At 49.4% G+C, this 223535-nt stretch overlaps 3 protein-coding genes across 19 annotated transcripts; 1 reads left to right on the top strand and 2 right to left on the bottom strand.

Moving 5' to 3' along the window:
- Positions 1–14178: 14178 nt before the first annotated feature.
- Ak8 (adenylate kinase 8) lies at positions 14179–132732 on the bottom strand. Of its 6 annotated transcripts, none has more exons than XM_047525150.1 (13): positions 131977–132617; positions 129887–129971; positions 123853–123902; positions 121278–121391; positions 113690–113758; positions 95520–95601; positions 94897–94968; positions 93905–94105; positions 90650–90781; positions 82730–82819; positions 64413–64554; positions 18246–18326; positions 14180–17297 (listed from the first exon to the last, which is right to left on the bottom strand). In XM_047525150.1, the coding sequence occupies exons 1-13, from the start codon at positions 132058–132060 to the stop codon at positions 17060–17062; spliced, it is 1440 nt and encodes a 479-aa protein (XP_047381106.1). In that variant the 5' UTR covers positions 132061–132617; the 3' UTR covers positions 14180–17059. The 6 variants fall into 6 exon arrangements, with proteins under 6 accessions (XP_047381111.1, XP_047381106.1, XP_047381107.1 ...); XM_047525151.1 differs by lacking the exon at positions 131977–132617 and adding an exon at positions 130254–130305; XM_047525152.1 differs by lacking the exon at positions 131977–132617 and adding an exon at positions 130061–130247.
- Spaca9 (sperm acrosome associated 9) lies at positions 132136–140800 on the top strand. Of its 7 annotated transcripts, none has more exons than XM_047525158.1 (5): positions 132136–132537; positions 132668–132762; positions 136995–137175; positions 139314–139516; positions 139893–140800. In XM_047525158.1, exons 3-5 carry the CDS (start codon positions 137032–137034, stop codon positions 140224–140226), a joined length of 681 nt encoding a protein of 226 aa, XP_047381114.1. In that variant the 5' UTR covers positions 132136–132537; positions 132668–132762; positions 136995–137031; the 3' UTR covers positions 140227–140800. The 7 variants fall into 7 exon arrangements, with proteins under 7 accessions (XP_047381114.1, XP_047381113.1, XP_047381118.1 ...); XM_047525163.1 differs by lacking the exon at positions 132136–132537 and having other exon boundaries at positions 132549–132762; positions 139893–140040; positions 140730–140800; XM_047525157.1 differs by lacking the exon at positions 132668–132762.
- A 925-nt stretch (positions 140801–141725) lies between these two features.
- Tsc1 (TSC complex subunit 1) lies at positions 141726–196739 on the bottom strand. 6 transcript variants are annotated; one of them, XM_047524610.1, is made up of 23 exons: positions 196534–196739; positions 187664–187726; positions 173835–174020; positions 172579–172682; positions 171385–171537; positions 169366–169510; positions 167955–168109; positions 167514–167587; positions 160501–160676; positions 159755–159870; positions 159314–159425; positions 158885–159003; positions 156941–157010; positions 156365–156469; positions 155511–156069; positions 154120–154163; positions 153381–153532; positions 152340–152522; positions 151317–151427; positions 150545–150667; positions 147610–147797; positions 147365–147526; positions 141726–146990 (listed from the first exon to the last, which is right to left on the bottom strand). In XM_047524610.1, the coding sequence occupies exons 3-23, from the start codon at positions 173938–173940 to the stop codon at positions 146468–146470; spliced, it is 3480 nt and encodes a 1159-aa protein (XP_047380566.1). In that variant the 5' UTR covers positions 173941–174020; positions 187664–187726; positions 196534–196739; the 3' UTR covers positions 141726–146467. The 6 variants fall into 6 exon arrangements, with proteins under 6 accessions (XP_047380566.1, XP_047380563.1, XP_047380561.1 ...); XM_047524607.1 differs by having other exon boundaries at positions 153381–153547; positions 173835–174083; positions 196534–196737; XM_047524605.1 differs by having other exon boundaries at positions 153381–153547; positions 196534–196737.
- Between the last annotated feature and the right edge of the window lie 26796 nt (positions 196740–223535).

Genomic DNA, 223535 nt, shown 5'->3' with positions numbered 1-223535 from the left:
AGCTCAGTCGGTAGAGTGCTTGCCTTGTAAGCACAAGGCCCTGGGTTCGATCCCCAGCACAAGAAAGGAAGGAAGGAAGGAAGGAAGGAAGGAAGGAAGGAAGGAAGGAGGGAGGGAGGGAGGGAGGGAGGGAGGGAAGGAAGGAAGGAAGGAGGAGGGAGGGAGGGAGGAAGGAAGGAAGGAAGGAAGGAAGGAAGGAAAGGAAAGAAAAGAAAAGAAAGAGTCTTAAGGAATGTAAGGGGAAATGACAAATTCAGGACTGGGATGTGGCTCAGTGGTAGCACACTTGCCTAGTATTATGTGGTGTTTGCAAAAAGCCTGGCAGGTGTGCCAACTGCTCCTTCTCTGTGCTGGGGGTGGGGACACTGGGCCCTCCTGGGTCCTCTGTGCCCCTCAGACCACAGGTTAAACACAGGTGGTGGGCCCAGCACAGTGGCACACACCTGTAACCTCAGTGACTCCTGAGGCTGAGGCAGGGGGGTCACAAATTCCAAGCCAGCCTCAGCAACTTAACAGGACCTAAGCAACTTAGTGAGACACTGGCTCAAAATAAAAAACTGAAAGGTCTGGGGATGTGGCTCAGTGGTTATGTGCCCTGAGTTCAGTCCCCAGAACCAAAGAAAATTAAAAATTCCACCCGAGAATTCGGATTCTGCCAGTCTGTGGGCCCTGGGAACTGGCACCCCACGCTTTCCAGTGCCACTCTGCTGCTGAGCTCCCGTGCCTGCAGCGGTCACATCCGTGTCAGCGCGGGCTTCCTTTATCAGGAGCACAGCAAGGTGACCACTGGCCTGGACCCTTCTCGCTGAGTCGTGCTCGATTCCCTCTGCCCTGGATTCCCCTTCAGATGAAGTGCCGTCCTAGCACGGGCGGCCTTTCCCCTGCCCTGGCCCTCTCCCCTCACTTCTTCGGGTCCCCTCCCAAATAAACCGTCAGCAACCAAGTCCCGGTTTCCTGGCCTGGAGAGGGAAGTGTTAAACAAGGACCACTGGTCCCCTCAGGAGCCCTGGGAAGCAGTCAAGACTGGATTCTGGACGCTGTTCCCTGGCTAGTCAGCAGCAGCTGGTCCCGTAGAGCTGGTGGGCAGTCCTGGGAGGCAGAGTAACCCCCCGTCAAGACCTAGGCCCAGGTTGGGCTCTTGTTGTTTTTTGTTTTTCTTTTCCTAATTCTTAATAAGTATACCTCAGTTTCATTTGGGAATAGGGAATGTGAACATTTCAGAGTAATCTTAGTGAAGTAATATGTAGTATTGAAAAATTTTTTCATTATCTCTTTTTTGACAGTGATAAATATTTAAAAATTTTTTTTCATACATGTATATAGAGCAATAATGTCTGTCTCAATCTACAGTCCTTTCTGTCCCCACTGCCCCACCCCAACCCTTACTCCCCTCTGCACAATCGAAAGTTCCTTCACTCTTCCCTACCCACCCCCCACTATGGATCAGCATCCACTTATCAGAGAAAACATTTGGCCTTTGATTTTTGGAGATTGGCTTATTTAACTTAGCATAATATTCTCCAGTTCCATCCATTTACCTGCAAATGCCATAATTTCATTCTTCTTTAAGACTGAGTAATATTCCATTGTGTATATGTAACATTTTCTTTACTCATCTGTTGAAGGGCATTTAGGTTGATCTCATAGTTTAGCTATTGTGAATTGAGCTGCTATAAACATTAATATGGCTGCGTGACTGTAATTTGCTGATCTTAAGTCCTTTGGGTATAAACCGAGGAGTGGGATAGCTGGGTCAAATGGTGGTTCCATTCCACGTTTTCTGGGGAATCTCCATACTGCTTTCCAAAGTGGTTGCACCAATCTGCAGTCCCACCAACAATGTATGAGTGTACCTTTTCCCCCACATCCTCGCCAACAGTTATTGCTTGTATTCTTGATATTTGCCATTCTGACTGAAGTGAGATGAAATCTCAGAGCAGTTTTGATTTGCATTTCTTTAATTGCAAGAGATGGTAAACATCTTTTCATTTATTTGTTGATTGATTGTATTTCTTCTGTGAAGTCTCTGTTCAGTTCCTTAGCCCATTTATTGATTGGGTTATTTGTTTTTTCGGTGTTAAGTTTTTTGAGTTCTTTAAATATCCTGGAGATTAGTGCTGTATCTGAGGTTCGTGTGGTAAAGATTTTTTCCCATTCTGTACCCTCTCTTTTCATGTTATTGATTGTTTCCTTTGCTGAGAAGAAGCTTTTTAGTTCAAATTCATCCCATTTATTCTTAATTTTACTTCCTGCACTTTCCGAATCTTGTTAAGGAAGTCAGGTCCTAAGCTGACATGATGAAGATTTGGGCCTACTTTTTCTTCTATTAGGCACAGGGTTGCTGTTCTAGGGCCTAAGTCTTCGATCTACTTTGAATTGATTTTTGTGCAGAGTGAGAGAGGGGGGTTTAATTTCATTTTGTGACATATGGATTTCCAGTTTTCCCAGCACCATTTGTTGAATAAGCTCTCTTTTCTCCAATGTGTATTTTTGGCATCTTTGTGTAGTATGAGATAACCATATTTATGTGGATTTGTCTCTGTGTCTTCTGTTTTGTACCATTGGTTTACATGTCTGTTTTGGTGTCAATACCATGCCATTTTTGTTATAATTGCTCTGTAGTATAGTTTAAGGTCTGGTATTGTGCTGCCTCCTGCTTCACTCTTCTTGCTAAGGATTGCCTTGACTATTCTGGGTCTCTTATTTTTCCAAATGTATTTCATGATTGCTTTTTCTATTTCTATGAAGAATTTTATTGGGATTTTAATTAGAATTGCATTGAATCTGTATAACCCTTTTGGTAGTATGGCCATTTTGACAATATTAATTCTACCTACCCAAGAGCATGGGAGATTTTTCCATCTTCTAAGTCTTCTTCAATTCTTTCATTAGTGTTCTTTGGTTTCCTTGTAGAGGTCTTTTCACTTCTTTTGTTGATTGATTCCCAAGTTTTTGTTTGTTTGTTTGTTTGTTTGTTTTGAGGCTATTGTGAATGGGGTAGTTTTCGTAATTTCTCTTGCAGTGGATTCATCACTTATGTATAGAAATGCATTTGATTTATGGGTATTGGTTTTATATCCTGCTACTTTGCTGAATTCATTTATGAGTTCTAGAAGTTTTTGGGCAGAATTTTTTGAATCTTCTAAACATAGAGTCATGTCAGCAAATAGTGATAGTTTGAACTCTTCTTTTCCTATTTGTATCCCTTTTAAAATTTCTTTCATCCGTCTGATTGCTCTGGCTAGAGTTTCAAGGACGATTTTGAATAGAAGCAGTGAAAGAGGACATCCCTGTCTTATTCCAGTTCTTTTTTTTTTTTTTGGCGGTGCTGGGGATTGAACTCAGGGCCTTGTACTTGCAATGCAAGTACTCTACCAACTTAGCCATATCCCCAGCCCTATTCCAGTTCTTAGAGGGAACGATTTTTTCAACATTTAGAATGATGTTGACCATGGGCTCTGCAACTTTTACAATGTTGAGATATGTTCCTAGTTTTTCTAGTGTTTTGAACATGAAGAGGTATTGTATTTTGTCAAATGCTTTCTCTGCATTTTTTGAGATAATCATACGATTCTTATCTTTAAGTCTGTTGATGTGATGTATTATGTTTATTGATTTCTGGACATTGAACCAACCTTGCATTCCAGGAATGAATCCCACTTGATTGTGGTGCATTATCTTTTTAATATGTTTTTGCATGCAATTTGCCAGAATTTTTTAAGGATTTTTGCGTCTATGTTCATCGGGGATATTGGTCTGAAGTTTTCTTTCCTTGATGTGTCTTTGTCTGGTTTTGGTATCAGGGTGATACTAGCCTCATAGAATGAGTTTGGAAGGGTTCCTCCTTTTCTATTTCATGGAATAATTTGAGGAGTATTAGTGTTAATCCTTCTTTGAAGGTCTTGTAGAACTCAGCTGAGAACCCATCTGGTCCTGGGCTTTTCTTGGTTGGTAGGTGTTTGATGGCATCTTCTGGGCTTTTCTTGGTTAGTAGGTGTTTGATGGCATCTTCTATTTCATTACTTGAAATTGATCTGTTTAAATTGTGTATGTCCTGCATCAGTTTGGGTACATCATGTCTCTAGAAATTTGTCAATGTCTTCAAGTTTTTCTATTGTATTTGAGTATAAATTTTCAAAATAGTTTCTAATTATCCTCTGTATTTCAGTAGTATGGTTGTGATATTTCCTTTTTCATCACAAATTTTGTAATTTGAGTTTTCTCTCTCTCTTTATTAGTGTGGCTAAAGGTTTATCAATTTTATTTATTTTTTCGAAGAACCAACTTTTTGTTTTGTCAGTTTTTTGAATTGTTTCAGTTTCATTGATTGCAGCTCTGATTTTAATTATTTTCTATTTTCTGCTGCTTTTGGTGTTGATTTGTTCTTTTTCTAGGACTTTGTGATGTAATGTTAGGTCATTTATTTGTTGACTTTTTATTCTTTTAATGCATGAGCTCAATGCAATAAACTTTCCCCTTAGCACTGCCTTCATAGTGACCCAGAGAATTTGATATTTTATATCAGTGTTCTTATTTACCTCAAAGTATTTTTTTATTTCCTCCTTGATTTCTTTTATTCAATCATCATTCAATAGCATGCTATTTAGTCTCCAGATGTTGGAGTAGCTTCTATTTTTTATTTTATCTTTTTGTGTGTATGTGTTTAAGATTTTTTACTCTCCAAATGTAATAAAATTCTTCAGCTAAAACAGGAATAATGAGATAAAATGGTTTTCAAAAGTACAATAGAAAAATATTGTCTGGTTTATTTTTCCAAATGAGCAATAGGTTATTTACAAATAAGCAGATCTCCAATGATGAATATTAAAATGACAAACCTATCAACTGTTTGAAATCTAAATGAAAAAAATATTAAGACACATTTAATCTGTGAGTTTAAAAAAAAACAAACATTATTACACCAGAATCTTTGTTTTTATTTTATCATTGATTTCTAGTTTCATTCTGTTATGATCTGATAGAATGCAGGATAGTATTTCTATTTTTTTTTTTTTTTTTTTGTATTTGCTGAGAGTTGCTTTGTGGCATAACATATGGTCTATTTTAGAGAAGGACCCATGTGCTGCTGAGAAGAAAGTGTATTTGCTTGATGTTAAGTCTAAATCATTGATTGTATCATTTAATTCTATAATTTCTTTGTTTAGTTTGTTTGGAAGATCTATCCAGTGGTGAGAGAGGTGTGTTAAAGTCACCCAGTATTATTGTGTTGTGTTTTATTTGATTCTTGAACTTGAGAAGGGTTTGTTTGATGTATGTAGATGCTCCATTGTTTGGAGCGTATATAGTTATGATTTTTATGTCTTGTTGGTGTATGATTCCCTTAGGCAATATGAAATGTCCCTCTTTATCCCTTCTGACTCACTTTGACTTGAAGTCCACTTTGTCTGAGGATGGAAACCCCTGCTTGTTTATGCAGTCCATGTGTTTTTTCCCAACCTTTCACCTTCAGTCTGTGAATGTCTTTTCCTAGGAAGTGAGTCTCTTGAAGACAGGATATCATTGGATCTTTTTTTTTTTTTTCCAGTCTGTGTCTTTTGATTAATGAGTTAGGCCATTAACATTCAGGGTTATTATTGAGATATGATTTGTATTCCTGGTCATTTTGCTTTTAACTTGACTTAGTTTCTCCTTTGATTGACCTTTCCTTTCGTGTAGTTCCTCTCTTTGCTGGTTTTCTTTTCTTTTTCATTTCCTCCTTATAGAATATTTTGCTCAAAATGTTCTGTAGTCCAGACTTTCTAGTTGTGAATTCTTTTAACTTTTGTTTATCAATGGAGGTTTTTCTTTCATGTTAGAATCTGAATCTTAGTTTTGCTGGATATAAAGTTCTCAGTTGCCATCTATTTTGTTTCAGAGCTTGATATATGTTATTCCAGGACCTCCCTCCCATTGAGGGTCTGGGTTGAGAAACCAACTGAGATCCGAATTGGTTTCCCCTATATGTAATTTGATTTTTCTGCCACAGGCTTTAAAATTCTATCCTTTTTCTGTATGTTAGTCATTCTCATTATAATGTGCCTTGGTGTGGGTCTGTTGTAATGTTGTACATTTGCAGTCCTGTAAGCCTATTGTAGTTGACTTTCCTTCATTCTTTAGTTTTGGGAAGTTTTCTGATATTATGTCATTGAGAAGATTGTGCATTCCTTTGGTTTGTATCTCCATGCCTTTGTCTATTCTGATAAATCTTAAATTTGGTCTTTTCATGTTATCCCATATTTCTTGGAAGTTATGATCATGGTTTCTTCCCATCTTCTCTGTGTGGTCAACTTTATTTTCAAGAGTATATATTTTGTCTTCATTGTCTGAGGTTCTGTCTTCCAAGTGATCTAGTGTGTTGATACTTTCCATTGAATTTTTAATTTAGTTTATTGTTTCCTTCATTTTGAGGATTTCTGCTTGATTCCTTTACATAACCTCTGCCTCTTTATTGAAGTGATCTTTCACTTCCTGTATTTTCTCTCCAATATCATTCTTTATTTCAAAGATCAGTCTAACTATGTATTTTCTAAATTCTGTCTCTCACATTTCTTCTACTGAGTTGTCCATGGATTCTGTTGTTGGAACATCTTGGTTTGTTTGAGGCACTCTGTTTCCTTGTTTTTTTCATGTTGTTTGTGTGTCTTCTTCTCTAGTGGTATGGAACTGAGGCAGTACATATTCTACCCTGTGGTCTTTCAGTGTCCCTGAAGGTGTCCAGTACCTCACCTTTAAGGGGGAGACTAATATTGACAGCAGCCAGTGCAAACAATATACCACCTTAAACCAAATGACTCCTATTTGTCACAAGAGACAGAAATGAAGTGTTCAATTATTATCTACAATATAAAACAGTAAGTTTGCTAAAAGGGTTTAATTTACCGTTTCAAATGATGGACAATGAGGGAGCAGAAGTAGCCTAAGATGTGATATTTAAGAGAGAGAGGGAGAGAAGACAGAGGTAAAAATTTATAGTAAGAGCAAAGGAGGAATTAACAGAGGTTTCTGTTAGTATGAGAGAAGTGAGAGAGAGAATCCAGGGAGACAGGGAGGTGAGGGGGAAAATAAAAACTAAAAAAAATAGGAATACACAAAACTAAAATTGTAAAACTAAAAATCTAAAAATATAAGAATAAACAAAAAAGCTGTCGTATACTATCCAGACATCCCATTCCTCAATAAATTGATGCATGAAAAATACTTGGATTCAAAGATGGTAGAGGTGGGAGACAGGGTGGAAAAATAAAAAAAAATTTTAAAAAAAGAGGACAGTCTCAGACAGTCTCAATGGAAAGTTGAATGACTGCTTCAAAGATTTTCTCAGCTTCCCTTCTCCACTGATAGGTGGGGTTGTCTGAAGTCTGATGTTGGCTCCAGTCCCGTGGGTACCAGACCGGTTGGGTGGGTGAGCTGATAGCTGATGCCCTCACACCCTCTTCCCGTCTTCCCACCCGTTGTAGCCGGCCCCTTGCACCCCTGCGCACCTCAAGCCTCACTGAGCTGGAGAGAGCCCAGTTTCCTCCAGTTCCTCCAACCTCTACTCCCCCCGGGGAACGGCCCCTCGTCTCCGGCTTTCCACAGGCCTGCCAGACCCAGACTGGCCCACGTGAACCCAGCTGCAATCTGATGGACCTGCCTTGCTGCAGTCCCAGAACTCAGTGCCCTTTCAACTTGCAGTGAGACCAACAGGGATGTGCTCACAAAAAGGAGCGGCCCTGCAAAGAGACAGCCAGATGGCAGCCACTACCACACCAGCAGAAAGCCCTCAGGTGCCACCAGACCTGCAGGTGCCCCAATATATCTCTAGGCCCTGGTCTGAGTCCCCAGACTGAAGTGCCCGTGCCCCAGGATGGTGGCGGCCATGGCGACAAACATGCATGTCCTGGCTATTGTCCCAAGATGGCGGCAGCCACGTGTAACCAAACCTGTGGGTACTGTGACAATGGACTTCCAGGCAACAGTGGGCAGCAGGCAGTCTGCAGGTGGTCTGCAGGCTAACAGCGGATGGTCGGTGGGTGGACATTGGTTGGTGGATGATGGGTAGATGAAAGGCGGGCGATGGGCAGGCAGGAGGCAGCAAACAGGCAAATGACGGATGATAGGCGGCAAGTGAGGGATCCACACTCAAAAAGCAGGTGAGGTGCTGTCACACAGTGGGTGATCGTGGTGGACGAATGGGGTAAACAAGGGGATTGGTGGGCAGCAAGGGCTGCCTCGTAGAGAAATAGTATTTCCTCTGCTTGAATCCTGAGTTATGGAGCAACAAGGAATGTAGCCTCCCTCTAGTCTGTTATCTTGCATCTCCCAGGTTGGGTTCTTGAGGACACTGAGATCCAGGGTGAGGATCTTTGGGTGGGTGCTCTTGACAACTGAATCCTAGTTTCCTTCAAACCCACTGGCCCAAAGATGCAGGAAGGACAGGACCTCCCCTCACTGGGAGACCTCTACCAAATCCACCCTTCCCTCCCCTTTTCCCTCTAGGTTAATAGTAGCTCCCTGGGGAGTTATAGTCCCAGTGACTCTGGGAGGGAAGCCAGGGCATATCACTAAAGAGTTGTAGGAAGGACCTGGGCGTTGGGACTAAAAGGTCTGAGAACATGCAGCTGGGTGAGGTGACCATTTGTCAATATGGAGCTGCTTGCTATGATGGCTTAACATGTGGGCAAGGACCCCTGCGGCTTGCCCTGGGTGATGATGGACTGCTTACAGAAGCTCAGCCTCTGTGTCATGGCTTCAGTGATCAGGATGCCAGGATGCCTCCACAGCATTGAGGGAAAGATGGGGATGCTAGTGAGAATGAAGGAAGCGCCCATTGGAACTGCCACAGGAGGCCCAGGGCTGGCCACTGTTTCCCTGGAGAGACCAGAGCACTGCTGACTAAGGCCCAGGGAAGCACTGGAGGAGTGAGAAGCCCTTGATGGCCAGGATCGACATAGGTTAGGCCTGATGAGTCAATGATCGGACTTCCTCATGTCCACGATGATAGGACTCCAGAATGACAGAAGCCAGGGGTGACCCCCACTCACTGCTAAAGAAAGGTGACTGTGGTTGCTACCCCCTGCAGTTCAACTGCAGTGGGCTCTGGCAGTGGCTAAGAGGCCATTGTTTAACTTTAGCCAAAAATGCAGGACCAGTGTCTGCTCATCTTGGAAGGTTTTTAATCAATTTTGAAGAATCACTTTTCTGGATATAGCCATCTTGGTTAACAGTTTTTTTTTCTTTTAGAACTTGGAACACATTCTTCTAAGCCCTCCTGGTTTTTAGAGTTTGTGTTGAGAAATCCAAGTTCTGATTGGCTTATTCTAGACATGACATGACATTTTTCTGTTGAGGCTTTTAGAATTCTATCCTTGTTCTGCATGTTAGGCATTTTAATTATAATGTGTCATGGAGAGGTTCTTTTTCGATCTTGTTCATTTGGGGTTCTGAGTGCCTCCTGTACCTGGATGTCCATCTTATTCTCAAAGTGTGGAAAATTTTCTGTTTTTATTTCCCTGAATAGGTTATCCATTCCATGAGCCTGCATCTCACAACCCTCTTCAGTTCCAATGATTCTGAAATCTGGTCTCTTAGTGTTGCGCCAGCATTCTTGTGTAGTCTGATCATGGTCACTTACTTTGTTTTCTTTCATGCTGTCTGAATGAATGTTTGATGCTGACCACTTTGTCTTCCAGCTCTGAGGTTCTGTCCTCAGCATGTGCTATTCTATTCTATTTGAAAGACTTTCAACTGAACATTTTATTTTATTTATTGTGTCTTCCATTTCTAAGATTTCTGTTTGGTTCTTTTTAATATTCTGTCTCCTGATTGAATTTCTGATTCCTATCCTATACTGACTTCCTTAATTCATTTAGTTGCTTTTCTGTGTTCTCTTGGAATTCATTGATTATTTTTATAATCCTTCTTTTGAGTTCTTTATTGCCTATTTCATCTACTTTAATATCTCTGGAGTCAGTTGAACTTTAGGAGGCATTGTGTTACCTGTTTTTTTTTAAGTTTCTTGTATTCCTGTGTTGGGCTTGTGCATCTATTGAGATGAATTTCTCTTCCACTCTTATGTGTGGGCCTTTTCAGGACACAGTCTTCCCTTGCCAAAGTGTCCTGGAGTGATCTATGTTGAGACACTGTAATAGGTGTGATATCCACAACCTTCGTGTTAATTCTCTTTTTGCCATGGAAGTGGATGTGCGTAGGTGGGGCTCCAAGGCCATGCTAGCTGTTCCTATTTGTGACCTAGTCATTAGTTAGTTGGGTTTTTTCTCTTCTCTTCTTTGTTTTATAGTACAGCTGAAGTGAGTGTGGTTGACCTATGTGTGGATCAAGGTGCTCTGTCTTTTGACTGAGTTTAAATCAGCAGCAGAATCTCTGCCTTGTGAACTTGTAATGTCCCTGTAGATTCCCAGGCAACTGGGCTTCTCAGATCCACACCCAGGGTACTGGGAAGGCTGAAGTCCCCTCCCCAGCAACCTCCCAAATTCTCCCAGGATTCTTCTCACAAAACACTCTCCTATTTGCTAACCCTCTCACCAGGAAACTGGCACACACCAAATGACTTCTCAAACACAGCTTTTGAAAGTGGCTGGAACGTTTTCATTCACTCCCCTCCATTATATATAACGATAGAATATCTGCCTTCCCATGTCTTGTGGCTTTGTAGAGAGAGCAAAGTTATTGCTGCAAACAAGATACTAGCCCTTGGGTGGCCCCAGAGTGGAGGGACAGGTGGGTACCTCCCACCTGGGCCTTAGGCAGGTCCCCACTTCTGATTTTCCCTCTTCACCTGGAGGTCAGTAGAGTGTCTTACTGTTTCTGAGGATAACAGAGCTGGTTCCCCTGTGGCTATTTACATGTGAGTTTGGTGTCAGTGTCTCATTCTGGCCCCAGGGCCAGTGGGAGAATATTCACAAAGGACGAGTGGGCCTGGTGGGAAGCACTGGCATGGCATCAGCATCGGAAGAGCAGTTCCCAGCTCAGTAGAAGCGGAGGCATGAAGCTTGGCCCCAGGGAAGGGCCAATGGCCAGACCGGTGGTGTAGTGGCTTTGTCTCCTCAGAAGCTGGTGAAAATTTGAGGAGTGTTTTACCAAAGAAGGGAGAACTTTGTGGTTTGCTGCTAGAACCTCGAGCCCTGCTCTTTTGCACTTGCTGGTGTCCAGGCCTGATCCTCTGGGCCTCTGGGCTTGTTGGCAGGTGTGGTCATGGGTCCAGGCCCCAGTGAGGGCCTCATCTGTCTTGTCACCTACTATGGCCCCCAAGAAAGAGGCTTCAGGCCTAGAGGAGTTCAGTTAGCATTTGTGGAAAACATGAACCCAAGAACTGAAATACTCATTAACATTTTTTTCTACTCTAACTAATGGTGACAGCTTTAATGATGACCTCGAGGGCTGGAGTGGACAGGGAATCCTTTTTAAAGTGCTTGGGTAGCCAGGCATGGTGGTGCCTGCCTGTAACCCCAGCAGCTTGGGAGGCTGAAGCAGGAGGATTGCAAGGTCCGCGCAGCCTCAACAACTTAGAGAGGCTCTAAGCAACTTAAGGAGACCCTTTCTCAAAATAAAAAATAACAAGGGCTGGGGATGTGCTCAGTGGTTAATCCCCCCTGGTTCAGTCCCCTGTATCAAATAAATAAAGTACATGGAGCTTCAGTCACGGAATTGCCAGTCTCCCCAGCCACAAAGTGGGTGTCACAGAAGGGACGTGTCTGGGGAGGAAGGAGCCTGGCAGGAGGCCTCGGTTTCTCCCTCTCCTTCCTGCTGTCCTGGTCCTCCTCTGCTTCCTCCCCAGGCACTCGCCCCTTGCACACAGCTTAGGGCTCTGAGCAGCCGAGCGCTGCCTCCCCACCCGCAGCGCAGGGCACAGGCATCTCAGCTGCTCAGTGAACTGACGTGCACACCCGTGGCGTGGGGCAGTGCCCCCTCCTCCCCACTGTCCTTTAGATGAGGAAAACAGCAGCAGCTCTCCTGAAAGGACTCATTGGCCAGAACCACATCCCATGCGCACCCCAGCTGCGAGGGAGGTCAGGGTGTTTAGCTGGTCACCCTAGCGGGCTCTCAGGGTGTGGAGGAAGGGCCCTGGAAAATGGTCAGGGGCCATCAGGGTCTGCCTCTCCAGCAGGGGACATTTGGGTTCTCTCCTCTTCCCATCCCAGGTGTTGAAGCAAGTCCTGAGCATCTCCTTGTGCACAGGTGCAGGTGTTCAGGGCAGGAACCCGGAGGTGGCATGGGCCCGTGTTGAGTGGGCAAAGCAAAGGGACTGTTGTTGTGCATTTCACATTTTAACAGGTACTGTCACTTTCAGGGTTGCCCTCCAAGGTGACTTGCCAACTCCTATTTCCTCTGTAGTGAGAGAGGGTTCGTCCCCACAGTCCCCCAGCCAGAGTGCTCTCTCAGGATGGACGGCACTGGTACTCTTGGCCATGAAAGGTGGAACCCACACCCTGGTCTGCCTCCCGTTGCCTGTGTGACTTCGGGACGTAACTGCCACAGCTTTCTCATCTGTAGAATGGAGATAATAGATTTCTAATTCCCAGACACCCTTTTGGATGGAATAAGCTTGTGTTGGCAAAGATCTCCTCGTGGGTCAGGCACAAACCCGACACATGCATGTGGGACTCTTGCTGTGTTTGCCGCCCACGGGCCCCTCCCAAGGCCTCCTTCCCAGCTCAGCTGCCGGAGGTGTGGCATAGCTCATGCCCCCTCAAGCACAAGGAGTGATGTGGCAATCAGACCCAAGAGGCATCCACCTGGGTTCAAGGCCAGAAGAAGCCTGGCTGGATGAAAGCAAGAGTTTAGGTGCCCACCAAGTGCACATCTACAGGAGAACGGTCACATCACACAACTGGGAACCAAAGCAGGTCACCGTGCCACTGAAGTCAGGCTCTTGGAGAGACACCTGCACCCCCAGCGTTATTCCTGTCAGCCAAGATGCAGAAGCAACCTAGGTGTCCACTGACAGGTGAGTCGAGTGTGCTCTGCCCACATCGTGGACATCATTCAGTCTTAAAAAGGAGACAGATCCATCTGCTGTAACACAGGAAACCGTGCTAAGTTTGATGAGCCCGATGAAGGAGGACATGGGCAGCAAGATTCCGTTTACACAGTTTCTAAGACAGGCAGAGTGACAGACCAGAGCAGGGCAGTGCTTGCCAGTGGGGAGAGGAGGGAGGGGAGGCTGCTCTTCAGTGGGCGCAGTTTCAGTTATGCAAGAAGAGCGCGTCCCAGAGACCTGAGGCTGGCAGAGCTGGACTGTGCATGTTAGTGTTTACAGGTGTAGGTTGTACATCCAGGCTTCTCACCACAGAGGACCTCACACGGTACAATCCCCCAACATCCTATCCATCATCTTCCATCACCCATCCATCATCTGTCCATCTGTCACCCACTCATCCATCATCATCCATCCATCCATCTATCCGTCCTCCATCCATCACCCATCATCCATCCATCATCTACCAATCCATCCTCCATCCATCCATCATCTGTCCATCTGTCACCCACCCATCCATCATCATCCATCCATCATCTACCAATCCATCCTCCATCCATCCATCTTGCATGTGTGCATGCATTTGTCCATCATCCTTCCATCTGTCATCCATCCATCCATCATCCATCCATCCGTCATTCATCCATCCGTCTGTCATCCATCCTTCCATCATGAGTGCATCCATGCATCCGTCATCCATCCATCCTCCATCCATCCATGTGTCATCCATCCATCCATCCACCATCCATCCATCCATCATCCATCCATCCTCCATCCATCCATGCGTCATCCATCCATCCATCCATCCTCCATCCATCCATGCGTCATCCATCCATCCATGCATCCTCCATCCATCCATCCGTCATCCATCCATCCATCCGTCATCCATCCATCCTCCATCCATCCATCTGTCATCCATCCATCCTCCATCCATCCATCCATCATCCATCCATCCATCCATCATCCATCCATCCGTCACCCATCATCTGACAGTGCAGCTATCTACAGTGAATGACATTAAAGGGTTTTGCTGGAGGGTTTCACTCCCTATTTGATGTGCTTCTGCCGAGTTGTTTGCATTTTTCATGTTTGGAACATATTTCAATAATCACAATGTTTGTTTTTATCTGTTTAAATGGAAGCATATTCTATGGTCAACTAATACACCATGGTTTTTTCCCTGCCCTGAACCCTCTTTTGTGCCTAAAACTCACTCCCAGCCACCTTTGCCCTCCCAAGGGCTCTCCCGGGACGCGCGGCCCCCTCGAATCCTCCCACTGCTCCAGAGAGCTCCTCTGTTGGGAGCTGCCCGGCCCGAGCTGTGGGCAGGGAAGTGTCTCAGGGGCCATCCAGGCTCAGAAGGTCCTGTCCTGCCTCTCATTTCTGGCATCTTTATATCAATGCCATACGGGCAGAAGCGCCCCTTTTTCCTCTGCCACGTCCCCAGTGCTGGGCCCGTGAGAGGGCCTCAGTGAACGCTCCTGGGTGCGGGTGGAGGTGTGAGCCTGCCTCCTTTTTTTTTCCCCAGATTTACTGTCGTTGCTCTGCCGGGCTGTACACTGGCCACAGACCCAATGTCCTCTCCCACGAGCCACAAGAGGACAGTGACCATGGCTCTCATTCTCTTCTGGGAGAGAGAAGCCGGGTGCAGCTCAGGGCGGGGGTGATCCTGGCTTCGTCCTCCACAGCTTGGGCTAGAGGCTGTGGGGGGCGGACAGCCAGACGCCCCACGCGCCTCCCTCACACCATGTGCGTTTCCATTGCCGGGGAGGGGGACGCACGGACAGACACGGCCAGGGGTGTGCTGGCAGCCGAGCGAGGGGAGCATTTGCAGTGACAACTTGTGATAAGAGAGGTCGGAAATGAGCTGGAGCTACGGAAGGACGACACGTCAGAAGCGATTTGTTCTCTTGCAAGTTGACGTTAATCAGGCCTCGGTGGTTACCTTCAGCACAGCCGGCTCTTCAGCAAATTAACAAGCTGTTCGCCTGCAGCCTCAGGAGGGGCCTCCCTGGACCAGGACGCCCGGAGCACCCCGAGGGGCCGGGCTGGATGCGCCTCACGGCAGTCAGGCCGCCCCCGTGGGCCGCAGCTCCGATTAGAGCAGCCGGCCCAGCAGGCGCGACCTGGCCTGCGAAGCCGGGAAGCTGGCAGCGTGCTGCTGGGGAAGGCCGCCGCGGCCCTCATGTCCAGGGGAGCGATCTCGGGGGCCTGAGCTCGAAAGGCCAGCACCCAGCGAAGCCTGCAGTCCCTGCATCTGCGATGGCACCAGGGAGGAACTCGAAGATGAAGTCGGCGATCGAAAATGCAAGGAGCCATGGGCAGCTGTTGAAGTGAGTGGGGAGCTCGCCCAGGGAAGCCAGAGGTCTCCAAAGCAGGAGGCCAGCACAACCCAGACAGGGCCATGGCACAGCAGGTGTCCTGTGCACTTCAGGGACTGTTGGCAGGGCCTTGGGTACTGTCCCCTCTCCTGTCCCCTCATGTGCAGCCAGGGGCATTTAACTTCTCTGAGCCCCGACTTCCTCACCTGTGGATGGGGGTTGGGAGGATTCGATGAGACTGGCAATGGTGGCTGAGCATGCACTGTGCCGCCGGCCTGCTGACAGCCACTGTATGCAGTGGCATTGTAGTTCACAACGGTCCCAGGAGGCGTCACATTTATTCTTAAGTTAGAAGGCCCCAAAGAGGCGAAGTGACTTGCCCTCGGCCACAGAGCAGCACATGGAGCCAGGCTGGGGGCACCATGGCCCCACACCGCCCAGCTCAGCAGGCTCGCACAGTGGCACAGCTGAGCCGGCATGGCGGCAAGGGCCAGGAGGAGTAGCGGGGTGGGTGACCCTGAAGGCCAGGCATCCAGAGGCCTCCTGCCCGGACTAGTAAGCATCAGTGTGTCCCCCGGATAAGCCGTCTGTGACGTCCTTGGCGGAGGGTCCACAGCCATAGTGGCATGTCACTGGCAGTGCTGGCTGAGCGGGACCACACTCTGCACCTGAAGGACGTGCAGCCGGGAGAGCGAAGGCAGGGGAAGCGACCGGGGGCAGGCCGGGGCAGGTGTGTCACCTGCAGCAGCGTCCATTACAGACCCCCTCGGGGCGCATGAGGAGCGGGCAGAACTGGGGCCTGGGAAGGGGAGATCCCGATGGAGTTTGCGGTGACCCCAGCGTCAGAGTGGGGCAGGGAGGTGGCACATGGCATAGGCTGGCCCCAGCAGGAGCAGGGCAGGCCCAGGAGCATGGCTCAGCACAGGCAGCTGTGCAGTGAGAGCTCTGGACCCCCGGGCCAGGGGAGGCACTGGCCATCAGGCCCAGTCCTCGAGCTTCCCAGAGCCCTGGGGGCTAGGACGCACTCTAGCCTCGGGTCCAGGTGACCTCAGCAGTCGCTCACTCTGCAGTCCTTTACACCAGCGTGCGTGGGGCAAACCCCTGCCTGAAGAGACTGGTGCGAGCATGCGGAGCACCGAGACAGGCCTGGAGGGACGGGTCACTGCGCCTGCCTAGGCGCCGCCCTCCCCCGCAGCCCTCCTGGACCCAGCAGGCTTTGCAGACCCCAGAGGGACTAATGCTTCCCACTCGGTGGAATCCGACTGAAGAACAGCTGTCTATCCAGCACTTCGCTGCCCAAGACGGCTGCCCCGGCCCCTGGGGATACTTGAAAACCACCTCCTCAATGGCCCCAGCCGCACTTCAAGTACCGCTCAGTCCCCTGTGGCCAGAGGCTGCTGCCTGGACAGCACAGGTGGGGAGATGCCAGTCACGCCGAGTTCCGGGTCGCCACGCATCCCAGGCTGCTTCTACCTGCCAGGGCCTGCTAAGAGCTCCGGTCACTGCCTGAGTCCCACAGCCACCCCATGAGGCAGCTCCAGTGACCTGAGGAAAGCCAGACCCTGAGGGAGGGGCCACGCCAAGACCTGGCCCAGGGCTCCCCACCCTGGTTCCCAGGCCCCCAAACAAGGCCACCTTCCAGCCACCTTGCAGCCACCGTACCTCCAGGTCACACGAGCCCGTAACCAGCGCTCTTTATTGGGTTGGTGGAGGTTTCCAGAGACGGGGGGCTGTGCGGGGCTTGCTCCTTGCTCCGAGCCCATCAGAGCACTTTTCTGGGCAGGGGGTTGATGATCCCACTCTCGATGTACTCGAAGACCGTGTAGGGGTCCTGGTCCCCGTTGATGGCGATGGCCCACCTGTAGAAGTGCTCCAGCTCCGTGGAGTTCCTGTAGTACAGGTCCACCTTGAGCTTGACTCGCTCCTCAGCGTCCCTCGGGTGCTGCGAGAGACGAGCCTGGATCTCCATGGTCGGGGGCGGCTTGTACATGAGGTGGTACCTGCGAGGGGAAGGGAACAGGTGACAGGTGGACTGGCCCGGGGGCGGGGAGGAGGGGCCTCGCTGTCCTACGCTGACCATGTCGCTGTGCGCTGGCCACATCCCCACCAGCCCAACACCTCCGGGCACAGGCTGCGTGTACACCCTCGACTGCCTGGAGCTACCGAGTGACCCAAGATCTGGTCCCCGCTGGGGCGGTGCAGAGACCTCAGCCCTAGGAGGGTGGATGGGAGCCCAGGGAGGGCCAACCCCTGCCTGCCCCTCCCTCCCTCTCTTGCTTTTCTCCTCCCGAACAACCTCCATCAAGCATCTGTCTGAAGCCTGGCGCTCCGCCCACAGTGGGGAACACAAGACAGTGATTCTGTGTTCCTGGCACCCAAGTGGGGACCCGGGGCACGCAACAGGAAACATGGGTGGCGTTCGCCATTCGGATGGGTCGGCTGAGGGCTGTCCCCCAGAGCCAGGACCACAGACCAGATCTGTATTTCAGAGACGCCCTCTCTGGCACTTCCTCCCCACTCCTGGTCCCTACCAGGAAACGTGAGCCCGGTTACCAGGGAAGATGAGAGTGGCTACAGCTTTGGATCGTGGGCCTTTCGGTTGCAGTGATAGTACTTGGTCCGACTGCAGAATAAACATGGAGTCCACTCCCACACCCTCAGCAGGACTCAAAGGTGAGCTGGTTCCCATACCTGTACGGCTGCCCCCTCTGGGATGCCTCCTGGCTCCAGCAAAGGCCAGCGGTGTGCACGTGACACCTCTCCCCCCAGTGCAGACACCTGCATACCCGGAAGAGCTGGTGGGGACCCCATTTCTAGCTCCATCAGTCATCCCCAGGTGCTGACCCTGGAGCAGGACCATCATGGTTGCTCGGAGAGGAGACGGCTCCCCAGGTGGGCCTGGCTGCTGGCAGCCCTGGATGACCAGCTTCCAGGAGCAGGGCACAAACCTTTCTCCGGTGACTGGGTCAATTCTTCTCAGGGTCAGCCGCTCCATGATAGAATCCAATGGCACATTCAGGAAAAACACCCTGTGAGCAAAGAGCCACATCAGCCACGTTTGCTACCGTTGGCTACGTTGTACTGTACGGTGCCTTGACAAGCGGGGCCTCACCTCCCTGGGCCAGTCCTGCAGAGAGCAAACCGCTTGCCTGGAGCCAGTCTCTCAGGCACACTCCCACCAGCCCAGCGCACGGCTCTGAGCCCACGTCCCCTGCCTGCACCACCCCAGGGCCAGATGCCAGGCAGCTGGAGACACGCCGATGGCCCAGAGCAAGAATCGGTCCGACTGCCCAGGCTGAAGCTTTCTGTGACCCTCCCTGGCCTGGCCCAGCCCTTGCTGCAGAGGCCACAGTGCAGGCTCCTGGCCCCGCTCTCCCCTCGCTGCCCGACCACTCCAGGCTTCCCGGGAGCAGCAGCAACGCGGATGGAACCTGAGGTCCTTCTGTTAAGTGGAATAAGCCAGGCACAGGAGGACAAGGACCACGTGGTCTCACTCCTTAACCTCGAAGAAGAACAGAATGGAAGGGGCTCACTAGGGGCTGAAAGGCCAGAGCAGAAGGCGGGCGGCAAGGAGTTCCCCACACACCCCGAAACACAGAGCGGAGGGACGGCTGCCGGTTCTCTAGCACAGCAGAGTAACCACCAGTTAAAACCATCTATTCCTCAAAGTGCCCAGAAGAGTCTGAAATTCCCTGCACATAAAACGATTGGCGTCTGCGAGAGGGAAAGACTTGCTACCCTGACTTGGTTGTTACGACCTGACGGTGTGCACACACTGAGTTACCACGTGTCCCCATAGTGAGGTACAAACATCCTGCCTCAGTGAAGCCACGCCCCCAGAAAGCAGCTGCTGGAACGGCCCAGTGCTGGCTTGCTGTTTGCCCCCTCCCCCTTCAGCCTAGGGTGGACGGGTGCCGAGTGCCAGGCACAGTAGCAGGCTCCAGCACATGCCAGCACCCGGCACGACACGTAGCAAGCCATCACTCTGGTGCCAGGGTCTCTGCCTGAGGTACACACTTCCCACCGGGGCAATGTCAGTGACGGCAACACCCCCACACTCCCACAGCCCTGAATTCCTTCCACTTTCAAGTACGTAAGCTCAGGCCGGAGCCCTCCCGGTGCAGGACGACACGGGCCGACCTCACCCTTGCTCTCAGATGCTCCGCCCCCTCCACGTCAGTGAACACACGGAGCCCCTCACTGACATCCCTGGAATTCTCCAGACCCGTCCAGTGGGCCACACTGTGGGCCCAGGTGCCATTTGGTATGGCCAGAGCAGTAATGGCCCCCAGCCAGAATCCTGACACCCAACAGGTGCCCAGGAACCACCTGCAGGGGAAGAAGACACAGCAAAATGTCTCAGGATGCAGGGCCAATTCAAGCCAGGCTGATGGATGAAAGGCTGTCCCAGTGCACGCTGGAGAGAAGGGAGTTCATTTCTGCGGAGGCTGCAAAATGAATGGCTTGGGAGTCCATGTTACCCGGAGAGAGCCCTGCTGAGAGGGAGCCCACCCTGAGAGAGCAGAGGGTGAGCGAGAGTTTGGGGCCCTGCATCAAGCTGTGCCTGCAGCCAACATACCCCACAACACGAAGATGACGTGAACACATAGACCTCTTTTCTCCTTTCAGCGGGTCTGATCTGGGTTGCCTGCAATATGACAGTAACACCTCTCCAAGGCCACTTGCTTCTTGAGAAACACATGAACTATAAAAAAAAAACAGTCCCAGAGCCAGATGTCCTTTCTCCCTCAAGGCCAGCCCTTCCCACCGCCTTCTCACCCTCGCTCACTTTGCCCCTGCAGCTCACTGAGGTCCCATGACCAGGAAGCCCTCTGGGCCCTAGTGAGGCTGCAGCACCCCTCCCTGCAGTGAGCACAGCCGTGTCCCCAGCACCGGGCAGGGCCTGACCAGGAAGCCCGCTTCTTCCCCGCACTGGTCCTCTATAATGTCACCCGTTCACAACATGCCACAAATGAAGGCCACCAGATAAAATGCAGCGCCTGGAAGGCAGGCGTCTCACGGAGCTTTCTTCCTTCCCGCTGGCCCTCCGCCACCCCCAGCAGCACCAGAACACGGCCGGCCGACGGTGCCACTCTGGATGCCGACGCCCGTGGAGAGGAAGCCAGTTTGGAGGTCCCTGATAATCAGAGCTTCTTCATAAACGAGAGCCGCCGAAGATTTTAGCCCAGCAGATCAGGCGGCGGCGTCAGGCCAGGGGAGGGCGTGCGAGGGGCTGCCAGAGCGGGAAGCCGGGCCACCCCGTGGGACCGCATGTGCCAATGCAGAGGCCTCCCTGGGGGCTGCACTCCCTGTGCAGGCCGATCACGCAGACTCAGGCCCCAGCCTGGCCCTGGGCGCGGGCCCGGGAGGCTCGAGGCTCGAGGCTCGGCGGAAACCGCCCTGCACAACCCGCCCCCACGCCACGTTTCAGTTTCTGAGGTTCCTTTACAATAACAGCCAGAAGCCCGGGAAGGCCAGAGCAAAGACTCTCAGAGCAGGGCGCAGCTCATGTGGTGCCAGTGAGCCTGCCCTGCCTCCAGCTGGCGGGTGCCTGGGGGCAGTGGGCAGCGGGAGGCGCCTTGGAGGCCCTGGGTCCCACAAGCCAGACAGCCTGGGCTTGGGAGCGACTCTCTGCAGATCTCAAGCCCCCCCCCCCCTCCGCCCACCCACTGAAGCCCGTATTTTAACAAGGTCCACAGTGATTCCTCGGCACATCAAGGTTGGAGAATGGCCTCTCTGTCCATCCCAAGCTTCGTCTGATGCTGAGAATCATCCAGATGGCTTCTCTGAACTGCAGCTCTGGGCACCACCTTGCTGTTGAAAAAAAACTCAGGGAGGAGACTGTATTTATAAATCAGCTGCTCAAGTGATTTTCAGGCCCAGGCAGGTGTGGGGGCCATGGCTCTAACCCGGGTCTCATCCCTGGCCACACACGGCACCTTTAGGGAACATGGAGGACACCAAGCCTGGGCCCCACCCCCATGATTAGTGATTAGTCCAAGGGTGAGTTCTACAAATGGGGATATTTTGGTGGGGGAGAGGGGACTGGGGATTAAACCCAGGGGGCTTAACCATTGAGCCACATCTCCAGCCCCTTCTATTTTTTATTTTGAGACAGGGTCTCACAAAGTTGCTTAGGGCCTCACTAAGTTGATGAGGCTGGCCTTGAATTTGCAGTCCTCCTGTCTGAGCCTCCAGGGTCAAAGGGATTACAGGTGTATGCCACCAGACCCAACTGCAAATGGGGGTTTTTAACAGCTCTTCAAGTGACTGTGGCGTGTAGCTCAGGCTGAGAACCACCACTCTGATCCAATCTACTAAGTATCGAGATAGGGAAACTGAGTCACAGAGGAAAGGAGCTCACACACTATCATCCTGGGCACTGGCATCAGATACCAAGTGACAGAGGCCCTTGTAATGCCTCCTCCAGCCACACTAGCCCAGGCTGTTTGGGGAGCAAAGGATGTTCCCCTAAAAGGCCCTGAAACTCACCCTGCTCCAGAACCAGAGTCACTGGAGGTGGAGGATGGGATGGACCCTGCATGCAGGGAGAGGCTTAGTAAGTTGAGAGTCATGCTACACAATAAGTGACGGTAAGTCTAGCGTCCAGTCCTGCCCAGAGGCAGGGGCCTGCCTTGTTGGCCCTTTGATCTCAATAGGTAGACCTCCCTTGTCACGAAACCTTTTGTAAAGTGCTTGGGTACAACTGTGGTGAGAGACCACTTCACACCCACTAGGGGGGCTGTAGAAGGAAGGAAGGAAGGAAGGAAGGATATGACAGAACTAATTCTGCAAAAAACTAATGTAAATGCTACATGAACACTTTCAGAAAATAGAAGAGGACACTAGTTCCCAACTTATTTTACTTGGCAGCCTTTCCCTGTCGCACTCCCTGCCCGCAGAGAGACACGACACCTGGTTCTTTTCAGCTCTTTATTGCGCGCGTCTGCCATGGTTTCTTTCTCGCTTCTTCTTCCTCTTTTGGGGGAAGCTACACCTCACTATATGCCCCCAAGCGACCAATCATCATACAGAGCACGAGGGGAGAGCGTGGACAGATACAGGCAGCATATACAGGCATACAGTGGACCTGTACTGTCCATCAGGGAGCTCAGCCAATCCCTGGAACTTCCTCAAAATAATGTCAGTTGTTTATGTAAAAGTTAGCTGCTCTGGCTCACTGCCAGGCGCCATCTTAGCCTTGCCACACCTAGGGCCAGGGGTTCGGCCGAAACCCCGACATTTCCCTGATACCAAACACCAGACAATAAAATTACTAAGATTCCTCATGAACACAGATGCAAAATTCTTCCATAAAATATTGGCAATTTGAAACCAGCAATACATAAAAGAATAATCTGTTAGAACTAAGTGGAATTTAGCCTAGGAATGGAAGACTAGTAGAAAATCAATTAATGCAATTTACTGTATCATTAGACTTAAGAAGGAAAAAGTACATCATATCAATAAATGTGGAAAAGGCATCTGAAAATTTTGCATCAGTTTCTGATTTTTAAAAAACCTCTTAGCAAACTAGAAATAGAAGAGAACTTTCTTTTTTAGTATCAATTTTAGTTGTTGATGGACCTTTATTTTATTTTTTAAAATTTATATATGGTGCTGAGAATTGAACCCAGTGCCTCACACATGCTAGGCAAGTGCCACAATCCCAGCCCCAGAAGAGAACTTTCTTGACACAATAAAGAGCATTTACCAAAACCAAAACAAACAAAATGAAGTAAAATCCAGCTAACGTCATACTTAATGGTGAAAGACTGAATGCTTTCCCCCTAAAACTGGGAACAAGACAAGGATGTCTACTCTTACTAGTCTTATTCAACATCCTACTGAAAGTCCTGGATTATGCAATAAGACAAGAAAAGAAAATACCATGCATACATACTGAAATAAAACTGTCTCTATTTGCAGATGGCATGATCCTCCAATAGAAAGTCCCAAAGAATTTTCAAAAAAGCTACCAGATCTAATAAGCAAGATTAGAAAATTCTCAGAATACAAGATCAATAAACAAAAAATAAATTGACTTTCTAGATACTATAAATAAACTATTGGAAATTGAAATTAAAGAGTACCATATATACTAGCATAAACCAGAATACTTAGGTATAAATCTGAGAAAACAATACGAGGTCTGAACACTGAAAATCACAAAATGCTGATGGAAGAAATCAAGAAGACAAATAAATGGAGAAGTTATACTATGTTCATGGATTCAGATATACAATATTGAAAAATTCAATTCTTCTCCTAATAGATTTTTTTTAGTCTTTTCACCACTCCAACCAAAAGACCTGACAAGAGCAATTTTAGAGGAGAAAAAGTTTACTTGGGGCTCATGGTTTCAGTCTTAGTCCACAGACACACAGCTCCATTGGTTTTATGCCCAAGGAATGGCAGACTCTCATAGTGGAAGAGTGTGGTAAAAGAAAGTGGCTCAGGACATGGTCACTAAGAAACACAAAGAGAGCTGAGGGGCTTCACAACATGTGGACCCCAAATGCATGTCCCCAGTGACCCATCTCCTCTAGCAACAACCCACCTGCCTACAGTTACCACCCAGAAATTCCTATCAAAGAATCAATGCACTGATTAGCTTAAAGCTCTCATAACACAATCATTTCACCTCTAAACTTTCTTGCATTTTCTCACACATGAGTTTATGGGGGACACCTCACAGCTAAACCACAAAAAGATCTATAGATTCAGTGCAATCCCAATCAAAATTCCAGCAAGTTTTTTGTTCCTGAATATTCTACATTAGTTAATTTTAAATTTTCTATGGAAAGAAAAAGGAAATTGAAGTCTCTTCTGGTCTAAAAGCCAGCGGCAGATCTGTGTCAAGAGATGAGTGTTTGGGGGCATGGCAGTGAGCTGTGGGCAAGTTTTCAGAGAGAGCCAGTCAGAATGGAAGATAAAGCTGAGCTGAGCATGGGAGGAAGAAAAGGGACCTGGGGAGGCTGGCAGAGGGACAGGAGGTGTCAGTGAATTTTGTTGAGACTACCAAATCTAAAAAGCAAAACTGAGGTCACCTGAAGTCTTCTAGATTAGTGTGTGCTCTGTAACTGTAATGAAATGCCTATGGCTAGGTGACATATAAGGAGGGAAGGTTATTTGCCTCACAGTTCTGGAGGTTCAAAGGCATGGTGCTGGCTTCTGCTTGGCTCTGGTCAAGGTTCACAGCAGATGGCACGCCCCAATGACCTCAGGACCCATAAAGGTGCTACCACCCCTTAATGTGGCCTCCTGGGCCCAGCTCCCAGCACGTGAACCTTTGGGGGCACAGGATCCACACCCAGACCACAGCAGATTCCAGAGCTCTCAGAACACCATAGGAGCTGCCTGGGGACAGGAGCTGGGCTGCCGGGCAGGGCCTCATCCTTCCTGCCTGGCATGTGCCCAGGCCAGTGGTGGGCGCTGGCCCAGGGAGAACCAGGCAGCCTTACACTGTCTCATACAAAGCCCTGCCACTGGTGCCATCAGCTCCCAGCTCCTCCTGGCAGGTGCCAGGGCCCAGGTGCAGACTGCGAAGACTCCCCAAACGGCTGTCAGGGAGCCTGCGAGGGAGAGAGAGGCGTTGCAGAGAATGCGGACACCAGGCCTCTCTGGAGCCTGGGAGAGGCCCCAACCAAGATTTTAAAATGTTTACTATGTCTATTTTTTATTCTGTCAGGAATGCAATTTGCAAACTAAAGGCCAAACATCTCCACAGCATCTTAAAGCCCTGAGCATCGTGCCTCCCACCCTCCGTGGCGGCTGCTCCCCACTCCTTAAAAAATGGGCTCCCGCCGGCCATTTCTTGTTTAAAACTGTGCATAATTGAAAGTGGCAAACCCACCCTGGCTGTGTCTGCAGTCTCTCCAGGGGCCAGCAAAGCACTCTCCAACTGTCATTAACTAGTAAATTAGCGAGCACTCCTGGTGGCTTGCCACGCGCCTTGCCAGAAGCAGCAGTCTGGTTTAAGCAGGGTGACCCAGGTATCAAATCCCTGCACAATCCACCTCCATTTCAACACTGTCTTCAAATGGCCGCCTCCGTCACCACTGGGAAGAAAGAAAATCATCTCTCCCCACACTGCCACCCAGGTGCTCCCCAGACGATACGGAAAGGCAAATTGCTGGAGTTCTGCAAACTTTTCCCCAAAGAGAAAAGCAAAGGAGTTTAAGGCAAAAATGACCCAGACAAGTGGAAAGCTCGTGGAACCTGAGAAGCAAAATTTCCCAGGGGGCCTAAGAGATCCTGGCACCTCAGGGTACAGGTAGCAGTGGGAGGACCCCAGAGGGACAGGAGGTGTTTCTGCTGCACAGCATGCAGCATGCAGGTCATGCAGGTCACAGACCAGTATGTGCAGCTGCATGGTGGCTTCGGGTCAGGAAATGGTGCCCGTGCCTGAGACACCATGTCCCTGGACCAGGAGGTCAAGCCAACAGGACAAGACCTGCTCTGAGCGCTTGAGGGTCCCATGAGTTTTAAGTGTCCTAACATGAGTAGTTTCCAGGCTGTTCCCAGTGACTGCTCAGGCTCTTCCTAGTAATAGCAGTATTTTAAACCAAGTTCCAGGGTTTTTATTCTATTTGATTAGTACAATTTGGTCACAGTACACGTGTCCTTTACAGCCCAGGCTTTTTCTGACCGCTAGTTCACTCCCCAGCCAAACTCTGCATTTCCAGTCCAAGAAGGCTGGGAAGGGCTGGGGCACCCTCTTGTGCAGGGTGAAGACATTTTTCAAACCAAGAAAAGCAGAGGCACACTGAGATTTGTCAACGTCATCATGACAAGTGAACGGTGACACGGAGGCGTGCTCAGGACGCACTGCTCACTGAAAGAAGTTGGGTCATAAGTCAATCAGGTGACGTCGTTTGAGCCCACTTTTAAAATGTGTAGGGAAGTCTGGCTCGGTGGCACACACCTGCAGTCCCAGCTCCCCATGGCATGGGAAGATCCCAGGGCCCAAGGGTTAGAGGCTAGCCAGGCAGCAGTGCGAGACTGTCTCAAATGCAGAACAGCATTGGAAAAAAAGGCTGGAACGTTAAGGAGATTATCCCTGAGGATTGAGGCCAGTCCTTGCACATGCTAGGAAAGCACTGAGCTCCGTCCCCAGACCTTATTTATTTATTTATTTGGTACCAGGAATTGAACTCAGGGGCACTCGGCCACTGAGCCATATCCCCAACCCTATTTTGTATTTTATTTAGAGACAGGGTCTCACTGAGTTACTTAGGGCCTTGCTTCTGCTGAGGCTGGCTTTGAACTTGAGATCCTCCTGCCTCAGTCTCTGAAATTACAGGCATGCGCCACTGTGCCCTGCTTATTTCTTATTTTGGGACAAGGTCTCACCAAGTTGCTGAGTCTGGCCTTGAACTTGTCATCCTCCTGCTTAGCCTCCCAAGTAGCTGGGCTTATGGGAGTGTACCACCATGTCCATCCTTACTTTCTCTTTTTAGCTCCACTATATTTAAATAACTTTTTATAATATGTGACTTTTATACAGAGAAACAAACCAGAGGTTTTCTGAAGTCAACGTCTACTAAGATGCCATGAAAACAATGTTATGTGCTTCCATCACCAGCAGCAGCCCGGGTTTCTCTGAGCCAGGTTGAGGCTCAGACGGGGAGCAAGGACAGGTGGATGGGGTGAAGTCTCACAAGAGGCAGGAAGCCAGCCTGTCAGTTTTGGGCACACACCATCTGGTCCTCCTGTGATTGCCTGGTGAGCAGCCTCCAGGGGAGGGAGTAGCATGCCTGATCTGTAGCATGCCCATGTCCTTGGTGTAAATGCTTCCAACACAGTCAACTGTAAGCCTTGGAGGTGACGTCTCTGAGCGTGGAGTGGGGAGGCTGTGGGCACTGGTGGATCTTGGCAGCTGAGCACACTGGCACACACGGCTCTGGCATGCCCTGCCACACCTGCAGTCCTCTGAGCTGGGCAGGGACTATGGTTCCGCTTTCCTGAGCAAGCTCTGGCCAGAAGGTCACTGTCCCTCGAGGGTTAAGCCAGGCCCATGGAGGTGCTGCTTAACCTACTTCTCACAACCCCGAGCTGCGGGTCCTGTCATACTGACTGTGTGTGAGGAAACCCGCAGGCCCAGCAGAGTGGAGCCCTGTTGTTCAGCTAAACGTAGTGGACACTTGACCCAGGCTGTCCACTCTGGCCCTTCAGCATCCTGGGGAGGTGGGGTGAGGCACAGGGGTTCCCTGTAATGCTATGGCACGTGCAGGTCCACAGGGAGGAAGCCAGGACGGGGATAACCCTGTGTGCCTGGCCCTGGCTCAGCTCCGTGCTTGGGGGTACCCCACCTCTCGTCTGCACCCACCAGGCCTTGAAAGACGGGTGGCAAGTGGGTGACTGAGGGCCCCACTCCTCATCAGAGGCATTTGGGTCATCTGCTGCCATGGTGGGCAGCTGAGGGCTGATGGACCTTGGTGTCCAGGGGAAGCACTTCTCGGATGTGGCATCCAATGAGGTTGCCCTGCTCTCACACCGAGGGTCTGTGGGTCCCAGCCAGGCCTGGGGATGCTCTCTCTCATCAGCCCGTCTCCCGGCAGCCCTGGCCTCCTCTGCCACAAGGGAGGGACTGCCCCTCTCACGTTCTAGAGGATCCGTGCTGAGCCAACCTGGAAGACGGGTCAGTCCAGGCCCTGGTGCCATCTGTCCCAGGAGCTCCTCCCAGCAGGCGGGCGGGGACACTCCAGCTGCCCTGGCCAGGGTCTCCCTCCTGCACCCCCAGCGCTGAGTCCAAACTGCCCCCATTGCTCGCTCACTCACACTTGGGCCCGGGCACACTTTGCAGGTCAGTGATCAGAGGGGGACACTCACGTCGGCACAGCCACAGGCCCTCTTGGGGGCTCTGGGGCACCCACCTGCATCCCTTGTCCTGTGTTGGTCTTGAGGGGGCTGGCCCTCACCTGGCTCACCTCCTGAGTGCCACGGTCTCCGCGGGGTCCTCACAGAGGGGCTCCGAGCCCCACTGGAGTGTCTCCGGGATGCTGGTTAAGACCCACTGGTCGGCAACAGCCCCAAGAACACCTGGGGTGCTGGACATTTCCTCAGTGCACCGTGGCATGGCCAGGGCTCAGGAGAGGCCCCTCGGATCCCCTTCAGGAGAGAACCTGCACTCCACCACCAGGAGCACGGCAGCTGGCGCCAGCTGAGGTGCCTGCAGGGACTCCAAGCCTCCAAGTTTTTTAACACCTTTCCCAGGATGTAATTCAGCCCTTTCAGGTGTCCAGTGCGTGTTCTAGCTCTAGCCCCAGAGCTGCGTGACCATCCACGCTTAGCGCATTCAGCCACTCTCAGAGGAGACCCGAACCCGCGAGCCGAAGTCCTGAGCACGACCGCAGCCCTGCCTCCGTGGCTCTTCCTACTCCGAGTGTTTCATCTAGGAGGAACTGCAGGGCAGGGGCTCTCCACATCTCCACAGGAGAAAAAGGAGAACCCGCAGGACCGTCCTGGGCTTGGCACGACCCTCCTCACGAAGCACACAGTGTGCGACACCGCGGAGGGCACGCAGCCCCCGCCCGGCACCCTCACGTGGTCCGGTGTTCAAGGGTTGCCCGCAGCGCAGGTGTGCCAGGACATCACTTCTCCTCGTGCCGGAGTGTTCCATCGAGGGGATAGGTCACGTGTTGTCATCCACTCAACAGCCGATGGCATTTTAACCCCAGCTTTCAAGGCAAGTCACAGTTTCCTGGGGTGGCCCTTGAACAGTGACGGAGCAGGGCCAACTCTTGCTGCGCAGCGCAGCCTCCTCCAGGGCAGCCCTTGGGCTGGGGGGCAGGTGGGTCTGGCTCCTGCATGCCCTCCTGGGTGGGCCCCTTCCCTTGGTCAGGCGTTGCCTTGTTCATCCTGACCCACCTCTGCATCTGCTCCTGAGAGCCTGACCACGCAGCTTGCTTAGCCCGTCACAAGGACAGGACACCGGTGTGGGCCCACACGCACACACTCTCTAAGACTTGACCTCCTCTAGATCGCTCTCCTCATAGCTGACTGGACCGTGAGGAAACTGACCTTCAACCTGCCCAAGTGCCCAGACAAGAAAAGCAGAGCCAGATTCAGCCCGGGCCACCTCAGAGTCCACGCGTGACCATTGCGAGTCAGCGGGAGGGACAAAGGAAGGAGGGAGGGCTGGGTGTCCCTCCTGCCCACCCAGGGCCCTTACACAGTTTAGCTGCACAGCCTGGCCTCACAGCCACCGGGCGTCAATGTCATCTTTCTCCACTTGGCACAGATCAGCAGAAAGGGACTTGAGGCAGGAAGTGAGGCAGATGCTCTGCCGAGGGTGCCCACGCACCTGACCTGCGAGGGGACCCCCACAGGCGCTGCTTTGGGGATGGGGGTGCAGGACCTGGGCGGTGGGACACCTGGGAACAAGTGCATCTCCCTGTTACTGGCCACCAGAAACGGGGCCAAGAGCTGGTCAGGGGGTTTGAGTCTTCTTTCCTCAGGGCCAGTCTCCACCATTCTCCACAAGCTGCTTAAAACAGGGTCTGGTTGGAAGTTACATCAGCTCTCACCAGGCACCTTCTGCGCCCCAGGGAGCCAAACGCTTGATTTTCCCAGGTATTTCCTGCAGGTGCTCTGACCACTCCTCACTGGGGATCCAGCATGCTCCATCCCAGGAGCCTGGCCTCCCGGCCTCTTTTCTGCTCCTTGTTTTCCCCTCGCCAGCATCACGGCTCCAGGATCACCACAGGGAAGCGCGAGGGCACCGCAGGGCCCCCACTTGTGCCAAAAGTGCCCCGCATCCTCCCTGCCCTGAAGAAGCACCTGGCCAGAGGTCAGTGCGTCTCCAGACTGAGTTCCACTCCAGCATGCCCTGATGCTGCTCTGCTGCACTACAGAAGTTGCTAGAACATTCCAGAAGTCTCAGTGAGAGGGACTGGACAGTGAATGTTGAAGCCCCTCAGCTCATGGGAGAGGGCTGAGTCCACACTGTTATGCCCTCCTGCCTCCCCGGCTCATGGAACACCACCTCAGACTCCTCTGTGCCCCAGGTACCCTGGCTCCCCCAAGGAGACACATTCCCCCCAACTTGCCTCAAAAACAGACACGGCGCCACTGCCTCTCGGGGCCAGAGGCAAACACTGCAGATTCCAAAGTCTTCATCCAGCCACAGCTGCCTTGCCTGAGGAAGCCGCCACCGTGTTTGTTAAACCCACACTTTAATTACTCCGAAATTATGTTAAACCCTTGCATAAATATCGCAGTGGCATCTTCTGAGGAATTTCATTACAGCAACTTGGGCTGTTGCCAGAGCTCTCAGTAAAAAATAAGAGACCCATGCAAAAAAATAAATAAATAGAATATATATAGCTTCACAAAACAAACAGGCAGGGAGGTCAACCTTTGTCAGATCACCCACAGCAGATACCGCCCATTTTACAGACGACCGGGGAAAATGCCCTTCAGCTCTCCAATCTATTAGGTTTTACTTCTGGAAAAAAACACAAGCTGATTAAATATTAATAAGCAGTGGTATTAATTAAGGGGGAAAAGTCCATCAAGAGAACCCCAATATGTTTACAGTGTCCCCAGGAAACTGGGGAAATTCACAATCAAGTGTGTAAATGTTCTAAAAAAGGGTCCTGAATATTTTATGAATATTTGTCATAAAACAGAAATAATAACCACTGTGCAGAGCTATTAGAATTAATATTTATGCTGCCCGCCATGAAATATTCATGGGGACAGAGAGAGGGGGGCCGTAAGACAAGAATTAATTTACGCTGGGCTCGGTTTACCCGGCGGCTTGATGTTTAAAGCGGGCTGACAAGCCTCGCCACAGCCGCCAGTCACTTCCCGCCGGCCGCGGGGTGGGGGGGACGTCCGGGCTGCTGACAGCTCGCAGATTGAGTTTCTGACAGCCCTTAAAAAACCTAAACGGCCCCCCACCTTTTTTTCCTTCTTCCATTGCCCAAGGCGCTCTGTTCTGCCACCGTTCATCCGATCTCCCCTTCCATCTGCTGAAATTAACGAATTAATGAGCGCGGGCCGCTTTACGGTGGGGCCCTATGAATGTTTACAGGCGATTAAATTATAATGTGGGCGGCTGTATAATTCATGAACCAATTAAAGGAAGTGTTAGTTGATTTGATGGGATGAGGACGTACAAAATGCATTTAACTAATGGGGAACGCCGGCTCCCTCTCTCGAATTACGCGGCTAATTGCTCGGCTTTACGGGGCTGTCACGGAGAGCCATGCATATTTCATTGTTCTCAAATACTTCAATTGTTTGCGTCCGTGTCACGGCTGTAATGTGGAGAAGCCGGGCCAAACTTGGATGTAGTTACACTGCCCCGCTGGGCCTCACCGGAAACCGAGCCCCCCAGTGGAGTCGGGTGTCCCTGGCCATTAAGTGATTAAAAGGGCTCAGCATGCAATCACCTTTTGTTTTACTAAGGGACACTAATCCCAGAAGCTGACCTCCTGACCATGACAACACTGGGCCTGACCAGTGGGAGACAGGAAGAAGGGGAGAAGGAGGAGAATTTTGCAGCCCCCAGGGGTTTCCTCAGTGTGCCCACGTCCAGAGAGGAGGGGTCCCTCAAGTCACCCAGAAGCCCCGGTTTCCCCTAGGGTAGCCCACCTGGGGTGCCCCCCAAGCTGTGGGTGACCTCCAGGCCTGGCCTGGTCCACCTGCATCAGAGGACACTCCAGCTTCATTAAATGCAGTGAGTGGCAAACTTGAACCCAAACGTGAATCTCTCACCAGCTCCAGGGAGTTCTGTTAGGGAGAGTGTGCAGAGAAGCCAGCTGTCCCACCCCAGAGGAGTGTGCTCGGGAAGAGGGAGATGGCCTCCCATGCCCTGAGCCAAAGGAGGAGGAGACAAAGGTGGCCCTCCTCCCAGCACAGCAGCGAGATGCCCCCTCTGTGCCAGCGTCTCCTGGCTCTCCCATCCTGGGAGCATGCTGCCAAGTGGTCTGTCTGGAAATTCTGCTACTGTCCTCTCTGGCTTCCAAGCCACAGTCTGGTTTCGCATGAGCTATGAACACACACACGCACACACACCCCAAAAACCCTTCGGTCAGGTGAGTATGGCGACGCAAGCCCATAGTCCCAGCTACTTAGGGGGCTGAGGCAGGAGGATCACTTGAGCACAAGTCTGGGCAACATAGTGAGACCCCCTCCCAACTCAAAAAACAAAATCAAAATGAACAAAAAATCAACCCTGTTACCTCCAACTTCAACCCCCATGCGGATGGCAAAGAAGGGGTTCCTTTTGCTCCCATTTTGCCCCATGGATGTGAGGGGGATGCAGGCAGGGGCCAGTGACTGGGGCCCTGGGGCCGTCACACCCCAAGCCAATGGCACAGCCTTCTCAAGTGCCAGCCAGAGATGCACCACGGAAGCCCCAGGTCGCCCACGTAACGTGGGGTGACGACGGCAGTGGGGCTGAGACTTAGCGTTTGGGCTGGTGCATAATAACCGCCCAGATCTCACAGTTCTGATGCCCTGTGTTGCGGATGGGTCTGGAAGGTTCCACAAGCTCATGTGTTGAAGGCTTGGTCCTCAGTGCAGCTGTGGTCAGGGATCTGGGGATATGATCAGTTCATGAGGCTGCTGACCTCATCAGTGGCTTAGTCGCCGCTGGATTGACAATCTGAACATGAGTGCGAGGTGGTGGAGACTAGGGGTAGGGCCCGGCTGCAGGGGGCAGTCATGGGTGTGCCCCTGGGGGTCCCTCTTGCTCCTGGCCCCTTTCTTCTCTGTCATCCTGAGGTAAGTGGCCTTCGCCACGTGCTTTGGCTGCCATGATATTCTGCTTTGCCTCTGCCCAAAGCAAAGGAGCTGGCCGACCATGGACTGACCAACGTGAATCTCTCCTCCTATAAATTGTTTTCTCCGGTATTTATCACAGCTGGCGAGTGAAAAGCTGACGAACACCCCCTGGGAGAGCAGAGTCGGCCAACAGGCAGCTAATTGCACCACTGTCCTCTACAAAGGCACCAGCAGGCAGGGGCCAGCCCAACCCCAGCCGCATGGGGGTGCACATGGCTCTGGCCCTTTGCAGGCAGCAGGATATCTGGTGAAACACATAGGGGTCTGACTAGGCCTGCACCAAAGGTTGTAGGATGCCAGGGGTCTCAGGGGAAGAACACCTAGTCACAGTATCAAGGGGGAAAGACAGACCAGCTGCAAACTAAAAGAAAGCAGGTTAACTGGGCCTCAGCTTCAGTGTAACTAGCCACTGGTAGTCAGATTGGCTTCAATGCATTCTGGCCTAAAATAAAACCAAACAATTGTTCAGATGCAACTGCCTTAACTATTTTATAGATGCCGCTTTACATCATCTGCAAGGTAAACAGCATTCTCGATGCCCAGATGGGGAAACTGAGGCACTGGGGAGCCTAGCATCTTGGTTCAGAAATTTCTTCTAAGCAGATACTTGTGCAAGTGCAAAGACCTGTGGGCAAGTTCCCCATTGCTGGAGTATTTACAACAGCAAAAGAAGAGACACACGTTTATGCCCACAAATTCAGGAAGGCTTGAGAGGTCGTGATATTCTCTATTCCGAAGCTTTCAAAGAAATAAGGTAGATCTATGGAGTTGGTGCTGAAGAGAAGTCCAAGACACAATCTTAAGTTTTGTAAACTTGCATACTATGACACATAATGTATGAGCTTGTTCATGTTTAACAAGTGGTAAACCTGGGAGTTCATGTGGGAGGGAGCCCTGCAGGGGCAGTGGAAGGGACATTTGACTCGGTACACATCCGGTTTTTTGTTTGTTTGTTTGTTTGTTTGTTCATGAGAAGGTACCTTTGTACAACAAGGAAAAATGCTAATCATAAAATCTCACGAAGGGGAAATACAGGGAAATGATATTGGCCAAATTATTTTGTTATATTGTATGCATGGAACAACAAATTTCACCATTATGTATGATCATAATGTACTGATAAAAATATGGAGAAAAATAAATAAAACTCAAGGGAGAAGTGTTACTTAAAAGAGGAGAGGCTGGGGCCGGGGCTGGGGCTCAGTGGCAGAGTGCTTGCCTAGCATGTGTGAAGCACTGGGTTTGATTCTTGGCACCACATATAAATAAATAAATACATACATACATAAATACATAAATACAATAAAGGTCCATCAGCAACTAAAAATAATTTTAAAAAAAGAAAAAAAAGAAAGAAAGAAAGAAAAGGAGAGGCTTCAGTTTTAGGCAAAGGCCCAATGCAATGGCAGGGTCACATGCCTGGACCGTGCCCTCTCCGGGAGCTCACGGCCCAGGGGACTGAAATGAACCTGCGGGTGCAGGCCGGACTCCCAGCAGACCCCCAATACTGCTCTGCAGCCAGCACCCGTCCCAACAGCAGCGGGCAGACAGAAGAGCCGGACGCAGCTGCTGCTCACCAGGAAGGGCCAGCGGCAGGACGGCTCTTACCCAGGAGCCAGGCGAGGGGGCCCCGTGAGAAACTGAACCACTTGGTGGATCACTGCCTCTGGGTGACGAACATCAACTAGGTTCCTTCATTCTTTCTTTCAACAAATGCTTGCCCAGTGCATCCTCCTGCCAGTCGCTGACTGCCCCAGACCCCATTCAGTGGCGGACGAGTCAGACACGCCCTCACGGGTTTCCGAGGCCTGTGTTCACACCCTTGCATAAACACTGCCTGTACTCGGAACTCAGGGTCGGGGCCACGACTGGAAGGTTAAAATCTGTCATATAAAAAGACCAGTTGGCACCAGCAAAGGATCAGATGCACAAATCACTTTGCAACTGGCCTGGGGAGGGCTTGGGTCCTGCCGTTGCTGGCCCAGCATCTGGGAGGCAGCCACTGTGACACTTCTGTTTGCCGAGCTCAGTGGCTTTCCAAGTGCTGCAGGGTGGCCTCATCACTGACTTGCTCCTGTTTTCTCTAAGCAGGGCTGTTCATCACCTGATTGTTTTTAGACTGAGGTGAAATGCATGAGACATAAACTTAACCATCTTAAAGTGTGTGATAGGTGGCATCGTGTACACTCACAGCGACACAAAACCATCACCTCCATCTAGTTCCAAAACACTTCCATCACCCTAAAAGGGACTTGGTGTCTGGGCAACAGCACCTCCTGACCCAGCTTCCTGTTGCTGGCAGCCAACTCTGCCAGTTGCCTCCAGGGACTCTGGACTTGGCACAGGCATGATGTCGTGAGTTTTGTGACCTTTTCGTTCACGGGCACAATGTGTGTGAGGTCCTATTTACTCCACTAACAACCTTTGACTGGCCCCCTTTTACAGGTGGGGAAAATGGAAGCTCAGAGGCAGGAAGGGACTGTCCAGGGCCACCAGGGTGGAGCCAGCTTCCAGCCAGGCCCCTCCAATTCCAGGGCTGTGGAAGAGAAGGCTGTTCAAGAGGGACTTGAAGTGGCCCAGCCTCATGCCTGCTCAGCTCAGGCCTGGTGATCTCCCCCCACACTCATGAGCGTGCTGGCCACATGCTCCACACAGGCCCCTTCCCAGGTCACCATGGGCCCCCTCCCTTCCTTCAGGACTCTGCCCCCTGCCCAAGGAGAGCAGCTCCTGTCCCTGCTTCCTCACTGCCACGTTGCCTGGTGAGCCCCTGGGAGGCGGCACCTGGGGACCTGTTGGTGTTCACCACCTGTCCCTAGGATGCTCCAGGCCTTGTCACCTGCTCTGTGTGGGCTCCCAGAACCATGCCTGGCCCACAGTAAGTGCTCCGTAAATGTCTGTGGACTAAATCATGCTACCCACCCCCCAAAACTTGCCTAGGAAGGGGGAGCTTCTTTCAAAGGTGTGCTGGAGCTGAGGGCGACCGGGAGAATGGGTAGGGAAGACTGCAACCAAAAGCCACCGGGAGCTCGGAGACGACACAGGGGCCTCGCTGCAGGAGCTATCGACTCAGGGCCCAGGGCCTGCCGCACGTATCTGCCCTCGCTGCGTTTCCCCACCACCTACTCCTCTGCTTCCTTTCCTGGAAGGACCAACCACGCTTCAAGTTTCTGTGGAGGCCCAGGCCCTGCCTGGGCGGCCCTTGTGGATGCGTCTTGCTGCAGGGACACTGCGTCCATGAGTTAGGGACCACAGAGAGAATGCTCTGCGGCCACCAACCCTGCAGACACTAGAATCTCTGCACTCGCCGTTCGCCAGTACCTTGGCCACAAATGAGCGGCTGGGTCTGGATAGAAACGTCTGTTGGCACTTCACTCTCTGTGGTGGGTCTGCAGACACACACAGGGTCCCAGGAGGGAGCCAGCTCCACCCGCTGCCGTCAGCCCCGGGCGACCTGGGTGACCCAGAGCAGGTCTCTGAGACCAGACAGCGCCCACCCAGCGCGGGACATCTGCATTGTCTTCGCGGTGCTTCTGGATGAATGGGTTCTCCTGGGAGGTCAATGGGCTGCCAAGGAGGGGGCAGGAGCTAGCGTCCCTGCCTGGCTGCCTGTGAGACGAATCAGAAGTCCCCTCTAACGCTGCACTTCCGTGATGCAGGCCACCGTCACCCCCAACTCCTCTGCACTGCGCCCTCTGGTGGTGGGGCTCCTGCAGGAACCTTCTGCAGGGTGGCACCCCCTCTCTGCCCTCCCCTCAGCTGCACCTGTCTGACTTGAGGGACCAACATCTTTCAATCTGACTCCATTTTTCCTCAGCCACTTAGAGGAACAGGCCTGGCTTCCTGACACTACCCCCAACCTGATCAGCCTTTCCTGGCTGGTGCTTGCTCAGCATCCTCCCTTCTAGTTGAAGCACTAGCTGTCGGGCCAGGATATCTGGATACAACTCGGATGTCTAAAATATTTAACAAGTGCCTTGCTAAGTTGTGCAGACTGGCCTCCCAGGCTGGCCTCCAAATTGCCATCCTCCTGGGTCCCTGGGATTCCAGGCATGCCCACAGCTCCCAGCTCAGCTGCTCACTCTTGTACATAAAACGGCCTTCCTAAGAGGAGGCTCCCCGATTCTGAAGGGGCAGCCTCCAGGCCATTGTGCCTTCTGTGGTATCTAGGGAAAGGGTGCTGCTGGGTGCTCAGCCTCTCCTGTCTCCCCTGGAAAGCAGAAGGAGCCAGCAGGGGCACCTTCCAAAGCATTCAATAAATAAATCATCTGCACACTTCAAACCTGCACTGTTCTTGTTCTCAGCAACAAGTTCCTCTTTTAAAAAATATTTTTTTAGTTGTTGATGGACCTTTATTTTATTCATTTATTTATATGTGGTGCTGAGAATCAAACCCAGTGCCTCACACATGCTAGGCAAGCGCTCCACCACGGAGCCCCAATCCAGCCCCAACAAGTTCCTTTTAACCCTCATCACAAATCCATGTCCTGCTGAACGGAATGAGGACCAGCGTCCAGGGGCCACCCTCCGGGACACAAATCAGACCTGAACGGGCCTCTCACTGACAATGCCAGCACCCTGCTGGCATGAGACAGCTTTCTGGCCAAGGAAGAGGGCACTGGATTGTCCTGCTCTTGGCAGCTCCAGATGGGCTCCAGGAAGTATCAGAGGCCAGTCACTTGATTTCCTTCTCACTAGAGTGCTTTGTCCTCATCCCTGCCTTGTTGACTAGGCAAGTGAGCTGCTCCAGTCCACGTGACCAGTGCATGCAGGATTTGAACCCCAGCTGCACCTAGTGTGTGGGACTCTTTCCAACCAGCAGAGGCTCCCCCAACTTGAGGGACCACACAGGTCAGGGGGTTCTGGCACATTCTCCACCCTGGACAGCTCCCCCTGCACACAACCGTGCCACGCATGGCACCCTGCCAGGTGGAACTCAGTGCTCTGTGTCTCCAGCGATGCCCAATAAGAGCTGGTGTGTCCAGCACAGGTTCCCCGAACTGAGACAGCCGCAGAGCAGAGAGCTGGAGGCAGGAGCGATAAGGGAGGGCGGGGCAGCCCTGGTGTGCGCCTCGGATCAACGTCTGCACGCCCGTAGAATGGCTCACTCAAGATCATTATCAAGCCCACATATATAACTCGCAGACTGGTATCTAGAGAGTTCCGCCTGGCTGATTTTCTCTGTTCTTCTAACTACTCCACAACTAGATGCTTCCCCGAGCCTTTTCCTCCCCAAATATTTATGTTCTCAAATGTTTATTAGCCTCTCTGTCATGATCAAGATTTTATGAGCACTCTATACCAACTGCGAATTAAACACACGATTCCGGACCCATCATATTCCAGTTTGTTGCTACATTTGTCTCTATTATGCCACAGCAGTTGCCGTGGGCGCCCGACAGATGACAACTGAACACGTTTGTCCAGGGGCAGCCAAAGTGAGTGACATTTCAATCCAGAGCAGCCACAGGGATTTGGTGATTACCACCACTAGCGGTGGGGGTCTCTGCAGCTCCGCAGGGTGGTTGGGGGCAGGGGCACAGGAGCAGAGGGCGAGGCTCCAGTGGGGCTCCCTCTCACCCCCTCTCCTCCTGTGTGACCCTCTCCAGCCCACCGGTTCTGGGAGATGAAGAAGACGGATGAGAGAAAACGACTGCCTTCGCTCTGATGGCTGTACAGCTCTGCCATGGAACCATCCAGGCTATGCCTGGGGCCTATAGGTTAATCCAATTCTTGATGCGAAATTGCTACAATTCATTATTCACATTTACCTACACTGCCTCATTGAATCTTACAGCAATTTTACACAGCAGGCGCTGCTAATCCCACTTTGCAAATGAAGAAACTGAGGCTCTGCCGCCTGCCTTTCACAGCCCCCGCAGCTCAAGAGGTCTGTACTGCTGTCAGCTCATCCACCACCCAGGTCCCTGAAGTGTGGAGCCTGCCTAGAGAGCAGCGGGGGCTGTCTGTCCTGCTCACCCTGAGGAGCTCTGTGCAGAGAGAGCTGTCCCAGCACGTGGCATGTAGCCATGAAATATTCATTGATTGACAGATTCAAACTCAGGCCTGTTGGATGCCAAAGTTCTTGTTTCTAGCACCAAATCTACCACTTCTAGAAAATGCCATGGAAAGGCCAGCTGCGGTGGGTCCCAGGGGAGCTGAGAGCGCCCTGCTCCCAGAGGACTCCACGTCCAGGCTTCTCCTAGGGGAGCGTCTATTCTTGCAAAGGATGGATGTTCTCCCTGCCCACCCCGCTGCCCACCGGGTTGCAGGAGGAGCAGAGTGAGGGACAGAGTCCCTAGGGAGCTAGCCCATTCCTGTGTCCAGCTGCACATCCACCTTCCCCAAGAGGCACAGAAAGAAGCCACCAGAATGCCTGTCTCTGGGGAAGGGCTTAGCAATCATGAGCCCATCACGTTTTGTTGTGGCTAGTCTCTTCAAGTGCTAAAACCCCAAATCCTTGTCATCACCTAAATATTCTACAAGCACACCAAGTATAACTGCTGCAGGTAACACGGACATTCTTCAAAGACAACATGTGGGCATGTTCTAAACTCACCATCGAAACTAAGGGAAAACATGTTCCCTGAAACTTAACTTTGAAGTGTTAGACATTTGCATGACTTGAACAGGAGTTCAGTGAGCGGCGCCTGCGCCTGCTGGCTTCAGAGGCTGTCACTCAGGCTACTGTCCAGATGTCCCTTGGTGCTCAGCCTGTCCCCTATGCTGAATTGCAGCCTTTGCTGTGTGGATGCTCCAGCCATTTCCAGAGCAGATGGGCCCTTCAGTCACATGGATCTTCACCTCCACCAGCAGAATCAGGAGCTCTGGGGTGCTTGGTGGCAACTATAACACAGCAATGCCCCTTTGAGGAGGGGGGTGGGTGGGCACCCAGGGTGCTCTATTACTGAGCTACACCCCCAGCCCTTCTTATTTTTTATTTTGAGACAGGGACTATTAAGTTGCCTAGGCTGGCCTTGAACTTGCAATCCTCCTGCCTCAGTCTCCCAAGGCTCTGGGATTATAGGGTGTGAGCCACCATGCCCAGTTCCCCTCTTTATTCAAAGAAAAGTCATTTCTTTTGATGCGGGGGATTGAACCCAGGGCCTCATGCATGCTAGGTAAGCGCTCCATCACTGAGCGACCACATCCTCAGTCCTTCTTATTTTCTATTTTGAGACAGGGTCTCATTAAGTTGTCTAGACTGGCCTCCAACTTCTGATCCTCATGCCTCTGCTTCCCCAGCCACTGGGATGATAGGCATGTGACTCTGTGCCCAGCTGTCACTCCCAGGATTATAATCTGGGAGGTAGTTTTCTGAATACACAGTCACACAGACGGGACATTTATTGTTTGCAAAGTGAAAGAAACAGTCTAACCCCTTTCCAACAGGGTTCCGGTTAAATGAATGTGGGTCGAATCGCAGGCTATCAGCTCTGGAAGTACTGAGAACGGGAGCCGAGCTGTACCAGCCTCCACCCAGGAAACCATTGCCCCAATACTGATGAAACGTGGATGCTCCTAAATGTTCCCACCCGACCCACCCACACTCACACCCAAAGGAAAGCTCCCTCCTGATTTCCTTTCCTTTTCTTTTTTCCCCCTGAGGTGGGGTCTCACCATGTTGCCTAGGCCTCAAGTGATCCTCCTGCCTCAGCCTCCAGAGTAGCTGGGACCACAGGGGCATGCCAGTCTGCTCAGCTGACCCTGAAGGAATGTAAGTGGGCACCTGGATAATACGCTGCTTAGTTTTGCTTGGTTCTGGACAGAAACCGTGTCACTCTGGATGTGCTCCCGGCAAGTGACTGCTCTCGGTGGCCAGTGCTGTTCAGTTCCTCCACACTCTGTGCTGGGCCGTTGGTGCATCCCTGAGTTGCTGGGTCGCCCCTCACCATCCACCCAGGCTCTTCTGCAGCGCTCGGTCTCCTTCCACAAAGAGCTGCTGTGAACATTCGCGTGCAGTTTCTGTGTCATTTTTGAAAGCGAATTTACAAGCAGAGTTCCCAGGACTGAGCGAGGACTTCCCAGCAGCCCCCAGCATCAACACCTGGTTGGGTCAGACCTAAATGCTAGGTAATTAGGGGACGAAAACAATGTACTGGTATGATTTTGTTTTGCCATTTTCTAATGAGGTTTAGCAAAGTGTGGTTTTGTGCGTACAGAAGTCCCTATTTGTATCTTCCATTTAAAAAACCAGCTTCACTGAGATACAATCCCTACACGGTACGCTTCCCTCAGTTAAAGTGCACACAATCTGTGGGTTGTAGCGTCCCCAGAGACCCATCATGTCTTTTGCCCATTTTTGTATTAAGCATGTTTTTATCTCCTTCATTTATAGGAATTCTTCATGAAGTTTGGATTTAAATTACCCTAGCCTGAGTCTTCTTATACTCTATGTGGATGTTGTTTTGTTTTGTTTTGTTTTTTTGGAACCAGGGATTGAACCCAGGGATTGAACCCACTAAGCCACATCCCCAGCCCTTTCTATTTTTTATTTTGAGATAGGATCTTGCTTAGTTGCTGAAGCTGGTTTTGAACTCTTGGTCTTTCTGAGCTGCTGGGATTCCAGGCATGCACCACGGTGTTTGGCTCTACGTGGATTTTTTTTTTTTTTTTTTAATTCTATACAAATGGGATACATGTTGTTTCTCTATTTGTACATAGTCAAGGCATACCATTTGTGTAATCATACGTTTACATAGGGCAATGATGTTTATTTTTTTTTTCCCTTCCCCGATGTTTTTTACTGGAATAAAGTTTTCCCCTTTAGGGTAGTAAATTCATCAATCTTCTGTTGTTTGTGTTCTTGGCGTCTTATTTTATCTGTATCCCAAGATCATAAGATGGCTCGACACATTCTCGTATGAGGTTTAGAAGACTTGCCCCTTGGTCTAGGGCTGTGAGTTTCTTGGAATTGACTGTTCCACACAGAGCAAGTACTTGCCTAGTCGGACTTGTCCCCACACGGGTACCCAGGGGCCCAGCATCATTTGCAGCAAAGTCCCTCTATCACTGACCTGAAGTGCACCCACACAATGTGGTCCACCTCTGGGCTCTGGACTCTGCAGTCTGTCCAACTCCACTGGTCAGTGGAGTTGATGGGCTACAAACATCTCAATATCCCAAGTTTGTCTTGTGTTTGCTAGGGTTGTCCTCCCACTTTGTTTTGGGGAATGACGTGGCTATTCTTGACTTGCTTTTCTGTACAAAATGTAGAACAAGTTCAGAAAACTGTACCTCCAACAACACCAGCAGCAATCATTGGATCTCCGCATCCCTCTGGGAGAGGTGATGTGTTTATGGAATCAGCCCTCCTGGCCAGGAACACGGCCTGTATCCCTTTAAGGGATGCTTTCTTTCATGTTTTTCAACAAAAATTTTGTAATTTTCTTGCGGAAGGTTTTATACATCTTTTGTCATATTTATTTCAATGTACCCTTTTTTCTGCTATACGTTGTTGATTTTTTTCTTAATTGTACATCTTCCACCTTTTTGTTGCCACAGTGTAATTAATTTTTAGATATTGACCTTTTAGCTAGTAATGTTGCTAGACTCTTACCAAAACTGTTAAGTTTCTCATATATTTTTCCCGGCTTTCTTAATGTAGACAATCATAACATTTGCAAATAGTGACTTCCAAGTCGTGCCTTTTATTTACTTTTCTTGTCTTTATTGCACTTTTTACCAACGTTTCACAGAAATGGCCAAAGTGGGGCTCATTCTGTGCTTGATTTTAAGGGGCGAGCTCCCAACATTGCCCCACAGAGGTCAAGTTTGTAGTGGGTTGGGAAGATGTTTCATCAGGTTAACGAAGTTAGTTCCCTTCAATTTATAACCAAGAGTTTTTTTTAATTGTGTTGGATATTTAACTTTATCAACTGCTCTGTCTCCATCTGTCCAAATAGCCATATAGCTGTTCCTCTACTTTGTCAGTGTGAGGGGTTCAAGTCTAATTTCCTAAAGCTGAATCATCCTGGAATGCCTTCAGACACCATTGGATTGGATTTGGTCATTTTTTTGCTTAGGATTTCCGCAACTGTAATATGAAGTTACTTTGAATTACAGAGACCTGCAAGTTTCTTCCTTGGTTGTCTTGTGGTTTGTATCAATACTCTGTCTTGTCAAGTGCGTTCCCTCTTTTTTCTATTTTATAAAAAGAGTTTGTTGTTTTATAGGGATGACCGGTTCCTTGAATGTTTTAGTAGATTTTCCCTGTAAAAGCCATCTGGGCCTGGTGTTTGGGAAGGGATGACATTTTATTTGTTTCATTCCATTTATTAAACAGTTACAATACTGTTTGGATTCTCTATTTCTCCTTCTCCTCCTCTTCCTCTTCTTTCTTGAATTGAACCCAGGGGTGCCCTACCACTGAGCTACCTCCTCAGCTCTTTTTATTTTTTATTTAGAGACAGGGCCTCTCTAAGTTGCCGAGGATGACCTGGAACTTTGGATCCTCCTGCTGGGATTACAGACCTATGCCACCGTGCCTGGCTCTGTCTGGCTTCTATGTCACTACTAAGACATTAAAAAAAAAATTTTTTTTATTTGTTCTAATTTGTTGTACATGACAGTAGAATGCATTTATACATTTTGATAGATCATACCTAAATGTAAGACTTTTTTCCTGCAAGTTTGTGCATTTTGTTGATGTTTCCAAATGTTTGTGACGAATGTTGTGTTCATGATCCTCTTCCTGTTGTTTTAATTTCTGTTATACTTATGATCATGTGCCTGCTTTCACTTCAAATATTGTCTGTCTTCCTTTCTTCTTCCATTAGCCAATCTCACGAGAGATTGCTGACTTTATTAACTTGGTCAAACCCACTTTGCCGTACTGTGACCGTGTTTTCTGCCCCGCCAATTCCTGCCGTTGTGGCCTCTTCCTGCCACTCTTTGGGTTTATTATTTTCTAACTTAAGTCAGAGGCTTAAAATGACAAATGTTCAGTTGTTCTTTTGATATTTATTTTCACTGAATAGCTGTCTGTACTCTTTCAATTTCCAACTCCTTTCAATTAAAACAAGTATTTAACTTTTTAATTGGTGTAGCAATTTCTTTCCTAGGAACATTTCCTGAGAAAATGACTAAAACAAACAGACAAAAACAAACAGGAACGTACACTGCCACCCCAGGACAGCCCGGCACCTGGCAGTTGGTTAACCAGCTACAGCTCCGGGTAAGGACCGGGCTGGGTGGCCAGAATTTCATTAGGTCAGAATCAAGTTACAGAGGATCTTTCACAAGTGTCTGTTTTAGTGTCTGTTCAAAATTCTCACAGGTAGTGACCTGGGTTTTCGTCCCAGCCACCCCAGGTGAACTTGGCGGCTACCATCCATGGACTAGCTGGTGAGTGCAGCCGGGGAGACAGGCCAGGTGCGGGCAGTGACACTGAACACAATCCGCCAGGGTCAGAGGCAGAGCCCTGCCTGGAGCTCTTGTGGGTGACCTTGACTTCCAGGCCCCCGGCCGTGGAATCCCCAAGTGGAGCACGTCCCGGAGTGGATCCTCTCCAGGCTTCTTCACACCTTAGTTCTCTGTGGAAACGGACCAAGAGCAAGGCTGGCTCATGGCTGAATCCAAAGCCTCTGGGGAAACAGGGCGCCCCAGCAGAAGGGAGGCCTCTCGGGACACAGATGGTGCACGCGTCCCCGCCTCGGAGTGAGTGGCAAGCGAAGGAAACGTGTGCCAGGACGTGCAGGGTGGAAGGACGGCGGTTGGAGGGCCCGAGCTTGCCTCCTGCCCAGCCAGCGGCGGGGTCCGACGGCAGCGAGGCTTCCCTGCAGTCTCTGAGGAGCCCAGCCTTCCGCCACAGCCACTTGCCATTCTGCCCGGTAACCAGATCTCTGTTAATTAATGAAGCTGTCAGGCGAATGGTCCTCTCTGGTCATTAGTATCCTTTCAGAAAGACAATCCTGCCACCACCACCCATCCAACCCTCGGCTCACAGCGCAATTAACTTAATGCTATGCAAATGAGAGGCTCTTCTCATCATTAGCTTATAGCCCACGAATGTTAATCGCATAATTGGGCCTTCAACAGGGTAATTAGACACGATTTCGTCCATTAGTCTTACAAGGCTGATTATTGTTGAGCGTCGAGGTGGGCCCTCCCTGCGCTCCTCGCCCGCCTGGGCATCTGGCTAACCCAACCACTGGCTGAACCAGGAAAACACACGTGCCGCCCGACGTCCACCATTGCTGGGCAGGGCAGGTGAGGAAGGAGACAGGAACACCGGGAGGGCGTGGCTGCCGGATCATGGCAGAGTGGGCAGCTGGGCCACTCACCTGTGCCCTGGGGTGGAGGGCGGGACAGGGTGCAGGGACCAGCTCAGTGATAGAGCTGGGCTAGCTCTCGAGGCTGTGGGTTAGATTCCTCACACACCCACACTCACATTCACACACACACCCACACACTCACACCCACACCCACACACTCACACACACCCACACACTCACACACACCCACACACTTACACACACTCATGCACACTCACACACACTCACACATATTCTCTCTCATACACACAAACACGCACTCACACCCATACACTCACACACACACACCCACACACTCACACCCACACATGCACACACTCACACCCACACTCACATACATCCATACACTCACACATGCACCCATACTCACACTCACACACACCCACACACACACACATTCACACACCCAACACTTGTACACACACACACTCACACTCACACACGCACTCACACACACTTGTACTCACACCCATGCACTCACATACACACTCACACTCATACACGCACCCATACACACACGTGCACACCCACACACTCACACTCACACACCCCCACACACACCCACGCACTCACACATACCCCCCCACACCCATGCACTCACACACACACACACTCATTCCCCCCCACACACACTTGTACTCACACACACACACCTACACACACCCACACACTCACACTCTCACACACACACACTCATACATACCCACACACTCACACTCACAACCATACCCACCCACACACACACACACATAACCACACACACACACACACACACTCACACCCACACTCACACATACACACACACACACACACACACACAGAATACGGCATCTAAGAGGGAAAGGGAAACAGCAAACCACCGCCGCTGGGGCAGGAGCCCAGTGCCAGCTCACTGACGCCTCGCCCTGGAGGACCGGCTCGCTCTCTCTGGGTCCCTTTCTTCCTCTGTGCGATGAGTCAGATGGACTAACTGATGTCTGGGGGCCTCTGGGGTGTGACTTTCAGGGACTGGCTCTTGGGATGAAAAATGAAAGCCTAGAGTCCTGGCCATGGCGGGACCGATGGACGAGCTGGGTGGGCAGGGAGCGCTGGGAGCTGCCCCAGGCCCCCGGCACCCGCCATGCCGTGACTCGAGCCAGGCAGCAGGCCCGAGGGTCAGCGACTTCCACATCTGAATAGCTGGACAGCGGGTCCTGTTTCACCCTCAGGTAACTGACCACTCCAGCCCCGGGGCTCAAGGTAGGAGGCTGGGGGCAGCCTTGGCACATGCACCAAGGAGGGCCAGGAAAGGCACTGGGGGCTGGGAGCAAGGGCAGAGCAACACAGGCGGCCCATCCCTCCGAGGCCAGCCCTGGGTATGGAGTCCGCCAGCCTCCCACCCTGTGACACCCAGTGCCCAGCACCTGGAGCACACTGGGACGATGGGCAGGCGAGGCTCAGGGCTCCCCTCGGGGCCCAGCAGGGCCGAGGGGCGGGGAGAGGCTGCCGGTGCTCACCTCAGTGGAGTGCTGCAGAAGAGGTGCCAGAGAACAGGCTTTGCCGAGGACTGGCCACAGCACTGTAACCTGGAGATGGACGGCAGGGTCGTGGTGGGCTTTGAGAACACAGGTGTCCAGAGGTGTGGCTCTGAGCCCTGCTCCTCTGCAAGGGCTTGCTGTGCAATGTGGGCAGAAACCTCAGCCTCTCTGAGCTTCAGCTGCAAAGTGTGGGCCCCTGCTTGGGTTTTGTTAGAAGGACTCAGTAGGATAAGGTGGGCTGGCCCAGGGGCCTGGCAGGAGGAGGGCACCACAGCAGACGGAAGACGGTCACTAGGTTTACACTCCAAGCAGTAGCTTGTCCTGGCGTCAGAGCCACATGAAACCCCACTCCGTCTCAGAAATGTAGCACTGCACAGCCCTGCCCCATCACATCCTAAGCCCCTCCAAGCTCTCAGGAAGGACACCAGAGGGGTCCCTGTTGGATGGAGAGGGCCCTTCTCTGAAGGGTTGAACGTGTGCGGGCACCGGACTGGCACTGGGTCACCGCCCAGCTGGCACATTCCGACCAAAATTCCCTCAGAAGGCCTGGACCTTCTGGGGGAGGTGGCTGCCTTATCGGGATGAGCCAGCATCCCTGTCATGCCCTCCCAAAGGCATGGCTCCGGGGGAGCTCCCTTCAGAGCCCAAGTGTCTCTGCTCTGCCACACACAAGCCAGGTTTCAGTGGCCACCTTCCAGAGCTTGGGAGGCTGGAGCCCGCTCGTCCTGCCTCCTCAACGCCCCAGCTCTTCTGCCTGCAGGACACTGTGCTCCGCATCAGGTGCTGGAAGCTGCCCTTGCAAAATGCACATGTTGAAGCCCTAACCTGACCTCAGGGGTGGCGGCATGAGGAGGCGGGCTTTGTTCACAGAGGCAATTAAGTTAAACGAGGCGGGCCCTGGTCCAATCTGCCTGGGCGTGCTCCTATCAGAGGTTCACGGGGGCATCTGCAAGCCAAGGACAGAGGAAGCCAAACTGGGACAGCCTGCCTGGGGTCCTGCCTCCAGCACTGTCAGAAAACACATCCCTGCAACCTAAGCCACTCGCTCTGTGGCGCTTCGCCATGGGACCCAAGCAAGTGAATACATTTCTACAGGATCTCAGACTTCTGTCCAAAACCGAGCTAATGGCCCCTTCTCCAAAGCTTTGCTGGACAGTAGACGGCCAGCCCATTCTTCCTGCTGCTCCAGCAAGGTCAGGAGTTCTCCTGGAGGCCTCTGTCTCCAGGGCCTGGCGTCCAGGCTGGCGGCATGTGGGGTCAGCCCGCCTTGGAATATCATCAGTGTCTACCCTCGGAACCTGACTTCTCTGCCCCTCCACAGACGCCACGCCTGGATTGCTGCTGCCAGCCCCCACCTGGGCTTCCTGATTTCACCTAGTCCACTCTCTACCCAGAAGCCTGCACTGTCCTTTTAAAATCTAAGCTTGAGCTCATCGTTTACTCGCCCACACTCCCACAGGGCTCCCTCCTGACCTGGAGGAGCAGCCCAGTCCTTGGGGGAACATGGCCCCTCTCTGGCTTTCCGCCTACCACTTGCTCCCTGCTCTGGCAGCAACAGCCTCCCCTTTAAGCTCCCCGTCACGTGTCCACTCCAGGGCCTTTGTACTCGCAGTTCCTGGGCCAGGACTGCTCTTTCCTGGACTTCCCAAGGCTTGTCCGGGTCACTAAGCCTCTACTCAGCACCGGCAGAAAGGCCTCCCTGGTCACCTTCCGGCCAACGCCCAGCACCCCCTCTCCCTCGCAGCCGCCTGTCTTCCCCGTCCCCTGCCCTGTTTCGCTGTTCTCCATGGGACCCAGCACATCCGTCGCTAGCCCTACTCGCTGCAGTCAGAGTGCGCTTTAGGTCTTATCTCCTCTGCGTGCTGAGAGCTGGAGAAGTGCCTGCATGCCGCAGGCCTTCTGCAAACATCTGTCGTCTGTCTGAACGGTCATCGCATCCCAGGCTGGAGGAAGCAGGCTCAGAGAAGACAAGCGCCGCCCCCCACCACAGCCGCACACGACAAAGCCAGGGTTCCAACCTGGCTGCCGCACTTCAGAGTCTTGCCTATCCACTGCCCTGTCCTGCTGCTTCCTATCATGGAGAGGCGGAGCAAGAGGGGCCTCCAGAGAGGGTCCCTGGGGAAGGACGCTGGCACTGAGTCTTATAGAAAAGACGGGACTTGGATGAAAAAACCCCATGAACAAAACCCCAGGTGCAGGAAACAGTAGGCGGGCAGGTGTGGGAGAAGGGGGAGGGTGTGGGGAAGAGGAGGCAGCTTCCCTCTGCCCCACCCGACCCCTGCGCTGGGCCAGGCAGCTCCTTGCACCTAGGAGCCGTGCTCCTGGGACAGGTCCGGGAAGAGGCACACCCAGCCTCCAGATGGAAGCTCTGTGCAGCGGGCAGCCTGGGGGTGACCCCCGTAGGGGTGGAACCTGTGGAAGCCCAGTGAGGAGACACGATCTCATGAAAAGCAAAGCCACTCTCCTGTTTGTGGAAGACTTTCCTCCAAGTTTTCATACGGAATGATTTCCGTGATATTTAGGGAGGAGAGCGTCAAGCTCTCAGGCACGCACACCCGAGTCTGGCCGAGGCCTGCGCTTCATGCCCAAGCCGGGTTCAGCAGTTCAGCACTTTATTTATGCCTCTGAGGAAGATGGAAATTGAAGTCCACTCTGATGTCGCCCAGAGTCTCCTCCAGGTAGAGAAAAACAAACACGATTTCTCCAAGTGGTCGCGGGTCTCTGCGCTCTCGCCGGCCTCTGGGAAATGAATTTAAGTTAACGGTCGAGCATTGCACCTGCCAAAAATGGGGGCATCTCCATCAGAGCTGACTCAAATGCCAACCACCCGGGCTCCCTCCTGCTAAAGGTCACCTGTCATTCTCTGCCCGAGGCAGGCGGCTGCTTTGGGTATCTGCTTCCCCAGCGGGGAGGCATGCTTATCTCCACGATGTCTTACTCACCACTGGCTAGGGGCGCCCTGTCGCCAGCTGGATGCAACCCGTTGGGCCCCTAATGAGAGCTTGGGATCCACGGGGGGGTGGGGGAGGAACTGAGATGTGCTTTGCCAGTGAAGAGTAGAAAACCTCAGAGGAGAAAGGGAGGATGGCACCGAGCAGGAGGGAAGTCCCAGGCTGTGGAGCTCATCGGGCACTGACGGGAAACTGAGAAGCATCTCCCCTTCTTTTCTGAGTGACACATTTACTGGAATGGTGTGCTCAGACTAGGGGAACAGCAAATGGGCCTGGAGACCCTTCCTGGACCTCTTAGAGATAGCAGGAAAGTCAGGCCGCATTGGTCTGGCTGGGTGCCTCTCTCTGAAAACTCCTAGGAAAAAACACTAAATGGAAATGAGTAACTGAATTCCAACATACTGCCCAAGACCGTTAGTGTCTGTTTTTAAGTAACGAAATGACTCACCAAGAAAATACCACCCAAATCCCTGGTGTGGCGCTCCTGACTTCCTCAAGGTGAAGTCCCCACGCCACAGGCCATCTCGCCTTGGCTCCTGAAGTCCCATACTGCCACCCGGCGCACCATGCCATGCCCCTTCCCTTGCTCAGCTGCCCTTTGAGACTGCAGAGCTGAGGCTGTGGTCACTTGGGCTCTCGGTCTCTGGGATCTGTGGCATTAATACTCTGAAAGACCCTTGCAGCTGCAGACAGGGTACAGAGGTAACAGACATTTTTGCTGTTGCTGCTTCAAAAGGAATTGGTCTTCTGCTCTCAGACACAGACTGTCATACACTAAGCTTCAACCCAGGAAGAAGGCGCGACCTCACATGCAGGCACAGAATCCTCCTCTCCAGACGTTTTCTTACACAAACATTGGAAATAAGTGGGTAAAATGTCAACAGTCCCTAGGCAGAAAAATAATGGGAATGCGTTCATTTTCCCACTCCATTCTTATTTACTGAAAGATTAAATGCTACCACTCCAGGGGCTGTAGCCCTTGGCCCGGCACCACCATCACTGGCCACAGCTTGGGCCTGCGGCTCAGGGTGCGCCTCCCTGAACTCCGGGCCAGCCCACCCAGTGGCTGCCTCTCTGGCCTGGCTCGAGGCTCAGGTGCCGTGCTTCAGGCCTGCTGCTGAGTCCAGTCACCAGGCGCACCTAGTCACGGGGCTGTGAGAAGACTGAGGTCATGGGCCGCTGGCCAGGTGTCACCTCTGCTGCACTGGGCCTGTCCTGGGGTGAGGATGAGGAGCACAGACAGAGCAGCTTATCAGACAGCCCCAGGAGACGCAGGGTTGTCACGGTGCTGCAGGGTGGCAGGGCGGATGGCTTCTGGGTTGAGCTCAAGCTCTCCGAGGCTTCCTCCAAAAGGGTCCCTAGACAACAGTAGGGTCCAGGACACACAGCTGGGACCTCAGGAGGCGGCGATACCTCACCTCATGATGGCTGTCCTGGACCGTCTTGAAGTCGGCTAACGACTCCTGACCCCTCCAAGGGCAGTGTGTTAAGCCCAAACTGACCACTCCTTTACCAGGCTCCTCCATCGGGAGCAGAGCACGGACACCGGGGGGAGGTCCTGATGGCCCGGAGCCCAGGAATTATTTAAGTTAGCCAATCCAGGAGGAGCTGCAGCAGCTAGCTAAGCCCAACCCGCCCACGGCTCACGAGTTGCCACCTGCAGTTCCAGCTGCTGCTGCCGGTGCTGGGCATGGTCCCTACCTCATGCCCCTGGCAGCCCCTCTCTCTCAGAGCTGGAAGGAGGGGAGTCCTGCCTCCCATCGATCCGGGCATCATGACGCTGTGTCCACGTCAGAGCTTTTGAAATCTTATCACGCAGAGGCCACGTTTCTTGAAGGTTGGTGTTGACAGCTCCCATGTAACGTGCAGGCTGCTCTGCTCCACAGGGCCAGGGGCAAAGGCAACACTTCTCCCTGTGGGATCACTCTCCTGCCACAGGGGTCACCAGGGGACTGGGCACCACCTTCCTCCAGCTCTCCTGCACCGCCAGTCAGGGGCCAGCGGCCTGCAGCACCCTGCAGCCGGCACTGCGATGCTCTCAAGAGGGACCAGCCCGCTGCCCTCAGAGCTCCGACCTCCCCCGAAGGTGCCGAGCGCCCAGTACTGGAGTGAACATTGGTGGTGGCGTGGAGCCCATCTGGGCCGGCTCTGGGCCAGTGCTTCCCACACCTCCACACTCGCTCCCCAGTGTCCTAGCTGCTAGTTTTTTGCCCATTTTTTGGTTGAAGAAATTGAGGCCTGGAGGAAGTGACCTGCCTAAGGCAGAGGCAGACCCCAGAGGCTTAGCTCAGACTCCACCGGGTGCTCCTCGCCCGACCACCCGTGCCACCAGGAGAGCGCCTCTGCAGAGAACTCAGAGGCAGGAAGGACGGGGCAGAGAAGAGGGCTGCCGCGCGCGTTCAAAGAGGGAGAAGACCCCAGAAGGGGCACTGCCTTGGGTCTGTCCTGCTCCCCTGGAAAACATGTGCCAAGCTTTCTTTTCCACCTTTGACCCCAGACATCTGACACAACAGCCACCCCCTCCAGAGCCATCCACCTTGACGCCCAAGCCCTCAAACCCCCAGGGGACGTCTGCCCGGCGGTGCAAATGGAAGCCGCAGGCCCTGTTGCACGGTTGCTCAAGTGACAAATCAGGCAGCAAGGGACCCAGTGTGGTCAGCTCGGCTTTGAGGATGGGGTTGTGGCTCACCGACCCCAAGAAAGGGCTTCCTCCCCAAGTGGAAGGCACCATGGTGCACGGCAGTGATATGTATTCCAACCCAGGTCTGGTAAACTCTCAGAAGGCGGCAGCAAGGCAAGGTCACGCGGGTTCTATTAGCTCAATTAATGAGGAGTAAGAGAAGGCTAACACCCCGCGCGTCCCTGGCTCAGGCGCGGAGCTGCAGTAATGGAGTTATTAACCTCCGCCAGGCACTGAATTTTGCTGCTGATTCCAACTCCATTTCCTAGTTCAGGCCTCCATTAATGGGCTGTTTATTATCCCTAATCCACACAAGGATCAGCTGCAGAAATATGAGATCTTCTGGAAGGACCCAGTGATAATGAGAGAGCGCGCGCACACTCGCGTGCAAGAAACCCTCCCTGTTTTGCATTTTAATTCTCCTTTGGTCCCGCTGCTGTCCTCAGACATGATAGCTTCCTCCTCGCTTTGGAACCATTAGAAATGGCAAAGTCATCATCTGAGGGCTTCATTGTGTTGTCCCCCCAAGAAATTGTCATACAGAATGAAAAAGGAACAAGCTTTTAAGTCAAATTAGAGCTCTCGCACATGCATTACACACCAGCCAGCGTTTAATTCCAAATGTACCACAGCATTTTTAAAATTTCACAGAATTAAAATCAAGAAATCAAACCAGCATTCAGCAGAATAATTTTTATCAATATTGCTAAATGTCCTAATTAAAAATTTCTAGTTGGCTGGGGCTCAATGGGGTCCTGAATGAAGGGGCGACTGGTTTTTACTCAGGACTGTCCTGTCCCGCAGGCTGCCTGGTGACTAATGGGCCACCTTCCTCAATTCCAACACGACAGTCTTTATTTATTATCTATTTAGCAGTGCTGGGGATGGAAGCCAGAGTCTCCTGCATACGAGGGGAGTTCTCTACCACTGATCCCCCGCCCCCACCAAGTCTGTCTTTTTTTTTAAATAAAGTAATCCAATCTTTCTTTTAAAAGTTGTCGATGGACCTTTATTTATTTCTATGTGGTGCTGAGGATGGAACCCAAAGTCTCACACATACTAGGCAAGCGCTCCGCCACTGAGCCCCATCCCCAGCCCCAATCAGTCTTTAAAAGGTTTTCCATTGATAAGGAAAGTGAGCAGCTTGCAGTTAGAAAAAGACATTTTAAAATAGCAGCAAATTGTTTGTACCAACTATGATGAGCAGATGCAGCAAACACTGCACGATGGTCACCCTGCAGAGTGAAACCGTCCGGGGGCGAGGGGGGGGTGGCTGTGTGTGCCACCTCTGCCCCTGTCAAGCAAGAACTCAACGGCACCAAGGTAACTATCAAACCAAGTCTTTGCACTTAACATTAGACACACCTCCAGCGCCCTGTTTGGAGGGAGGCAATGTGTAGCGTGCCGAGCCATGCTGGGGAAGACCAGCAGAGAGGATCCGTACAGCCTCCACAGGGATCGCACGCTCGCTCACCCGGGAGGCGCCAAGGGGAGCCGCTGGAGCCCACCCTGCCAGCCCACCTTATCCGCAGGGCTCCTTCCACTCACATGTTCCACGACCTCTCCAGAGCAGTGCTGTGAGGTTACAGATGAGGAAACCCCTTAACTGTAGCTTTGCATTTAACGTTCTGGTTCAGCCTCAGCCTGAGACCTGAGGGCCACCCAGCAGGGATGTCTATGCAGAGGCACCAGGGTTTATTCCAAGGGCCTGGCCCCAGAAATCTGAAGAGACGTCTTCCAGGCTTACTTGTCTGGAGGGGACAGGCTTGCCAGGCAGGATGCCTGGGGTGAGCTGTGTGGCCCCCATGTGGCTGCAGAATTGGTCAGCAGCCTTGGGCTCCCTGGAGGAAACAACTGTATGAGGAACATCTGTCCAGCCTGGCGCCCAGTGGCGGTAGCAACAAGGACACACCCAGACCCAGTGGGAGCCAAAGCGATGAGAGGAGGCCCCTTTCTGTCTTCCCCAGGACAACCAGGCCCCTCTGGCTCCCCTGGATGCAAAACATACACAGGACTGACTGTCATATTTAACCAATAATAATAACAAACAAACAAAAAAACACCCGCCACATGCTCAAAGGAAGCTCCACAGCAGAGTCCAGTCTGCATAACTCAACCTGGGGCACAAGGAAGCTGACGGGAAGCACCTCTCCTGGGGGACTTCTTGATAGCCCTAAAATGCCCATATTCCAACTGAATATTGAAATGCTACAGAAAACACCACCAATCAAATCCCTGCTGGGGGTCTGCTAAATTTCATTGCCCTGACCCCCTGGGGTCTGTCCTTTCACCTCTTCTTCCAGAGACCTTGGGGGTTAAGGTCACTGCCTGCCCACTTGAGCACGGTGGGAAAGGAGGGTGCAGAAACCCGGTTCTGTCTGTTTGCTGCAGACGCCCGGCATCTGTCAGAACCCCATACTTCCTCTCTGTAGTAAACATTAATTTTAGAAGAAAATGCCACACTGCAAACTTGCAGCATGAAATGAATTATTTTATCGCCAGACAGAGGGCGGGTTTCTGGATGCAGCCTTGGATGTGGATAATTCTTTCTTTGTTTCTTTCTTCTTCCCTTTTTTTTCTTCTTTTACTATTATTATTACGTTTTAACAAACTTTATAGCCCATTTTATTTGTTCTCAAATAACTTTTTCTCCTTTCTTTCGACACATCAATTATTGGTTTGTTTCCCTCCTCATATGATGTTGGAATCAAGAGATTGATACTGCTCAGTGGAATATAATTTAGTATCATGTGCCCTGGGTTTATGAGGCAGGAGTCTGACAAACATTGCTTTTGAGCACTCGCCATTTATTAGCTCTAAGAAGAGATTTATATTTGGCAAGGAGACAATAACTTTGTTTTCTGATAAGCCAAAGAGGTCTATTTTTGTGTCCAATATAGGGAGTAGCTTGCCCTTCCCCAATAACTCTATTTATTAGTGTGAATATATTTTAATAATAAAATTGATATATATGTAAATTTATTTTAATCTAATTTCATTGAACCCTCCTTAAAAAAAGGCCTTTGGATTGCTCTCGGATCTGAATTATGGATTTCTGCATCGTGTCCCCAGATTGATGTCGAGGCTATAATTCTGTCAGGATTTCCTCCTGGTGTCAACCTGCGACGCTGCGGCTGGAGTGTTTCATAATTGGCATCACCCCCCCCAACCAGAATTACATCCTGGTACGTGCCCCAGGGCTGGGCGGGCTCAGTCCAGAATGTCCCTCCTTCTTAGCCTGAATCTGAACTCGAAGGCAATGGCTAAATTCTGAGCGAATCACCAAACTCTTCAGTTGAAAATTAAAGGTGGTGGGAATGGAAGAGACAGATGAGGACAGAGGAAGGAAAGGAAGCTCTACCCCTGAGGGGAAGGAAAAGGCAGAAGGAGCACACAGCAGCAGATGATCCCATCTCCACTGTAACCAAACATCTTCTAAGAATTCCCTGCCTATCCTCTGCCCTGGGGTCAAATACATTGGCATTACTTACTAAGTTGTTAGAAGGCGATTTTCACTCCTTGGTGAGTGGAGATGCATTGACTTTCAAGCTGACCCTAAATCAAACTGGTTCTTGGACACCCGCCCTGTGCCCTTCTGGCTGTGGGTGCTGGCTGCCACGCTGGGCGCAGTGCCCGGGTCAATAAATAAGATAACCAGCGCGGGATTCCCTCACCCAGGGTCAACCGCTGCAGCTTTCCTTCAGAGCCTGCGACATCCATCTTCAGGTAGACTAAGAGCTGACAGGGGAGCCACTGGGCTGGCTGGGTGGTGAGGACCTTAGAAGAGACGGAGGACGGGACAGCTGGACCCTCGGCTGATTGGACTGTCTCTGGCAGTGGGGAGAGGGTGGGAGACTCAGGCGGAGACTGCTGTGTCCCTGCTGCCTGGAAGGGAACAGATGTTTGGCTTCCCACTGGGAAACCCTCCAGCACACAGAGGGATTTAATTCACAGTTGAGGAGAACTGGGGGGGGGGGGGGCGGAGAGGGCTCTGCAGGTGAGATCAGGTCAAGGGACTGGGCAGGCTTACATCCAGGGCCTCTCCCATCCTGACTCTGATGGGGTGAGGGAAGAGGGAGCAGGGGCCAGGAGCCAAGGAGTGTGGCTGCCTCAGAAGCCAAAGAGAGGCAGGAAACACCCTCCGGCCTCCAGAAGGAAGCAGCCCCTGCCACCTTGCTCACAGCCCTAGGAACTCCGGGACAAAATGTTTGTCTGTGAAGACTTAGCCAAGAGCAGGAAACTGACGGACCAGCTGCACCATTCCCAGACCCAGAGACCTACTCAGAGACCAGTTATCTGCATAGAGAGGTCACCTGAAAGGGGAGGGGAAGGTCTAAAGTTAAAAAACAGGGCGGGGGAGGCAGTGAATACATTTTAGAAAAAGAATCACTGCAGGAAACATCAGGCTGTCCGGTGAAACCCTATCAATATGCCCAGCATGGCAGAGCGGCAGGCGCTACGGTAGGAGGACTCAAAGTGAAAACAGGGAAGGGCAAGCCTGCGGGAAAGCCAGCAAGGCGTCAGGAAGGGCAGGCTGGGCGGACCCCACCCCGCAGCAAGGCAGGGAAGGCAGAGCCAGCAGAGACAAACAGCCAGGAGGCAATACGTGGCCTTCCAGGAGGAGAAAGCCAAGGAATTAGCCAGAAAAGTACTGACGTCTCCAAATACCGTAAGTGGAAAGGATTCATATGGTCCAGAGAAAAGGCGGAAAAAAAAGAAAGAGAACCAGGTCTGAGGCTGGGATGTGGCCTGGTAAATGAACAGAGCGGGGACAGGAGAGAGGGAGGGAGAGGAGAGAGGGAGGGAGGGGGAGGGAGGAGAGAAGGAGGGGGAGGGGACCCCGACACAAGGAGCACATCTGAATGGAAAACCACCCTGGGGCCTCCAGGCCCTGAAGACCTCAGAGCAGAGTGGTGGTGACTGGGGACCGTGTGAGGAGCTGGAGGGTGTGGTCAGAGAACTCTTGCCAGACGCTGTGTACAGTGAGGATAACAGAGAGCCTTCTCCAGTACAAGAATTTGGGAAGCTGAGTATTCATGCAGCCCAGCTGAAAATGACTCCAAGACATAATCCATTCAGATGAAAGATGAACCAGTCGGTAAACAGGATGGAACATGTAAACAGCAGGTGCTGGACTCTTACTCCAGTTTCAGAGATAGTGAAACTGCATAAGTGTAGCCATCACACCTGAAAACAGAAGATAAACTGTTGTGTTTCTTGAAAGAAAAGCTTAATCAATGCAGATTGAAACCAATAATCTGCCTATGATAGGTTGGCATGAAAAAAATGCCCGGCGGTGCCCTCCCTGCCCCCCACCCTCAACTCGAGAAGTGGATCAGGAAGGGGAGTTGATCATTTTCTTCCATCTTTCATCTGAAGGCGTCAAGGCTTCTGTTGCACTTCAAAATTGACAAATTGAGGAATATAGGTTTGATGGAATCATGAACAGACTGGTAGCACTAGAAGCAGATGATTTATGTATGTGTGTATGTATGTATCTATTTCAGGACTGGGGATTGAACCCAGGCGCCCTCCTACCAGCCACATCCCAGCCCTTTTTATTTTTTATTTTGAAACAGGGTCTTGCTCAGTGGCTGAGGAGGTCCCGGGACTTGCAATCCTCCTGCCTCTGCCCCCTGAGAGCCTGGGATTACAGGCGTGCTTGCTGCTGGCTCACGGATTCTAAAGGGGGCAGGGGGAAAGCCTAAATAGCAATGACAAACCCCAAAGAAAGCACACACCATAAGGAAGGACAGGAAACAAAAATAAGTAGGAAACACTCAACAATTCAAGGAAAAAGGTAATCGGATCGCATTAAAAAAAAAAAATCAAACCCAGTTTCATTCTGTCTACAGTGGGGACAAGTCTACAGCTCCACTTGAGCCCCAGAGCTTCCGAATAGCTTTGGAGTTGTGTCAACAGCAAAAAAAAAAAAAAAAAAAACAGGGGACAGGAAATAGACGAGAGTGAGAGAACCAGGCCCCAGCAGACCCACAGACACCAGGCTGTGGGCTTATAGAACACACAGCATACTTCGTCTCCCCCAAACTGCACAGGAAAAGTGGGGAACGAGGCTCTGAAGACAGAACAGGCAGAAGAAGGCCACCGTGTGGGACAGCAGCAGCCAGCAAGGCCACCTCAGAGATCCAAGACTCCAGGTTAGCAGAGGCCCAGCTGAGGATCCACTCAGCTGTGTGTGAGTCCCCCAGGGCCCAGAGTGGGCACCACCTACGCCAGTGGCTACAGACAGGAGCACCTGAGGTTTGCTGGAGAGTAAGCCCAGGGCCCTCCTCACTCCACCTGCTGAGCTGGCTCCTCAGAATGAAGGGCACCCTCTCGACAGAGGATAAAGCATAGGCTCTTGGGCTGAAGTAGGCCAACCACAGTTGAGGCCCAAACAGGGCTTAGCTAAAACAATGCACCCCGCCCCCCATGCAGCAAGAGGCCTCCTCTCACCCACCCACTTCCCACTGGCCCTGGTGAGGCCTTGGCCCTCCAGCAGGAGACCAAGCACCCTCCTGAGGAAGTGAGCAGCTCAGAGGGAAAGACCCCAAGGAGGGAGGCCCTAGGAGATCCAGGAGATGGCCCTAGAGTGGAGACATGTGGTGGGCCATGGGAACCCAACACTGGGAGAAGGAAAGGCAGATGAGGAAGAATGAAACAGAATTTTGAAAGAAAAAGGCAAGAGAAACATCATGTTGGAGGGGGAAACCTCTCTTCCCTCACTCTCCACCAAAAACAAGCCTGTTGTTGACATTTTCAAGAGATAATCCATGTAGTAAGATCAAGAAACTACAAAAGGAATATTGAGAAAATAAAAGGAGAACTCTGCAAAAACTCTCAAAGATAGACAGTGCAAGAGGGAAAAGTATATTTTAAAAAATATCTAGGGAGCTGGAGTTGTGGCTCAGAGGTAGAGCACTCGCCTGGCACGTGTGAGGCCCTGAGTTTGATACTCAGCACTACATATAAAAAAATAAAATTAAAAAAAGTTATCTAGAAGGATGCTTACCATGTGTGAAGCACCACCACCAAAAAAAAAAAAGAAGTTTGAAGGGCAGTCTTGGAGATGCAGCGCCCAGACAGCAGGCTCTCCAGAGACAACCAAATAAGAGAAGGCAATCACCACCAAGTCCAGAGAACTGCCACACCCCAAGGACACGGGCTTTCTGGCCAAGTTCAGCACAATGGAGTAAATCAGACCCATACCCAGGACATAATAGAAACTTCCCCCCGAGATATCAGAACCTGAGACAAACTCCCAGAGAGGAAAAGGTAAGAGCGTCTGGAACCCATTAGCAATGGACTCCTTAACAGCATTACTGGTCAGATTCAACACAGGGGAAAATGATTTCCAGCCTGTAATTCCCTCCCAACCAAACTTTTTTTGAAGAGACAAAAAAAGACACTGTCAAACACACAAGGTGCCAAAATAAAACAAAACAAAATTTTACCTCCCTATAACCTTTTCTGGGAAGCTGTTGGGAGATGTGCTCATTTAAAACAATATAATAAACTGAAAGCAAAATCACATATGAAATATCTAACCAGGGAGAAGCTGAGGGGAACCTTCAGTCTGACGGCGACGGGGGATCCCAGGATGGCACCGTGTGCAGGCAGAGGGCGTGCTGCTCGCTTGGCGCCCTGCATCTCAGCTATGACGGCCCGGTGCTGTCACGCCATCTTCTGCCTGGAAGCAACTGGAGGATGTACTGTGGCCAACCAGGGGAGCCTGGGGGAAAGAGATGTGTCCAGGAACCAGGGGCCCCAACTCAGAAGGAAGGTAAAGGGAGGCCCTCTGATTTTAGTAAGGGAGAGTCCTAGGAGGTCTGCCAGGCAGTAAGCCCAGAGAAACCCAATCCAAGCAGGAGAGTAATGGCAGTCACCAAGAAAAAACTGGAACCGACAGATCACATACTGTGATGGGCATTGTGGAAAAGGGTTCTGAGGGGCTACTATGTGTGGAAATTTCAACAAATGGATACACAGAAAACTCAGTAAGTGAAAAAGCGAGGCAGCTATTAATTTTAGGAAAAAACGAAAGGTAAGAAAAGAAAGACAAAAGAGACAAAAGTCCCACTCCTTCAGGGAGGTGGCTCCCTCAGCAGGCTTCTGGAAGAATGGCACAGCTGCGTGTTTGCAGCTCACGGGGCTGAACCTGGTCCTGTCCCTAGAGCTATGAAGAAGACCGCAAAGGGGGCCTTTTCTTTTCAGACACTGACATGCAGGGTTCGTTACTGCAGAAGAAGGGAAGAATGAGTGCTGGAGTCGATGAGTAGCAGTCATCGGTCTCAGACAGTCACTTTCACCAAAATACATTTCACAGAGCACGGCACTAACATGAACCTCGGTGTGCCGAACAATACGGCACCAAAACATTCAGAATAAAAACTACGGAAACACAGTAAAAAGGAAAAGGAACACAATATTTAAGGGACGGTAACAAATCACTTAGTCCTTGATGGACTGATAGACAGACCACCACCACCACCCATGAGCAACAAAAGAGGTAAGGCGAGAAAAGACCCAAATTATAAAATTAATAAGGTCGACTTAATATATATAACTTTAAATTAGAAAGACATGTTATTTTCAAGTACCTACTGAATAAGTATCCACAGAAAACTTTCAAAAAATTTGAGGCTATACTTAAATTCTCCATACTCTGTAGTAAAGTGAAACACTAATAATAAAAGTTGAAATAATAACAACGAAATGCCAATGACATGAAAATGTTCAAACTCCTAAACAACTCTCGAGTAGAAAACTCAGCTATCCCTCCAGAATATCTTTAAAATAATGAAAACATTATGCAAGAAGAACAGGAGACACGGCTACAACTGCAAAGAGAGGACAATTCAAAGCCTTCACCACTTCAGCACCAAACCAGAAACACAGAGAATGAGTGGATTATGCATTTTGCTTATATTTTATAGAAAGAACAAAGTAAACTCAACACAAAAAGAAGTCATTAATCAAGAGAAGCAAAAGTTCATGAAAATAGAATACAGGTAAATCAGTAAAATTGATTTCTTTGGCAAACTTTCTTTGGCAAACAAAACAGAAAAGAAAAAACAAACAAATAAACAAAATCCAGGTTACTAGTTAGAGCAATCCTCAAAGAAAAAAGAAAAAAAAACACATAAAACTAGCAATAATAAAAAAAAAATGACCACAGGTGCAGAAGAAAATCTGAAAACACCACAAGGTGTACAAATCATGTTAATGCCCTTAAAGACACAGTGGGGGAGAAGGGCTGGTTTCCTAGGAAAAGACTCATCGCGGGGCTGGGGAGATAGCTCAGTTGGTAGAGTGCTTGCCTTGTAAGCATAAGGCCCTGAGTTCGATCCCCAGCACCCCAAAAAAAAAAAAAAAAAAAAAAAAAAGACTCATCGCATGAGAAAAGAGAGAAATTAAAATAGAACAGGGACTGGGGTTGTGGTTCAGGGGTAGAGCACTTGCCTAGCATGTGTGAGGCACTGGGTTCGATTCTCAGCACCACTTACAAATAAATAAAGGTTCATCAACAACTAATAAAAATATTTAAAAAAATAAAATAAAATAGAACAAATGCTGTGAACCAAACCAAGTTGTTAACAAGCCACCTCTGCTGCAAAAGACCCACTCCCAGGAACAGTCAGCGTGAAGTCGTGAGAACTCTTCAGGATGAAGAGAGAGAATGGAGACCTGGGGACCATCGCACCCTGCCACTGAAGCCTGACAGCACAAAAACTCCAAATGCTCGGACCCACATTATGCACATAAATGAAAAAACCCTAGATAAGAACAAGCCCAGTACATCCCAGCCAGAGTGGGTTAGTGTCTCAATGCTGTCGTAATATAGTGGCTGCTTAAAATCACTCAGACTTACTATCTCACAGTTCCTGTAGGTCAGAGATCCAGCTAAGGCCAAGGTGGCCAGGGCTGTGGTTCTCGCCAGGGTTCACTGGCTGTCCCTGGCCCCCACTGCCATCTTTGAGCCAGTAGAGGTGTGTCAGATCCTCCTCTGCTTAGACTCTCTCCAGCTTCTTCTCCTGTCCTCTGTGCTTTAAGGGCTCATGTGATTATTTTGACCTGCCCAGATATTTCAGGGGGACCTCTCTATTTTAAGGTCAATTGACCAGTAACATTAATTACATTTGAAAAATCCCTTTTGTCACATAACATTCAGAGGCATGACAGCTGGGGGCAAAGGTCACCAGGGTCAAAAGTCTACCTGCCACAAGCAGTTTTGAAAGACTAATATGCCATGATCCAGTGAAGCCTGACTTACTGTTAGAAAACACATTGACATAAGTCATTATATGAATATGTCAAAATTTTTAAATTTTCTTAAAATGGACTTTATAAAATTCAATATCACCTTCAGACATTTTACATTCATGGAGCCCTAATTCTGCAACTTTATAAAAAATCATATCCCTCAAACCAAAAGCCTGTGGCACAGTGATGCTGCCCACCAAGACAGTCCTTCAAGTCAGGAAAACAGCCCTCAGCCAGGCCCTGGCTCTGTGAGCACTGCCCAGCCAATAAGGTGCCAAGCAAGGGAAGCAGTGTAGCTGAAAGAAGGGCAGGGGCAGAAGAACCAACTGCAGGGACAGGCAGAGGGTTCTAGAAGGAGGAGCACAGAATCAATAAGGGAAAATCAACACCATTTCTGTTCTCCGAAAAACCCTAGAAAATAAGGAGGAGAAATTACTTCATCATCATCTCGACAAGAACAACCACAGATAACATGGCCCAGAAATATGCTCAACAGTGTGACCTCAGGAAAGTGCTGCTCATCCCAACACACTCCATGCCGGACCCCACGCATCAGCTTACAAACGGAAGTCGGCTCCCATTCAAATCCCCACGGCAGTCTTCCCTCACCCTCATAAAAGTATCACAGCCTACACCAGGAGTAATACGTATGTAAATAGATAACAGAGCAGCGAGAGGGCCTCGTCCTGCGTTCACTGTTGAAACATGTGACCAGCGATGGAGCCGAGCAGGGTGGCACTGCTGCAGAAATGGATATGTGGGAAACAGGAAGTTCAGAAAGGGACCCAAGTATTTTGAGAGGCTGGACATACAAATGGACAATGGCCAGATCATATATAAAAACAGAACTGGAACCCACAATCCAAAACCACTGCCCAGGAAGTCCAGCAAGGAGCCATGGGCCCCAGGAGTCAGGACCCAGCTTTCCTTACTTCTGCCACCATTTCTAATGTATAGAAAGCCAAATACACTCCCCTCCCAATCATGCGGGATGCCCACTTTGAGTGAGCCAGGCCAGCTCTGCGGGCCAGCAGCCCACACTCAGGAGGAAGCCACCCTCGCCCCCTTGCCTGCCTGCAGGTTCTTCCCCCTGCTACCATGAGCTCTGACTAGTATCCTGGCCTTGGCTGGTCTTCATTTCTTTCCATACTCCCTACAACTGTGGCTCCTCTCAAGCTCAAACCAGTGGAGGAAGGACAGACTATTCGACAACATTCAACATGGTTTTGGAACAAATGTTGACCACTGGGACAGAGAAGACTCACTCTGCATACCCACAGAGAGACAAATACCGAGGGTATCAAAGATGTAAGAGCAAGAAAGTTCAAGCGATCTGCTATTTGTTGATCTGCACAACAGTCTCACAAGGCAGGCAGGACCGGTATTTATCTCCACTGATGGATGAAGAAATCAGGTCCAGCAAGGAGCGTGAAAACCAGGACTTGAACCCAAGCTCGACTCCGAGCACGCAGGGCAAGGGGCGCGCGGGGAGGGGACAGGCAGAGCAGGCTCCATTCCACCACGAGAGCACGGGAAGACTGCTGTAAGCTGGGCCTGTCGGTGGACCCAGTCCCCTGAGCCCGAGGAGAACGCCAGCGCACGCCCAGGCTGAACCCTGGCAGGGGCAGCTCACCGGTTGGGAACGTAGCCCAGGCCGTCCAGCCTTTGTGCTTGGTCCACGTCCCGCGGGAAGCCGTGCAGCACCCACCCTCTCTGCACGCAGTCCTGCTGGTCCAGGCGTTCGGTCAGCATCTTCAGGATGACGCTGTCAGGGACTGCAGAGGAAGGAGGCGAGTGAGGGCTCTGCCTGCTGCTCTGTGGCCCTCGGGCCGCGGCCTTCCTGGCCCACAGGCTGACCTGCCGGAGAGGCGTGCGTAGGTGGAGCCCCTTGGACCCACCTGGGCGAGGTTGTGGACACCTGTTTCCAGTTTCCTCTGAGTCCTAGCAATGAGAGGTGCGGAAGAGGCCTGTCTGCCTGAGGTGGGGGATGCCCTGGGTGACCTTGACCTTTCCCTGACCTTGACAAGACACCATCGCCATGGGTGGCCAGGGTGGTTCCCAGGCCTCCAGTGGCAAGTGGGCCGTTGCCCTATCACTAAAGACCTAACCTCCTCCCAGAAGCCCCACCTCCCATACGGTCATCTTGGGGTTAGGTTTAGACACAGCCATTCAAGGGGGACACAAACATTCAGGTCACACAAGGGTGACCACAAGGGTCCCCACAAGGGTCCAGTTTTACAGCAATCACTTTTCACAGGAGAACACAAAACCCTGTCTAAAGTTCTAGTGTTCCTCAAATGTGGTCTAGTTGGTGCCCCGGCTGCTCTCTGCTAATTTGGATCCACAAGCACCCCTGCCCCTTGCCATCCCTGGTTCTCCCCTCCTCGATCCTTGGACCCAAGTATCTCTCAAGAATCTTTTGTAACTGGAGACTGAAATAAAGTCCCACGGAGAAGAGACATGGAGAAGCCTCTTGTTGACATTGCGGCGACTGACATTTCCTGAAATTCATACCTTTCTTCCCAGACTCATTAAATGTCCTCTGTTGCTGATGTACTGCGTTCTAGCGATTTGCACTGCATTTCCTGCACTTTGCACTCATTTTCCCAGAAACACTTGGTAAATATTACCACTGTTTGCTGTGAGGTGGGCCCCAAGTGGGCTGGTCTGCAGGAGCAACAGTGACGGAGTGTTCGCAGTTTCTCTGGAAGCTTCTGCATGGTTCTCTGCCTACTGAATGTCCACGGCTAGCAAGTGGCCCTGAGGCACCTTTGAAGCCTCAGAGGCCCCCAGGCTGGCAGGCAGGTGAACCTGGGGGTGAGTGATAAACCACAACTGCGACTCTCCTCCGTGCCAGCACGTGCTGGGTACCACCCCTGTCACCAAAGAACCGCAAACCTTATCCCAAGCAATGTGTACCTCACTGAATTTGGTCTTTCTCCTGTCTCCCACCCTTTCTTCTCTAGTTCCTAGGAAGGAACAGAAGAGGGAACACGTGGCTGGCCTAGATGAGAAGTTGCTGTGGCTGATTCTGTCCTTCTCCTGGCAGCGGCTCTCCAATGCCCACCCCCCAACCCCCATCAGACCAACAGGGCCTGGCGAGCTCTGGACCCTGCCTTCCTGTTCACGAGCCTCCCTTCCCCTTCCCTTTGTCCACTGCATCCTTTATGTGGGCCTGGTCCAGGACAGGCTTTGCCCTGGGGCCTTGGGACTCAGGACCAGGGAAAATTCCCTCCAGAGAAGACTCCAAGGTCCGGTCCCAGCCTGGGCTGCACCTGTACTTACCATCCTCCTTCCCTTGTTCTGGGTAATTCTCTGGTTCACATCTGCCTCTCACAAAAGGCAGTGGGTCCCACAAGGACAAAGGACTAGGCCTACTAACTTCCTGTGCCCAACACAGTGCCTGGCACATAGTAGATAGGGAATAAGAGGCCTCCCTTCAAAAGCGTCACTGCGGCTAACCAAACAGGACCAGCCTGACTGGCCGCAGAAGCTGCCATCAGGGGGAGAGCCCGGGCTCCAGCCCAGCCCTGACCTGCGGACTCCCACCAGTCCCCGCAGCCCGACTCTCATCTGTTGCAAGAGGACAGGGGTCCGCTATGAGGGGTTAACACCCTGTATAAAGTTCTGGCATGCAGTAGACACTCTATGGCTTAGCTTTGATCCAGATGTGTGTCAGGGAGCAGGGCTTCATGAATATTTTCTGGTTTCTCTGTGGCCAGGGAGCCTAGGACGCTGACCGCAGGCCAGCCTTGGAAGTTAGAGACCACCAAATGATTTAGGGACCTCAGCTGAGGTGTTTGGTTACATCCCAGGGTTGTAACCCAGTGACCTCCTCTCCTGTCCCCAGTAGGAGTTGTCTTTACTCTAGGGTCAGGAGCCTGGAGCCGGGAGCTACCCAGCACCTCCAAAAGCTCCAAGGCCCAGAAAATCAGGGCTCCACTCGGGAAGGGCTGGGGTGTGGGAGGTAAGTTCAAAGGTCCTGTGTGCTTAAATAATCAGTCTCTATTCTAGAAACCTTGTGATTAGGAACACTGGGGTGAGAATTTGCCATGGACCTTTCCAGTCTAGGTCCACCTGGAATATTGGTGGGTACTTTCACCTAGAAAAGAACTCGTGCAGAAATAAGCCTTCCCAGGGCTCCTCCAGGGCGTGGTTATCAGCACGTGGGTGGTGCCAGACAAGGTGCTCAGCTCTGTTTTGCACATTAGGCGGGACTCCAGGGCCCTGCCCTCTGCAGGTCTGTGTTCTAGGGGGCGGGGACAAACAACCCACAGGTGGCAGCCCCTGCATAGAGTCGTGAGAGTACCAGGCAGAGAGGGCAATGGTGGAGGCTGCTGGCTTGTCTGGGCTGAGGTGGCCTCTGATGCAGTCACGTTTGGCTGAGATCCAAATGTGGACAACCCAGGCCCATTAAGGCCTCGTTGTTCAGTGGTGAGGACAATGTGGGGCCAAGTATTTTCCGATTGTTCTAATAATCAGACATTGGAAGCCAAGATGCCCCAGAGGCCTAGCCTGTGAACTGCAGCTTCTTGAGGGCCTCAAGGTCATCCCCAGGACCTCCCGCAGTCGGGCAACTGAGGCCTGATGAGGTTGTGGCTGAAGTGACTTGCCCTCAGCTGATCTAGTGCCTCATTGCCCAGTGGCCCTGGAGCTCCCAAGCCTCTCAGGAAACCCCCAGAAAACCCAGTGCAGAAAGGTTTCGCAGCTGGGGAAGAATGGGGACCAGTTAGGCTTCCTTTCCTCCAAAGAGACTTCTTTTTTTCTTTTCTTTTTTTTGCCCTGTTGGTAAACAAAGGGATACCTGGAGGAAACTTCCCAATTTGCATCAAAATTTAAAAGTACCTTCCCTTTGACCCAGCAGTCTTAGTCTAAGAATGCACACCTATGAGCTGACAGGCCAGAAAGGAAAGAGGTTGTAAAGGATCCGCTTCAGCATGGTTTACATAGTGAAACCGGGAAGCGCACAGCGCCTGTCACAGAGGACCGAAACCAAGGCCAGGCATCTCAGCAGCAGGAGGCTGGCAACCGTGAGGAGCCCTCCTCCAGCGGGGAGCTCAACAACTGGCCTGATCCAAACACACAGGAAAGAGGAGCGGCCCACCTGATGCTCATGAGTCAACCGATCCCTCTGGTTGCGGAGCTCAGGGCCCCAGCATGAAGAGGGGACAAGGACACCATTCAGTACCGTCCTGGCTGGAAACCCACAAGGCATGGGAGAAGTAGGAAGAGCTCAGGGGCAGCCAAGAGGGGAGGCCACTTATGGGGAGACTGGGAAGCAAGCGAAAGCAGAAACAGTCCAACTTGAACAGAAACCACAACAAGCCCCTCTTGAGGAGGCAGCAGATCGCGACTCCCAACGCTTCCTGCAGGACTTGTGACAACTGTGAGTCCATGGGTCCTCTTTGCTGTGGCGGTGATTCAACGCCTGCCTTCCTGAACTAGCACCCCAGGGGCACCGCAGGGCCGTGGCTCCCAGCCGGACAGCAGACCCAGGAGTCCTGGCTGAGCTGCCCCACACCAGGTGGGCCCTGCTCAAGGAGGCTAGGTGCTGGTGTGCATCCTCGGGAACAGCTGCGGGCTCATCTGCAGCACAGGGCTCCAGTTAGGTGCCCCCGATGCCAATCAACACGCCCCTGCCAGGGACCAACAAAGCCAGCTCCCTTCTCTCATCAGGAGTCAGTCTGACGCCCTCCTGTCCCAGTTGAGTCTCCCTTCCTGAGAGATGTCCCAGCAGGAGCCTTACCAGGTCCTAAGAGAATGGAGACTGATCCGGAAGACCCTTCTCTCTGTGATCCCTTCCATCTGCACACAGTAATCTATTCTTGAGTTAAATAAGCATCTGAGAGACACTGGCTGATGCCTGGGATTTGCTGGGGGTCTGGGTGGGGTGGTTCCAGATGCAACAGGGGTGGCCTCGAGCACATGGGGGTTCAAATGCCAGCTATGGGTCCCCAAAAGAACATTATTCTCTTTTCATTTAAAAAGTGTTGTTTGAGCTGGGCAGGTGGCACACGCCTGTAATTCCATCTGCTCAGGATGCTGAGGCAGGAGGATCCCAAGTTCAAGGGCAGCCTGGATAACCTAGCAACACCCTGACTTAAAATTAAATAAAAATCTCAGTGGCAGAGGGTTTCCTGGCATGGGGAGGGCCCGACAACAACAACAACAACAACAACACACACACATACACACAATTATTTGGATAAATGGATCCAAGAAATGTGGCATGTATATATATATATATATATATATATATATATATATACACATACATAAAATGGAGTATTATTTGGCCATAAAAAAGAATGAAATCATGTCATTTGCAGAAAGATGATGGAGAGAGCTGGAGACAAAAGACAAGACACAGAAAAACAAGTATCACATGTTTTCTATTATGTGGGGTCTAGAAAAAAAAGCTGGGGCTGGGGATACAGCTCAGCTGATAAAGTGCTCACCTCACAGGCACAAGGTCCTGGGTTCAATCCTCAACAGCACAAAAAAAAAAAAAAAAAAAAAAGAAAAGAAAAGAAAAGAAAAGAAACAAAAAGCTGACATGAACATTTTAAGGAGACTAGACGGGAAGGAGGAAGGGGAGTGAGAGGGGTAGCAGGGTGGGTGGATATGATCGACGTGCGTTATACAGCTGTATGAAACCTCACAACAAAACCCATTATTCTGTGTGGTTACTATGTATTTATAATTATAATTTTAAAATCAGCTTAAAAAGTATGTTGCAGTCCGCCCTCTGGTTCTGGGGATGGAATCGGGCCCCTGCTCTGGATAAGTAGTCCACCACTGGACCCAGCCCCAGCCCCGGTGCTGACGTTCAAGAAAAGGAAACCAAGGCCTGAAGGAGGCGCCTGGCCGCCGTGAGACCTTCCACAGCAAAGGCCGCCTTGTGCCAGGAGCTGGTTCCCACTCCGGGGCGCCTGGGCGTGGGTGGCCCCATCCCTCGCTGACTCCATGGGTCTAGAAAGCTCTGCCCGGACAGTCCTGGCAAAGCTGCCCTTCTCTGGGGCGGCGGGCTGTGTTGGCCTCCTTGGGAGGAGGCGAAGGAGCTGGGAGTGCCCGGCCAGACGACGAAGGACACACCCCTCAGGACGCTGCCTGGGAGGCCCCGCCCTCGCCCAGGCAGCCCCTCCTGCCAGAAGCATCAGGCGCAGTCCAGGGGAGGGGGACCCGAGGACCCGTACCCAGCCTGCAGCTGCACTGGCCCTGAGGCGGCTGCTCTGTGCCCCTGTCCCTGCTGCCCGCTCTTCCTGTGGGCCTTGCGCCCACCTCCCCAGCCCCGCTTTGAGGGGCTCGACACGACACGGGTCCGCTCGGCTGCTGGAGTTTAGCGTCCCCTTGGTAACGTCCACTTACCCTTATCCTCCTCTCTGAGACCTCTCGGGCTGTGAAGTCCTCCACCATTAAGTCAGATGCCTCGGGCTTGATTCCTGGGTTTGACAGTTAACATCTTACCCTTCCTACGGGCGACGCCAAGGGCTCCCTCTCTGGAATGTCCTGTCAGCCCTGAACTCAGCCAAGTGCAAGATATAAGTATCCCATTATTTCACGAGGCCACGCCACGATTTAGGTTTTTTTTCCTCAAGCTCCTCCATGGAAGATGGCAGCCCTCAAGTTGGCCTTGAGTTTATCAAAATCTCAATCACTGAGTCCCTGCTGGCTGGGGGTGCTTGGCACGGGGTCGATGGGGAGACAGGCCGGCAGGGGTTGCTCCTGGGCCCTGCGGTCCTGCCAGCTCTCTGTCCACTCCCGACCCTGGCTGCGCTCCCGTCTCAAAGGCGGAGCCTGGGTAAAGGCCAGGGTCCGAGGCCGCGAGGCTTGCTCCTCTGCACACCCGCCCACTCTCCAGACAGGCGGCACCCGCTCCACCGCCTACCCACAACGGGGATTGGAAGGGACTGACCCCTACCAGGTGGCTGGTGGGTCCTCAGGCGTGTCCAGCCCCCAGAGTGGGGAGTGGGGTTGTGGAGGCCCGGGACACCCAGGCTGCGGGCACCTGCCCTGGAAGCACAGCTCCCTGCACTCACTGCCTGCCGTCTGTGTCACCGCAGAGTCCTGGGGCCACAGCATTCTGCCCATCACCTAGTGTCCTTAGGCTGGGGCTAGGTTGGGGGACAAAATCAGGAGGGGCACTAAGGTCACTGGGGTTCTCAGGCAGGTAGGACAAAGGGCAGAGGAAAGGAAAGGGGTCCCTCAGCCGCGTCTACAGGTAAGGGCCCCAAGGCTGCCGGCAGCCTCCTCGGCACCCTGGGCCCACGGGGAAGAGCTGGGCACCTCGGCACACACGCCTGACACCCACGCCCCCACAGCCCACCTGAGCGCACTACGCACACGCCCACGCGCACGCACTGCGCCCCACGCCTGCGGCCTCCGCTCGGACCCCGCACACCGCACGGCCCTTCCTCCACACCTGCCCTCGCCCTCCAACCCCCCTCCTCCGGCCCTGCTGAAGTCACTGTGAGGGTGGCGCCAGTTCTGTGGGCGCCACAGGAATTGCCCCCTTCCCAGCACCCCGCACAGCTCCTGGGCTGCCCTGCCTCTGAAGGGGCCTCTGGGGACCCAGGCGGGCTGGACAGAAAAGAACAGGACTGGAGGAGAAGGAAGGGCGGCTTTTGGTTTTGTTTAATTTCTTTGATGTGTCAAAGAAGGGGGGTACAACCCCCTGTCCCCGGCAGGGTCTCTTCCCCAGAAAGCTGGGACCCCCGAGCTCTGCCCAAGGATGGAGCTGGCCCTTCAGGGCACTGCCTAATATCCCTGAAATTCCGTGAGAGCTAAATGAAGGATTTCTGGGAGATAATCCCTCTCCGGGAGGTACTGCCTCCTGGCAGCCCAGGCTGCAGGCCTTCCCGCAGCTGTAACCGGAAGTCAGGAGCGTCTTGGACCTGCTGGGCCGCCAGGTGCGCCCTCAGCAAGGCTGTTTGTTTGTTATGTAGTGCCACCTGCTGGTCGAACAGGGAGCCTGCGCCGAGTGCGCATTTCCCAGCTAGGAGGACCTTCTCGGGACCCGCAGGGGAGAGGACGAGAAACCAGTGCACTGGGCACCTGTGCAGGGGGCAGAAGCCTGCTGGCTCCAGCTGCCTCCTCGTGGACTTAGGTCCCTTTCCCAAATAAGCCCCTGTCTCCCTGGCTCCCCTACAAGAGGAAGCAGCGACTTCTAAGGCTGCCGTGTTCTGAAAGTCTACACAACATCTGCATTTCTTCATAAGGGCACTTGGGGTGACGTGAAAGAAAACAGGGCTGGGAAACACCAGTGCTTCAATACTGGGGCGCTGCATCCAGGGCAGGCCACTCGAGTGCCTGGGGCTCTTGGTGCTGCGCCCACTGGGCACTCACCCTCAGAGTGGCTGCCCCCTTCTACCACTCCCTGTGCTGTGCCCACGCAAAAGCCCACCCAGCGCTGACACACCCACACTTCTGTAGCAGAGCTGCCCAACAGTGGACGCCTCCATTTCTCGTTTGAATGAAGTTTTAGACGAGAAAAAAGACCACTCAAAAAAGGGTGTTCTGTTAATAACTGGTGCTGCACTTAGCAAACAAAAAGACTTTGTTAGCCACACGGCTTACGACACCCTGGTAATCATTCTTATCTCAAAATGAATTGAGAGTCTGTGGGAAAGTGAGAAGACAGTGACGTAGAGTGGGTGGGACTGCCCCAGGCGAGGTGTATTTACAGTCTACACTGCAGAGTTTAAGGAGCATGATCTTCCCTGCATTTGAATGAATGTGGGGCTCAGAGGCAGTGACGTCAGGGTCCCGGACAGAGAAGACGCAGCGCTGCGCTTATCAGTAAGTACGTGTGCTATGGCGCGGGGAGCCCAGCTCTGGTCTAAGCATGCATTTACCCCAGCAAATATTCACTTAGGTAGCCATCATGACAATCCTGTGAAGGAAGGAGTGTAGCGTCCCACTTCAGGAAACAGGCACAGAAAGAGGAAATGACTTGCCCAAGGCCACCGAGCTATCACTGGGTTAGTTTGGAGTTTGCATTTAAATCCAACTGAAAAATCCATCCTGAAAGGAACAGAATTGGATTTTCAGGTCTTGGGGGAACAGAGGTCTAGCTTCTAAGAATCTATAAGGCTGTGATCTGCCCCACAGGCATCCCAAGCAAACCTGAACCTCTCAGATCAAGCCCTCCCTGGCGTGCTGGATTAAAGACGGCCACGCCTTCGTTGCTGCCCTGCTCACGGTGGAGGAAGGGGCTAACTCCCCTGCCCTGTGTCTGAGGCTGGATCCTCAGGAGCCTCGTGGCTTATCAGCGTTTCTCACTCCTGCTTTCCTCGGACCCCTTGGAATGCTAAGCAGGCTCTAGGGAAGCCAGCTACCAAGGAAGGAGGTGCTGGCTTGCAGCTGCCAAGCCATGAGGAAGCCAAGACAGCCACCTGGGGGCTGCAGGGAGAGGGCCAGGCTGGGAATGAGGAGTCTGCTGGGTACCCCAGCCCAGCAGATGCAGTGTGCAGACAGATCAGAGAAACAGCTGGACACCCAAACTGAGGTGCAGAGGTGGGTGGGGTCCTGCTCCTCAGTGGTTCCAACTGTGCCAACTAGGTCCACGTCGGTGCTGAGCAGCCAGCCCTCCCTGCCGCCCTGCCCCAGATCCTTACCACTGAATCAGGAACTAAGCATCGTTTTATGCCATTAGATTGCAGGGTAGCTTGTTGTACCTAAGTAGGTCACTGGGGCTCAAGAGTTAGGGTAAACTGGAGCTTCACCAGTTCCTGGGTACCACAGAGACCAGGCACCCAAAGCTGGTGGCAGTCACAGGACGAGTGAGACCAGAAGAAACCCCTACACGCGTGCCCAACAGGACTTGCCACCCCTGCCCTTGGCACCCCTGCCCTGCCCCTGCTACTGCGATGACCATGAAGGCTTCCACTAATCCCGGCAGCCAATTCCTGCCAGCTGGTGCCGTGCACTGGGCTTCCATGGTACAACGTAGCAACCAGCCACTGCGAGCCCTGAGCACTCACAGGACAGATGTGGAGGCTGAGGCTCCTGCTGAGGCCACACAGCCCGGTGCTTCCAGAGCCCAGACCGCATTCAGTGCCACCCGGACCGACACTGCCTCTCTAGAAGCCCATCAGGCTGCACACTGCCCCCTCAGCCCAACTCTCACCTCCCTCAAGACTGAAGGGGTCTCACCTGCACAGTGCCTGGCACTGTCCACACCACAGGGACCCAGGCCAGCCGCCACATGGTCACTCACTTGTTCACAAACATTGGCTGAGCTCCCCAATGGCATGGAGCCTGCAAGTGCTGGGGAGCAAGTCACCTCCCAGCCCCCACCTGTGGAGCAGAGTCATCAGACAGAGGGCAGGAGCAGAAATGGAGGGACTCTGGTGTGTGTGGGGTCCCTGACAAAGTCCCTCTTGCCTCCCAGTAACCCAGCCAAGACTGGCAGCCAGGGAGGAATCAGAGTTCTGCAGCCAAGATCAGGGACGGGGCCCTATGAGGAAGCTCTCCCGCCCCACCTTCTACCCTGGGTGCTCAGGACAGCCTGCGCGAGTGGGTGGTGGGACAGACACTTCCCTCCTCCATGCTCTGGGAAGCTCTTCCCCCCCCTCCCCCCTCCCACACCCTCTGCCTGGTCTGCCCAGTGTCCCTTGTCACCCACTGCCCTTCACTGCCCCTTCTCACTCAGAGCAGCAGAGACAGGTGCAAAGCTGCAGGCAGTGGTCCCTGGGCTCTCCTCCCTCTTCATCCCTTGCACAGGGACACCTCAGAGCTGGCTTCTAGGTGACAAGCCTTGTAAAACTCCTGTCCCTGAACCTGGATCTGTAGGTACAGAGCAGTAGGAGGTCACTGGGGGGGCAGTCTCTTCTCCGCAGGCCCCACCTGCAGCCCTTGGAGAAAGAAGCCAGTGTCCTCCCTGTCAGTGGAGATGTCCTACTAGAGGGGAAAGGCTTCCAGCTACACCCGCCCTGGGCTGCTCCAGGAAATCTCCTGCCTGGCAAAGCAGGGCTGGGCCTCCAGGGTCTGGCCTGTCTGAGACAATTTCACAGCTGAGTGCGTTGGAGGTTTCGTTCTTCTCTGAGGCCACAGTGGCTGCCCTGGAGAGGGAAATGCTTTCGGAAGCCCTGGCCAGAGCAGGAGGGCACCTTGCACCTCTGGGCTCTCCTTAGACTTCCCAGAAATGTCTGGGTTTAGTTGTGTTGTGTTTTTTTTTAAAGCCAGATCCCTGACACACAGCAAGCACTTGGTAAGCATCAGCCTAGCAGGAGGACGTGGGGCTGCCCTGCAGGGCCAACCCTGTGCCCACAATGCCACAGTTGGTGGAGAGAGAATTTTGTTGGCTGGATGCAGGAATGAATCAAGACCCCTCACTGCCTGCCTCGGTTTCCCTGCTGCACTAGCCTTTGAACAAAAGGCTTCTTGACCTTTCAGTGCCAGGCACTGCCCCTCTGGCAAGACACCACTTAGATAATGTGGAAACACGGCGTACACCTTGGCCCTAAAAGACTTGTTTAAAAAAACAAGGAGCCGACTCTCGGGTGTGAACCTGTTGATGCGCAGTGGGGGTCGTGTCCACCCCTTTACCCAACTGCTCTCATTCACAGGCCCTCGGGTCCTTGGAATGCAAACAGCACTTTCAGACCCGCCGACCACTTTGGCTAGCTCGACTGTGGCTTTCTCTCAGGCTGAAAAAGACTCCTACCTATTTTCCATAAGGAAATCTTTGTAGCAATCCCAGCGGAAAAGTCAAAAGTTTGACTTGAAAAAAGAAGCTACTTCAAAAGCATTGTCAGACCGAGGTGAGGTTCCTTGAAAATGCATACATTACAGGGGGCAGCCACTAATCAACCTCTAGGCCACCTCCAGTGGGGCCTCTGGCTGGGGGACACCAGAGGGACACATGCCAACACGCATCTGGGGGAGGCAGGGTGGGGAAAACCCACGTTGAATAAAAAAGTAAATTAGTGTGTTTATGACTTACTGCTTGGACTGCGTGTGTGTGTGTGTGTGTGTGTGTGTGTGTGTGTGTGTGTGTAGAAAAATGAAAGAAAAATGTAGAGTTTTTTTTTCAATAATAAAAAGGGAGTTGCTCTGCGGGGCCCCTAAAGCTTGTGAAAAATTAAACTCGACGGATTCAAACTGTCCTATTTCCACTTCAAAAGGGAAGAGGCACTGAGCTCTTCCCAACTTATCTTCAAACGCCCAGCACCCTAGAAAGTTTCTGCAAAAAAATAAAGGCTCCTGTTCCCCCAAGCGCTGTGCTGGTTACTGTGCCCACTGTCTCTCCCTCCACTAATTATACCCCTGTGAGTCTATTAATCAACTGGTAAATTATTTAGAGAGGCATGCGCTGTGTTCAGCTCCTACAAACACCACTCGGAAGGCTCCCTGGCAGCGGGCAGAGGTCCCCCTGGGTCTCCCCTTTGCGGGAAGACGGCTCGTAGCTCGCCAGGCTCCGCCGCTCCAAACAAGAAACAGCATCCGCTTCCTGCTCAGATGGGGAGATTTACTTCGTCTTTCAACTCAGCAACTCTTTGCAAGTTTTTAACAAAAGAGAAAAGCAGGTCTATTGTCGGATCTTTAGTGTGCATTTAGTGCTGAGAATATTAATTCCCTAAAAAATGAAGCACTTGGGCTGGGCTCTGATCTGGGCCGCCTGGGACCTGGACTAGGGGAAAACTCTCAAAATCGCTGGAAAGCACCCCAGCTGTGTTCCGCACTGAGTTTGCCTGGGCGAGAACTCATTACCAGAGAGCGCGCAAGTCAGGCCTCCAGGCTCCCTGGAGTCCCCTCCTCTCCTCAGGTTCTATCAGGCCATGAGGGACCTTCCCCAGACTGGAATGTTCAGGAAATTGAGGGTGTGCAGGTAATGCTCATAATGATCTGCCTTCCACACTTTCTTCTGCACACCAGGACTTTGGCTTTGGGGAAAGTTATTACACCAATTAAATGGCCGTGTTCACACCTGAAAGGGTGCGTGTCGAGGAGTCTGGGCCTTCCTACCGTGAACTGCCGTTCTGTTGGTCAGGGGCGGGTGAGCTAGGAGCGCACTGCAGCCTGACGAGAGAGACCCCTGTAGGGGGCTTCCACGAATGGTCGTCCCCCACTCCAGGAGGGATGGGGGATGAGAAGAGCCAGAACCCCAAAAGTCCCCCTGCAGGGGTCACTCTTTGGCCGGTGGGGCCCTGACACTTCCACCGTGTTCTGAGCACACTAGAAGGGGCTCATGATGAGCATCTCACACATGTTGAGCAAAGACTTAAACCAGAAGAACAAGAATCGCCTCTGGCTGGTTTGAATCCTGTCCTGGGTAGCCGAGCTCCGGGGGAAGCCTAAGCAACCTGCAAGGATGAGCACGAAGACGGAGACCTAGTAGCTCGCCTGCTTGACTCTGGAGAGAAAACCACTCTGCCCGCATCCCGGGCACACGGGCAGTTGAGGCTGTCGGCGCCCATAGCCTCAGTTCGGCTGATACAGAAACGGCTGAGGAGCTGTTTTTCCAAAAGCTCCACATGTCTTTGCTTTGTGTCTCGTCCAGGCACAAGTGACAGGAGCTTTCCGGCGAGGAGGGCTGTATGACTTAAGCTCAACCTGCCTGTCCTGTGCAGACCGACCCTGTGAACTGTGCTGGTGGTGTCCGCGTAAAGAAGGCCGCATGGAGCCCTGGGGACTCCAGGTGGCCTGTTCACGGCAGCTAAGTCAGAATGAGTCGAGGAGGTCAGACTGATAAATTTCAAAGCCCAGGGCACAGAATATGCATCTCCCTGTCCCTCTGTCCATGGTGCCATCACCAAGAGCCTGGGCTCAAGAGATTGAAGATGAACTAAGATGCGGCCTTGAAGTCCTTTGCCCAAAAAATGTGGGAAGAAGGGAAAACAGCACAGTTATTAATTCTGCAGCCGATTCCAAAGGAGGTGTTGGCAGCACTCGCGAGGAGAGAAAAGAGCACAACCGAGTCTGTAGAGGTCACGGCTGGGACTCAACCTCAGAGGCCTGCTGGGGAATAAGAGGAGGTGGCTCCCGAGGGAAGGTGACTCTGGATCTGTTCCAGCCAGCCAGCCAGGGTGTGAGGACTGCCAGCGTGGCAAGGAGCACGACAGTAACAGAATGGCACCTCTGGGGCACGCGGCTCCAGGCGGGTGGCTGGGCAGGAGCCTGCCACTCCAGGGATCCCCAACATGTGAAAAGTAACCAAGAGGCCAGCAGCGTGGGCAGAACAGAGTCCCCACAGAGGAGGCCTCATACTCAGAGAGGCATGGGGCGTGTCCCCGGGAAGCATCCACCTTGTCTGGCCTGGGGTTGCCAAGGATGGGCAGCTGGACTGTGGTCTGCTCAGGTGGTGACGAGTGTCACCCTCTGACTGAGGTCACTCCGTCTTTACAATGCCCTCTCCACCAGTCACACTCCCTGCGCCATGTGGACGGCAGTAGGGAAGGGGCTGGGTGCTCTCCCAGGCTCCCAGGAATGCCACCAGCACCAAGGGCAGAGGTACCCGAAATGCACCTGAGGTTTGGGGAGGCGAAAGGTGAAATCTGAGGTGCCAGAGTGGACCCCCAAAGGTGACAGGGAAGCAGCCATAACCTCCCTCTTCCAGAAGTCCTGAAGTCTAGTGGTACACCAACAACTGTCCTTGGGTGTTCTGGATGGACCTTCTGTCTTGGGGTGGTGTGGGGATGACCCCCTTCCACTTCTGCCTCCACTTGGTCAGCATTCTTCCTAAGGCAGACCTGGGGGCTATCTCCCTGTCCCCACCAATATGTGGCCATGCATTGGGTGGCTTCCCAGAGCTGGCCTTGGAGGGTGTTAGAAAACCCAACCATGGTCTCAGATCCCAGCTGAATCTCCATGCAAGGTCCCAGCCTGTGGCACCCCTGATGCTTCAGGGACTGTCCCCTCTTGGGCTCAGAACACAGGGTGTGGGCAAGGGACACGGCTTTTCACCACACAAAACCTGAGCAGGTGCCCCCAGGGGCAGGGGGACCCTGAGTCACAGACATTACTGATACCCTAGGCAAGAACCTGGGCAGCCTCCGCCAGGCCACAAACAGCAGTTACTCAGAAAAAAGCAAGGCTGTGGTTGGCTAGGTAGGTCCCCGTTCAGTCGGACCTTCTCTTCAAACCCAAGTTCTATGAAGAGTCACTTAAATGCTCTTCCTCAGTTTGCGAGTGGCTGGGTGGTCCTTGCCAAGCCTGGGTGGTGCAGGCTCCTCCCTGGCCAGCCAAGAGCTCTGCTTTTCTCTGCGGCATCTCCACATCCCACTAATGAGACCCTGTTAGTGGTTATGAATGCAAATGCATTCTTTGTTATCCCTGCAAGATCAGGATCAGCGAGATGACAGGATTTATTGCTTCTGTTAGGAAGATATGATACTGGTTGTTGTTGTGTCTTTAATTTTGTAGGAAGAGCAAAGGTATAGAGCTACATAGTCTAAACAAACAAAGCCGTGAAAGAAAAAAGCACAAAACACTGAAGATGGAAGCTAGCCAGGTCTCTCCAACTTCACAGGAAAGGTGAAGGTGCACTCAGTCCCCTTGGAAGTCACCAAAAATCAGAACCCAAACAAACCAAAACCCTCTGCACCTGGACCACCACTGGCACTCCCTGTTTTTTTTTTTTTTTTTTTTTTTGCGGTGCTGGGGATTGAACCCAGGGCCTTGTGCTTGCGAGGAACTCCCTGGGTTTGTTCTTGGTGGGGGGTTAAGCCAGCTGTGCCTAAGGCGCAGATGGGCCCAAGGCAATTCACTTCTGTCTCTCTAAAGGGAAGAACTAGCAATTGTTCCCACTCACCTCACAGGTACTGATGGATAAGTGAACACCGTGGTGCCCATACCTGATGGTCCATTAGGCTGTGCTGCTGCAGGGGCCCGGTGCTTTGGGAGGCAAAAGGTGATGAGGCTTCCTGGTCAGATGGTGATGAGCATGGAGGAAGAAACTAGAAGGTCAAGTGCTCATGACCTCAGAAAGAATCAAATCAACATCCTAGTACGACCTCCTTGGGGACCACAACACTCCAGGACATCTGAGAGCTAAGGGCTGCGGCACATCACCATCCCCAACAATCACTAAAACTGCACAATCTCATGATGTGATTTGAAATATATAGATAAAATATAGCACGTGGGTATACATAAATTAACGGAAAATTTACACAACACTAATATGCAAAGAGCACCTACAAACCAATTACAACAAAAAATCGCTTAATTGAAAAATGGTGGCTAGGGGTAGTGACCACTGGAAGAATACTCGCCAAGCAAGCATGCGGCCCTGTGTTTAAACAGCAGCACTGAAAAAAAAAGAGCAAGCGAAGATACATACAGGTCAATAGGCCAAGGCCACAGAAGGGCAACTGACAAGAGAGGAAATCCACACCGACCGTCTCATCAGAATTTATTCAACCTTACCAATATCACTAGAAATCAAGAGACCACAATTAGAAAGGTATAGTTGTGGGCTGGGGCTGCAGCTCAGTGGCAGAGCACCTGCCTCGCATATGCAAGGCCTTGGGTTCCACCCCCAGCTCCACAAAATCCCCAAACTAAACAACAACAACAACAACAACAACAAAAACCATGTTAGTCAAAACAAATTTTTTTTGCACTTAACAGATTGCGAAGATTCCAGTGATTAGCTACGGGGGCGGGGGGGGGGGGGCGGAAGAATAATGCTCCCCAGCCCCAGGGCCCCTGGTACCTGTGAATACATGGCCTGATGTGGGAAAAAGGATTTGCAGATGTGATTCAGTCAAGCAAGGTTCTTGAGACAGGTTATCCTGGACTATTTGGGTGGGGCCCTTACAAGAGGGAGGCAGGAAGGGCTGAGTCAGAGGGGATGTGACAAGAGGAGCACAATGGTGGCTTCAGGAGGAGGAGGTCGCAAGAGCCAGGGAATGTAGGTGGCCTCCAGGACCTGGGAGAGGCTGGAACACCCTTCCCTGGAGCCTCAGGAAGGAGCAAAGCCCTGACACTGGCCCGGCTGGAGGGTTTCTCACCTTGGAACTCCAAGAAAAATCCCTGTTGGTAAGCTGTGCTTTTCCAGCAGCAACAGCACACAAACACCCAGGGACTCCTGCAGACAGCAAAGAAGCGGGCATGCAGCCCCGCAGGCAGGACATCAGTCAGTACTGCACGTCCCTAATGTTCCTGGGCATGACCTCGGACCCAACCCATCAACCTAGCCTGAGATAACCAGGGACGCATCCGAACCTGTGACAGTGTTGGGGAGAAGCCAGGCCGCATTCATCAGGTGCGCCAACAGCCACAGCCGCTTCCTGTAGCAGCAGCTGCCCTGGGCACACTTCGGGGCACTGCCCATGCACATTCCAGCCAGTGCTCATGACCACCCTGCAGAGCAGGGATCCCTATCTCCATCGCACCAGGGAAGCTGGGGCTTCCAGGAGGGCATGGTGGTTTCTTGGGGCCACAAGGTTGGTGGGGGCAGCACTGGAACCGGAACCAGACAGGGAAGCACCGACGCATGACTGTTCTCATGCCACCTGGCCGTCTTACCTGCATGTCATTCTGGGTGTCCCTCAGTGGCTTTGGAACGGGCCCACTCTGACCTAGCCCTGCACAGATCAAGGGGTCGCATGGCTCTTCCTTGGCTCACTTGAACGCCCCCCGGGAGCTAGGGCACCTTGGGAGAGCCAGGGCAGGATGTCTCCCCAGGCAACTCTCAGCTGACGGCTGGAGCAGGCAGCCAGACTCCTTGTTAATTTCCTCCACCCAGAAAGAGCAGGAGAAGGCAGCGAGGGCCCTGCTGGCAGATGGCCAGGCGACACCGAACGGCTGCTAGGAGGGTGGTTTCAGAGGCCTCATTTCCCCCTTCCCTTCCTTCTTTTTTCGTCTTTCTTTCTTAGGTACTGGGGATTGAGTCCCGGGCCTTGCACATGCTGCGCAAGAGCTCTACCGCTGAGCAACATCCCAGCTCTTTTTTAAATCCTATTTTGGAAATGGGGGTCTCAGATACCATTGCCCAGGCTGACCTTGAACTTGGGATCCTCCTCCCTCAGTCTTCCTAGAGGCTGGGATTGCAGGTGTAGCCACCAGGCTTGGGGTTGATTTTCCTCATGACAACCACATGTTCACATTACATGACACCTGAACTTGCACAACTGTGTGGAGGCACCAGAACGCTTGTGCAAAAGACACATGGGTGTGTGGAAAATGCACTGCGCACAGGGTCTATCAAAATCTGGCCACGAGCCGGGTGTGGTGGTGCATGACTGTAATCCCAGCGACTTGGGAGGCTGAGGCAGGAGGATCTCAAGTTCAAAGCCAGCCTCAGAAAGGGAGGTTCTGAGCAACTCAGTGAGGCTCTGTCTCTAAATAAAACACAAAATAGGGCTGGGGATGTGGCTCAGTGGTCAAATGTACCGAGTTCAATCCCCAGTACCTAAATAAATAAGTAAATAAATCAACCTGGCCATGAGCTGACTGTATGTCCTCAGCAGCTTGGTGCCCTCTCTGTGCCTCCTCTGTGGCCTCAGGAAAATGAGCTTGAAGACGCCCTTCTAGGGGTCAGATTCAGAGTACGTTCAGATTACAGATGACAGAGGGATCTGGAAAGCGTGTCCAGTCCTGCTCCCCACCAAGCCCCCTGAGCACCAGTGGTGTGTCCACCCTGGGGCTGGCCTGTCCTCACATCGGCTGAGCCCTCTCACCTCCTGCCCGACTGCTGATTGTTGCTCACCATGCAGTGAAGGACCTGGGAGGCTCTGCAATTTCTCCCCGTCTCAACATTATCAGTTTTGAGAAGCAAGCCTTCTTGAGAAACAAGAACCTTCCAGACCACCAGTGATAACCCACCATATCCACAAACACCTCACTAAGGCACTGGCCCTGGGCCTTTGCCCCCACGAGTGTCCAGTTGTCATTTCCGCGTTGTCTTCCCTGACCTTGAACCCCAGTGCTCAGAGCACTGAACGCAGAGTGAGCTCTCTCTGCAGCCTCAGGGTGGTGGCAGCTAGCGGGAGGCTGGCCTACCTGTCACCTTCTTTTCCAAGAAGGACCAGATGAGTTCGCCAACTTTTGACTTGTCTGCCACCGTCTCTTTCAGCAGCTGCCCGCAGCACACTGATGGAGAGAGGAATAGAAGACACCCATTAAATTTTAAATGGAAGGAAGAATCAGGGAAAAAAGAACCCCTGGTGCAGGGCTGGCCTCTCAGGGAGATCTTCTGCACGTGGCTGTGCACCCACGGCAAGGTCAATATCAGAAAGCAGCTGGGAAGTGAAAAAGAGGAAGAAAGGAAGGAAAGGACCGCATCTGGCAAAGAACATACTCCAAGTGGACAAGGTGGGCTGGGGTCGAGGCTCAGTGGTGGAGCACTCGCCTGGCACGTGGGAGGCACTGGGTTTGGTCCTCAGCACCACATAAAAAATAATTAAATAAAGATTAAAAAATTTTTAAAGATGTGAACAATGTGGGAAGACACTAACAAGGACGTCCCAGACAGGGAAGTTCCTGCAGGGCCGGGCTGCTCTGGAATTACTGAACGGAACTCGCAGCTCTCTGGGTGGCTGTCGAGGATTAACGTTCTGGGGGAGAACTGCTCATCCCTGACAGGACCACACAGGGAGGGTGGGAGGGCGTCTCCATCTCCACAGCCCTTCTAGTCTGAAAGGATTCCAGGAATGGTGGGTCCACAAAGGTGACCAATCGATGGGCCAAGTGGCTTAGACATCATTAAAAGGCCACTCTGGAGTGAGCTGCCTGCTGCGCTGTCCACCTTGGACACATCCCATGGCAGTGGTGGTCTTTTCCATCATGCTCCACTGCGCCTCCAGCCCTGGGCCATGGCTGGACCACCCACGTGGGGTGATAAACAGCCTCCCGTCTCCTGGACAAGCCCTTAGAGCCAAAGCACAAGACTTCGGCTGTGTCTTCACGAGCTGTTGACTGCACAACCTTGGTTTTCTAATCTGCAGAGCCAAGGAGTTTTCTGCCTCTACTAAAGAAACCAGAAACCATCCTAAAATTAGCTGAATGACACGATGTCATGACGAGGAGCTTTACAAGGATCTACTCCTTAACGATGATATGCTTGATTCCCTACGCAAAGGACAGCAGGGATTTTTGTTCTGAGTGGTAGGCAGCTTCACCAGCAGAGAGAAATGCAAGAACAAGGGCTAATGGGAGCCATTCTCCATGGGCCATGCATGGGACCAAGCTTGCTTTGTTTTATTCAGTTCTCTTAACAGCTTGACGCTTTGACAGAGGCTCGGAGAAGTATAGTAAGCTGTTTCTGGTCAGACAGCCAGGAAGTGGCAAAACTGGGATGCTAACCCAGATCTGGATGACATCAAGAAGGCCTCTGGTTCTGACCACAAAGGAGTAACAGGTGCCATCTTTACCTCTTCTCATAGAAAGCTACGAAACTGAGCGAAACACATGAAGCAACCCTTTCTGGTACTGGATGGCATGGGGCTTTGACCCTTGAGAGGGGACACACACAACACGAGCCCCACAATTACCCTGGATTTCCACCTGCGAACACTTCTCAAACCAACAGAGCAGCAGTCTCGCTGGGCAGGGGCAAGAGAGATAGCAGTTTGGGACTCGAGAGCTGGAATCGGTGGGACAAACTGATGGAGAGGAGGGAGCTGTGCACAGACGTTCCAGAAATCTGCGTGGAGCTCACTGACTCTTTGGTCAATACAAAGCCACACACGTGTAGGGTGAGACTCCTTGAGGCCTGGTGAGGAAAACTATGGGAAGCTGGAGAGGGAAAGGAATTTCACAGTGCTTGGGAGATGCTGGCACTGTGACAGCCAAGGGGAGTCCTCGCTGAAGACCCAGAAACTCAGTGGAGGCTCCAGAAAGGTCACACTTCAAGTGTAAACATGCTCTATCCCTATGGTAAGAACACGACAATCCCTCATTTAAAAGCCCCAAAGTGAGCTTCAGCAGGATCATGTTGATCTTCTAGTAAATTAACTGACTGTTAGAACTCAATTCTTTTAAACTCAAAATTCTTAAAGCAGAAGCACACAATTCAGATCTTCAGTCACACAAGCACCACAATGTCCAGCATACAAACAAAAACTACTTGACATACACAAAATTAGAAAAAGGTAAGCTTCTACAAGGGGAGCATAAGGCCATAGAACCAGATCAAGAGTGGCATAAGATCAGAATTGATGCACAAAGCTGGACACACCTCAAAAAGCTGAGGCGGGAAGATCACAAATTCAAAGCCAGCTTCAGCAACTTGGTGAGGCCCTCAGTCACTTAGTGAGACCCTCAGTAACTTATGGAGGTCGTCTCAAAATTTAAAAACAAATTAAAAAGCTGGGGATATGGTTCAGTGGCTAAGTACCCCTAGGTTCAATCCCCGGTACCAAAAAAAAAAAAAAAAAAAAGAATTGGTTCACCAAGACTTTAAAACAATAATTAGTAATATAGCTAAAACTTTAAAGGAAGATAGTTAAAATGAGTGAGCAGATGGGGAACCTCAGCAAACAAATAAAAACTATAAAAAAAGAACCAGATGGAAATTCTGGAACTGGAAAATACAAAATCTTATATGAAAAGAATCACTGGATGAACTACAGTGAATCTAAAGGCAGGAAAACAAGCAATGGAGGTATTTGAAACTGAGCAAAGATGGGGAGAGAGGTCTTGGATAAAGGAACAGTTATCTGTTAGAGAAGCAGTCTAACATACTGGCCACTGGAGTCCCAGAAAATAGAGAGAGAGAACCATAAGCATATGTAATAGAATAATGGCAGGAGAATTTAAAAATGTGATGACAAATAGTAGCCCACACGTCCAAGAATCTTTGAGACTAAGAAGAATAAGTACAAAGTAAGCCACACCTTATATACTGTAGTCAAATTGTCAAAAGCTAAAGAGAAAGAGAAAATCCTAAAAGCAGTCAGAGGGGGCGGAAAGATGCTTCATATACAGAGAAACAAAGATTAAAAAAAACTGCCTCTGAGTTCTCATCAGAGGAAATGCAAGCCAGAAGACAATGGATGACATTTCCAAAGTGCCAGGAAAAAAAACCTGTCAACATACATCTTTCAAAAGTGCAGGTAAAACAATGACACTTTCAAACACAAAAAAAACTGAGAGAATTTGTCACCAGCAGACTTTGACTAAAAGAACTATCAAAGGAAGTTCTTTGGGCTGAGAGAAAATGATACCAGATGGAAACTTGGATCTATGCCAAGGAAGGAAGAATGTTGATAGGTGGGACATAAAGTCTTTCCCCTCTTATTTTTCACTTCATTGAAAGATAAATGACTTTTAAAAGCAAAATTGTTATAATATATTGTAGAGTTTATAGCATTAAAAGTAAAATGTAGGGCAGGAGCAGCACAAAGGACAACAAATACAAAGTGTATTGTTGATGGGAACACAGTGTCGTGGGTCTTGTGTTACACGTGAAGAGGTGCAATGGTCACCCAAGGACCATGACAAGCTGAGGACACACATTTAATCTCTAGAGCAACCACTAAGGAAAGCAGAGAGATAACCCTAAGAGGGCAAGAGCGCAAATTAAACTGATTAGTACAGCTAGTTGATTAATCCAAAGAGAGCAAGAAAAGAGAAACAAGAACAGATGACACAAATAGAGAACAGAAACCAAGATGGTAGAGCTGCAACCCAACATGTGAAAATCACTTTAAATGAAAATGGACTAAATACTTCAGCTAAGAGAATGTCAGATCAGATTTTTAAAAATAGTAAATCCCCAGTATATGTTATCTACGAGGCCCATACTCAAAATATTGATACAGATAGCTTTAAAGAAAAGGAATAGAAAATATACCATATGGACGCTAATCACAAGTTAGACAGTCTCAGTATCAGACCAAGTGGACTCTAAAAATATGAATATTAATAGAGAGGTAGAGGAATATTTCCCAACAACAAAGGGTCATTTCATCAAAAAGACATAAAAAGGCTTAATGCATATGTACTGAACAAATTACATGAAGCAGACGCTGGCGGAAAATAAACAAATCCACAATTAGAATTGGAGATTTTAACCTATCCCTTTCAGTCAGTGAAATCATAAGTCTAGAGAAAGTCATTCAGGACCTAGAAGGTTTGAGCTATGCTGTCAAACATCTCATCCCAACTGACATTTACAGAGCACCATACCCAACAACTTCAAGATCCTTGTTCTTTTCAAGTGCACAAGGGATTCACCAATGTAGACCACATGCTGGGTCATAAAAAGTATCTATAAACTTCAAAGGATCAAAATTAGATAGGGTATGATCTTTGACAGCAATAGAATTAGAAATCAATAAGAAAAAACAATCTGGAAAAAATCTCCGAATATTTGGAAGCTAGGCAGTGCACTTCTAAATAATATGCAGGTGCAAAGAAGAAACCACAAGGGAAATTACAAGGCTTTGTTTTGTTTTGTTTTGTTTTTAGTGCCAGGGATTGAATCCAGAGGCACTCTACCATTGATGCACATCCCCAGTCCCTTTTATCTTGTTTATTTTTGAGCCAGGGTCTCACTAAATTGCTTAGGACCTTGCAAACTGCCAAGGTCAGCCTGGAACTTGCCTCAGCCGCTGAGTCGCTGGGATTCAGGTGTTCACCACTGTACCTGGCTAGAAAACATTTTTAACTGAATAGTAATGAAAACAAAGCATCCTAAAGTGGGATGAAGCTAAAGTAGTGTTCGGAGGGGAATGTGTGACCACAGTTGCTCAGCGAGGACAGCGACAAAAGCCCTGTGCACAGCCATCTCACTCAAGCGCACCCAATGAAGAAAATACTGGACCAGTTTCCCCTCTATTGACAACTGTTTTGGTTTGGGTATGATGTGTCCCCAAAAGCTCTTGTGTGAGACAACGCAAGAAGGTTCAGAGAACTGACTGGTCAAGAGAGCCTTAACCCAACCACGGAAAGAACCCCTGACAGCATGAACTGAGTGGTAACTGGCGGCCAGAGCGGTGGAGGAGGGGTCACCGGGGCGTGCCTTTGGGATGCATATTTGTATCTGGCAAGTGGAGTCTCTCTGCTTCCTTCTGCCACTCTTCAGCCCTGATGTCTTGCCTCATCTCAAGCCCAAGGAAGGAGCCAGCTGTCTATGGACTGAGACCTCTGAAACCATGAGCCCCCAAATAAACTTTTCCTCCTCTAAAGTTGTTCTTGTCAGGTCTTTCAGTCACAACAGCAAAAAAAAAAAAAAAAAAAAAAAAAAAAAAAAAAAAAAAAAACCTGTCTAAAACAGATTTGGAGCAAAGGAAGAAAAAATAATTATATCTATGGTCAAAATGTTCAACTGAAGCAACTGTCTTCTTGCTGTGGGCTTTGATGAGGACTTTTGAGGAGAAATAGAAGGTACATGTGAAGGAGCATGTCTTTGGCAGGCTGGGCCTGGGACTGCATTGGGGTGGCCTTGCCAAGCTTTGCTTGTCCCCTGCCCCAGCCTGGGTCACCCTGCATGCTTCAGCTCTCTTGCTTCCTCCACACCTGATGCTCCCTGGGCATCCAATAAAGTGTGCTGCATACAGTAGTCACCCAATGGGTGATGTTAATAATCGTCAATGAATCTCTCACAATTGATTCTGATCAGAAAATTCCTGCTTGTTATAAAAACTAAATATATCCAGCATTGTGAAACAACACTCTACAGAGATGACCAGTCTCTGTGTGGATGTTTCTTCAGACTTTGCATGTGCATAGGCCAATGTGATTTTTTTTTTTTTTTTAATAAAAATGAGAACCCCTCACGGACAGGGCTGAGTGACCTGCCTTCCACCCCCTCCTCTAGCAAGACAGCACAATGTCACATCACCTCAGGAGTTTCTTCCAGCCGGGTGTGAGGGTGCCTCTCGATCTTCTCATGCGAGGAGCCCTCCAGAAGAATCAAATCTCAGGAGTGGAACCACCAAGCCAACGGGTCTGCACAGCGAGCGTCTTAGTCAGCACTGCCTTTTTCCTTTCAGAAAGTTGTACCCATTTCTATTCCCACCTATTACAAAAGGGGGTCTTTCGACCAGCGTTGGTGTGCTCGAAGCTCGGTGGCTTCCTAAACGTGATCAGGACCACACCAGGCGCCCAGAGGAGCAGGCAGTGCCTGGAGCCCTGGTTCCCACAGGCTTCTGCAGAGAGCCCTCGACGGTACAGTGCTGCCTCTTTGTACCTCAGGTCCCTTCAACTGGTTCCTTAGATCTTTGGAGTCTCCTATTCATCAAGGACACCTTTGAGAAAAATGAACTTTCTGAATTAGTTTCCAAAAGCTCAGTTATCCAGAGTCCCACGGGGGGTCCTTCACTACAAAGCATCAGGAGCATTTCTAGTTTCATTTTTGGAAAAACTGAGGCTGGTTAGATCTTCTCTTCACAATTGCTGTGCTGAAAGCAATTTGAATTTTAACAAATTCCTGAATGAGAGTGACTATAAAAAGGAAAGGCAGCGGGAGCCAACATTTGGACAAAGCCGTGTGCGATTAGGTGCTGCTGCAGTGTTCAGGTCCTCTCTCTGCCATGAGGGCTCTTGTCGCCGTGCCTCTCGTGGCCTTCACAAAGCCACGGTGCAGGTGGACTGCTGCTCCTTCTTAACTAAGGCGCCTCGCCCCTGCCGTGCTCCAATCCCTGCCCCTCCCACCCGCTGCTGCGCATTTCATCTTGTAATGCTCTGCAGGGTAAAACTGAAAGAAGCAATACTTTGAACAATTCCATTTTTCTAAAAAAGGTAAATGCAGCTGGGTGCAGTGGCATATGCTTGTAATGCCAGTGACTCATGAGGCTGAGGCAGGAGGATCACAAGTTCAAAGCCAGCCTCCTCAGCAAGTTAGGAAGGCCCTAAGCAACTTAGAGACACCTTGTCTCAAAACGAAAAATAAAAGGGCTGAGATGTGACTCAGTGTTTAAGCACCTCTGAGTCCAATCCCTGGGATAAAATAAATAAGCCAATTAAGTGGGTATACATTTTATCCTAAAGTGTATAGATTTTCCACATTAACAAATCTGCAGAATAACTGTTCAATTCTCCCTCTTGATTTTACAGGTGTGACTTTTGTTCTTGATTCCTGCTAATCCCTGAGGCTTTGGAATTTCAAGTTGGAGGAAACCTAATTGAAAAGCGTTTTTATTCCAAATGTGATTCTTTTGGGGTACCAGACATATGAACCCATGTGTGCATTGTATGTAGTCTCTCCACAGATCTGTATGTCGTGGTTGTGTAATTTGGGGGTGTGCATATACATATTTATAAACCTGGGGTGCAGGTCTTGTGCTCTTGTGGTGCACAAAGCAGAGGTGATGCAGGCTGTGGCGCGGGGGGCGGGGGGTGCCTGCATCTCCTCCAGCCCCTCACTGCCTGCCATGCTTGCCTCCTCTGTCCCAGCCCTTGATCCTCCTGAACACAGGCCGCCATTCCAAGACCGCCTGGGACCACCTCTGCAAAGACCTGGAGAGCTGATTTCAATATTTTCTCTCCTCCTGGTAAAATATTTATTGAAACTGTGCAGAGCGAGAAGTCTTCCTCTGGTTCAGAAATTGTTTGCCTGTAAACACACTGACCTGGGTTGGGGGAGCAGAGCCAGACGGGAGCAAATAAATAAGCAGCAGATGCCTATTAGGAGCCGAGGCTCCCGGCGAGCCAGCCTGCGGGGCTGCAGGAGAGCTCCTCAGGCAGACGGCAGAGAAACCAGCGCGCTGAAGGAGATGAAAAATGATGACTAGAAAATGTTCCGGCTCTTTGGGCCATGGACATGCTTTTGCTGGCTAATGTCTTTATGGCAATATTCTTCAGGAGGAAAAAATCTTATCCCTGTAAAGATGGGCTAACTGGAAATTGTTCAGAGCAGAGAGCAAGAAAGAGAATTGACATGAATTCTTCTTGGCCTCCCACCAGCCTATAAAATGAGGAAGCTTGGGAGGCAGAGGCAGAGAAGACTCGAGAAGCAGTGCTGCTTCTGGCACTCACCGTTGACAAGGCCATATTTCTGGGCCAGGAGGCCGGCCTGCAGGCTCTTCCCACTGCCCATGGGCCCCAACAGCAGCACCCTCGGGGTGAATGGGGCATTGGATCGATGGCCGCTTTGGACGAAGGTCAGAGCTGGAAAGAGAGAAATGAGGGTAATAAACCCAGACCCTAAGGAAGGGAAGGCAGCTCAAGACCCTCTGCTACGGCTGCTTCCATGGTCATCATTATTTCTCTCTTTCACTGCACCAGAGAAGCCTCTGTGCACCTGACACACAGCCGGGGTGCAGTGGTCGGGAAGGAACCAAGTGCCCTCGGGGACTGCCCTGGAACTGCTCTGGAGCCTGACTTGCCTCCGGTTGGACTGGGGCTGGCATGCGACAGGTTTCCAAACTGCATCCCAGCTGAGCCTCTAACCAAAAGCCTTGGGCCCAGGCTGGTCTCCCAGGGGAGGTGCACTGGCTCTCTGCTGGGTATCAGACTCGGGCTTGGATAAACGCATCAGGCCATGTGGGAGCCTAGCATGCAGGGACTTGTAAAGGACTAGGGAGTTTGTGGAGAATAACTTGTGTAGCTGCACTCCAGTGACATTAGCTTTGTTGCAAGTCTCCAAAGAGGCAGTGGTGAGACAGTCACAGGAATGGGGGAGCAGAGATGCACAGCCCTGGTCAGGGTCCTGCCCTGGCATTTGATGAACAGAGGTGGAGAGACAGGGCTGAGCATTTCCAACACCGAGACCTGCACTGCGGGGGCCCTGCCTGCCAAGATGTCACGGGGAGAAGCTACTGAACATCAAACGGGCCACCTCCCACTAAAGCACATGAGAGGGGAGCTTGGAGGACCAGCCCACAGGGCTACGAATGGCAGGCTTCCGGCTGCACTGGGGCACTGCCCACTGAAGCGGCCACCTTATGACGGGCTCTCCTCCCTGCCTCACCTCCTGCAGAAGCATCAGCCTATCCCTACAAGGCCAGCCGCGGAGACCCTGCCTACCACCTGTGCCAACGTCCCCCCAGGGGATTCTGTCCAGGGCAAAGGACTGAGCAGCAGGCTACTTTCAGGAACCCTGTCCCCGGAACCATTTATGGGCATCCCATCTGGGGTTTCTCAGCCTCAGCACATGATGTTGAGGCCAGGTGGTTCTCTGTTGTGGGGCATCCCATGCACTGTGTGATGGTGACTGGTAACCCTAGCCTCCACTAGGTGCCAGAAGCACAATTCCATGCTGTGACAACCAAAACCTGCTTTCAGACATCGCCAAATGTCCTCCCTGTGGAACCTGGGGGGCAGTGGGACAAAATTGCCCCTCGTGAAGAACTTTGGACTCGTTTGGGGGTTGTCTCAATGGATGGATCATTAGAGACATTACAATCCCCTCCTTAGAACTAATGGCACAGGAAAGGCAAAGCTGACTGTCTTGGAGGTTGTGGTCATGTGGTCATCGTCACCATCACGGCCACCACACATCAACTGCTAAGCTAAGCACCCTGTACGCGCTGCCTCATCTGATTGGCCCACAATCCCACAAGGCAGGTGCATTCTTGTCCCATTTTACAGATGAGTCAATCGGGCTCGGAGACAAGGCAGAGTTGGGGCAGCTTTCCAAACCCTCTGCCGTGGGCACGTCCCCACTGAGAGCTCGAAGCCCAGACAAGGCGTTCGGCAAGGCTCTCCTCAGGCCAGCCATGATCCAGCGCCTCTGCAAAGCACAAATGATGCCTAATTTACAGTAAATAACTAAGTTAATTAGAAGTAATGATCCCCCAGACGGTCTCGACATCTAATTATTCTTTTTAAGAAATATGTGGTTGCTGGGTACACTGCAGAGAGATTAAAAAAACAACACAGAGAGAATTCTGCATTCCAATTTTCAATTTATCTCTCCACATTATTAATTAATAATAATTAATATTCAGACACTCACATTTTTATTTACAATTCCAGGCATGAATTCTTTATGAACGATCATGTGAACTTTTAAATTTAATTAAGTAATTTGGAAGTAATTAATGTGTAAATTCAGAATCATGGCATAAGATAAATGTAGTGGATGTTTATCTTAAGAGCACAGTGTTCGCCACTAAAGACCCTTCCAAGATGCGAAAGCACTGGAAATTATAAGCCGGCATTTCTGAAAGCAGAGTCACTTTCCAGACACCCGCCCGTGGCTGGTGGTGCCTTCAGACACGCTGTCAGAGATGCAGCAGGACAGGGCAGCAGGAGGGGCAGTGGGAAGCAACCGGATGAACCTTTCCTTGAGGAGACCTGAGGGAGCAGGTGAGCAAGGATGTCACCGGCCGTCAAGTGCCCTCTAAATGCCTCGTTTTCCTGGAGTCAGTGGAAGGGTATAACTGGGTTTTTGAGACAGCAATACCCTCAAAAAACCATAATACAGTTCTTGGGACAGGGTGGTCCTAGCTTCCCCTTGCCTTCACAGCAGAAGGCGGAACCATGGTGACAGCAACGCTGGGGGGGGCACCGAGCCCCTCCTCCGGCCGCTGGGCTCTGGTGCGGATACCCACCGGGGAGCCTGCTCCTGGGAGGAAGGCCCCTCTGGATGGCAAGCCTGAGGCCCAGGGTGTTAAGACCCATGCCAGATTGAAAAGCATGCGTGCCGGCGAGGGTCAGCAGTCCAGGGGCTGCGCGACTCGGGAGCAAGCTCCCCTCCCCAGTTCACGCAGGCCCTCTCCTCGGGCTGCGTGGGAACCTCTGCTGTGGCCATGGACGGCAGTGTGTGCCAGGCGCAGGACTGCTCGTCCCTCTGCACGGACCCACCACGCCTGAAGTCAGGTTGCGCTGGTGACCTCTGCTTTCACGTTGATCCTTGTTCCCCTTTCTGGGGCTGGGGACTGGGCCCAGGCCTGGGGCAGGCCTGGCAGAACTCCCCCACTGAGCCCTACTCTTCCTACAGTCCCTTGTCCTTCCCCTTGGGGTCTGGCCTGGACTCTGCCTCCCCATCCCTCACCTCTCCTCTTCCCACTTCTAGCACTGCTGGGCTCTTCATGGGCTGAAGACATGACCATGTCCACGTGTGGGACACTGACACTGGCCACAGTTTTCCGGTGGGGCACTTCAGGGATCCTGCACCCACAGCCTCTGGGCAGGGAACCTGGACATCTATGGCTTGACTCCTGGGGTCCCAGGCACTTCTTGGCCACTGGCTGCCGCCAGATGGAATGATGCTGATGAAGTGGGCAGACATGCCTGGTGGCCCTGGCCCGGGACTGGGCCCAGGGTGGGCTTCCCGTTTGCGCTTACCCTGGTAGAAGACGTCCACGCATGGCTGGTCAGCATTGATGGTCTTCAGGACTCTGGGGTAAGAAGGAAGGAGCTTGATGATATTCCTGTGATAGACCAGCAGCTTCTGAGCTGTCTCCTGCTCTGAGATGCCCTCCGGCTCTATCAGACGGTCCTGGACTTCAGGCTCAGGGGGCCAGTCAAAGGTGGTATGATAGATCTCTGCACAGAAAGAGGTGCAGTTACAATCACCCACCCAGGGTTGCCAGGGCTGCTGCTGGGTCTGGCTAGGGTGCTCGCGGCCCTGGAGGCCACAGCCTGTGGGCTGCGGTGGTGGCGGGGTGACTGACAGCCACGGGGCCTGAGAGCACTGGGCTGCTCTTATTAAAACAAGGATAAGAGTCACCTGGGGTAAGGGCACCGTGAATTTCCGTGCCTGGCTGACAGCCTGAAGATCCTCATGGCAACCGTGTCATAAGTACCGAAGAGAAAACGAAATCTCAGAGGAATCCCAGGTGGTACTGCTAGAAAGGGGTGGAGCCAAGGTCCACAAGACCAGGTCTGCCACTCCCTGCCTCTGCTGGTCCCCAGCCCCGTGGCACCTGCCAATTCCCCAGATAAAACACAGTCCTTATTTTCCTGCGCCACCGCAAAGAGCATAGAGTGGATGGAGACATGCCTGGCCTCTGCTCCCACGTGTGGCCCTGAGCCAGGAGGTGAGCTCAGCAGGGTGGGCTCCAAGCCTCGGCACCCCACGTCCACACTTGAGTCTGGTTCTGCAGCAAATGAGCCCCCTCCTTTCACCTAAAGGGCCTCCATTTCCTCACCCACTGAAGTCCACAGCTTCCCAGTGTCGTCCAGCTCAGAGCCAGACCGCCGCTTAGGCCTCTGCCCGCCCCAGTCACCTCCTGCATACTGTCCTCAGAGACCCAGAGCAGGGTGAGTCTGAGGGAGTGAGAGGTCTCCGAGTGTTTTGGAAACCCACAGGGCATGGGGTGTGGACACAGCCATACCTCGCGTCTGAGGGTCGATCCTCTTCCCCAGGTTCCTTTCGATCAGCACAGTGTCTGGAGCATTCAGCACAACTGGGCAGAGAAGATCAGCAAACCCAGATGTGCTGGGCAGGGGACTCACATGGACCAGTAACTTGTTCTAAACTCCGCTGGCTGCATAATGCCGTTAGAGCAGCCACCACCATCTCCCACCCCAGGAACTCCTAAAAACAAGGTGTTGGCACCAAGACACAAAGAACATCCTCTCGGGACCCAGGACAGCCCACCACTGACCTGCCGCGGCTAGCAACCTTCGCTGTCATCAATGACGGCATGCTCAACATCTTTGTCTAGATGCTTCTGCCACATTTCTGATTACTCCCTAAAGAGCTTCTCAGAGATGGGGTTTCAGGCACAAGGAACCCCCAAGGAGAGAGTAAACCCCCACCTATCTTAATGACAGGTCCAGGAGACACTTTGCCTTGTGACTAAGGCTAAGTTTAATTTAACACATCTTTTTCTTGCCGCTCCCCCAGACCTTCCTGTGGGTGGTGACTGGGACAAGGATGGGGTTTGGGGAGCTAGCAACACAGAGTAGGGGTTCACTTGCACCACCCTGGTGGGAGGGGCCTTGGGATACTCACTGACATGTCTGGGGGCGATCCCCAGGGTCTGGATCACCAGCGCCTGCTCCCGCGTCTCAGGGATGCCATCCAGGATCCAGCCCTAGACAGAGGTGGTGAGGAGGTGCTTGTCTCATCTGTTTTTAGATTTTTAAAAATCATTTTAAAAAGCACGTAGTGGCTTTATGGAAGGACTGGAACCTCTCGGATAAGGAGATGAATGTCTGACAGCGGCATCGCTCTTCCTTGTCAACTCCTCCCCCACCGCGCTTCCCTCCAAATCCATGCTGATGATTAGAATCAGAAGGTACACCTTTTTTTGTCTTTTTTTTTTTTTTTTTGCAATGCTGGGGATCCAGCCCAGGGCTGTTCATGCCCGGCAAGTGCTCTACCATATTCCAGCCCACATACACGTTTCTAGTCCCGATTCCTTTTCCACGTGTTGCAGTGGCCACGAGAACTTTCCTGCTGGAGGGGTTCTCCACTGCCTCATTTCCCAGGAGCCCAGCTGCTTAGCCACGCCCCCAGCTGAGCATTTCAGCTGCGCACAGTTTCTACCATCTTAAGAAGCACTGGGATGGTCCTCTGGGCTCTTTCCACATTTCCTACAGAGCTTCTGAGAGATGGGATTCCTCAGGCAAGAAATCACATCCAAACCCCACTTTTCTCAAGAGCAAACCCTGAGTGATGTCTAGAGACTCAAGTTTGGGAGCTAACTCTCTACGTGGATGAGACCCCGCAGGTGTGGCCCCTTCATGGTGCAGCTAGGGTGTTGGTCTGCAAGACTTACCTGTGTTAGCTCTTAGATCCAATTGTGAATGGACACACAGTCATTGTTTACCACGTGGAAATGCAGAAAAGCCCAAGTAGTACGCAAGTCACTGAGAACACCACCAACCTACACAAGCCACTGAGGTATTTTGGTTTATCTCCCTTCAGATCCTTCTTTCCCAGGGCAGGAGAGGAAAGAATCGCACACACATGTACGTACACTATTTTGTAATCGGTTCCTTCCACGAGGCAAAAACATGGCAGGAATATTTTCCAAGTCACAAAAGGTTCCTCCCCAAGGTTTCCATGGCTGCCTGAACTGACTTGCCACATGCTAACTAACCCAATATGGGTGCTCATTTGGTTTGATGCCAGCTTTTCATCATTATTAAAAAACACTGTACATACATCTTGCTGTGTATCAAATATCCTCGAGGTGAATATCTAGATGTTGATACTTTCTCCTGTGGCTTTTGACATATTTTGCCATAGTACTCCACAAAATTTCCTGGCCAGTTTATAAATCCAATGGCAGAACCTCTGTTTCCCTGCATCTTGCTAATGTTGGGCATTAACTTGGAGGAAAATCTGTCCAGCAAAATGTAATATGCCATTGATGCATTAATTTACATTTACACTGCTGCATTAATTAAAATGGAAAGTTCAATATTTTCCCATGTTATTGGCTATTTGAGTTTTTTCTTTTCCAAAATGTCTATTCATACCATCTATCTACTTGTCCCTTGGGATTTCATCCTTTTAGTTACTTATCAGAGCTCTTTACATATTAAGAATAGTAACCCATCTTGGCGAACACCATCACAAATTGGTTGAGGCAAATGATGTCATCAGGGCTTTCGCTCATCGTTCCTTTCCTCTTTGGATTCTGGCATTGTGTGGATGTATGAAGAGGTCTTCTCACTGCAAAGCTAATATTCACTTGCATTTAAACCTTGTTCTCTTATGTATTCACTCTTTACACTTAAATATTTATTAATTATTTATTTATTAATTATTTATTAAAAGTGCCATATTTTATTTTGTGATGGCATGAAGCTGCGACCTAATTTGTTTCCTTGTGGCTTGCCAGCTGTCCCAACCTCAGCTGTTAAAGAGCCTCTCTGTTCCCCTCCGGTGTCTCTTTTTTCATAGTATAAATGCTGATATGACCTTGGTTCTGGCCTCTTTCTGCCTGTAGATGATTAAACTGCTCCTATTTAACCTTTTAAATTATTGTTGCTTTACAACTTATTGTTATGTCTAATAGAATATGCTCCCCTTCCCATTTTTTCAAATATTTATTCTTCTAGGTAAGCATCAAAAAAATTTTTGTCAAGTTCCAAAATGGAAATTCTACAAGGATTTTTGAATGACATTAAACGTGTAGATTAATTCATGAAGAACTGACATTTTTACAGTATCAAGTCAACGCATTATCTTCCTATTTGCTTAAGCTGTTTTCTATGTCCCTCAGCAATGTTCACATTAAACAATTTCTGAAGGCCTTTCAAGTCCCATGAGTCTAGAGTTAGACGCACATGTGCACACACACACTGTTTAATGCTTGAGGCTCGATATCCAGATAAATCAGCAGAGTGAGCTCTGCAAGAGAGAAAGACAAGAGCGATCACTCCAGTCCCGTTCTGCACTGAAGGGAGCCAGGCGAGCAGGAGCTGGAGCTGAGGTCTGAAGAAGCACCTGTCAGAGACACCTCCCTCTCAGGCAGCACGAGAGCCCTGACACCTCAGGACAGAGGTGACTGACAGGGTGAGTTCAGACTCTAGGTTGCTCACACCCTGGACTTACAGGACGCAGGGCAGGTGGGCTGAGAGGTATCTTTTTGTGAAAAACAGCATGGGGCCCACATTTCTATTCTATTAAAGCATTTAGGTTCCAACAGCCTCCACTGACAGTTAAAGAAGAGAAGTTAAACAAATGTACAGTATCAAGAGTGTTGGGAGAAACAGGCAGGCTTTTGTTAATTTCTTAACTTATACAGAAAGAAACGGTCACAGAACCCTTGGTTCCTGGAACTAAAAAGTAAAAGTGCAAAAATAAACATTTTTAACAGCCCTTTTCTCTCAAGTCCTTGTCACAGCCAGCCAAGCACTGGGCTGTGGCTCTGAGAACGCAAACCTGCCCAGGTGAGCGCCAGGAGCCCGAGGCACGCCCTCCGAGGGCTCCCTGGTCCCTCAAGCCGAGCCAGCCCCGTCTGAAGTACAGCTCAGCTCAGAGCCTGACTTTCTCTTAGGCGGAGGGGAGGATCTGTGAGGCCATGAGCTGCTTCCACCAGCACGAGAGCAGCAGGCTGCGTCCGTCACTTGGAGCTGGAGGGAGCCTGGGGCTCTGGCCTCTCCCAGCACCAAGCTCTGCTTTTCATCTTGCATTACTGAGCAATCGTCACGATCACCCTGAACTCACAGCGGGAATCATACATGGGCCAGAGCTTTCAGAACTGTTCAGCAGAGCAGCTCTTGCCAAGTCCTCGCTGGAGAAAGCGGGACTTCCGGCTACCAGCCAACAGGGGAGCAGCTCCTGGTTAGCCTTTCCTCGTGGGTGTCACTGTGTCTAAGACTTGGGGAGAAAGGTGGGGAGCTCTGAAGTGAACCGTAGGTCACCAGCTCTCCAGGGCTGCTCTTTCTGATTAGAGGAGGTGGTATCGTCCCCCAGGTGCCAAGGAACGAGGTTCCTGGGGACCTGCTGGGGCACATCCCCACCCTACTGCAAAGGCAGCATGGAGACCCCTCCTCCCTGTGTTGGCCCGAGTCTGTCCACTTCAGTCCTCCAGCAGGGACAGAGCCTAGACTGAGGCCTGTGTCAGGATGCATGGGTCCTGCGCCATCCTCAAGGGGGGAGGCCCAGGTGTGGTACTCAGAAAGGACCTTGCCCAGAGCTTTTGTGTTTAAGGAGGTTACTTGCCGAGTTACAAAGCTTTAAAGGGAAACAGCAATTTGGCAGAGAACACTTTAATGGTTGCAAATTCTGGCAAATCAAGAAGTCACCAATCAGTAAAGGGCATCCAACAACTGCTATGATGGGACACTCAGACATTTACAACCCTGCTTCGCTGGGTCCGAGGGTCTGAGATCCAGGAGTGGCTCGATGCAGAGGTCTCAGCAATCCCTAATTAGAATACATTATCCATCTTCCTGACACTTCAGTGAGATGTCTGTTCCACTCTGAGCCGCGGCTCTGTTCAGAGCAGGTTCATTGGTATTCTGATGCCTTCGCTCGCCATACCCCCGTGGCTCGGTTCTGTTTTATCACACATCAAAAAGGCCGTATGCTCAGGGCACTCGTGCACCAGCGCAGAGCTGGAGGTCTGCACAGCTGCACGGGGCATGCTATCACAGGAGGGACAAGCACTGAGCAGATGTCACAGATAAAGAAAGAAAGAAGGAAAGAAAAGAAGCCAGCCAGCCTAGGGAGATGGGCAAGGCCCAGCAGAGCGCGGCCTGATGCGGCTCGGCCATCCTGCTTGGTGGGAACACTGGCCTTTTTTGCCCTCCTGACTGTTATTAAAGCGCAATTAGCAACTGCGCACGAGAAGCCTCTGCTGTCCTCCGGGCTGCTGCCTTTTGATGCGCCGCTTTCTCCTTCTCTCCCACAAACGCCAGAGCACGGGTGCTCCCATGCCGAGCCCACCCTGCTCCCATGGCGGGTGGGCTCGGCAGGCTCCGCCCACCAGAGGCATTCCCTGGAGCTGCAGGCTGAGTCCCACAGTGCCAAGGAGGTGACCAGGGGCTGAAGATTTGGTTTCCATCAATCGAGTCCACTTGGCTCAAAGTCCGAGTCAAGAAGATCACAAGGTACATCACAGGCCCCACGCCACCAGCCCTTTTTCCTAATGAAACATTATTATGGGGTCCCCCACGTATAAAAGAGAAAGAAGAGACATTTTATCAGTCAGATAAGAAATACGTATCAAGAGATCAAGTCTGGGATCCTGGGCTGGGGTTGTAGCTCAGTGGCAGAGTGCTTGCCTAGCATGTGTGAGGAACTAGGTTTGATCCTTAGCACCACATAAAAATAAATAGAATAATGGCATGCTGACCATCTACAAAAAAAAAAAAAAAAAGCCTGGGATCCCAAGTGTTCTGAAGCCAATCAGGGAGAAGGCGGCGACAGTGCACGGGACTTGGACAGAACCAAATTCTATACATACTATGTTTTTTCCTGTACTTGCAAGCGATGATAAGTTTAACTTTTATAGGTGCAGTAAGGGACTAACAACTAACAATAAAACAGCAGTGAAAACAATATACCATAATAGAAGTTATGCAAATGTGGTCTCCCTCTTTCAAAATACCTGATTGTGTTGGCAGCCTCAGCAAATGAATTTCTTCTTTCCCTATCAAGTCAGGAACTCTGAGTTTTTTGCTTAGAAAAATACTTGGTGGCTTCTTTCTGGCATGTCCAAATTGCCAGCACCGTTGAGCCTGCACTAGGGGCCATTATGAAGTAAGATGAGGGTCGCTTAAACACAAGCCTGCAGTACCACAGCCACCCCGATAACAGGCTGCTGCGTAACTAACGAGCAGGCAGAGTACACAGAGTGGACATGCTGGGCGAGGAATGGTGCTCGTCCCAGGCGGGAGGGAGCAGGATGGCGCAAGCTTTCATCACGCTGTGCAGAACGGTGTGCAACAGAAAGCTTATCAGCTGCTTATTTCTGGAATCTTCCATTTACTATTGGGACAACAGCTGACAAGTAAATGAAACCTGGGACAAGGGCTGGACGGCTGTACTTCGAGGAACACAGAAGAGCTGGTACCCAACTACCCCGGTACAAGTTACTTTGACTTACATGAAAACATGAAAATCTTAAAAGAAAAACCTTAAAAGATCAAGTTTGGGATACTGAACTGTTCCAGAGGACCAGCAAGAATTTCTTACCTTAAGGTTTAATCTCAATGTGTGACACCTGTGGCGTTCTGCACGCGCGCTGGTGGCAGGGTGGCTCCTCCTGAATGTGCCCCTGGCAAGCTGTTCCTGGTCTCTGGCCTTCCCCGGGGCCTCAAGCTATCGTGCCCACACGAAGCTGAGCACGCAGGAGAGATGGCTGTGACAGACTGCTGACCAGTGGTGGTGGACCCACCTGCGGGTTCGAAGCCAGCTGTCTCCAGGGTGTCGAACCGTGACAAAGCACAGATGGGCGTGTTCAACAGGTCTTCGATTTGTTCCCAAATAGCTAAATCATGTTTCAAAATCAAATTCACATGAACTGTCAGTGGGGCCCAGAAGCCAATCCATACAGGGTGGCAGAGTTTGAGGTCCTCACCACCCTATCTGAAGTGCGGATGGTGCTCGGTGTCTGCTAGGGCCACTTACTTTGCACATTGGCATATAGCTGAGTTCAGACACAGCTCTCTGCATGCAAGTGACAGATGCAGATTCCTGCCGTCTGGGCTCCTTCCCCTTGAACACCTTAGAACACGTATGTCTGAGGTCAACCGTCGACCCACTTCGTCAGAAGCAAGAGTAGCCCTTGAGGGTGTGGCTCTATCGTGGTGGACCAAAGCAGTGGCCTGTGCCCCTGACAGGTGTGTGACCTTCAGACAGCCACTTCCGCCCCTCGGGCCTCACTCTCCCTCCCTGCGAGACGGCAGCAATTTAGCAACGGATGAGAGCTGCCCACAACACCAGCGCAGGCAACGAAGGCAGGCCAGTGATGGGCTTCGGCAGTCACTGTGACTTCCAGGGGTGAACGTGTTTCAATCCACCTGCTTTCGAGAAGTGTGCAGAGCTCAACACGAGGACACCATCAGAAAGGCGACGTGGAAAGGAGGGGCTGGCACCCCGGGGGGGAGAGCTTGGGTGAAACCTCCGAACAGGACTGGGACAACACGCAGGTTCGGGGTCCAGCGTGTCCACAGCCACTGTGGGTTCCCCCCAGTGTGCTCTCGCCACCTGCCTCTGCTGGCCCAGGCTGACTCCAGGGGAGCAGCTCCTCCTCTGGGCCTCCTGGGTTGCTGGCCTGGTCCGGCATGAGTGCACAATGCCCCTGAAGTAAGTTACAGTCGGATGACCTAGGGGCCCCCGCCATGTGCGGCGCACTGCGCTTCCATGCCAGCAAGGCCAGCAGGCTCCTGGGCGTGGGGCGTGTCCAGTACACAGCTCCTGGGGGCAGACTTTCTGCTGTTGGCCAATGGGACCTCCCCCAGCTCCAGCTCAACCAACTTAGGCTCTTTCCCTAACTAGACTTGTGACCTGTGCAAAGCAGGAAAACCAGGGGGACTTCCAGGTAGGGGACCACATACTTCACGGCCTAACACTGACACTGAAAGTGCATTGAAAATAGGCCCTGACCAGGCCGCCGACTGCTCTGCATCCGCAGGCTTTTGCACACAGAAATGCCACACTTTGCCTGCAGTCAGGCAGCCCGATTCTCCTACAGACCCTGTCAATTCCCTGAAATCCTAAGGAGAAGGGGGAGAGCCCGTGGGGCGGCGGTGGGACAAGCCACGTAGGGCTGATAGCACAGAGGACTGCTGCATGGCCTCTCTCCTTTCCTATCTTTGTTCCACAGAGTCTCAAACAATAAAAGGCAGGCTAATAAAATACACATTTGCTCTTGTATTCTGACACTCTCAGGTAGTTGGTATGATTTTTCATTAAGACTGGGGGTGGTCCATTTATCACAGATTATAGCTGCAGAGAGCAAATGCTGAAATTCACCTGCTTAGCTTCCAGGATTCTGTAAAATCCTATCCATGGATAGTGTTGACCTGGTGTGGCTCCCGAGCCCCCACTTACCACCTGTGTGACAGTGTCCTCATCTGCAGAGCAGGAATAACAATGCCAGTACCTGGACTTGGGTGTGACCAGGAGGAAGTCAGTGACCCCGGGGGCTGGTGAGCAGTGGTGGGCGTGTGGCAGGTGGCAGCTTCCTGGCCTGTACCAGCTTCCATAGCTGACAGCTAATTTTAAAAACAAACGGAGGTAAAGTCTTAAGAACGAGGGGAGGAGGAGCTGGTGCTTCTGCTCTGTCCTGCTGTAGGCTGCTTCGCGGGTTCCAGGAGAGCTGTGCTTGCTCTGCTTCTGGTCTCTGACCTGACCCTGGGAAGAGGGATGCAGCTGGTGGCTCTGAGCCCCATCCAGTTTCCAAATCGCTTCGCCTCTCTAACACTCTGCTGCTCCAGAGAACGTGAGCGTCTGCCCAAATCTCAGACTCCACCCTGTACCTCAGTCTCTTGCCCTCACAACAGTGAGGGGGTCCCAGGAGCACCACAAGCCCATGAAGCCCGTCAGAAGGCTGTTCTGTCCATGTAGCGCCTGCTGCTCAGCTGTAGACAGGGGTCCGCACATGCCACTAACAAACTAGATCACGCCTGCCAGCCAGCCAGACAGCCATGGCCTCAATGTGAGGGCCCAGCACACCCACGAGGGGGCCATGCTGGTGGACTCACTGTGCTCTGCCCTCCGAGGCCCCTGCTTTGCTGCCACCCTGCTGGGTCTTCCGAGTGGGGTTCAGACCGCCCATTCTGGTCCCCCGCAGTCCCAAGTGCCCTTGTGTTGGAGAAACACACAGCCCAGGGCCTCAGCAGAGCAGTGGATCAATAAAACCACACTCCTCAGAGGATGCGGCAACATCTATAAACCTGCGAGCCCCACAGCAGTGGCAAGGAAACCCTGTGCCCCCACGTCAGTGTGGGAAGAGCGATGTAACTGATGCCAGCCCAATGACACCACAAGGAGAAATAAAGCAAGCAGCTGTAGGTTCTGTGGGCCAGCACCCGGCTCCTGCGCCCTGCTAACATTTCCACTATAAAATACTGACTTGCCTCGTGGCTGGGAAACATAAATCTCTGAACAAAATGAAAAAAAAAAATAAAGAGAGCCTAGAAACCCACCAAGTAGATTTAAAACTTGTGGTCCCACGGTCAAGAGTGTTCCATCATCTCCCTTCATCGTGGAGCAACTGAGTCTCCATAGCAAACAAGATCTAAAAGAAATTAACCTGTGACCACGAAGCATCTTGTGCACAGCAGAAGGAACACCGCCCACTGCCACTGAGACTTGTGGGCTGGACCCCTGCTTCCAGCCTGCTGCAGAGACTCGGGGGTTGGGACCAGCTCGGTTGGCAGCGTGCTCAGAGCTTGCATCGATGGTGACACTCTTCTTCGGCTCCAGGAGTGGGAGCAGGTAGAGCTGCGGTCCTGACCCTGGGACTTTCCCACAAGGGCTGTTTTTCCTTTTCGGCAATGTATCTTCCTTCCCGTGAGAGGCGGGTGTCCTGTGCGGCAGCCCCTTACTAGAGGATGGAGATGACTTGCCGTCAGCCCTCTGGTCTGTCTTGTCCCCAGTGCGACCTCAACTCTCCTCTGCACTCAACCATGATCTCAGGCCCCATGAGTCCAGAGCAGGGTCATATTTTTTGAAGCACTGAAGCAGAGGCCCCACCACGTGGTTGACAGCCCCCACCCCGCTGCACAGGCTCTGGTTTTTGCCTCTTTATTCGCAGTGGAAGAGTAGGAGTCTGTGGGAAGAGGCGCTGCCGGTGACAGGAATCCCGCCACCAAATGCCGACACCGACAGTGCCCCTCAGGTTCTATCCTGCAGGTCCAGCTTTCATCAGTCACTGCAGGTGACTCTGCACGTCATGGCCAAAGAAGAAGAAAGGGAAGAGGCATCAAGGAGACGGGGGAGAGGTGGAGCACCGGTGGGCCCTGGGGATGCTGATGCCCGCCTTGGCCACCCTGGGCACGTGCCCAGTGACCGCCTGAGTCTGGGACAGGTGAGCCAAGCATGCCTGCGAAAGCTGCTTGCATTACGCTTGGCTTCCTCTCCAGCTCTTCCCCAGGTGCACGGGGAGGAGCTCAGTCCTGGGGGAAAGAAGCCCTGCAGCTGTGGGAGGCTGCAGACTTCCCTCGAGTGGAGCTTCTAGAAAGCGGCTGTGCAGCACACTGGTGGATCACCATCCTAGCGTGAGCACGATGTGGCTTCCACTCCTTCCTCACCCCGGCTCATCCAGCATGCGACAACTGTGGACCTCGGGGCCGTGCACGGTGACAGCACTGGGCTGTGTCTTCTCACTTTCTCGGAGGAGCGATTCAGCTGCTGCCCTGCAGCGCCCAGGCTCCACACGCGTCTGTGAGCAGTTGTGCACTTCATGCAGAGTGGCCCGGAGGTCTGAGCAGCTCCCGCCACTTCCCGTCCACGTTCTGGCTGTGCAGTCAGCCCAGCTGAGAGGCGCTCAGGCTGCTGTGGATCCCAGAAAGCCGCTCCTCGAGTGTGGAGTAACACGATGCCACCTCCTGACCAGCCGGCGCCATCAGGCACAGCCTTGCCTGTCCCTGTGGCTGGGACAGAAGGAGCAGCAGTGCAGATGAAAACATTCTCCCTTTTCTCTTAGCCACATATTTTCCAGTCTATGACTTTCCAACTCAGTCTGGTTCTGGTGACAGAAAAATGCTTGTGTCAAAGGGCCTGACACAGCTCACAGAGGACGGAGCCCTGGCTGGCAGCCAGTGAACCGAGAGGAGAGCCTTGGTGTGGTGTGGTGGCTGTTCCCACGGGCCTCTGAACTCAGCCACTACCCTCCCCCACCCCCAACTCACTTTCCCGTTTCATAAAAGGTTGTATGTAGGATGATTTGAAATATGACTTTCAAAGAGATATTGATAGGATAAACTGCAATTTATCCACAAGGCAGGATCACTTTTGTTTAATGTTTTAAAATTAAGCATTCTGGTGGTTGATGCTTGTTATGATCAATTAAAGGAACAAAGGGAGAGAACACTTCCAGATCTCGCAGGAGAGGGCACCAGTGTGGAGCCCAACAGGGCAGCCGCGGGACCAACGGGAGGATGCCGAGGCACACGTGACGGTTCTCCAGCGCTGGAGGCCCAGGCCCCACGGAGAAGCCCACGCTTAGAGTGCAGAAGTTGAACTTGATCAAGGGACAGGACACCAAAGCCAAGCGGGAGACTCGGACACAGTATTCAAGGAGATAATTTTAAGACGGAAGGGAGGAAGTCAATAGATAGTTCTCTACAATTCATAGGAAACCCTGCCAGGGTGAAGCCAAAGCAATCTCCCCAAAGTCAAATGAAGACAAATGTGCTTCCCCTGTCCAAAGCCTCATTAAGACCTTCGGGTTCGATTGCATAGTTCTGCTGGATTTTAAACACCATCCTCTCCCTAGACCAACAGCAAATTGGACAGGATTTCATTGCCATGGTGATGCAGAACTGGGGGATTATCCAAATGGCATTCATTCATTCACTCCATAAATATTTACCAAGCATGGAGTCCATGCCAGGACCATGTGACAGGCTGGGGACTCTGCCACTGACCTCTCAGAATGCTCATTCCTAATTCCAAGTGTTATGGTGCCGAGGAGGAGGGCAGAATGTCATTGGCATGCGACAGGACACTGGTCATGTCTGGGGGTGTATGAGAGCTGGTGAGGCCTTGCTGAAAGTTGAAGGCACAAGAAGCAGCTGGCCCGCTGAGGGTGAGGTGCCTAGGGGTGACAAGATTCACAGGTAGGGATCTGAGCACAGGCTGCTGTGCTAGCCGTCTGCGTTCTCATCTGGGGGCCTGGTGGAGGAAGGATCCTCTTCCCAGCCCATTGAGGCTGACAGAATTCAGCTGTTTACCACTGGCTGACCCCAAACCCTGGCATCCTGCTGCCTGAGGCTGCCCACAGTTCCCAGAGACCCTGCACAAGAGCTTCTCCAACGGGGCAGCTTGTTTCATTGTGCCAGCAGGAGACCCTCTCTCTGGTCTGCTAATACACTTTCTTGGATAGTGTGTCCATATCCCATAATCCTGTCCCATGTTAGGGGAGAGGGTTGCACAAGATGTGGATGCTGGGAGGTGGGAAATGGATGGGAGTCACCTTGGGGCCTGCATAGAGTACTGAGGCCCTGAACAGAGTAGGGCAGGCTCAGCTGGAGGGCTGAAGGAGCTGAGTGACCACGAGTGAGTGCCCAGGCGTGGGTGAGAGGTGGAGGGCTGAGGCTGAGTCGAAGGCACGCCCAGGACCTGCAGGCTCTGGGGATGCCCATGAGAGGGGCGGGAGCAGTGGAAGGCCCTGTCACACTCGTCTTATTGTAAGACAACGGTGTGTCCACACACAGGACACTCTTCCCAAGGATGTGCTTCCGAGAACGCGTCAACAGAGGCCACCTGCAGGGAAGGGAACGGGTGGCTGATGACAGCAGCCAGGGGCTCTGGACCTTTTGAATTTGGACCCACATGGACTGATGTATTGTGACCAAGAAATAAATTCATTTGTATTTTTAAAGCGATTTCTCCAGGGGCAACAGGGAAAGGATTGGGAAGAATCCAGGGCAGAGGCAGGAGGTGGATCAGGAGACAAATAAAGCAAAGAGATTCTTTAGTATTTCAAAAATAGCATGAACAATGACAGAGGTCAAGGCAAAGGTGAGGACCCCTTTGGTACTGACCCATCCCCCATGTTTCCAAACTCTGCCTCTGTCTCAGCTCCACTTAGTCCAAAAGATGTGGCCTGCGGATCTGGGCACATTCTGACCTCAAAGAACTGGACTGTCCAGAGGAGTAGCTAATGGGTCTCCGACAGAGTCACGGCCTTTTGATGGTTCTGATACAAACTGCTCATTTTTCTTTCTTTTATGCATTTGATGGTCACTTAAAAAAATCTTCAAAGAGATTGCATTAGACCAAAAAGGAAAAGAAAAGAAAACCCGGCATCAACCAGAGTCCTGATGGACTGCGATTGCATTATTCTCCCCTGAACACTATTCCCTGCCTTCTTTTTCTGCTCTAAATTACCAATTCTAGTCCCTGTGTAGCTAAATAATAATAATTACCATATAAATGAATATGCATATGTGTCATTTTCTCCCTAAAAGCAAGAAAGCCTGTTTGTTTTGGACGAGGATCTGTTTTGCTTTTGAACAACCAAAGCACATAATTAGAAGCCTCACCTCTCACTCCTGTCTCCACTGGGAAGAGATGAAAAAGGTTCTGGGGGCCCCGTGAAGGTTAGAAGAAATTTTAAAACAAATTGAAGGCGATATTTCTTTACTCTGCAGGTAACAATGGCTTGGACATGATCAGAATCACAGGCCTGGCAGGGACTTCTGTGCACAGACCCCACCGCTGTTCTGTGATGGGGGCGGGAGCTCGAAGAGCGCAGCTTCCCAGAGGAAGGCGGCGCAGACCGGCACGACCTGCACACGGACCTCCATGAGACCCAGCAGGAGCCCAAGACCAGGCCCCGGCAGCAAGAACACCACCGGGCTTGCACCTGGCTCTGGGACTTGCTGTGGGACCTTCCGCAAGGTGCACACCTGTGAGCTGGGAGCAGCAGTGCAGTCTCCGCAGGGCTGCTGAGGACGGGGTGGGCCCCTGGCCATACATGCTGCACTGGGACCCCCCACAGCCACCAACAGCCTAACAGCCATGGCCTCTGTGCATCGTGTGAAGTGCACCTGCCTTGCGAGCTGGCGGACAAAGTGCCAGAGCAGGCATCCTGACAACCCCTCCACCACCCAATACTCGTGACGATAAGCAATCCAAATGTCAACGTCACTGACAGTATGAGTTTTAACACAGAAATCATATATGGCATGACTCATAATAGCAATTGTTGTGGTATTATACTACCAGTAGATGCCACCATCATTTTGGTGACAGTGGTGGCCACTGGCAAGGACTTGGGACGCCTGACCTTGTGCTCTGTCTCACTGAAAGTGCACTATGTGGAGAGGTTATGCAGACCAAGTTTCTAAATAAGCTCAAGAGGGGCTTCCAGCAGCCAAATGTGTGTTTCAGAGACTTCTAAGTCACAGAGGGCAAGCGTGGGATATCCAGTTGAAATCATAGTGAGAACCACCATGATTCCCAGAAACCATCCCACCGCGATGCAGAGAGATTAGGAAGTCCTCAGAGATAAAGCAGCCCAGGCCAGCCAGATTTCGTACGTTTGGGATAAAGAAGTCCAGCTGAGCCCCACTGAATGCAGCCCACCGGCAAGGCACCAGGCCACTGGGCCACACTGCCCACCCTGCCTCTTTATCTTTTTCTGTGGGGGATACTAGGGATTGAACCCAGGGGCACTCGACCACTAAGCCACATCCCCAGCCCTGTTTTGTATTTTATTTAGAGACAGGGTCTCGCTGAGTTGCTTAGCACCTTGCTGTTGCTGAGGTTGGCTTTGAACTCACGATCCTTCTGCCTCAGCCTCCCGAGCTGCTCCATCCTGCCTGGCCTCTGGGTTCTTTCACACCAGCACACCGAAGCTGGGATGTGGGGACCTGAAAACAGAGCTCACACAAGATAGCGCCATTGCATGTGCCTCAGGGCTGGAAGGGACGGAGGCTCTGAGGTGCTTGGTGGAGTCCAGATGCCTCAGCTGCCATGCCGAGGTTCAGAGTCACCATGATGTGGCAGCAGGGCACATGGCTCCCTTCCCTCCCTCCCTCCATCCCCACTGTGTGCTGCGTAACAGCTGGAGAATGTCAGGGACACGTGAACCTCCATGGACGCACCCCCTCCCTGCCAGGCCCTTTCCTGAGTGGTTCTCCAAGTTCACCTCCAGCTGAGCTTGACTTCATATATGGCTTATTTGGTTTATCATCTTCTTCCTACAACTAGAGTCTGTGCTCCTCAGCAAGGGCATTTGACCTTTTTTTGTTTGTTTGTGGTGCTGGGGATGCGATCCAGGAGCTTGTGCATGCTAGGCAGCCCAGTGGTCTGCAGTGTGCCACACCTGCCCAAGCCCAGGGGGCGCGCAGCAGACAACCCATCACTGACTGAGTGAACGAGTGTGTTTAGGAAACACTGCGTGGAGACAGGCTGCTAACAAACCCTGGCCAGGCATTTGGTAACGACAGAGATGAGGCACAAGTCAGGTTGGATGGGACGTGTGGGAGAGAGCCGCCAACCAGTGAGTGCCGCAGGACCTAAGAGCAGATAGCCACCAGCCCAACAGCCCAGGAGGCACAGCGCCATCCCTGCCTGCTGAGTCAGGGTCCACGCTGGCCAGCCCCACTGCCCCACTGTGTGGCTCTTGGGCAGCCTCAGCCCTGCGTCTATGCGATGGGGACATGTGAGCATGGATAAGCGCTGAGCTCGCTGTCTGCCCAGGGCTTAGACGGGGCATGGAGGGCTAGCAGAGGAGCTGGCCTTGCTCGCCCTCCCGCCAGCCTGGGCCCCAAGTCCTTGGCATTCTAGTGACCAGGTGGACTCCAGCTGCTAGCTTCTGTGGCACCAAGGCAGCCAGTGGAAGCACACTCGACTGTGGGGCCCCTGGAGAGGAGCGCCACATTCCCACTGGGTTCCTGGGGGTCACTGGTGGTCCGGGCTCCTAAGCACCTTAAAAGGAAATCTGATCCCAGCAGCAGCTCGGGAGGCTAAGGCAGGAGGATCGGGAGTTCAAAATCAGCCTTAGTAATTTAGCAAGACCCTGGCTCAAAATAAAATATAAAAAGAGCTGGGGACGTGGCTCAGTGGTTGAGAGCCCCTGAGTTCAACCCTGGGATCAAATAAATAAAGAAAAGGAAATCTGAGAAGGGAAAGAGGGTCTTCCACAACAGGAAAGGTCCCACTGCCCTCGTTAAGCAAGGACTGTACCGGCACTCTTCCTGGCAGAGCTGCTGACAGTGGTTGGCGAATGGCTCAGGGCAAGTGCCACCTCTGGGGCCGTAATGGCAGAATTGCTCCCTGCCCATGTGTCTAGAACCAGTGTTCAAGCCAACAGCCCTGATCCCCAAGTCCTGGGCAAACTCAATCTGAAATTCTGCCCGGTGTGCAAGACTGTGCCTGGCCGTGCTGTTGTTTTGTTTTTATCGTATTTTATTTTGTTTTCTGGGTGTTTGGGATTAAACTCAGGGCCTGGTGCACGCTAAGCACTGCTCTAACACCCAGCTCTGCCTCCACACCCCCAGCCGTGCTCTAAAAACAGTCCCCAGCAGGATTCCCGTCCTGGGCGCCTTGGCGACACTCACTCCAGAGGAGCAGCACCAGTTGCAGATTGGCCAGAGGTGATGACTGGCAATCACTGAGGAAGAGGGGACAGCTCAGCTCTGAAGACGGGCAGGCAGACCTGGTGGACTCCAGCCTGCTGCGTGGACTCCGCTCCACCTGGCAAGCTCAAGGCCAACCTCGGAAGAAGGCACAGAGTGCTACGCGGGAAGTGTGGCCCACTTCCAATCCCATAGGCTGCTCCTTCCCCTTCAGACAGGTGATGGGGTGCTTCCCAGATAAAAGAAGTGGAGACCTTTAAAAGGGCGGTGGATGAGGGGTCAAGTTCAAAGGGCGTTCCCCAAGATTGGCTGACCCGAGTCTGGAGCCCAGCCCCGCCTTGGTCCTCTGCTACTCTCCCAGGCTGAGGTGGCCCTCCACTGCCCCGTCTGTGGAGGGGTCCTGGTTTCGCCTGCACCGTGTGGTGCCCCGTACCCCGCTTCTCACGGTGAGCCTCATTCTGGTCATGTGACACTGCCTCCCACTGCTGAGGAGCCCGAGGCAGACGAACAGCCCTGCTGCAGGTGGGGCGGTAAGGGGGAGGGTACTGGGGTGCGGGAGGTCTGGGCAGCCAGGGCAGCGTGGCGCCCCGAGGCTCTGAGTGAACTGGGCAGAATGGAGACCTAAGGACTCGGGAGCAAGTGAGGGGGAAACTAGTTAAAATGCACATGGCCAGGTGGACCCCGCTTCTAACGTCCTGGAGGCAGAAGGTTGCGCTCTCTGTAGAGCTGAAGAGAAAGGGCAGAACTATTTCTATATCACCTGAATGTAATATCTGGAAGAGGGCTCGGCCAACCACAGCCCCCTGGCCAAACATGGGCGCAGTCACAGAGTCGTGAGCAGAGCAGGGTAGGTACAAGCTCAGCTTTCTGGCCAGAAAACCAACAAGGAGTGCATCAGGGAGCTGGTTGTTACCAGGGAGATGCCAGAGAGGGGCCAGGAAAGCAATGCGTGCATCCATTTTTGTGTTGCTACAACAGCCGAGGTAGGATAACTTAATAAACAAGCTGTATTTAGCTCACAGTTCTGGAGGCTGAAAGTCTGAACAGCCTAGCACAGGCCCTGCTGAGCCCCAACCAGTCACAGCATCACCCCCACCCCGCAGAGGACAATGGGGCCCTGCAAGAAGGAGCTCCATCTCGAAGCAGAAAGCCCAGGAGACGGGGCCAGGCCCAGGCCCAGGCCCAGGCCCGTATAACTGCCTCCTCTCAAGAACGAACCGGGGTCTCACGAGAGACAGCTGCGCCCTCCACAGTGCCTCCACTCACCCAAGGACCCCACCCAGGATCCGGCTCCCAGCACATGGACTCGGGGGACAAGCTATCTCCTGACCAAAGCAGCAGCCAAATAAAGTTGTCTATGAGCTCCTGGCCTCCCCTGCAGACCCCAAATCCCGCTGGCACGACTTCTCGACAAAGACCCTAAGGCAGCTGTTATTAGAAAGTCCCATCTACCGAGGGAATGAAAGGTAGAGAGACCAGCCAAGAAGCAGAAGCAGAGAGAACCGAAGCAACCTTCAGAACCAAGAAGAGCAACAACCAAACGGAAGGACTCCCCAGATGGGCTTGTTGATGGAACCCAGGAGAGGGGGCAGTCCAGGGGCCTGGCAATAGTGCAGTGCAAACGATCAGATCAGAGAAGCAGAGGAAAGAAAAACAAGCCCAGGGCCTCAGGGACCTGTGGGACAACACAGCCCTGTCCCTGGGTGCCAGAAGGAGAGAGGCACACAGAGTTCTCAGGGTTCAGCTGACAGGACCGTGGCCATCTTGGTCAAAACCTATTTTGCCTCCTCTCCCCACCTCCCGCCCTGACCTGGACACGCATCCCAAGCACTGTGCGACAGCGTCCTTAGGAGAGTGTGCCGTGCCAGCCCCTGATGCTTGGGCAGCACTGTAACTGGTGTTGAACATGCAAGGAAATTTTGAGGAAGCCAGGTACGTTCCAGCCGCTGGCCCACCCTTGGCTAGCTTGCTTAACCTCCTTCCTCTTGCCTCAGGACGTAGGGATGCCCCATCCTGCTGCCCCGGGGACATTCTTCTGTCCCCAAGTCCCCAATGAGTGGTATTTTGTGCAATCTGGGATCTGTCCGCCTCTTTCTTTGACCTCAGGTTTTCTGAAACAGGGCAGGGAATTACTTAAAGAAAGTATAAGACAAAATGTAACAGCTCTCAGCTGCTGTGTGATCCTGGGCGCTTCCATGTCATTCGCTGTTGCCTTGTCCCCTCCCACCACATGCACGCTTCTGCAACTGTCCCTTCCTTGGACTCTCCTGGGACCCTCTGAATGGGCTGGGCCTTTCCTTCAGGGGCCTGGTCACCGTGGCTCGACGCAGGGAAGAACACATCACAGACAGCCTTCTCTCTACAGGTCTGGCCACCCCTGCCCTTGGAGAGGAACACGTCCCCTCACCTCCCTTTGTCCTGACAGCAGAGCCCCCAACGGGGGCCACACAGCAGTCTCACCCTCTTGACGCAGTCCTCTTCAGTCAGCCGCTGCTGGATCAGCCTGATGAGCAGCGTGCTGGGAACTCTCTAGAGGAAGAAAGACAGGGCATGAGGCCCCAGCCCACATCCTGGCGCTCAAGAGGGCCCAAGCTGGCAGCCCCCGCCTGCCCCTCCTGCCTCCGCCACCCAGTCCCGTCCTGGAGCTTCCTTCTCCCTGCACCAAGCACCCATCGCTATCCTGTGCCCCTTCAGAAGACCCCAGCCACTCCGCCTGAGCAACTCCAGGCCCGTCCCAGTCTCAGTGCGGCTGCCTGCCTGGCCCGCCAAGCACTCCCCACTGCACGAAACGCATGGCTGTGTCTGTGTCCCCAGTAAACTGCAGGGTTCTACAGGGGAGGGACTGTGTCTTGCTGCCCGGTGCCTCCCACAGGGGTGTGCGGGGAGGGGCCCAGGCTCTTCCCAGACACACCTTGGTGATGGCATACTGATGAGGGACGCGGCAAGTGCTGTGAAGAAGGGCTTCCCCAGAAAAGTGGCGGACAGGTACCAGCCAACAGACCACTGTCCCAGCACCAGCAGTCAAGGCCATAGGGGCCCAGCTGACCAATGAATGAGCCAAGCTTCAAATCCCTTAGTTCATGCAGCAAGCAGGGATCGTTTGTTACAATAACCCTGTACAATCTGCACTGTCTTTATCCCTCTTTTAGAGACAAGGGAGCTGGGCTCAGGGAGGTTATGGCATGTCCCCAGGGTGTCAAAGCCAGGCGGCCAGAGGCAGGGCCTGAAGCCAAGACATCTAGCCATAGCCATCTCTGGAGCACTGCGCTCTCCACCTGCCTAGTCAGCCTGGCAGTGACAAACGGGGCAGGAAGGGCTGGGCCAGGGCAGGAAGCTGGAACTGGCTCTCCTCTTCTGAGCCATCCCTCTTCAACAGAGTCCAGGTCTGGATTTTCACACCAGATCTGATCTGAACTCACAAAGCCTCCAACATCACAGCCAATGCCCTGGAAACCCCTCCCCGGAGTCCCTTCCTCTGAGATCTCAAATCCCTGAGAGCTGGTGTGTCCCCCAGACCCAGTGCTCTGCCGCAGGAGCCTCCAGGCCAGCCCAAACCACACATCCCAAGCTCCACGGGGCCACCTCATCCCCAGGAAGGGTAGGAGGGGCCGTGCCGGGGCTGCCGAGGGCGCGCAGAGCTCCTGGCTGAGGGTGCAGGGCAGAGGTCTGCCTCACGCTCTTTTCACCAAGCCAGGGACGTTGCTCAGGGCCTGCAGAGGAGCCGTTGCTTCGCTTCCCAAGTGTCCCAAGGGCTCGTGGCAGCCCTGGTGGCACTGTAGTGATGCTAGAGAAGAGGTCACGTCTTCAATTCTAGAAGCGATGTGTAAGGGTCAGAGTGACCAGCTCCGGCCTCCAGGGGACAATGCATGTCACAGGGCTCCTCAAGCAGGCTGTGACATAGAAACAGTGCTGAAAAGGGTCCAAATGGCAGCTCTGTGTGTGGTATGAGGGGAGTGGGCAGCCCCCAGCACACTCCCGCCCAGGAGTGAGGCTCTCTGGGCCTGCGGAACAGGCTGAATGGGCTCACACGGCACGACTGACCCAGGCCTGGGGAGGGAGGGGGCGCCTGTGTGTGCAGAGGAGTGGGGTGGAGGCGGGCACCACCCTGCACGCTCGGGGCCTCTGGCACTCTCCCGGGGCGACGTGCACGGGTCCCAGACAAGAGCAGGCTGGACCTGGACATCTGAGGATGGAGGTGAGGGCTGCCCTGGGGAATAAGACATTCAGGGAAGTGGCCACAGGGCCAGCCAGGTGCTGGGGAGGAGGGGTCGAAGGGTCCAGTGCAAGACCCCTCTAGGAGGAGGGTGCCAGAGGGAGCAGAACCGTAGGGAAAGACCAGCCCAGAGGGGCACTGCACTGGCCTGGACCCAGGATGAGGGGCTTCGGTGCGCTGGGCCCTAGGCTCTTCATCCGGAAAGGAGACGAGAATGTGCTGCAAAGAGCAGCCACGGGGATGAAATGAGAAACATCAGGACGAGGGTGGAACGGACCTGTGGCCAGCGTCACCCTGCACACCTGAGGTGCACCTGCATTGCTCCTTCCTCCCTGCACGACAAGCAAGGAGGGCTGGGCTCCAGGGAGCCACTGCCAGATCCTTGTCACCTCTCCTTGTAGTGAACACCAAGAGCCGAAAATGTCCTCCCATTCCCAACCACACCTCTGATAAAAGACAGGGGAAGTAAAAATGAATTCCGCACACGAGGCCCACTGGGCACTGCGGGGCTGGGGGATCCTGTGCAGCCTTTCTCCCAGGACAGAGAGCCGTCTCAGCATGAGGGCTCATCTCCCACTCTGCCCTGGGCAGGCTCCTCCCTCTCGGCTACATAATGGCTATGGCAGCTCCAGCTGGGAGACCTTGGGCATGCCTGGACCTCCTGAAGACTCCTTAGGACTCATCTACCTCACCAACAGAAATCAGTCATAATACTGCGGCTTTTGCTCTTATTTTTTCCCCATGCATTCAGCCCCCGTATTTCCTTTAAGGAGTACCCTCTTATGTTGGTGGGATCAACCTCCCCTTCAGATTCATTCTACACTAGGCGTGTGACTTACTCAGAAGCTGCCTCCGACCCATTCCCAACCCATTTTCACACCCAGGCCCAGGACATCAGCACAGTAACTGGAGGAAGGAATCATTATTCCACCAGACCAGAAGCTAGAGGCTGTGAGAGCTGGAGCTGGAGCAGCCACTCTGCAGGCGTGAGGAGTGTGAGAGAATGGAGAAAGAGAGAGGAACCAAGCTTACCCCAGGGCAGCTTTCCAGGAATGTGGAATTGGAGGGGAAAAATAAGAGAGAGAGAGAGAGAGAGAGAGAGAGGGAGAGAGAGAGAGAGAGAGAGAGAGGGAGAGAAAGACAATAAGAGCATAAGGGAGGGAGCAGCTGTCCTGGGAGTTGGCTTTGCAATGTGCTCACGCGGAAAGCGTGGGGCCACCATGATTTTCCTGAAGCAGATAGCAAAAGACAAGTGAGAGAGCAAGGGGAGGCGGGGATGGCGCAGCCCGCACCAGGCCTGGCTGCTCCCTCTCCCCAGACCCTGTGTCCTTATGAGGCTGCCAGCCCCCACCCCAGCCTGCGCCCCCGTTCTTGCTTAAGCCAGTGGCTCTGCGCAACAGCCTGGTGGGAGGGTTTGCCGGCCCACCCTGCGGATGGGACCTGCAGTCTGAGCAGGGCTGAGGACCCCCATCCCCACAGGCCCTCAGGTGCTGTGGAGGCCGGGATGCAGGACGTCACCTGGAGAATGCCTAGGCCCAGGGAGGGCTGAGGGACAGGGGGTGTCTTCTGCCGGTGCCCACAGATCCCAGGTGTCCGGGGAAGCCTCCCAGGCTGTGGGGGGCATGGAAGGCAGCCCTGCCCTGTTCCCCCACCCCCTCCTGTCCCTTCAGGCCCCCTCCCAGCCCGTGGGAGCTGGTTCCATCCTGAGGCCATCTTCTTCCCTGACAACACCCACTCAGGCGGCAGAATTCCAACACGGACAGGGACACAGGGGGACGCCAGTCAGGGCGCAGGAGGGTGCCAGTCGAGGACACAGTGGGGTGCAAGCAGTCAAAGAACTGGGGTTGAAAGGCAGCAGGTCGGGCGGGGCGTGGCACCCCCTGCAGCCCTCACCACGGGGAATAGGCCTGCGGCTTTGAGCAAGGCCCATCCGAGTGCCCCCCACTGTCCCTGCCACTCTGCTGTCTCGATGCCAGCTTTGATGTGTCACGTCAGCAGTGGGGGCTTCGGGCCGCTTCCTGAAGCCCTGCCAAGATGTCTTGGCAGGAGTCAGGCTTCCTCCGCCTGAGCTCTGCGGTGCTCTCCCAATCCAGCCCCTCAAAGCCTGGATTTGGGGGAGGACGAGGGACAAGTGGACAGGGCCTGGTGAAGCCACTCCTGGTCACAGAGAAGGCCTGGCCTGGGTACACCCGGGCCCTTGGGCTCCCTGCTCTGAGGCGAACACACTCACTGCCTCCTTGCCCAAGGGCAGGGTGGGCTGTGCTCGCCCCAGCCGGGCAGAGGCACGGCCCTCCCTGGAAGAAGGCCCTGCCCCCGGGCCACCTCACTGGTCCAAGCCTGGCTTCTTCACACTGGCTTGACACGAGCCTGTGTCACCTAGCACCAGAACCTACTCTCAGGGACCCTAATGTCTCTGTGTCACCATGATGGGTGACGTGTGCTCAGAAGCCACAGGCATTCTGATCTGCAATATCAAGTTCAGGGGTGAAGTGGGGGGAAAGCTAACGTGCCTGGTCTCTCCCATCCCACCCTTTCCCTAAAAGGGCTCCTGCAGGGGAGGTACTGGAGCTCAGAGAATCCATTAGATGACTCTCTCAAAGTCTCTGCAGCTGCTTAGAGCTGCCAGAGCAGCGGGAGCTGGCAGGCCTGTCCCCTAGAATCTGGAAGGGAGATTTCAGGGACAGGGGATGAGAAGACGGAGGGGACAGAGTCTTTGAAGGAAGACAACAGAGGCTATGATGTAGCACCTGGCCAGGCCCACCAGGGCAGGGGAAGGCTGGTGACTTCAAAGGGAGAAGGGAGCCGCAGAGCCTGTTCTCGGGTTTATCTAAGCGGCCTGCCTTCCTCTGCCCCAAGTCTCCAGCCCAGGCCTGTCCCTCTCCACTGCCCCCAGTGCTTGGTGGAGGGCAGGACAGGAGAGAGGAACCCAGGGCCTCACACCTCAGCTCAGCGTGGCCCAGGAAGGGAGTAGCAGGCTGACTGGAGAGGGTGGCCAGCAGTGAGGGGGACAGCAGCAGGACTCAGAAGCAAGAGCCGGTGGCCTATTCCCCAGAACTGCTCAGCACTCTTGGGAGGACTGTCCCTTGTGTGCTTTGCTTGGCACGACTGCTCGCAGCCCCAGGGCGCCCTGGGCCTCACAGCCCTACGCTCCTCGGTCCCAGCCAGGGCCCAGGCCTTCGGAGGTGGTTCAGAATCGATCTAAATCCATTAGCCAACCAAGCTGCCACCGACTGGTGGGGAGAAGGCCTGCTGGCGCCCAGCCCCTGGTGCGTGCTTAGTGTGCAGCGCTGCTGGTCTCCCTGTGGCCAGACACACCAGGGGCAGGGACGAATTCCTCTCCCCCAGCACTGAGAGCTGTGCTCGGCAAATGGGGGCAATTAGGAGGCAGTTCAGGAGCCATCTGGAAAAGCCTAAGAGGGAAACGTATTGGTTGACGCCAGCGAGGTGAGAAGCGGCCGGGGAGGGCAGAGCCACAACGAGCAGAAGAGGAGGTTTTTGAGGATCATCGTGCTTGCAAACGAGCAGAGCCTCAAAGACTCAAGTCAGCAGTCAGTTTGCAGGGGACGTTCAATGAGAGGCCTCGTCCGGGCGGCCCTCTGCAGCAAGGGGGCGGCTCAGCGCTCCCTCCCCGCTCTGCAGCACCGGCTGCCGCCTGATCAGGCCGCGACCTTGGCTTTCATCTTCCCCTCCGCCCGTGCTTCTGAGCCAGGAACCCCAACAAGACACCCTGGGAAGCACTCGGATGAGGTCTGAAATGTGCTGGTAATTAGCGTAACGAAGCCCAGGAGGAATTTCCTGAACTTCCTCCTCTTGGTGGAATTTTGTGAACCTAATAAGGCATCTGCAGCCTAGAAATGAGCCACCTCCCTGTCGTGGAGAAGCAGGGCCTGGCAGAGCCATGTTCCCAAACCGCATTCCTAACCCCAAGAGCAGGTGTTCCTGAAGCTCTGTCCCCCAGGACTGTGGGGCGCCTTGGGAACAGTGGGTGATGGATCTTCCTGAGTGAGGTCTTCCTTCTTTCCCATCAAGTTGCTGTCATAGGACAACTTGGGCCCGGGGTCTGCCTCACCACCCCGCATCTCTGAGCACAGCCCTCCCCCATCCTGAGATCACAGGCATGTCCCTGCGCCAGGGCTTCATGCAGCCCTCTCTGCCCCCCACCAAAGCTGACTGCTCCTGGGACACCTGACCAGCCAACTGGGGCAGATCTTTCCTGAGAATGGGGCCTCAGCGCTGCCTCTGGGGGCACTTTGAACAGAAGACGCAGGAGCTGGGACAGAGTGGTGGTCACAAGTGACAAGAGTACAGATAAGAAAGGGGGGGGGGACCTGCAGAGAATGGGTAAGAGACGACGTGCCCCAGAGGCCAAGAGAGGCCCAGGTTCCACTCCTGGCTGCTGAGTCACGTCCCAGGAGTCAATGACCCCTTCAGGTCCACCTTTCTGCTCCGAGCAGCCCATACATTCCTGCCACCTGCAGCCAGGGACTGGGCCAGGAGAGGTGTCCTGCAAGCCACCACTCACAGGTGGCCCCCAAGGCCTGGAAACCACTTCCAAGTTCTTTGAGGAACAGAGGCCACAGGAACATGTGGAAATGACCTTGCCACTGGATGAAGACAGAGACAGCAGGGAGACCGACCAGAGGTCTCGCCCACTGGTGGTCAGGCCTGGACAGAGCTGAACCAACCACCATGTGGGATAAGCACCTGTCAGCACCAGGGACAGTGTCCCTGGAACCCCACCCCCATCACACCCTCAACTCTCCACTTTCGTCAGATTTTTGGCAACTGTCTTTATCTGTTACACTCAACTTGAAGTGCACTATTGACACAAATGTCCTTTGGCCTGACGAGGTCTAGAAGTTTGGCTTGAAGATGCCATCAAACATCACGTTTCTGTCTCAGGTGTGAGTGTCACAGCTGGCTGCCTCTGGCTGGCATTTAGCACATGGGCTGATGCACACGCAGGATCCCCACGCTCTGGATTTTAAGTTATGGAAGGGCCGAGGGGTCCAGTAGTGACCTGAACCTGTAGGCAGACCAGGAGGCCAGGGGAAAGGCCTGGAGAGCCCAGCACACGCTGAGCCCTGAGACACCAGGCTCCTTTCCCCTGCGCCGGGTGCCCTCACAAGCAGGGAAGCAGGTCTTGGGAAGATCACCAGGACAGGAGGGCCCTGCTTCATGCTCCAAGGGGATCCTGAAGAAAGACTGAGTTTCTGTTTGAACTGAAGAAAAACAATTGCCCAAGCCCCATGGTTCCCTTTAAAAGGTGTGGGGCAAGTATGGGGCTGGCAGGGGCTGGAAAAAGCATGTCTAGTCCCCACAGGACACTCCCACGATATCTGTGAAAGAGACAGAGTAGGTGGGAGCTACCTGGCCCTGAGGGTGGACACTGTGCCACAGGAAAATGCCCCTCAGGCCCAGCTCGGGGACTTTCAGTCAGGTGGACGTGCTGATGCCCTTTCCACCCGCAGCCCAGCTCAGCCCTGTGACCCTGGGTAGGCCACCAGGTCCACCATCTGCAAGATGGAGACCACTGCTTTGCCTCTAATCCCTTTGCTTGGCTGACCTAAGAAGCAAAGGAGCAGGTCTGCACCATCAGGACAAAACAGTACTCCTCACTCCATCATGCCACTTCCCCACCAGGACACTGGCCCTGGTTCCAACCGTCTCCTCCCTCCATCACAGTCGCCTGTGTCTGACTTCACCCCAGCCTCCCGTGCCCCACTCAATCCAAAAGGAAATGGAAACTGGCTGGGCACAGAGAGGGGTGAAGGTGAAGGGGTGCTGGGAAGGCTGTCACTCTGTCCCAGCCCCCGCACTCAGGGCCAAGCCTACCTTGAATTTCTGGTAATGTTTTCTGGCTTCAGTGGCCACAGAGGAAGATTTTCTTTCTGTTAAGTTGTCCCTGGTGAGGAGATTGCTATTCAGGTGTTTGCAAAGCCACATTGCCTGAAGGAAGGAAAGCAGCAAAGAAAACTTGAGGAGCACAGTGAATACCTTGAGAACCCTTCTATTCAATGCCCAGCTCCTTCGAGATTCTACCAGAAAAGACCGGCTGTGGGGAGGTATCAGTATTTGTGACGGGGGTGATGCTCCAAGGGGAGGCACCGCGAAGTCCCTCTCAGCCTGATTCCTGCTTATATGCACCTGCTCCAGCCACTGACTCCTCGGGAAGCTGGAAACCTACCTACTGACAGGGAGGCCCTGACTGCCCTTGGCCTGCCTTTCTGTGGGTCACACGTTTTTAATCCAAGGAAGGGTTAGGCCAGGAAAGGTGGGGACAAAAATATGGTCACAACCCCCACTCGCTGTTCATTTCTTTCTTCAACACTGGGACATGACATTTTCATGAGCTCATCGATGACTGTGATGCAGGGCCTACCAGAAATACATGTTAAGGCATAATGATGCATTAAATGTTCTTAGCACCAAAATTATGCTGGCGACCATTTCAGCACCAAGATGATTCTGAAGACCCTCCCAGTCCTCTGGGCTGGTGTGGACCTTAACTCTCCCTGCCCCTCCTGCTAGGATGCACCAGGGACGATGCCGGGCAAGAGCCCTCCCTGTCTGTGATTTACAGTGATCTCTGAGTCTGCAGTCACACTCGTGCTCAGGGTGGGCATGGTGCGTTCACCCGAGGCCTGAGCCTCAACGCCAGCTGCCACCTGCCAGAACCTGATTCTTCAGAGAGACAAACTTGATGGCCTCAACCTTGTAGGGACTTGATAAAGGAAGGCCTCTGCACTCTGAGTCTGCTCTGACCAGCAAATCCCTCCTAGTGATCCGAGAAGGGCCAGACTGAGGCCAGGATAGCCCTGAAGGTAACAGGACAGAAGCCCTTTCCCAAAGGGAAACCCTCCCCTGAGCATCTAGACTCTCCTTGAACACTCAGCTCAGTACAGAGGCGCAACGCTTGTCTAAATGCAGTCAGTCACTCAAGGGCCTTATGTCAGAATCCGCCCGGGAGCCTTTTCCAACTGGTTTTCTGAGCCCTGCCCTGGGAGATTCTGGTGAGGTCGATCTGTAGGGAAACCTAGGAACCGGCATTTTTTCAAAGCACCCTGGTAATGCTAATGACCCGTGGGCCTGGGAGCCCCAGTTTCTAAAGCAAAACGGCGAGAGAGGTTGAGTTAGGGGAGCAGGCCGTGGAAAGGAGTGGAAACTGGCAGCCTGATGCTGAGGAGCCAGAGACAAACTAGACAGGACAGAGGGTGGGTTGACAGCTGGACAGAAGGAGCAGCTGTGCGACTCCAAAGCCAGAGCAGACGAGGGTGCTCTGCATAAGGATTAGCCAGCATGACTCCTTTTTGGAATTCAGGTGCCAGTTAACTGGCAACAGGCTGCCCTAGGATTCCAGTCCATGAGGGGTGCACAGAGCCATGAGTTGGTCCCTGGGATGGCTCGCTGCTGTTCACCAACAAGCTTTTAGGAGGAGGAAAGTGTCCTACCTCATGACTCAAATTTTAACACATTTGTGGCACTTAAAAAAGGGGCTGGGGTTGTGGCTCAGTGGTAGGGCACTTGACTGGCATGTATGAGGCCCTGGGTTCAATTCTCAGCACCACATATAAAAAAATTAATTAAATAAAGGTCCATGGACAACTAAAAAAATATATATTTATTTTTAAAAAATGGACCTGAAGATTGAAGCCATAGGTGAAATGAAGCAGAGCAGCTTTGGGTCAGCATTTGCCTCGGGGGAGGGAGTCGGAGAGGTGAGTGGGGGGAGGGCTGAGCTATTTCCCATTATCTTCAAAGTTGTAGTTTCCTTAAAATGGAGAGAGACTAAAGAAAAGATAGCAAAATGATAAGTTTGTGTAAGATCTGGAGTTGGGCACATACATACCTATGAATTAGTTCTGTGCTTTTCTGATTGTTTGAAATATTTCATAATTAAAATTTTAAGGCTGAATCTTAAGACCAAACACTCTTACTTCTTGAAATGTCTCCTTGGCTATAGCTAAGGATGTGCAAAGATAGCATTCACGGGGCTGGGGTCATGGCTCAGTGGTACAGCACTTGCCTAGCATGTGTGAGGCACTGGGTTTAATCCACAGCACTACATAAAAATAAATGAATAAAGTAAAGGTATTGTTGTCCATCTACAAGTAAAAGTATATAAAAAGAAAAAGATAGCATTCATGTAGGCATGAGAATACTCTGGAAGGTGCATCCCAAAATGTTGAAGTCTGCTTGTCCCTGGGTGGAGGGGGGACTATATTTTTGTTTTTCCTAGGTTTTCTATCAAGAACACACATGTGCTTTGTAACAAGGAAACAAGAAGGAAGAGAAGGCAAAGAAGAAGAACAGCCCTGCTATGCTGACAAACCACTGAGGCCTGGGCTCCTTCCTGCCGGAGCACAAATGAGAGATGGCAGAGCCCCAGCGCTTAACATGACACACTTACGATAGTTGTTTTCCCCGAGGCGGGCGGACCTAATATCACAATCTTCGGCACTGTGGAATAAAAAGACCTGAATGTCACCACTCTGGAAGACAAGCGGCCTCCCATGCCCGTGGCGCGCTGGGTGTATTTATCTCTCTCCTCCCCAGATTTCATTTCTGCTGGTGACACGGTCATTTGTAACCCAGTGGCTCGGAGACGCTCGCACCATAGAACATATTCTCTGTGTTTAGAGAGGTAAGTGATCACTGAGATGGTTTATTTTTCTATCTCCATGGGGACCTGGACACGGTAACTTGTTTGCCGAACTAATAAATATCGAGAACAATTGGGACTTCAAACACCATAAAGCATTTTAAACAGGGACTTTGTCTCAGGGACACTCTCTCAAATAAAGTTGTATTTTATGTAAATCGACCTTCAAAGCTCTTTTTATATTTATGCCTTTTTACTTAGCAAATTGTATTCCCCGTCATTTTATAGAGGAAAATAATGGAAAAGGCCTGGAGTGCCTGGGCCAGATTTATAAAACCCAAGACAGGGAAGTCTTTGTTTTCAAATATGGGCATTTCTATGCAAATGGAAGAAACTGGCAGCTCATTTGTCGCCATAGCCCTGGCTCTGGAATGTTCTTGGCCCTGCAGGATTCCTAGAGCGGCTCCCACACTGGGGAGCAGGTGTTGAAGATCAGGAGCGAAGACCACCATTGGAGAGGAGCAGGCGGGCATGCGCCCTGAAATCAAGCGGCAGAAACAGGACACAGTGTCTGGACAGACAAACCTGCAGAAGCCTCTCGCTGAGAACCTTCTTGATTACGTTGCCTCCCCCCACTTAAGGGAATCATCTTAGCGAGGCCCTGACGCACGGGGCAGAGGAACACTGCTCCAACTCGCCGAGCCTCTGTCTACACAAAGAGCCCGTTCCTGCCAGGCCAGTGGGAGGGCATCCCAACCATGCAGAGGGATGTGTAGGACCTACTTTGGGGATAGACAAAGAAGGAGCTAGATGGTTTCCTCTTGGCCAGCAATTTAATGGTCAGCACTGCTGTGCCCTGCCAGGCTGCTTGGGTTTAAACAGAGTTTTGTTCATGGCACTTCACGTTTTAAGGGAAAAGGAGGCAAGTTCAAGATGATTCACTGATCCACTGCGCAGACACTCCAGAGCACTCTTCACTCTGGGCTGGAGGCTGCTGAGACAAGCAGGATGGGTGACTGACCAGTTGGGAATGGGGTTGAGCAGCCTCTGGGCTCTGGCCTCCAGCAGGGAAGTACTCTCTCCCCAGGACATGGCTTTCTGCTGCTGCTTGACTTTTAGGCGTCCCTAACAAACTTCTTTCACCCCGCTGAGGTTTTGTACACCTCTGTATATTTACAAAGCTGGCCCGCTAGGCCCTTATGTTGGAACGGAGGTGACTGCTTCTTGAAGCCCACCGTGCTTCCTGCCGGTGGCAATGTGAACAAGGGGCATGGAAGCCAGGGACAGGGCAGCCCGGGCACCTCCTACAGCCTGGCTCCTGCCCAGGAGTACTGCAGTGCTGCCACTCAGCAAACCACGGGGGACACTCTTCTCTTCAAGTCAAGCACTTTCTGCCAACATAGCTTGCAATACTTTTCTGGCCAAAGGCTGTGAGGAGGCTGGCCTCCCGTCCAGAGCCTCACCTAGCTGGGGCAAAGAATCAACAGTCCCTCCTTGATCTGGGGCACCGTGGCCTTTCTCATTCTTCCTGCAGATGTCTCTTCACACTCCTAACTTGTCACTTGTCACTGCCCTATCAGGAATGTCCTCCTTGCTCCTGCCCACCAGCAGCCCTTGGGCCCCCGACGTCTCCTTCCATCCTGGTTCTCCTGCCGGGGGCTCTTGACCAAGCGTGCAGTGACTCACCTTTCACCTTGGAGAGCTTCGTCCCCAGCAGGAATGCGGCCACCTGGCTGTCACCAGGGAGCAGCTGCTCCCTGAGGGTGGGTACCAAGGCTCATCCCCTTTGCCTTCCCCACGGGAGCTGCTCACCCTGCAGCACCCATGGGGGTCCCCTTGGCTGTCTCTGTGATCACAAGTGTCTATCACCCTTGTCACCACCATTATTGCCACCTTACAAAGGACTCCCTCTGCCAGCCTGAGTAGCCAGAGGTGACTGAGTCAAGCAGAAAAAGGGTTAGGTCAAAGACCAGTGTGACCGGGAGAGTCCCGTGCAGGCTGCGAGCAGCCCAGGGCTGCCCGCCAACTAAGGCCTCCAAATGGTCCAGGGGTAAGAGCCACACCGCAGCCTGTGCCCATGATGCCCACATGGGTGAGTGGCCACAGGCTCCACGCTACCACTGCTGCCCAGAACCAGGACTGGCGGAGCCCCCAGGGAGAGGCTCATGTGAAGGGCAACTGAGGCTACAGGCCCAGACTGCAGCCACCACGGAAGCCCAGAAGGCACTTCCAACATCTGGGGTGGGAGCCAGGACAGGGACTCGGGGGCCCATTCTCTCTCTGGGCCTGTAAGCTGGGGAAAGTCCTTGAAGGGCCCTCTACTTGGGTGAGAAAGTCACAGCAGGTGGAGAACATAACTTGCGGGTCCAGTCTAGAAATGAGGGGTCTTTGGAGACACCTAGTCAGGTGAGACAAGCTGGGGTACAAACGGAAGGCCTGGACAGAGGGACTGTAGGGAGGTGGCCTTATGCCATGAAGTGAAGGCTTGCTCAGGTCAGAGGAGAATGCTGGCCTGGCCCCCGGGGGTGGGGGAACATGCCCATTGCTCTAAAGGGGCTCTCAGCACAGGCCTCTGCTGTTCCCCAGAACACGGGCCAGACCTGGCCCAGCTCAAGGCTGGTGGGGCCTGAGAAGAGGGGCGACGCCTGGCACCAAGGGCATTCTGGGACTAGTCCAACGACTACGTGGTGCATTTGTTCTGGCAAAGTTCTTGGGCCCAAGACGGCCAGGGACCCCCCTCCGGGTTTCTGTAAGTGGCTCCCAAATTGTACACATCTATGAAAATACTTTAATAGGGGAACATCCACGGCCTTTCTCCCCACCTAATTTCTCACACTCATTTATGTGATTAATTTCAGTTCTTAAAATCTAACACCTTGAAACTCTAGCCTGCTCATAAGTAATTATTTATAAACAGTGTCATAAAAGGCTGCTTGACTGCCAAGAGTAATCAACTTCCTCCAACCACTTCAAAGGAAATCAAAGAACCTTTCCATCCACAGAGCCTTTTGAGGTTTAACTAGGAGCATGATTTAAAATTCACAAGAACCCCTTAGGTATTGAGCTCTAATACACAGCTTTCCTGGACAAACGTTTGATAGGAGACGAAACACACCATTACCTTCACCAGCGCCGGCTCTAATATTGCCCAGGGCCACTGTAAATGCTCACTTTGTACTAAATCTGCTCTTCTCGTGGCGAAGGGGCTGCCAGCCCTGCTGTGGCTCCCTCCCCTCCCTCCTGTGCACACTCAAGGGGCAGAATGAGTCCAGAGCTCCCCTCCTGCTACCCCAGCCACATGTCACATGTGTCCAAGTTAGGCAGGCAGAGGGTTGAGGTCCTAGCTCCAGTTAACACAGGTCACCACCTGGCCAGAAGGAGACCTTCCAATCCCATAACTATCCAGGACACTGGAAATGTTTGTTGGATGTCATGGGACCCCACTGAGCCTCCTGCACTCTTCTAGAACACAACAGGGGCGACTTGAACTGAGTCCAGGCAACTCTTAGAAAAGTCACAAAAGCAAGTGGCACCCCACCTGCCCTCCTCCTAGGCTGTGGCTTCAGTTGTGTGCAGCTTGGGCGAGAAGAGGGAAGCCCACAGACAGAACATCTCAGCATCCACAAGAGCTGCCAGCCCAAGAGCTACGAGTTGGGGGGAAGGCTGAGGGAACAAGTTAACCCCCAAACAATGCTCCCAGGACCCAGTGACCACACCTGGGAACCAGTGGGCTGGAAAGCTTGGAGGGCAGACGGAGGCATCCGTGGCTAGGAGCCAAACAGCGGGTCTGGATTCTTTTCCTCTGCCTGAGAGTGAAGGCAACCAGGAGGAAGGAGCAGAGGCTCCATGGAGGGCTGCCTTTGGAAAGCCAAGACCCCTGTGATGAGGGGCTGGCAAGGGGACCATCACGAAGAGAGGAGGTGCTTGTCCTGCCAACAGCAGCCGCATCCAAACCAGAATGATATTGGAACTTCAAAGTCCTGACCCATTCGGCAGTGTGACACTGAAACAAATCCCCAGGCAGAGGAGCAAGATGGACACATGAGGAAAGGGTGGCCTCAGGGTTCAGACTCTCAAGCTTCTAGGCCAGGGCCCAGCAAAACCTGGAGGCTAGTGGCTTCAGAACACAGAGCAGGGCTCACAGGTCCCAGGCGGGACAGGTAGGAAATGCCAGCATAATCCCAGGTGTTCAGCATCAAGCACAATTTTTAATCTAGAAAAATCACATTGAGCTCTTCACCAACAAAAGTTGAACACCACAGCCCCAAGGTTGTCCCCTACAGAAGCACATGGCCTTGTCATCCCCTCGGCTGTCACGGACTGGCCACCAAGGACCAGGTCAGAGCTTCTTGGCCCCCGTAACAGCTCACTGAACACAGCCGTTCCACACAGAGGGAGACTGACACCAAGCGAGGGCAAGGACCCCACTGTCTTCCTACTCTGGAGACAGTGACCTGAGGAACGCGGAGGGGCTCACTTGTCTCCTGCACTTGGCTCAGCCTCTCTTACTTCAGCCTGGCTCCTACTCCCTTCTCCTTTGAGTTGCACTTTGCTTTTACTTCCACCTTGCTCTGCCTCTTGACTTCACTGCCCCTCTGCCCACTTTAGCCGTTGCTGGTGGTGGCCCAGGACAGTGAACTGGGCAGCAGTGCTGCCAGCAGCGCTGGAGTAACAGGCGGAGCTCAGCGACGCAGCTCCAGCTCTGCCCAAGGGTAGGGAAAGGCAGGCAGCAACGTCTTCCTCTGGAAAATGAAGCAATGCTGCTGAGGGTGCTGAGGGAAGGCCTGGGCCTTCTGAGGGCAGACCCTCCCGCTGCATCACGTAACAGACAACCAACCAGGGAGCAAGGCTTCTGAGGGTCACTGTGGGGAACAGGCGATCAGGGCTGGTCAGTGGGGCTGGGCAAAGGGCAAGTCGGACGGCCCATTGTGGCTCTGCCTCCATCTGGGCACATGGGCTCTCACCAGCCCCAGCCACTCAGGCCTGAATGCAGACTCAGAAAAGCGCACTGGTGGCCCTCTTGGAACCTGAAGCAGAGGTCTATGCAACGGCTTGGGGCCTAAGAAGCCCATCGCCTGATGCTCCCCAGCCCAGCGCAAGGCCATGGGGCACTGCAGTCATGAGCTTCCTTCCTCCTCCAACAACTTAGTGCTGCTTCTCCCCTGAGGCTGTCTGAACCCCACCTCGGGCACCTCAAGCCTTGCCCCTCTCAGCCACACCAGCACTGACTTCTCAAAGCAGCCATGCTCCAGTGAGTCATCGAAGCTCCAGGACGTCGGTTCTCCTGACAGCTCACTCAGGAGAGCACAACCCTCCACCTGGCAAACCCACCCGGAGCACCACAGAGTGAGGGGCCTGTTCGCTCCAGGGCCTCTGGGCCCCTCCCCATGCTTCTGCACTCTGGCCTTGGGTCTAGCTGACCTGCACTTGGCAGAGGCTTGGGGAGCCCTGGAACTCATTAGCAGGCACCAATAATGAGACCATCTGAAAAGCCCAAGTGCTTGCATGTCTAGGTAGAACAGAAACCAACACACCTGACAAGAGGACTGATCAGAGAGCTTAAACCCAACAGGCGACATCAGCTAGGGCAGGCGGAGGCATTAATAATTGATTCCGTGGGCCATTCTGAGGTTTGCATTTTAATAACTTAGCAAGAGAATTTTTACTAGTTGGGCTCCAAAAGAAATGAAGGCATTTTTCAATTAACCACTTCAAGTTGTCAAAGCCCCTCCCCTCCCTGCTCCAGCTCCCTTCAGACACAGGTAGGACAGAGTGGCTCCTGCTGTGCCCAGGGTGGGGCAGGGACTCTGGAGGAGCAGGGGGCTGCACACCGAGTGCTCACCATTATCATTGTCACGCTGCAAGTGCTTGATCAGGAAGGAGATGGGGTCCTCCGGCTGGTAGATCAGGAGCTGCTCCAGCATGGTCTGTGGGCACAGGGCAGACAGAAGCACTTAGAATCCACAGGGCCCTGGCTGCCACCGCTGCTGGACATGGGCTGCTCTCTTCACTGCACCTGGCCAAACAGTCCTTCGCACTGGGACCTAGCCACTGCCCCAGCTGGTATCTGCTGAAGTCCCCATGAGCAGAGGCAAGAGTGGGGTTGGGTGGGGAGGCACCTGGAGGGTCAGCACCCCGACTCAGAAGGCTGCCCCAGGCCCTCTTCCCTGGTTCCTTTATATTTCCCATACAAGCCTCCTCCCATGCACCTGCACTGATGGCCCCTCCAGGGTCTTAGCAGATGCTATTTCCTAGCCTGGAAGGCTTCTTCCTCATTCCTGTACTAGCCACCTTCTACTCGGTTCTCAGGTTTCAATGGGAACATACCTTTCTGATCACGTGCACTAGGAGCCCGCACCTGTTCCATGCTCCCTGCACACCTGCTCTTGCCTCACCTTGTCCCTGCCTGCCTGACCATCCCAGCAGGCCATGGGTTCTGTTGATCTCACTGTCTGCATGGACCCTCAGGGCCCATCACAATCCCATTAGGTGCCCAGGGCATGTTTTTGGGGACACAGTCAAGTACCTGGGTTGCTACTACCTGGGTCCTTCCAGAGGGGGCAGAATAGTTATCACTCAAGTATGGAAATAATCCTCAGAAACTCTGGTCATTTAATCCAACTGAACAAACATGTCAAGGGCAAGCAGCTGCCAGGGTTTTTGAATGAATGGCATAGAAATGACCTGTGGCTGATAGGAGTGAGGCTGGTGGGATGAGGAGGAAGGGGTTTCAGTCCTGAAGGCACAGGGAGTGTGGGGTGGTAAAAAGAACACCGACTTGTGACAAGTCCTGGTTTCAGCCCCACTCCAAGTCTCACCAGCAAGTGCCTTCCCTTCTCTGAGCCTCAGCTTCTCCACCTTTTCAATGACACAGATGAACTAAATCCATGTTTGCCTGTCACTGGCTTTGTTATGAGATGATTTTAGACAGTTCACTCATGATGATGTAGTTGCATATTTTTAATGTGTATAAGAAAAACTCATCAAATCTAATTTCAGAGATATTGCTTAAGATAAGACAAAATAGGTTAATTTTCAAAAGTGAGTTGATTTCAAGATATGCTTAAAACAGGAATGTGGCAGTGATTATGTGAATCTATACATCTGATACATTTCATACACACACACACACACACACACTCGCACTCTCACGTGTGCAGGTGAAAATAAAAGAAGGCCAAACCAAGCCTGCAGTATGGTGCCCCATATCAGTTTTCTGATTTTGATAATGGACTCCTGCTGTGTCGTGTCATCACTGGGAGAACCTGTGTGAGGCCAGACCAGAACTCCATACTATTTGTGGGACTGAACCTAGGAGTGATGCCTCGGAGCTACACCCCAGCCCTTTAAAAATGTTATTCTGAGACAGGTTCTCATAAGTTGCTCAGGCCAGCCTGGGACTTTTGATACTCCGGTCTCAGCCTTCCAAGAAGCTGGGATTACGGAGGTGTGTGCCACTGGCACCTGGCATCCATATTAACTTTGTGATTTCCTAAGTTGGAAATTATTTTAAAACAAAAAAAATTTAAATGGAAATGGTCAAAACCCTGGCGGCAGCACCCAAGTAGGGAAGGGCAGGAAGGGGGCAGCGGAAAGCCTTCCTGGGTAGTCCCCTGGCAGGGCGCGAAGACCCGGCCTCAGCGCCCCGCGCCCCTGCGCCGCCCGATGCGTGGCTCGGCTCTTGGACCGCGAGCGCCTCGCAGGCTCCTCGTGGCCCCGCAGTCCGTTTCCACGGGAAGCACGTCTGCTGGAGGCTGGCTCAGCCGGGCTCGGCTCCGTGGCCTGCGGGCCGCAGCTGCGCCCGAGAGCGCGGGCGGCGGGGACGCCGCGGGGCTCGCGGGCCTCGAAGGCGCCGGGGCCCGGCCGCCGCCGCGTCCCGCCCGCCCGCGCTCAGCCCCACAGCGGGCGTCCTCGGTGCGGGTCTCGGGTCACCTGCATGAGCTCGAAGACGTGCTTCTCCTCCCCGTACTGGGGCATTTCGGGGGGGATGAGGTGCGGGGCCGTGGTAGCGTCCATGTCGCCGCGGCGCGCGCTGCCTAGCAACTGCGTCTCCAGGGCGCCGCCCGCCGCGTCATCAGCGCGCGCCGCGCCCACGCCCCGCCCACGCCCCTCGCGGGGCCTCGGGTGGCGGCGACAGCCCGGCCACAGCCCGTCGCCCCGCCGACGCCCCCGCCCGCCCTGCCCACGCCCGGCTCTGCGCTCCCGGCCTCGGCCTCCCCATCTGCAGGGCGGCGCGGGCGTTCCGGACGGGAGGGCGCCCGCGCGGCGGCCAGCGACTTCGGCCGACCTCCCGACCCCCGGCGCGGCCCGGCGGCCACGTGACCCGAGCGCGGCCCCGCAGTCACAATCGCGCCGCGGCCCGCCCCCGCCGGCGGCCACCCCGCCCACTCCCGCCTCCCAAGCCCTAAGCGGGGCCTCCCTGCCCTCAGGGGCCCAGACACCCACGGAGTCCCGCCAGCCTCGGCGCTCTGTGCCAGTCCAGCACAAGCAAGGGTAAAGGGGACCTCGGGGCCGAGCGGGTGGGCGGGACGCAGCGCGACGGGCCGGGGGCTCCGCAGGGCGAGCTGCCTACTCTGCTGCCCTTCCCTTCCTGGGGGGGTTAGTGAAGTTTTCCTGATCACAGACATGTACGCAGTGAGCACGCGATGCGCGGAGGCTGCAGTTAGTATTATCTTTGCGACAGCCGTGTAAAAAAGGTGCCGTCGTTCCCATTTACAGGTAAGAAATTGGAGGATCAGACTGACGTCCCTCGTTTTACAGATACATAAATTGAGGCCCAGAAAGGGGGAAAATCTTTCCCAGGGTCACTGGTTAAAGCAGAGGGAGATCCGGAACTGGAAGTAGGCATCCTGACTCCAGCCCACAGACACCCTCCAAAGTAAAGTGCTGCCTCTTTTCCCCCAAAACTCCTTTCTCAAAGTGCACACATCTTGGTGGGCTTGTCAAACCCATCTGCAGAGACAGCTGGGGAAGAAAAGGAAGCTACCTCCCCCGAACAAAGAACACAACAACCAAGCCTGCAATTTGTGGCAGAGAGGTTCAGTTTGCTTCTTGGACATTTCTGAAATGACGTGCCTTTCTCCTCATTTATTTTAAGCCCTAGGCGCTTTTCATACCATGATTTAATCTTCTTTAGCAGCCTGGGAAAATACAAATCAATTAAAGCTTAAAATCTATCAGGTAATCATTTTTTCTTGCCTCCTCCCCTAGATCCAGAAGTGCCTGCACCCTCTGCCTTTCATCCACACTAATTTGGCTGCAGAGCTCTTGTTCAAGGGATGATCACTTTGGATAGCTTATTACAGCTCTTCTCGTTGACATTCCTGGTGTGCATGTCACAAGTTGCTAGGATCAAGAACCAAGTCAGTTTTGCTCTTAGGGGCTCTTGGGGCCACCAGCCAAGGTATTGCTGTATCTTTGGAGAACTTGGCAGTCTCAGGAATCCCCAAGAGGATAGCAGGGAGTTGGACACAAAGACAGCCCCCGGAATCCTAGTCCTCACTGCTTTGGGGGTGGGTAAAAGGGAAGTCAAGTGGGATTGGGAGTGAGGTCCAGGTTCTAGCTTGTGGTTGAACCCTCAAAGGGGTCCAGTAATTTTCAGGACCTTGCTGTCCCCCACTTGTCCCCACCCCCAGCCACAGTCAGTCTGATTTGTAGCAAGTTTGTCTCTAAGGAACCAGCATCGAGGGAGCCAAGTTAAGAGCCCAGACTAGAAAGCTAGGCAGAGCTGCGGGAGAAGCCCAGGCTTGCCCGCTTCCTGGCTGCATGGTTTCAGCTTCCTGATCTGCCAGATGGGATAATCATGGCCTCTTGTTTCTAGGCTGTGGGGAGAACTCAAGGTAAAGCATGCCCAGCCAGGGCTTACTTAGAGCCCTGACCACCTGTTCTCAAGAAGACAGGGAGAGCCAGGATCTGGGGCTGGAGCATGCCTATCCTTTGCCCCACACCACACCCACCCTCTGCAAAGTCCCTTCTGCAGACTATACCACCTGCCCTTCCCACATACCTACAAAGCAGTTTTATGTCCTCATCTGGGCCCAGATCATCTACTCTTAACAGCTGGCTTCTTCCAGAGCAGGGGCTTGACCACTTTGGCCAATGCTACAGAGCCCTGCACCTGGACAGGGTCTGGTAGAGTGAAGAGCAAATGCCTGCCATGCTTTCACCCCCTTAGCTTAGAAGCCTCCAACAGATCTTCTGTATGCCCAGCCTGATCCCAGGCCTGGCCCTGTCTGCTGCCCCCTCTTTTGTGTTTGCTCACAATATTCCTGATCCTCATCCCTCAACCCAGCCCACAGACCCACCTCTCCAGCCTGCCTTCCAAGTCCAGGTTCCAACCTCCACTTCCCCAGCAGGCCAGGCCCTCAGCAGGTGCTCCTTTCCAGGTGTACACCACCGTAGTGGCAGTCCCCTACCATTGCATGCAGTGCACACTGTTTGATCCCAGTAGTTCTGGTGGCTCCAGTGATGGTATCACCACATTGCAGGCTCAGGGTATACACTGTACACCTGTCACCTCGTGGTTTCATCCCAAGACTGGATGGCTAATTTTGCTGTCTCCCTATGGCAGGTTAGGACATTGAGGAGTAGCTTGCCTGAGGTCAGCCAAAGGGATGGAGCCAGGACTTGAACCCTGGACTGTGTAACTTAAGGGCCATTTTAACCACCCCCGACGACAGCACTGTGGCTGAACAGGAGCACTCCCTGTTTCCCCTGGAAATCCACTTCCGTATCACTGACTCTCCTAGGGTCCTCTCTTTGAGTTGTCAGTAAACTCCAGACTGGATTAGGGTGGGGCAAGCAAGGTACTTGTCTTGGCAAAGCATGTAAGGGGAGAGCTGGGCGTGGCTCCGGCAGAGCGCTTGCCTTGCATGTGTGAGGCCCTGGGCTCCATCCTCAGCACCATATGTAAATAAATAAAGGTCAGTTGACAACTGAAAAAAAATTTAAAACCTATAAACATAAGGGGATACCAAAAATCTCAGTAACCAAGATAAATTTTTAACAGTATTTTCTAAAAACCAAAATTAATGCTAAAATCCATTTAGAATATAAAAAATTGAAATAAAAGTCAGATGTTATTAACCTAAGTCTTCCTTTTGCCACAGACTCCAGTGTGGAGGCTCAGCACTATCCTGTTTTTCCTTAAAATTTTGTCATTTTGTTCTTCGTAGATGTTTTGTGTTCACCTTTTTAAAACTATTTTTCTCTTTTGATTACTGAGTTTTTTGGTTCCCCCTCAAGTTTTGCCTGGGGGCAGCTGACTCCTTGCCCTCACCCTAGTCCCCTCCCTGGTGAGCCTCACTTCATAGGAAGGACCACAGAAGCCCAGTGCGCCCAACTATGCCATTTCTGCCCTCTAGGAAGGGGGCCAAAGACATGGCAGGTGTTTGGTAAACAGTGGGTCACCAACCCCACTGCCCTTCCTTCCCCACTTAAGATGCTGTGCTGAGTGCGGGGAGCTTGAGGAGAAGGAAGCCGCATAGCCCTGGATAAGGCCACACCAGCTGCCAGCAGGCAGTAGCTCTCCCTACTGTTGGCTGGCACTGTCCCTTGAAGCTGCAGTAGCCTGTTCAAGTTTATGAGGCACGACTGTCAGGACCCTCAGTGGGCTTCGAGTTCTCTGGTTTACCATGACCATGATTTTGTGGGACATCTTGTCCATCCTTGCATTTCCTTTCATTCCCTGCTGCCATGTCCTCTTGCCATAGAGATGTGCTTCCAACTCGAGCCCTGCTCAGTGCTCAGGGTGCCAAGGGGGACAGGAAGGAAGAAATGCTTCCCAGATCCACCCGTCTTCAGTCCTCCACCTGAGGCCTGCCTGGAAGGTGGCAGTGTGCTTTCTTCACCTGTCCTTGCTATGTTCCTGCTCCTTCCACTTGGGACACCTTGCTTGGTCCCTACCTTGGTGCAGGCTCCTCTGATCCCCGACTCATGAAGCACAGGCTGGCATGCTGGAGTCTGTGCACCTGGTGACAGTGAAGGTACAGCCAAATGTGGCAGGAGTGAGGATGTTGGTTAATCGGGAAGTGTGGAGCCTGGGGTGTCTCTGGCACAGACTTGTTGTGACACCCTGGGCAAATCCCTTGTCTCTGGGCCTCCTTTCCGTCCCACAAGTCAAGGGGAGTTGGCCTGCTGACCCTTCCAGCTCTAACATTCTGTATGTCTGTGTTCTGCAACATTTTACACAGGCTTAGAAAAACACAAGTCAGAGAGTACAGAACCCTCTGCCCTTTCTGCTCTTGAGGGATTCTAGAAGCTCGTGGGCCACCTGCATCACACCAGGAACCACAAGAGCATTCCTGCAGTTAATGTTCCCACTCAAGGCCAGGCCTGCGTGTCACGTGGACTGAGACCAGGGTTCCTGGCCCAAGTACAGAGCAGGGAGACTTGCAACTTCTCACACTGGACAACCCAGCACAGACCCTTCCCAGCTAGCCCACAGAATTCCCACTCTTCCACCTGTACAGTGGCTGGTATCTTAAAGTCATTTGGTCTTAACTGGTGTTCTGCTGTTTTTTCTTCCTGTGGGTATATCCCTTGATTCCCAGGTTGTGCTGGCACCACAGGGAGGTCCTGGAGGCTGTGTGCATGTGTGTGTGTGTGTACATAAAGACACTCATAATCTGCAGAAGCCAAGGAAGAGACACTGTCTTGAGGGAAGGAAGTCACATTGCATGGTAGATATGGTAGATTGTCCCGTGGACAAGGTTATCCATGACAGGTTTAGCACTGTCATGGATAACCTGGGAGATCCTGAGCAAGTGTAGTCTCCTGGGACCCTGATTCCCTTCCCCATAAAATAGTCCCTACCCCTTGGGGCTGTGGGGATAGGCTCAACAGGGTACTGCCCATAGAGCCACGGGTGGGTATCCTCTCCAGAGAACCCCTCCCTCCCTCTGGCCTCATTTCTGGCCCCTGGGGCCTCATGGCTCTCTTCCTCTCTGTAGATCTCTCCTGTCCTGTAAGTGACCACAGAGGACAACCATGAATGAGGTCAAAGAGACCCTCCGTGGCATTGAGCAGAAGTACAAGCTGTTCCAACAGCAGCAGTTCACCTTTATTGCAGCTCTGGAGCACTGCAGGGAGAATGCACATGACAAGATCCGGCCCATCTCCAGCATTGGACAGGTGGCACCTGGCGGGGCCTGACGTGGGTCACAGGGCGCTCCCCAGCCCACTGTCCACACCTGAAAGAGCCCAGGGAAGGGAAGCTCATGTGCCTGAATCCTAACTGATCCTAACTGATGGAACAAGTTCCCTTCATTCCTCCCTTACCAGACTCAGCCAGCCAAGGACAAGGTCCACCTGCCACCTCTGTGACCTTGGGTTACTTACCTCACTAAGCCTCAGTTATCTGGTGAAACCATCATGGAAAACTCTCAGCCCAAGGTTGGCCCACAGTAAGCACTGGGGGCTGAGCAGTGGAGCTTTACTGGTGATCGAGATGGATGTGGTCCTTGTCACCACATTCTGCAGGGGACTGACAAATTGTGGCAGGCCAAGCATATTGCTAGTCACTTCTGCAGGTGTTTTTATTTAACTCTAGCCCCTTGAGGGCTAGTTGTTGTCCAGTTTGCTCCACGGAACTTGGAGGCTAACCACGAACTCAGGCACCTGAGCCACACCCATAGGCCAGGCCTGGTCTGTAAAGCAGTCACTGTGAGGGAGTCAGCTTGCTGAAGCACAGCTGCTGGTCAAGATGGGTGTGAGTGGGTACTGGACTCAGAACAGCTCAGGGGAAATAGGGCCACAGAGAACAGGCAGTCCTTGCTGACACAAAACATTTTTTTCCTGATTTTTGTACAATTCATGCCCACCCCCACCTCCATTTTTTAACTTGAAAAATGGTTAACATCCAGAGAGGAATAACAACCTTTGCCAGATGTCTTAGCTCTTGACCCTGAGCTGATGCATGTGAATCAGCTGGACATCCCTCAGGAGCTTGGCTTTCTAAGGACACTGGACAGGTTTTCAATCTCCAAAAGTAGCCCAAGTCCCACCTGCCTTGGTGTCTGCACCTGAGCTGTGCGACTTGCAGGAGTGGCCTTTCTACCTAGTCTCATCAGAGGCTCCTGTGAACCCCAGCCCTGTGCTCTGACTCCCTGTCTCCAGTGCTGGGTCTGAGCCCCACTTGCCCTCCCTGAGCCAGGTGTCCAAAGGCTGCCTGCACACACCCAGTGACAGCTCTGCTGTGGTTACCACATGCTGCAGCACCCTGCCCGCCACAGGTGCCCATGCAGCTGTGGACAAGAGCCTCTCCCTGACAAAGCTGGGGAGGAACCACTTCAGACCATTCAGGAAGACATCCCTTAGCAACAGGGAAACTGTGCAGCCTGAGAAGGTTCTGGGTACTTGGGGAGGCAGTGATACCCCTCCCATCATCAGATCGTGGTGAGAGCTAGTTGGCTATGGAATGAGTGTTAAGTTAATGGAACCTGGACCCAACCCATTTCCTCCTAGCAGGAGCACAGGCCTCCTGGCCGGCTTGGCCTCAGATGCAGTCACTGGGTGGTATCAGGTAACTAGGGAGGACCCCCACCCCCTGCCGGCAAGGAAAAGAGTTGAAAGTAGATCAGAGAATCAATACTCTTAGCATCCTTGTATGTCTTCTTTGAGAAAGGTTCACATCTTCTAAACACATTCAAGTCTTATTTTTGGCATTTAAGCTCCTAACATTCCTAGAGTTGATTTTTGAGTATGGGGTATGGTGGAGACATTTTTTTCCTGTGGATCACCCTGTCCCCAACCCCACTTATCCACTTCTCCCCACTTTGTCTTATAAATGCAATACAGCTAAAGCTGTTTCTTGCCCCCTGTTTCCTCCTTGCTAAGGGCGGCCCAACACAATAGTTCTTAAGGGGGTACTCACAGTGGGACTGTGGTATGAAAGTTGGGATTCAACCCCTTTTGCTTTAGGTGGTGGCTGACTCAGGATCACAGCACGGGATGGTGTGGGGGATGGGCCCAGAGCCACTGAGCTGGGAGACACATTCAGCTAAGTCACTTCCATTGGTGCCCCAGCAGGTCATTTCACCTCTGAATCTCTAGTATTCAGGGTACTAATCTGTAAAATAAGGATTTTAAGAAAGTACCTACCCAGTGTATAGGGTTTAGAGAGGAGTGAGACTGAACATTTTGCACAGTGCCTGGAACACACCAATGTTAACTGTTGTCTGTACACCAGAATGCATCTCCCTCATGAACACCGAAGGGTGCTGCAGTGGGGGTTGGCATATCCCCAGCTCATGTCAGACTGGCCTTTACAGGTGCAGAACTACATGGAACACTACTGTAACAACTCCACAGACAGGCGCATCCTGCTCATGTTCCTGGACATCTGTTCAGAGCTGAACAAGCTCTGCCAGCACTTTGAGGCCCTGCACTCTGGCACGCCAGTCACAAACAACCTCCTTGAGAAATGCAAAACCCTGGTTAGCCCAAGCAATGACCTGAGCAGCCTCAGAGCAAAGTAAGTCCCTTCTGGGCCTTGATAAGGCCTTTGCGTGTGCATCGAGTTGGGGTTCTCCCCTGTGGCTGTGCACACTTCCTTCATGGGGAACCTTATCCCATCCATTTACTGGGATGACTGTCAATCAAGACCTATTTAAAACCAGGTCACAGACAGTAGGACACACAGGCAGCATGTTTTGAAAAGATAACAGCAGGTTCCTTGGCTGCTGATCCAGTTTCCTAACACCACAGGGAAGTGGTTCTCAGCTTCTGACTTTCATTCCAAAGCACCTGGGGCTCCCTGAGCTGGACCTGGTGGGGGCAGAGTCTAAACGCCAGGTCTGGAAGCTGCCAGCCAGTCAGCACAGCAAGGCTCCCCCTCCCCTGGCCTACAGGTACCCTCACGACGTGGTGAACCACCTCAGCTGTGATGAGGCCAGGAACCACTACGGTGGCGTGGTCAGCCTCATCCCCATTGTCCTGGACCTCATGAAAGAGTGGATCGCCCACTCGGAGAAGCTGCCCCGCAAAGTGCTGCAGCACGTGAGTGAGCCCACAGCGTTCCAGAATGCCACCAGGGCAGCTGCTTGTCCTGCCTGGGCCGCAGGCACCCAGCGTTGGTTAGGGAAGCACAAATGTAGGCAGCTGGAAAAAGATCGCCTCAAATCCAGGGGGCGAGACAAAGGACACTCCAAGCCTCCCTGGAGGCCTCCCGGTGGGAAACTGTAACTCAAGGCCCGGGGCCTGCTCCATGGCTGGGAGCTCTGCTAACCAGTGTGGACTCCCCCATGGATCCACTCCCACTGGTGCCCACCCCTCTGCTGTTAACCCCAGAGGGGCCAATACATCATTGAGAATCTCTTTCTATTGCTTTCACTTGTAACTTTCCCACTTCTAAGCTCTGGGCAGATGAAGAGGATCCCCACTTAATGAGTTGCCTAAACAGTATTGGTAGAGGGTGTCCCAGGGCAAGGACGCTGAACCCGCCCAGGCTCCCTGCCCTACCAGCTCTCTGCAAGGCAGGGATGCTCCCTCTCCCAGGATGGGAGGGAGGAGCAGCATGCTGAAAGAAAGGCGGTGCGCCTACCTCTCCAGAAGAATTCTGTTCTGTGGTTCCTGAGCAAGGACCAAGGCCTGATGTCCACAGCATAGTCACGGCCCACACGCTGTATGATGAGTCTGCTCTGCGCTTGCCAGAAGACACATCTGACTGTTGCTTTTTCCCTTCGCAGGGGACGACTTAGCTTCTGTATTGTTGCTTCTTCGGGGGGAGACAATCAAGAATAAAAAGTGTTCTACCAACTCTGCCTGGCTTGCTTGGTTTCGTGGGACTTCTCCCTGAAAGAAAACCTGCATTTCTCCTAAGACATCAAAAGACACTGGGCAGTAACCACACAGGCAAAGCCCCTCGCAGACAGCAGAGAAACTGCTGCCAACAAGGGGCCCCCGCCTCCTGAAAGGGCCTGACTCGGAGGCCCATGCTAGAGAACAGCAGGCCAGCCCACAGACCTGCACCTTGTCTACTGAGAGATCTAGAAAACCTGAATTCCAAATTCAAGTCCATCCCCAAGGAGCTGCTTCTGCTGTGAGCAGCAGTTCTGAAATCCAGCCAGCCAGGCCAGGGCAAGCACCTGAAAACAAGGGTCTTTTTCCCCAGTGTCCCAGGCCACGCTATCAAAAGCCAGGTAGATCCCAAAATCATGTAAGGTGATTTCCCACCTTCTGCAGAATGCCTGAGGGGCAGGAAGCAGGTGGTGGCAACTGCATGCCTACCCTGAGACACAGACACACAGCTGGCAGGGCTCAGGGCTAGCGACCTCTCCACAAAATCATGTCCACCGAGTTCCACCTAAAGGATCCCATAAAACTTGAATGGCCAACCCCTCTGGACACAGGTACTGAGAGCCAGGTGAAGCAGCAGTGTGGATTGGCCACCTGGCTTTCAGGGCTTCCCTGGTAGACATGACTCATAACTCTCAGACACACATACCATGCCACTCTTTGGGAAACAGCATGGATTTTAGGCAGATAGATCGTCAGGGTAGATAATCTTCCAGAACACAAAGGTGCTCAACAGAGACTGAAGCCAGAGCCCATTACTTGGTGACCTCCTCCAGCCACCCATGGTAACCACTCCAGACTTCTCCAGGTTTCTGTATCTTTGAAGAATCCCCTACTTTACCTGTAAGCCCAAGGCCAGTGTAAGTCACTCCATATCACACAGCAGAGTAGTGCAAAACAATAAATTTTTATTTGTTCACAGTTAAACACAAGCAACTGCCTTGACATTTTAGAACATTCTAAGAAGGACAGCAAACCCTTTTGATTCCAATTCCCATTCACTGAGATTGTACCATGTTCTCTTGCAGTTCATGTTTATGGCATCTGATATGGATTGTTTTGACATGCTTTTAAGATCAAGGTGGGAAAGTTTAAACCTTTTGACAAGAGGGGACTTTCTTTCATTTAACTAAAAGCAGTCAGTTAAAAAAAAAATCAGACTCTTTTCATTCATGGGACCCCCTTTAAACTGCAAATTAGCCACATATGGTTCATCCATGATTGAGTTATAAAACTAGATTACATCTTAGCAAAATCTGTTCCTCCGTAATGTAACTGGTCCATAGAAGTCTTCTGAAGATCGATCACTGATTCTTCCTAGTGCAAAATGCTTGGCTGCCTCTTTGATCAGCCAGAGTATGTGCTGCGCAGAGCCTGGATGCACCCTCCTGCCCAAACACTGCACCAGGTGGGGAGGGGTTGGGTGGCGGAAAGGGTGTTCTGGGGTCCTTGAGCTCCTAGGTTCTGCTCCAAAAGACCTATTCCAATGACTAAACCGGCCAGCTTATCCCAAAGTGTGGATAGCGTCGTGGCACTGGGAAGGGGCGCAAAGTTCCCTGGCCTTCATGAACTTGTTTCAACACCAAAAGTGGCTGGGGCTCAGGTTTCCCTGGCACCTGCTGCCACTCTTCTCTCAGGTGAGCATGCACAGGTGGCAGGACGGCGTACAAACAGCTTCCCTGGTCACATGAGGGAGTCGGGAATGGGGAAAGGAGCTGCATGGGAACAAGGGTCTCAGCAGCAGCCTAGGAGCTAGTTCCTGACCTAAAACTTCTCTTTTACCTACAGAAAAAAAAGTTAAATCAAGTGCAATTAATGACTCTGCAGTGATCTGCTGGGAGGAGGGGGCACATGTCACAACTCAGGATGTAAACAGACACGCATCCTCAGACTGAATACATTCTCCAACACTCACTGTAGGTCACTTCTAGCACATGTGCCTCCAAGAGTGAAGCCACAGCAGGTGCCAGGTATGCTCTGGTCACTGCACACAGGGCAGCTTGCTCCCCAGCAAGGCAGGCCTTCCTGAGAGGGCCCAAGCTGCTCCTGGGAGGGACCTCTGCTAGAGAGTGCCTGCAAGGGTGGCAGCACTCCATCTGCACTGCAGTGTGGGCCTGACCTTGCGGGGCCCTAAACCCTCCTCCAGCCTGCCCACACTGGCTCCCATGGGCATCCTTGCATCATACTTTCTTTACTCTTCAGTTCTTTCTGGCTTCAAGTGGCAGGTTCTAGTATTTGGTGGAAATTACCATTGGCTGGTCACAGCACATTTCTGTTGTCTACACAGAAACAAGTGACCAGTTTTCTATCCTTCATGCCAGTCTGGGCTCTGTGGTCCAGCTCACAGATCCCTGTACCCCATGACCAGGCATGCATCCTCTAAATAGTTGCTGAAGTCCTATCTTTCTGGACAAAAACCTGGAAACTACACTTGCTGTAGCAAATGGCCAGGAGAGCCCAGCGTGTGGGCCCATTGTCCTGCTTTTGCCCAGAGAGGTGCTGGCCTCTAGCCATAGCAGCAAAGGGGTGGGGGTGGGGAGGCTGTTTTTAATTGTTAGTGACTTCTAGGGCTTTCCCCTGGGTTGTGGCAGTTTACTTTCTAAGAGTGTGGGCTGTTCCCCCTAAGTACATCGCAGACAGTAAGAACTCTACAGCCATTCCCAAAGGTCAGACAGTCCTCTCTCCAAAAACACTGCTGGCAAACCTGGAGAGATCACTGTGTACCCACATGCCTCAGTGATGCCGGTCCCAGCACTCTAATGAACCTCTTAAAACCTCTCCCGCCAAGAACTGACCCCAACCTCCTACCTCTGGGTTTTAGTTGGGTTCCTCATAGTCATAAGCACATTATTTCTCTGAATCCCACAGTACCAGTTTATAGATTTTATGGCAGAGTCCTGTCACAAGCTTTTTAAAAACCCATGAAGGTGTATGTGCGCTTACAGTAGTGGGTTCAGGAGTTCATTTTCTCTGCACCTTCCTACTGCTCCTCTTGCTTCCCCCATTCCCACAGAATACCACAGTACTCCTTTTTAAACAGGTTCCATGGTGCACGAGGTGCAGGCTCTGGGCTGCTCAGGGCTGGTGCTGGTGCTGGGGCTGGTTAGTGTAGGGAGGGAGTTCGAGTGAGTAACATGCACTGGCCATCAGCACAGCTCACAGTGATTTCCAGATGGAGCCACCCAGTCCCAGACACCAGGCTGCTCAGTCAGTGACAAGACAGGCTCTGCCTAGTACACTCATCATCCTAATGCCTTTGCCTAGGTCTCAGCAGCTCTGAGGAGTTCCTCTCCTATTGCCTTTCATCCCCAAACTGCTTGAGGTATCATCAAATGACCCTCTGGCCCTTGGCAGGTTCTCTACTTTCAAAACAAAAGCAAGTCTTGCACTGAATCTGGAGCCCTTTGCAACACCAAACCCCAAGTTTTCAGGCTATAACTTGACCAGGACGCCAGGACTTAATCTCCCATTTCTACACAGGCGAAACCCATGGCCTCCAAAAACTCAAAGGAGCCCAAGCCAGAGCACCAGGGTCCACCCGGACTATAAAGCTGGGGAAATGGAACCCAGGCTGGAGGAATGGCCAAGGCCTGGCACAGAAACTTGGTGCCTCCAGCCACACTTCGGCCCACTCCCCCAGCTGCCTCCTTCCTTCCCTGCGTTTCCCGATCTGTCCATTTTTACAATGTTCTTTCCTGTCTTAAATGGCCTCCTTTCCTGTAAGGAAAGGCTGCAACATAAGTGCCTGGTATCTTTGTTCTGTGGCACAGATCTAGTGGGCATGGGGAGGAGAAAGCACTGTAAACACAGTTCTAACAGAACCTGTAACATCTTCCCACCCTTTCTCAGCTTGTTCATGTTGTCCTTCTATAAAATGGAACAGGGAAACTAGAATATATTGGATTTTAAGCTTTCCTTTGGACAAAGCAGAATCAGAAGTGTGGAACCCCCAGGATTCCTGGGGCCGCCAGCAGTCAGGGCACGCCCTCCTGTTGGCTGAGGTCAGTCAGTTACACCAGAAACCCTGTTCCCAGCAGGTCTTTGGCCAGTATTAGCATGGTGACATGGAGTCTCTGCCTGGTTCTCTTTAGTTAGGGATGCTAGAATATTTACTGCCATACTTACAAAAAGACTTTCACCCTCACGTGCTGGAAGTTTCCACATGCTATGAGATTTCGTACCATTACAGTTTAACTTCATGACTAAACCCTTATATTCTTTTCATGGGAAGAACAGAAACAGGAACACCAAGTTCATTGCCTATTTCCTGCCAAGTATCTCCTGACCTGGACTGGAATGCCAGGCAACAATCCTGAGGCTTCCAGCACTTTCTCAGGAGCACCTGTGGAGTCTGGATACTTGGTAGTGCTGGTGCTCTGACTTGTACGGCCCTCAAGAGCACCTGCAGACAGCCCAGTCAGTACAGGCAGGCTGCCATCAACTCCCAGACTCGACTTTATGCTGCTCTGCCATTCCTAACATGGAGAGGGTGACAATATCAAGCTCCCAGGAGAGTTGGCCCTGAAAGTTAGAATTGGTGTGAAAAAGCCGCTTGCTACCTTTGTTTTGGCCCAGAACCTACAGTAGTGTGGTAACCCCACAGCCTGAGAAATGAATCACATAAGCTGTGAAGAAAACTCTGGATCTCCAGAGCCTTTCTGCTGCAGTATCACCAAGCAGCCAGCATACACAAAAGACGTCAGTGAGCTAGGGGGGGAGGTGGATTGACACCAGACCCAGGGCTGAACCAATAGCTCAGTTGGCAAGACCAGCCCAGAGCTGCAGCTCCACATACCTGGGCTTCCAGCAACCTTTCCCTGGGACCGCTCCTTGCACCCACAGAGAACAAGTTTATTAGCCACATGCCAGCTTGGGTCAGTGGGGTGCCAGCATTTAAGTGAACACCAAATAAATAAGAGGTAGTGGGGGAAAGAGGGACAAGAGCTTTCCCAAAGGGTGAGGAAGCATGGCCTCCACAGCGCCAACCAGACTTTGGAAACAGGCATTTGTCTACGCAGAACTTTCTAGGAAGCTTATGAGAACTGCCAAAAGAATGGAAGGGTGAATGAACCATGTTATCTAGATCTGCTGCTTTAGATGCCAAACTTCAGAACCAAAAAGCAGTGAAAAGTCTCCCATAAAAGCTTTCACGTGAAGACAATCAGCTTTGCAAGGTATGTCCTCCTGGAAGGGACAAAACCAAACTTACCTGCAATGCCACCAACTGCCTGGTCTAACCGAGGGCCACCCAGAGTTATCTGAGCTTCAGGAAAGCAGAGTGGTGTATTAGACTCAAAGATGAAATTTGGCCTCATATTGCACAGGTTCAAAGGATGCAACCATTTGGGGGGAAAGGAAGGAAAATAAAGCTACTGAGGAACGCAAACTGGCCCTCCATTAGTACAGACTGCTGGGTGAATCACAGAGGGTCAAGGAGAAGGCTAAGAGGCATTTCAAGGCCAGATCCAAAAACCATTGTGCATTCTGTCAGATGTCAAAAGGACCTCCGTCCCACTCCCTCCATGTGAGCAGCCACCCAGACCCTGGAAACAGGAAAGCCTTGAATAAGCATTCACACCTCCTGTTCTATGCCAACAAGACGCAAATTAACACTGACTGACCCTCCTCCTTAGCTGTGTTCCTGATGAGTCTCATTGTAGTCCATGATGCGGAGCTGTCCAACACTGTCTGGGTTTGGGGGAGACGGGTGTGGGCTGTCTAGGTTCAGGGGAGTCTTGGCTTCCACTCCTGAGTCTTTGCCCAGTTCTGTCTTTAGGGTCTCACAAAGGCTACTGATAGTCATGCCGTCTTCATCACACTGGCTCTCGCTCTTATTTCGAAATAACTCCCTGGCCTTCATGCCCAGGAAACTCTTGGAACTGGGGAGTGAGCCAACAGTCGTGGGGATGCTGGTGGAGGGCTCGCCCGTGGCAGTTTCCCACCGGCTGCTGAATGGGCCTGCCCTCTGGCTTGGGGGTTTCTCTGGGGTAGACAGTTCACTGCTGCTGCTGCTGCTGCCTCCAGTTCCTCTACCTCCACTGCTGCCCCGGGTGCTGCCAGGCCTGGGAGTCTTGGTCTCCCCATTGTGGCCAGATGCCTCTTCATTGTGCCCTACTGCAGAATCCGAGCAGCCGTCATTACAACAGTCAAGCCTGAAAGAAATGGAAGGAGAAAAAAGGAGTTGGTAACTGCGTTATCCACACTTGGGAGATGTGGAATTAAAAGGACACCACTCCTGCTGAACATGAACTCTGCTGGTACAACAGTGGACCCAAAAGAGATCTCAAAAGGAAATCTAAGTCACAACCAGGGGTCCTGGATGGTAATCTGCAACGCGAGCGGCAGATAAGAGACCCAAGCCAGGAAGGTGGGAGATCACTGGGCACTGAGAGAAAAGGTAAATCAGGTGGCTCTCTGAGTCCTGTCTAACCAGCTATAACTGCCACTTTCAATGCTCTGCAGCATAGTCCCAGCTCTTCTGGTGGCACCTTCATAGCAAGGCCAGGGTGCAATTCTTTGCTCCTACCTTTCTTCCGCTGCTTCTGCTGCTTCTGCCTTTTCTTCTTCAAGTTTTTTCAGGAGGCCATCTTTTTCCAATCTGCCATACAAGTCTAAGATCTCCAACTCAAACACTTGGGTGATCTTTTTTTGAGCCTCATACCTGCTTTCTGCAGCCTCTAGCTGCCTTCTGAAAGACACAGATCCACCAGGAATAGGGGAGACTCCTCTTAATAAGGAGTCACACTCACCCTTCCCCTTCCTATGAGATACCTTGCCTGGGCCTTGACATCCTCCAAGTATTTCTTCTGTTCCAGAAGAAGGTGGTCTTTCTTGGCCAGATGAGATTCCAGTTCTAAAATCCGTTTCTGGGAGGTATCGAGTCTCTGATTCTGCTGGAGAACATGGCTTCTGTTTTTTTCTAGTTCTTTCCGATAGGCAGTTTTCATCATTTCCACTTCCTAGAAAAAGGAACTGGAGTTATAGAAAATGAACAAGTCGTATCCATTTGAGAAGGTGCTTTAGTGTATAATAGAAATATGAACAAATACAACTTTCTGAAAAGTTAGCTGGCTAGGATCAACCTAGCAACCCTTTCTTGAAATCATTTCCTCAGGAAATTAGTTGAAACATGAATAGACATTTTGTACAAAAATAATCGCACAGCGTATTTCTAAGAATAAGAAATTGGAAACATAGTAAACTTAATGTCAGGGAAGCAGTTAAGCAAAGTATATTTTATATCTGTTTTTAGAAAGAGTACTGTATCAGTACAAAAATACAAATGCATACTACAAAACTCCTTGATGAATGGAAAATACATGTCCAAATACACCAAGTGAAATATTCACAGTTTCAACTCTTTGTTTTTCTCCTACCTAACATTAGCTGAGGCAAAGCTAGAGAAGGCAACAGCAGCAGGGCAGTTCTGCTCACATGGAGCAGCACTGGCAGGCTGGGTCTCCTGACCAGGCTTCGTGGTGATACTGTGTGAGTGACCTGCCTGCAGCTGTGCACCTGAGTTAGCTGTTCTGGTCCCAGAGAGAAAGCAAAAAGGATACTTTTCTAAAGCATGAGTTACCTTGGTGTGTTTACTGTGGTGGATAGTATGTAAAACCTACCAGGGTATCTGTTCTCAAACAAGGAAACAAACCCTAAGGGCAAGTAAGTGAGTGCTCATGAAGGCAGTTGCCTCGAAGTCCAGCAGACCAACCTGCAGAGCAGGTTGCAGAGCACAACAGACTAAAGCTCCAAAGCAGCCGTCTCCCAGCTGTACTGAATGGCTCAGGCCTTTTAGCACAGGCTAGGTGAACAAACCTGACTTTTATCAAAATCGATAGTATAGTCAGGCTTCTACAACCATGGATTCAGCCAGACATAAATAAAAAATGTCAGAAAAACAAATTTTGTCTGTACTAAGCACGTATGGAATTTTTTTCTTGTCATTACCCCTAAATAATTAGTATGCCAACTATTTAGAGTATTTTCACTATATTATTTATTGTAAGTGATCTAGAGATGATTGAAGAATACAAGAGGATGTGCACAGGTTATAAACACACACTATGCTTGAGTATCTGCAGATTTTGGTCTCTATGGGGACCCTGGAACCAATCCCCCATGGATCCCAAGGAACAACTGTACTAATTTATGGATAATCACATGAGGTTTCTAATGAGTGAAGTCCATGCACGCTCACCTCAGTAGGCTTCATGGGCCCGAGCAGCCATTCCCCACCTGACACAGACAGCTGCCCCTCTTCCTCCACTGGCCTGAATGGGAGCAACCCTAGTCCCAGGCTCACAGGCAAATCCTGGCCAGGTCAAGGCAATGCCAGGCCAGTAGTGAGTGCAAGGCTCAATCCTGGCCAACTAGGGAAACAGGGAGTATGGCAGAGGGTTTCTAGGAAAGGTTTCTGAAAACTCTACAGAAGAGACGCTCTCTTCCTCAGGACATCATGGTATCTGCCCTGGACGTCTGTGTCTGGGACACATACCTGGAACCATGAGTGCAACTAGCTGAAAGGCAAGGATGATAGGTAAGTCCAACTATGCAGAAGAATGGAAAGAGCCAGGCTCCCGACGTGGCAGAATTGCCAACTTGACCAACCTGGAACTTAGCAGCCTCAGGACTTCACATCAAGTAGAACGACAAATTCCTTCTGGTAAGCCAGGTTAGCTTGTTTTTGTTGTAGTTTACAGGGTAAGGCACCCTGACTAACACAAGTCAGGATCATTACCCGTTTTATGAAAAGAAATGGGTCCCCAAAACAGTAGGTAGCTGTTCAAGGTTCCAAAGAGTCGGAGGCTGTCATGCCCATCTACACTCCTCTAGAGGGGTACCAAAAAATACTTTGGTCAATTCTTTCAGAGATTCTTTTAGGCCTGTTCCCCAAACTTTATTCTCCCAAACCCATTGTACCTTCAAAATAAATGATAGTTGGTTTCTAGAGAAAGTTTTGCACTTAGTATTTTTCCAGAGGGAGTCTAAATCTGAGGTTGAGAGAGGCTGAAATAAGGAGAAACTACTATGAAAATGACATATTTCCAGTTCCAAGACTACTCTGTATATGTGGCCAAAAAAGATTCTACAAAGCACAAGACCAAGAAATAGTAAAAAGGAAGCCCACAGGTGACGGAGAAGCCGGTGACAGGAAGCATCTGAACATTTGCTATTAAAATTCTATTCCCAAGACATTCACCAACATCACCCGAGGCTATTTATAAAGTGACATAAAACTGTCTGGACGCCACTGTGGAGGTGCTAATTAATTTAAGAGTATCCTGTTGCCAGTCTTGTTGCCAGGACTGAACTACCATATGCAGAAATCAAATTCCACCTGAAAAGAAAAGACGGCATGCACATGGGTGTACGCTGGTACATGCCCACCGTCCTGGGAGGTGTGTGCAACAGAACTGGTTCCCACCCTCTTCTCTCCCCTCTCTGCAGTGAACATGGGGAGAAGAGGGGGCAATTCCATCAGGTGCTTTCACTTATAGTGACTCCATTTCAAAACCCCCCAACAGGGGGACAGCACTCACAGGACAGCTGGGCATTACCTCACTGATGGGCAGGGTTGAGGAAAGTGAGGACACTGTGCCCATCTCTTAGGAAACAATTCACTACACTCTTCTATGTGACAGTCGCCTGGGTCCAAAGAGTTTTTTTTTTTTTTTTAGTAAGGCTTGGCTCCATGAGCACCACGTACCTTGGTGGTGTCTGAGTGCTTGTTCTGCAGTTGTTCCAAGTACAGCTCGTTGACCTCCCCAAGCACCAACAGCTGCCTGTTCAAGAACTCCATCTGCTGCTGGACCGACTCACTATTTGAGAGCTAACCAAAACACATAAGCAAGTAAAGTAAAAAATATTTGACAACACAGACTAGCACCTGGGTGGCACACAAGGGATCACTTCTGGGCATCACGGTTGATGGGGAGGAAGGCAGCCAAGGGTCACCAAAATGGACAAAAACACACTTAAAAATTGTGCTGTGGAAAGGGGAAGAAGCACAAACACACTATGGCAAAGCTGGTCACCCACAGGGTACCAGGAGCAGGTGGCCTCACACATAACCAGCAGGACAGGGCCAAAAGATCTGTGGGACACCCTGGGAAACTCATGTGTTCCTGAGTGAACTATGCACTGAGAGTTCACCAAATCCCCCAGAGTGATTCACGTTTCCGTAAAGAAGGTGCTGAAATAGGCTCCACGTGGTGGGCGGCCCAGGGCTCAGTGGCTACCTCTCTGTAAGGGGGGCTGTCCACGCAACAGAGAATATCCAGCAGCACCTGGCCTCTGAACACTCACTAATAGCAGCACAAAAAACGTGTCCAGACATTCCCAGATGTCCCCTGGAAGGTGGGGAGGGACAGAACTGCTCCTATACAATGCCTGACAAAGACTCAAGCAATGAATCTAAGGGTGTCTCGCCTGGAGGAAGAGGGTCAGCAGGCAGTGCTACAGGCCACCTAGTTCCTCACCTTCTGAGAGACCTGGCTGAGCTGCAGCTCGGTGTGGCACACCCTGCTGTTGGCCTTCTTCAGCTCCACACGCAGTTCTGCAATCATGTTCCTGCAGTCCTCCAGCTTCGTCTACCCAAAGAGACAGGCCTGGAGTTACAGTAGCACCAGCAGGCCAGGCCCCCAGTTGCATGGCAGCAACCGAGGCAGAACCAGAATGCTCAGCTCCTCAGCTGCTCTCCTATTTTCTGGCCATCAGCATTTGACTTAAGTTTTTAAAAATAAGTTACAGTTAATTTGAGTCCCTTACTACTTAACAGAAAAAAAAAAAAAAAAAAAAAAAGACCCAAAGACTTGCAGCGCCCAAGAGCCCTGCAGTTGCACAGTGAATGCACCTGATACTGTATCGATGGCTTCCTTTTTGAGGGAAACACAGTGACATCTGTGGGACATTGTGTGAACTACTAACTAACTAGTTGGAGGTGGCCCACACTTCAGCGTCATATGGTGCTCTCCACCTGTGGATGATGCCCTATCTCTGTAAAGCTGGGCTTTTGATGGTTGCTGTGATTAAAAAACAAAACAAAACAAAACAAAACAAAAAAAAACACCACGAGAAACCAATAGGAAACAGGAAATGAGGTGTCACTGTCCCCCCTGATTCCAAGGTCCAGATGCTGTGTGGTACCAAGAAGCACACAGGACCTTTGTAATTAGTTATTTAAAACTGAAATTGACAACATTTTAAAATGTATGTATATTACTTTCAAACAGTTCTTAAGTCATTAGGCCATCAATACTCACTGAGTTGTTTAGATATACTTAATAAGTGGCAGTGACAAGTATTTCTTTGGGCTCCTAAGATTCAGGACACTAAGGAAAGGAACCTCTGCCCTCAAAAAGAGCTTCTGGATGTGAAATCTACTGGTCATGACTCCAGAGAGCAAAGCATCCATCTCTGTTGAGCTGAGCCAGATAACAACAACCAAGACAACTCTGCCATCCTCCCAGTCGTGCTGACTGTGCTGGTGTTGCAGTTTATACCTGTAATTCCTGGCTCTGGTTGTAGAATTCTTCTCGGTCATGTTGCAGCTGTCTGATCTGACTGTGGAGCTGGGTTACCACAGTGTCACGCTGTTCCTGAAGCTGACTGTATCTCGCTTGTTCTTTCTGCAGACTCACCTTCCATATCTGGATGTCTTTCTCTTGTAACTTCAACTGATCTTTCTAGCAGAGATCAGAGATGTCATCACTTTAACTGCCATCCAACATGGACGGTGCTTCTTGAGTTTAACACCAGCTGCAAATATGCTCAACAGTTGTGCCTACTCTGGAACTGTAACAGCAGACTCAATAGTCTGGTGGTCCACTACTGTCACACTGGCTTTAGGTGAAGATTTTCCACATTTCACATTAGCAAATGGATTATAAGTTGCTTAAGAAACTTTCCCAGGGATCCACATCTACACAAGCTTCCAACGAACAGGTCTGAATTACAAACAATGGCTTAAAACCTCTAATGCACAGTACCAAGTTCACTAAAGTGTTGAATGCTTATCCCACACTTACACATAAGCGTGCCCAGCATGGGGTAAGTGCTTTCTGAAATTTCTTTTAACCATCACAAATTGATGTAGGTACAGCTACTATTATTTCTTATTTTATGGAATGTATACATGCAGCAAGGGTTCAAGAAGCCCAAGAACTACTCTATGGTGGTGACCGGCAGAGCCAACCCTCAAACTCCAGCTCTCACGGGCTTTACACCCACCTCATACAGCTGAAAGTCTACACCATGGAAGAGCTGGAGTGGGACTGGTTTCACATCTGAAGCAAAAAACCATTCGACCCCTTTTATTACCACAGCCAATTACCAGTTATAAGTTAACACAAAAAGTCACTTGTCCCCATGATTTCTGAAAACTGTGAGGGGATTCTAAGATGTAGCCATTCATGACTGAACCTCAGAGACTAAGGGACCTGGTCCCAGCCTTCCCAGCAATAGGGCTGGGACTGAGAATTTCCATGACAACTTGGCCCTGCTCTGGAGAAGCTGGCACCCCCAGCCCAGCCCCACCTCCTCACCATGGCGGCATTGTGCTCCTCCAGAGCGGCTGCTCTGATCACCTTGCGGAGCAGCCTCCTGTTGCGGAGAGCATGCTGTTGCCTCTTAAAGCGCTCGTAGAGTAACTGGTTGTGCAGTAACAGCAACTGGTCTCGGAGGGTGCGGATCTCATCTGAAGGAGGAGAGCCTGGTTTTAAAGCAGAGTGAAGTGGTAGAAATGGCTTTTGTACCTGGCTCCATCAAGCCCCTCCAATGTGGGCTTAAGAAACAGTCTTCTCTCAAAGACAAAGCATTCTACAGTGACCAGTAACAGCCACCATTAGAAAAGGGGAAAAGCACTTCCACCTGCCCCGCTTTGAAAGGAATGTAAAGGCTGTACTAGTGGGAGGGGGCTCTTTGAGAGCTTTCTTTTCCGCACAAAGGCAACTGCAGGTATGTGTTTCCACCTCCCTCTCTGCAGGGCACTCCTTCCCTGCCGTGCTCTCCCCTGGAGACTACCCAGCACATTCACTTCACTTGGGCCTTCTTAGGGAAGCCTGGCCAGAGGCACTTTTGCACTTCTACTCCCAGGCACATGGTATTTGCCACTTTTCAAAAACAGGAAATACGACTTGGAAACACTGGAGATTCTCTAGCCAAGAAGAGATGCTGGCTGGAGCAGCACCAAGGGGAGATGGCTCCTACAGGGCACCGCCTTCATGGGCAACAAGAAAGCAGGAACCAACAGGGCTGGGTGTTGTGCTAAAGTAACAACTTTACCTCCAAAGTGGGTCCAATCGACAGACTTGCTGGGTAAGGACAATCTAGGAGGAAAGTTTTGGAATAATGAAGTTACTTATCTGACAGAAAAAACATATCCGGACTTTCAACTGCTGCAAGGTTCAATCACTTCCTTGTGGTCAGCATCTACAATGGCCTAAGAAAGTTTTAACCAGCGAGGCTGCACGGAGTTGGAGGGGAAGCTCAGCAGATGGAATGGGCAGGCAGCTGGTTGGCATGACCAAGTCTCCAGAGAGGGGAAGCCCTAACACTGACCAAGCTCCTCTGCTCAAGTGTGGCCTACATCTCAAGGTCAGCTCTCCCAGGACACTAAGCGGTAGAACCTGGAAGGCTAATTCCAGCCCTCTACACAGAGACATACATGAGGAGCTATCACTGTCCAATTTCAAGAAAAAAGCAGGTCAGTTTCCTGAGCCTATTAACCAAATCTCATTTAAAGAGAAAGTTTAAGGGCTGGGGAGATAGCTCCGTTGGTAGAGTGCTCACTTTGCAAGCACAAGGCCCTGGGTTCAATCCCCAGCACCGCAAAAAAAAAAATAATAATAATAATAATAATAATAATAAAATAAAATAAAGAAAAAGTTTAAGATTACAATCCTGCTGGGAGTGGTGGCACATTCCTTTAATCCCAGTGGCTCGGGAGGCTGAGCAGGAGGATTCCAAGTTCAAAGCCAGCCTCAGCAATTCAGTGAGACCCTGCCTCTAAATAAAATTTTAAAAAGGGCTGGGAATGTGGCTTAATGGTTAAGCGCCCCTAGGTTCAATCCTCAGTACAAAAAAATTAAAAAAAAAAAAAAAAAAAAGAAAACAGTTACAATTCCCATCAAATTCCCCATTAGGATATTACCCAGGAGAAAGATAAAAACTAGAATTCCCCAAGAGCCTGTTTAGAAATGGCAGAGGATTCCAACTCTGGACAGGTTATTTCCTTATCTCTTTCCCCCCTATGACAGAAAGACTCAGGCAGCATGGTGGCCTTCTCTCTAAGAACCCTTGCACACCTTTGGTGGGCAAGCAGCAGGCCACCTGAACTTCTATTTTCCCCACCTAATGAACTGTGCTACCCAAACAGAAAACAATAATCTGCAAACAGGGAAGAATTGCAACAAATATTCCTCCATTCTTCGAGATACCACAACCTCATTTTTAACCTCCAATTTTCAGACAGCAAACGTGAAAGCATTTGAGTGTCCTCACAGATGAGTGCCACAAAATGGTCTATACACAAAACCACTGGTGAAGTGAAGATGACGTGCCTGGAAGGTTGGGTGGGACATGGCAGACCAGCCGCCTCTGGTGAGGTAAGAATGACCCCCCGCCCCTCCCTCCCATTTCCTGTGTGTCTAACACGGTGGCATATTCCGACTTACTTGCTAAGCTCCTTGCTGTGTGCGTCTGCTCCCTGCTGTATCAATCTATCCAGTACTTCCATTGGGGAGGTAGAGGGCACATAGTCTTCCTCGGGGTTTCCTTTTGCTTTCCTTAACAGCTCCTCGGTCTTTTTGCTGACAAAATGACAGGCAGTCTTTGGCAAGGCCACCTCAAAGAGATGATCATATGGGGGAGGCTGCCCACTTCCAAAGCCCACTCCCCTCCGAGGGGGAATTTTGCAAGGGCTGGGAGTGAGGATACTGGTCTCCAGAGAAGTCTGGCGATCCCTGTCCCCAGCAGGGCTGGTGTTGGCACCACTGCAGGGCAGGTCTATGGGAGTAAAGGCTTGCTTTGGTGTGTCGGGCCCAAGTTTGTCCAGAGAGGAGTGTAAAGGCTCAGGGTTCACACTGGATCCTTGAGTCCCAGAGGCTGCCGAATGTGTTTTCCGCTGAGAACCTGGGAGACTGTCTCGGTAGAAGGGAGAGTCAAAGCCCCCTCGAGGAACCATGGGCTCAGCTTCCACAGTAGCAATCTCAGAAAGCTCTTCAGATATTGCAGCTGAAGGAGGGCAGGAAACAAGGGAAGCCCTAGTAAACACTGAACTGAGGCAAGTCCATGTAGTTGAGCACCAGAGCCATCCAGAGGGGCTGCCCAGTACCAGTGCCCAGTACCACCCAAAGGGACATAAAAAGTGGCATGGCTTTACTTAGTATGGGTCCTAGAATAAAACACCCAACTTTAACCCCAGGAGAAGAAAAACCAAACAAGTCAGTGACTGTTGATTCCAGATCCCCCTTCGGTGACAGAATGAGGATCAAGATCCATCATGCCACGGCAAGTCTATGTACATTACCTTCTTCCTTATCTTTTTCAATACTGTCTTCCTCAGAGGCCAGATCACCTAAGAACCCTGGAAGATCACTTAGAGTGACAGAACCTTTATTGCCAGGTAGTTCTTCTGAAAAGAACCAGAGGAAACTCAAGTCAAAGATCCACACTAATCATTGCAAGTGCAAAGCTGCCTGGACTGCAGCAGAACACGTCTGTGAAGATCCCTCCTGCAGATCTGAGGATGCTGGAGGCGAGCCTCTCCGGAGAATACCTAAGGCTGAAGTACTCTAAATCATCTAAAGGTACCAAAAATAACCCCATAGAAAATATAAGCCTCAGGTCTTAATGTCTCTGAAAACAGATTAAAACCATACAGTGTGACCAGTTCAAAACCATTAGTGGCACTTGGGGGCAACTGCTTAAACACTTTTTCGATGCTAACAGGTCGACTTTTGGATTCACTATTTCTCACATCCTCCAGGCTTCAGGGCTCTGTGCTATTCCAAAATGTCAGTGTTTCTACCTAACTTTGCTTTTAAACACACATAATCCAATCTGAAAAAACAAGCAAGGTCTATCATTACCCAGGGAATTTTACCTAATCCTCTGTCATTTGGAAGATGGTGCTGTCTGTGCAGACACGGCCTTGCAGAATCTGTTCTCTCCTCCTGAAAAGATCAGCATCATTTATATCACATAGGGAAATGCAGCACACATTCTCTAGAACACTGAAGGGAATTTAAGGTTAGCCCAGTGGTTCTCAAAATGTTTGGTTTCAGTTTGCCTTTATATTCTTAAAAATACAGAATCTCAAGAGCTTCTGTTTACATAGTTAAATCTGCCAACTGTCACTGTATTGATCCAATCTGAGAAATCTTTTAAAATGTTATTGACTAAAAAATAACAAAACTGTTGGGTGCAGTGGCGCACGCCTGTAATCCCAGCAACTTAGGAAGCCGAGGAAGGAAGATCACAAGTTCAAGGCCAGCCTGGGCAACTTAACAAGGCCTTAAGCCGTCGAGTGAGACTGTCTCAAAATTAAAAATAGGACTGGGGATGTGGGTCAGTGGTTAAGCACTTCTGGGTTCAATCTCCAGTACTAAACAAACAAACATATCTATAACATATTTTTATGAAAAATAACTATATTTCCCAAAAGAGCAACAAATTTAGTAACCATAGTGGAACTAGTAACATTTTTGCAATTTCTATTATCTGGCTGAATGAAAGTTAGGTTCTCGTACCTAATTCTACTTTAAATCTGCTGCAGAATATTATTTTGGCTGAAGTATATGAAGAAAATCTGGTGCCCCATAGATATGTAGTTGTAAACAATAAATACATATTCTTTTTTTTTTTTTTTTTGCGGTGCTGGGGATCGAACCTAGGGCTTTGTGTTTAATAAATACATATTGACAGATTTTTTTTTTTATGTAATTGTGGATAATCCCCTTACTACACTAAAACCTGACAAGTGGCAGTTTCTATAGTTACAATGTGAAATCTGAAACCATTATCAATTAATTTTTCATACTGTGTTAAAATCCACTGGTCAATCTTGTATTCTGAATGCATTTTTTACCTATTATGATTCTGTAACATCATACAAAGGACACTTAGAAAACTAAGTTATCAATTCTTCCAAGTGTTGAAACAGTTCACTGTACAATAATAAGGAATCAAAAACACTAATGAAGATCCCCAAGACTTTCCGATCTTATCATAGAAGTCTTGGGAAAGCTATCAAGTCATGATGGCAGATACAGTTTAGTATCTTAATTTTCACTTGAAAGTTAATTTTATCACTGGCAAACATAACTGTCAGTGGTTTTTCTTGAAGTGGCAGACTTGATTCATTGTTGAGGAAACTGCTTGCCAAATATTCAAGTCTGAATCGGCTTATCAGTCACCCATACTTTCAAATAAAGCGGGCGCTCCACAGGAAAAGCAGCTCGGACGACTCCAACTCCAGCCACTCCACAAGGGCCTAAGGGCCCAAGGCCCAAGGCCATGTATGCTGTAAACATGCTTGGCTTATATTTCCTATTTTGTCACAAAGAATATTAAACAAACATATTCTCAGGTTTACTAAAATTAGTAACTCTTACTGCTTAATATAGAATGCTCATAAGTTTTTTTTTTTTTTTTTTTGCAGTACTGGGATAAGTTTTTAAATTTCTTTTCTTTCCTGTTTTTAAACAATAACGACTACGAGGCAGCTTGGAACATGCCTCAATTTGTGCCAAGTGGCCACTACTTTACCCACCATTGTTTCTGCACCATCACACAAATGCACGCAGCCGCAAAAGCAAATAACAACTAGTGTTAACACGAATGCGGGCTGGACCCACTCGGTTCCCAAGAAGGGTTTCAGGATCCCAGAGGTCAGCAGATCACACCTTGAGAACTGCTGATCAGTCTATTAGAAACTGTTTGGACTCAGACCCACCATATTCTAGCCTGGAATTCTGTCTGGCATAAAGCGAGGCTAGCAAGTGAGTTACCGTGTTTGGGCAGAGACAGGGGACAAGCTAGCGCGCACCTTCCTGGGTTGTGTAGCTGTGGCCTGGGGGGATGAAATGTGCACATAGTCATCTGAATGGCAGGGTGGGGCTGGAGGAGGAGAGGTTGCTGGGGTTCCCAGAGGAGTTCCTTTTCCACCTGCTCAGAAACAAAGGCAAAATACATGCAAAAATTGAGCCCAACTATTAGAAAAACTGGTTTTTCTTCTCAGCCTATTGCTGCAAACAAAACTACTAGAGTAACTCCTAGGGATCCAAATATCTCTATCTCTCCCTCCCACCCCCAGTTCAGTTCATTGCACTCATTCTGAAAGCCTAGAAGTTTGCATTAAGTGTCAAAAAGTTTACTATTGCAAAAAGTCCCCAAACTACAAGATCTAAGAGAAAGCTCCTCTATCATAAAAGGCAAGTCCAAACCAACCAATCAAATACAAGAGAGACATACATACCAGTTGTACCAAAGACTTTACTGTAAGGGTGTGACAAATCAGGTGGGACATTTCCAGGAGACGTTGGAGGAGTGGTCATACCACAAACCATAGATGGACTCCAAAGAGTAGCCTGGGAAGTAAACAGAGTGAGTGGTCAGCAATGGTGAATGAACACTATATCCAAAACAAGGCTTACAGCCCATGTATGGTTTAAATTTAACCTCACTGGGAAAAGCATCTTGCTAACGCTCTGTCAGGACACAAGTTGCATTTTGCATATTTAGACTCTGAGATGCCCAAGTAGCAACAGTAACCTTCTCTGCTCATGTCAAGGGTCCTTAAATATGTCTCCCGAAATGTAGAGCATGACAACTTCCCAACCGCATACTAAATGCTGACCAAGATGGTCAGCTTCACTATAAGGTAGGGGAGAAACAGGCACACTGCTTGGCACCATACTTGTGTCGGCTCAGGTAACAGCCGTGTCGACGGGGAACTCAGAGTCTGAGGTAGCTGCCCGGGCGTACTGAGCAACGTCAGCCGAGAAGAGGAGCACGGGGTGGAAGTAGCGCTCCCTAAAACCAAAGAAGAACACAGGGAGGAAGAGGCTTTGGGTTATTTATTCTAATAAAACATGACAGTCCTCTAGACCATCTGATAATACTCTGTTCTCCATATCTGAAAGTCTGAGAGGCTTCCCCAAATCCTTGGGGACAAATTAACAGCATTTAAAATTCTTTAAAGTGAAACCAGGTCTGACGCCCGGTTAAGTCTCAGGATCACAAAGAGGCACACGGCTGGCAGCTCCAGTGAGTGCAACCTACACATCAAGTCCAGGAGTTTGATGTAAATCCAGCTCTACACTGTCCAGACCTGTTCACACTGTGTCAGAGCTACAGCACCATAAGTCTCACCCCAAGTGCCTGGAAATAAGAGATTCCTTATGGGGGGCCCAGAATCAAGCACTTGAACCCGTTCTTTGTTAGTGCTAGGGACACGCCACAAAGTCTGTGAGAGTACTACTGGGAAAAAGATCAGGACTTGAAAGAGAAACCAGTCAGAAGAAAATGGAGGTAAACTCAAATCTAAAACATTCAGGGAAAAGTTCCTAGGAAGTGAAGTAAGTGTTACTTTAGGAAAAGAACAAAAGATAAACAATGCTTCCCAAAGTTGCAAAGCAGATAAGTACCAACATCACTTTTTACCGTAACTATTCTGTGTGTCAACATAAGGGCTGGTGGTGACATCAGCTGGGCGATGAGGGAAGCGAGTGGAGAGTTGGTGAGACACAGAATAGCCATCTTCATACGAGGCTTCTGTAGGGTCCAGAGAGATTTTGGCACACTCTATCACAACATCATGAGTTTCTAATTTCTTCCACCTGGAAAAGACAATGAAAGTCAAAATAAAGCCAATGGTACTCTATTCAATTACAGCAAGTACTTAAGAGGGGCAGCTCAGTGCCAGGCAGGGGACTATGGTTAGCAAAGGATGATGCAGAACCACGCTGGCTCAAGTGTAAAACGTTGTGAGAACATAAAGTAGAAGCTGTTCATCTTCAACCCATATCTTCACCTTCCCTATTTAAAATGGTCAGATCAAGTTAACAGAAGTCAATCTGAAAGAAAAATTTCATTAACGAAGACTAGGCATAGTCTCAAAATAACAAATCAAGCAGAAGAGTCACCAGAGGACAAAGGTAGCCAAAGCCCAGGGAGAGCAGAAAAGCACCAGACAGCTGAGGCTGTCCTGGAGTCTCCCACAAACCTGGAGCTTCTTCTCACCCATCCCTAGACCAGAAACATAGTGCAGAAAGACTCCCACTAGGGTTGGCATTTCAAGAACTGTCTGAAGGCTCCTGTTCACATGAGCCACGCTTTCACTTCTAGTAATTCATCCTACAGAAGCAGACAGACATCAAGATGTACTACTTTGTTCAACACAGCCTGCAAAAGGGAATAAGTCAAAGGACAACCGAGGGAATATATTCTACGGCAGAAATGTTAGCATACCACCATGAAAAAAAAAAAAGCAGGCTTAATAGAAGTTGCCAGGGATGGGTTAAGAGTGCAAAGAAACTTGTTGTGCCAATGGAAATGATCTTCACTGTGACTAACTTTTGTCAAAATGTAACTCATTAATTTTATTGTCTATAAATCATATGCTATACTAAAGAATCATGTCTTCAAATATTAAATGACACAATGCTCAGAATATAATCTTAAATAAAAAAAGGATACAAAACGATTCAGATATGCCCCAAAACAGATATGACAGCACTAGGTATTAAATTTTAAAAACCAGAGGCTGGAGTGCAGATGAGAGACAGAGTGCTTGCCTAGCATTCTCGAGGCCCTGGGTTCCATCCCCAGCATTGTGCACACAAGAAAGAACTGGAGTTATGGATGATGTTCATTTTTCTCTTTTAACTCTTCAGTGTTTGCCAGATGTTCTACAAGAGCCCTAATGATTAACCAAATATTTAAGATATAATACCGTTCAAGTATAAGATTTCCTTCTTTTAGACAACACAGCTTTATAATTTAGAAATTCCATACCCAGCCAAATTGCCTATCAGGGATGAGACACTTTTAGATGGGCAAGGACATGTAGCCTCAGCTGGCCCTGGAAGCATGACATGTCTTCTCTGAAATCAAGGGTAAAATCTAGGAGGAGGAGGACACAGACTATAGGAAACTGGGGACCTGACAGAGCCATGGTCAAGGCAAAAGTCAAGATAACAGTTGTTTCCAAGGACTCAGTGACTCTAACAGGGATTCTCATTTTCTGTCTCAAAATTTACAGGAAGGAGCCCACAACACTAAGGGTGCTCCATTGGCTCACCCTAAACAAACATGTGCTCCTACACTATTGTTGCAGAATGCTCCTTAAATCATACAAGTTGAAAACAAGGTATTAAACACAGAGATGAAGTACCCAAGGCGTGGGGAACCCAGGCAGCTTCCTTATGCAGCGAGCCTTTCCGCTGTGGGGCTGCAGCTTCATGTGCTCCTCCGGCTCTCGCTGCCTGAGTTCTGCCGGCATGGACTCCCTTCATGCACTCTCAGCATGCCTGGGAAGTGATTCACTGAGAGTGAGAGTCAGGATGCACATGTACACACGAGAAGATTGATTTTAGAGAAGAAAATGAGAATCACAATAAAGGAGGAATACATTTAAATGTTTTATTTTAAATAAAGTGACATATCACTATATCTCCTTGATTCTAAAATGAACTTTTCATATTTTAATATCTCTGAAATTGGAAGCTACAGTCGTGCATATTAGTTTATTTGGCATTTTTTTCTCTCAGATATACATAAAATGTAAGTACATATACATTCAACAACACCTTAGATTCTAACACCATTTTCATTTCAAATCCTTACTTAAACGGTTTACTTTCTCTGAAAGGTTTATTTCTGGTTTTTGTTTTGTTTTGTGTGTGATGCTGGGGCCTGAACTAAGGGCCTCACAGATGTTAGACAAGTGCATACTCTGGTATTTTGAAATTTCACAATCTTGAGACTTGGTGGCATCATTTTGCATTGAAAAGGCTGTGCTTTAAAAAGTTGGTACAATACTGAAGATTTCCTCCCACACCACTTTGACAACCCCTCTGGTTACAGTTTCTAATTCCATTAGTTGAATCACTCTCCTGCCTCTGAATTCCTTAGAATATGCCCTATGTTTCTCCTTTCTTGATAAGACTTTCAGACCTCATCTATTAACTCCCTGTTACAGGTGAAGACTGAGGTCACTGCCATCTCTCTTTTCCTCCCTCCCCAATGCTCTCAAAAGAATTTTATCTGTTTTTTTTTTTTTTCCCAAATCGATTTCAATAATTATTAAGACTATATAAATACTATTTGCAGCTCAGGCAAAGAAAACACTGTGATAACATTTACTTTCTCATTTGGTTTGGCCCCGAGTTGAATTTTTTCTATTTTTTCCCCTCAGTTTTCTATGTATCTATTATGAATTCTCCGTAAGTTTATTCAAGCAGCTCTCAAACAATGCCTAACGTAACTTTTCTCATAATGAAATGCAAATATCTATGGGATTAGTCAGCCCCAGGAGAACTCCCTTCTGGAGCCTCTTCTCCCAGTCTACAGGGTCTCCGTCCTCACCTACCGTGAAGTTGCTATCCTGACACTTGCCTTGATCATTCTTCGAAATCAGGTTCACAAGTTTCCCGAATCGTTTTCTTCCTTGTTTTTATTCTCAATTTGGTAGAAGACATACTCCTGGGGCTGGATGAGGTTAAATGGGAGGAAATTTAAGTCCTTGCCTTGCCTATCTAGAAGTGTCTCATCCCTGATAGAAATTTGGCTGGGTATAGAATCCTAGATTGAAAATCTTTTTCTCTCACATTTGAAGGGTTTCAGAAGCTAACACCATTTTGGTTTCAAATCCTTACTTAAATGGTTTACTTTCTCTGAAAGGTTTATTTCTGGTTTTTGTTTTGTTTTGTGTGTGGTGCTGGGGCCTGAACTAAGGGCCTCACAGATGTTAGACAAGTGCATACTCTGGTACTTTGAAATTTCACAATCTTGAGACTTGGTGGCATCATTTTGCATTGAAAAGGCTGTGCACAAAATAAGCCCCTTCAATCTGGAAGCTCATGTCCTTCAATTCCAAGGAATGTTTCTATATTATTATTTCTATTACAATTTCTTCTCCCACCAAGTTTTCTCCTCTCTTTTTAACTCTTTTACTGGATGCTGGACTTCCTGCACTCACCATTCTATCTATCTTCCAGAGGTATACCCATTTCTACCCTTTTGTTTAGCTCTATGAAACAGTCTCAACTTCATCTTCTAATTCTTTTGCTGACGTGTTTACATTGGCCATCCTTTTTAATTTGTAAGGCTCTTTCTTTGGTCTCTGAACAGTGCTTTTCTTCAGAACCCTGGTCTTTATGATGTCTGTGCACAACCACTGTCTCTCTGAAGTTACTGAGGACACTTTGCTCCCTGGATCACCAGTACTTCTAGCTCCCTTTTCTCTTTGTGTTGGTCTGCTTTCTTCCAAAGTCAGATGGCCTACAGGGCCTGGCGAGAGGCGCTCTGAGCTGGTGGAGAAAGCCTCCAAGTTAACATGGCTGACTGTAAGTTTGTACCCAACTACACAACTTTCTGAAGCCCACTGTGGGGAAGGGAGAAAACACCAGTGTTTGAAACGAGAGCAGAAGGCAAGTGGCAACTGGCAGCAAACTAGAGGAAGCCAGGTCCCAAGTTGCCAATGCTTTGAAGATATAGAGAGTTGGCTTACACTGTGAAACCCTAATGCACAGAACTTAGGCACCGAGCCTCGATAAGCAGCAAGCAGAATGAGATCAACTCACCCCAGGGCAGTCACAGTGGGAGCCGCTACAGGAGCACCACGTACCCCAAAGTCCCTTTCCAATTCTACACTCACAGGCAACGGCTCTTTTCTCACCAGAAATCTGAATTATTCTCTGGAGGGAATAAAACAAGGAGTTTCTGGGTGAAGTGTTCCAGAGAAGGTGGGGGCATGAGCACATTCCAGACATATGGACTAAGCAAGCTCACACATCCTGAGTGCCCAAGCCAATCAAGTCCTCCACACCAACAACTGCTTCCCTCAGTGGTTGTCAGACCTTCACCAGTCCAGGGATCAGGAGACTCTTCTAAAAATCTGACCAACTCAAAAGAAAAAAACAATACTGCTGTACGAAACCCTACCAGGTGCTCAGATCAACACAAAACAAAGTGCAAGGTCAACAAGTTCCATTCCATGAAAACAGCTTTTCAAGTGTTCCTATCCAAACATAAGCATATCACCAAATCCTTGCAGAAAACCTCCAAGATTTAAAAAGAACAAATCAAAGCAAAAAAGAAAGCAGCTTAGAAGAAACAGACTATGCAGGGAAAACAAGACAAAAATACTGTCAACATCTGAAAAGGAGATTACATCCACAAAACGAAACTAGGTTACTATAAAAAGAAGCCCTCTGAGAACTAAAAAGAACTCAGACATTATAAATGTGGTGGTAGAAATGACAACTGTAAGAGTAGGACTAAAAGTCAAACATAAGGAAATCAACGGGAGTGGAATAAAAGGACAGAAAGAAAAAAAAGGAGAGAAAAGCAGAGTAATACTCCAAGAGGTCCTGATCTTAATAGCAACAGTTTTAGAAGAAAAGAGACTATCAGGGAAAGGGAACCAAACACAAAGTTTTCTAGAACTTAAAGAGCTTCTTGGTTAAAAACTGAGAACAGACTGGCACAAGTGTATACCACAGAAATCCTCAGCACCTAGTGCCAACAAAGATGATGTCTCCCAGCTCCCAGATGAAAACCACAGCAAGTGCAGAGAACTGGAGTAAAGATGTCTTTGGATTTCCACAGCAAACCTGGCAGCAGGATGGCAATGGAGTACTGCCTCCAACCACTGAAGGAGACCAACTTCCACCAAGCCAAAGGATGGCATCCTTCCCAAATGCCTCTAGAGGACACATTTCATTGGAACCCAAGGAAACCAAGAAAGAAGCCAAGGATATAGGTAATGGGATGTGCTGCCCAGGAGAGAGGCAAGGCCACGCCCCAGGACATAGGTTTACAGCTGGTCACCAGGCACAGGAGACAACAAGCTCAGTTTAGAACAACCTACCAAGAGATGGGCACATTGTAGGCCCTTTGTTTTTTGTAGTGTTGGGGATCCTGTCCAGGGCCTCTTGCGTGCTAAGGAAGCACTCATCACTGAGACACATCCCCAGCCCTCACCACGGTTCTCACTGCCCTATACTACCCTTTAAACCAAGGGACAGAGCCAGGTGACCCTGGCCTAGGTAACCTGTCTTCTAATACTTCAGATGCTGCTGAAGTTCCAGTCTCTCTTCTCTGGCAGATCAGCAGAGGACATTCACTTTATGCCACAGAAGGATCCTGTTCTGACCCATTCCCGAGAGCTGCAAGCAGCTACCTTCCTTTGCCATGTAAACATAGCATGTTTGCATGTCTAACAACTGGCGCCCACTAGAGGTCTGGCTAGATGCTCTGAGGAAGATCTTACGCTTCCTAGGCCTCATTTATGGCCTTTGACCTTGTGCAATGATGTCCCTGAAGACACTCCTATTCTTCCAAGAATGGTGAAGCCAGACCAAGGCTCAGACACCATTCCTGCCTTAGTCCCTGGGGAACTGCCCCTATTAGTGACAAGACTTCCTTAGCCAGAATTGATTTCCTAATCAGCTTTAAAGAACAAAACAATACATGCAGTAAAACTATAAAGACAACAGAGAGAATAATTAACATAAAAGCAAGAGTAGTACCTGTCTAAGGTCAACAGGGAACAAGGAGGAAGAGGGTTTCATGGTGGGCTCCTAACATACTAGAAATGTTCTACTTTTAAAGCTGGCTATATGTGTTTGTGTGTTATTATTAAACTTTGCACATACATTTTCTGTACTTCTCTACTTATAACATACCTCACAGTAATTTGTTTTAAGCTGACAGGATACATGACAGAGGCGGGGTTGGTAGAGAAGACCTGCTGTAGAAGTATCAGGAAGCAAGTCATGCTCCTCAGCGGGAGACCCCAAAGGTCAACATCTGTGGCTCTGTTTCCCCTAAAGGGCTCTATCCCCTCACTGGGAAGCATAAGCCAGGCTGCTAGCCATGGAGCTTCCTGCAGCTCAGCCCACCAAATTTCCTTCATTTTCTTCCTTTTCAGTCTCAACCTAACTCCATGTGCACTAGGTCTGGAATCCTCAAATCAGGAGCCTCACAGGTAGGTTCAGTACCTCCAGAGAACAAAAACTGGAAACTTCTGCAGGGCCCCGTGGAGGGTGGAAGACAGCTGGTTATGCCAAATGGAAAAAGGACCCAGGAAGGCTCAATACTCAAAATACAGCCATCCTGCAGTCCACGTGCTCTCAGTCGCCTACTTCACCTCGTGCCCTACTCAGTTACTGGCACCACTGAGGGCTAAGTCTTTCAGAAGTCCTGGGGACAGGCACCTGCACTGCAACCTCCCTTACCCTGCTAGTGGAATTACTTATCCTCTGTGAGGAACACGCTTCAAGCTCATATAAAGTTCCAGCTGTATGAAGTTCTTCTAATCAACCAATGAAATGATTCTCTAAGTCAAACATCTGTAGTCCTCAATAATACCTCCATAGGGACAGCTCCTGGAACAATATCAATCTCTCAAGAGATTCTTAAACAGTTGGTCATTAGTTTAGTTTCTATACCTTCGAGGGTCCAGTTCATGGTCCTTGGATCCAGTCACTAATTCTGGGTGAATTCGCACATGCTCCATCATTGGCTAGAAAAGTTTGGGTAGACAAATTATAGGTGTGAATTTTTGTAGCATGTCCACACAATGGAATATTACTTGACAATAAAATGGACTGAAATGCTGATACATGTTACAATATTGATGAGCCTTCAAACATGTTAAGTAAGAGAAGCCAGGCACAGAGGAGCACACATTATATAATTTCATTTCTATGACATGTCCAGCATAGCAAATCTTTTATCATAAAGATGGCAAATTAGTGGCTGCAGAGGAATGGGGTTGGGGTTTTGGAGGAAGGTTGGATTTCTTTTAAAAACTTCTCCCATTTAATATAAAAGTTATAAATGTAGCCCATCTGAATAATGCACTCAGTGCAAGGTAAGTATTAACTTACCTTGACCACTTCTTCAAAAGTCTCCAAGTTTTCCTTCATACTGTAGTGTGAACGCAGAAAGGAGACAAAGTTGCACGGGTACATTCCATAAAGGCGATGAAAGAGGGCATAAACACTGGCATGGAGATGGACAAGGTAGATTTCTGTCACGTGGCCTAAGAAGGAAATCAACAAGATTCACACAAGACTGACACGTGCAAAACGGACAGGCACACTTCCTCCCACCTTGCTCAAGAACACAAGTCATAGTTTTCCTCAATTGCAGACCTGAACACATCAGACACCCCACTTTCAAATCCATCGATGGCTCCCTACATACAGCCTCGTGATAAGCTCCAAGCTACTCAGTGTGACCCAGGAAGATTCTCACTGACCTAATCTCTGCCCTCCACTCCAGCCATCCCCAACCACTCTCAAAATGCAGCACTACTTTTTTAATGACAGTCGACCTCCTACAATTCATATTTACACTTTCCACTGTGCAGGTCAGCAGGTGTTTCTTGAGGAAAGGACTGTCCTACTCACCTCTCTATGCCCAGTGTCTTGTACTGGGCTTGGCATGTAATAAACGTTCAAGTGTTTGTGGAACAAACATGTAAGAACCTTTTGAAATCAGGATGTAGGCTTAGCAGATTTATAACTAAAGACTGAAAAAGAAAAAAACTAGTATCCAGAAATTAGCTTCAACTGTTTGACACGGGAGAAACTGACAGAAACCCCAGCTCCTCCACAACAACAGACAGACTGCCCATTCTCCCAGAGAAGGTCCTACTACTCATGCTGGCATGGCTTGTGCCCATGCCTAATGTCCAGTCCTGTCCAGGAGACATAGTACTCTCCCACCAAACCAGTACCAACGCTGGGATTAACAAGCAATATGGAATTTGTAGGCTCACAGCTCCTCCATCCTTTGGTAGAATTGTGCTACTGCCAATCCCAGGAAAAAAAACCAAAGTATCTCCAATTCCAATGCTACTTAGGGCATGTTGCTTCTTCCCTCCTCCTTCTACATATACAAGGAACAGGCTATCAGAACCAAAGTCTCTTTGTTGTCACAAAAGATCAGCAGACCGAGACAAAAACGTTCCACAAGCTTGGCTGTATCTGCAGCCATAGAGACGGATGGTGTATTTCCACGTAACTACAAAAAATCAGGAAGTTTCACATCCTGCCACCATGTCACTGACAACTAATCTTTTCAAGCCAAAAATGTAAGGAAGGCATCTCACCAGCCATGCCTCTCACACATGCCTGTAGAGGACATACCCAGGCATTTCCTCATCTGTCCAGTGGACACCACTCACTTCACCCATAAAATTTCACACATCCTTCCCTCACAGCATGTGACCTGTTGACCAGTAGGAAAGCAGCATTCACCTGGCAGAGGCTGACAGGATATAGAGATTTGTACCTGGTTTCTTCAGGCACCATGATGAAAGACGGCCAAAAATATCAAAGAAATCAAGAAGGTGCTGCTTCCCCGACTGTGGAATCATTGGCAGCATGGTGATCAACACCAAGACGCCTGTTGTGAGGACGACGACATCAGTGTCCATCTACAGAGGGCAAGAGACAATAACACCTGTCAGGTGCAGTGCACGCTCAGCACCCAGGGTCATAAATCAGACATTCCTCACACACTCATGTCCAGGTCCTAAGGATCTGAGGAGACACAGCAGTGGATACAACAGAAGTACTGAGCCCTAGCTACACTGTGGTGAACTTGGGAGGACCACTTCCGTACTTCCTCATCCAGAAGATGAGCTGAACTTGGTCTGGGAACCCCTAAGTCCTTCCCTCAGAACCCCTTACTCATAGCACCTGGATGAAACAGGAAGAAGGCATGTTGCTCTGTTTTCATCCACTCAACCAAATTCTAAGATAATTTTGTCAGATTAAGTAAATTAAAAAAAAAAAACTACACACTGACAAGTAATTTGCTGGTTTTTTTTGGAGTGGGGGCCAGTACTAGGGATGGAACACTGAGCTTCATGCTTGATAAGCAAGCACACTACTACTGAGTCAAACCCCCAGTCCAAGTCACTGCTTTTTTTCTTTTTAAAGGACTATTACAGAAGTACAATTGAAGATATCAGAATAGCACTAAGAAGGCAACTTAGTATTTAGAGACCCACAAACAAATCCGACCATGCTTTTGGGTTAAGGATCAATTCAAATTAACTTCAGGCTAACTGAAGACACTTAATACCCAATGGATAATGAATCAGCTTAGACTTGCTCTAGAAGTTCACCTGACCCATAATTAAATCATGGATGTTTGCCGAATAACTGAAATTAAGGTTTATGAAATAAGACATGAATCAAGATAATACCATGGAGGCTAAGACATCCATTATTCCTATTGGAAACGGACTCTACAATTCTAGAAATAAAGTTTTAAATATATATATATATATATATATATATATATATATATATATTGATTGTTTGTTTATTTGTTTTTTGCAGTGGTGGGGATTGAGCCCAGGGCTTTGTGCTTGCAAGGCAAGGTCCTGGGTTCAATCCACAGCAGCACCATAAATAAAAACATAAACAAACAACTGCTCTTGCTTTTCTTAACACCAAATGCACGCTTTAGGAGACCCTGCCAATGTGACTCTTTGGGATCCACCCCTAGGGATAAAAAAAATCAACATGCATGGTGCTCTATCAGAAGAACCCAAAGGCGCTGCATCCCAGAACAACACTACTAGGCACGCCATGTCGCTGTGAGGCACAGCTAATGTTAACCACAATTTCTCATTTTACAGTTAGTATATAAGTCCAGCGCTTAAAACAGGTTAAGACAACGACCCTGAGTATTTCAGCAAACCACTGTCAAAACTAAGATAATAAAATCTATATAGGTTTTTGACTCTTTTTTTTTTTTTTTTCAGTGCTGGGGATTGAACCCAGGGCCTTGTGCTTGCAAGGTAAGCACTCTACCGACTGAGCTATCTCCCCAGCCCAGGTTTTAGACTCTTTACGTAGAAAAATGTACTTCTTATTTAGTGCAAAAAAATAGCAGCTGTCAAAACATGCCTCTAAATGGTTAAAAGAACCTTTAAGTCATTTTTTTTTTGGGGGGGGGTGCTGGGGTAAGCCATTTGCTATCAGTTAAAAGAGAATATGCAGCCTGTTTTTAACTGAGAGAGGTGAGACAATGCTCTGAGATCAAGAAGTCTACAGTAACATAAAGGTGACACCATCTGACTGAAACTTTGCTTCACTGCTCAGACAAAAGGTATTCAATGGTTGTAGCAATGTACTGAGAATCACCAAGTACCAACTCCAGTAAGAGAAAAACCAAGAAAGTGTACAAGCTTTTAAACTATAAAGTTAACATTGAGTTTGCCTGTGTGAAGTCAGTCAACTTTTCAGAGACAATATTTACAATGCCATCTCATACAAGTTCTTACAAACACCCTACCTTGAGACATTTTAGTAAAGAAGGCAAAAGAGGTGCTTGAGAGAGCTTATGCTTCCAAGATGGCTGCAGTCGCACAACATGCCCCAGCAACGACAGGATGGATAAACGGGTGGCAGCTTTGCCCACGTATTCGTTAATTTTGTCCAAAAGGTGCTGAAAAGAACAAAGGACATCCTCACATTAAAGATGAAGTTAACCCAAACACAGTTATGAGTGATGGACTCCGCTTTCTCAAGTCTTTCCTCTGATGTAAACTGGTAAAAAGATCAAATCCAAGATTTTCAAAACTATCTGAGTCATAAAAACAAGAAAAGAAAAGAGCTGTAAGGGGTGGGGGTTGCCTCTGCAGTCTTACTCCACTTTTTTAAGAACCACTGATCCCAAGTCTGTGGCAGGCTACTGAAGCCATAAAGGGTCTTGCAGGAAGCAACTCACTGCTACACCTGGTATACACACTTTGGCCCCAAATAAAAGTCAGGCAGTAGTGCAAGTTACCATACAGCCCTGGGTAAAGAAAAAAACCACGATGTACTGTAAAAAGCACACAATGGCAAGGTACTCAAATCCCAGGGCTGTCATTCTCATGCATAACTCAAGACTTATCAAAGTCTGCAATTACAATGCTTTGTTAGCTACTTACCACAAACAAAAATAAAAACAAAAGACAAACACAGTGAAGTCCTCCAAGAGCTAGAAAGCAGGATTCCTTAATCAGCCACATTACCTGTACTGAGGCATGTTCCCATATTGATAAAAGCCTAAAAATCCTACTCAAAGCATGGGCTTAAAGATGAGCACACTATGGGCCAAGAGATCAGTATGCAGTACATTACTGGAATTACAAGAATTCCTTAACCCATTATGTTCTCTTGCTCCTCAATTTTATAGGCATATAATGGATATATATGTGTGTTTGTGCATGCGCGTGTGCATGTATTCCTATATAAGGGATGCTGGAACATCCAGGGTTAAATAGCAAGATCTTTAAAGACTTTTGAAATAGGTTTTATTCTGCAAACTTCTCGGGAAACATTATTTTTCTTTGTTGTCATAATCTGGGAATAACATCCCTCATGGCATATGGAAGATGCAGGAAGCAGCTCTGGACACACTGTGCTGTGGACTTGCACATAAGCTGTTACATGACTCTTCAAGAATACATTTGATGCCCTCCTACCACATTTTGGCAGTTACCTTATCATGTGGCTCTTGCAAGGTAGTCAGGATGTGCAATGCCGGCTGAGAATTGGTTTCCAGGTAATAATCCACCAAGGTGTTTACAAGCATGGGACCACGGTCTAAATACAGAAAAGCGTAATTTATAACACTACTTATTTTAACATTCTAAATTTACTTCAAATAGCTGGCAGGCACAAAGTCCAGGTGTTTCTTTATATGCTACCCAGAGTTTCATGAAGCATGTTGTTTGTGCCTCCCTACATTTGTTTGGGTTTAACAATAAAGTAATTCCAAACTTGCCTAAATATTCTAAAAGCATATGAAATGGTCTTTCATTTACTTATTATAATCACAAGAAGTTCATGACTATTGCTAAAAATTAGGACTGTATAAAGTATGTAAAAAATAAAAATATTAAATAAAAAGTATGCAAAATTAAAGTGAAAGTCCTCCTCACCCCCTACCCCATCCCACTCTTCATGTGAACACCCTTAAGTTCAGCTTCCCTGCTGGTGTCTTCACTCACATATCCACACAGACATGTTTGTGTGTCTGTTTTCTCCAACTTAACAATGTATTGCAGACACCTTTCTATGCTGGCATCTGGGACCTATTTCATCTTTTGACTGACTTCCCATTGCTCCACTGCACAGTTCTACATAATTAATTTAACCATTCACCTATTAAAGGATACTTGGGCTTTCCAATTTTTCATTATATTTCACTCAAGGCAATAATGCAGATTCTTGGAGGTGGGCCAAATGATCTGTGTTTTTAACTTGACTGACAGATACCACAAAAAGGCTGAACAATTTATATTTCTGCTAACACTGCCCATTTCTCAGATCAATATTTGACTTTTGTCAACCTGGTAGGCAAAAAAGGGTACTGTTTAAATTTTTAACTGATTAAAGAGAAATTGACTACTTTTCATATTAAAAACTACACACATAATTTACAGATGAAATACTCTGCTTAGATTTTGCTTTAAAATTCTCTGAGTAGTAGCAGAAGGTAGAGGGAGGTAAGATGAAATGAAAATGGCAAAAAAACTGTGAAGCTGCGTTCATGGGATTCCCTGTACGATGCTCACTTCTGTTTCTAAACAAACTTCTGTGTTTCTAACCAAAGACCTAAAGCATGTGCAGCAGGAAACCACCAACGTATGCCCTCTTCTGGTGGTTTTACGCACTCCCTTCAAAGGCTAAAAACTTACTGTCAGTCAGACCTTCTTGTGAGCAGATAAGCTAAAATGATGTTCCCCAGCTTACCAGAATTGAGGTTCTCTTTAAAGACAGCTGTCACATCATCACGTACGCCCAGGGTGGGGGAATCCAGCATGGAGAGCAGTTCCCCAACGTTCGCTGGCTGGGCCATTCTCTCGCTCGACTGTGCTGTGCTGGCTCCAGGACGTGCATTAAAGGCTTGGACGGCTCTTCATTAGGGCTGCTACCAGACTGCGTGAAAAAGGAAGATGGATGGTGTGACAAATGTTTCCATTTTTCCTCACAAAAAAACACCTGCAAGACAAATCAGCACATGGGTTCAATGTAGTGAAAAGTTTGGCCAGAACTCTGAATAATTCTGCCTGTGACAAACGTATGAAGCAAGGAGAGCTCTATGGAATGCAGCAAAGAGGAGCCTAAGACACTATACCATTCAGAACTGGTCACTGCAGCAAATAAATACTAGGCTTTAATGTCTCCCTCTACCTTGGCTTCTGGCTGAGGCTGTGTTTATGCTTCAAATGGATCTAAAAAATTGACAAAAAGTTTCCACAGAAAGAACTATAAGCATACTAGTCTCTTGGTGACCATCCCAATAATGTCTGAAAGTTAGAATAAGCTAGTCTGGTCACAAGTTTGTTAAGTTCGACACCTCGGTGAATCAGGTCATTTCTTTTTACCATACACTCCTCATCGAGGCATCAATTGCATGCCCAAAGTCTCACGGATGTGGACCCTCAGTGCAAACCTCAAAAGCTCAGCTCTTCACAGAAGGGGAGCAACTGCCTTATCTTTAGGTACAAAAAGTAGCTCATTCCCCAAGTGTTCCTACACAAATTTACAGCTGATTTCCACTGCCAATTTCAGTCTCTAAAACTGTATTTTTGGAAAGGAATAAAAGCTACCATTTATAAGACAGGCTCTGCATGCCTTTCACAATCGTCCTGTGTTCTCTCTTTATACTACAGGGTAACTAGCACTCTGTCTGCATTGTGCAGGGAGAAACAGATCAAGCCCTTTACTCAGGGTCACAGAGCAAGGAAGAGGCAAAATCAGGGGAAACTTAGTATTTGAACCCAGATCTGACTCCAAGGTTCCAATCTCTAAATATGATATTAGGTTGTCATTTTGAACATCACAGCAACTGTGAGGTAAACAGGAATTACCCTTATTTTATAAATGAGAGTATAGCTATCCCAAAAAAGCTAAATAATTTTGCCAAGGTCACACAGTAACATTTAACTTCAATAGTCAAACTCCCAAGCCAATTATTAGATGTGTCTTTTGCAGCCATATAAAAACATCTTCCTATTTGCTTTCCTTTCAGTTAATTAATGCAATGGTTCCTAAGCTGTAGTACACATCAAATCCACCAGGGATGCTTACTAGAAGTGTAATGTTCTGGGTTCATTCCAAAATGGAATTTGGGGCTCAGTCATCTATATTTTCCTAAGGACCCCAGGTGATTCTTAAGTAGGTGTTACTCAGGCTTGTTTGAGAAACACTGTGCTAAAGAAAGACCCAGCTAAACAGTTAAGCTTCATCTGCAAGGATGCCAAATTAACAGGGCCCCAAGAAACTGCCAAGCATTAACTCACTGTACTCTCATTTAACTATAACCTGGTGATAAGACACTGATTTGGCTATTGGTGAATCAGAGATTTGTTGAAAAAAAATCAACTGAAATGCCTCAATTCATTTCTGAAAGTAAATCATAAATGTAGGAAGTTGCTGGCTCATACCCCAAAGTATAAACCTTACAGTTAAATCGCAAAGGAAGTCAATTTCAAAGTGCTCAGAAATGTAGGACCACAACTGGCAAGAATCTACTGTAAAAGTACAAAACTGAAAATAGAAACGGACATCATCTTATTGTGAACTGGATTACATTTACAAATGAGGACCACACCACACTGTCAAGCCTCACTGCACTGCTCACTGAGGACTGAGTGAGATGAGGACGCAGGGGCTGGGCACAGCACCTGCTGCATGCTCTCACCAGCACTGCACGTCATCATGAAAATCACCAGACAAAAGCTTGGGGTCACCATTTTCAAGACAGCGTTTTAAGAGTCTATTTATCTAGACAATCCCCATATTTATTTCTACTATGGGTAAATTGAAAATGATTCTCTGGGGCTGGGGATATAGCTCAGTTGGTAAAGTACTTGCCTCGCAAGCACAAGGCCCTGGGTTCAATCCCCAGCACCGCCAAAAAAAAAAAAAAAAAAAAAAAAAGAAGAAAGAAAGAAAATGATTCTTTGAATTAGTGATAAAGAATGCAGTTCATAAATCTAAAAGTATCCTGCCCCCAAGTTTGGTTTTATTCCAATAAAATTGCTACTTACCTACTCTAAATCTAATAAGATTTTGTTTGCCTTCTGTGTGTTCAAAAGACGATAATGTCAGATCTGGTCTTCCAAATGCAAGCTGCCCCTGAGCACAGTGACAGGAGCTCAATTTTAAACAAAGATGGCACCCATCCAACCCAAGTGCTGATAGTCGGAGCTAAATGGCTACCTAGCTTGTTTTTCAGTTTTTAACTGAAATTTAGGTGAAAAGTCCATTTTCTATGGTATTCCCTTTCCAAATGGTTTATAGAAGACAAAAATAAGGTTTTATTCTAAAACACATTAGAATATTTTTGGCAACAAACTTTTTCTCCTTGGTTCTCAACTTTTTACCCATATTTCTTAATCCCCAGGAACAATACAAATCTTGGGCTTTTTGTGTAACTCTTTGTATATGTACCTCAGTTCAAGCATTTCTGGTGTTCTAAAAAGTCCTCCTAAGAATTAAATTATAAGCTCTGGAATCAGTCCCATGATTGGAACATTTCTCTTTAAACTAATTCAACTATTTCCCAGGGCATACTACGTCTCAGGGGCTAAACATGGAAGGCAGACTTCGTGCAAGGAAGAACTACGTGCTCTAGTGGAACAACGGACAAGGTTCAGAGGTTATGCAAAGGAGGGAAGGGAGCAGCTCTGCCAGACTCCAGGCTGGTGGACGAAGTACACACTTGATAAACAACCTCACAGTCTATGGCCGGCTGGCACCACAGACACACCAAAGCACCCACCTACAAATAACTAGGGAAGTCTCTTCCATTGTGGAAATAACCCATTATAAGAAAGAGCGTACAGAAGCCTAAAGGCAATATCTGGGTGAATTTGTGCTAAGCAACATTCCACTTCGTTTAATGTTGTGTCTGGTGGCTGCGAGCCATGGGAGAGTGCTATAGATGATGCTACCCATATTAGGAGCTATGACCTTCCATGCCCACTCCTCACTTCAAGTTCTGTTCTCTGCTAGGCTTCTAGATACTAATAAAAAACCATCACTGGTCTAAAGCAAACAGGTGACATTCTTAGCTCCCCAACACCCCAGCCCAATGTCTAGCCCATCAATAAACCCATTCATTTTGTTCTCCTTTGCCACCACCCCAGGTCAAGTTCCCACCATCTTTTCCTTGGAGACAAGAGATGAGCAGCGCCCCTCTCTCTCTCCCTGCTGTATTCACGCTCCTCTACAATTCATTCACCATCAAACCCTAAGAAAGTCTGAAACATAGAAATCAGAATCTATCACTCCCCTGTTTAAAATCATCCACTGGCTTCTCATGGAGCTAAGAAGAGCCAAACTCATGAGTGATGTACAACTCATTTCCCTGTTATGGTTTGGATAGGTGTCTTCCCCCAAAGTGTGTAAATGCCAGAGGTGAAATGATTAAATCATGAGAGCCCAATCAGTGGATTAACCTATTTGATAGATTAATAATTTGAATGAAGTAACTGGCTGGCCATGGATGCAGGTATAGTGTGGTTAGACAAAATTAGGCTATGGGGGCGTGACTTTGGGGTTGTCCTTGATTCCTTGCATTCTTTCTCTGCTTCCTGGCTACAATGAACTGAGTAACTGTCCTCTGACACGCCCTTCCACCATGCTCTTTCACCTCAGGCCCAGAATAATGGAGTTGGGCAACCATGGACTGAAACATCTGAAACTGTGAGCCCAAAATAAGTTTTTCCTTATTTATTTCTAAGTTGTTCTTTCAGGTAATTTGGTCACAACAATGAAATGCTAACACACCCTGCTCTCAAGTATCCAGTCCTGATCATTTCAAACACATTAAAACTGGTCCTGGCTCAAAGCCTTTGCACTTGGTGTTCTATGCCTGGAATGCTCTCCTCCCATATATCCTTGTGTAGCTGACTCAGGTCTCTGCCTAAAATGTTGGCATTTCTGAGTTGCCTCTGCTAACCATCTGATCTAAAACAGTGGCGGGGGGGGGGCTCATAGTTACAATGTTGGAATAAAATAGACTTTCTAATCATGAGGAACCTCTTAAAAATTGTTTATTATTATAATTATTACACATACTATTATACCAATTAATGGGTTTCACTGTGGCATTTCCATACATGCACAGGTGGAGCTTTGATCATGCTCTCTCTTCCTTTACCTCCCCTTTTCCACCCACCCTATCCCCAGCAAGATCCTAATATTCCCTCTTTAACTTTGTTTCCACACATGATAGAAAATGCAATATTTTTCTGGTCTGGCTTATTTCACTTATCACAATGTCTTCCACAATGTTTTCCTGCAAATGGCAGAATTTCTTTATGGCTGAATACTCCATTGTATACACATGCCATGTTTTTTTTAATCCATTCATCTGCTGATGGACACCCAGGCTGATTCCATATCTTGGCTACTGTGAATGGTGACACAATAAACATGGGTACACAGATGTCTCCTTTACTCCTTCAGATCCGTACCCAGGAGTTACAGTTGAGTCATATAGTAGTTCTATTTTTAGTCTTGAGGAACCGCCACACTGTTTTCCATAGTGGCTGTACTGATTTACATTTCCACAACCAGGGTGGGAGTTCCTTTTTCTCCACAACCTCACCAGCATTAATTATTTTTAATAACAGTCATTATAACTGGGATAAGATACAATCTCAATGTAGTTTTGATTTGCACTTCCCTGATGGCTGAAGATATTTATTGAGTATTTTTTCATATAATTATTGAACATTTGTAAATTCTCAAGTGTCTATCCAGATCGCCCATATAATAATAGATTATTTTGTTTTGGTTCCATTTTTTGAGTTCTCTCTACATTTTGGATGCTAATCCTGTCAGATGAATAACTGGCATTCTGTGGATTGTTTCTTTACTCTGTTGATGGTTTGTGGAGTGCAGTTTTTAATTTGAGGTAGTCCCATTTGTCAATGCTTGTTTTTGTCTCCTGGGCTACCAAAGTCCTTTCAGGAAATCATCGCCTGTGCTGATATCTCACAGTATTGCCTGGTTTCCTCCAGCAGTTCCAAAGATTCAGATCGTACAGTAAGCTCTTTGACCAAGTTGACTTTTGCACAGGATGAGTGACACAGCGTCAGTCTTCTACACATGCATGCTGTTTTCCAGCACCCTTTGCTACACGGGCTCTCCTTTCTCTAATGTACATTTTTAGCACCACTGTCAAGAATCAAATGACTGAAGATGAATGGATTTGTTTCTGGGTCTTTTATTCTGTTCACTGGACTACAACTCTGTTTTTATTTCTATAGCTCTGTAGTTAGTTTTGAAATCAGGCATTGTGATGCCTTCAGCATTGTTCCTTTTACTCAGGATTACTTTAGCTATTTAAGGTCTGTTTAGTTTCCATGGGAATTTTAGGATTTTCTTCCCCTAGTTTGGTGAAGAATGTCACTTATAATTTGACAGGAATCACACTAAATCTGCAGATCACATTGGGTAGTTTTAACAAAATTAATTCTCCCAATCGGTGAATATATGCTGTCTTTCCACCTTCAAATGTCTTCTTTAATTTCATCAGTGCTTTGTAATTTAATTGTAGAGGTTTTTCACATCTTTAGATTTATTTCTAGGTATCGTGTGTGTGTGTGTGTGTACTATGAATGGGAGAGCTTTCCTGACGTCTTAGCAAGTTTATAACTGGAGTGTAGAAAAGTTACTGATTTTTGTACGTTGAGTTTGTGTCCTGCTACTTTACTAAAACTGCTTATCAGTTCTAAGTCTTTTGGTGGAGTCTTTAGGGTTTTCTATGAATACATTCATATCATATGCAAACAGGGACAATTTGACTTCCTCTCTTCCAATTCATATGCTATTTATTTCTCTCTTGACTGATTTTTCTGGCTAGAAACTCTAGTAATATATTGAATAAGAACAGTGGGAATAGACACCCTTATTGTAAACCTGATCTTAGAGGAAGTGCTTTCAGTTTTCCTCTATCCAGTATATTGGATACTGGTTTGTCATATAGAGTCCTTATTATGTTGTGATTCAATCCTATATTTATTCAGAGCTTTTATCATGAAAGGATATTGAATTTCATCAAAGGCTTCTGGTACAATTATTGAAAATGATTATGGTGGGGTGCTGTTGTTACTGCTTTGTTTTTGTTTTTGTTTTGTGGTGCTGGGGATTGAACCTAGGGCTTCATGCATGTAAGGTAGGCACTCTATCACTGATCCACTTCCCCAGATCTGATTATGTGGTTTTATCCTTGATTATGCGCTAGATTACATTTATTGATTTGAGTACATTGAACCATCATAACAAAACCAACTTGATCATGGTATATGATCTTTTAAATGTTTTACTGAATTAATTGAGGACCTTTGAATCTTAGTTCACCAGGGATACTGGTCTGTAATTTTCTTTCTTTGTTGTGTCCTTGACAGGTTTTGATAGCAGGATAATACTGGTTTTGAAGAATGAGATTAGAAGGGTTCCTTCCCTTTCGATTTTATGGAAGAGTCTGAGGAACTCAAACTCAAGTCTGGTATAATTCAGCAGTGAATTCCTCCAGTCCTGGACTTTGCTTTCTTGGAAGATTTTTTAATTACTGCTTCAATTTCATTACTTTTCATTGATCTATTTAGTTTTTTTATATTCTTGATTCAATTTCAGTAGGTTATACAGAAATGTGTTCATCTAGATTTTCCAATTTATTGGCATATATTTTTTGAGTTTTTTACTCCCACATTTATTACTGGTGCATTATAGGCATATATAATGATGGAATTCGTTGTTACATAGTCATACATACACACAACAGTCATATGGCTTTTCAAAATATTCCTTAATGATACTTTGAATTTCAGTGGTATCTATTGTAATAACTCCTTTTTCATCTCTAATTTTATTTGGATCTTTTGGGTTAGGTAAAAGTTTGTCAATTTTGTTTATCTCTTCAAAGAACAAACTTATATTCATTGATCCTTTGATTATTCTTTTAGTCTCTATTTCATTTATTTCTGCTCTGATCTTTGTTTCTTTTCTTCTACTAATTTTGGGTTTGATTTGTTCTTAGTTTTCTTTCTTTCTTAAAAAATTGTTTGTTTCCCCACATTTTTTATTGGTACATTATAGTTGTATGTACTGATAGAATTTGTTGTTACATATTCATACATGCACACAATACACAATATAACAGTATAATTTAGCTAATATCACTCCCCAGCTGTTCTTGGTTTTCTAAGACCCTGAGATGCATTATTAATTGAGTTTTTAAAAATGAAAGGACTGATATAAAATTTCCTTAGTACTGCTTTTGTTGTATCCCATAGGTTCTGATTTCATTTGCATTTGATTCAAAGAACTTTTAAATTCTCCTTACTTCATCAGTGAACTCTGTTCATTCAAACATATCAATCTCCATGTGTTTATATATTCTGCAGTGTCACCTGCTGATGATTTCTAGTTTCATGCCATTGTGATTAGGTCAGATGCAAGGAATTATTTCAATTTTTTTAATTTAGTAAGACTTGCTTTGTAGCTTAATAAATGGCCTTATTTTGGAAAAAGTTCCATGTGCTAATGTGAAAAAATGTATATTCTACACCTGTCAGATGGAACATTCTATAGATGTCGGTTAAGTCCTCTTGATCTACAATGTCATTTAACACTGATGTCTCTAGTTTGCTGTTCTTTGGATAATCTATCTACTGGTGACAACAGAATATCAAAGTCACCCACTAGTAGTATCTGGAGGGCCTATCTTTACTTTTTATGGCTAGTAATATTTGTTTTATGAAATTGGATGTTCTGACATTTATTACATATATAGTTGTTATATCTTCCTGATGTATTGTTTCTCTGGTAAATACATAAGAACATTGTTTCTTCCAACTGATTTTGTCAAATATATGTATAACTACTCTTGCTTGCTTTCTGATTCCATTTGGTTTAGATTATCCTTTTTCATCCTTTTAGTCTATGCAAGTCTTCGCAGGTGAAGTGAATTTCTTGTATGCAGCATATTACTGGGTCTAATTTTTTTAATACATTCAGTCAGTTTGTGTCTTTTAATTGAAGAATTAAAATCATTTCACAAGCCAGGCTCAGTGCTGCATGCCTGTAATCCCAGTGACCTGGGACACTGAAGCAATAGGATCGCCAAAGCCAGGCCAGCCTCAGTGATTTAATGAGATCCTCCCTCAAATTAAAAAGGCTGGGGTTGTAACTCAGTGGTAGAGTGCCCCTGGATTCAATCCCAAGAAAAAGGGGGAGGTGGAGGGGGGAAGGAAGGAGAGAAAGAGTAAGAGTTAGTTTGCATACCATTATTATTAAAAGATGTGCTTTCTGCTGAGAAATTTAACCACATTGTAGAAAGTTCCCCCCCAACCCCCCCAGCCCCCCCCCCCCCCCCCCGTGTCACATCTATTTGGAATTCTAAATGCCTGGATATTCATGTCATTCCCAATATTTGGGAATTTCTGCTACCACTTCACTGAACATGTTTTCTATGCCCTCAGCATATAGTTTTCTCCTTCTGACATACTAATTATATGAACATTTAATTTTTAATGGTGTCCTGGAGATACTATATGTTCTCTTTGTCCTTTTTTTTTCCTTTATTGTGTTTGAATATATTATTTTGGCAGAGTTATCTTCAAGTTCCAATATAATTCTGCTTCATCTGGTCTGCTAAGATTTTCAATTGAGTCTTTTTTTTTTTTTTTTTAAATCTGTTTACTGAGCTTTTGATTTCTAGATTTGTTTCTTTTTCAAAATATCCATCTCTACTGAATTGTTCATTCATATCCTGCATTGTCCTCCTTAATTCATCTGTTTATATTCTCTTGGATTTAACTGAGCTTTTAAAAAAATCATTCTTTTGAATTTTATTCATTTTAGTATGTTTAGAATCTGTTACTATGGAGTTATGAACTTTAGGAGCAACATATTATCTTGTTTTTCCATATTTCTTGTGCATCTATATTGAGATCTATACATGGGATGGAGATCTTTTCTATTTTAATGCAGTGGCCTTATCATATGTACCTTTCTTCTGCCAGTGCGACCTGGAGCATAGGTTTGTTGTGTAATATTAAGTTTACTTCCAACTGCACTCTACAGAATAATTGCCCTGTAGTCTCTCTGGTTGATCTGCGGGTTTGGGAACAGAGTGTACCATATCAGGATTGGGGAGACCCATTGTACTGGAAGACTTGGAAGACTGGGGACACTCTGGTACTTCAGACAGATGTGGTGTGAGCAGCACAGTATGTGGGATGTACTCTGTGTTTACTCCTATTATAGGAGTGATAGCCTCTATCAGGAATTGGGGGTTTACACATAGTTATTGCTTGAAAGCAATTCTGATGCTGGTTCCTGAAGTTGTGTTGAAGGGTCTGAAGCTTTTGTCCTGTGATTGGAGACTGGGGCAAATCTAGCTACTTCACAGGAAGGGAAAGGTATAGGAATCACAGTTGCCTATCTATGGAACTCACCTCCAGCTTTATCAGCCCTTGTTATGGTTTAGATATGAGGTGTCCCCCAAAAGCTCATATATGAGACAATGCAAGAAAGTTCAGAGGTGAAACGACTGAGTTATGAGAGCCTTAACCTAGTCAGTGCATTAATCTACTTGAATGAATTAACTGGGTGGTGACTATATAGTTGTGGGGTGAGGCTGGAAGAGGTGGTTCTCTGGAGGCATGCCTTTGGGGCATGTATTTTGTCCCTGGTAAAAGCAATGGTCTCTCTGCTTCTTGACTGACATGTTCTGAGCTGCTTCCCTTCTCCATACCTTTCTGCTATATGATGTTCTGCCTCACCTCAAGACCAGAACAATGGGAGTTCACCAGCTATGGACTGAAACCTCTGAAACTGTGAATGCCAAATAAACTTTTCCTCCACTAAATTTGTTCTTGTCAGGTCTTTTGGTTACAGTGTCAAAAACAGCCCTACTCAATCTGATCAGGTGTGGCTGTGATCAATGTAGAGGACCTGTATAGATATAATGTCATCAACCATTGCTTTTCCTCTCTGCTTCTATATGGGGTTAGCAGCCCAGGAGCCAGATCTCGGTCTCCCACTATGAGTGGCCAACCTGTGGGTAGATCAATAGCCAGGAGTTTTTGTTCCCCCACCTTCCCTCCCTTTTCTTTAAATACAGTGTCTTCCAGGATTCCAGCAGGAAAAGGGATGGTCACAGATGGGCCTAATTCCTGAGTTCGCTTGTACCAAATTTACACTCTACAACTGGTCATCATATTTGATCATACAGAACACTCGTGATCTTGACAAAGATGGAAAGTAGGGATTTAGCAAAGTTCAATATCAGTATCTACATTCATCCCAAATGTGATAATTGAATTTGGCCTTCATCTGCGGAAGGTCCGAAGGCTGAACACACTTATCTGCCTCAGTGGCAATTCTAGCATCCTTGACCTTGTATGTGTGATAAATAATTTTATGTTCATGCCACTATCTATAAAACATCAATAATGTGGATAAGAAATGAATTTAAAATGTTAATCAGAATGTTTAATGGTAAGTCAACACCTGAGTATTCAATTTCATATAAAGTGAAACACCCAAGTCCTAATCTTAACCCTCAGACAAGTCCTGTGTCTTATAAGTTGAAATTCTGTCAGTGTAAATATAAAAGTTATATTTCTTATGAAAGTGAAGGCTTCAATTAATGATATTTGAGTTTTATATTAAAAAATCTTTTAAATCACTAAATATTAGGAATATTAAGAGTGGTTTGGGTAAGTAACTTTGCAAGTAACATTATATGCTCTTTTGTCAAATGTTTATAACATTTTATAACAAATGTTTTTATGTACATGTATGATTAACAAATGGTATGAATCCACATCATGTACAACCATAGAAATGAAATAATGTGCCCCATTTGTGTACAATGAATGAAAATGCTCTCTGTAAAACATAAAAAAATAATTTAAAAGAAAAAAAATGTTTATAACAATTTAAACAACTCAGTTACAAAACAAATGCTAAATTATATGTTTGTTTGTTTGTTTATTTGTTTTTGGTAAGAGGGACTGAATCCAGGGGCACTTAACCACTGAACTACATCCCCAGTCCTTTTAATTTTTTTTATTGTGAGACAGGGTCTCACTAAGTTGCTGAGATTGGCTTTGAACATGCGATCCTCCTGCCTCAGCTTCCTGACCTGGTAGGATTATAGGTGTGTGCCACTGCACCTGGTTGCTAAAGTATACCTTAAGTCTAACTTTCATTGATCTGTCCTACATAAATAACCTTAAAGAACTGCATTTAATTTGCAGTCTTGCAATCAAAGATTCACATTTGACTAGTTCCCATCCTGTGAGGATGAATTGAAATAAAATGTTGACCTTTTAATCTCAACTTCGTATTAAAACAAATTTAAACAAAAAAATTCAAAACATCCATAAGTCATTTTTAAGTTAAACATAGAGGCCCTAGGTTTAACCACTGGCATGACAAAAAAGCAAAGCAAAGCACAACAAAAAAGAATGTCAAAAGTATGAAGAAAAAACTGTTAAGAAAAAAAATGAAAATACCCAAACACATTTTGTCTTCACTAAACAAATTTTAAATACACTTCACAAAAATGCAAAAATGCTACAAGACAGTTTCTTGCAGTTTTTTGGCAGGGATGAGGAAGTACTGGGGATGAACCCAGGGCCTGGTGCATGCTAGATAAGTACTATTCCCCTGAGCTGCATTCCCAGCCCAATTTCTTATAGTTTTTTGAGTCCAAGGAGGCAAAGCATCCACAAAGAGATTTGTCAAAACAACTGCTAAAGGTGGCCAGCATCTTTTAGTAGGTGAAGATGAAGGATCTTTGAGGCCTTCCAAGTTATGAATCTCAGGTAGAAGGATGCTTCTAAAAAAACTTCCACTGGAAACTCTCCTGAATGCCGCTTTGTCCAAGGCTGATGATGGGACCAAGTATGCCAGCCAGAGAGGTACCACACATGGCTAACAGAGACTACAGGACAGCCCAGCAGGTAGCTGCACTCCCCAAGGGCTTTTCCTACCCTTGAATTTTAAACTCTGAAATCCTAACTACTAAAATGTAATATAACAACAATCATGAAAGATGTTTTAATAAAATCTAAGATTTATTTTTATACCCCAGAACTTACATTTTATGATAGTGTTACTCCACTTGGGTATCAATGATCTGAACACCTGACCATGATTTTGGGTTCAAGTTCATACTCAATGAACTTCTTAAATAAAAAAATTTTTTTTTAAAAGGAGTATTAAAAAAACCCACAAAATTTGGAAATGAAAAGTCAAACTTAGAAAGTTTTCCCCATTTATGTAAGAATAATATTTCCTTTCACCTACAATCTGTATTAAGTCCTTGTTTATAAACCAACATGGATCTTGAAGGCACAAATCCTAGCCTTACTTGACAATTCCTATGACACAGGTGAGGTGACAGTGATCAGTAAGTGGCAACCTACTGGACCACAAAACTCACATTAGCAGTCTATGCACAAAGACAGCAGATCAAACACCTCCCTGTTTTCCCTATGCCCTTCCAGTATATACACAACTCTGTTACAATGGGCATTCTTGATGGTAAACTTGAAATTACGGTTCATTAATCAGTTAGGTCACTAAGACTAAACTTAGATCTGCAAAAATGTCAGAGCCCCAATATTTATGAAGCACATATTCTGGGGATTTGAGAATCCTTCAATTCCTTAAAAAATATATATATATATATATATAATTTACCCCCTCCAAAACCAATTTAAGACCATTAACAGATACAGTCACATTAAGATGTAAATGCTCAGACAGGTGTGGTAATCCTAGCAGCTCGGAAGGCTGAGATAGGAGGATCATGAGTTCAAAGCCATGAGGCCCTAAGCAACTCATAAATAAAATATAAAAAAGTGCTTGGGATGTGGCTCAGTGGTTAAGCACCCTTGGATTCACTCCCCAGTACCAAAAAAAAGATGTAAATGCTCACTCACTAGCTCAGGGGTTCTCCTCTCAGGATGGACATTATAATCATGTGCAGAGCTAACAAAAACTTGAAGCCCACTCCAAGCAGGTTAAGGACAGGGGTCCAGACATCACATTTGGTTTATTGATATAAGTCAAGTGGATTTCTAAGGCTCAGGGTTGAGAACCTGCACAGTTAAATGTCATGCCATGGCACACAGGCCTCAATTTAATTAATGGTTAGAATCAGACTTTGCTGCTACACAAAACCTATTTATATCATAGGTCCACCATGGGACTATAAATATGACCTCAGGAAAGTTATATAGCATTTTGAGCCCAATTCCTCACCTGTGAGATGTGGTTACACCAGAAGCATGCTGTGAAGAAAACAAATAACACATAGGATATACCAAGCACAGTGCCTGGCACTGAGTATGCAATTCATAAGTCAGCAGTCATTTGACTAATTATTTCAAGTCACAGAGGCGTCAGTGCCTGGCAAACAGCTAAAACCATAAATGTTAAATCCTTGAATGCAAAGAAGCACCTGCTACTAATATACTGTGGACAAGGTGAGTAATTCCATTCCACCTTCCCCTGACCACTAGACTGAGTTTATACCTTACCTGTTCTGAGGATAATTGGTACTTCGGTTTCCAGTGTTCTCAACTTGGTGTCTTTCATGGTCACTGGAGGGAAAACACACACAGACAAATATGTGCATAACAGTCTTACAATGGAGTAATGTTCATCTGGTACAACTCCTTCCTACTCCATTCTGACAGAGGGCCATCTGGTTTCTACTGGAATGAACACTTATAATTATTGGAAGCATGTGCCTCTGCATTTCTGAGCAGCTCATTGCTGGAAAATTCTTTATATGTGCTGAACTTGTAATCTCTGCCTTTTGTTAACCATTAGAACTATAGGGTAATGGGGAAGAGAAGCTCTAGTACAAGTTCAAGTTGAAATCCAAGTTCTGCCACTTATTAGCAGTATAACTTTTAGCTATTTTATCTTAAGTCTCTAATGTCTGACCTTGAATTACCTCAGCTGTAAAGTGAGAATAACAGCATCAACCTCATAAGGCCATGCTAAGATTAATTGAGATGATGCATCCTACTGGAGGACTGTGAGGCAGTCCCACAGGAAGGATGGTCAGAGGCACAAAGCACTGGGGGGCATGAACTGCCTTCTCACCCACCAAATTCCTTTCCCTCCCTACACCCTGGCTTACACACCTTTCAACTTCTCAGCCAAGCTGCATCACATCCCCACCTGAGGACCATGTGCACCTGTCCCTGTGCCATGCCACCTCCTAAACCAATTCTTTATCTTAAAAGTCTCAGCTTGAACATTCACTTCATCAGAGAAGCCTGCCCAGGGCTCGTCTCCCCCATACTCCCACCTCCAGAGTAGGTCTTTGTATTCCTTACTGCAACCCAATTAGTAAGTGTAATTAGTTGTCGAACATATCTCCCTCGCTAAGTTGTACTGTGAAGAGACTGTAGCTGATTCAATACTCTAGCAGCTACCACAGTATCTGGCACTTGCTGACTGACTAACAGAATATTTCTTAGATAAATGTACAAAGCCTAATTCTGTCTTTAAACAGCAGTAAGTCTAATCCTTTTACCTGACAGGCATAAAATATTTGTGAACGGCTATCTCTCAACTTTCTTCCTCTTTCTTTCTTCCTCTGTCGAATTATCTCATTATTCATGTTAAATGAGTATATATAAATATGTTCCAGTCTGCTTTAACAGAGGGCATCTGTTTGGGACATCGAGGCCTATCTTGGCACTCAAGAGGCAAATGTACTCAGTTCAGGTCTGTAAGATCTCATAGTTTCCTTGATCACCATTCCTGGCTGAATATGCAATATGGAAAGGGGGGCCTCATATACTGTATACACCAATTGCACTGAACACAGAAGAGCCTAGAAACAAACTCTAAGATATAAAACCCTGATCAAAGTCAAACAATTAAAGTCTCTCACTCCAGATGACAGGGTAATTAGAGTTCCACGTAGAGCATATTCAGGGCATTCATGCCAATGATCCTCAGCAGTCCCTGCAAGCACGTGAGGTCACTGCTGTAGGCGCCAGCCCTTCAGAGAAATCAGTCAAACTTTGCAGACAGGGAATGGTGACTGGTCACCCTTATTCCACCGAGCCAGAAAGCTGCAATTGGTGCTGTGTCCTCTATCTCAGAATTCTAAAATCAGCTGTTAGCCCAGGGAATCACATTGACTTCCTCTTGCAACTAATCCCAGTTGGATTTTTACCTGAAAAGAAATATCTAAGGAAAGGGTAAAATTAGGATACACCAAGCCCACCCAGCCAGGATCACAGTACTAGATAAAGGCACTACCAGTAGAAAGCAAAAAGGTTTGGTTCAATGCTCAACATTAAGACTCAACATCTAGGGGCTGGGGAGATAGCTCAGTCAGTAGAGTGCTTGCCTTGCAAGCACAAGGCCCTGGGTTCGATCCCCAGCACCACCCAAAAAAAAAAAAAAAAAAAAAAAAAGAAAGACTCAACATCTTAATCATTACACTTAAAAAAAAAAAAAGTAATGGGATTTGACATAATTTCCCATGCTGTTACCATTATTTATATTTTTATGTGTCCATTTACTTATTCACTAATATATAAACCCTGTCCTTTGGGGGTACTACGGGGTACCATCATTCAGGTCAATGAAGTGAGATATAATGTGTGAACCTCCCATCTGGAAGTGAGGGATACTGATGTTAACACCTGTCAGAACACAATAAAATCAACTCACATTCTTATAAAACCAAATAAAAAAGAAACATATCCCAAAAGCTAGGTTTCTCCCTATTTGATAAGGGATCCAAAAGTTGTGTTCTCACCTACATGCAACATTGTTACTTCACTTCTATAAGCAGTCTTTCTGAATAAAGGGCAGGTTTGAGGGCAAAGATGAGGGCTCCATGCTTTGGTATTTTTCAATTAAACAGAAGGAACATAGAAGCCCATTTGTTTCCACAGTTCATCTAATTAGTTTCATTCTGTAGGTGCTTGTAGACAGACAACAAAAATGCCCGGGTACACACGTGTAATAGCCACAGACAGCTGTCATGAGCAGAATCTGCATCTGCCCTAGGCAAAATGAATTATGAGCTCTGTGAGGGCTAAGAGCTAGGTACAACTTTATGAAATGCTAGTGGCAGGCACCCAAAATGCCTTTAATAAGTATTCTAGCTGAAATTATGCGCTGAATATTCAGACATTTGGAAAACCAGTGTTGTGATGTGTAGCCTAGAAAGTAACCCCCAGGCCTCCCAAGGACTGTGAGTGACATAAAAAAGGTAACTGTATATCAAATTACCTAACAGAGCTTTGTACACATTTGTCTATAAAGTGCAAAGGCGACTGCAGATATGTGAAGGCAGGTATCTCTTCACTATAACTTGTTTCCTATATTCAAGTTTTTAGCTTCAAGAATTCAAAGACAGGGCTGGGGATATAGCTCAGTAGGCAGATGCTTGCCTTGCATGCACAAGGCCCTGGGTTCAATTCCTAGCACCACAAAAAAAAAAAAAAAAAAAAAAAAAAAAAAAAATCCAACAACAATTCAGACACAGTTCACACACACAGATGGACTACTTCATCATAAAGTACAATCTAGATAGAGCAGATATGTGGCTCAGGAACTCTCAGGTGATTTCTTACAGTAATATTCTAACAATTTAACCAAGTTGCCTTTAGCACTAATGCATTCAAAAAAGGTAAGATACTTGTCCAAGTTTTTCTTCTTATGGATGCACAGAAGGAAGGGGTAGGAAATACTGCTGTACTTAGTAGTGAGAATAAAACAGCTGATGGCCAAAGGTGCCAAAAGGTGTAGGCAAGAATGATTTAAAATGCCTCAGCAGTTGTAGTCTCTTCTCAAGGTCACAGGAGCTGGAGCAGGAGAGCTCCAACTTGCCAGGCTCTCTATTCAAAATTTCTGTTCTTTGGGGCCTCTGACAGTTCACTAAAGTTTACACCTTATTCCAAAGGTGATGAATCCTCTAGTAATGTGCCTGTAGGGCCAGAGATTGATTTTTGGTAAGGTGCATCTCTTCCAATAATATTACTTACTTTCTGATTTCCTACTAGCATGAATGAAATTATTTACCAAGCAATATAGTCCAAGGAGATACCATCCATGTTTAATAGAGTTGCCACGCACAAATGTGATCAAACTGAGATTTCTGTAGATTTCAAGTTTATAGGACCAAAATAGAAATATTTTAGGGCAGAAAGACACCAGGTGTGATGGTCTAGAACAGTGGTTCTCACACCACCAGCATTAGCATCACCTGGGAATTTGTCAGAAATGCAAATTCTTGGGCCCTGCCCCAGATCTCTGAATCAAAAACTGAGGGAAGGAAGACTGAAGAGATTCTGATGCCCACTGAGATTAAGAATCAGTGGCCTACAAAGAAGAAAGAGGGAAGAAGGCAAGAAATGTCATTCATTCGTTCATTCATTTACATCTGCTTTGAAGCTCAAAAGGGGGAAAAAAAATGTACATAAACCTTGGGAAACTAATGGAATTCTGCCAGATGCAAAGGTGTCAGCACAGACTGAATGCCAAGCCTGAGAAGCACTTTGCAGGTTATATATCCATTTCTTTACCTCTCTCTTTTATTGTGGCGTCTAAGGTTTAATTTCCAGTAAAGTGTAAAAAATTTTCCAATACAAAAGTTTAGTAAGAAGATTCATGATGCAAATAGTACACGAGTTCACTTTGAAAAGACTTAGGCCTTGCTACCTACTGGTTTAAAGAAACGTGTTTTGTAACACCTCCTTTTTTAAAAGCAATAATTCATCCGAAATCACTGGCTGGGTTTTAAGCTTTGTCCATGAAGTCTCAGACATTACATCCAAAATTCCGTGTCTATATGTATTTTTTGGTGATAATTGGACACAAAGGGTAGAAGAAGGGGCATTAGTTCATAGCTTTTTATAGATTTTTATAAGAAGTAAAACCTGCCCCCACCAAAGTTAAAAACCCCTGGCCTATAAGTTAATTAGGAGATGAATAGATCAGATAGTTTATCACAGTGCAAGATTAAACACTGGGGTTCTAGAGTCAACCAATCAGTTCATATCCCAGCTCTACCACTGAATAAGAGACCTTAGGCAACTTCCTTCATATCCCCTAAACCTTCAATTCCTTTCCTACTCTGCCCTCTTAAGGCTGTACTAAGAGTAAACAGGATTAGACATGTAAAAAGCTTAGCACAATGTTTGGCACATAAGCACTCTACATAATCTTTCTTATAACAACATTAACAAAATGTTTTGCTGGGTACATAGGCTTAGCAGTCTATCCATTTAACAGCTGGTAATTGAAAGACTGATAAAAATCATTCCATAATGGATACACTTCCAAGTTTGTTACTATGTTTTATGAAGGATGCAAAACAGCACAGGTCTTGATGACAGCAGACTGGGAAGGGAACCATTTCTCTTTTTCCCAGCACTCCCCACAGCACCTTCCATCACATCACCAACACCAGGCAAGACAGTCCCGTTACTTCAACACAGTCTAGTCCTCTACAGCCACTATGGACACTTCACAAAGCGACTTGTGAATTGTAGGCCACTGACTACCACATCCTGTTTGGAATCAAATCTCCTTTTTTAAGACACTTTACTCATTAGATGTCAATCTGAACTCATTCAACTTTAAAAAATATTGTTACCTTCTGCTATTTCCCTCTATATAAAACAAGTCAGACATCCACAAAAGAAGGGACAAGAAGAAACTTACAAAGTCCTGAGATTGTGTATCTTTTACTTAAATATATATTATGAATGTATATTCTACCCCATTAAAAGACATTAAATTATGAATTTTTAGCACCTATAGGCTTAAGAAGTAAATCAGAGAAAGAATAATCTCCAACTGCCAATGAAAGACTTCTTTCAGACCAATTTAAATGGAAAAAATAAATATCTCATGCAAACCAAATTGTATTAAGTATCAACTGACCTGAATTTTTAAAAACTCAGTGTTTGAGTGTGTATATATACACATAAATATATACACACATATGCAAACAACTACAAATTAGAATGCCACTGAGTCTACTTTTCTTTCATGCCTATAGCTACTGAAATGACAAAACTAATACAAATAAAATCAATCCTTCGAAGAGAGATTTCTAATATGGAGAATTTATAGGGAATCATCTTTTTAAAAAATTATGATAAAAAGAAAAGAATAAACCTCTACACCCTATCAAGTTGGCTAAAAGTCACCAGTTTACTTTTTTTTTTTTTTGGTATCGGGGGATGAACCCAGAGGTGTTTAACCACTGAGCCACATCCCCAGCCCTTTTTTACATTTTATTTAGACAGGGTCTCACTGAGTTGCTTAGGGCCTCCCTAAGTTGCTAAGGCTGGCTTTGAACTCACCATCTTCCTGCCTCAGCCTACCGAGCCACTGGGATTATAGGCATGTGCCACCGTACCCCACTCACTTGATTATTATAAAACCATTAACACTTTGAATCAATGGATTTAGTTGGAATGTTTAGCTGAAGCCCACAAGGACTTTAAATCCCATAAATTTGGACTTAAAGATTAATTTACAGTCCAACTCTTCCTTTACAGATGAGGAAACTGAGGCTCAGAGAACTTAAGTAACTTGTTAAAAATCAAAAGTTTTTTAGTGTTTTTTGTTTTGTTTGTGATACTGGGAATTGAAATCAGGGACTTTCTACAACTAAGCTACATCCCCAGGTCTTTTCATTTTTAAATTGTGAGACAGGGTATCACCAAGTTGCTTAAGGCCTCACTGAGTTTCTCAGGCTGGCCATGAACTGGCAATCCTTCTGCCTCAGCCAATAGAGTGGCTGGGATGTCAAGCATGTGCCACCTGCTAAGATAAACGCTTTTTGGTTCTTTATAAAAGCTTGAAATGTTGATGTATTGCTGTATTTGGCTTATTGGCATCCAAGAATATCCAATTAATTCCAGGAGAAACTAATTGTAGTCCATTATGGCAACCTGGAAACAAACATACCTGTACCATCACAAATTGGGAAGAAAACAGAGCTCTAAGTTCAAATCAGCTCTCATTCAGAGGCCAAAACTCACCCACCACTACATGCACCATAGGCTGGCTATTTTAAGAAATGCCTCTGCAATAAATTATAAATTAAAAGAAAACAGCCAAACAGATGCTTTCAGTCAGTTGTCACCAACCTCTGGTGCACGAGAATCAGACTTCTTCCAAAATGTACATAGGGACAGGATGTCCTCAAAGACTGAACACTGTAGCTTTACCTACACAGGTCAGATACCTGTGCATGGAGGTTCTAATGAACACTACATTTTGAGATCCCTTGTTCATGGCTATTTTGTTATTCTGTAAACATTACACGAACAGGTATGTATTAGATTTACCTAGTGAGTCTGTTCAATTTCATTGCACGGTTGGAACCATGTATGCACATAAGGTCCTGAATTATATGACAGCAGCAGTGACAGATGTCTTCACTCACCCAGCGGAGGAAGAGTACAACTGAGTCACAGGGTTTGAGATACTCCTATTTAATGAAAACATGTGTAAGAAAGCTAGTAGCCTCCTTTCTAATTAGGAATTTAGGAACATACCAAGTGTTTATGACACCAGGAAATGCATGAAGCAAAGAAAGCTTACACCACGTGCCCTTCCAGGTATGTGATGTAAGAGTATTTTGGATAAGATATTAACTTTGGTAAGAGGATATTTTCCATTTACATCTCCCATAAATACCCCTTAAGTTTACACAAAATGGTTAGAGGAAGATTCTGCAGTTCCCCAGGGCAATAATAAAGAATGGTTCAGTGTTTCTGAGGAGCCTCATTTGCCTGATACACAACTGTTATAGGTACATTTCCCTATAAAACCCTAAATCAGTTTTCATATTTGCATATTCCAGGTTTGCTCAGGAATGCTCAACTTAAGAATCACAGGTGGTTGCTCAGTAAATCAAAGACTCCCATAAGATTAGGTTTTGTAATGCTTCCTGAAATTTACTGCTCCACTTTTCCAGCATGTTTGAATTCGGATGACTCCAAGTTGATCCCCAAATTATAACTCAAAGTATCTCAGAAGAGTATTATTCTATTTTAGTACTTTTACAGCTTACTCTGTAAAGTGAAGCGCTATTTCCACACTTTCTACTTAAAAAAAAAAAAAAGCAAGGATTATAGCAGACTTCTTTCGTATAAACACATCAGTTTTATAAAAATATCAAATACTTTCCAGCCTCATGTAGACTAACAAGTTCACAGGCACAATACTGCCATCAGAAACAAAAGCATACGGCATATAAGCCAAGTGCACCTCCCTTCAAAACGAAACACACACACCTCGACCAAATGATTAATTCTAATCACTTAAAGACAGGTCGGTTTTGATCAAATAAGTTTTATCAGTCAAATAAGAGTCATGTCTTTGCAATCCGTCAGACCTCAGTTCCCGTCCTCGCTCAGACAACGGGGGTGTGACCTTGGGCAAGTTACCCCAATCTACTCTGGCCTCAGTTTCTTCATTCTGAGAGAACTGGAAGTGTTACTAGTGGCTGCCCCTTCCTTTGAGCAAAACCAAATAGATGGTGACTGTAAACCACCTCTACAATGCCTGTACGCAGTCAGCAACCCACAAATGTTGGCTGCTGTAAGGAGTTAGGAGGGCCGCGCCCCCTCCGAAGTCTCCCTCATCCCAAACCCAAAAGACAGGAAGCAAAACTCTTTAGCAGGCAACAAAGAAAGCGCTTTAATTCTGAAAGGTGTCTCTGACTGCAGGCTCCACAGTTCCTCGAATGAATGAATGAGCAGCTCTGCCAAGAGAAGAGCTGTCTCCTAAGAATCACCTCTGCGGACTTCAAGGTAACTGTCCTCCGCCGTCAATTAAACACCCACGAGCACACCGGAGCTAGGCACTGCGGTCATGCAAATTTTGGCGGAGCCCCGCGCGCAGGGCAGCTCTGGATGCCCACGGAGGGCCTCCATTCATTCTCCCCCGCCCCGTCCGGGTCCTCTCCCGAGGCCTGGGGGCCGGCCGGCCCAGCCCAGCCCCGGCCCAGCCCGGCCCAGCCGGGCCCCCGCGGCCGAGGGTCCCTCCCCCGCCCTCCGCGCCCGCGGCAACCTGTCGCCCACCGAGCAGGGCCGGTCCCGGAGCCGCCTCGCCTGCCCTCCGCACCCAGGCCGCATGCAGCCTGCCCCGCGGCCGCCAACAAGCAGCCGGGTGCCGGCCCGGCCCGCTTCGCCTCCCCAGGCTCGCCGGCCCCGGCCGGGCCCCGGGGACCCGTCGCGCAGAGAGGGAGCGGAGGGTGCTCCGCAGCCCCGGCCCAGGCCCCCCACCCAGCCGGCCCGCTCCTTGCCTCGGCGCGCCGGGGCCTCCCCGACAGAGGCAGAGCTGCCAGGGCCGTCCCGAGGAACCCTCGGCGAGAGGAGCGGCGGACGCCCCTATACTCACCCACCTCTCCTCCCCCGCCGCTGTTTACCTCACAGTCCCTCCAGTCTACAGGGCGCCGCCATCTTGGACGCGCAGCACCTCCCCCTGGCGTGAGGAGTCCATGGGCGTCGGCGGCCTCCGCCACGAAAAAGAGTCCCCAGCTGGGCCGCCCTTCGCCTCTGAACCCAGCGGCGGGCGGCCGAGGACGGTAGCGCTGCCGATGGAGCGGGCCGTTGCGCTCATTCCTCAGGCGGCGGGCTGGTGTGGAAAAGGGCCGAGGAGCGTTTTCAGCGCAGGGGGCGGGGACAGCGGAAGGATCCCGAAGGGAGACTGCCGAGAGATCTTGTGACTCCGAAGGAGGAGAAAGAAGGCCCGGCGCGGCGGGAGGAGCCACGCGGCGCCGGGGGCGGGGCGGGCGGGGTGCTCACGTGACGCTGACCGAGGCGTAAACAAGCCGGCTCGCGGGCGTGGCGCGCGCAGCTCCTAGCGCGGCTCCTAGCGCGCCCAGTGCCTGGGAGTTCGTCTGCGAGCGGCCGCGCAGTCGCGGCCCTGCTCCCCCACGCGTCTCTGCGGCCCCCATGGGAGAAGGGCCTGCTCTTAAACTTTAGTGGAGTTGCAGTCTCTTTCCTTTACAGAGTATTTGCAAAAGCGCGGCCTGGGTCTTTGCGGAGAACCACACTGGCTTCTGCCATCTTGTTACTGACACTTCACACCTACCTACTCGTGACATCCAGAAAAAACCAGCCCTAGTAAAAGGAGGCAGACCTTGATTTGTATCCTGCTCTGCTACTCCTCGCGGCGACAAGCCCAAGCCTTCATTCCTTCCTCTGAAATGGCACTTCCTCTGAAGTGAGGGATCCAGAAGACACAGCATCCTAAGCGTTTAGCATAGGACCCCACGTCTAGTAGGTACCCAGTGGGCCATGGTCCTTAGGAGGCAGGAGGGGAGCCGAGAGAGGGCAGAGAGCAAGGCGGAGTCTAGCTGTGGCGGTATCTGAAAGGCTTTGTGGAGTGGGCGTCAAGCTGGGTGTTAAAGAACAGTGGGTTCTATGGAAAAGAAATGAAAGAGAAGGGCATTCCAGGCAGAGGGAACCAAAGGAGCCAAACAAACAAATGGGGTAAGTGATGGGAATAACTCATGGGAACCAACTGGGTCACAGTGCAGGTCGGCATGTGATTAAGGGGTGAGATGTGGGAGTAACCAGCACAGTGGATGCTGTCAGAATTCTGGAAGAGCTATGGTGGTCCAGGGAAGGGCTAGTGCTGGTAGGATTGGTGCCCTTATGGAATTAGAAAAATGCACCACCTCTGGGCCCATTGCCCCCACGAGTAGAACCCAGCCCTCATTTTCCCTCTCCTACCCGTTCCCAAACCTCGTGGGGAACTTTGAGCAGTGGACACCTTTATAACTTTAGTTTATAAAGCTTTCCCCATGCAGGCTTATGAGGAAGGTGGGAATTGAACTGGGGATTCCATGGTCCACCGCAGTCACACAGGCAGCTGGGGAAAGCCAAGAGCTCTAGATTCAAAGCAGTTTGAATACAAGTTTTGTCAAATGAGGAGAGACAATTTGGAAGAAGTGTCCAAGGAGTTACCGGAGAGAAGGGGAAACAACTCAGGACCAGCCTGGTTCTTGGCATACCTGATGGAAAAGAATTTCAGCATGCACCATTCAGAGACAGAGAAGGTTATTTAGGTGAGTAGGGAGAATGCAGCTCTCTTCAGAGGGAGTGGCAGCAGCCTGTTGGTGTGGAGATGGCGTTTATAGAGGGATTATTGCTAGGGTCTGACTAGAGGGGGAGTCAGGGTAGAGCAGTGTCATTTTATGCCAGTGTTCCCTGCACTTGCAGTTCCCCTCATGTTACAAGCGCCTGGGCCAAGGACATGTGCTGCAGTTCTCCAGGGCTGCTTTCTGTATTTCAGTGGTTCATGGGTGTCTCCTGCATTTCAGTAGTTTCTGGGCACTTCCTTTGAGACTCAGTATCTCTCCCTTTATTCCCAATTTCCTATCTCAAGTTTCCACTCTCATACTAACTTAGTGAGCCTAAGTCTCCTCACCTGCAACATAGGGTAATATAATGGGGACTTGGGGTGGATTCATTGAGAGGTTAAAACGTAACTAGTGCACAGCCTCATTCCATCAGTCAGATTTGTTAGCTGTGCTCACCATCAGCACCCAACAGTCCCGTGAGTTGATCCACCAAATGCCACATTTTTGTAGTTGCCCAAGCATGGTCCTTCTGGAAGGGGTAAGGGAGAGGGCAAGGATCCAGGTTCTCTCAGTTCCAGCGTCTGTAAACCTGCTCACAGTGCACCAGTGCAGGCATTCAGGTTTGTCTGGAGATTTCTGAGACCACCAGTGGTTGGGAGAGTGAAGGTTATTGAGAAGTGGGTGGGGGCTCAGGCACTGCTCCAGAGTGCTGACCCCAGAGCCCCCCTCCCTACCCCATCTTCCTTGGCTCCATGAGGTCATCCTGCTGGAATTCAGGCCCCCTGGAAGGGAGTAGGGACATACAGAGCTCATCAGCTGCTGTCTCTCAGGGGAGGCCCTAAATACATTGTTACTGTTTTTACAGTGCCTGGAAGAAGAATGGCAATTGTTACCTCAATATAGACTGCCAGGGGCCTGTGAGGGGAGGCCGGCAGAACCCGCAGACAGCCCTGCCACCTGCTCTCTTGCCAGACTGGGATGCCTAGATATTTTTGGCTTCTCTGAGCTTGATTTTTGTCACTTGCTGAATACATGTTCCTCACACCCGCTCCTTCCCCACATCAGTCCAGAGCCTCCTGCCGAGCCCTGGGTTGGCAGGTGTTGCTGACACTGTGGACACTGTTGCACTTGTCTGCAGCATCTCTCCTTCCCCTTCTGAGGAGGTGCATTGCCCGTCCCCCATTCCTCCTGTGCTGCTAGTCCTGACAGTCACAGTGCTGTCCCAGGCCACTGAACTTGGACCAGGCCTAGCCAATCTCATCACCTAGCAAAGAGATTTGCTCAGTTGGTCATGTGACTTTACTTCCCTGGGTCTTTATGTATGGATGCCAGAAGAGATTTTTCTCTTTCTTTGGGGGTCACCAAACTGGGACAAGGAAGCTGTGACCTCTCCCTTCTCTGGTACCATAGGAAGCTGTGTGAGAAATCTGGTGCAAACAGAAAAGAGACACTGAGACGAAGAGGGATGAGGGACTGAGGGTGTAGTTCAGTGGTAGAACGCCTGCTTAGCTTACTTGAGGTCCTGGGTTTGATCCCCAGCCCCAAAAGAAAGAGAAAGATGGAAAGAGAAGTGCAGGTTGCCATCTCCTGCATTTTTCAAGTCCGTGAGACCAACTTCATCCTGCTTTTCCAACTTCCACAAAGCAATAATTATTTCAGCTGATGCTAGTTTCCATGAGTTTCTGTCCCTATGAACAAAAGGCCTTCTCGTAGGCTGGAAGTCCTCTGGAAGGACAGCATTAGAAATATTCCCACCCTGCCCCACACACACGGGTGCCTGAGGCTCATCCATTTGAATGTTCTCTGGCTTCAGCTTTCAGCTGAAGCCTCCTGGTCAGTCTCCCTGACTTCAGTGACCACACATCTGCAGAATCAAGACCAAGCTCCTCTGCAGCCTCCACTTGCTGTCCAGCACCCTGTCCTCCAGTTCCCTGGAACACCCAGGGTCTTCACGCCCTGCCTTTCTCAGTCTGCCTACACTTCCTTCATACAGGCAGCCTCATCCTCCTGTGCTGCACACTTTCCACTGGTCCTCCTCTCTCTAGGCTCCTTTCCACTGCCAAACCTTTGGTTTTCTGTTGCATTTGACCAAAGTGAGGTGGGCTTAGAGGAGGAAGAAGGAGCCATCCTCTCTGACCAACCTGTGAGCCACAGTTCCTGCACCTGACCTGGCTAACCCTGTGTGCTAGCAGTGACTCCCTCTCCTTACTCTCAATACTCGGATGTGATCATAGTGTCCTCTGTCGCTGGTCCCCAGGTACATCATCTTCTCTGGCATCTCTGAAGCTGTTCATACCTGTCTTAAATTATCCCATTGAGGGTACTGCTGGTTCCCACCAAGATCCTAAGGGCTAAAGCCTGTTCTAAGAGGCCTGGGATACCCACTAGATTCATAGATGGTCTCACATACATGTACATACCTACCTGATTGGACCTGAATCAGGGCTGAAAATGTCTTCCAAGTCAGCCACACAGATTCTTCTTGAGAATTTTGCCCTGAGAGATCCCAAGGCCAAGAGCTGGAGTTGGTCAAGGCTGCCAGTTTGTGTGGCTCCAGGGACATCATTCACACTGCCTTGCTCCAGGGAATGCAGACCACCTAGAACACTCCTGGGTTTCTGTTACAAGGCCAGACAATGTTGGTCCCTGGGGGGGTCAAGTGGACTTGGATCCAGTCATGTCCCCTCAGCACCCTGGACAGCAGAGAGTAAGCTGTCAAGAGTCTTGCTGGGGAACCATGTGCCATGACCAGAAGGGGGCAGACGCGATGGGACACAGGCCCTGAGGAGGAAGGAGAGCTACAGGACAACATTGCCTAAGAGGCCTGGCTGTATTTCCTACCTCAGTCTGGAAGGTGCTTCCGTTTCTTCAATACACTTCATAGTAGGACCATCTGTTCTGGCGATCACACAAGGCTGGTGGTGGCCAGAACGTTTTCCTGTCTTCTTCACCCAGATCACTCCTGTCCTTTCTCCAAGACTCAGTGCCAGTTTTGCGTCCACCAGCAAGTCTTCTCACTGCCTCCAGGCTAGCCTAAGGACATCGGCTCTGAGCTCTCCATGCCACCCCATGTCCACCTTTGTTCCTTCAACCTGATTCCCTCCTGCCTGAGGTCATATGGGTGGGCCTGTCTCCTACCAGGTGCTGAGGTTCTGCCATCCCCAGGCAGTGGGATGGCTGTGAGGTCCCTTGAAGTATCCCTGGGTCAAGGTCAAAAGCCTGGGGCAGTGTGTACTGAAATACTACACTGCACCCCCAAAACATGTATAATTATTGCATGTTAATTAAAGGGAAAAATAAAAAAGCCAGGGACATTGGCACCAAATGTAAGATGGAAGAACGTCCAAGATGAAGGCTGAGGAAGCAGAGGGTGTTGGAGGTCCTGGTGGCTCAGAGACTCTGCACTGAGCTGGCTCCCATGTTTGCTGCTGTGCCTCCAAATGGAGTGGAAGTCCCTGAGGGGAGACATATTCCTCAGCTGAGGACCAGTGGGCTCTTTTACTTAATTATTTAGGCTAGATTTCAGGGGCTGTGTTACTTTTCTAGAGATGCCATAATGAAGTACCACAGCTGGTGACTTAGCGACATATAATTTTTGTCTCCCAGGCTGGAGGCTAGACATCCAAGATCACGGTGTCTCTGGGGTCGGTTCTTCTGAGTTGCGAGGGAGAATCTGCTCCATGCCCCTCGCGTGCCTCCTGGTCTGCTGTCAATATTTGGTGTTCCTGGCTTGAGAAACCTCACTTCCACGTTCACAGGGTTCTCCCTCGTGCTCATCTGCATCCAAAACTTTTCCATTCGTATGGAATTGGAGGTCCACCCAACTCTGGTGGGATCTCCTCTTAACTAATCACACCTCAACTTTACTGTGTGGTGTTACATGTAGTTCTGAGAAACTGTGTGTGAATACTTTAATATATGATGGGCTGGGTTGGGGCTCAGTGGTAGGCAGAGCACTAGCCGAGCATGTGTGAGGCACTGGGTTGGATCCTCAGCACCACATAAAAATATATATAAAGAAATAAAATAAAGTTACTATGTCCAACTACAACTAAAAATATCTTAAAAGACTTCAGTATCTGAATGTGTAGTGGATAAATTCAGCTGATAGCCGGGGCTAAGCACCATCAGCAATGGTTTGGGAAAGGGCTCTGTCTTATTTTTATGTGTGCATTTGTTCAACCCTTTCCATCGCATCCTCCACATCTACTTCCCTCCGCTCTCTTAAGCAACCATCTGATGCACGTGACATGTATTCTTTGGTCTGTATGTGTCCTTGCACAATCCATAAGCACGTGTGTGTATATGTGTGTGAATTCATGGAAATCTTTCTCTTGGTTCCCTTCTCCACTTGGTGTGATGTTTTGAGGCTCTGTCCATGTTGTTTTGTGTTCATCTGGTCAGCAGCTTCTAACTGCTAACAATTACTCAGTGGCGTGGATCTCCTCTGATCTACTCTCCACCCTCCCAGGGATTGGCACCCAAGGGGCCACCAGAAACCACACTGAGAAATATCACTGTGCTTGTTCCCTTATGGGTCCAGTGGAAAAAGTCTTTGGGATATATAACTGGGGATAAGCCTGGTAGGTATCAGAGTGTGTGGACTTACTTTTAAGATCCACCATCAAATATCAGGAAATTTCCCAAACCTGAAGAATGAAATAGAAAATCAAATGCTAGAAGCTTACAGAACACCAAATGCACAAAATCACAACTCCATTCACAATAGCCTCAAAAGAATAAAATAAAATAAAATAAAATAAAATACTTGGGAATCAATCTAACCAAAGAGATAAAAGATCTCTACAATGAAAACTATAGAACATTAAAAAAAGAAATTGAAGAAGACCTTAGAAGATGGAAAGATCTCCATTGTTCTTGGGTAGGCAGAATTAATATCAAAATGGCCATACTTCCAAAGGTGCTATGCAGATTTAACATAATTCCTATTAAAATCCCAATGACATTTCTCATAGAAATAGAGAAAGAATCATGAAATTCATCTGGAAGAACAAAAGACCCAGAATAGCCAAAGCAATCCGGGGCAGGAAGAGTGATGCAGGGGGTATCACTATACCAGACCTTAAACTCTACTATAGAGCAATAGTAACAAAAACGGCATGGCATTGGCACCAAAGTAGACAGGTAGACCAGTGATATAGGATAGAAGACCTGGAGACATACCCACATAAGTACAGTAACCTCATACTAGACCAAGGTGCCAAAAACTTACAATGGAGAAAAGATAGCCTCTTCAACAAAATATACTGGGAAAACTGGAAATCCATATGCAGTAAAATGAAATTAAACCCCTATCTCTCACCCTGTACAAAACTCAGCTCAAAATGGATCAAGGATCTAGGAATTAGACCTGAGACCCTTCACCAAATAGAAGAAAATTAGACCTGAATCTTCATCACATTGGCTTAGGATCAGACTTTCTTAACAAGATCCCCATAGCACAAGAAATAAAAGCAAAAATCAATAAATGGGATAGATTCAAACTAAAAAGCTTTCTCTCAGCAAAGGAAACAATAATGTGAAAAGAGAGCCTACAGAGTGGGAGAAATCTTTTCCACACACACTTCAGACAGAGCACTCATCTCCAAAGTTTATGAAGAACTTAAAAAACTTTACACCAAAAATACAAAGAACCCAATCAATAAATGGGCTAAGGAACTGGGCAGACACTTCACAGAAGAAGATATACAGGTGATCAACAAATATATGAAAAAGTGCTCATCATTTCTAGTATTTAGAGAAATGCAAATTAAAACCACCCTAAGATTTCATCTAACTCCAATTAGAATGGCTATTATCAAGAACACAATAATAAGTGTTGGCATGGATGTGGGGAAAGAGGCATACTCATATATTGCTGGCGGAGTTGCAAATTGGTGCAGCCACTCTGGAAAGCAGTATGGAGATTCCTCAGAAAATTTGGAATGGACCCACCATTTGACCCACCTATCCCACTCCTTAGTTTATACCCAAAGGACTTAAAATCAGCATACTACAGTGACACAACCACATCAATGTTCATAGCAGCTCAATTCACAATAGCCAGATTGTGGAACCAACCAAGATGTCCTTCAATTGATGAATGGATAAAGAAACTGTGGTGTATATACATGATGGAATATTACTCAGCCATAAAGAAGAATAAAATTATGCCATTTGCTGGTAAATGGATGAAGTTGGAAAATATCATGTTAAGTGAAATAGGCCAAGCCCAAAAAACTAAAGTCCGAATGTTTTCTCCGATAAGTGGATGACAATATATAATGTGTGTGTGGGGGGGGAAGAATGAAGGAACTTTGGATGGTGTAAAGGAAAATGGGGTGGGAGGGGGTGGGAGAAGGAAAGATAGTAGAATGAGACAAACAATATTACCATATATATATATATATACATATATATATATATATATGGTAATATTAATATATAATGTAATTCCTATTAAAATCCTATTAAATGACATATATATCATTACATGATGGTGTGAATCTACATTGTGCACAACCATAGAAATGAAAAGTTGTACCCCATTTGTGTATAATGAATCAAAATGCAGTCTGTAAAAATAAAAAAAATTTAATAAAAAAAAAAAGAACAATAAGCTAAACCCAAAAAACCAAAAACCAAATGTTTTCTGTGATATGAGGAAGCTAATTCACAATAAGGGGGCTGGGATAGGGAAGAATAGTTACTCTATGTTAGGTAGAGGGGAGTAAAGGGAGGGGAAGGGACATGAGGGAAGGAAGGATAGTGGAGTGAAACAGACATTATTACCTCACGTGCATGTTTGACTGTATGACTGATGTGATCCTGCAATATGTATAATCAGAAAAATGAGAGATTACACTCTATTTATGTATGATCTATCAAAATGTATAAATGCATTCTACTGTTGTGGACAACTCATTAGAACAAATAAAAAATTAAAAGAAAAAGAAATAAAAAGATACACCATCAAGGTCAACAAATATATGAAAAAAATGTTCAACACTATAACAATTAGGGAAATGTAAATCAAATCTACATTGAGATTTCATCTCACTCCAGTCAGAAATTCTGTCCTCAAAAATGCAAGCAATAGTAAATGCTGGAGAGGAGTGGAGGAAAAGGGACACGTTTACCCTGGATAAAAATTGCTGGGATGTGAATTACTACAACCACTGTGGAAATCAGCGTGGAGCCTCCTCAAAAGACAAGGCGTGGACCCACCGTGTGACCACTCCTCATATTTATCCTAAAGAATTAAAGCCTGCCTACTGTAGTGATATGGGCACACCTGTGTTTACAGCAGCACAGTTCACAATGACAGACTATGGAACCAGCCTAGGTGTTCATCAATGAATGAGTGGATAAAGAAAATGTAGTATATACACACAATGGAGTTTTATTCAGCCATTAAGAAAAATGAAATTATGTAACTTGCAAGACACTGGTTGAAACTTGAGAATATTATGTTGTTAAGTGAAATAAGTCAAACTCAGAAGGTCAAGGGTCATATGTTTTCTCTCATATATGGACACTAAAGAGGGAAAAGGAAAAGAGAGGCAGGGGCCCTTATGAAAATCTAAGGGAGAGCCATAGAATAGAGGGGAAGGGGAAATACTGGGGATGATATTGGTCCCGGATACAGCTGTGTCATGTGCATGTACCGATGTGTAACAGCAAATCCCACCATTAGGTTCAACTGTCATGGACCAATAAAAAAGTGGGGGGAAAGTCCGTCGCACTGTTCCCCTGGAGGCCTGTCCCTCTCTGTTCCCGTCAGAAGCCCACCAAGTGTCTTTGCCCCTGCCAAGGTTTGCATGCGCTAAGTCTTTAATTTTCTCTGCATAGCAGCTCTAAAGTGAGTCTCCAGTCCTGTGTGTGTTTGGCGGTGCTGGGGACTGAGCCAGGGCCCTGTGCTTGTGAGCAGGTGAGGCGAGCACTCTGCCCGCCCAGCTAGAGCCCCAGTCCCTCCATCCTGGTTTTGATTTGCCTCCCTGGCTTGATGAGCTAGAGCACCTCTTCGTCTTCTTACCCGTCTTGTTTCTCTCCACTTCTGGTTCTTGTCTTCGGCCCTTTTCCCAGAGAGTCCCGGTCTTCCCTGTGGTGATTTGCAGAGGTGCTGTACGTGTTCTGCAGATGTGCCCCTTGCTGGCTGGACATTCCAAGCCATCCTCCGAGTCTCTCGTCCACGCATGAACCAACTCTCCCGTACGTTTTTGGGAAAGGCATTGATTGTGATGTTACCCAATGCAGCACTTTTTCTTTTGGACTCACAGTTTGGGTTTGGGAATTTATCAAAATGCCTTTTTCAACTCTTTGTCATGAAACGTATTTTTAAGCATTTTCTACATTTACATTCTTATATCTTTGCACATGTATTTTGTATCTTTATGTTTTACCCCTAATGTCCATGCCTATGGAAAGGTGTCACTTGGATCTCTTGTCAATGACAAAGGCCCCAGCTGCTGCCACCACATTTGCAGTGGGGACGCACATCCCATGTGCCGCCTACACGAGGGCACAGCTGGGGTACTGAGGCAGGCCTATTCTTATGAGGCGCGAGACTCCCCGGCAAACGTTAGCCAAGGACTCACACTCGACCTAACCTCTCCTGGAACTGCGGTGCAGTCTGAGACTCTTCCTCCCAAACCCTTCGCTTCCCCTCTCCTTGCAGATCTACACCACATTTTAGTTTGGACCTAGATTAGCATTAGTCCATTTTCCGTTGCTAGCATGAACTACCCAAGGTTGGGTGCCTTATGAAGAAAAGACACTTATTTAGTTCACAACTGTGGAGACTGAAGGCCCTTGATTCAGCCTCTGGTGCGGGCCCCTAGTCTCCCTCACATCGTGAGGGACGGCAGCATGGCAGGAATGCATAGGAGAGGCAAAAATCAGACAGTGAGACAGCAGGCCAGAAATCCAGGAGCTGTCGGGCTCACTCTTTCAACAACTCCTCTCCTGGGAACTCACTGGGGTCTAGTCACCTACCATCCCATAGGCTCCACCCCTTAAAGGCACCACCGCCTCAGCACTACCACATAGAGGTTGAGCACCCAACACACGGACCCTACAGACACATTCAAACCGTGTCTAAACCATAACACTGCCTGATAGCTGTCTCTGCTCTCTCCAGACCCTGCTCTGTGGGGGACACTCATTAGAGCTTCAAAATGTCCTCTCAGACGTCTAGTGTGTTATTGGTTTACTGTGAGATACTTCACAGGTGCCAATGCTGTTATGTTATTTTGTATACTGTTTTTATTTTCTATTTGGTTGCTATTGAGATAGATAAATTCTATTGATGTTTGTAGGTTGATCTTTTTTCTTATGCTTAGGTGAGCTAATTCTAATAGTTCGTCTTTTTATTTTTGATCTGATTGGTTTTCCTAGGTATATGATCATATCAGCTGGAAGTAAAACCATTTTTTTTCTTTTGAATTTTCACTCTTCTCATTCATTTTTGTTTTATAATGTTGCTCAGGACCTCCACTACTGTCAAGCAGATTAAGCACTCATGCTCTGTTCTCAATCTTCAAGATAGGCATAAAATGTATCTACTATAGGTAAAATGTTTGCTTAAAGACTTTGGTGTATGATCTTTCCAAATTAAATAATAGATGTTGAATCCAGGGGCACTGATGCACACCTATAAACCTGGCTACTCAGGAGGCTGAGGCAGGAGGATCCTGAGTATGAGGCCAGTCTAGCAAATCTTGTCTCAAAAAAGAAAAAGAAAAAAAGAATCAATGTTGGCCTTATCAAATACTTTTTCTGTGTTCATGGAATAATCAAAACCCTTTTTATTTTAGTCCATCCATATGGTGAATTGCACAGTTCTGGTGGTGAACAGCCCTTGTACTCCTGGGACAAACACCACTTGGTCACTTTGTATTTAAAAAAAGAAAAATAAAACCACCTTGGATTTGGTTAATGTTCCATCTGGGATGTTCACGTTTAATTTACAAGTTAACAGTTCTTTTCATTGGCATGTGTAGGCCCTTTACACTTAATGGAATTGTCGGTGGGATTGGTTTAAGTCTACGATCTTGGTTCTGCTCTCTCTCCCATCTGCTTTTTGTTCTTCTCCTTTCTTGTTCTGCTTCTTTTGAATTGAGCATTGAATATTTGCAATATTCATCCATATTCAATGGTTGACATACAACTTCAAATACAATTTAAGAACCTGATAACAAAATGCCTGTGTTTCCTGCCCACTGCGGTTAGTGCTAATGCCATACATTTTATTTCTACCTAGGTTATAAACCTGATAACACATTCTTTTTTGCTGTAAGAATAAATTATTTTTTAACAATCAATAATTAATAAATGGGATGGTATCAAACTAAAAACTTCTTCACAGCAAAGGAGACAATCAAGAATGTGAACAGACAGCCTACAGAATAGGAGAAAATCTTTGCCATCTGCACCTCAGATAGAGTATTAATCTCCAGAATATAAAAAGAACTCAAAAAATTTCACAGCAAAAAAAAAAAAAACCCAATAAAAGGACAAAGAAACTGAATAGACACTTCATAGAAGAAATATAATCAGTCAACAAATATATGAAAAAATGTTCAACATCTCTAGCAATTAGAGAAATGCAAATAAAAACCACACTGAGATTTCATCTCACTGTAGTCAGAATGGCAATTATCAAGAATACTACAAGTAACAACAAATGTTGGTGAGGATGTGGGCAGAAAGACATACATTGCTGTTGGGACTGCAAATTGGTACAACAACTCTGGAAAGCAGCATGGAAATTCCTCAGAACACTTGGAATGGAACCACCATTTAACCCAGGTATCCCACTTCTTGGCATATACCCAAGGACTTAAAATCAGCTTACTGTAGTGACGCAGCCACATCAATGTTCATAGGAGCTCAATTCTCAATAGCTAAGCTATGGAACCAACCTAGGTACCCTTCAACAGATAAATGAATAAAGAAAATGTGGAATATATACACAACGGAATATTACTCATCCATAAAGAAGAATGAAATTATGCCATTTGCTGGTAAATGGATGGAACTGGAGACTATCATGCTAAGTGAAATAAGCCAATCCCAAAAAACCAAAGGCTGAATATTCTCTCTGATATGCAATGTTAATTCACAATAAGGGCAGGTAGGGAAGAATAGAAGTTCACCAGATTAGACAAAGGGGAATGAAGGAAGGGAGGGATGGGAATAGGAAAGGCAGTAGAATGAATGGGACAACACTGTCCTATGTTGATATATGAATACACGACCTGTGAAACTCCACATCATGTACAACCACAAGAATGGGAGTTTATACTCCATGTATGTATGATATGTCAAAATACATTCTGCTGTCATATATAACTAAAAGGAAAAAAGAAAAAAATTAAAAACAAATTATTTTTAAAGAAATTTAAAAACTGAGGGAGGCGGGCCCCTTGGCAACCGCACAACACAACAAAATGGCTTCCGGGGGCCGGGCGCCTGACAGGAAGAACCCGTGCGTCTCCGCCTCGCCTCAGCCTGCGGTGCTGCTCAGCTCGGTTCTTGGGCGGTTTTGATGACCACCTGGCTTTATCCTTGCAATGAAGAAAGGTTCTCAACAAGACAAATTCTCCAAAGCCAAGATGCCAGCCTCACGTCACACTTCCAGCCCATCCCTTATGTCCAGATCTAGGTCACTTTCACCTTTGATCGGATCTGAGACTCTGCCATTTCATTCTGAAGGACAGTGGTGTGAGCAAGTCAAGTTTAAAGATGAACACAATGTGATTTTGGGCTGCCAAGACCACAAAGGAGCTGATTCAAAAGTAGGAGTTAGATATATTACAGAGGCCCTCATTAAAAAACTCACTAAAGACAATTTGGCTTTGGTAAAGTCTCTGAATCTTTCACTTTCTAAAGATGGTGGCAAGAAGTTTAGGGTATGTTACCAACAATTTCTGTATATAGACATTAATTTTAACTTTTTGTGCTTTAAAATTGCCAGTAAAATAAAAAACGATTTGAATCCCCCCCCCAAAAAAAAAATGAGGGAAAAATATTATATTTGCCCACATGTTCACCATTGCAACATTTCTTCTTTGTTTCTTTGTGTAGATCCACATTTCCATCTGATATCTTTTTTTTTTTTTTTTTTTTTTTGGTGGTATTGCAGATTATTCCCAAGGACACTCTACCATTGAGCTACATCCCTAGCACTTTTAAATTTGTATTATTTTGAGACAGGGTCTCACTAAGTTACTGAGGCTGACCTTGAACTTGCAATCCTCCTGCCTTGGCCTCCAGGTCATTAGACAAAGTTCTGAGAAATTTCCTCCAAAGAGAACGAGACGTCAATCAACCTGGGCATGTTCTTGACTTTCATCATTGACAAGAATTCCCTGATGCATCAAAAGCAAGGCACTAGCAAAGATTTACTTGAGGACAGCGAAGATCTACTACCCAAAGGTAGGGTGTGGTTGCCACTCCTCTCAGAGGAGAGAGGGTAGGAGACGTGGCCAGGATTGAGCTCTCTGACCATGTCTAGGATTTCCTGGGAAGAAATGTGCAGGGTCTCAGGCAAGCTTCTTTGAAAATCAAGTCCCATGTCAATCACATTATACTTGAATTTGGAATATTTCTTTTTAGTTGGGCAGTCTAGCCATATATCACTTGGCGTGTTATGTAAATCTTTGAATCTGGTGACATTTAAATGGATCATGTTTTTATTCTAGTTGATCTGTTACAAGCACACACTGGAGGTTTTGTTCGTCTAAAAGGTAAGCATGGTGGTCCTGCTCATAGATCTGGGTCTCCATAGGCTAAGGATCTCTTTTCTCTCTCCCCGAGAGCCCACCTATCCCGTCCTCAGTAGTAGGAATCACAGGCGCACACCACTGCATCTGGCTCATCTTGTATCATTTTCTATTAAATTCTCTCAACAGTTATTTGTCTGAAAATTCGTATTTCGTCTTTGTTTTTGAAAGATGTTCTCACCGAGCACTGTATTCTAGGTTTCCAGTTTCTCTTAGGTTTTTACAGACATCATCCCATTTTCTCTTTAGTCTGCATGATTTCTGAGGAGGAGTCTGTGGTTTTCTTACTGTTGTTTCTGTTTCGTTCTCGGAGGTCACTTTGGATCTTGACGTGCGTGTTTGTTGATTCACTGACTGACTGATTTTAAATTGTGTATTAGTGTATTAGTAAGAATCCTCCAGAGAAAGTGAACCCATAGTGTGTGTGCGCGCGCGCATGTGTGTGTGTACACATGCACATGCATGTGTATTTTTTTTTAAGGAATTGGCTCATTGAATTATGAAGCCTGGCAAATGCAAAATCTGCAGGACAAGTTGGCAGACAGGGAGGAACCACTGTTGCAGGTCAAGGCCGAGGCCATCAAGGAAGAAATCCCTCTTGCTGGAGGGAGGTCAGTCTTGTCTATTCAGACTTTGACCTGATTGGACATGGCCCACCCACATTATGGAGGGAAATTCTCTTTACTCAAAGTCCACAAATTTAAATACTAATCTCATCCAAAAACACCCTCATGGAAACTTCCAGAATAATATTTAACCACAGATCTGGCCACCATGGCCCAGGTGAATTGGCACCTAAAATCAACCATGATCTTAAGAATCTAGAAGAGAAAGTTTCCTAGCTTCTTACACCAACGGTGCGCTTGAGAGGTCAAACTGCAGCGCTGGGCAGGGCAGCGTGCAGGGAAGCACGCCAGAGCAGCTGGAGGTGTCTTTAGGATGTTTCCCCAGGTCCGCTGAGCAGTGTCTCTCTGCCAGTATTTATATCCTGGCCACACACGTGGCTTCCTTCTTCTCTGGTCCACCTGTTAAACAAGGCCACCTGGAGAGTCACGCTTGGAAGTGACAGTTCTCTAACCTACCACAGGACTTTCCTTTGCAAAAGAGAGAAAAAAAAAAAAAAAAAAAAAAAAAAAAAGCGGTCATAATAGTAAATTTCCTTTGGAAGAAGAAAACCTTACATTAGAGACAAACAAATAAAACCAAGATCACCCTCCAAGTAGCCTTGTTTAACCAGTGGACCAGAAAGTAAGAAAAATCACAGCTAAGAAGTGGGCATAAATACTGGCACAGACAGGCTGCTCAGTAAATCCTGGGAAGTATCCTAAAGGCACCATCCAGATTCTAGAAACCTCCGGCTGCCCTTCCACCCCTCCCTGCTGAGATTCGGCAATTTGACCTTTCCAAGTGCAACCTTCAAAATGTGCCCCCTCTCCTTGGATTCATCCAGAGCAACACAGACATTTCAGGTCTCTCCTCTTTGGCTGCTACCACCAATGATGTGGCTGAACTCCTTCACCTATGCACTAGTTGTCTTTTGCTGTGTAACAAATAATTCTGAAACTTAGTGGCTTAGAACAGTTTCTGTGGGCCAGGAATATGGGTGAAGCTTAGCTGGCTCCTCTTGCTCAGGGCCCCTCACAAGGCTGCGATGTGGCATCAGCTAGGGCTGCTGTCATCCCAAGGCTCGACTGGGGAAGGAGCTGCTCCCAAGCGCACGCATGTTTTTGGTGTTATTCATGCCTCGCAGGCTATAGATGAAGGTCATCCTCAGTTCCTTGTCACATGGGCCATTCCATGAGCCTGTTCATGACGTGGCTCCTGGCTTGCCTCAGAGAGAACAGAAGAATACAATCAAGCTGGATAACAGTCTATCGTAATCTGACCTTGGAAATATGATATCTCCATTAGTCTGTTTTCTGTTAGTATAACAAAATGCCTGAGGTGGTATAGCTTATAAATAAAAGAGGTTTCTTTAGATCATGCTTTTGGAGGCTGAAAGTCCCAACAACATGGTGCCAGGTCTGGTGAGGCTTCCCCTGGCTGTGTCACATCTCGTCAAATGGCATCATGCTGGGAGAGTGAACAGAGAGGGAGAGATCACATGGGGAGACAGAATTCAGAGTGAGGGGAAGGCTGGGGGTGCGTTTCTTATTACAATCCTCTCTCCAGAGCTAACTCGGGCCCCATGAGAACTGCAGAGACTTGCCTCAGCCTCTAGCTAATGTGCACGGGAGAGAGGCTCAGCTCATGAAGGCCTTCGAGCTTGATCCAGAGCCCAGGGAAGAGCCCCTGAAGGGTTTTCATTGGCCGACGTCTGCTGGGGAATGGAGAGGGGATGCAAGGACCAGGAGAGCAGGGAGAGAGACCACAGAGGAAAGTGATGTGGTGCTCTAGGGACAGGTGCTGGACACCCACACCGGATGTGGGGGAGAGGAGAAGGAGGTGCCCCGGGTTTCCAGCTGGAGGGTGCCATTCCTAAGACACGAGGGGAAGCTGGGCTGGGGAAACCGGGTGGGTGTCATCTGGGGACTGGCTGAATAAGAAGCCAAGGGGACAGGCCCAGTGGACAGCTGGACAGGAATGTGACTTTCTGGTGTGAAGGTGGAGACCAAGACTTGGAGGGTGCTGGCGTTAGAGGGTAAGGGTGCCAGGGTGGGCACCATGTGAGCAGGTCCCCTGGGAGGGACAGAGCAAGCTGAGCTGGGTGGAACCTGGGCCTAGGACCCAGTATGTAGCCCTGGGGTAGCTCTGCAGGTCTCAGTTTCTCCATCTGCAAAATGGGGATGACACCTGGGCCCTAAATACGCAGAGAGGGCTGGGGTGCGGCTCAGTGGTGGAGCTGCCCATCATGTGGGAGGCCCGGCTTCCGCCTCAACCCCAGAAAAGCGGGAAACAAAACAAAACTGAAAGAACTGCTGGGACAGCGCAGGGAGAGACGCCCAGATGCTCAGCAGAGGTCGGCCACGGCCTGGGCACTCGGGAGTGCCACCGTCACCTGCTGTATTAGTGTCCTGGAGCTGCTGTGGCAAATCACCACACACTGTGCGACCGAAATGCGCTCTCAGGATCCTGGAGTCCCCTTGCCTGCCAGTCAGCCAGCCGGGCTCCTTCTGCAGGCACTGAGGGCGACTGTCCCGCCTCCTGCAGCTTCTGGCAGTCACCAGAACTATGTGGCCTCCTTGGCACAGCTGTGTCACGGCAGCCTCTGCCTCTGTGGCCACACGGCCTCCTCCCTTGCATGTGCCCCCCTTCTCATAAGGATAGCCATCACTGGACTTAGGGCCCACCTTGATCCAATATGACTCCCTGCCAACCAATCACACCCTCAAAGACCTCATTGCCAAATAAGGTCACAATCTGGGGGGCTGGACAGACTTGTCTTACACTCACTGTCAAGAACATGGGGCCCGGCAGATGAGATGCGGGAGGGACCCACCATGCTGTGATTGAGTCAGGTCCAGCTCAGAACGTCCTCTGGGAGAGAGGGGTCAAAATCAGAGTGAGGTGGCAGCTTATTGGCAGAGGTGGGATTTGAACTTTGCTTCTGGTTTAAACGAGAGTCTGAACCATGGTGAGGAGGCGAACAGGCTTCACAGCAGGAGGAGTCGGCATGCGCAATGGCCTGGTGTAGTTTGCTAAGCTAGCTCAGGTGCAGGTAAGACCCTCAGACTCCAGGAGTTGGGTGGAAGCAGGCTTGTGGCGAGCAACCTGCAAACTCGTTTATTGCAGGAATAACCATACATTTTACAGGTTTCTTGCCCAATCACAATGTGCCACAGGGGATCAGACCACCAGGCTCCCTTGGTAACACTAGGTCAATTTGGGCCAACTGTTTACTTTCCTAGGTGACCAGAGCGGAATGCTCCTCTCCGCAGGTTTTCCTGACGGGCGTGAATGTGTGAAGGTTTTCCTTTACGCACTTGAGACATTCACTTCTGTGAGCCAAGAACTAGGATTTCTCCCAATAGCCTGGAAGCAAGACCACATCTGCTGTAGACACACAAGAAACAGGGTAAGAAGCAGCACGGGGACCACGGCTGCAGGCGGGGTCCTAACGGCGCACGAGCAGCAGACGGAGGAAAGATGTGAGCTGCCTGCGGGCACAGGCTCACCCGACCCAGCACCTTCAGAACCCTGGCTGTTGGTCTCCGTGGGGGGTTTCCTCCTGGTCCAACTCCCTGGTGGCCTCGCGAGCCTCCGCTGCAGTGGAATGTGTAGGGCCACGCCGCGCGGTTGCTTGGGTGCCAGAGCTTCCTGGTCACATGGTCCACCCACCTCAGAAAGCAGCCGCCAGGCAAGCAGAGGCTGTCCCCAAGTTGTGCCTCCCTGAAGCAAATGCGATGACCATTTGGAAGGACAAATGGTCTCGATGTCACACCCTTCGCCAGAATAAACCCCAGTGGGTCAGAGCTGTAGTGGCAAGAGTGAGGCCACACGTGCTCACGGAGAGCGAAGGAAGCCTCAAGGAAACCTGAAAACAGCTGGAGTCGAAGCAGCGAAGGAGCCAGATGACCTCAACAAAACCAGTGAAGCCAAGCACGCTTCCATGTGGCAAAGCCAGAAGCTAAGTGACACACGGCCTTCCTAGTAGGCAGAACTCCTAAAAATACAACTTGAGAAAAGCCAGTTGTTTGGTAGACACAGGCAAAGGGCATGCAAAAAAGTTCACAGCAAAAGAGACGAGAGAGTCTTGGATGCAGGAAGAGATGCAGCACCAGTCATGGCGAGGGAAATGTAAATTCCAGGTACTCCCAGACAATGGTCCCTGGCCTCTCAGGTTGGCAGAAAACCCCCAATCTGGCACCCTGCCCCACTCCTCGCTGCAGCAGAGGATGCTCCAGGAGAGGAGTTTGGCCAGGCCTGGGGACATCACATGTGCGCTGGCCCTCTGACAGGCCAGTGCCCTCCTCAGCACCTACCCTGAAGAGACGCACACATGCACACATACGCAGGGACAAAGATCATTTCTCCTGAAATCACAGATCACAGCTCAGAGTGCTGGAGGTTCAGGAACGTGGCTGAGCATCCACTGTGCTCTGGCCAGGGTCTCCTGGCTGCATCACAGCATGGCCGATGGCTTCATGCTGGGAGTGCCACTCAGAAGGAGCGGGAGAGGAAACCAGAGAGCAGGAAGGAGCCGCCCTGCTCTTCCAGTAACAACCCACTTTCCCAAGAACTGACTCACTCTGGGAAACTAACTCTTAAAGGTTCCACCACCTCTCAACTGGGGACCAAGCTTCTAGCACATGAGCCCTTGGGACAAACCACCTCTAAACCTATCCCAGCAAATGAGAGAAAGTTCTTTACCCAAGAAAAGGCTGCAGAGGAAAGCTAGAGAACAGGGTAAAATGGGAAGAATCTCCATTTGGCAACTACCAGTGAAGTTGTCAGTGCCATCAAGGATCAGCTGTGCATGCTGAATCCACTAGAGGAGGCCGTGGGGAACAGGATGCCCCGCTGCTGGTGAAGTCCTGCCCCACAGATTGCTTCTGAACTCACCTTTATGGCAGACAGAGCTGACTGTCACTTTAACCAAGTGACCAACCAGACTTAGCATCACTGAGTCGAGACAACCTGATGTTAGGTAACTCTTAATGCTATGAAACTCACAGCATCACCCGTGCCCTAGTTATGCCTAAAAAACTTCCCCTGGGCCTGACTTCCAGCAGACAGGGGATGGAGGAATAGGTGGAATGACACCACGAGGAAGCAACCAGACAAATCCAGAACCGGGACTTTCTACCAGACTGGCCCAGGCTCCTGCCGTAAAGCGGGGAAGCAGTACAAAAAGAGAGGGGCAGGGGGCGCTGTTCCACTATCAAGAGACTAGAGAACAGGAAGCAAATGCAATTTCTGACCCTTGTCGGGGTCCTGATTCTAACAGAGCAACGTTGAGGGATGTTGAGAACCAGGGGAATCACAGGGGTGTAACATGGATTGGGTGTTCGGTGGCACGAGGGCGCTATTGACAGCTTCCTCAGGTGCAGTAAAGACATGGCAGTTACATGATTATGTAAGTGTGGGGGGAAGTATCTTGACATCTGCAATGTATTTTCAAAATGTTTTATCAAAACTAAACATTATAGGCTTCTATGCACATACAGGGAGATAAGGCTTTTTTGGCAAATGCTATTATAGAATACCGGCGGTGGACTGGCGTGTTCATTAGATATGGTTTATATGCTCTTTTGCTTGAAATGTTTTGTATAAAAACTTGAAATATTTGAAGATCAAAATATAATTCTAATATTTAGCAAAGGAAAGTCTGAGGTCCTGACCATGAAGTGGTGAGATTCTGGGGTTTCAGATATGGCTTCACCTCCCTGCATATCTCTATTTTCCCCACCCGTGAAAATGTAGCCCCTGGATGTGATTTTTGCATAGATGTGTACTTTTCACACCTTTACTCATTTGTTTTTATTTTTATTTTTTGCAGTGCTGAGGATGTCACCCAGGACCGTGACCGTGTTAGGCAAGCGCTCTACCACATGCTACGTCCCTAGCCTGTTCATGTATTTTAAAAAATTAATTGTGGTAAAATGCACATAACACAAAACTTCCCACCCAAACCAGGTTTAAATGGCCTGACGTATATTCATGTCATTGGGCCACCAGCACCACCATCCATCTCGAGAACTTTCACATCTTGTAGAACAGAAACTCTGTCTCCAATAAGCACCAACTCCCGCCCCGCTCCCCCGGCCCCTGGAAACCACCACTCCACTGTCTGCATCTGTGAACTGACTACTCTGGGCACCTCTTAGCCGCGGGGGCCCATGGCATTTGTCTGTGACCGGCTTATTTCACTCTCATAACCTCAGGGTTCGTAGGCTGAGGCAGGTGTTTAAATAGCACACTTGACAGCCCCTGCCCATGGATACTTGGTTGCTTCCGACTCCTGGCTACTGCTGCTGTGAACATCCCAGTACAGATATCTCCTCGACTCCCTGCTTTCAATGTCCCTGGGGACGTGCCTAGAGGGGGAACTGCTGAATCTGGGTGAATATTTTATAAAGACCTCTCTCCTGCTTTCCAAATGAGCATATTAGATATTTCCTTTTAAAACTGCAAACCACTCCTTTTGCAGAAATGATTTTACAGACCATCTTCACGGTTATATCGCTGTGTCCCTCCCGTTTCCTCTGCTGTGGGGGCAAGGGTGGGAGGGTCACCTCTGTGTTGATAAGAAACAGCAGGTGGGGAGTCCCCATCCTTCAGGGAATTCTGAGGAAACTGTAGCCTGAGAAAATCTCTAAAGCCAGAGGGTACATGCAAAAGAGATGTAAATTGGGTGCAAAGCCTGGCTGCCTGAAGACTCAAGGTGTTGATTTCACCCCTGCCTCCCACTTCCCACTTCCGTTGGTCCTGTGCTGATCAGCATTGAGGTAGAGCCCTCAGGTATGGGTGGGAAAAGAGAGAACTCTTTCCCAAATGGGTTTGTATTTCAAGTCCTCTGCAAAGGGGTACACATTCTTCTGCAGTCTTCTTTCCTTTGAGGCTTTGCTTCCTGGGTCTAGGGACTGCAGCTATGTCCCAAGCCAAAAACTCCCTGATGCAGGGGACCAAGGTCATCACCTGCTAAGGATGCTACTCTGGGGGCTCGATTGTAGGTAAACAAACCCATGGGAGATTTTGCCCTCCTGAGGCTGGTTACTGTGCGCGTGCACACACACACACACACACACACACACACATACACTCAGCTTGCCAGGAAGGGTACAGATTGAATTTGTGCATTGCACACTCACCAATAATGTGCCAACATGGTGCACATCCTTAGAGGTGGGTGGGTGGGCTTGTACCCTGGTGGATCAGGCAGATGGTCCCCTCATAGGGCTGCATTGACTGGCCATGGTGCCAACTGTGCCTGGGGGTTGTGCCTGGTTTCCCATCATATGAGCTATTGGCCATATTCCCCCAAATCCCAAGTCCCAAAGACTGAAAGAGAAGCCCATTGAGCCCCTCCACCCTACCTGGCCATTGCCTAGAGTAAATGTCCAGAACCCTCATTCCTTCCTCCTCCATCTCTGTAGCCTGAGCCAGATTTCTGGGAGTCCCCAGGGGGAACAGAAACGTGGAAGTTGTCAGAAGTTTATGGAACAGTAGCCAGATGTCAACTGTTCCTTAATAATCAACCTGCCATGTAAATCAGCACAGCCTGCCTGATAGGAATCAGGCTGCCACTGACCCTGTTAGGTCCCCTTCCACCCAGCAGGCTGCTCTGACTGTCCAGTTAGAGAAAGGGCAGAGTTTGTAGTCAGTGGTCGAATATGTCTGCTGAGAAATAACAACTCACACATTTCAGCACTTATAAGATGGTTTTGCACATTTGGCCCCATAATGGTGAGAAAGGTGCTGTCCTCAGCCCATTCTACAGGTGGAAAGCCTGAGGCCCAGGGGGGTCTGCCCGAGGTATGCAGCGATCCAGAAACAGGCTTCCACCTCACCCACCTAACCCTGGAGACTTAACTTACCCACCCTGTAAATAGCCACTGGGGATTTATGTTTTGTTAAGTGAGATGTCTAGATTACAGGCAATAAAACAACCGAAGGGCCATTCTGAAGGGCTTTTAAAAAGAGTTAGGAAGCCAGAGTCTCAGTCCTGGATGGTTCCTAGGAGCCAGGTAACCTTGGTTAATCTCTCCCTGGGCCTCAGGGTCCCCTCTGGAACCACCGTCACCTGCCCCTTGGCCCTCCCTGGCCTCCTGCTGCCTTCTCCATTCAAGCTGTGACACAGGCATGGCAGTGGTCACTACTTCTCAGGTTGAGGATGAGAGTTCAGGGCTCCACACTTTCCTTCCCCGCGTGCTCACCCTGCTGTAAGGGGCAGAAATCTCAAGCGGGGAGCTCATTGCCAGGAGGCAGAGGGCATCGTGTTGAGGCCTGGCCAGTGAAGGCCCACCATGCTCTCTGACAAGGCTGAGAGAGTCTAGAGCCCCCTCCACCAGCCCAAGCCCACACTTGGCTTCCCTCTGGGGCACTTGGCTTTAGCACAAGGTTTCCCCTGCAGGCTGAGGATTCCTTTCTCTCCAGGAGAGTCAAGGAACACCTTCTAAAAAACAATCCCAGCCCTTGTGGGGTGGAAGGAGCTGCCAGACTTTTTTTCATAAATCTAAAGCCGGGGTTTGTGGGTGCTGGGGCTTCTGAGGAAGAAGGAAAGAGACAGACAGATGGAGAGAGGGAGACACAGGGAAACACAGGGAGAGACAAACAGAACAGAGAAACTGAAAAAAAAAAAAAAACACGCACAAAGAATGTCAGTGTTGGGGTTGGGCAAGGGGATATATTTTTTAATTTTCTTATTTCTCCTCTGATTCTTGTGATTTAAAAAATAGACGGGTATCTGATTTTTGTTAGAGGAAAAGAGGAGACAGGAGCGCCACCGTGTGACGACACGGTGAATTGCTCCCCATGGAGCGGTGGGTCTGCAGCGGGGTGCGATCAGGAAGGCAGGTGAGCAAGCCCGGCTCCTGGCAGCTCAGCCGCCGTGGCTCGGCTCGGAGCCTGGGCTTGGGAAGGGTTCCGCCATCTGCCTGACGATCGCGTGGGTGTTTTCCACTTCTCTGCCTGCTGCCCACGTGATCCACGGGTCCGCACACTTACGGCAGGCAGGACAGAGCAAGGGGGCGTTTTTCTGGCACCAAGATGCGCATATAAAAAGATGGGCTTCAGGTGGTACACGCCTGAAATCCCAGTGTACCCGGAGGCTGAAGCAGGAGGATTGCAAGTTCAAAGCCAGTCCCGGCAATTAGTGAGGCCCGGAGCAACTTAGCAGACCCTGTCTCAAAAAAAAAAAAAAAAAAAAGGGCTGGGGATGTGACTCAGCAACTGAGTCCCTGGACCAGTGCCTGGGCCCCCAGCTTTACCCCACCCCACACAGTGCATTCCGTGGACGGCTCTGCACACCACACACTGCCCGGCCCTTGGGCACAGAGGTTCCCATTTATTCAGCTTCGATTATGTTTCCTGTGGCCCGTGTCCGCTGAGGTCTGCGCCATGCCCACTGCGGGCTGGGAGAGGACCCCTCCATGTCTGTGCTCAAGTCACTGCGTTGAGAAGCACGAAGTCCCCGTGAGCAGCCAAGCGAGACAAGAACCCAAGGGTCATCGTTCGGGGGGTCAAGCCCTTTAGACCACAAAGGACTCCGTGGTTTGTGGGGGGTCGGGGAGGGCTTCCTGGAGGAGTTGAGAGCTGACGCGGGTTGTGAAGGAGAATGAAGAGCAAGAACTTTCCAGACGCCCCGTTTAGGAGGGGGGAAGGCAGGACTTGGGATTTGGTTTCCAAGAGGAAAAACAGCACATTCAGATGACAATGACAAGACAGAAGGAGGCCATGGCCTTTCAGCAGTGTGGTGGCAACTGTGTCCTGGCCCAGACCAACTCCGCCCTGCACCCTCCACGCTCTTAGCTGCTGTGATCACGACAGGAAGGCCGGCTAGCCCAGGCCAGCGAGAGGCGTGTCCCTCCCCCTGGACTCAGTGATTGGTGCAGAGATATGCTCAAGCAGCTTTTTCCCCGCGGCGTGTTTAAGCTCATGGAGGAAAACCTGGTGACATTGGTGGGGCCCTCCGTCCGAGGCTGCTGAGAGATGAGGATTCATTCACTCTGTTCCAGGGTCAATAGTGTCTCCCACACACTGTCGCAAGCCCTGAAGCTTGTGAGCCAGGAAGATACAGTCCCTGGTCTTGTAGTGCTTACTTTCCTCCGGAAGTTAGACCAAATAAATAAATAGGCAAATAAATAAACCAGGTATTTTCAGATAATTATGACTGTTAAGAAGAAAATGGGCGGGGTGCTGAAACAGAAAAAAAGCTGGGGTGGAAGATCTGACTTTAGCTGATGGCCAAGGAGGTCTCCTTGCAGAGGTGACATTTCAGCTGAGACATCACTGACAGGAACCTGCCATGGGCACACCTGAGAGTTCATCTAGGAAGAGGGGACAACAAATGCAAGTGTTCTGAAATAGAAATAAGTGAGATTCCAGATAGTATTATCTGAGCTACTGGATCCGACCATGCCTGAAGTTGGAATTTTTCAGTGATGTGAAATAACTGCTTTGTAGTTACTAAATACATTTAAATTGAATTTCTATAAGCTAGAAAAAGTGCTGTCATTTACATGTCTACTGACACTGAAAACACTGAGTGCTAATCTCTGAAGCTGAGGTTTTGTCCTTTAGGTAAAGGGAGAAATCTTGCTGTCTTGCTCCCTCTGTCCTCTTTGGGCTCCGTGTCTCCAGTGTCCTCTCGCTCCCTCCCCTTCCCTGGGTCTCCCTGCTCCACCCTCACTGAATCGGCTGCCGCCAGCTCCCTCAAGTCCTGGCCTCCCGCTCTGTGCACACAGTTCCTCTTTAGTCATTCTTCCCTACTTCTCCAAACTAACCAATCTTGGCATCGACTGGAATGTCCCTTCCTCCACTAGCCCTCCAAGTCTGAATCTGTTCCCAAAGCCTCTCACTCCCTCTGCATGCTGTTTTTACCTCTCAGTGCTTGCCCCCACCCCACACTGTCAAGGTCAGGTTGCTCTGACCCACCACTGGGCCAGGAAGGAGCTGATGAGGGCTTCTCTCTGTTCTTATTTGAAACCTGTGGATCTGAATCTGCCCTTCCCAAGCTCACCCTGGAACCTTAGGTCCATTGTGATGGTGGCAAGTGGTGGGGTCTTAGGAGGCCACTGGGCTGCCAGGGCTCTACCCTCATGGAAGAGACAGAGGGAGAGAGATCAAACCTTTTGACCTTCTACCTTTTCTGCCACATGCAGGGTCTTCTTGCGCCTTCTGAAGCAGAGAGCACAAATTTTCTAGCACCTTGATTTGGGGCGTCCCAGTCTCTAGAACTGTGAGAAATGAATTTCCTAGTCAGGGACATTTTGTTCTAGCAGCAGGGATGTGGCAAACGGTTCCAGGTGACTGCCAGTAACGTGCATCATCCAAGAGCCCCCAGGACAATTCCCTAAGTCTCTTTCTGCTGCTAAGAGGAGAGGCGCAGGGGCAGGGCACACTGTCTCCTGGCCAGCCTGCAGTCGGGGCTGAGTCCCCGGCATCACACGCCCACCCCTGATGTGTGTAGGGCCCCTAGCTGGGCTTGGGAAGGGCTGGGCAAGAGCAAGGCCTCGCCCCTGTCATTCCACATCGAACCTTGGACTTGAAATCGGGCTTCCCGTCTGCAAACTTGTTTTCTCTAGGAGTGAAACATAATCTCTCTAGCGCCAGGTTGCAAGGACATGCAAATGAGCTAACAGTGCTGTTTTGTGCCATTCTCCGCTTATGCAAAACCTCCTGAAATAAATCGGTTGCCCCGAAAGCAGGAGGAGGTGGAGGGCAGAGAAGGAAGGAGAAGGTGGGGGACCAGGGCATGGGGCTCTGTGCCCAGCGGGATGAAATTCCCAGCAGGGCTGCCAAGCTTTCCCCTGGCGATGACACACCGCAGAGCACCCCCCACCCCGCCCCCGGCCTCCCTGACCCCTCTGCTGCCACTAGATGGCAGCACATGCTGGCCCTGGGTCTTAGGGCTCAATCTGCATGGGTTTT

This window comes from Sciurus carolinensis, chromosome 14 (assembly GCF_902686445.1).
Source record: "Sciurus carolinensis chromosome 14, mSciCar1.2, whole genome shotgun sequence".
NCBI classification, from domain to species: Eukaryota; Metazoa; Chordata; class Mammalia; order Rodentia; family Sciuridae; genus Sciurus; species Sciurus carolinensis.
Note: the sequence above shows the minus strand (reverse complement) of the source record. Positions and strands in the feature narration are given on the sequence as shown.

Excerpts from the sequence above, each read along its gene's own strand:
- Ak8 (XM_047525150.1), bottom strand. The coding sequence starts at position 132,060 with ATGGACGCTACCACGGCCCCGCACCTCATCCCCCCCGAAATGCCCCAG. Across the intron at positions 94,106-94,896 it reads GATCGACCCTCAGACGCGAG|AGATCTATCATACCACCTTT; the intron begins GTATGGCTGTGT and ends CTTTCTGTGCAG. Across the intron at positions 18,327-64,412 it reads CTGGGCTACGTTCCCAACCG|GGTGTTTTTCCTGAATGTGC; the intron begins GTGAGCTGCCCC and ends CTTTGCTCACAG.
- Tsc1 (XM_047524607.1), bottom strand. The coding sequence starts at position 173,940 with ATGGCCCAGCCAGCGAACGTTGGGGAACTGCTCTCCATGCTGGATTCC. Across the intron at positions 172,683-173,834 it reads TAAAGAGAACCTCAATTCTG|ACCGTGGTCCCATGCTTGTA; the intron begins GTAAGCTGGGGA and ends TTCTGTATTTAG. Across the intron at positions 152,523-153,380 it reads AGGAGCACAATGCCGCCATG|AAAGATCAGTTGAAGTTACA; the intron begins GTGAGGAGGTGG and ends GATCTCTGCTAG.
- Spaca9 (XM_047525157.1), top strand. The coding sequence starts at position 137,032 with ATGAATGAGGTCAAAGAGACCCTCCGTGGCATTGAGCAGAAGTACAAG. Across the intron at positions 137,176-139,313 it reads CCATCTCCAGCATTGGACAG|GTGCAGAACTACATGGAACA; the intron begins GTGGCACCTGGC and ends TGGCCTTTACAG. Across the intron at positions 139,517-139,892 it reads CTGAGCAGCCTCAGAGCAAA|GTACCCTCACGACGTGGTGA; the intron begins GTAAGTCCCTTC and ends CCTGGCCTACAG.